Source organism: Macrosteles quadrilineatus, unplaced genomic scaffold (genome assembly GCF_028750875.1).
Source record: "Macrosteles quadrilineatus isolate MER2022 unplaced genomic scaffold, UCM_ALF_1.0 Scaffold_13__1_contigs__length_4303367, whole genome shotgun sequence".
Lineage (NCBI taxonomy): Eukaryota > Metazoa > Arthropoda > Insecta > Hemiptera > Cicadellidae > Macrosteles > Macrosteles quadrilineatus.
Window position 1 is genome coordinate 1,311,072 of NW_026542606.1, and position 248,710 is coordinate 1,559,781.

At 35.4% G+C, this 248,710-nt stretch overlaps 3 protein-coding genes across 5 annotated transcripts; 1 reads left to right on the plus strand and 2 right to left on the minus strand.

The window, feature by feature from the left end:
* Positions 1-21,203: 21,203 nt before the first annotated feature.
* Positions 21,204-148,038, minus strand: LOC129004979 (tRNA (uracil-5-)-methyltransferase homolog B-like). Of its 3 annotated transcripts, none has more exons than XM_054433712.1 (11): positions 147,920-148,031; positions 121,973-122,242; positions 121,108-121,351; positions 113,649-113,831; positions 108,813-108,953; positions 106,742-106,940; positions 102,543-102,670; positions 82,097-82,350; positions 60,224-60,473; positions 50,198-50,390; positions 21,204-22,932 (listed from the first exon to the last, which is right to left on the minus strand). In XM_054433712.1, exons 3-11 carry the CDS (start codon positions 121,333-121,335, stop codon positions 22,151-22,153), a joined length of 2,358 nt encoding a protein of 785 aa, XP_054289687.1. In that variant the 5' UTR covers positions 121,336-121,351; positions 121,973-122,242; positions 147,920-148,031; the 3' UTR covers positions 21,204-22,150. The 3 variants fall into 3 exon arrangements, with proteins under 3 accessions (XP_054289687.1, XP_054289684.1, XP_054289685.1); XM_054433709.1 differs by lacking the exon at positions 21,204-22,932 and adding an exon at positions 27,773-29,217; XM_054433710.1 differs by lacking the exons at positions 21,204-22,932; positions 121,973-122,242 and adding an exon at positions 27,773-29,217 and having other exon boundaries at positions 147,920-148,038.
* On the minus strand, positions 136,027-136,986 carry LOC129004965 (putative nuclease HARBI1). The gene has a single exon (XM_054433692.1). It carries the CDS (start codon positions 136,984-136,986, stop codon positions 136,027-136,029), a length of 960 nt encoding a protein of 319 aa, XP_054289667.1.
* A 60,699-nt stretch (positions 148,039-208,737) lies between the features above and the next one.
* On the plus strand, positions 208,738-225,559 carry LOC129004954 (BTB/POZ domain-containing adapter for CUL3-mediated RhoA degradation protein 3-like). Its single transcript, XM_054433680.1, has 5 exons — positions 208,738-209,199; positions 211,386-211,645; positions 219,907-219,959; positions 221,129-221,327; positions 224,710-225,559. Exons 1-5 carry the CDS (start codon positions 209,034-209,036, stop codon positions 224,908-224,910), a joined length of 879 nt encoding a protein of 292 aa, XP_054289655.1. The 5' UTR covers positions 208,738-209,033; the 3' UTR covers positions 224,911-225,559.
* The last annotated feature ends 23,151 nt before the right edge of the window (positions 225,560-248,710 follow it).

The window sequence follows — 248,710 nt, forward strand, 5'->3', positions numbered from 1 at the left end:
CGTAACCATTAGGCGCATTATAACGCTTCAATATAGTAAATTATTTGTTTTTTTAAGCTCTACAAAATTGTTTGGAAAGAAATTGCAAAATTTTATGTTTTTTGGGTCAAAAATGGGAAAAACCCATTTTTACCCCATAAAAGCCCCCATAAACCCCCGTTCCCATGGTCCGTTCATGCTGGTTCGCGAACTCGTTCGAACACGTTTGTACCAAATTTCATCAAAATCGGATCATTTTTGCTCGAGTTATCGCGCTAACGGACACATATATATATATATATATATAAATATATATATATATATATAAATATATATATATATATGAATTTGAACGGATGGTGTTTTTGGCCTCTAGGGACCTCAAAACGAAAAAAAAATTGGTCCCGGGTCCAGGTCTTACCATGAGTACTACGGTAATAGCTTATTCCCTATATGGGAAATTCGCTAAAAATTCAAACGCACAGCTGATTTCTAGCGTTGAACTTCGTTGGCTCCATAGAGGTATATTTTTTAAGTTAAGCACTCAATGTTATTTAAATGGGTTTCATTACCTCACCAAGTGAGTTTTACATCACTCGCGAAGTAAAGAAGTTGTATCAAGGCCGCACTAGATATACAGGCCGTGCTGCTTCTTGTGTGACGTCACAACTGTAGGCGGTCCCGCGGCCGCTACATACACAGGCGCTTATACGTTTTTACTACTGCCGTTAGTTCCCACCATGATTTTAACCATTAAATGAAGTCGTAATGTAATGAAATTTTGTAGTAATGTTCTATGTTAGTGTAGTGTACTGATTCGCTAGTTTTTTACACGTTTAAAATTGTTTGTGCATCGTTAGACATTTATCAGTTAGGCTACTGTTTCTTTCGAGCAGATGTTTTTATATAATTGTTTTCATTATTGGATAATGTCTTCCCATTAATTCAACTGCTATGCTATCGTATGGTTTAATATACAAAATGAGGGATGAAAAAATACCGATTTCAGTTTTAACTTATGCTTAAACAGTACCAAACAGTCTTTTATATTGTAGTAGGCTTATCTAGCTTTCGCTTTTTTGTACGTTTCTTTCCTTCCTCAATTATCCGTTATTTCTTCATTTTACTATAATTATTATGTAATAAAGTATTAGAGAATGTAAATAAGAATTTTTTAACAATAGCTTCAGATCTTTACCACAAGAAAGGCACAACCTCAAGAATTGTGCTGTCGAGAACATGATACAATACTGACATGACTACCTTTCTCAGACTTTTACATCTTAAGAAGGGTCGCATTTCCATACGTTTCACCAATTATAACCTTAAAAATACCTTCAAACCAGTAATCAATGCATTTATAATACGATTAGAGGGATATTGTAAATTTCAACCATCTATCACGGTAAAATAATAAGAAAGTGGCTGTGAATTGAGGAGAGTGTTTGCTTATCACTTAACACAAATTTAGATTTACAACAGTTACATAAAACCTGTTTTAATAATTTACCGGTAACCCTCCTATTAGTAATTCCGACAACATCATTGTTGGAAAATAATATCAACACTGTCCAACACAAGGTTTGTTCCCCTTCTGGTCCCTCAGTTTCTTTAACATTAAAATCCCCTTATCTTTAATTATTATTATAAAAACCTCCTGATTTTGGCAGGATACACCTTAATAATAGTAAGGGTTTTAAGCTTCTTCTTTGACTCGACAACTTGTGCAACAGATACTAGAACAACTCATCTGATAATATTGTCCGAACCTAGCCTTTAAATAATCTGTTTGAAATTTTCCCATTTGCACGTAACTTTGAGTATTAGTCAATGCACGTACTTAAAATGTACAATATCAAATAACATTCTACATATTCTATTATGTACTGACGGTGTGTGTCTGTGCAAATTGTGTGCCAAGTGTGAGTTTTCCATTCCTTTTTATTATTATTTACTGGTTATCCTCGTACCACCACAATATTCCATTTCTCTAACCAGACAAAAAATTATCTTAAAAATAAGACATTTCTTACGACCAACAGTTGTTATTGCTTGACAATCTCTATCATTAAACCTCACTCTCTTAAAAGCGTGATTTATTTTGTACCACCTAAGTACAATTTCTAAGAAACTAATAGTACCATCAATATTTTTATTCTAATGCCTAAATTGGTAATTATTTAAAATTTTTTGCGTTTAAACCTTTTTTATTGAACGATCTAGCACATAAATTTACATGTTGTCCCTCCAGTGAAGTAAGGAACTATACTGTCTTATTTAACGCTGGTGCTAGTTTGACTACACTATGCTGTACCATATTTTGATGGATTTACAAATCAGAAACACTTGCAGTGCATATTTAAACATGACCATTTAGATGTAGTAAGTGGAAAGTCGGTTTTTAATCGGTCGCTCGATTTAACCAGTTGTTACGTATGCATTTAATAAATAGGTGTACAGAATCAAACTTTAAGAAAATATTCTGAGTTCTATCACAAGGATTTATAAATCCGGATGGTAATTTCCCCCGCACAAACTTGTAAACATTGACCTATTAATGCGGTTTTTATGTGATATAATACTAAAAACCCTATAATCTACTTTAGACCAAAATTCCAAAAAGCAAATGCCAAAGATAACAGAAATTAGCATCTTTCCATTTTAAAAGGTAAGTTTGTTTCAGACGAGCACATTTTTATCCTCGAAATCAAAATATGTCCCCACTCACTTGTTCCAGTTAAGACTTCACATTCTATTAAGTGGTTAACCGTTCTGATCACACGAAGCCTTGTGCCATTTATGAGGCCCCTTTTTGATGTATTAATATTCCTCATCAATAAAACCACTGCCCCTTTTATTATTCTAATCTGTGTCTTGGCAATCCACTGACCTCTATATTAAAAAAACTCAGTTGGATTTTCTAGAGGGGTGTCTCCGCCTTCGTCTGTTTTCGAGGACCCACTCTTCTTCCCCTTGGCATACTGACAATTAATTACCTAACTTGTCAAGTCCATGTAGATTCATTAATACTGTTTGTTTATAAAGAAAATTAGATAAAAGTTACTTGGCTTGGTGCTTTCATAACTCTTTCATAAAAAAAATCAAGTTATTGGTAAAAAAACCTATTTTTGTGTAATATCATCTAAATATATAAAAGGCAAAGCCCTCACTGACTGACTGACTGACTCACTCACTCACTCATCACTAATTCTCCCACTTCCCATTTACCTAGGAGGCTGAAATTCGCTACACCGATTCTTTGGGCATTAAATAGGAAAACTAAGTAGTTTTTATTCTGATCGGAGTTTCGGGCTCCGCCCCAGTGCCTCTGGAGTTTCCCCCGCGAACGAGCTCCAACCTAAAGGTGAGTGAGCGTAGCGAACGAACATCAACCAGGACGTGATTGAGCCATGCGAACGAGCTCACTTGTGAAGTTGAACGGGGCAAAGCCTGCGGGTACAGCTAGTTATTTATATGAAGTAGATGATTTGTTTGATTTGTCGATCAGCTGTTTAGTTTCAAATGAATTAATAATGTCAAAGATTTGTGATTTTTAATACATAGCCTAAATTATTATAGTAAAGTTTTCTAAATCATGGTATCTTAACTAAATTTTACTATTCCCAGCATTAAAATAAAGTAGTAAGATCCATTATGGGTAAACGTTAGGGTACACAATCCTTGATTGAAATGTAGTATACATTAAGAGCCATAATACCCAGCAATTATTATGTAGTAGACTTTGACTATTTTCAAGTAACAAACATATGTTTCTGTAAATAAAAATTATCTCCCATGTTATCCTTATGGAGAAATACGAAACTTTAAAGGGCCCTAGGGCCTCACTCTCTAATTATTTCCCTAAAAAGAAAGTTTCCTGCACAACTTCACGTTAAGCTCTTTACAATGACACCAAAAACATGTCAATCGGTTCAGTAGTTTCGGAGGAGTAATTGTCACAAAAAACCTGCTTGCGTATTAAATAAGTATATAGATTAAAACAAATTAAGAGGATGACCCGGGTTCTACACTAATAGACTACGATAAAAGAAATTTACAAGTTGTAATGAAATGAAATGAAATGATATTTATTCGTCTATAGACATTATATAAATGCATGAGACACAGTCAAATTATATAAATACATGCTGGAAGAGGCACAAGTCAAGTTCAGTCAACTAATAATAATAGTAAACAGTGTACAAGGTTTTAGGATACCTAAACTTACACATCATGCAAATAAATAATGGTACAAAAGCAGATAAGCAGACAGGCTGAAAAAGAGATTCAAGGCTGGAATTAGATAACTATTGTATTTACGCATAGACTAATTTTTAATGCAATCCATGAATACATTAGGCCTACCACTTTATAATTTATTGATCAATATTTATTTAAACTCAATAGCTCTATTTAAAAGTTTAACGTTTAAATTTTATCATGATTTATGTCAAGATTACAAGCCCAGTATATAAAATACGAACTCTATAATTTTATTTGCAGAAGTTCACAAAATGGTATTTATTCAAATAAAAGAAACAAATGGCGGACTACGAAAATAGATATTTCATAACATGTAAAAGATCCAAATTAAATGTACAGTATTATCTTTTTGCATACCAATAAGCTACTATTTAAGTAAGAAAACCACATATAAAACATACTCCATTATATAAGTACATTTCTCATCCTTGGTTCAGCTGAAGACAGTTTTATTGTTAGTTCTGTCCAGTGCATAGTCTTTAGAGGTCGTGTTTTGTTTACAATTGTTTCTTGTTTTCAGTCATAAAACCTCGTTTAACAAAATTAAACGTTTTAATCACAACTAATAACAAGTCCCCTAGTTATATAATGAAACAGTAAAGAACAAATCATGAAATTAACTATAAAATAATAGAAACACAATTTTGTCGACACTAGCGATCAGTGTCACCGGACATGAACGAGACACGAAAAACGAGCTTCAAAGTTTACAATGGGATGTAAAGTTTACTTGTGTTGGTTAATCTATGGTAAGACTATAATGCATTTTCCACCCTAATAATCATAAGAATAATGTTGAACATACTTCTAAATATATTTATTTTATCGACTACGTTGCTCTTACTCCTAATTAATCATTGGATACGACATTATGGTACCGATACGATATAGGTACTACACTTTCGGCAACACTGGCCAAAAATATTCGTGCTTGGCTCCCATTGGACGGCCCGCGAGGCTTCTGATTGGGAGTTAGCGAGGTCCGCCGAGGGACCGAGTTAGCGACTACCGTACGAGGACGGAATTCGCTAACCAGGCTCTAAAGCGGGTTAGCGGGTTCCGGAGTTAGCCAATTCCGAAACCGAACAAGTTAGCGAGTTCCTCTCATCAACAAAATTTGAAGATAGTGCGTTTAACATGGGGTTTGCGAGTTCCAGAGTTAGCCAATTCCGCGGACCCCTTATGGACAAAGATACATATCTATATTATTAATAGAATTTGTTGGATTTTTGTGTGCAGCAAATCAAACCCAAAATACTTATTTTTATAGGCATATTGGGTATCAATTCAAAGCAATTTTATCAAAGCTTCAAATTCAAAGCTCTTATCCTCTAGATGTGCCTTTTGCAGGTTTGGATGATACCCCGTAAAAGCCCTTAGTCCTATAGGCTTTTAAAATTTTGGAGTTTGTGCTGATTTATGTTGTCAATCATCTGAACTGTTTCAAGATTACATTTGTTTACATCAGTCAGATGGCCATGATACAATTTTGTTTACATCCATACAAACATGGGGTTATCGTTCCAGTTTGCGACGTTTTAGTGAATTCAAGTAAAATATTGTAATGTTATTTGTATAAATAGTAAAAAAGAAAATAACTTATGTTAGGTTTTTTGTTTTCATAGTACATTTCATTAGTATTTGTAATTTTTCTAAGATGCCTCGAAGGGATCGTGCACGCAATGCAAATAATAGGGATATGATGAGAAAAAATAGTTTTCACTATACAGGGTGAATTTTAAATGAGTTTCCCCCCTACTTTTTTCTGCATTTCTTAAGATATCATCTCCGGACCACGTCAGATCATTGTTGAGTAGTAAGTACTTAATTTTGACTGGGTATACATTTTTGGCCGCCATCTTGGATACAAAGTTTTTTTTTCAAATGTAAAGGTAGGGTTGTGACCCATTATTTCAAACCAGAATTTTACGCTGATTACAATGCCACAATTATTTTTTTAAAATCTTGATCCGTTCTAAAGTTATGAGGACTTTTTATAACTTTATTTTTAGCGCATTTTAATATTGTGCATTTACAAACTAAGACCATAATCTCAAAATAGTGCTAGATAAAGATAAGTATACACCACCATTCATTGCCGACATATTTTCACTTGGTTATGACGGATGTAGTTTTTTCAGCCGCCATCTTGAAATGTGATCAATTAATTTAAATATGAAGGTGGTGTTGTGACCCATCATTTTGAGCTACCTTTTTATGCTGAACTCAATGCCGCAATCCGTTTTTCATTTGCATCTTTGGTTTTTGAAATATTGAAATTTTAAATAAGACTATTTTAATATTTCATCAAGACAGCTTGATAACCAAAAACGGATTGCAGCATTGAGGCCAGTATAAAAAAGTAGTTCAAAATGATGGGTCACAACACCACCTTCATATTTAAATTAATTGATCACATTTCAAAATGGCGGCTGAAAAAACTACATCCGTCATAACCAAAAATATGTCGGCAATGAATGGTGGTGTATACTTATCTTTATCTAGCACTATTTTGAGATTATGGTCTTAGTTTGTAAATGCACAATGTTAAAATGCGCTAAAAATAAAGTTATAAAAAGTCCTCATAACTTTAGAACGGATCAAGATTTTTAAAAAATAATTGCGGCATTGTAATCAGCGTAAAATTCTGGTTTGAAATAATGGGTCACAACCCTACCTTTACATTTGAAAAAAAAAACTTTGTATCCAATATGGCGGATCCAAGATGGCGGCCAAAAATGTATACCCAGTCAAAATGAAGTACTTAATATTCAACAATGATCTGACGTGGTCCGGAGATGATATCTTAAGAAATGCAGAAAAAAGTAGGGGGGGAACTCATTTAAAATTCACCCTGTATATTAAATATATAAATCTATACAAATTTGAAGGAATAGTGTGTTTTTGTTTTAAGGCTTTAGGAACATCAAAATGAAGAAGTATTTCGGTCCCTGGCCTAGGTCTCACTGTCCCACCTTTGGTAATAGCATAGATTAAACATTATGTTTAATCTATGGTAATAGCTACTTCCCTTGAGGGAAATTCGCTAAAAACACTTCAATATACTATAGTTATTTGTGTAACTAGTGACACATTATATTTTTCCTACAGTTACTATTATATAAATAATTATTCTATCAAATACTGTACAATACGTTTTTAGTTCAAACACATGTATTGTTAGTTGTAATGTGTTAGTTAAGTTTTTTCACCTGAGGACGGGATCAGATTCCAGATCCCGAAACGTTGTGTATTGTTTTTTACCATCGTGATGAAAAATGTCCGCAATTAACCTTTGAACAACATTATCTCACCATCACCAACAATGAACTTCAAACAAAGGACGTTTTAGGATAGGTTAAATCCAAACTTGAACGAAATGGGAAACGCTGAACCACTTGATCGCAGTCGTAATATTTTTAAGTGTTGCCAACTTATTTTCAAGCGTACACGGATTACATCCATAATAAAAGCACGCTGTTTTGTGTTGTTTGGTTGGAATACTGGTGTGTGCTTCTGGAAGTAAGGCTTTCTGTACTATAATCTGTGCAAGGAAGCACACTTTGTCAGGTGACCGTAGGAAAAATTATTTTTTTTTTAGGCTCTAAAATGCGTTGGGAAGAAATGTGGAGATTCTATGTTTTGGGGGTAAAAGTATGAAAAAAACTATTTCTACCCCAAAAAACCCCGTTCCCGTAATCCGATCATGCTAGTTCACTAACGTGTTCGAACAAACATATGTTAACAAGTTTGTTCAAAGTTTAATCGAAATTGGATCAGTTTTACTCTAGTTACCTTCATAAGGGACATATTTATATAAATTTTAACAGATGGTGTTTTTGTCATCTGGGAACATAAAAAAACAAAATTAAGTAAATCTAGGTCTTACCATTCATTATACCTACGTTAATAGCTTATTCCCTATATGAGAAATTTGCTAATAGTTTGAATTAGATAAGTTTGGTGGTAAAAGATTTAAACATTGAATAATCACATGTTGCACACTGTACCTACTGGAAAACTGTAACATAAAAACAAAATTAAGTAAATCTAGGTCTTACCATTCATTATACCTACGTTAATAGCTTATTCCCTATATGAGAAATTTGCTAATAGTTTGAATTAGATAAGTTTGGTGGTAAAAGATTTAAACATTGAATAATCACATGTTGCACACTGTACCTACTGGTAAACTGTATTCAATAAGGGGTTTATTATTATATCTAGCACAATTTTACATAAAAAAATTAAAGATCGAAAATTACAACATTGTTTGAATGATGTTTAGAGGTGATATACAGAACTTACAAAACAAGGGTTGGCAGGTATAGAGCAGGCCATGGCAATAGGGTACCGGTATCGCTAACGTTAATGGTGGTAATATAGCAGGGGAGAAAAAGTTAATTATCTTGACTGAGTGTTTTTTGGCACATTTTTTCTTACCAAACTCTAGTTGCGCCAATTTAATGGTCTAACAATTTAAATGATTCAAAAATTACATTCAAATTGAAATTACCCAATGATATTTCTACATAGATTAAATATGATAGTTCTGGGGACCAAAAGAAACATTTGCATTAATGAAGTCCAAAATAAGTTCCACTGTATTAAATCCCAACTGAGTAGAGTATGATCCAGCCGTTCTTGCTATCTAACAGTGATTGTTACTATGCCTGATTAGGTAAATAACACTACATTCCAAGAATTAGCTTTTTTCTTCTCACGTGTGGTGGTAATTAAGGTTTAACCTGTTGTGTTCAAGTATCAAATATGCCAGTATAAATGTAGTGTATAAAAGGGTATTTACTGTTAAAATAAACACGTGTGTTACAAATGAGTATTTGGTTGCTAATACAAGCTTTATACAACTAGTGTTTGAAATTGATAGTAAAATTCTTTTGAGATGATTGAATTATTTATTGTCTAGACTACTGAGGTGGTAGAATTAGCCAGGTTGTAAATTTTAAAACAATGTGAGGTTTACATTTGTTTTATTTGTATTATTTACTGGCAAACTAATTGTTTTATACGTTAACAAAACACAATTTTAAAATAATTAGGACACTGTAAAAAAAATAGTTACATCAAATATAGGTTTTCTAACAATGTAGCAACAAAAAGCCCAAACACTTAAAACCATCCAACTTCAATAGATCTGGACAATTAATTATAATCATTCAAGCTTGTTGTCTTATTCCTCATAAAATGTTGACAATTTTGCAGTGTAAATTTATTCATTAACCTTTCTGACCAAACGTTATAGTACATAATTGCTCATTATAATTAAATAGAATGAGTTATTAAATGATTGGTCTATTATTTACTTATTTAATAAGCTTGTCGGTAAAAAAACAAAGCGGGTTTGTAGGGTGTGGCAAAAAGAATCAGAAAACATTCAAGTATTTTGCCTGGTTAAGTAAGCAAACCTGGAGAAAAATATTTGGCATTTCGACCAACTTTGTGGTCACCCTAAACATTAGCTGCAACTGATTACAGCTAAAATATAACAATCACATGGTTTTTTCCAATTAATTTGAGGAATTGCCAAATACCGTATCAAATATGAAGCTACGGTATCGTGTAGCAAGGTCTTTTTAAGTAAACAAATGATACTATCTAAAGCTCGTACACGATTCGTTTTAACGTCCAACAAATAAAATAATGTGGTTAAATCCTGCTACCTCAGTTTGTTTACCCATTTTACATCATTTCGGTAAGGCTGAATAGTTCAAGCAAATAGCTTAAAGCATGCTTAAGTTCAGTGTATTCAAGTATTGAGCTGTATTTTTCTACTTGTACCTGTCAATTGGAACTAACTTTAAATATATTCCGTTGACCATAGTGTTGTGTTTTAATTCAATTTCCTTATCACAATTTCTGTGTTTTTTTTTTTTGTTTTTTTTTACTAGGAAGTGTATTTACGAACCCTTTATTAGCTGTACTGTCTACATTTTTGATCTCTATCATTAAATGTGGTTTTCCTAGATTCAATACTTTTGTTTCTTCGATTAATTTTTTATGACGATCCATCTACACATATTAGGGATCGCAGATGAATCCATAATTAAACCAAAGTAGCCTATATAAATATTTTACAAAAATTTTTTTCAACCGATATGTTCTGGAAAATCTATGTTTTTATTATAATAGAGATTTTTTAGACTTTTTTAATCCTTAAGATGAATAAACTTAAAAATTAATGATCTTTGGATTGAATTGTGTTTTATTTTTAACTCATTAAAAATTAATGGTTTTTATTCTTGACGAAAACTCTTTAGTTTTTATTAAGGTCTGTACATGGCCAGGGACACACAATCCTCAGGTAATTTGCAGCACTGTTGGTATATTTGCACACCATGGACCACAGATCTGTTTGGTATAGGTGAAGCTTTGATGGAATTGTGTAGGCAACTGGCCTCGAACCAGCAATATCTGGTTGATAGACAAAATTTGAAGATAGTGCGTTTAACATGGGGTTAGCGAGTTCCAGAGTTAGCCAATTCCGCGGACCTCTTATGGACAAAGATACATATCTATATTATTAATAGAATTTGTTGGATTTTTGTGTGCAGCAAATCGAACCCAAAATACTTATTTTTATAGGCATATTGGGTATCAATATTCAAAGCTCTTATCCTCTAGATTTGCCTTTTGCAGGTTTGGATGATACCCCGTAAAAGCCCTTAGTCCTATAGGCTTTTAAAATTTTGGAGTTTGTGCTGATTTATGTTGTCAATCATCTGAACTGTTTCAAGATTACATTTGTTTTCATCAGAACAGATGGCCATGATACAATTTTGTTTACATCCATACAAACATGGGGTTATCGTTCCAGTTTGCGACGTTTTAGTGAATTCAAGTAAAATATTATAATGTTATTTGTATAAATAGTAAAAAATAAAATAACATATGTTAGGTTTTTTGTTTTCGAACCAGCAATATCTGGTTGATAGACTTGACCATGAACATGGGTAGCAACAATAGGAAACCCAGGCCAAGCAAACCAAGTTTAAGGGCGCAAGACACACAGCACACAAATCAGCGCATGTTGGGCGCAATACCCGCAGTTGCCAAGATGGAAAATAGCAACTCTTCCGAGGCCAATATAGAAATTGAATAGTTTTAATTTAACCAATTTAAATAGTATTAAGTTTGGTTTTCATAATAAATAGCTGTTGGCCCGTCCTACGTACGGAAATCAAGTAGTCAATTAAAAAATGTTAAAACTACTTGTCATTTAATCAATACTGAACTTGGAAGAAATTCTGCTAATTTACCATCCCAGACTATTAAAAATTTAATGGCAAGTCCGTCACTGACCCTGTGAAAGTTGTCAACATCATGAATGGAATGAAATATGTTTATTGTCTTTTGAATTTTTAAAATTATTGAAAAATATCATAAAATAGCTAAAATTATAGTCAGGGATTGAATACAATATAGCTAACTACACAAGAGTAGACATGTTACAATAGTATAGGTACATATTTTAAATATTACAACTGATCTTTATGTTAAGAAAATGTTGTGGAATTTAGAGTAATGGAAATGATTAAACCTCATGACCAACAAAATGATTATTATACTTAGTTGACAGCATAATTATTAAAATTTTACCAATACAAATTCCTTTGGGGATAGCCCCAAGCAGTCCAATACTTTTATTGCTGATAAGCCAAGATTTAAGTTTCACACTATATCTGTTGAACAGTTTGATAAAATAATAAATTCATTACAGAACAAGTGGTCATCTGGATACGATGACATCACAAGAAAAAATCATTAAGGCTTCAAAAAGAGCAATTCTTAAGCCTTTACTGCATGTTATAAATGCATCTTTGATATTTGGAGTATTTCCCACAGAATTAAAACTCCTTAAAGGTATTCCAATATTTAAAAAAGGCAACAAGAAGGATCCTGCCAACTACAGACCTATTTCAATCCTACCATCATTATCAAAGTGTTTTGAAAAGTGTTTATTGAATCAACTAACTGATTATTTTAGATTTGGAACAGCATAGCTTTAGACAAAATAAATCACTGCAGTCATAGGTTTTGTTGAACATATGAAATGAAATGAAATACCGGTACGTTTACTTAACCCAATTTCATTACAGAAAGATAATAAAACAGAGGGTCGCCGGAATTTTATCCCCCTGGAATTTTACCCCCTGGGCAAAGCTGACGTCACTATGACGTAGTAACCTAAGTGGCCAAAAGTTTGTTCGTGGCTGGAATTTTACCCCCGCGGATTTGGAAGTCTAATGAAAATAGTGTACCGATTTGTCGTATAATACAACGAATTAATGTAGCAGACGCTACAAATAGTCAGCTGATCAGACAATAAGGTACCCACAATGCTATCTAACCACAGAAGTGGAAGGGGTAGGGGCCCAGCCGCCAGCAACGAGTCTGTCTGTCCTTTGCCTTCCTTGAAGCTAGTCGGGAAAAGTTTCGTATCGTGCAAATTAAATTCATTTCGCGGTGTTGGTCGAATAAATTTTCATTTTCTTAAAATTGTTTAGCCTATATCCCGAAGGGATATAATTGCAACGCGAGTGGAAAATTGAATCATTCTTTTTGCGAAACAAGTGTTAAAAGTTTGTTTTTACCGACCAACACGAGCCGCCATTTGAAAATTTCACGTTCGTCACACGAAATCAAATCGATCGCGTTTTTCGGAAAACCGTCTAGTTACAGTTCCCCATCCCTATCCCTGTATTTATGTCAGTGTTTTTGTAGACGTCCAAAGTTTGTAAGTAATTTGTGTTATTTATTGTTAAATATTAGGTTTCAGTGAGTCGCACATGTGTCAAATTTTCTTGTTATAGTTTGTCATTTCCTGTTTTATTAGCACATGTTCTCAGGTTGCAGCTTCCATCAGTATTTTTAATATCCGTTTATTGTGAATCAATCTGCATCGTTTATTATATTGTGACTCTCTAAATATATAGGATAAGTTAAATTGTATAGGGTTTTGTACTCATAGTGAATGTAAATTGCAAATTATTCTACTTATACAGATTCGTAACAGTCATTGTTTAATTTTGCTGAAGTATCAAACAGAGGTAATTTAAGAGTGCCACAGTCAGTATTTTATTTGGGGGAAATTTAAATAATATCAAAAGTGGGAGTAGGTAGCTGGTTCGACTAGATGCGGAAGTGTTATTGGAGGTTGTGACAGTTTGTTCATAGATGAACCGCCAAAGTACCTAATTAGCCATAAAATAACAAGCAATATTCTAATACATATCACTACGATTAAACCCAACATTGTTTGATCAGTTGGACTACGAGACTCGACCTTAATTTTTTTAATTCGTTGGCCAACGAACAGGATTTGCTTGGTACTGTTCATCTCAAACGTTAAATTAAAGATCACGCCTCTGTTGACACGTTCGTGATCAGTGTGTAACCGCGCAGTAACTTCCCTTTTGATAGGTCCATTTGACATTCTTAAACAAAAAGACTTCAAATTGATTGTAGCACTCAAAGTCATTCAGTATCACACAAACATAATAAAATAAGCAATTAATTGTCAATATAAAAATCAATTGTATCGTCCATAAATATTGTATAATAAATCAAATTGTTACTCACTTTTTAGTTCTCAATAACCTTGGTATTTTGTTATTAGCAATATTATTTACCAGTGCAATAAAGGTATAATTCAGTAAATCATAGGCCACTACAAAAGATTCACCTTTTAAGTGCAACACTGAATACTAGTGTGGTAGTGAGCAGATTAAATTCAGTGTAGATTAAGATTGTTTATTAAGCTTCATATTAGGGGTATTTCATTCAGGAAGAACTTCAAACAGTACCAGGGACATCCCATAAGGACTTCTGGGGATAATATTTATTTTACAGGACCCACTTAAATATTTTTTAACACCAAGCTTCCACTGCCAAAGCTCTGTTTTATATTATTACTTTCCAAGTGCTTCCAACCTAGGGGCAACCAAGATTTGTAAAGAATTCACTTTGAGAGCATTGCAAGGAGTAAATATATTTAAATATAATATTTAAATATATAAAAGTAGAAGTCAGAGTCTTTTTATTTTTCTTTACAATAGTCAGAGCGTGATTAATTAGATTAGCGATAAAAACCGGAATTTTACCCCCTGTCCATATAACTAGCGTTTAGACAACTGAAGATGTACGGACCGGATTATTATCCCCGGATTTTTACCTCCCGGAATTTTGCCCCTGGCCGATTTTAGAAATTGAATGATTGATTTTCTTATTTCTGTTTTTAATTAATTTTAAACATTTCATCATTTAGTAGCCTATCTTTATTTATTTATTTTTTTATCTCAATTAAGTAAACAGAATTCGCTGTTTTATTTTGACCATATTAACCAACAGTTGGCTTCAAAGATTGAATCCTGATACTCGAATCTCAAAATTAAAATTAAAAGCCTGTTCAATTAGTTAATGTTACAAATAAATTAGAAAAAAAAATAAAAAAAATAAATTATAAGATAGGCTACTTAGTAATAAAATGTTTACTATTAAATTAAAACTGAATGAAGATAATTAATCATTCTCACTAATTTATATATCTGGCCAGGGAGTAAAATTCCGGGGGTAAAAATCCGGGCCGTACATTCTAGGTTTTTATAATTTGATGTGTTCTGATTAAATTCACAACCGTGAAAATATATATTTAATTACGCGTTTAATCCATCGAGCTGATGTTGCGAAACTCAAAAGTTCGCGGCCGGAATTTTACCCCCTGGTTTGTGACGTCACGTTTGCCCAGGGGGTAAAATTCCAGGGGGATAAAAATCCGCTACCCCAAAACAGAGAGCAAGATTAACTAGTACAACTATTGTCAGATGAATCTGCCATACTTATGGGATAGGCCTACATGGACAGGTGCCTGTGGGTAGGCCTGGAAATCTATATAAATAAAATTAGAGTTTTGTCTGTACATTATATATTTTTTTGTTATTTTTACGTTTAACACATTAAAGAAGCCGAAACAAGTCTTATCATCTCAATTTCTGTCTGTCTGTCATGGCCCAGAAGGAATTTTACAGGGCCTTCTCCTGAAAAACGAGAGTATATAGATCGGGATTCAAATAGTCTTTTTGTATTCACTGGATTGGTGAGAGTGTCTTTAGCCATTAAAATATTAAAATGGCCTCAACATTTTTAAATAAAATAACTGACATTCAAAAACCCAATTTTGTGCATTTTTTGGCAAGATTCCTCCCAAAGTTTACCACATATTACGTCATACTAGATGTATAAAATACTAATCATCTGTTTGATGAATATGAAATCTATGAACCAACGAACAGCTGTTTGGATAAAGATTGTTTTTATTAGCTGTCACTGATATGTTTACATTAAATGTTGTTTACAAATACTGGAACCATTTCCAACTACGTTTTGTAAGAAAATCCAAAACCATCATAATGGATTTAATTAATTGCAAGTGCAATAACGAGTAAATAAAGTTAAATTGCTAGGTATCATTCAGGTTTTTAACCAGATTATGTGTGTGTGTGTGTGTGTATATAAAATTTTACTTGAGTATTGATAACCGGGAAAAAGACCCTGAATCAGTGTTAAATACGGCTAGGAAACTTACATTTTTTGGATCACTGTCGCTGTTTTAGATGACTGTTGTGTGAAGTTCACACAACAGTCATCGAAGTGCTGTCAATAAGTGGAAACCTCGTTTGTAAGCTATTGGCGACAGTGATCTAAAAACTGTGAAGTAAAAAATCACAACAAGAGTTTGATTACAGATGTTGCCACATTTTCGATAGATCGTTACGATTTTGTTATGATCGTAACAGAGGTTTTACGTATGCTGCTAAACTCACCTTTCCAATGTGTCGCTTTCGGTTTCTGCTCACCGCTATTGCACTGCCATCGCTGCACCATACCACCTCCAATATGTCTATGGCTCATCTCCTATGGGTAAGCAGGCCTACATCCGCATCTCCACATTGTTCCAACACGACACGAAGCACTCTTGGGACGTCAATGGATAAGAACATTAGGAATCAAACTGAACAAATTAATTAGCTACACAAATCAAAGCACCCAAATTTCTCATAACCATAACCATAATCCAGACATCCAGACATTTCGATAAGACTGAATGCCATCTTTCCTTACAGATCTCAACCTTCAACTACCCAGCCTTCACCTGCAAGTTCACTATATGTGGGGGAGAGGTTACAGGTTTGATTCTTTATCAATAATAAGCACACATGGCAGTTTGGTCAAGTAAAGAAGAAGCTTGGGAAAAAACACTATCTCTTAGTTCTCGACTCATCTGATAGAATCCTGAAGAGGCACATCAATCAACTACGCCCAACACTGAGAGGCCAACGAAAAACGTTACATTTGGACCAACGCAATCGTTTGATCTTCCCAGAATTACAAGACGACCAAAAATAATATATGAATCCAGATCCAGTTGCAGCTCCAGAACCAAGGCAACCAGAAGTACAATCACCAGAAAGAGCTCGAACTGAGAACTAAGGACTTCCGAACAATTTAAATATGTTATTTAGATATGTTTCTTACCCAGGAACAATAGTCTAAAATATTGGTAGATAGTTCAGGGACACCCTGTTTATATATAGATGGGTGCATCAAAACTTGTTTCTCTTTCAAACCAATTTCTTTAGTTATTTTAGTTTGTATTTAGTTGTTCAGTTTAGTTTTAAAAAACACCAGGTTCCAGTGACAACACATATAGCTTTTAGCTGTTTCTGTTTAGCTATGTCTACACTAGTGCGCTTTTGTGTGCGCCAAGCGCATGCCTCTTAACGCAAGCCTTGACGCAGATGGAAACAAGTGACACATGTGTCAAGGCATTCCCAAAATGAGTCGGAAGGAGCTCCATTCCATAACGCATAGGGTAGCTCAAGACATTCCACCAGCCTTGGATTTCTGTGCGTTTTAACTTGCATCTGCTTTACATTTTTGACAAGTCTTCCGTGTTGTAGTTGTTTGAAGGATATTGAATAACTAAGAAACCTCAGGATTCTTAGAAGATTATAGCTCTAATGTATGTTTGTGGGACATACGGAGTAATAAAATAAAATTAAATTAAAATAATTTTGTCAATTAATTAAATATAATTCAAATTAAGTTAAATAAATAAAATAAGAATATGTAGAGTTTTATGGTACTTCTTTATCCACATTGTCCGCGATGATTTCTTACGTTTTGGAACTTTTCTTAACACTAAATATGCCACACCATCCCTCCAACGAGCACATGATAATAATAATAATAATAATAGAGAGGACATGGCATTTAACCAAATGCACTGAAAGTATGGCTAAAACCGCCATCTTGGTCCGTCCTACAGCCTGAATCCAAGGCCCGTGAGCACAGTTCGCATTAAAAACCCCAACATTAATAGTTGACAAAAAATTCTGAATTTTTGCACACTTGTAGATATGATACTGAGGAAAACGATGGTGTTAATATAAAATTATTAGTTATGATAGTAATTGAGTTATAAATATGTTTAACACTTATGTAGTTTAATTTTTCAGATTTAGACATGAAAAAGTTGTATTGCGAGGAAATTTTTTATTTTTTGATCAGAGAAATTTCGTCAGCGGGAAAGTTGTGGATAAATAACCAAATTTAACTGAAGATATGTTATTCATTGTAACCCTTGGTTGGAATATATAATTGATAAAATGGAAGAATTACCTTATCCAACCACAGGTGCTAGTATGACAACTAGTTTCGTTCCTTAGAACATCGTCAGGTCATAGTTTGCAACCACATCATCAATGTATTAATACATTGTGGTATGTCAAAAGATTCTTTAAAACATTGTCAGAATCACAACAGTAAAAACTAGTCATGTTGATCAAATTATTAAAATTGAATAAAAAGTGATAAAACTGGTAAAAACTGCTAAGGCTGGCCAGCACTCTCTTATCACTGTCACTGACTAAATAAAACGTTTTATTTATGTTATGTTTTATTAATTTTTTTTTATGTTCTAAGGAACGAAACTAGTTGTCATACTAGCAACTGTGGTTGGATAAGGTAATTCTTCCATTTTATCAAATTTAACTATCCGATTCACCAAAAACTTTTATCATGTTCGGTTTTCTAAAAAAAATCAGGTACAAAAGGGGTCCATTGCCGCTGCTCCGCGCCACGCCCGCTGCCCCGCCGGGCCGTCGTCTATACATTTAGGGTGCAGTGTTTTAATGTTTTATTTATACTGTTGTACTGTAATATTGTATATATTAAAGAAATTTTCAAATATATACTTTGTCTATGAAGAATTTTTTAACCGTTTAGCACAACTTTTTAAGGACTAATTAGCTTTCAATATCATCCAAGATAAACTAAAAATAATTCTGTAAGTTAAATTAAACTTCCCAAATATTTGTAAAATTATACTCAATTTATTGTCCCAGAAAAATTGTAGTTTTATTGAGATGTTGCCTGACTATTTTTGTGAAGACTTTCGTTACTTATTTTACAGTACTAAACAAAAATGATTTTTGTCCATATTGTTTCATATCCTGAGAAATGTAACAACACTGACTATGAAATGAACTATTTGGAAACAAGTTTACTCCTACACATTGTCCAAGTACTTTGTTCGTCAAGTCCTCAATTACATTGTTTTCCTTTACACTAATATTTTCATAGCAGACGACTAGCGCACTGCACACGCCGGGACTAGGCTAGCGCCGCCATCTTTGTCCGTTTCGCCGGCTAGTAAGACTGCCACGCTCTTGCGCTCCGAGTAGCGCTTCTATTTTGTTATGTGTTCGCTGCCATCCCTCCTATCAGAATAGCGTCGTCTTCATATAATTAGGAAAAGGTATCTGGAAAGGTAGGAAAGTGACACATGAGTGTGGACAGCTAAAAGGCATGTTTCAAGGGGCGTGTAATACCGCTTGCATTGAAAGCTGTAAGACACGTTGAAATTGAAAGCGCACGAGTGTGGACATAGCTACTGGGTTGTACTCCCATAGATAAGTGGAAGTTAGGTTATGTTTCTCTTTGTGTCTGACATATTTGGCCATCAAACAAACTAATTTTAGGGTATCCAAGTACGATTAATGGTTTGTTGTACTTGTGCTACAATGATATGTTGACATTATTATGTTTAGCTAATTAAAAATTTATTTATAATTTACGTACATTAAAATCATAGGAAGGTAAAAAATCTATTTATTTGTAAATTACTTTATTCAGATCTACAGATATTAAATTACAAGAAATAAAAGGTAACTTATAGTAGGTATAAACTAAATATAAACACTAAAACTAGGTATAATATGTATTTTCCACAAGTTTTACTTTACATTTAACCTTTTTATGTGATGTTGAACTTTAGACAAAGTAGCATTGCATCAGTTTGGGAAATTTACTAACTTTTAGACTCAGAAAGGAAGAGGTTTTTAATTTGTTTTTAAATCTCGTTGAAAATCTATCTGAATGTTGATATGAAGTGCGAAATAACACTAGACAGGCCTAATTTCAATTTACAGACACAATCTCAAAAAGGTTCTAGTAAATTACAATTCTATAAAAGGTACCATAAGTATAAATTTACTATTAGGTAGCTCCTACAAGTATAAATAAGGTAAACTTCGTATTTTATGTTGACAAAATAGCGGCGGTATGGGTGAATTACCTATTAAACTATTCAGTCTTAAGAATAGGCTCAATTGCACTTATCTGTACAAACTTGTACTGGTCAATGCAAATGACTATTTGGAATGACTATTTGTTTTCTTCACAAAGAATACTTAGTTAAATATTCCATGATAACTAATCATTATCTACTTTGGTACTAGCTGACTTTTACAACTGTTTTTAAAATGGCTATTAAAAATAACAAACCTAGTTTAAAACTTAGTGAATAAGGATTATAGAGATTTAAATATGGAAAGAAAAAATCATCTATATTAAAAAGAAAGAATCAGGTAAAAAAAAAATAAATCAAGTTATTCAATAATAGCTAAAATAAAATACACACGTTTACTTATATTGTAAAATATAACTTTGGCAAAACTTTAAAAAAGTAGCCTAACTTCAGCAAAATAAAAAAAAATCAATTCTTTCATATTAAACAGGTTGAATGTTATAATAACCTCTGTGCGCAAATTTTGCGATCACAGTGACATATATCTTTCCTGCAATCGCTAAGATGTTAACTTACCTTACCACTACTGTTAATTCAGATGGGAATTTCATTAATAATTATTTTCCTTAACAATTGTTTTAGGTTAATACGTTTGTTTATTTATAACAAACATATTACTTAAAAGTAAAAACTGTACGTTAACTAAAAAAACAAAAAAAAAAACATATATACATGGACACTGTAACATGAGGTAAAATTAGGGTTGGCTTACTGACTAAACCCATTTGTCCAGAGTAGCCTATTTATGATATTCTGCATGTGATAGTATGTGATAGTATACCCTGTGATATTCAGGGTGTCCAGTTGACCTGGAAACCGGAAATTGCACACAAATTTTGATGACTGAAAAAAATCCATTAATTGTACGTGCATTTGGTTAAGAACAAGGAAAATTAAGTGGATTAGTCATAGCTGAGAAATCTGCCCGAAATCACCGATTTTTGTCATTTGGCGCAGGCTATTTGAAAATCACGATCGCGGAAAAACTTTCATGAATAACGGACGTTGCAGCGATCACAAGAAATGATCACGGACGTTGCCACAATAACAGGAAATCATCACAAATTTCATCGAGATTAAAAGATGATAACAGATTTTGCCGCAGTCGGAAAAATAGTCACGAATGTTGAGATGATCGCCGATATTGCTGCGATCACAAGTAATCATCACGTGTGATTCCGTGATTATGAGAAATTATCAAAGATTTTGCCATGATTGTGTAACGTTACTGCAATTCTGGAATAGCCGCGTTCGCAAGTATGATCACAGCCGTTGCCTGGATCACAAGAAATCTTTATGAATTTTGCCGCCATCGCAAGATGATCTCAGATGTGGCAGCGATAGCTAAAGTAGTCACAGGAATTGAACAAATCGCAGGTGTTGTCACGATTGTGTGAAATCATCACAGGTGTTGTCACGATTGTGTGAAATCATCACAGGTGTTGTCACGATTGTGTGAAATCATCACAGGTGTTGTCACGATTGTGTGAAATCATCACAGGTGTTGTCACGATCGAGGTATATTGCCACAATTATTGCCTGGATTGTGAAAAATATTCAAAAGGGTTTACATGATCACCGGGAAGATAAATGAATGTTGCCACAACCAGAAGAGTTATGGCAGATTTTGCAGCGATTGTACTTAATGATCTTGGGAAATCATTACAAATTTTGCTGTGAATTTAATATATCATATTATGATCACAGATATCTGAGATCGGAAAAAATCATCACGGATGTTCCCTCAATTGTAGGAAATCATCAAGAATGTTGTTGCAATATTGGGGAATCATCACCAATTTTGCCACAATCGAAAGATGTGACCATTGATGTGACTGCGATCGTGAGAAATTGTCAGGGAATTCACAGAGGGGTTTATAATGTACTAGCAGGTGTAAGGAAGTAAGTTAGGCGTATTTTGAGAGGCAAGTTTTTTCAGTTAAATATTGTGAACCTGAATAGCCTAGAATTGCCATTGAATTTTATTTGGATGGGAGCAAACTCTGTTATTATCATCTCTGTAAACAATACCTGGATCATCTACAGAGATTGAATCAAGCTTTCTGATTTCTTAATTAGAGTTTTCCACAGCAGTGGTTTAATTAGCAAGGAAAATAATGGCTAAAGTAACAGTGATGGTAAACCAACAAAAGAACCAAATACAAAAAAAAATATAAAATATAAAAACACAGGATATTGTTGGATTGCATTTAGGGCTAGAGCAGATACCGTGTTTTATACTCAATATCTATATTTATTGCTATTGTACTTGTTTCCTCTCCTGGGCCATCTGTTGTGATAAGGCAGCCTTGTGTGTCTAATGTCCAATACTTCTGAGGCAATCCTCATACCTTCCTCCAGAAGAGAGTTTGCGTAAGCGAGCTTACTTGTGGTGTGTTGTTTGGGAGGATAGTAACCATCCAAAGTTTCCCTAAGGTCTCTTGAGAACCTGGAGAACCTTGTATGACTGTTGTCAGGAAACTGAAACGGATATATGGATCTAGCTGGGTCGTAATGGGATACATAGGCATTTTCATTTTCATAAACATTATCCCTCATATACATGTTATTGTAACCTTGGTACAACGCTCCCCTCAGTGGCGGGGGGTACAAGGAGTCCCTCTTCTGGTAATCCACATCTTGTACTTTTCTACATCCACCAGAGTACATCCTGACCATTTCTTCTGTGGGAAACATACTCGATCGCCCAGCGCTGAACCACCTTTTGGGGCTATGGTTGTTCTTTTGATTCTTGTTTGTTTTGGGTGATCGTTTAGGTTTAGGAATTTTATCAGCAGATAACCTCTCACACACTATAACCAACTCCACTCGTAGCATATGCGGATGCAGATCAACAGGAATCACACGTTTAACTACGAATGGATCCAGATCTTGGAAGCCGTGCTTTTCGTTTTTACTCACCAAATCCAGAAGATTTTGTGTTGGAGGGAATTGGCTTGTGCAAACATAAATCAATCTGTTCACTTCAGTTGACTTCCTCATCGTTGCAATGAACTGCTTACCTGAAAAAAACCACAGCTGTAAAAATATGTGAAACTGTCACTGTCAAATACGACATAAAAATTAAGAACCATCTTAGTCGTCTTTATTTTATTTAATCACTATTCTTTTTACAAGATGTCAAAATAATAAGTCATCTCAATATACAAAAAAATACTGAGAGCTTGGAATAACACATGTACTGTACAGAGTTCTTGTGCCCCACTAGTCTGTCATTATGTAATGTTATGTTTAATTTGAGTGTCTATTACGAGACTTGTAAGGCAAGACAAATGTTAAATCCATAATTTAACCTGTGCGGGTTCCAAATATTGGTAACTTTGAAACTTAAAGTCATTAGCGTATTTAATCCTACAGGCCTGTTACACTCAAATGATGTAAGGGCCTCCAACAAAGGGTTGCTTTGCTCAATGAGCTAACCAAACCTCTTTTAACAACACTTAACTACAAATGAGTTCAACTCACTTTTAATTCACTGGCAGACTCAACGAGTCCCTCAGGAAGGTGTTGGACTGATCAGTGATCATCCTAAATTTTGGTTGCCCACCAAAACAAGGATGACGAAAAAAACTTGAAAAACGTTGGTTGCCACCATCTCCAAACAGCAGTCTGCTTAACTTGGAAAACAAGTAAACACCATTGAGCTTGCAATCCATCCTCTGGGTTGCGCAGCTTTTTATCTTTTGTAAATGATTTAACTTTGGTAATTCATACTCTGAATTACGCTTTGTTTAATATCCAAGCATTATGTTTTAAGGAACAGCAAAGTTCAATTGACCAATTGGATTTCTTTTGTTAACTTGTTTTAATGTATAACTACTTCAGACACTGATGTTTTAAAGTCTGCGATTCACACCGTAGATTGTAAAATTTGCAATTGTAATTGTGAAAACTTTTAATTTGGTTCTATGTGTGATAATCATGGAACATTTTTATTTCATAAATATATTACAACACCACACTAGCAGGGTAGGGTGCATAATTTACATTAGCATAGGTATAGGCCTACTTTTATGTACAAAATCAAAGCTGACAATGTCAACTGTTTTGTACAATTACAGAAGAACCTCGCTAATCCTGAGAACCTCAGATGATCCGACTCCTCTCTTTGTGCGACCGTGCCGCCAACACAACAGGCTTCTGCTAACATAACCTCATTGCCCAAGAAAAATACCTAAAAAAACTTTATAAATAGTGTTTTAATTTGTTTGAAGTGTTCGAACTTGATAATGTGTTGAAATTTGTTGTATATTTAACCATTTCTGCCCATTATTAATATTAAGTAAAGTAGGCTCCCACATTATTGTTTTTGAAAAATGTAATTTGACAAAAATAAAATGAAAGCAAAACAAAGGAATGTCGATCAAAACTTCAAGGTCAAGCTATCCGTTTGCACTGACAATCTTCTGCTCCTTAGGCCTACATATGACACATCTGTCTGCTGTGCGCTTGCTAACATTTTGTGATTGGGTATTTGGTAATCATAACAACTGTAGTACAGTAGCCTGTGATTGGGTGATTAGTAACCATGGCAACTTGTTGAATGGGTAGATGAAGAGAAACTCAAGAAAGAATAGAAGAACAAAGAGAAAGAATAAGTGATGTTTTTATGTTGTTATCTTTATCGTGTATTTTACGACTGTTGTTATGCTATAAGTAGCCTACTATTATTTTATACTTTTTTATGCGTAATCTTAGTTCTTCAGTCCTGAAACAGCGTAGCAGTAGCCTATGACTAGCAGATTTTTTTTTTTATAGAAAGCCAGGCTTACAAGTAACCATGGGATTGCAGCACAGCTGGAACAGCTTATTGTTCACCCTCATTCACAGGTACTCATTCTTTCTTTGTGAACCATGAGATCCTTTTGACTATGGTGACCCGTTCTTCCCTTTGATCTCCAGTCGATAGGCCAAGGGATCTCATGCCAGACCTTGTAGGGCTGGGCACATAAATATCACGTGGAATGCTGTCTCCTCCTCCTCTTCACATTTCCTACATAAGAGGCTTTCAACTTGAATTCCCTTCTTGTGTAGATGTCCACGGAATACCCAATGGCCGCTAATAAAGCCAACCACCTTCTGCAGGATCTCCCTACTCAGCCCAAGGGCATCTGCCGCTATCACGCCAGTAGGTGCCTGCAGCATTCTCTTTGACTGTACATTACCTTCTGTTCTTTCCCAGCTCCTTCGATGTTCTATGCCCATCCACTGGCGAACAGCTCTCCGTGCTGTGCTGTAAGCAATGCCACACGTCGGCTCTGGACCCATGAGCGGGCTTTCAGCTCCTTTATTCGCCCACTTGTCAGCAGTAGCTTACTAGACTTTCTATTGTTATTTATTTTGCTGTACAATGTTTGGCAATTTATTTGTTTGAGTAAAAGTTTGAAAAAAGCTGTGATTTTAAACGTTACAGTTTTTATTACTGAACCAAGGTTAATGACACAAAATAAATATCATGATTGCCCAATAGCCTACTAATTGTATTTTTATGATGTAATATACAAATTATCACATTAAAGTTCATTTATACAGTTAGTATAAGACGTTGTTTATGAGTTGGAAATAACTGTTTTAAGTCATGTTGGATTAACCATGGTTATCCGTGGTCTGTTCGAAATACAGTTTTACTACGTTTTTATGTCAATAAACACGTTCCTCTGATAATCCGACCTTTTTGCTGTTCCGACCATGCTCCCTGTCCCGTAGGTGGCAGATTAGCGAGGTTCTACTGTATCTTGGTCAGCCCAGAAAGCATTGTGTGAAACATCTATACTTGGAAAAACACATTTAAAATGACCAAATGGTAAAATATTGGAACATAATAACTTAATAACATACCATAATAATTATTAATAACATTCATACTAATATTATAAATGTGAAAGTTTGTGTGTTTGTTTGAAGTTCAATCACGCATTAACTACTGGTCGGATTGTGTTGAAATTTGGTATGATGATAGCTCACATTCCCGATTAACATATAGGCATATTTTTACCTCAAAAATCCTTTCGAACTCCGCCCCAGTGGCTCTAGAGTTTCCCATGGTAACCTTATGAGTATTCTTATTTAAAAGGAATTAAATAATTTTGTCAGCTGTTATAACTACACAATTTGTTTCTATTCAAATACTATTGATATTTAGAATCTTATCTATTCTATTCAATACCATTAAAAGGTTACGGTTAACCAACAGGGTGCAGCACCATTAGTTCTTTAATTTATGACAACAGCTAATTTAAACCAAGCAGCAACAAAAACCTGTGAGAACTTTACTTCTTTCTATTGTTTAGGTGAAGTGGTAGAACATTATGGCTATGGTAGATGTGCTAAACTATAGTATACCGTAAATTATAGTAAACAAAATTTTCTTAAAACATGTCCTCTCCCATTGCAAATTCAAAGCACGAGTATAACTGCAATAAGCATTGTATACTTATACGCCAACTCCGTATGAAGGACGGGTACTCAGCTAGTAACTTAATAACTTAATAATTAATAACATAATATTTTTTTTTAATCTCTGGTAAAAAAAAATGGACATTATAGGAACCCCATTAATTATTATTGCCAAAGACAAGGTATTGCTTTGTATGTTATGTTATTATATTGAAAACCAAACAAATCCAAAATTGTGAGATTTAATAAATAAAAAATAAATATAGATTAGTTAATGAAATGTATACTTTCAAATGACATTTTAAAAAGTATTCCATTTGAGTTAAAATACAAATTGTTTTGACAAAATAAATAGGTTTACGTTATGTCGTCAATTCTTCTGTAGTATTGGGCGACTATTTTTGAAACAGTTGTTTCATTTTCAAGCCCATTTTGTCATACATAAATAATTATGTATAAATTATGTAAATTATGTATAAATTATGTAAATTATGTATAAATTATAAATTATGTATGACGAAATGTAAAATTTGTAAATATTGACGACGACATTGAGTACTATTAATTTATGTATGACGAAATGGGCTTGAAAATGAAACAACTGTTTTGAAACTAGTAGCCCGAGACTACAGAAGAATTGACGACGTAAAGTACATAAACCTATTTATTCAGTCACAAATCAATCCTGGAAGCAATGCTGAATAAATTGTTTTGAGTGAAGAGTTACTCATTTCACTCAACTTATTTTACAAAATGGTTGTTTTTAAAGTGTTCCTAATTTTTTTAAACATGGAATATCTCGTGTATTTAGTTTCAGGATAAATCTTTAAGGTCCCCAAAGCAGACCTACGGGCGACAGTGCGACATTGTCGCAGAAAGATGGCAAGGGCTGCAGAAAGCCTAGCCTGCCTAAAAAAACCCCTTTTTATAAAATTTCCAAGGCAAAGTTAGGGCTACACCGCCATTTCTTATGCTTAACCTATATAAGTTTCTGCTGAAAATGCTACATAACAAGTTAATAATATGTTTTTTGCTGAAAATATTTCTATAGAAAGTCTACAAATTTATTTTCTGCAGAAAAAATCACTGTTCTGAAAACAGTAACGCTACAAAATGTCATGCATTACATAAACGAAAGCTGTGACATCAATATTCGGTGCATCGATCGTGAGTAAGAACGCATAGAATAACCAAATTACTAAAGCGATTCAATGTACAGTAATAACAGTAGGCGTATTCAAACGGATACGAATTTCCAAATATTCATTATAACTATCACACACGCGGTTCATTTACACGCAACTTGGATGGTGTAAGCCCGCAGAAAACTTTTAGATTTTTCCAAAAAGTTTAAAAACGTTCTGCTTTGGGGTCTATTACTAAAGCAGTTTGGAAATTTTGTTTTTAAAAAGAATAAAGATAAATGGATAGATTGAAACTCACACAGTAATTGAATTACATTATATTCCTGGTAAAACATTTAAAACATACAACGTCTATACACATACTTATAAAAGGCAACATAGCTTCGTAAATTGCATTTACAGTAGACTCCCTCTTATCCGGACTTCTCAGAACCGAAGCTATCCGGATAACAGTTTTTCCAGTTAAACCGACCTCTCCAAAAACTCGTTAAAACTGACCGTTTAAATGCATACTGTATAGGTCTACATATTTGACTTAAATTTAGGAGAGTATTGTATTTAGACACGTGATCACTGATCTCAAATCTTTCCCACGACAACAGTTGTTTCAGTACCTGGGCGGTACTTGTACAGTGGGCCTTCCTGCCGATCTAGTCCGGTTAAACCGATGAGCTGATAAAAATTGTCCAGTTGAAGAGATGTCATTTCTGCCGAGAGTGGTCCGGTTAAACCGATGTCCGGTTAAAAGGTGTCCGGATAAGAGGGAGTCTAATGTAGTTGGATATAATGAAATTATACTTCTTCAAGCCTATAAGCAATATATATTAATTGTAATTAGAATAGAATACATCTTCTCCAGGAGGATAAAGTAGGTAATAACCTAATGTACAATGAGAAATGTTTAAGCTGGATATGGCAAGTGTTCCATTGCATTGCTCAATGTTTAGCGCCTCCAACCTCCTCGAGACTTGTTTCCTCGTCCACCCCGCCCCCTACCCCCTCTGTAGTTTCCCCTGGCGTAGTTGTCCCCACCCCAGCCACCCCTGTGTGGAGGGTATCCCCCGGCGTAGGGAGGTATCACTCCCGGAGGTGGTGGAAGAGGACCTCTTCCGTAGCTACCTTCGGCCATTGCCTCCTCTGCCAGTCTCAAACCTCTCTCCAGCATCGCATTCGCAATAGCCAAACGATGTGAAACGTTGGCTCTAGGTGGTGGTGGGGGAATATAGGGTTTGACTTCTAAACAATCATAGTCCATGTAGTTATCATATGCTGGGGGGCCACCAAAGCCTGGGGGTGGGCGGCGTCCCCTGGCAGGCCCCGCAGGAGCCCATCCCCCTCCTAGTTCTCTCATGTGGCGCGGAGTAGGACGAAATCCTCGTTTTCCAAACGGACTTCCTCTTCCAGGTCTTTCTCTGTGACCAGTTATTCTGAAACCCTTTCCCTCCCACTCCCCCTGATAGTAGAAGTTTCTGCCTTTAGGCATCGGACTCCTCAATGGCTTTGGAATCTTGCTCATGTCCAGACGTTCTAGCAGGATAACCAATTCACATCTGAGGGAATGTGGGGAAATATCCACAGGAATAACTCTGATAGGGAAAAACGGATCTGTGCCCTTACACTCTCCCATCTCCCCTTCCAGTAGGGACAGGTCCATGATATTTTTTGACGGCAATTTGTGATTAGAGCACACATAAACTATGCGCTGAGCTTCTTTCATTTTCCTCAATGAAGAAATCAACATAGCACCTACAAAGACAAAGAAAACTCATAACACGTAACAAAGTACACTCTTTTGTGATTGAGGTATAATTTTCATTACAAATACTTGGCATTACTTTAATAATCACTTAAGTCCAATTATTGAATTCTATAGATAAGAAAAATAAACTTTTTTTTACAATAGTCCTAAATTATATATCGCTTTAGTTCATAATGTGTTCTTTCTTAATGCATAGGATTTTTGGGACTTGCTGTTTTCATGATAATCTTAGTTAGGTAGTTAGGGTTCAGTGTCAATCTCATTTATTGAGATTAAAGTCATTTTACCTTCCTAATGAGGCTAAAACTTCTAGCAGGACCTCTATCTACACTATTAATACACAGTACAAGATGGTGCCACTCATCCTACATTCATCTCCATTCATACTTGGCTTTAAATACCTACTTTGTATGGTCGCCATTTAATAAGAAAGAATGTTGACAGATGAAACAAGTGCAGATGTAATTTTAACATAATTCCGGATTTTGGTTGTATTGTTAAGTTTAGTTATGTGTCAGGTCCAAAAGACTGTTTTCGGTTCCAACGGTTATTGGGAAAATAACCAAGACCGTTGGAAAATTGTCGGTTCTTCAGTCCTCCATTAACTACTAAAGATAAGTTGTATATTAATATTTAAATGTTAATAATTACCCCCTAATAGGCCTCCAATAATAAAATATAAAAATCATTAAAATGGTGATGCTATCAATAAGTGATGATAATGCTTAGTAGTATCTAATGGGGTGATCAGTAACCATGACAACTTGTTGAAGCTTGGATGAAGGGAAATCAAAGAAAGAATGGAAGAACAAAGAGAAAGAATAATGACTTTTTTATGTTGTTATCTGTAAACCTTATTTAGGAGTGCTGTTATTATCTTTATGTAAGATTTTATACTTCTTTATGATTTATCTAATGTTTTATAGGTTTACAAAATAATTTTTTTCAACTACGTGAACATAAATTTATAATTATCGACGTGCTTCTCTTCTGATCAGCACTACCGGATGCGTAAAGGTAAAAAGGTCAATGACCTAAATTATCATGATTGTGCAATGTTGGATTTTGATGTAAAAATGCAAATCATGGCATTAATTCAAATTTGAATATTTCCCCTGGTCCCTCACATTTTACACATTATCAATGCTAAATAAGTGTTGCCACCATAGTGGGATGAAAAAAATCATAAGGAATTCATGGTTTTCATTGGTAGTTTGAAAAATTTCATGGTTGATGCGCTCATATGATTTCAACACAATTGAGTTTTGCTCATTTCAGAAATTGACGTTAAAGAGGCAGTGTCTTTGTGTGTTACTATTAAATAACATTTCAAACATGAAATATATGTTTTAGAGTGTTTTCAACAGGTCCAGCTATTCCAAATGACATATTGGAGGATAATCTTAAAATATATTAAGACTAGGTCTAATTCTGTGTTTCCAAAGGAATTAACAAAAACTCCCGCTCACCCGGCCAAAAAAAATCCTGTATAATCCCTTACATGAATATCATGAAATATCCTGTATTCTGGTTTATCTTAATAGTCAATGGACTAAGATAAGATTGATTTTATCCACAAAGCTAAAAAAATTAGGTGTCAGAGTCGGAAATTCTGTTTTATTGCACATCCCGTTTAAATTCTGTGCATGGTCTAAAACTTCTGTTGTTATGACTTAAGTCCCCACACCCCTTTATCCATACCTAGGTAGGACTACTAATGATTTTTCAAACCATATACAGTTCTTGGGAAAACTCTGCTGACATCAGTTAGCTAACCTCAAATGACTTGCAATGAAACTAAGCAATTATTGTCTTTGATTGTGGAACATGTTTAATAATCATCTCCATACAGTATTCTCTTGGTGTTTGTTTTTATGAACTTTTTTTAAATATGAAAATTATTTTATTTGGTGAATTAAATGGTATTGGTTGAGTATTTATTCAACTGATTTTGAAAATTCATGGTCCAATGGAGAAATTCCTGTATAATCCATGCTTTTTTCATGGTCACAAGAATTCATGCATATTTCAAGGTTTTCTCTTAATATTATCATGCCTTTTATTTTAAGAGTACCAAGTTTCAGAGAAAATCTTGTCCACCCTATCTATTAAACAAACTATGGAGGATTTATTTTTATGTTCGCAGTCTTTCACCAAGTTATTTAGTAATAATGTTTTGAAGTACTTCGTTTTATAAACCTGGTCTCTGCCTGATATATTTTTCATCAATTGCAAAAGGTTAGGAATATGGTGGTAATCATCATTTTCCTCAATGAAATCGCAAACTTTTATGAATGATTCTTTTAATAACTCGTTAACTGGTCTACCACGACCTGCACACGTATTGGGTGATTAAATGGGTTGTTTCAAAAACCTAGTATAACAAGGTAAACAAATCCTTCTAACCTGGACCTAACCTAATCACCTATTTTTTCCCTATTTTGAATACATTTACTTATAGTTTGTATAGTAGTTGAATTAAAGTATGAACTAAATCGACTGCTTTCCTATTGTTTTTTGGTGTCTTACAATTTTAAAAATCAAGAAAAATACGATAATGAGTAGAAACATTGTACACGAGTGCGGTAACGGATCAGCTATGGAGCGCCACATAAAAATAGTGCACACCATACATTCACGGTTGATATATGGCGTTACGTAACCATAACGTACACGTTTCAATATATCATTTTAAAGTTGATAGCAGCTACAATTTTGTTTAAAAAATACTTCCATAAAATTACGTTTTTTTTTTTTCAACGCCAGTGGCATTTCTTGAGAGAAATGTTTAGTGAATGTGCGGTGTTGAAAGTTTTGCAAAAAAATGAAATTACAGGTCCATAAAATGTTAATCTTTGCATTATTCTAGAGATAACAAACAAACGGTAACAGTTAGGACGATATTTAACTGGACATGATTGTAGGAAGTATTATAACAAAAGGAAACTAAAAAAAATTGCAGTTCGATGTATGTTACATTTTTGACTTTAAATCATGACAATGCAATTACTATGTTCAAAGATAGCATCCTTTAAAAATATTACAAACATAAAAATGATTACATGCTTTTTAAATTATAAACTATTGAAATACATTTTATTAACTGTACATGGGGTTTGTTTTGATTGTTTTTTAGAGATTATTTAATAGTGAGACTGAGTACACATACTGCATTACACCGGCTGAATCTCGCAGGATCTCCAATAAAGTAAGTACAGTAGAACCCCTCATATCCGGCCACCACGGGACCAAGCCCCTGGCCGGATAACGATTTGGCCGGATAAACCAACCTACTATGAAAATGACAATTCATACCTAATAATAATAGGTAATCAATATATGCAATAAAAAGTATCATTTAATTCTGTTCTGGGATCATTTTTAGAAAAATAAACATGTTTGTAAAAAGGAAAAAAATATTTGTAGGTTAAAGTCATTACTGTAAGTAATGAATGTAGGCTACAAATATTATGATTCCAGGTAACAAAACATATTAAATGGAGGTAAAAATGACAATAAATTGTACTTAAAGATCATTAGGACTTAAATGGTACATTGCATTTCTACTCAACATTCTTAACCATTTTGTGAAATACAAAAATTAATGTACTAGTACTGTACTGTACTAAACCCACTTTGGAAATAATCAGCCAACTGATCAGAGGTTAGGCCTACTAGCTCAACTGAGTATAGTGACTCAGCAAATAAATGTATAAACAAACAGATAAATAATGAGAACAATTTATTTTATGACTTAAGCAGTCATAAAGACTAGTGCTTGTATCTAAACGTCTGTAAGGTGTGAGAAAAAAATTTTGATATTGGCTTCCTGGAAGGGGCCGGATAAACAGAGGACCGGTAAAACCAAGGCCGGATATGAGGGGTTCTACTGTACTATTATCTATCATTTTAAAGCTAATGACAGCAGCTATAACTTTGGCTTGAAACATATTTTCATAAAACGTCGGCGAGAAAAGTTATAGCGACAAAAATAAAATTACGTGTCCAAAAAATATAAATTTTTACATTTTTATAGAAATAACAAACAAATGACAACAGTTACGACTAAAGTTAACTCAACATGGTTGTAGAAAATGTTATAACAAAGACAATAAAACAAATTGCGATTCAATATGTTATTTAACAATCGAGAAAACATGAATTACGAAACCCTTGCACTTTATATGTTTAGGGGAGCGTAGGGGGGGAAGCAAGGGGGGTAGGGGTGGGGACTTTTGGCTGAACACTTCTCTAAATGGTAGTAGTTGATGGGGAAAAAATCAGCTTGTTACTAATTTTTTCCACCTAAAAACACAGGTTGACAGGAGTATTAAAAAAATGTTACAGGCCCATTTTTAATTTTTTTTAAATTTGTATAAGAAAACAGTTTTGGTATTTTTGAGAAAAAAACTATCACTTGTTCCCTGTAATATCTAATAAAAAAAATAGTTTTGATATCGTTAACACGTTCGCTACCACAATTATATGGAATTTACGTTCGCATAGACCAGCGACGCAATTGTGCGTCGACTCGTTTCTCACAATAGACCACCGACGCATATTTGCGTCAGCTGGTCACATTCAAATAGACTAACGACGCACAGTTGCGTCGGTGTTCAATGTTATTAATCAGGGTATTTCTTAGCAAAGGTCTATTTCAAAGCCCTGATTTTATCGTATCAGTCTAGAGGGATATCTGCCGCAAATGTGAGTCGCTTGGTCTGTGGATATGACGATTGGTTACGTCACACAACAGTTGGCAACATTGTTGTTTACATTGTGTATTCCGCGACATCACAGAACAGATGTAAACGTTATAACCTTTGTAGTTTTGGCTAGTGTTTAGTGGAGTTTCTTTATTGGTTTGTGTAAAAGCTTGAAACAACCAAATTAAATTTACAACGACGCTTACGTGCGTCGCCTGGTCTATTGAAACGAAAATGTAATCTTTTTAACTGGATTTCATTAAATAGACTGACCGACGCATATATGCGACGTTTAAAAATTTGCTCAAAACGATAAATAAAAACAATATTTATTGCTTACTAATTCACTTAAGGTTATTATGAAGTCAATTAGTCCATTTAAACGATATTTCTCTTTTGGTCTGTCGGCAATGTTATTCCTATATCACTTGGTCTGTAAGGAACGTCATGATCATTCCTTTTGGTCTGTAGGAGTGACCGGACCGACGCAAATGCGCGTCGCTCGGTAGCGAACGTATTAAACAATATACACCTCTGAAGTAATATGCTACATACAGAAAAAAAGAGACCTGCCAGTATAGAATATCTTAACGCTTCTGAGATGTAGCGTAAAAGACTGATAGGTACAATATACCTTAACGCCAACAGTTCGACAAGTAGTGGCCAGTAACCAAATTCACAACATGTTTCGGCTATTCAGTTATGTTCAAGTTAACTTTACAAGAATATTTCATCCAAATTAGATTAGTCAATTACATTCAAATAAATAAAATTAAAGCCAGTGACGTCATTTTTAATTTTTATACTCCATTGTACTGTTTCTTTTCCAATATCCGTGTAGTGAGCTGACAGATCGGATCATCTTCAAATGGTCCAAAATTGTTTGGTCCAACGTTTATATTGCCGTTCGTTTGGTCCAAAATCGTTTGGTCCAACAGTTAAAAACTCGTTCGTTTGGTCCAAAATCGTTTGGTCCAACAGTTGAAAACTCGTTCGTTTGGTCCAAAATCGTTTTATCCAACAGTTGAAAACTCGTTCGTTTGGTCCAAAATCGTTTTATCCAACACTTTTATACGAGTTCGTTTGGTCCAACAGTATAAACTATTGCCCCTCACATTGAAGGCGTTCAAATATCCGCCGTCGTATACAATAATAATATTAATAATATGTTTGATTTAAACATGCCGACTTTCAATGTTTTAAACGTTAAAGACACCATGTTTTGTAGTATTCAAACCGCTAAAGCGTACATAAGCAGACTTAAAGCTCAATAGTGTATCATACGGTTGGAAATCTTATAAATTAACAGTTTTTATCACATATTTGGCAACCTTCTAATATACAGAGTGTATAGAAATTCAGTGGACCAACGTGTTTTAAATGTTTATCATACACCTTAATTTTTATTGTTGTATCTATTTACAATGGAGTGTTTACTATTGATCCTCCATCATTGTCTATAATTCTTAATCAAAAGTTAAAATAGAACATAAAAATTACATTAATTAAGACGGTGACACACTATCGATCTTTTCCCCGAACAAGACCCCGAACCGAGCAGGGAGAAGGGAGAAGGGAGGTCGAAGGGAGGATGTTCGATAGTGTGTCACGGGTCCGTACACCGATCAAGACGCCGAACAAGACATCAGGCCGAGCAGGGAGACGAGCGCTCTGGAGGCGGTTTTTTGGCGAAAGATCAAAGAAAAGATCGGTCCGATGTACGATAGTGTGTCACGGTACATTTTTGCCCCGTACATTGTCGCGAGCGCCGTCGCGAGCGCCGCACCGAGCGGCCGCCTGCGCTAGCATTGATAGTTCTGATTTAATATGGCAATTAAACTCTTTAATTGGTAAAATAAATAAATGTTGGGTAATATGTTGCCGTTATATATTATAATCATTTAAGATGTAATGTTTGTGGTTTGTTTGGTCAAGGTTGAAAGTGTAGAAACCGTTAAATCAATTATATCAATAATATTAAGGTTGAATTAAGTAATTGATGTTGACTTAAATTCTTTCAAAAATAATATAAACATTAATATTATTAAAGGCAATTCAAATGATCATTGTGCAACGTTATTTCAATGAATAAAACCAATAGAAATCAATAGATATAACTAAGCATCCTTTCTAGAATATTTTATTTTTGCGACAAGTTTTCAAAATGCGACTTTTAACAATAATTTTTATGTTATAGAAATTACCCCCCTCCCTCTTCTGCGGCACTGCCTCCGCGCTCTCACTCACACACACTCTCTATCTCTCTCCAAACTTCCTTTTGCCGCGCTCGGTAGAATTCGTCTGGTCTTGGTCATGTTCGGGGAAATGTTCGGAGTAAAATTTTGCTGATATTTATCTCCCTTCTCCCTTCTCCCTGCTCGGTTCGGGGTCTTGATCGGGGAGAAGATCGATAGTGTGTCACCGCCTTTAGCCTACTCATATTTTCTGGACGTCCACAATTTCCTGGTAAAAAATTGGTCTTAAAAAATTATATAAGGATCTTATTTTCTTATGTTAAAATTGATGTTCTTCTGTATAATGTCATGTTTAGCAATTTAACGTTCCATTACGAATAATTGTATAGTCGTTAAATTATAGTAACTCTTTTAATGATTTCTTATTGCATTATGTTATATCTATTGAACTGGTTGGTGTCTGCCTTTTGACTACTTTTGACTAGATGATATCGTTGGTATTCTTGGGACTATTTCTACTTCAAACTTATCACTTATGATTGTTCCTTCGATGTTTTTTATAGTCAGTCTGGTTCCGTTGCACAGCTTGGGTGGACCTAAGTTTCACATTAGTATTATTGGCATTCCTTCTTTTAGTGAAAGTAATATGTGGTCGGTTTATGACAAATTGCGAGGCAATTGTATATCTGAGATAGCACGCACAATTATTTTTCATGATTTATGTTACATTGTGTAGGTATAGAATAAAAGATAACAATCTTTAAGAATTACCATCTCTTTCATTGATTATAATACTGCGATTATAAACATACCAAACTTAACACTAACTTGGCTTTTAGAGTCAATAGGGTACATACATACATAAATAAATACATACCTCCTCTATTATATATATAGATAGAGTTAATGGTTAAGATAACACCATTGACAATAAGCCACAACAAATACAAACTCTTTTCTTTTCAATAATTTATTCTTGGTTCTCATGGGGAGTAAACATAACATTTTGGGAAGTTTTACAAATAGGATATATCTTCACTGAGAAATTCACTTTATATATTCGTATTATTAACTACATGATTCTTACAAATACCATGACAAACACACAACAAACATAGATTGAATTTAATATATAAATAAATTAAATAAACCATCTGTTTCATTAAATGCAAACTCAAAGCAAAGTCAATGTTTATCCACAAATCTAGGGAATTAAAACGCGTTGTTTTAAGATTGACTGGGGATAAAAAGTAAACAGGACACAAACACATTATATATAAATAAATAAATGTATATGTACGTGTATATAAATGCAAACATATCAATTATTTAAACATAACACAAAACAACAAATAGGCCTCGGAAGGCAGGCGGTTGGGTTGACGACGTGACGGCGATTATTTGAACGCCTTCAATGAGAGGGACGCAATAGTTCATACTGTTGGACCAAACGAACTCGTATTTAGAGTGTTGGACCAAACGAACTGTTTTACAACTGTTGGACCAAACGATTTTGGACCAAATGAAATACTCCCCAACTGGATGCTAAATTGATTTTGGACCAAACGAACTGTTTTACAACTGTTGGACCAAACGATTTTGGACCAAATGAAATACTCCCCAACTGGATGCTAAATTGATTTTGGACCAAACGAACTGTTTTACAACTGTTGGACCAAACGATTTTGGACCAAATGAAATACTCCCGACAGACCTATCAGCTGACAGATGTTTTAAATAGTTTTATTGAATTTTGGTTGCCAAGAAGAGAAAAATAAACAAAGAGACGTTCTTTTAGGCTTTTCAACCAAAGTGGTCCATTTTTATTTCATCTAAACAGTTAATTGTTAATTACTTTTAAAAGTACGATAAATTAAACAATAATATTTAGTGGAAACCTCTAGACTTTTATTTAAGGTATTTCTCCCATTTAAATTAGGTTATTTTCAATAAATCCGTACTGAAAGATACAATGATTCTATCATTCGTTTCGTGATGTACTGCATTTAAGCACAACCACCTCTAACACAATTTAAGTCAACAGCTGATGTATATATTTGTTTATGTTTTTGATATTTTAACATTGATATTTTAAGACCCCGTAGGGGAAATTCCTGGGATATTTTTTAAACACCACCTCGTATTGAAGTTTGCACTCATCGATATACAGTAGACCCCCTCTTAACCGACCTCGTATTAACCGATAATCGGATTATCCGCCTTCGATCGTAAAATAATACAGTTTGTTTTAACCGACCTTGCTTTGAGAGCAGCTCGGTTTAACCGCCGCTTTCTAGGAATCTCGGCATTTCCGCTCCCACGCTGGGCGATGAGAACTGAACCATACGCTTATCTCCACAGGATATGACTAAGAATTATTAAGAGTTATTTTGTGTTGATCACAAAAAATATAGCATAGCCTATTGTCAGTTTGTCATCATCGTTTGTAGCTCGAGCTCATCTGATCTGTTTGTTATCTGTGCGGCAAATTTATAACATCATAAAGTGCGTTACGATTTTGAGAACTGATTATCTTATAGCTGGAGTAAACAAACAACGCAACTTGTAGGGAGGGCTGGGAAAGGGGGTTAACAACTCCAAGGTCAAAATAGTTTTTGTGCCTTGAGCCTCCAGTGAGAGGCTATAAACAAAGGTCATGTCTTGTAACAAAATTATTGATTGTATCTTTAATGTCGACAAAAGGTTCTGTACTGTATTACAATGGATTTGGAAAGCATCAATCAATAAATTACAGTACTAAAGTTATTAAAATAGGAATTTTATTGACTCTTGCCTAGTATTATAATATTTTCCACTGAAAGTAGGCCTATTTGACTTAACCGTGTTTTGTGTTTATTTGTGACTTTTCTATCAATACGAAAAAAGAGATAAGAGTAGTTTATTTTATAAATAATGCAAGTATGATTTCAAAATAATGATCATATAATTCCAAATTAATAGCACTTCATTATGTTATGATTTTAGGGATTGTCCGTTTCATCCGACCTTTTGAATTATCCGACCTAGGTCCGGTCCCATTAGGGTCGGTTAAGAGGGGGTCTACTGTAGTCTTTATTACCACCACACAATTAGAAAATGATTGCTCCAGCCGTCTAGATTGAGTTTGCCTACGACGGAAAACTCCATAAAGACGGACAGTCAACGTAGAAGCGATTTGCTCGCATTTGTAACTTTTTTCACGCTGCTGTTAATTTCTAAATCGTAAGCTAAAACATAATTTTTGCAATGTACAAATTCATTGATAGAGAAATACATTTTTGTTATTAATTGTTGTAAACAATTTATGCTGGTTGGTAATACTAACAGATGTTTTATAAATAATTTAAATGTACTGGTGATATTAAATTAATTTTTATATTGTCTTTAGTACATTAAACATCAGTCGCTACGGCGCGCGTACGATATAGTTTTTTTCAAACGTTGCGAAATGCTAAATTCCCCTCCCTCTTTAACCCAAGCTATCTACAGAACCATTGTTTGTAGCTCCTATCAACACCTCTATAGGTCCATAAGAATCAAGATCGTTCAAATTAACATTTTGAGTAGCTAGCTCTTCAATCCAGGGTCCTCTTGTAACAGGGGAAATGTTACCACATATCTGTTTTTGGTCCAAAACTTCAAAATGACACCTGTAACTGTCATCTAAGGAAGATAGTTTAAGTACGTACACATTATTACAGATGACATTCGTACTGCTTCCACCAAAAAGACTATGTTGAACATTTTCTTGACAAATGGCAGTATACCCTACTTTGGTAGCTCTACTGGACAAAATATATGATCTTTGGGAGCCACAATCTATTAAGGCTCTTACGCAAAATACACCATTAGGACCTCTTACATTTACTTTTAAGGTTTGCATCAGATCATTGCATGTGTTGGTGTTGGCAAGTGCTTCATCTGATTTAGTGGCTTTGGTTTGACTATCTGAATTTTCTCTACCTAAATTCTTCTCTGTAGGGTTATTTTGACTTTGACCTACCGAGTCACACATTATAACAAAATGAGATTTTTTGCAAACCATACACTTAGGTCTGTTCTTGCATTTACTGGCAATGTGACCTGGCTTCAAACAACAAAAACATGCCTTTTTATTGTTTACAATATTTTTTCTATCTGATAGTGACATATATTGAGCTTTAATACAGTCTTGGGATTTGTGTGACAATGAACAAAATACACAGCCTGAACCTACCGGTTTTTCATTCTTCATTGACATACTTAAAGCTGTGGATAATTAGCTTGAATGACTTGATCTATTTACATGAGACGGGGTAGAAAACTTAGTGGACCTACTTTTGTCTTTAGAATAATTTTTTGTCAACCCAAACCCAGATATTGCTAGTTTAACCTTTTGTTCTCCCTCTATTTCCTCCTTAAGGAAGTTAAGTAAATCTTCTAAAAAGTCCTTAGACGTGTTATTACTAACTTTAGATCTACTGTAGCTTGATCTTTCCCAAAGTTTGAGAACATCCTCAGGTAAACATGAAGAAACCAAAGGCAAAAGAATGGGGGCACATTTGTCTGATGACACTCCTAAAGTTTCTAAGTTTCTTAGATGGCTTTGTAACTTATCGTACAACTCTGATATAGAAAGCATTTTGGCAGATGAGGCATGAGCAATTATTATTTTTAACAATTCCCTAATATAATACTCTGTAAGTAAATCTTCTCGGCCAAAACGGCATTTCAATGCTTTGACAACTTCCGGGTACATTTCTCCAGTGGCTGGATAGCTTTCGACAACTTCCCTAGCAACTGAATTAGGAACAGTAGCCATTATCAAATATTGTATTTTGTCATTTGGGTCAATTGAGTTATCATTGTGAATTTTGGAAAACTGAGACCAAAAAGGTAACCATTCTTTTAATTCCCCATTAAACTCTTTTAGTTTTTGTACTGGAAGTTTGTAAGAACAGTTATTAGCTAGATTTACCTGCTCAGACTTCTGTGATGCTCCACTTACCGACCTTACATCTCTTTCCAAAAGTGGTTCAACTGTTTCCTTTACAATTTGGTATAACATGGAGTATTCTTCTTGCTCGTCCTTCTCCTTATCCATTTCGTTATCACCAGTTCCATCAATATCCAACAAATTTTGATAAATAACTGCATCTTGGTCAACTAGGGTAGAGTAATGTGTGTCAAGCCTTTTTAGTAATGCTTTAATTCTTATGAAGTCAGTATTTTCATCTTTTAAAATTCCTTCAATTTCATTTTTAGTTTTAGTTAATGTTCTTCTTGTGACTCCTCTTGATTTCTTTACTTTCGTAATATCCATCTTGACTCAATAATGTACTCTCAGAAAGACTATTGAAAATATAATACCCCCGCCGCAGCAAACCTGCAGACTAAGCGAATTTACATATGCCTGATCGGATTTACACTAAAATGTCTCCTTAAAAATGTCACATTTATTCCCTTTTTAAATAACATTAGTTTAACGAGTACTTAGGTTTGCTGCAACAGGGAGGGTAAAAAGGTGTTTTTTTGTAAAATTTAATAGTTTAGTATGAAATAAATACATTTTCAAAATTTGATCAAAATATGTGCATAAACAAGCAAACTACAACAGTTTACTCATTCACGTCCATGTCACTGGCCCGGCCATGACGGAATTAGTACATAAGAATTATGCTAATATTTAGTACCTATTTCATACTATTTAGAACCAACAAACAAAAAATTACTACCCCACTTGGTACCGGATAACTAATTAATTTAGGATTCCGGGCCAGTGACATGCTGGCCCGGCCATTTTCGAACTTGATCCTAATATGTATACCATCATTTAGTACCTATTTCGTACTATTTTGTACCTCCATTAATATAATTTGTACCTCAAAGAAAACCAAGCTACGGGCCCGTTAACTGTACAGGTCAATGACCCCTCAGCCTGGCCATATCGGAACCTATGGTTATAAGCTATACTACTATTTAGTACTTATTTTGTACTATTTTGTACCTCCATTAATATAATTTGTACCTCCATTAATATAATTTGTACCTCAAAGAAAACCAAGCTACGGGCCCATTAACTGTACAGGTCAATGACCCCTCAGCCCGGCCATATCGGAACCTATGGTTATAAGCTATACTACTATTTAGTACTTATTTCGTACTATTTTGTACCTCCATTAATTTGTACTTCAAAGATAAACAAGCTACGGGCCCGTTAACTGTACAGGTCAATGACCCCTCAGCCCGGCCATATCGGAACCTCTAGTTATAAGCTATGCTACTATTTAGTACCTTGTTCGTACTTTTTTGTACCTTTCGAGGTAAAAAAATTACCTCAAAGATAAACAAGCTACTTATGTTACATATTGTATGTGTAATCATGTTATTGTTAGTGGTTAATTACCCCTCAGCCCGGCCATGTCACAGTTTCTAGTTATGAGGTATGCTATTATTTAGTACTCAATAATTAACAAGTGATGCAGTTATTTGGTGGTTATCTCCAACTATTTAGTTCTTCATATTAAACAATATGTACTACTCATACAACCCAAGTAATCAATGTGTCGAGGTTTAGGCTATTTTTGTGCGAGGGTACTGTGGTGATTTTTTTATTTCATTCAACATTAAGTTCACAACTTTGTTAATTTTTTCTTTCTTTTTTCTTAATTAATTTATTTTGTAAAACTTAACGAGCTGTTGGCCCGTCCTACGTACGGGAATTTAGTAGTCAACTAAAACTGAAGTAATATCAATATTTCTAGAATGTAGAATGTTAGCATCGGCTGCTAGACTTTTTACAATTTTAAACTTATCTTCTAAAAAACTGAAACCCTAAACTAAAATTATGGCTTCAACATTCCCTAGTTTTCAAAATTATCTGTCTTTCAGTTTTTTTAGTAGTTTTTTTAGAAGTACAAATTATATTAATGGAGGTACAAAATAGTACGAAATAAGTACTAAATAGTAGTATAGCTTATAACCATAGGTTCCGATATAGCCAGGCTGAGGGGCCATGGATCTGTACAGTTAACGGGCCCGTAGCTTGGGTTTCTTTGAGGTACAAATTATATTAATGGAGGTACAAAATAGTACGAAATAAGTACTAAATAGTAGTATAGATTAACACCATAGGTTACGATATGGCCGGGCTGAGGGGTCATTGACCTGTACAGTTAACGGGCACGTAGCTTGGGTTTCTTTGAGGTACAAATTAAATTAATGGAGGTACAAAATAGTACGAAATAGGTACTAAATGATGGTATACATATTAGGATCAAATTCGAAAATGGCCGGGCCAGCATGTCACTGGCCCGGAATCCTAAATTAATTAGTTATCCGGTACCGAGTGGGGTACTAATTTTTTGTTTGTTGGTACTAAATAGTACGAAATAGGTACTAAATATTAGCATAATTCTTATGTACTAATTCCGTCATGGCCGGGCCAGTGACATGGACGTTACTTATTCTCCATAAAAATAACATGGGAATTTTAAATTGACCGATTTTTGGAGTTTTCTCCTTAACCAATAAGTGCATAATAACGCTTCAATATACTAAATTATTTGTTTTTTTAAGCTCTACAAAATGGTTTGAAAAGAAATTGCTAAATTTTAAGTTTTTAGGTTCAAAAATGGGAAAAACCAATTTTTACCCCATATAAACCCCTGTTCCCATAGTCTGATCATGCTGGTTCGCTAACTCGTTTGAATAAACGTAGGTTTACACGTTTATACAAAATCGGATGATTTTTGCTCGAGTTATCGCGCTAACGGACACATATATAAATATATATGAATTTGAACGGATGGTGTTTTTGGCCCCTAGGGACCTCAAAACGAAAAAGTATAATCGGTCCCGGGTCCAGGTCTTACCATGAGTACTATGGTAATAGCTTATTCCCTTATGGGAAATTCGCTAAAAACTTCATTGCAATATTATATCAGTCTATAAATAAGGAATTGTCCTGTCACGGTCGCCACTAATGTAGGAAATAAACTTTAATACTATTAAAATCGTGTTTTCCCTACTATTACTGTAAACTACAAGAAATAAATGTTTTACTGATACAATACTGCAATTCTTTTAATAATCTCAATCTGAATAAAAACTGTTTACATAATTCTCACAATGTACCAAAGCAACTGATCCAGAACAAATAGCAAATTTAAGAAGATCAGCTCTCTGTAAAAAGGCAAAAGGCAAAATGAAACAACTACTGATTCTAACAATTACTGTCTGCTCTTCACAGCTCACTCATCAGCGGCTTTCGTGAAATTATAATTGATAATTTTTGTTGATAATCAGTAAAAAAATGTTGGCCTCCTCACCCTGTTCAAGGGTAAAAGTTAGGAAATAAAATGTTTTTAAAATGTGATTTATTTTATTATTCTGTATTTAAAAGATATCGTCATTTATTAATGTGTTTTCAGCTAGACTTAATGACTTATTTTCATAGTTTAACACATGTTGAAGATATAAATAGTGAGAAAATGACATTATATCTTATAATATTAAAACGTAACAGGGTTTTTTATTTCACGATTCTGAATCAACCACTCGACGGATTTTCATGATTTTTGTGTTGAAAGAAAGATAATTTTGAGAACTAGGGAATTTCGAAGCCATAATTTTAGTTTAGGGTTCCAGTTATTTAGAAATTAACTTTTAATTTTTGGATGATGCTGTTTTTTGACAAAGTTGATATTTCCACAAATTGGTAACGTTCCTCTAAGTATGATTTAAACCAATTGAGAGTGACTCCTTTAATACCCAGGTACTCATGAAACCTAATGTTATTGAAATGGATTTAATTGAAATTCAACTCAGGGAAATGGAAACTCGCTTAATCTGCAGGTTTGCTGAGGTGGTGGGATTTTGCCTATTCCATGAAATGCAGAGACAGTAGTGCAACCTTTCATTGCATGGAAAGTGAATAGGTTACTGCAGATCTCTGGAGGGAGTTGAGAACAAAAAACACTGAAAGATTTTTTTTTATTTTAGCTTTTAACGTCCGCCATTTTGAAACGACTTGATCAAACTTGACCATTGACAACCTGGGCCGAGATAATGTATTGAAGTACTTGTGTGCCAAATTTCATAAAAATTGGTTCAGGCATTCGGTTATTATAGCCAATTCATGGCGACCCAGCATCCTTTTACGGCCGCCATCTTGATGACGTCATTACGGACGACCGAGGTCCTTAAAAGTTGGGGTCTGGGTGGTTTTAGGTTCAGAAACTTGTATACCATAACCACCTAAAATTGCAGCCTCCCCGCCAGAACTGAAATATTCTGCCACTATATGCAACTATACAACCCCACTGTATTTTTAAAAGTTCAAGTCTTGGTTGTTCTTTAACTAAATAATTTTTACCCCTTGTATTATAATTATGCACAGGTAATTCATGAGTTTCAGCAATATTTAAAAAAATATTTAATTGTTTCAAAAATATATAAGGTGTGAACTGTAAAAATGCCCATCCCTTTAAAATAAGATTTGAAGGACTGGTTATATTTTAATTTATGTATTAATCTGATTAAATTGCTTTTTTTGTATTTTCAAAATCTTTTTTAAATTCTTTTTCTTTGTCCCACCATGAATACTAATTCCAGAGTTATGTGATTCAATATGAGCATGATATATCATTTTAAGGACTGATCCTTCACAGAGATATGACATTGTTCTTAGGACGAATATAACAGAATTTAGTTTTCTTATTAAATACTCAACATGTTTATCCCAGCTTAAATCCTCATCTAAACTTGAGCAATGGAATTTTTTTTTATATCTAACTTTATACTTTTATCATTTTTGTCTCTTTTTGTTTTGAAAAGAATGAAATTAGTTTTCCTAGCATTAAGTGCTAAATTATGGTCTTTTAAAAACTGGTTCAGATTTTTTAATTCTAATTTAGCAGACATTTACTAAATCAGTTAGGGATTTCCCAGTTGTGTTAAGATTAATATCATGTGCATATATACTTATCTTACTACCTGGGTCATTTAGAGAATTTGGAAGATTTTTAAGGTAACAGATGAATAAAAGAGGACCAAGAATCGATTCAGACTTTTTAATTCTGATTTAGCAGACATTTCTAAATTAGTTAGGGATTTCCCAGTTGTGTTACGATTAATATCATCTGCATATATACTTATCTTACTACCTGGGTCATTTAGAGAATTTGGAAGATTTTTTAGGTAACAGATGAATAAAAGAGGACCAAAAATCGATCCCTGTGGGACACCAGATAATATCATTGATAAATTGGATCTTGTTTTTTGGATGATGCTGTTTTTTGACAAAGTTGATATTTCCACAAATTGGTAACGTTCCTCTAAGTATGATTTAAACCAATTGAGAGTGACTCCTTTAATACCCAAATTATCAAGTTTAGCTATTAATTGATAGTGGTCTACATTATCAAATGCCTGGGACATGTCCATGAAGATGCCAGCTGAATTTAAACCCTTGTAAAGTGAATTTATCACTGCTTCAATGAAACTAACCGCTGATGTACAGTCGATCTACCAGCACGGAAACCATGTTGTTCATTATCAATTAGATCATACTGGTTCAAGAAACTGTTCAACCTTTTGTAAACTGCCTTCTCATATACCTTTGAAATTGCCGGGAGAATTGACACTGGCCTGTAGTTTGAAATATCTTTCCTAGAGTTTTTTTATAAACGGGCACCACTCTAGCAATTTTAAGCTCGTTTGGAAAAATTCCTGTTACAAATTATGAGTTAATTAAGTGCATTAAAATGAATTTCATCTCCTCTTTCACATCTTTTAAAATTTTTACTGATAAATCGTCATAGCCAGATGTTGTTTTATTTTTTAAAGATTGTATAATAGTTATTATTTCGGTATCAGTTACTGGTTCAAAATAAAATTTGGTATGACATATATTTTTTGAAGAGGTGTCGAATGTAGTACAGTAGAACCTCACTAATTCGAACCTCGATAGTTCAAAAACCTCTATAATTGGAATTTAGAACAAAAAATATGCATGTTCAAACATGAACTGACGCTCTTATTGATGTTCCCACGATGTGTTCATTAGTCTCCGTTCTCTCAAACTCTACACTTAAAACTGGGATCTCCATAATTCGAATTTTATTTATTCTGACCTCTATAATTCAAACTCTCTATATTTTAAACTTCCTATAATTCAAAATATATTGGCTTTCCTCTGAAATTCGAATTAGCGAGGTTCTACTGTACAGTAGAGTCCCGCAAACTCGGCACCCGATAACCCGGCAGTCTGGATAACTCGACCATCACCTGGCTCAGAAGATTAGTGATTTTTTGAGTCCGAGTTCAACATGTACTCAAGCCAGCTCAAGTAAAATCATTCGCAACTCGTACCAAGGATTTATTATACAATATCTGATGACTTAATCCTGACTTGTAATATAAATATAAATAACAAAGGCAGCTAAAAGGCTTAAAAATTGCATTGTTCTTATTTTTAACCCTAGCAGGGTGTCCACCAGGCCAACCAGAAAAAAATCATGAGTAATTCATGAGTAAAAAAAAATCCAGGATGTTCAGGTCGTACTTTTCTTACTAAAATTTCCAACGTGTTTTGCGCCAACTCCCCCAATGCTGTTTTAGCACTAACACAGCTCGCTATTTTAGTTATCGGAAAGAGCATTCTCAGTTAAGGGGGAAAAAATTATGATTGCTGTAATATTGCCTGACACAAGTATTCAATTTTTATATATTACTGATTAAATAATCCAAAAACTAAAGACTAATCCTTAAACCTGCAATTTATTAATAACTTCCTAAAAATAGTGATATGTCGATACCAAAATTTATTGAATCTCTGTACAGACACCTGAAAAATAGATTCTTAATTTAATACTGATCATAACAATTTTTCCAAATTTTCTGAAGGATTACTAAACCAACCCCTGGTTTTATGTACTTTCATATAGCCTAATTTTTGAGTAATGGGTTGTTTTCCAAGTAGCCTAAAGAAATAATAACGCAGAAATTAAAAAAATTGCACGTAGCCAATTAATGTTTTAAACCCTTCTAAACACATTAAATAAATACCACGTTAAAGGTAGATGAAGATATTACAAAAAAATATTTTAAAAAAATTTCTAGAAGTGTGCCATTTTGAAATTTTTTCTTAAAGCTAAACTCGGGGTTATATTGTAATCATCTAACACAGTTGTAGAGACACCATCATCGTTTTCTGCAATAACTGAAAAATCCTGAATATCTCACTCAGTAACAGAAACATCACCACTGTCTTCCGTGGTCGTGGAAAAATCCTGATATAGTCCAGCAGTAACGGAAACATTATAATCGTCTCCCGCGATCACAGTAAAGTTATCATAACCTTCCTCGATGGTAGCTTAAATCAAATAATTTCCCGAGGTCATCATCGTCAAGCAATACTGTTGGAAATCATCATCGTTTCCCGCAGTCACGGAAACGTCATCGTTTGCATGCGCGGTCACGGAAACGTCATCGTCATCTTCCGCGATCACAAAAACATCGTCGTCGTCTCCCACTGTCATGGAAACGTCATTGTCTTCACCCGCGATCACGGAACCGTCATCATCGTCTCCCGTGGTCACCGGAACGTCATCGTCATCTCCCTCGGTCACAGAAACGTCATCATCGTTTCCCGAGGTCAAGGAAACGTCATCGTCCGCATGCGCGATAGCGGCAAAATCACTAACATATCCCGCGGCCATTTGGACATCATCATCGTCTCACGGGGTCACGGAAACGTCATCGTCTGAATGCGCGATCACGGAAACGTCATCGTCGTCTCCCGAAGTCACGGAAAAATCATCGTCGTCTCCCGAAGTCACAGAAACGTCATCGTCGTCTCCCGCGGGTACGAAAACATCATTGTTAACTCCCGCGGACACGGAAACGTCATCGTCTGCATGTGCGATCACGGAAACGTCATCGTCGTCTCCCGCGGGTACGAAAACATCATTGTTAACTCCCGCGGACACGGAAACGTCATCTTCTGCATGTGCGATCACGGAAATGTCATCGTCGTCTCCCGCAGTCACGGAAACGTCATCGTCGTCTCCCGCAGTGACAGGAATGTCATCGGTGTCTCCCGCGTTGACGGGAACGTAACGGCGTCTCCCGCGGTCGCGGCAAAAAATTCCCGGTTAAATACAAAATTCTCGCATAATTCCCGGTTTTCCTGGTCGGTGGACACCCTGCCTAGTTCCCGATAACCCGGCATTTCACATACTCGACACTCTTCCAGTCCACATTACGCCGAGTTTGTGGGACTCTACTGTATTACAAAATTTTATATGTCTCTTTGAAGATTTTGTAAAAAATGAGTTTAAAATATTTGTAATTTCTTTTGGATTGTTAACTATCTTATTGTTAAATCTTTATGACATATTTTCCAGTTCTTTTTGGTTTTTGCCATTAATAACTTCCTTGTTGATAATTGACCATGTTGTTTTTGAAATATTTGATGAACGTTTAATTTTTTTGTTATAATATTCTTGTTTTGTTTTGAAAAGATCAAATTTACAGCAGCAAAATCACGAAAGTCTTCCACGGCCGTGTAGACATAATCATTGACTTACGCGGTCACGGAAACGGCAAAATCATCAATATTTTCCGTGGCCGTGTAGACGTCATCGTCGTCTCCCGCGGTCACGGAAACTTCATCACAGTCTTCCGCGATCGGGGCAAATGCGCGTTTTACGATTGCAATCTTCTACCGGGGCTAAAATAAAAACCGGAATTGTTAAAAAATCCTGGCTTTTTCCCGGTTTTTCCAGGTCTCTTCAACTTAAAGGTTTTTTCCCGGCTATCCCGGTTTCCCTGGTTGGTATACACACTGTATTACCAATCCATTCAGAAAATTTGGTAAAACTATAATTGGTATCGAGAATTGATTTTCAGGTATCAATATTGGCATCAAGAATCGATAAATTTTGGTATCGACACATTAGTAGTTGCTTCAAAAAAAGTTGAACTGATCTTTAGACATAACCCATAATTTAATGCTATTATAAGAAAAACTATAATAAGAGCCTACACAAGTCTGACTACTTAAGGAAAACCAAGGAACTTACTGATGCCAGCTCGTGGAGGATCCAGGATAGGCACGACTTTCTTTCCTTTAAGTTTCTCTTCCAGTTCCGGAAATAAATCATCTACTGAGCCTTGGAGGAACTCACAGTTGGTCAGTCCATTCTTGGCTGCCAGTCTCTTGGCATCGTCTACGTTCACATCCATCACTTCCACACCAATAACTTCCTTGCAATCCTGCCAAAAACACAAGTGTAAGAAATAATTCACTGGATGTTGAAAACAAATTAAAATGTACGATTCTAAAAGTTGGATAAAAATCTAACTGCATATGTTCAGTCAAGTTGCCTTTTTTTTTTGTATTAATTTTATGTCTTTGTTTTTAACAGTCAATCTGTAATTCCCATCACATTACCATATGTCAATTTTCATTGTTGCATTCATTTTTTTCGTCTCAAATCACCGCTCATAACATCACGTACTAATTTTTTATCGTAATAAATCAACCTCTTTATACCAAAACCCTCGACTTTTTCCTCTATAATATAATTACACCGCACATTTTTGGTCCTTCGAGCCGCGGATTATATTTACGAACATTAGTGCGACTTTTTCTCAAGTTATTTCAAATGTCTCGGTTGAACGTATTTCATCCAACGTGAAGCCGCCAAAGACAATACCGCATCGCTATTTTTGAACCTTTTTGTCTACGTCACGATACAGTCCACACTCCTCTCATTCCAAGTGTTCAACATCGTCATCGTTCTTCTAGTTCTGCTCCGCATTCATCACTTCGTCGACACTTCATTTCGTCTACAACTTCAGCTTCAAACGTCATGTCAAAAGTAAGGTTATGTTTGTAATTCTTCGAAGACAATGAAGACAACTCATCGCATCTCATCGTAAGTTCTAACAATAAATCAATACCCACAAGAAAATAATAAAGAAACCCAGATTTTATTCCTCAGTTGTCCTTAACCTCTAATTACTCCTTCCAATTACAATAGCTCGACTACTTACTTAACTCATTGAACGATCTAGGCCTAACTTTCAAAATGAGATTTTACACATTTTCCAATAGATGCAAATTGCAAATAAATAAATTAAATACGATCAGTGAGTATATTCAATCGTGTCCATCAGAAATAACAGAAGCTCAAACCGCTAAACTTAACCTTTATTTGCACGAAGCTAAAGCAATTTCTGCCAATTTTGAATCTAACCTAGATAAGCTTCTTGATGTTGATGACGACACTTAAGTTTTTTCTGACAATGAAGAAGCTATTTTAAAGCTCCAGAACGACATAACAGAACTCTTAATTAACATTCAAACCAAAATTTCTCTTCTAATTCAGAACTCTAATGAGGAACACTTCAAATAACTCGGTAACATCAAACCTAACCTCTAGGCCTACTTCTAGCATTGTAAAATTGCCTAAGCTAGAACTGAAGTCCTTCAATGGTGACACTAAAACATGGATATCCTACATTAACCTTTTTGATACTACTATCCACAACAATAGTAGCTTATCCCTTGTTGAAAAACACCAGTACTTGATAAGTTCACTTGAAGGCGAAGCCTTACACTTAATCAAATCTTTACCGATCTCGTCTGGCAACTATACAGTAGCCTATAATGCTTTACGGGAAAGATACCACTCGAAGCGTAGGCTAATCTCTGTCCACCTCAGTAAAATTGTCGATTTGCCCAATATTATTGAAAAATCTATCAAAAACCTCAGATCATTTTTAAATGAGTTTAATGAAAATGAACAAGCTCTTAGTGTTCTTGACTATAATGTCAAGAAAGACAACTACCTACTAAGTATGTTGATCTTACGAAAAATGAATTCCAACCTCTGTAAAGTTTTTGAATCAAAACGCATAAATTCTTCTGATTTTCCTCAAGCTAGTGAAATAATCAAATTCCTCAAAGATTTTTGTAACAACAGTGAAGATGCATCTCTACGTCACAGTCAGCAAGCAGCTCCTCTCCAAATATCCAACCCTCACCAAGTTCCACGTCAAATTGATGAATCAATTCAGTTTCAACATCCTCCTATGGCCTTGATATGTACTTCAAATGATTTTAAATGTTTTTGCTGCCATACAAATCACAAAATATACAGTTGCCCTGTCTTTAATAGTAAAACCCCTCAAGAAAGGCTTAAAGTTGTACGCGACTTAAAACGCTGCACAAATTGCCTTGGTAAACACTTTGCTAAACGCTGCAAGTCGACTAATACTTGTAAGACCTGTTTGAAACTTCATCACACACTCCTTCATTTTTTGAAGTCTACTAAGCCTATGGCTGATAACAGAAATCACTCCAACCAAGAACAAAAAGAAGCAATATCAAACTCAAAACTTTTTAAACTGACAGCTGTAACTCCTGGCCATTTTCTTATCAGCTCTTCTCTGACAACTGTTCCTGACCCAACAAAGATCTCACCTCTTATTGATAATTTACCTCAAGACATCACCCAAAGCCTATGCTGCCGTTGGAGTCAAGAATATTTTAAGACCCCTCATCAGCGTTGGTACTATTTTATTTTATTTGGTACCAGCTATTTTATTTGGTACCATCGGAAAGAAAAACTCATAAAGTTTCATTTACATTGGTTTGGGTACATATAAGCTGTTTGTCAAGTCAATTGTTGTAAGAGTTGTGTAATGGCTGAATTTGAAGGCAGGAAAGCTTTTTGCCAGTTGGAATATTACATTAACCAATCTGTTATTAGTGTGCAACGACACTTTAGAACCAGGTTAAACGACTATCCTCCTAGTAACCACTATATTGGCAAGTGACACTTGAAATTTTAGAGAAATGGCTGCATTTGAATGTTACTTGTAGTAGGGCTGAACTTAACAATGTGCTGCCTGATATATGGAACGAGCTCGGTGGTCCGAATAATGACACACCCCTGAACTGGCCTACAAGATCTCCGGACATCACCCCCTGATTTTTTTCTTGTGGGGTTACATCAAAGATAAGGCGTACACACTGACCATTATCAGATAGCATACTTGAGATCCAGCAACGGATTACCAATGCTATCGAAACAATAGACCTAGACACACTTTTCAAAGTCTAGCAAGAGCTTGACTACATTATTGACATGTATCGTACCACAAGGGGTTCCCGTATCGAGCATTTACAGTTCTGTGTATCTGTGTCAAAACTTGTTGAGTTTTTCAAAAGTTGTAACCATTTTATTTTTCCGTATAACAAATAAAACTATATTTCATGTATGTATGAAATCATGAACATCATTTGTAATAACCCCTATGTAGCCTACTTGTTAAACTAATTCTATTTAAATAGGAAATAAATGTGATATTTTTATGGAGGCATTTTAGTGTAAATCCAATCAGGTTAATAGAAATTCACTTAGTCTGCAGGTTTGCTGCGGCGGGGGTATTTGAGCTATAGCTGTTTGAAAAAAAACGTGTTTTGTCGTTTTTAGATGTCCGCCATTTTGGATTGTTGGGGCGGGGTCAAAAATTTGAAAATCGGTCTTTTGCATAATTCGCCGTTAATTAAAGATCCCATACAGTAGACTCCCTCTTATCCGGACACCTTTTAACCGGACATCTGTTTAACCGGACTACACTTGGCGGAAATGACATCTCTTTAACCGGACAACTTTTATCAGCACATTGGTTTAACCGGACTAGATTGGCAGGAAGTGGGCAGTACTGAAACAACTGTTCTCGTGGGAGAGATTTGAGACCAGATATCACGTGACTGAATACAATGCTCTCCTAAATTTAAGTTGAATATCACAGTAAACGGTCCGTTTTAACAAGTGTTTGGGGACGTCGGTTTAACCGGGAAAACCGTTATCCGGACTGGCCTCGGTCCCGAGGGGTCCGGATAAGAGGGAGTCTACTGTACTACAATACTACCAAATTTCAAGTCTCTAGCACGTCTTTAAACAAATCAAATGAGCATACCGAAGTCTTAAAATTTCAATGTTATTCGCCATAAGAATAACATGGGGCTCGTAATAGTGGTCAAATCCTTTCAAATTTTGACATTAAAAGTAAGTTTTGGGGGTCAAGGAGTAAAGCTATGAAAAAACACGTAGTGTGTAAAATTTTAAGTAAACTAAGGAGAATACAAAGCAATAATAATATTTGCAAAAGGGAATTATTTAGGTATGGAAAAATAGCAAAAACCGTTAAAAATTTGAAGGAAATTGACCAAATTTTGAAAGTAGGGCGTTTATTGAAGGTTAAGGCAGTGCGATTTTCGAAAAAAGCTTAATAGTGTCTTGTAGAAAATTTAATTCGGAACCTACGATTTTCCCTCAAATCGTTTCTAGCTCTTACCGTCTTCGAGCTATAGCCGTTTGAAAAAAAAAACCTGTTTTGTTGTTTCAGAGGTCCGCCATTTTGGATTTGTGGGAGGGTTAAAAATTGAAAATGGGACTTTTGCAAATTTCCTCGTTAATTTAAGATACCAATCTACGTTACTGCCAAATTTCCAAGTCTCTAGCACGTTTCTAAACGATTCAGATGATCATAACAAAGTCAATTCAATGTTATTCTCGATGAGAATAACATGGGGCTCGTAAGAACTATAAAATTTTGACTTTAAAATTAAGTTTCAGGGGTCAAGGAGTAAAGTTACGAAAAAACATCGTTGAGTAAAATTTTAAGTAAAGTAAGGATAATACAAAGCAATAATAATGTTTGCAAAAAAAATTATTTAAGTATGAAAAAATAGCGCAAACCAGAAAAAAATTTGAAAGAAATTTACCAAATTTAAATTTTGAAGGTAGGGCGTTTTAAGGGGGGTTAAGGAGTGTATTCGGAAAACGCCTAAGAGGGTTTTGTAGAAAATTTAATTCCCGTTCATGAAAATTCTTTCAAATCTTTTCTAGCTCTTACCGTTTTCGAGCTATAGGCGTTTTGTCGTTTTTAGAGGTCCGCCATTTTGAATTTTTAGGGTGGTTAACACGTTCGCTACTGCAATAGTACGAAATTTTCCATTCACATGGACCAGCGACGCACATATGCGACGGCCGGTTCCCACCCATGGACTGCATATATGCGACGGCTTGTCACATTAAAATAGACTGCCGACGCATATTTGCGTCGGGGTTCTAATGTTATTAAAATGCTTATATCTTTGTAGTGGTCTATTTGAAGGCACTGAATTCGAATTCCCTGCAGTGGTCTACAGAGATGTCTGACGCACAACTCGCTTGGTCTGTGGATATGATGATTGGTGACGTCATATAATAGTTGGAAAAACTGGTCTTTACTTTTCTGCATCACTGTATGTATGTATGCAGTATGTATGCTGCATTATCCTATGTAGCTTTTATATTTGTCCAGTTATAAACTGTTCTTGAATAATCTGTTTATTTCTTTACTTACTTTCATCTTAAAACACAAAAAAATGAACTGTCGCATATATGCGACGTTTAGTCTATTTCAAGAAAACTATGATAATTTTCATTATTGTCTTCGCTGTAGACCGGGCGTCGCAAATATGCGACATTACAAAAGGTTATAAAAATTACAAATAAACAAGAATAATTTATTTACAAACACCATTGTAGCGTATTACAATGTAAATGATCGCTGTTTTACAGGTTTTCGCCCGTGGTCTGTGTGTACTGTTATCCAAGTGACAGTCGGTCTATGTGTAAGATTCAAAAGTATAATATGCGACATTACAAAAGGTTATAAAAATTACAAATAAACAAGAATAATTTATTTACAAACACCATTGTAGCGTATTACAATGTAAATGATCGCTGTTTTACAGGTTTTTGCCCGTGGTCTGTGTGTACTGTTATCCAAGTGACAGTCGGTCTATGTGTAAGATTCAAATGTATACCTCGGTCTGTGGCAATGATCGCGGCGTCGCATATATGCGACGCTCAGTAGCAAGCGTGTTCAAATTTGAAAATGGGACTTTTGCAAAACTCACCGTTAATGTAAGATCCCATACGACAATTAGGGATGGACGGGTCCCGAAATTTCGGGAATTTTTCGGGAAAAAAATATTCCCGATTATCGGGACGGGATTACATTTGACTCGGGAATTTTTTGGGACGGGATTTGGTCCGATCGTCGGCGATTTTTCCGCTTCGCGAGTGCCGATAACGCCGTTATTGCGAGCGATAGGTCCGCGAACGCAGGAGACGAAGTCATTTCGACGATTACGCCGTGACCGCGGAGTCATAACGAAGATCGCGCCGTGGCCGCGATTATTGGACCGACGATCGCACCGTGACCGTGGAGTCATAACGACGATCGGGCTGTGACCGCGGAGTCATACCGACTGACCGCGGAGTCATAACGACGATCGCGCCGCGACCGCGAAGTCATACCGACGATCGCGCTGTGACCATGAGTCATACCGACGATCACGCCGTGACCGCGAGTCATACCGACGATCACGCCGTGACCGCGAGTCATACCGACGATCGCGCCGTGACCGCGGAGTCATACCGACGATCGCGCCGTGACCATGGAGTCCTACCGACGATCGCGCCGTGACCGCGAGTCATACCGACGATCGCGCCGTGACCGCGAGTCATACCGACGATCGCGCCGTGACCGCGAGTCATACCGACGATAACCCCGTGACCGTGGAGTTATATCGACGATCGCGCCGTGACCGCGAGTCATACCGACGATCGCGCAGTGACCGCGAGTCATATCGAAGATCGCGCCGTGACCGCGAGTCATGCCGACGATCGCGCTGTGACCGCGAGTCATACCGACGATCGCGCCGTGACCGCGAGTCATATCGAAGATCGCGCCGTGACCGCGAGTCATACCGACGATCGCGCTGTGACCGCGAGTCATACCGACGATCGTGCCGTGACTGCGAGTCATACCGACGATCGCGCCGTGACCGCGGAGTTATATCGACGATCGCGCCGTGACCGCGGAGTCCTACTGACGTTCGCGCCGTTACCGCGGAGTCATACCGACGATCGCGCCGTGACCGTGGAGTCCTACCGACGATCGCGCCGAGACCGCGAGTCATACCGACGATCGCGCCGTGACCGTGGAGTCCTACCGACGATTGCGCCGTGACCGCGAGTCATACCGACGATCGCGCCGTGACCGTGGAGTCCTACCGACGATTGCGCCGTGACCGCGAGTCATACCGACGATCGCGCCGTGACCGCGAGTCATACCGACGATGGCGCCGTGACCGCGAGTCATATCGACGATCGCGCCGTGACCGCGGAGTCCTACCGACGTTCGCGCCGTTACCGCGGAGTCATACCGACGATCGCGCCGTGACCGCGAGTCATGACGACGATCGCGCCGTGACCATGGAGTCCTACCTACGATCGCGCCGTGACCGCGAGTCATACCGACGATCGCGCCGTGATCGTGAGTCATGACGACGATCGCGCCGTGACTGTGAGTCATACAGACGATCACCCCGTGACCCGCGAGTCACAAGTTACTATAGGTACCTGTAAATTGTTACCCATTTTTTGGTTTCTATAGATCAGTGCCACAAATGGTAAAAATTGATTTCGTATGTGTTTTTTGGTAACTGCAAAACAGTACTTTCTTTTTATGCACAGAAAAAAATCCCGTCCCGTCCCGTCCCGAAAATCGGGAAGGAAATAAAAATCCCGTCCCGTCCCGAACTAAAAATTCAATCCCGTCCATCCCTAACGACAATACTACCAAGTTTCAAGTCTCTAGCACGTTTCTAAGTGGTTCAGATGAGCATACCAAAGTTGGAATTTTTCAATGTCATTTCCCATAAGAATAACATTGGGGGGGGGGAAATTCTTAAAAAAGGGGGGGGATAAAATAAAAAAATGCAACTTTTGAGAATTTTCCCGGGGTTTTGGTACCAAGACTGACAATCGTGCCAAATTTCAACTCCCTAGCACTTCTAGAAGTGGTCTAAAATTTGTATCCCTCCAGTGAGTGAGTCAGTGAGTCAGTTACACATCGGGCTGTATAGTTAATTAGAATAGCTCAGTTTAGCGATTCTACTAGCCTAACTTTGAGTATTGGTAACAAATTTAGTTATTTTAAGTTATGTATTATACCATAAACCCCATGTAAATACCCAACTTTTAAAGCCAGATTCGTTACATTCGGTCGAGAAATAACTGAGATACGGCCAAAACAGTATGCTTCGGAAAAACTCTACGAGTAACCTCAATAATACACTGTTTTGGCCTTCCATACAGATTTAACATTAAAACCTAAGGTTTTTTTACCATATACTCCTACCATTTGTTGGTTACAACAGATGTACCAGGTTTTACACTGCAACTTACCATGGAATAACTTTAACTACTATTATTGAGGCTTGAAAATGATAAAAACTTACACTCTACCATAAGAAATCTACTCTCAAAGTGGCAGATACTTCTACAGTGTTGTTTTATCAACACATTTATATAGTCTAGTCCTTTTCAGACCTGTATACATTACAATTCAATCTCTAGAAGTCCCTCTTATCTATTAATAGAGGTATATATACAAGTATTTTAGTCAGTTTTTGCTCTCAAATTTGTTATATGCTTGACCATCTCAAATTCTGTAACCGATGGCAGTAGATTATATCTGTTTACATTTACACACTCTATACACTACATCAGACTGGTATACGCACTTTAAATTCCCAGAAAATTACTCTTTACACAACAATTTAAGCGTTAAAAAGTTGAATTCTTGTGAAACTCTATTGAACCAAGATGTGATTTATCTCTTTATCTATTTCCCATCTCACTGGACTGAACAGACTGTTGAAGCGTGAAGAGAAAAACAGTTTGAAATTTTTGTAGGTTTTGAATCAGCATTTGACATTTGTTTTAGATTTCTGTTGTTTGCTAAATTGGGGGAACTGAGACTGCACACCTAGTTATGAGTACCGTTTACACGCTAAATGATTTCAAAAACAGCTCCAACAATTTCCTCTAAATTGTTAGAAATATTTTAGTTTTTGGCTGAAAACAATATTTATGCTAGGCTCTGTTTTAGGAATTTTTTTATTGTTATTTCATTTTTCATGCCATATTTTTTTGAGCATCCTTAAAACATCAATGAAAATTTCACACACGCTCAAATCTCGTGACTTTGGAACCCCAGCATATCGCAGAAACTAGAAATAGCCCTTTCAATGAATATAATACACACAACGGCCATTGAATCCTGAGTTGTAAGCACGTTGGATCTTGTTCAAAATAAACAAAGGTATTCTTACGTAGGCTTTTGCGGCCGGTGTCATAAGAGTTCATGGTGTTTTTCGGCGTCAACCGTGTCGTCACTACCAAACTCGCCAGACGTTTCGCCCTTACTATGAAGAGGCATCCTCAGTGGCTAGGCTGAGACTGTCTGACGCCGAAAAACACAATGAACTCTTAAAACAAAGGTATTAATTACGTAAGCCATTAACACCCCTGTTTTTTGTGAGGTTTATTTTTGACATTTTGCGTCAAAATTTTGGGCGACTGGGAAGTCGCAGAACGTTGGGAGAGGGCTAAAATTAAAGGTCTCGACTCGACCCCGTGACGGCGCGAAAAATAGTGAAATTCCCAAAATTTTAACACAAAATTAGATATAACGTAAAACGTTCTCTATAAGAATAGCATTGGAAGCCATTTACTGCTGATTTTTGTGAACTTTAATAGTTAAATACAGCTGATCGTTATTTATCATTAAGCCAGTAAGCAATATTAAATTTGGATTACTCATTTGCCAGTCAATTCTGCAATGTACTGTATACTATATAAAATCAGGGATAACGTTACCTATAATAATTATGACTTTTAGTTATGTCTTAGAAAGTTTGACTATTCGCGACAAAAACCATCACGTGTATGCTATCCACTAAAAAAAAAACCTCTGATTCCTGAGTGTTGGTTACCCTGTATATTGTATATTTATTTAATCAACCATATTAATAAGATATGATTGTACTCATAACAGACACAAGATTTAGGACCCAACAATTTAGGGTTTTGAGTTTGAGATTTGGAATAGACAGTTGTTGGATAGTTCAAATCATGTCCCATATGTGGGACTTGGCAGGCTATTACTGACTGATACGCCATCCTTACTTTGGCAAACATCATGCCCATGCCACCAGAGCCACAACACAGGTCCAGCACTGTAGTGTCAGTGTCTACTCCTGCCAGCTCCTTGACAGCCTTGTAGAGCTCCTCGGCTCCCCACGTGTTATTTTGGAAGTAGAAGTTGGGGTCGATCTCCAGCTTGAGGTCCAGCAACTGCTCTTCGATGTGAGTCTCTCCCCACAGAAGTTCTAGCTGGCCCTGCGGCCGCTTGGCCTTGTGACCTCCACCCAGCGTTCTGTAAAAATCACAAGTAAATACCACATTGCAGTCTAATAAAAAAGATACCCCCGCCACAGCAAACCTGCAGACTAAGCAAATTTCAATTTGTGAGATTGAATTTTAACAAAAATATTTCTTTCAACTTGTCATATTTCAGATTTATTCCCTACTAGCTGTTGAACCCATGCTTTGCAACAGGAATAGGACATGAAATAGAAACATTTTGATCTTTACGTGTATTGTTAAAATAGTTACACATCCGCCAACAATTTTAGACACAAAATTCAACCTTTATAGAAACGTTTATGGCTTTTAAATCTGGTAAGTAGTGGAAACCGCTAGGGATGGGCGAGTAGTGTTTTTTTGAGTCGAGTCGAGTAGAGTCGAGTAATTAGCCCTAATACTCGAGTATCGAGTCGAGTCGAGTAGTTCACGAGAAAATAAAAAATTTTATTTTACATACCTATATTCCATCTTCATTTTTACGAACAAAGCATTTCTCAATTCACCAAAAATAGACCTGGTTAAAAACTTTTATACCATATAAAAAACACAATATGTATGTGTATCAAACTTATATTTTGGTGTTAAAGGTTTATTATTAATTGCAAAAAAAATTGCAAAAATATGGAACTAAGTGTTTATTTTAAAATAGGCCTACTGTAAATGTTTGAATTTGACTAAAGCATGAGATCTAATAAAGTTTCCTCTAATTTATAAATAGGCTTATAAGTATTTATCTAAGTAATTTCTCAGTTTTTATATTTATTTGAAATTCCATGAAATTGTCTTAGTTAACTCATTAGTTTATAATTTTTTTTTTTATTACGTTTTAGCCTACATCTTGGTCTACAAATACTCTTTGTAAGGTAAGTTTTTTCCCCCAAGTGAGTAAAAACTAACTTCCTATATAATGACATTTTCTCACTAATTATATATCTTCAAAATTTGTTTAACTATGAAAAAGTCACCAAGTCTAGCTGAAAACATAATCATAAATGAGGATATTTTTGAAATACAGAATAACTAATCAAACAAAATTTTTAACACTTTTATTTCTCAACTTTTTTTCCTTGAAAATGTCAACAGTTTTTCACTTATTTTTAATAAAGATTATCACTTATAATTGTTTTAAAGAAGTCCAGATGTGTGAACTTGAAGAGCAGACAAGAGACATACGTCACTACCACAAAAACTCTTCTCTACAGTGAATGAATGAACTGTTTATTGTGTGAAGCCCCACCCACCGTCTAACGGGACATGGGGGAGGAAAAGAGAACGTTTGGCAGAATTTGCCCTTGTTCTAAAGCCTGGTTCACATGCCCTCCCTCACCCTCGGCCTCAGTGGCTTGCAGATTTCTATTACACAAGAGTGTTAAATTATTTTGAAATACTGTAAATGTTTGAATTTGACTATGACGAGATCTAATAAAGTTTCCTCTAATTTATAAATAGGCTTAACTTTTTAAGTATTAATCTAAGTCATTTGTCAGTTTTTGTATTTCTTTTTAAAAGCAATTGCAGTTATACATTAAAAAAATTACAAACATCTTGGCCTACAAATACATTTTGTTAGGAGAGTCTTTTCTCTAGTGAGTAAAAACGATCGTGGTCAAGGAATGAACTGTGCTAAAACAGCACATTGTCAATGTTTACAAAAGTATTTTGACTGAAACCCTGGTATTTTTTAAAGACATTGCATAATAGCCTATGTCGACGTCTGTGGAGAAAAGTATGGCAACAGATAGGTTTTACTTTTAGCCTACAATAAAGATTATGTTTTGGGACTAAAATCTCCAAAAGACCAAAAGAGTGCTTTTAACAAACATTTCATAGTTTTATTTAGTAACAAAAGTGTTTGACTATGTTCCCGATTATACCAAGAACAAGGTTCGGCAGAGTGGATTCACTGTGAACCGGCCTGCCTGGCCCTTATGCACGACGTCACTATAACCTCCGTGTAGAGGTGTCAACAATGGATCGGAACAATCGAAGTTTTGAACCTGTCTGTAACCTAGTTTTTTATACTTAAATACTTATTATTTATAAACAAACACGTCCTACATATCGGATCTCGAATCACGATATTTATCGATACCCTTTCCACCCACAATAAAACATTAAACGATGTCAAAGCAATCGTCATTTGCTCCATTGAAACACGAAAGTCGATTGGCTGACATGGTAGTGCACTGACGCCTCCTGCCCAATGAGAACTGTTGTTACATACTTTTATTGTCAACATTCACCAATCGTTTTAACATTACAAAATCAAGGCTTATAATATTTTTCAATAAATACATTATGTTATAGAAGCACATAAAACTTCACTAAACTCTTTAATCAGGTAGATAGTACAGATCAAAATATGGATCTACTTTTTGGCGCAATATAAAACAAGCCTAACCATACGATGATGTTAAAGTTTAATGGTTGAATATAATTTTTCTAATGATGCGTATAATGCAGGGATTATTAAACTGAAAATTTCGACGTGTTTAGGTTATTTATTTTGTACTAAAAATAAAAATAATACGTCTAAATGTCTGACTTATTGATACAGACATTGTTTAGTATAATTAATTTCGTGTTGGCAGGACATTCGCGCGCCGGTTGTCTCTTGAGTTGAGTCTGACATCTTGAAATGTAGATTCGTAGATTGTGTTGTGCAATGCTGAAGCTAAACAATGTCACCGGCACCAGTTTCTAAGTTGGCTATGAATATTGTTAACCGTGATGACAAAACTAATACTGTAGCTATACAGTAAATAAATGTTAAAATAAAATATTTATCCCTGTCGGATGTCGGTATCATCGGAATCGACTTTTGACAATCGAGTCTTGGTACCGATACCAATGTCCAAGTATCGGTGGTATCGATGACGATAATCGAATCATCCCTTTTTACTAGTAGAGCTGTATCGTGACGTAATCGATGCATCGGGATTTTGATGCATGCTGGATCGAATCGGGATTCGATGCATCGCACTCGCACACCTACACCACTGCCGACCTATCACCCAGTGTCAGCTCAGCTGTCGGCGCTGTCGCTGTCAGTGAAATGGATAACGCAAGCGATGTCTAGGTTGCCGATTATTAGTAGGCCTAGTATGTCAATATTTAAAGGGGTTAAGGGATTAAATAAAACTCAAAGATTTTCCTTTCTTACTATTTATTTGTCAAATATCAATGAAAATAACTAAATCGGCTTAACGTCTACTACTCGACTCGAGTCACGAGTATCTTTAACTACTCGACTCGACTGTCGAGTATTGCCAACTACTCGAGTAATTACTCGACAGTCGAGTACTCGCCCACCCCTAGAAACCGCCATTTTGGTTTTCGTTTTCATTAATCTTGCGTAGGCTAATATGAGAAAAACTTTTTTGAATAACATTTTCACATACATGATTTACCTTGATCTCCCTTTTTCTTTATCCCATATTTCCTTTATTTTCGACATTTTGAATTTCAATCTTGAATTTCCAAAGCTACTTATTCTTTAATTTAAATGAACAACAATTCTTTGCCAATATTTTAAACGAGTAAGGGAGGTTTTTACTTTTTACCCAGTAGTACATCCTAGTGATACCAGGGTGGCAGAGTGACTGGTGAAGTGCAAAAAGCTTGTCATCACAATTTATGTTTGTGACAAAGCTGTCTGTATTCATGTACAAGACAGTTTTTACCCCGAGTGTTTGTCTCTTGATGGAAATAACTTATATGGCAAGGCCATGTCTCAGTGTTTGTCTCTTGATGCAAATAACGGACGCGTTGCAGAAAGTCAACAGTCCCGGAAGGTCAAATAATTTATACCTGTGCCGCTAGGTCAAAAACTACAATGTTTGCAGTGTCTGTAGATCAAAAATCCCAGTAAGTCAAATAATACAGTCCGTGCTAAAAACGTAGTCTATGTTAAAGCGATTGACTTATTGGGAATTTGACCTAATGCAACAGCAGTTTTAATTTAACGAAATAAGATAAAATATAAGTTCAGTTTCGCTGAGTCAACAGTGCCGGAAGGTCAAAAGTATAATCTGTTAAAAAAAAACGATAGTCCTCTCGACGCATGACTTCAATAATTTCGTGTTTTGGTGTACTTAAAGTTGTGCTAACATTTTGAAAATTGGCACAGAGCTTCTTGGTTAGTCCTACTCGATGACTATTTTGTTGGAACTTTAAACTAATTACCGATCTAATTAATAACAATTGATATGTATGTTGAAATAGTTTTAAATCGTGATTTCTAACATGGAAAAGTTAGCATACGAGATTTTTGTTTGTTTTTGGGTTAGAGAGGTTTTGTCTGTGGCAAAGTTGTAGCCAAAAGTGTGATGCGTAAAATTTATTTTTTTATTATTTTTTACAATTAGTGGTTCAATAGATAATTTGGGTTGAAGAGGACGACAAATTTAGCATTTCGCAACACATGGAAAGAACTACATCGTACGATGCGACTGCTGAGTGGACTTTTAATTTACAGTTCTAACTTCTAAGGACAAGAAAAAGATGAATATAAAGATCACCAGTACATTCATATTATTTATAAAACATCTTTCTGTATTACCAGCTTACATTTTTCACTTATATTAATAAGAATACATCATAAACAGGGTGTTAAAAATAAGCGGGGAGATACTTTACCTAGTAATTCCTTGGGTCAAAATAAACAGAAAATCAAGGATAACATTTTTTCCAAAATCGTTTCGTTAACCAGATATCCGCCATTTTGTATTTTTTACATACAAATATTTATCTTTACACTTTTCCAACCGATGTTTATGAAACTTGGTATGTATGTTAAGGTAGGAGAGACCCATGTTATAAAAAAAGATTCATCTCGATTCACCCTAAAATTTCAAAATTTAACACTTAACTACAATATAATATACTTTACTACACCACAATATTTACGTATCACTATAAATCTTTAATAAAATAAAACGTTCACATTTTTAAAATCCAAAGTAAATCAATATAATCTTTCTTTTTTGAAAAATATAGTAAAAAAAATAAGGCGATGTTAAAATAACGACAGGCGAGTTTCGATCTGGGTGTTTCAGGTTTGAACCTAGGAGGATTTAACATTAATTAACATTAATGTTTAATCCTCCTAGGTTTGAACTGATTGAGAGGAATACATGAAACTAAAGGAGGGAGGTAGCAACAAGTGCACTTCTAGTACTTACTAGTGCCCAATTACAATTTGATTGATTTAACCAAAACCTTTTCTATTTCACTTGTTTTCAGCTGTTAAATTTCAAACAATACGTTTTAGCTACATCATCATCATCGTTTGAGTTTGGGTTTTACCGTTTTCACATGAACAGCGGTTACCGGGTATATAAGGAACTAGGTGAAACCCGTCGAAATATTGACGGTTGGGGGCCTCCTATGGTCGTGTGGCTTCATTGGCAACAAATAATGCAAATCAAATAGCAATATGGCATTTCCAAAGAGAAAAACATACTGTAAATTGGCTGTTACGTAAATATTGACGTTAACATGCATTGTTAATCAACTTATAAAGGAAAATGTGATCTAGTTTAAAAGAAATATGACCTTTCTGTCATTACAGTAGCTGCTTAAATAGCATTTACTCTTCCAGCCAAAATATCGTGTTACTTTCAATGATGTTACCAACCCAGTGGGCCACGGTGTATTCTATAGCCCCGGTAATATAGTCCACTTCAAATAATGTGTCAAGATAGGTACCACTTTAGGCAAGGTTTTTGTGTTTGGATGTTATTAGACACGATAAGAGCACACTGAACTTCTTCTGTAGATGAATAACTGTTGGATAAATATAAGTCGATTCATAAATTAATGTCACAATGCGAGTTTGAGCATTTTGTAACTATATGAGAAAGTTACATGGTATTTTTTAGACTGCTGCTCGAGTGCACTTTAAGAATATGTTTTTTAGAGATAAATTAAATTATTTTTGTTGCTGAATAGCTCTAGTAAACATGCACAACGCTTTTTCGTTAGCCTAATGACATTCATAGGTTCTCTAAGAGTTCAAGAAAATAACATTGCAAATACTTCCTTTGGACAATTCAGTAACTCTCAATAAATGAGTGTTGTTTAAAGTACTATTTAAAAATGAACGGCTGTTTAATTAAACAGTATTACCACCACCATGGCCAAAATGTGAACAAATCTGTGGAGGTATCTTTTAAAGGCTTCTGGGACAGAGCCGTAAGGGAATTTACTTCGTTTTTCTTTTGATAACTCATCTACAGACCAAGACATTTCTTTGGACACCTCTACTAAGGTTCTACGCCCAGTCGTTCTCTTAAATTAGTGGAGACAAAGTTTCCAAATAAATATTTAGATTCCCCCATGTTAATCTTATGGGAGAAAACCCAACTTTGATGGAAGATCCAGCCCGAACTAATAAAGATTTCCAAAAAATAAAAACACTTTGCATAACTACAGATCAGGGCCATTCTTTTGACACTTTAATCATCAAAATCGGTCCAAAAATGAGGGAGGAGTTATGTTTACAAAAATCGGCTTAGCGTATTATATATAGAGAGAGATGGTAATAATGGATGGTCAATTTATTAAGAAAAACAGTATGTTTTTTAATGAGAATTGCCCGTAATATCACGTTTCACAAAATAAGGTTGTCCAATTTTCTTTATAAAACTCAAAATGTTCAGGCAGTAAAAAACTTCACCATTTTATCTAAGCCTATAAATAGTAATCTAAAGGAACATTTAAACTAAATTATTTGAACAGTTTAAGCGAACCAAGCCACCTTGAAAAATAGCTGTTAAATATGGGTTTCTTCATTATTTATTACCATTTCGGGACTTAGTTTCCACAATTTAATAAAATTATTGTATTTCAGTCACCAACAATGGATGAGGTAATCGTAGAAACAGCTAAATCAATGAATAAATAACCCAAGTCAACCTGTTGATTTAAGATTTGTACAAATGGGTTTTCATACAAGAACGGTTTATCGCAAGAATAAATAGTTTAACCTTTACATGTATATATCACTGAAAAGAAAAACTTTTAAAACGTTATATTTCAACAACACTGGATTATAGGCAATTTTTAATTAGGTACTTGGTTTTGGGTTTGGAAACCTAAACTATATTAAAATATTGCAATCCAGCTGTCCGTTTCCGAGAGATAGAAGTATGTAACAAAATATGTTCCATTAATGAATAACAAGAGTTGACAGCATATTTCCTACCCAGTCAAAAGAATTAGAGAAAACTTTAAATGGGGAACATTCCTTTATTTTTTGTGGCAGTTAAAAAAATGATTTTAGTATTTCGAAATTCAGCCGCCATTTTCCAAAATGGCGGCCAACTTTGAAATTTCTTGTTAAACACCCTATATTTTATCATGTTTTCGGATAGAATATGCAATTTAAAAGATTTTTTATTCATGACATTTTTTTCGATAAACCCACTCGTTTAGGAGTTACAGCCTATGGAAAAATGACTTCCGGTGTACATTTTACATCATGTAGCGCCTAAACAAGTAGGTTTATAGCGAAAATGTAAAGAGTAAAAAAGTCTTAAAATTGCATCCACATTCCAAAAAGACCATACATTTTAAAAAAAATATTAATTATATTATTTCAATAATGGCGGTAATTTTCTAAAAGGGCGGCAAACTTGAGAAGTGGAAAACTGTTTATTTTATAGTCTTTATGGAATGTAGATGCAATTCTAAGACTAATTAACTTCTTGCAATTTTGCTCTAAATTTACTCGTTTAGGAGCTACATGATGTAAAATGTACACCGGAAGTCATTTCCATAGGCTGTAACTCCTAAACGAGTGGGATTATCGAAAAAGTGTCAAGAATAAAAAATCTTTTAAATTGCATATTCTATCCGAAAGCATGATAAAATATGGGTGTTCCAGAATAAATTTCAAAAGTTGGCCGTCATTTTGGAAAATGGCGGCTGAATTTCAAAAAAACTAAAATCATATTTTTAACTGCCACAAAAAATAAAGGAATGTCCCCCATTTAAAGTTTTCTCTAATACTTACCGTTTCCGATACCCCAATGGTGGCCTCCTTGAGTGGATCACCCTGTATATATGAATTTGAACGGATGGTGTTTTTGGCCTCTAGGGACCTCAAAACGAAAAATTCAATCGGTCCCGGGTCCAGGTGTTACCATAAGTACTACGGTAATAGCTTATTCCCTATATGGGAAATTCGCCAAAAACCTAATAGTTATAAACAATATTACATTCAACCAGCTGTTAGTTAAAACAAATTATATGGGACTAAAACAAATCGATGATTACAAAGGTCCCTTTAAAAAATAATTTGAACATCCTACTATTTTACTATGCATATTTAAAATCCTCATACCTAAGAATTAAATGTATCAATGGTCAGCATTACACATAGTATAAATAAGTCAACTCTAAATATGTCTTTAAATTTGTTTCCAAATGCTGAATTTGTGTCACAAATGCTGAATGTTTACAGCTGTTATGTTAAACAAATTATATTGTACTAAAAACTATAGCTTAGAAGGTTAGCGTCGGTTGCTAGACTTTTTAAAAATTAAAACTTAATTTCTAAAAAAAGGGGCCCTTAATTATAATTACGGCTTTGACATTCCCTAGTTCTCAAAATTATCTTTCTTTCAACACAAAAATAATGAAACTCCGTCGACTGGTTGATTCAGAATGTGAAAAAACCCCATTTACGTTTTAATCTATATTTATAAAAGAGGAAGTTTATATATATATATATATATATATATATATATATATATATTTGAACGTTATGGACTCCGAAACCGCTTGACAGATTGTAATGAAACCTTCAGGCATTATTAAGCATTATTCAAGGATGGTTTGTGTGAAGTTTGGTGCAGATCCGTCAAAAGGGCTCCGCCCCAGTGGCTCTGGATTTTCCCGTGTTAACCTTATGAGTACTTATAATTAAATGGAATTAAAGAATCTTAACAGCTGGTTCAACTAAACAATTTGATTCTGTGGTGTTCAATAGCATTAAAAAGTTAAAAGGTTTACCAACAGGGTGCAGCACTATTATATATTTTTAATTTATGACAACAGCTAATTTGCAACCAAAAGGTGAGTGAGCGTAGCGAACGAACTTCAACCTGGTGGCGAGTTAGCGTAGCGAACGAGCTAAACTGAAGGCAAGTGAGCGCAGCGAACGAGCTCCAACCTACAGGGGAGTAAGCGTAGCAAACGAACTATTGAGCAATGTGAACGTGCTCATCTTGAAAATGAACGAGCATTTGTCATAAAACCACATTAGGACAGTACGACGTCTGTCGGGCCAGCTAGTAATATATATGATAGTTTGGGCAGGTTTCAACCCTTCCGAGGCGTAATACATTTACACAGTTTATGTGTAAACTACATTATAACTCATAAAATAGTTCTAAAATTAAATGGATCTCCTTTCACAAACGTTTATAATAACCAGAAATTTTCAGATCGTCCTTGCGTGTATTTAATGCCACAATTTTGACGAAAGGCTTTTCATTACATAAACTATACCTACTTACAGTGTTGACCAAACAGTTGGCAAGAAGCATTAATAGATAAGCTATGTACCAAATATGATAATTTTAGCTCTATTCTAATTATGAAAAAACACGAAGTAACTAAAAGCGAGTTTTGTTGGTGTAGTAAGCGTTGTAGGAGGTCTACTTTACACTGAATCGACGTTCACTTTTATTGCTTTTGATCTTCCGGCACTGTTGACTCAGCGAAACTGAACTTGTATTTTACCGTATTTCGTTATATTAAAACTGCTGTTGCATCAGGTCAAATTCCCAATAAGTCAATTGCTTTAACATAGACCACGTTTTTAGCTCGGACTGTACTATTTGACTTACTGGGACTTTTGATCTATAGACACTGCAAACATTGTAGTTTTTGACCTAGCGGCACAGGTATAAATTATTTGATCTTCCGGGACTGTTGACTTTCAGCAACATTAACCAAATAACTTATATGGCAAGGCCATGTCTCATTGTTTGCCTCTTGATGCAAATAACTTATATGGCAAGGCCATGTCTCAGGGTTCGTCTCTTGATGCAAATAACATATATGGCAATGACATGTATCTTTCCGAACCGAATACGACCCGATTTTTCGGATATCTGCACACCTCTAGTTTTTAGTTAGTACCTAGATGATAAGCTAATGGCCTATAATCTCGTCTCGAAAATATCCCGTTAGTATTTCAATCCCACCCGATGCTTCGTGATAAAAAAATCTCTAAGTTTTGGGTCTTGTCCATCACTATAAAATACCCTATGTCTGTGTACAAGAAGATTATCTCTGTATATACAGGGTGAATAAAAAGTCAAGACTCCCTCATCTGAAATTTTTCTAAGTTAAAACACAGTATAGACTTCTTGTACACAGACACGGGGTATTTTACTTGTAGAAATTCACATACCCAGCTATCAGTACTGTGGACCTGGAAAGAATTTAAGGAAGAGATTAACAAGAGGTGATCCAGGCATAAATAAATTGGATGCTGCATGCAAAAACCACGATATAGCATACTGAAGATCGAGCTATTGTAAAACATACACAGACACCCTTTTAGTGATCGTGCAAACTTAGTGCATTTTATGATTTTGTTAGTGTCCCCAAAAAATGAGGGATTATGGGCCCAACTGGAGATTACTCTATATATAAGATATATTAACCTTTAAACATTACCAATTTAATTTTAAACAGTATGGTTTAAATTGGCATTCTGTTAATTACGATTTTTAACCCACCCTTATGACAGTGTGTATCTGGATCCGGATCCGAAAATCCGAAGATCTGGATCCGGTACCAACATTTTCTTGGATCCGCCCATCACTAATTGTAATATTATATTTATTTTTAGGTACTTCTTTTGGAGTCGATGTGATTGTATGTAGGTTGGGTTCTGTGGGACTATTTATGGTACATGATGTGTCGGAGCTTTCAAAGGTTGAATGTAACATACTTGTATCACTTTGGTGTGTGTCATTAGTAGATCTGGACTTTGTATTATTTTTCCTAAGTTTCATGCTAGAATTAAAACTTTGTTCAGCTTCCTTCAAAGCATTATTAAATTTGACATTTTTTGCTTAAGAACACCATGCTTAGATTTGTTTTCTTGAAACAAACAGATATCAATTTCCTTGATAAAGCCTACTTCGTTACTGCCATAGAAAATAACTAATATAATATAAATACCTCGTCACAGCTCTGTAGTTTCTGTAGATTACAGCTGTTTCGGCATTAAAATGCCATCATCAGATACACATACATCCACCTGAATTGGCGTCGTTAAACTGTACACATACACGAACACGATAAAAACACAAAAACACGTAAAACAAGAGCCTGTCGCGTACATGATTTTTACGAGTACGGAAGCTGACTGGACAACTGCTAGTTCGTTCCAGCTGTGGCGGTATTATCTGCTGGACTTTGATCCCTTGTCTGTGGCTTGCTCCGTTTGATAATGTTATTAAAAATGGTGTGGGATTTAAATTGTAATTGATCGTTTAGTATGGGCTCATTGCTGCTTTTTATTTTATGAGCTTTATAAATCTCATATTCTTCAAGGGTATCTAATCTATTTCCATTAATACAGGCGTGTAGAACTTCTAAGCCGTTGTCCAAATCAAGTAAGTCGTGATTGTTATCAACCAGGTGTTGCGCGAACGTGGATTTTTGTTTGTCAGTTTTCCCGTTAGGGCGATGTTCTTTGTACCTAATGCTAAAGGATCGTCCTGTTTTTCCAATGTATGTACTCGGGCAACTAGCACATTTTATTTTATATATACCTGATTGGTCAGCTTTATTTTTATTTATCTTAGGTTTTAACATATTAATAACTTTATTGCTAGTTCTGAAAGCTAGTTTGATCCCATGCTTTTCCAACTCATTCTTTAAGCTGTGATGTAGGTGGTGAGAATAATCTACGCAGACGAATTTTTTGTTTTGCGGGGTTAAGTTCTGATTTTTATTTTGTTTATTTTTGTATTTCTTTACTAAGTTGTCAACCATTTGAATATCATACCCATTAGATACGGCGATTTGTTTGATGATTTTCAGTTCTCTATTGTAGTTTTGCTCTGTCATTGGGACATGTAATAGACGATATACCATGCTATTGTAGGGGGCCAGTTTATGTGATACGGGGTGGTAAGACGTGCTGTGAATGGTTTGGTTTGACGTGGTAGGCTTTCTATATATACTAAAATCTAATCTGTTATCTATCTTTTCTATTGTGATATCCAAGAAATTTATTTTATTTGATTGTTCAGTTTACATGGTAAATTTCAAATTAGGCGTTATATTGTTGAGGAACTTGAGTAGAAGGTCGAGCTGCGTTGGGGTTCATTACACAAAGGGGTTTTATTTCCTACTCACAAAAAAAAGATCCTACTAACAATTATCAAAAGACAATAAGGAAGCTTATAAACAATAGCAAAGTTCTTTTCAGTGAAGAGGAAATAAAACGCCTTCGTGTAATGAACCCCAACGCACCAATGTTAAGAGGGTTGCCTAAAGTGCATAAGGACCAATAAGACCACTGGTCGATTACACGTCAGCCCCATCATACAAACTCGCTCAGAAACTTGAATCTATATTAAGCCAACAAATAGTTCTACATAATAATTACAACATGCAACAACATGCAATGGCGACGCAATGGCGAATAAAAGGCACTTTGTGTATGAGATCTTGACAGTAGTGACACACTTTCGTCGTCTTAGTGAGAGAAACCGAAAATAGCCCTGAGCGCAGGGCTGCCACTATCACAAGCTACATTTCTTCCTCTTCAAAATGACATATTATATGACTAGTAATAATAACTTACACTGTATTTAATTTGTATTTTCCATACAGTCACCTGACAACGGTTGGCCATTTGTTATAAATTTCTAAAACAGCTGTTTTCATAAAATCGTACCGGTTGTCCAATCAATATTTAGTTCTAAAATATCACTACCACAATGAAGATAAAATCAATGGCTATCCAGTGGTACCACCCGCAACATCTCAAGACGAAAATTACCCGAGCAGGGTAATGCCAAACAAGACGTGTTTTTCCAGTTCCCAAGGGTCGGCTGCTAAAGTCGTGCCGCGCCAAAAATTCATTTGATTTATAATCGTCGTGATATTGTTATATACCTGCTACAGGGTTTGTTTATGTAATAAAACGAAAGTTCAGAATGTGATCTTTCGTATGGTATATATATTATTCTCATCTGAGTTGATTAAAAGTTTTTTTTTACCGTTAAAATAATTTCGGCCCATACCGTCACCAGACGACGGCTGGCCATTCTAAGCATCAACGTCAAACCGTCACCAGACGACGGTTGGCCACTGCTAGGGTTAATCCTGACACTATAGCTGATACTATTCAATATAGTACGGTGCAATTAGACCTAAACCTAAAATATAAAAAAACCAACTACTAGACACCGAACAGAAAAGTCAACTTGTCAATTTACTCCTCAGATACCAAGATACATTTTCGGACGCTCCATGATTATGTTACAAATACCAGCATCACTTTGAAGCAATGGAACCAACTACATTCCAAATGAAGAACCCGAAGAACGAGAACTTGGACTATACTGTACCATGTTTCTGCACTCAAACATTATTTAACTCTGATCAATGAAGAGATTTAATCACCAAAAACCTGTCAAGTTTATTCATGCCTAATTCTTTTCACATTGATCTATTCAATCTTTAATATAACAAAATAAGATAAAATATAAGTTCAGTTTCGCTGAGTCAACAGTGCCGGAAGGTCAAAAGTATAATCTGTTAAAAACAACGATAGTCCTCTCGACGCATGACTTCAATAATTTCGTGTTTTGGTGTACTTAAAAAGTTGTGCTAAAATTTTGAAAATTGGCACAGAGCTTCTTGGTTGGTCCTACTCGATGACTATTTTGTTGGAACTTTAACGATAACTTTAATAAAAATTTATATGTATGGTAAAATAGTTTTAAATCGTGATTTCTAACATGAAAAAGTTAGCATGTGAGATTTTTTTTGTTTTTGGGTTAGAGAGGTTTTGACTGTGGCAAAGTTGTAGCCAAAAGTGTGATGCGTAAAATATATTTTTTTTTAAATTTTTTACAATCAGTGGTTCAATAGATAACTTGGGTTGAAGAGGACGGCAAATTTAGCATTTCGCAACGCATGGAAAGAACTACATCGTACGATGCGACTGCTGAGTGGACTTTTAATTTGCAGTTCTAAGGACAAGAAAAAGATGAATATACAGATCACCAGTACATTTATATTATTTATAAAACATCTTTCTGTATTACCAGCTTACATTTTTCACTTATATTAATAAGAATACATCATAAACAGCGTGTTAAAAATAAGCGGGGAGATACTTTACCTAGTAATTCCTTGGGTCAAAATAAACAGAAAATCTAGGATAACATTTTTTCCAAAATCGTTTCGTTAACCAGATATCCGCCATTTTGTATTTTTTACAAATATTTATCTTTACACTTTTCCAACCGATGTTTATGAAACTTGGTATGTATGTTAAGGTAGGAGAGACCCATGTTATAAAAAAAGATTCGTCTCGATTCACCCTAAAATTTCAAAATTTAACACTTAACTACAATATAATATACTTTACTACACCACAATATTTACGTATCACCATAAATCTTTAATAAAATAAAACGTTCACATTTTTAAAATCCAAAGTAAATCAATATAATCTTTCTTTTTTGAAAAATATAGTAAAAAAAAATAAGATGATGTTAAAATAACGACAGGCGAGTTTCGATCTGGGTGTTTCAGGTTTGAACCTAGGAGGATTTAACATTAATTAACATTAATGTTTAATCCTCCTAGGTTTGAACTGATTGAGAGGAATACATGAAACCGAAGGGGGAGGTAGCAATAAGTGCACTAGTACTTACTAGTGTCCAATTACAATTTGATGGATTTAACCAAAACCTTTTCTATTTAACTTATTTTCAGCTGTTAAATTTCAAACGATACGTTTTAGATACATCATTAACATTATTATCATCATCATCGTTTGAGTTTGGGTTTGCGGCAATGTATATTTATGAATTAAACCTTTAATTTGATACCAAACTTGACCTCTGCTGCTATTAATTGACTAACGTGGACAACCTTATATGAGTGTGAGTAAGTCCGAAAACAGAGTAAGACCGAAAACAACTCTAAAAAACAATAAGCAATAAATTGCAAGAACCGTTGCTTATATCATTGGCTATACACGTATCTACTGACGTGTATACTCAATGCTTATATCGAACTGTTATATGTACATCGTGAGTATTTCCATTAGTTGTTCCATTTAGTTGTGTGTCCATTAGTATAATATTTTAGTTGACTCTTATAAAGTCAGCGCAAATTGTGACTGTTATTACCCTTGAAATAATGTTTGTGTAGTACTTTGCAATCCTACCGATGCTTATAGAATCATACGATTACAATTTTCTGGTTAGATGTCGCATAGAGTGTTGACTACTGTATCTTTTTGGTTTGCTTGTAAAACAGGATCAACAGAGATTTTCCATCGACTTAAACAATACGATACTCTCAAATTGTTCATTGCAATAACAAAATATCACACAGTTTGATGAATATTTGTGTGTAAACCGCATACCCAGTACACCTGTATTCTATCTATTTTACCTTTTATTTTTCCAAGACTTTATAGAAAATCACGCATTACGTGATCAGTGATCACGCTACACATGGGACGCACATGGGAGCTGTATCCCATGTGTTTTATAGGTAAAGAAGACAAGGGCGGTCCTAGACATATCTTTTTGGGGGGTCACCGGGGGCCTGGGGGGGGTATGGAATACCCCCCAAAAAGGAGGGGGGTTCTTGGGTTCCCCCCGGGAAAAACATATAAATAAATAAATATAGGCTATACAGGGTGATCAACTCAAGGAGGCCACCATTGGGATATCGGAAACGGTAAGAATTAGAGAAAACTTAAAATGGAGGACATTCCTATATTTTTGTGGCAGTTAAAAATATGATTTTAGTTTTTTGAAATCAGCCGCCATTTTCCAAAATGGCGGCCAAATTTGAAATTTCTAATGGAACACCCTATATTTTATTATGTTTTCGGATAGAATAGGCAATTTGCAAAACTTTTTTAGCCTGGACATTTTTTCGATAAACCCACTCGTTTAGGAGTTACAGCCTATGGAAAAATGACTTCCGTTGTACATTTTACATCATGTAGCTCCTAAACAAGTAAGTTTATAGCAAAAATGCGAAGAGTAAAAAAGTCTTACAATTGCATCCACATTCCAAAAAGACCATAAAATTAATTGAAAATATGAATTATATTATTTAAAAAATGGCGGCAAACTTGAAAAGTGGAAAACTTTTTATTTTATAGTCTTTAAGGAATGTAGATGCAATTCTAAGACTAATTTAATTTTTGCAATTTTGCTCTAAACCTACTCGTTTAGGAGCTACATGATGTAAAATGTACACCGGAAGTCATTTTTCCATAGGCTGTACTCCTAAACGAGTGGGTTTGTCGAAAAAATGTGAAGGCTAAAAAAGTTTTTACATTGCATATTCTATCCGAAAACATGATAAAAAAACTAAAATCATATTTTTAACTGCCACAAAAAATAAAGGAATGTCCCCCATTTAAAGTTTTCTCTAATTCTTACCGTTTCCGATTTCCCAATGGTGGCCTCCTTGAGTTGATCACCCTGTATATCAGAATTTGAACGGATGGTGTTTTTGGCCTCTAAACGAAAAATTAAATCGGTCCCGGGTCCAGGTGTTACCATAAGTACTACGGTAATAGCTTATTCCCTATATGGGAAATTCGCCAAAAACCTAATAGTTATATAGAACAATATTACATTCAACCAGCTGTTTGTTAAAACAAATTATATGGGACTAAAACAAATCGATGATTACAAAGATTCCTCTAAAAATAATTTGAACATCCTACTATTTTACTATGCATATTTAATTAATCTGCCATCCTCATACCTAAATTGATCCTAAATGTATCAATGGTCAGCATTACACATAGTATAAATAAGTCACCTCTAAATATGTCTTTAAATTTGTTTCCAAATGCTGAATTTGTGACACAAATGCTGAATGTTTACAGCTGTTATGTTAAGCAAATTATATTGTACTAAAAGCTAGCTTAGAAGGTTAGCATCGGCTGCTAGACTTTTAAAAATTAAAACTTAATTTCTAAAAAACTGAAACCCTTAATTATAATTATGGCTTTGACATTCCCTAGTTCTCAAAATTATCTTTCTTTCAACACATAAATAATGAAAATCCGTCAACTGGTTGATTCAGAATGTGAAAAAACCCCATTTACGATTTAATAATATATATGATAGTTTGGACAGGTTTTAACCCTTCCGAGGCGTAATACATTTACACTGTTTATGTGTAGACTACATTATAACTCATAAAATAGTTCTAAAATTAAATGGATCTCCTTTTACAAACGTATATAATAACTAGAAATTTTCAGATCGTCCTTGCGTGTATTTCATGCCACAAATTTTGACGAAAGGCTTTTCATTACATAAACTATACCTATTACAGTGTTGACAAAACAGTTGGCAAGAAGCTAATAGATAAGCTATGTACCAAATATGATAATTTTAGCTCTATTCTAATTATGACAAAACACAAAGTAACTAAAAGCGAGTTTTGTTTGTGTAGTAATTGTTGCAGGAGGTCTACTTTAAACTGAATCGATGTTCACTTTTAATTGCTTTTGATCTTTCGGTACTGTTGACTCAGCGAAACTGAACTTGTATTTTACCGTATTTCGTTATATTAAAACTGCTGTTGCATTAGATCAAATTCCTAATGTGTCAATCGCTTTAACATGGACCACGTTTTTAGCACGGACTGCATTATTTGACTTACTGGGATTTTTGATCTACAGACACTGCAAACATTGTAGTTTTTGACCTAGCGGCACAGGTATAAATTATTTGACCTTCCGGCACTGTTGACTTCCAGCAACATTCCCGAATTTGTATACCTCATTTTAATCTCCCAAGACCTTATAAACTTGTATTTGTTTCACCTTATTCATTACTATGTTTTCTCTTATTCAGATGATACAACTTATTAATTTGAGGTATTTTCCTATTCCAATATTAATGTTTTCCATGATAATTTTGTTCACATTATTTGAAATCTAGTATTGGATACTCAAATACCAGATTTCTGAGGGGATATTTGAGATGTTCCAAAATTATCCTGATTGTTTACTTTTCAATTTGTATATAATTTGTTTATAAACCATGTGTTATGTATCTAAACACCTAGGCCTACTATTAGTTAAATTAATATGTCTGAATTATCATATGTTTTCCAAACAGTAAAAGAGCAAAAGATTTCACCTATTGTAAATTTTCCATATTTCATATTCACCTCAAACATTGCCATTTATTATTTAATAAGCTAAAATTTGTAATCACTGGAAGTTATTTATACATTTTGAATTATTTTACAAAATTATTCTTCTCTTTCATTTTCAAAAATATTACTAAAATACTCTTGATATAATACCAACCAACCATAACAGTGAATAGTGAGTGACATCAAGAAACCAGTGATGTGATAACCAATTGTTGTAACAGATGAGATAAATTTAACATCAAGATTTCTCTTCCATTGTAATTCATGAAGAAGCAAGAGAGGACAGTGACATAGCCAGGGGGGGGGGTCCTGGGGGTCTGGACCCCCCCTTCTATTCTTAAATATAATATTTTTTTGTTAAATTAAATGTAAAACTATACAATCAAACTGTATTGTTGGGGTTGGTTACTTTCAATGCCAAGAGAGCTAAAAAAAGGGGTACCCCCTAGACCCCGAACCAACGATCTCAAACACACGCATGATATGTTGTCATTGTGTATCACCGCTATTTTGCTGCTTGGTTCAAATAATCCTCAAACGAATCAGTATTATTATTTCAACCTATGTAGGTATGATATGTGATTATAGGGTACGATAGACTGCACATTGTGAAACAGGTATAGTCGAGCAGGATCCATTTACACATCTATTATATTATTAAAGTGATACAATCAAATTTTACATCAGCCCCACTTTAATAGCGCTCTAAGTCAAATTTTCTTCCCGTTGCAAAGCACGGGTATAGCAGCTTGTAATAAAATAATCCATAACAATTTGACTGCTCTATTGCAGCTGTTTCAAAAACGAAAACGTTAGTTAGTTTATATGTTTAGTGTTCAGGTGCATTTTGTTAGTTTATCCATTTTAGAGGTTGACGACTGATACGTTTAATCATTGAAAAACCAAGTAGTTATAGTTACGTAACTGTTTTGCAAAGTATTACCCGTAGTGGATTCACTAACGATCTCAAATACATGCCTGATATGTTGTCATTGTGTATCACTGCTATTTTGCTGCTTTGTTCAAATAATCCTCAAACGAATCAGTATTATTATTTCAACCTATGTAGGTACGATATGTGATCGTAGGATACGATAGACTGCACATTGTGAAACAGGTTTAGTCGAGCAGGATCCATTTACACATAATTAAATAATCCATAACATTTTGACTGCTCTATAGCAGTTGTTTCGCCACGAAAACTTTAAAATCTAAGGCATTTGTTTGCTTCATTTTGTTAGTTTATCCATGTTAGAGGTCGACGACTGTTCAATCATTGAAAACCCAAGGACAAACCCCCAGACAAAAACACTCCACATATTTCGTTTCTATAAACCATTAACAAATTTTGCTTTCAGCTGCAGCTCCATATTGCAAATGTACGTTTTGAACATTCAAACGTGCCAAAAACAATGGACAGCTAATTACTATTGAAGGGCACTAAATATCACTTAAAATATGAAAGCTTTAAAATGAGCCTTAATTAACTTTTCTACGACCCTTAGCAACACGTATATTAAGCTGTAGATTTGATCCATTCATTTGGGACACGGTGTATCCAGGCCCCATAGGCTTTAATTTTTGATTAATATCCAGCAAACATTTACAACGACCAAATAAACATGCAATTAAATTTCCGAATTTATAATGTGCAATGTGTTTTGTGGACTATGAGTCACTACAACACAGTGTATTAGTAACAGTGTGTTAGAAAGAAGCCTTGTAGCAATAAGGCGTATTCACGGCATTTCTGTATTAGGAAGCTAATTCAGAGTTTACCAACCGAGCGAGGCTGAGAATTTGATGAGCCTGGTGTACAGTCTGTTCAAAAACTAAGAGTGTCCGGGTTCGTTGTTTGCGCGCAGCGTTAAACTCGGACACCTTTTGAATGTGTCCAGTTTCGTCGTGTCGTGAAACGCCACCCCTGGACAACTTAAAAATGTGTCCAGGTTCGTCGTTTGCGTGCAATGTTAAACTTGGATACATTTGAATGTGTCCAGTTTCGTCGTGTTGTGAAACGCCACCCCTGGACAACTTAAAAATGTGTTCAGGTTTGTCGTTTGCGGGCAACGTTAAGCATGGACACATTTGAATGTGTCCAGGTTCATCGTTGTCTGCTTTATCGTTGTCTGATTGAGGCGGTGTCTATCGTAGTCCACGTTTAACATTGTCCAACTTCGACATCGTCCCACACTCGTAGGCATATCTCTCACTTTAGGCGACACCGATAATCGTCTCTCGCGATCGCGGCAATACCCATGAGCAAATCTTGCAGTTTCGGCGACACCGATAATCGTCTCTCGCGATCGCGGCAATACCCGTGAGGAAATCTCGTGGTTTCGGCAACACCGATAATGGCGATAATCGTCTCCCGCGATCGCGGTAACACCCGTAGGCATATCTCGTGGTTTCCGCGACACCGATAATCGTCTCCCGCGATCGCGGCAACACCCGTAGGCATATCTTGCGATTTCGGCAACACCGATAATCATTTCCTGCGAACGTGGCAACAAAAGCGGTAGTGTTTTCGATTCCCGGAGGTCTGGGTGGATTCCTGGAGTTTTCCAGGACATTTCAAGGTAAGATAAAATTCCCGGAGGTTTCCCGGTTTTCCCGGAGAGTAGACACCATGTTATCGTTAAATACTATGGTTTAATACTTTTTTATGAGTTATCCAATGTTTTTATCGACATTCTTCTGTCCTGAAACAGCAATGTAGCTTGACCATTTGCGCCGCTAAATGTTTTGGATGTGGGATTCAGTTTGATTTTCTTGTTCAATTTAATGTCGGAAGGCAAAATCGTTACGTCTGCTCCTGTATCAACGTATTTCTAAGTGCCTATGACTAGTCGTAGGTACTTACTAGAATTTCTATTAATCTGTTCCTTACGTGATTTAATATTGCTGTACAGTGTTGGAAAATTCTTTTGTTTGAGTTAAAGTTTGACTAAACTGTGATTTTAAACGTTACAGTTTTTATTAGTGAAACAATGTTAATGAATTAACATATCATGATTGCGCAATAGCCTACTAATTGTATTTTGATGATGTAATATGTAAATCATCACATTCAATTTACACATTTTTAGGCTTTATTAAGCCTAAGGAGTTTTACGTCATGTTTGACTAACCGTGGTTTCAGTTATCTGTGGTCTCTCTCCCCCCATTAGCCCGGATAATCGAGGTTCTACACTGAAAAGTCATACTCACTTGACATCATTGTCAGTGTGGAAGTATAGAGACACAACGTTTTTCCCGCTGGCAGGCCCGGTGGTGAAGAAATCTATCAGCTGTTTCCTGAGTATCTCTATCTCGCCTGGCTGCAGGGTGGTGGGGTTGATCATAACCACCACCATGAGCTGCTTAGCTTTGTTGGTCCTCACCAGCAGCAGCCGCCAGACACCAGGGTCGTGGTTGGTGATCTGGGGAGGGTGTGGGGACTCTTGCACAAACTGCTCAAATATCTGCACAACACATGTCAAATACATTGCTTATTAGGACATAGTGTTCAACCTCTATGATTATTTAATTATTATTTAACCATATGTTTTTATTTACTTTCTGTAATAATATTGTCTTGTATTAATGTCTTGATTAAAAACAGTTTAGTTTCTTTTGATCTTTTAATTTTAATCTAAATAAGAAATAGAACATGGCGCAGTCGAATGAAGAACCCGTATCCCTGAACATTAAGCCTCCTGAAGCCTTTTCCTTCAATCCTCACGACTGGAAGACATGGAAGACTCGCTTTGAGAGGTATTATTCCCTTAGCAATTTAGCTCTACATTCTGGTAAGCATCAGATTGACATGCTTATATACTGTATGGGGGAAAAGGGAGAGGATATACTTAACTCATTCAGGTTAAATGGCAATGACAAATCTAATTACAAAGTTGTTCTAAAGAAGTTTGACGATCATTTCCTTCCAAAAAAGAACCTAATTTTTGAACGGGCTAGGTTTCTAAAACTTAAACAGGGTTCCATGCCGATTGAGAACTTCATCACAGACCTTCACAATCATGCAAAAAACTGTGATTGGGGTCAGATTGAAGAGGAGATGATTCTGATGGTTTTGATTATTGGTATGCAGGACGAATCACTAAGTGATCGTCTTCAACTTGAACCCGAATTAAAACTTAACACAGCTATTAACACTATCCGTAGATCTGAAGAACTAACAAGACAGAAACAAACACTAAACTTGGCTGACATAGCATTAATAAACCAAAACACTCAACATTTAAGTAAATCAAACATTTCTGCTGATAAATCAAACAATAATCGATACTTTAAGCCAATTAATGACAATAAAAAGCCTGTCCAATGTCGAAAAGAGATGTTTTTGGTGTGGCTCGACAGTTTTACACAAAAGATTCAACTGTCCAGCTAAACAATACAAATGTGGGTTTTGTAAAAAAGTCGGTCATTTCCCAAATGTTTGCAAATCAAACAAAGTCAGTCAAATTGAATATAATGATTCTCCCCTAGAAAACCCCACCGAAAATGTTTGCTCTCAGTACATAGACCCTCAAATTGGCTCTGTTGACAAAACCGTACGTGATGATCCTTGGTCCGTAGTGTTAAATATGAACGACAGTGATGATGTTCTTTTCAAAATTGATACAGGAGCAGACGTAACGATTTTGCCTTCCGACATTAAATTGAACAAGAAAATCAAACTGAATCCCACATCCAAAACATTTAGCGGCGCAAATGGTCAAGCTTTGTCAATTTTGGGAACTGCTACAGTCAAACTATCCCATAATCACAAAACATGTTATGAGACTATATATGTTTCAAAGGGCACTTCCCAACCCCTTCTAGGTAAACCTGCAATAAAAAATTTGCAGTTACTTGCTCGAATCAATGAAATACAGCCATCCTGTAATGACTGGTATAACAGACACCCTAAATTGTTTGAAGGCTTAGGTTCTATTGATGTTAAATACAAAGTAGAACTGGAAAATAACGCCAATCCATTTGCAATCAACACACCTCGTCGGATTCCTCTTCCTCTTTGGGAATCTACTAAAGAAGAGCTTGAAAGAATGGTGTCAATGGGGGTGATTGCTGAGGTACACCATGCCACAGACTGGTGCTCTCCAATGGTTGTTGTACCAAAGAAGGACTCTAACAAAGTTCGCATCTGTGTCGATCTTACTAAATTAAACAGATGCGTCAAACGAAGATACTATCCTATTCAACCCATCGACATAACACTTGCCCAAATCTCAGAAGCAAAATGCTACTCTAAATTGGATGCTAATAATGGATTCTGGCAGATCACATTGGACGAAGAATCCCAAGATTTGACAACGTTTCTGACACCGTTTGGACGCTTTAAATTTCTGAAACTACCCTTTGGAATAACATCTGCACCAGAAGTATTCCAGGAATGCGTGAATCGAACCCTTAAAGGTCAAATGAATGCACTTGCGCACATGGACGATATAATTGTTTGGGGGAAAACTCAACAAGAACATGACTATTTCTTAGAAGAAGTACTTACCAAACTTGAACGTGCAGGCTTCACCTTAAACAGAGACAAATGTTTGTTCTCTCAAACCTCCTTAACCTACTTAGGTCACCATCTATCCGAATCAGGAATCAAAGTCGATGAGACGAAAGTCGAAGCTATAAGAAAAATGGCACCTCCAACAGATATTTTGGGTGTACAAAGGTTACTTGGCATGGTTAACTTTATTGGCAAATACATACCTAACAAAAGTAGATTACTAAAACCCATTACCGACCTTCTAAGTAGAAAAAACGAATGGTGTTGGGGGTTTGAACAACAGAAAGCATTCAATGAACTTAAAGAATTATTGGCATCTCCACCTCAACTAGCATTCTATGACAAGGATAAACCAACTATGATTTCTGCTGACTCATCAACACAAGGCTTGGTAGGAGTACTTTTACAACAACAAACAGATGGAAATTGGAAACCTATTTCTTATATTTCACGTACTCTGAGCGAAACCGAACGAAACTACTCTAACATTGAACGAGAAGCTCTATCTCTAACATGGAGCTGTGACAAGTTTAAAGACTATATTGTGGGCAAGCACATCATGTTGGAAACAGATCACAAACCTTTAGTAAGTATTTTGACTACTAAAGAGGTCAATGATATGACACCCCGACTTCAAAGGCTCAGACTTCGAATGATGAGATATTCCTACAATGTTACATATACTCCTGGCAAACATTTAGCAACTGCTGATTGTCTCTCAAGAAGCCCTGTAGCAACTAATGAGAGTTATGATTTGGATGAGGAAGTTGAACTGGCCATCCACACAGTAACAAGAAACATTGCCTATGTAACTGACATGGTTCTTGATAGAATTGCATCGGCACAGCGGGCTAGCTCAGAACTCAGGGTAATTAAATCTTACTGCTCAACTGAATGGCCTGATAAAACTAAGATTCCCGATAATCTTAAGCCATATTTCACAGTTCGGGATGAAATCTCTTTTTGTGACGGACTATTGCTTAGAGGAGAACGTCTCATAATCCCGACAACTCTTAGACAAGAAATGTTGACAAGAATACATACAGGCCACCTAGGCATAACGAAATGTCGACTTAGAGCCAACAATAGTATGTGGTGGCCAGGAATGTCACTTGACATTGAGAAATTTGTTAATGATTGTCCTAAATGTACTGAACATAGAACACAACATCATGAACCCCTTTTGCCCAGTGAGCTTCCATCTCGTCCTTGGGAAAAGGCAGCGATTGATCTCTTTAAACTTGAAGGAACATGGTTCGTAGTAATCACTGACTGTTTTTCACGTTATTTTGAAATAGCTACATTAAAAAACCTGTCAACTGCTGAAATAATCGAAAAATGTAAATCTGTATTTTGCCGTCACGGTATACCAATTGAGCTACGATCTGATTGTGGTACACAGTTTGCTACCAGATACACTGGTCTTGAAAACTCTGAATTCAAAAAGTTTGCTCAAAGCTATAACTTTAAACTTGTGACGAGCAGTCCAAGCTACCACCAAAGTAACGGTGCAGCTGAAGCTGCAGTCAAAATAGCGAAGAGTGTACTAAAGAAAAACAAAGACGACCCATATTTGGCCCTCCTAACCTACCGCAATACACCTCTATCCACAAGTGGATACAGTCCTGCTCAGCTAATATACAACAGATCACTGCGAGATAATCTGCCTGTTTTACCTAAAAAACTTGAAATCAAACCCGATCTCTCCCAACTACAGGAAAAAGAAGATACTTACAGAGCATCTTACAAGAGAAACTACGATAGGCGCTACGCTACAAAAGAACTTCCATCGCTGCCTGTAGGTAAAAAAGTATGGATCCAAGACCTAAAAAGAGAGGGGATTATTATCAGCTTAGGACAAAAGCCAAGGTCATACTGGGTTAAGACAGGAAACACTACGTTGAGAAGGAATCGACACCACCTTTTGCCTTACAAAGGTAATACAACCAAACCGAACAATCCTATTCCTTTATCCATTAAAGATACAATGCCAGATACTCTGCCATTTACTACTGTTACTCAAACCAACTCGTCCCTATCAAATACTACTGAAAAAGCAACTACTACTCCATCTAGAACACCCCAAGATTACAGTAAATCTTTTTCACGATCAACAATTCCCAATCAAGAAGCTGCAATTAAAAAATCATCAAGAGGCAGAATTATAAGACCAACCAAACGATTTCCTGAATAAACTTTGAGAAAAAAAAACAAGGGAAAGATGTTCAACCTCTATGATTATTTAATTATTATTTAACCATATGTTTTTATTTACTTTCTTTAATAATATTGTCTTGTATTAATGTCTTGATTAAAAACAGTTTAGTTTCTTTTGATCTTTTAATTTTAATCTAAATAAGAAATAGAACACATAGTGATTATTTTTCATACTATGTTTAATTCTATACTGTGCTGCATACAACATTAAATATTAGAGGCCTAGAAAGTAAGGGTATGTGAATACTCGAAAGTTTGAATTGTTAAACCAATATTTTAGTATTTGAGAACAGCCTGATATTAATGGATGGATATATTCGAGGATTCAAATACGATAATTAACTAAGATATAAAGTCCTAATTACAGCACAATATGTCATCAAATATCAAATGTGTTATGGACATAAATGAAGCTATAGTTATTACCATAGCAACCTAAATGTTTATTATTCAATGCTGTTTACTTTCTATTCTGATTTTAATACAACACAGTATACTTTTATTTCAACACTTTGTCAAATTCAAAATTCAAATTCAAATTCTTTATTCACTCATAAACACCTTAAAAATTACAACGTACAAGGATAGGAGTGTCGTCATAATACAAAAAATAAAAATAAAAATACTATGATGAATAAATTTACACTTAACTCAAAATTATTACTACTGACATCAAGTAAAGTTACCATTATACAAAACAACAAATAAGATAAAAATCCTGCTAAAATTAATAAAAGCCACCAGGTATGTATTCAACGTGAATTAAGTTTGTAAATTTAAAATAATTCTAGTCCGTCTAGAAAACATCAAAATAGAAATCCTCTATTTTTGGGATCAACTTCAATTCTTCTTGTGTCTATCGTAAAAATGGCTACTAAGGAAGAAAAAGCTAAATGTGTTTTGTGGCTTCACGAGTCAAATTTTCCGAATGATCACGAATGATTATCCTTACCGAGCTTCTTTTGCTAATGATATTTTACATCTCATTCATGTAGATAACAACTATCTTAAACGTGTATGTTTTTCAGACAAATACACTTTCCACGTAAGTGGTATAGTAAATCGGCACAATGTCCGGCAGCGGAATTTGGGTCAGCGAAAACCCAAGAGTTGTCTTAGAACACGAAAGAAACAGTCCCAAACTTAATGTATGGTGTGGTTTGATGCACAACAAAGTTATAGGCCCATTCTTTTTTGCAGAACAATCAGTTACAGGAACAACATATTTGGACATGCTTGAACTGTACGTTGTGCCTCAATTAGAGGAGTTTCAACCGTGGGTAATTTTCCAACAAGACAGAGCTCCATCGCATTGGTTTTTGGATGTAAGACATTTCCTCGATGACACTTATCACAATCGTTGGATTGGTCGCGGTGGGCCCATAGCTTGGCCTCCCCGTTCACCAGACATCACACCTTTAGACTTTTTCTTTTGGGGCTTTGTGAAAGACAAGGTTTATGCTACACCTGTCTCAGACGTGGGCGTGTTGAAGACCGGGATCAGAGAAGCAATTTCAACAATTGCTGGAGAGATGTTGGCAAGTACTTGGGAGGAAATTGAATTTAGACTGGAAATTCTACGGGACACAAATGGGTCACATGTGGAAGTGTACTAATGTTATATGAATTGTATATAAAACATTTTTCATGCTCTTTCTAAAAAATATAATCTCACTTTTGTATGTCTAATGGTTTTCATTTTATTACAAAACAAAATGTTGTCAGGACTTTATGGACACCTGGTAGGTGCAAAACCTGTCAAACTAATCAACCAAGCCAACAATCTTCCAGTTCCATAACCAATGAAAACTACATCATCCGAGGTTTCAACACTTGCGAAACCAAAAACATCATACCGGGTGTCCCATAATAGTCCCTCCCTGGTTAACTTTTATACGGCTGCATATACTAATGAGCTTCAATTCACGTTACTAGGGTAAAGTCAAGTTCTTTTTGGCGGTATTTAGAAATTTAAACCCATCCCCAAATAGGGGTTGCTGGGGGTAACTTAAAATTTTTAAATGGCAACCACTATCTAGTAGCACATCACTTTAAAGAGCTTTAAAAAAGAAAATTAATGCCGCAAATCCAAATTTGATACGACAAATTTTCAAAAAGTTAAGGCAAGAAATTTTAGACATTAATTTAACTGGAACTTGACATTCCATCACTTTTAATTTGTTTCATGGCTGTAAATTTTCAAATAACCTTCAGTACACGTAACCGATGTCACACACTTATTAACATGATTTTGAATTTCATCAACCAATCCCAAATAGGGGTTGGTTATGAATACTCCTCCTTTTAAATATGTTACATCCTCTATCTATATAAATAAAATTAGAGTTTTGTCTGTACTTTGCTCAGAATTATATACTTTTATGTTATTTTTACGTTTTATACATTAAAGAAGCAGAAACGGGTCTTATCTCTATTTCTGTCTGTCTGTCTGTCTGTCTGTCTTTCCCTTTGTCTGTAACACTCAAGATGGCATTTTACGCAATCTTCTCCGTGAAAACCAGAGTACCTATAAAGATCCAAGTCATTTTAATGTATTCACTGGATTGGTGAGAGTGTCTTTAGTGATTTAAATATAGCCTCACTACTTTGTAAATAAAATTACGGACGTTCAAAAATGCTGTTTTGTGCGATTTTTGTCAAATTTTCGTTCAATTTTTATCACATAATCGTCTATGAAATAACGAACAGCTGTTCGGATCAAGATTATTTTTTCTAGCTGTCAAATGATATGTTTACAAATGTTGTTTACAAATACCGCAACCATTTCGAATCACGTTTTGAAAGGAAATCCCAACCAAGTGAGATTAAAAACGTTTTTCTTACATAACGGATTTAATTAATCGCAAGTGCAATAATAGATGAGTGAACGAAGTGAACGAATCTATGTATCGTGTATAGCGGAGTCGGAGAAAAGTTGTCCGCTGGAGTATGTGTGTGTGTGTGTTCGCACCTAAAACTCAAGAACCGTTGCACTTATAGCGTTCAAATTTTGCACAAATAGTTTTGACACCAGTGTAAAGACACCATTAAAATTCTAGACGATTCCGCTCAGTAGTAATTATAAAATACTTAAAAAACATTTTTAAATTTGTCCCATAAGAATAACATTAGGAGCTACCTTCTTCTTCTTTTTATTTGTTTACGTTTTGCGACCAACAATTTTGTTGTCTACTTAAGACAGAGAGAACGACTTTTACTCTAAGCTCTTTCATTCATGGAGTTAACAGTTTGGCGTCTATGAATATATATAATTATAATTTCACAGCTTTCAGAATAATGTTATTTAAGCTAATTAAATTTCACAACTTTCATAATAATAAATTGAACTTAACAATATTAGTCGGCAGTTATATACCGTTTATGTTCAGTATTAAAATTTCGCCTTTTAATTAAAAGTATATAGGTATGTATGTATTTAGAACAAAGCAGCTTTTTACATTATTCAATTTAATGTTGGCATTGAATATTTAATATTCAAAAATGTTGGTATATTTTTAAACTAAAATGCTATGCAAAGGGGGGGGGACAGGTCCCCGACGTAGAGAATAGTAAAGAAAGCGGAAAGGTGAGCAGTGAAAAGAAAGGAGTACGGAAACCCTTTATGACTGTTAAATTAACGTATCTGTAATACTTAAATGCTATGGAAAGATAGGGAAACAGGTCTACGATGTAGGAAGTAGTGAAGGAAATAGTGAAGGAAGTAGTCAAGGCGAGCGCTGCGGAGTGTGGTGGGCCTTTATGACAGTTAGAATAATGTATCTGCCATTCTAAAAATGCTATGGGAAGGGAGAGAAACAGGTCCACGATGTAGGAAGTGGTGAAGGAAGTAGTCAAAGTGAGCAGTCCGGAGTGTGGGAAGCCTTTGTGACAATTAGAATAATGTATCTGCAATTCTAAAAATGCTATGGGAAGGGAGGGAAACAGGTTCACGACACTTAGGAAGTGGTGAAGGAAGTAGTCAAGGCGAGCATTCCGGAGTGTGGGAACCCTTTGTGGCAGTTAAATTAATGTATCTGCCATAATAAAATGCTATAGGAAGGGAGGAAAACAGGTCCACGACGTAGGAAGCAATGATGGAAGTAGTCAAGGCGAGCAGTCCGGAGTGTAGAAACCCTTTGTGACAGTTAGATTAATATACCTGCAATACTAAAATGCTATAGGAAGGGAGAGAAACAGGTCCACGACGTAGGAAGTGGTAATGGAAATAGTCGAGGCGAGCATTCTGGAGTGTAGAAACCCTTTGTGACAGTTAGATTAGTGTAATTGCAATTCTAAAATGCTATGGAAAGGAAGGGAAACAGGTTTACGACGTAGGATGCCGTGATGGAAGTAGTCGCGGCGAGCAGTCCGGAGAGTAGAAACCCTTTGTGACAGTTAGATTAGTATACCTGCAATACTAAAATGCTATAGGAAGGGAGGGAAACAGGTCCACGACGTAGGAAGTGGTAATGGAAGTAGTCGAGGCGAGCATTCTGAAGTGTAGAAACCCTTTGTGAAAGTTACATTAGTGTAACTGCAATTCTAAAATGCTATAGGAAGGGAGGAAAACAGGTCCACGACGTAGGAAGTGGTAATGGAAGTAGTCGAGGCGAGCAGTCCGGAGTGTAGAAACGCTTTGTGACAGTTAGATTAATATACCTGCAATACTAAAATGCTATAGGAAGGGAGGGAAACAGGTCCACGACGTAGGAAGTGGTAATGGAAGTAGTCGAGGTGAGCATTCTGAAGTGTAGAAACCCTTTGTGAAAGTTATATTAGTGTAACTGCAATTCTAAAATGCTATGGAAAGGAAGGGAAACAGGTTTACGACGTAGGATGCCGTGATGAAAGTAGTCAAGGCGAGCAGTCCGGAGAGTAGAAACCCTTTGTGACAGTTACATTAATATACCTGCAATACTAAAATGCTATAGGAAGGGAGGGAAACAGGTCCACGATGTAGGAAGTGGTAATGGAAGTAGTCAAGGCGAGCAGTCCGGAGAGTAGAAACCCTTTGTGACAGTTAGATTAATATACCTGCAATACTAAAATGCTATAGGAAGGGAGGGAAACAGGTCCACGACTTAGGAAGCGGTGATGGAAGTAATCAAGGCGAGCAGTCCGGAGTGTAGAGACCCTTTGTGACAGTTGGATTAATATACCTGCAATACTAAAATGCTATAGGAAGGGAGGGAAACAGGTCCACGACGTAGGAAGTGGTAATGGAAATAGTCGAGGCGAGCATTCTGGAGTGTAGAAACCCTTTGTGACAGTTAGATTAGTGTAATTGCAATTCTAAAATGCTATGGAAAGGAAGGGAAACAGGTTTACGACGTAGGATGCCGTGATGAAAGTAGTCAAGGCGAGCAGTCCGGAGAGTAGAAACCCTTTGTGACAGTTACATTAATATACCTGCAATACTAAAATGCTATAGGAAGGGAGGGAAACAGGTCCACGATGTAGGAAGTGGTAATGGAAGTAGTCAAGGCGAGCAGTCCGGAGAGTAGAAACCCTTTGTGACAGTTAGATTAATATACCTGCAATACTAAAATGCTATAGGAAGGGAGGGAAACAGGTCCACGACTTAGGAAGCGGTGATGGAAGTAATCAAGGCGAGCAGTCCGGAGTGTAGAGACCCTTTGTGACAGTTGGATTAATATACCTGCAATACTAAAATGCTATAGGAAGGGAGGGAAACAGGTCCACGACGTAGGAAGTGGTAATGGAAATAGTCGAGGCGAGCATTCTGGAGTGTAGAAACCCTTTGTGACAGTTAGATTAGTGTAATTGCAATTCTAAAATGCTATGGAAAGGAAGGGAAACAGGTTTACGACGTAGGATGCCGTGATGGAAGTAGTCAAGGCGAGCAGTCCGGAGTGTGGGAACTCTTTGTGACAGTTAGATTAATGTAACTGCAATATTAAAATAATATAGGAAAGGAGGGAAACAGGTCCACGACGTAGGAAGTGGTAATGGAAGTAGTCGAGGCGAGCATGCTGAAGTGTAGAAACCCTTTGTGAAAGTTACATTAGTGTAACTGCAATTCTAAAATGCTCTAGGAAGGGAGGAAAACAGGTCCACGACGTAGGAAGTGGAAATGGAAGTAGTCGAGGCGAGCAGTCCGGAGTGTAGAAACCCTTTGTGACAGTTAGATTAATATACCTGCAATGCTAAAATGCTATAGGAAGGGGGGAAACAGGTCCACGAGGTAGGAAGTGGTAATGGAAGTAGTCGAGGCGAGCATTCTGGAGTGTAGAAACCCTTTGTGACAGTTAGATTAGTGTAACTGCAATTCTAAAATGCTATGGAAAGGAAGGGAAACAGGTTTACGACGTAGGATGCCGTGATGGAAGTAGTCGCGGCGAGCAGTCCGGAGAGTAGAAACCCTTTGTGACAGTTAGATTAGTATACCTGCAATACTAAAATGCTATAGGAAGGGAGGGAAACAGGTCCACGATGTAGGAAGTGGTAATGGAAGTAGTCGCTGCGAGCAGTCCGGAGTGTAGAAACCCTTTTGACAGTTAGATTAATATACCTGCAATACTAAAATGCTATAGGAAGGGAGGGAAACAGGTCCACGAGGTAGGAAGTGGTAATGGAAGTAGTCGAGGCGAGTGTAAAAATCCTTTATGATAGTTAGATTAATGTAACTGCAATTCTAAAATGCTATGGGAAGGGAAGGAAACAGGTCCACGACGTAGGAAGCGGTGAAGGATTTAGTCAAGGTGAGCAGTCCGGAGTATGGGAACCCTTTGTGAAAGTAAAATTAATCTATTTGAAATTCTAAAATGCTCTAGGAAGGGAGGGAAACAGGTCCACGACGTAGGAAGTGGTGAAGGATGTAGTCAAGGTGAACAGTCCGGAGTGTGGGAACCCTTTGTGAAAGTAAATTAAGTAAGTAAATAAAGTAAGTAAATTAAGTAAATTAATCTATTTGAAATTCTAAAATTCTATAGGAAGGGAGGGAAACAGGTCTACGACGTAGGAAGTGGTGAAGGAAATAGTCGAGGCGAGCATTCCGGAGTGTAGAAACCCTTTGTGATAATTAGAATAATGTACAGTATCTGCAATTCTAAAAATGCTATGGGAAGGGAGGGAAACAGGTCCACGATGTAGGAAGTGGTGAAGGGAGTAGTCGAGGCGAGGAGTCCGGAGTGTGGGAACCCTTTGTGACAGTTATATTAATGTATCTGCAATAATATAATGCTATGAGAAGAGAGAGAAACAGGTCCACGACGTAGGAAGTGGTAAAGAAAGTAGTCAAGGTGAACAATAATAAAATGCTATGAGAAGAGAGGGAAACAGGAAATACATTACGTATATTACCAATGACTTTGGTTAATTAATGGACGAGAAGTTAGGATTGTTGTTGACTGAGATTTGGTTTTTTTAAGAGGTTGGTCCAGCCTCTTTTAACCTCACCCGTGCGTGGATCGTTTACAGCAAAGCAATTGGTGAGCCGGTACAGTACAAAGGTGAACTGTACTGATAAAATTTAGTGGCAGAGACCAGGATCCGAACTCACGACATCGCTGCCTTGGGCCCGAAGTTCGCGTGACGCTACCGACTTGAGTCACCGACTCACCATTATTTTCCCCGACTCATGGGTTGATTTGCCCATACAAATAACATTATTGTGTACACCAGTGACACCGGTAAGTGTGCTAGGTGTGGGTGGACTCTTTCATTATTGCGCTCATGTTCACTCATCCTGTTACGAGCAGAATAAGCGTACTACTAGTATAGTCTAATAGTGTAACCGTAAATGAAATTAAATAACTAGACATCATCCGAATCGGAACCAGAAATTCTTTGAGTATAAAATGTTTCTTGAGTTTTGACAACCAGAAAGAAGACCTTGAATCACTGTTGTATAGGGCTGGACACTGAAATGATCGTCGCCAATAGCTTACAAAAAAGGTTTCCACTCATTGACGGCGCTTCAATGGCGGTTGTGTAAAGTGTAAAGTAAAAAATCACAACTGCAGTGGGTGATTGTAACAGAGGTTTAACAGAGGAAGTGCTAAACTCGCTTTTCCAATGTGTCACTTTCTGTTTCTACTAGGGGTCGACGGGGCCCCGAAATTTTCGGGTCAGGTCGGGCCAACAACAAGGCCCGATGGTCGGGTCGGACCAAGAATAATAACGGGCCAAAATCGGGCCGGGTCAGAAAACTCAGAAATATATCATTATTTTATGCCTGAAATGTACTGTTTCATTTATTTCCTACCCAACTTCCCCACATTAAACCATGCTTTCGGGCTAGACCAACATTTCACTTGTTAGTTATTAAGTAGGAAGCAAGGTAAGTAAAATGACAACATTCGCAGACGGCAGAATAAGCCTAACTGTAACAACAACAACTGGATTAAAAGTACAACCATCTGTTTGAGAGTTAGAGAGAGGGAAAAGAAGTCCCGCAGTACCCGCACTGTGGGATGTTTATTTCATAATACGAAGTTACGATACTGAATCGGCAGCGTAATTTAGATCCGAGCTACATCCATAATAGTAATAAAACAGTATTTTTAAAGTCGTTATACATTTCTAGTTTCGTAAGCAAATGCACTTTGTAAAACAGCGTATAAATTAAGAGCTTCCTAAACGTATTTAAGAAATGAATTACAATTAGAATCTCTCATAAGCAAGAGTTGAGTGTAGTTGTACAGCTGTTGCCTATTATTGGACAGATGAAAATAACGGCAGGGTTACCATTGACAACTATACAAAGAATAAAGAATACATAACCCAATCTTACGAGCCAACAAATGAAAGAAGGTGGACACCGTTCAATAGTTCCGAGAGCCGCCGTGAGCGCTAGCAGTAGTTTTTTTTTCGTTTCATTGTAGACACATTACACAAATAGCCCAAAATTCCAACAGGCTACCGAAAAATTGTTGTTTTCATTAATCGGTCATGACTCCGCTTTGAAACGTAAACACGCTGGAGTGGAGCTATATATTCTGTAAATAATAAATATAAAAGTGGACGGGCAGCGTTCAATAGTTCCGAGAGCCGCCATGAGCGCTAGCAGTAGTTTTTTCGTTTCATTGTAAACATATTACCGTACACAAACAAATAGCACGAAATTGCAACAGGCGACCAAAAAATTGTTGTTCTCATTAATGATTCATAACTCCGCTTTGAAACATCAACACGCTGGAGTGGAGCTATATATTCTGTAAATATAAAAACTAATCAAAGTTTCTAGTAAAAATGTGCGAATTATGTTTACGGAATTGAAATGAAAGACTAATATTCCATTCCTCCGACTTGCACGCTAATAGTTAATTCACGATCAGAGTAGTTCGTTTTAAAGGTCATCGGCTGAATTTTGATCGCATGTAATATTTATAATAATCACTCAAGATATCTACTTCAAATGATAAATAATTGTTTACCATGACATGTTCCATGCTTGAAAAGCGGGTTTTCTTTCTCTATGCACTATGCGGACAGGTCTGTAAACTGTTTCTGTAACTCTGTCTCACATTCTAGCCTATGGCTATGTCTTATATTTTTCGATTAAATTGGCTATTGGCTGTGCGTGTTGTGACAGTGACAGTGATACACCGATACACTGTTTTTGTTTATTCGATGATATTTTAATTGTAATAATAACTTCGATGTCAGTGGCTTTTAGTTTAAGTGAAGAGTAATTATCTTCGTATTTTTTTTTTTATCAAATGAAATAAATGGATGTTGATCAAGGAGCAAGCACCAGCGGCGGTGGTGGTGGAACTTTGCCGGTTAAAAACAATCCTTTATGGAGCTATTTCAAGAGAGGGACAAAAGATGAATGTAAGTGTAACTTTTGTTTGCAAATATTAAAGTCCCGATACGGTAATACAACTAGCCTAAGACGGCATTTGGAAAGGAAACATTATGTACACTACACGAAATTCCTTAAAGAAGAGGAAGAGTTTAAGAAGGAAAAGGCTAGCAAACCTAGGCCTAAGCCCCATACTGATACCAGCAGCAGTTCCACCCAACTCGGTATTGATAAATTTGTATCTCAAAAAGAGAAGTATGGTCAAAACCACCCTAAAACAATAGCGGTAAAAAATGCTGTTACAAGATGGATGGTTGAAAGTCTACATCCTTTTAGCTTGGTAGAAGAGCCAGGCTTCTTAAAGGTATTAGAAATCGCTGACAGTAAGATTAGTTTGCCTTCAGCTAAAACCTTTTCAAGATCACTTGTTCCTGAACTTTTTGAAAAGACAGTTAGTAAAATTAAATGTGAGCTAGACAGCGAAAAACCTACACTACAGTCACTGTCAATCACAACTGACATGTGGACATCCATGAACACAACGGCATACCTAGCAGTTACAGCCCAGTATGTCACAAAAGGTTTATCACTGACATCGTGTTGCTTAGGATGTCCAGTTGTAAAAGAAGCTCACACTGGTGAAGTGATAAGTCGTGAGCTTGCTAAATTGTTGAACAAATGGGGTTTAACAACAATCCCTTTATACTGTGTGACAGATAACGCATCCAATATGCGCACAGCAGTATCCCATATGCAAGAGGTCACTCAGCTGCTATGTTTTGCCCATACTTTAAACCTAATGGTAAAAGATACCAAAAAAGATCACAGTGGGCTTGACTCTTTACTGCACAAATGCAAGAACATTGTTGGACATTTTCGTCACAGTCCAACAGCAAAAGCTAACCTTCATTCTCGGCTTAAACAGCTTGGAATGAAAGAACTAGAGTTGATACAAAATGTGGAGACCCGTTGGAATTCGGAATATACAATGATGGAAAGGCTCTGCACTTTGAAAGATGCCATTGTAATAGAGCTTAGTCAGCCTAATTGCAATATTGACAACCTGACATCTACAGAATGGAGTTTGGCTAGCTCGTACACGAAAATTCTAAAACCCATCTATGATGCTACAGTTCATGTTTCATCGGAGACGAATGCGACAAGAAGCATGATAATTCCAATTTTGTATGGCATAGAAAGCAGCACATCCCTAATTATAGACAACAGAGAACAAGGAGTCATGTTAGCTAAAAGTTTGCTCAAGTCTCTCAGAAGTAGATTTCCTGTTTACATGGACAATACTTTAGACCAAACATGTATGGTTTTGGACCCAAGGTTCAAAACTCACGTTCTGAAAGATCATCAGAAAAATCTTGTGCTTGAAAATTTGAAGTCAGAAATTGTTAATGCTATTGCTGAAGATGAAACTGCTCCGACTCCGATTCAAGGTCCAGTTGAAGAATCGTCAAGCAGTTCAGTCTCAAGATCTCAATTGTTCTCAATATTTGAGACTTCTCAACCATCTAATCCAGTCCAAACCGGTAGAAGAACATTAGAGCTTCAAGGTAGGTGCATTAATGTAACTTAAGTCTTACTTCAAAGGTTTTTTTTATTTGGCTATATTATATAAGGCGTATGCCCTAGGGCCTTGATAATATAATATACATATTAACTTGTCACATTTACATTACAAGAGCAATGAAAATTCTTAATTTGCCTTTGATCACGATTTACATGGAAATTGACAATGTCAAGTTACAATACAAGAGAGCACCGATTACATGCTTCAAATACTTAAATTTTACTTTATAACAATAGGCCTAGGCCTACATCTTTTCTATCTACAGCTACATACCTTGAATTTCAATAACCAAATCTAATTGCTATCCTCATTTAGTTGAATTTTTTAGGTTTATTTTTTTATGTACCTAGGATAACAAGAACAAAATTTAACTTAATCATATCTTGAACTAGGCTACTGGAAAGAGCTCTCTAGGCCTACATAAGTAAGTATAAAGTACAATGAATGCAATGGGCAAACTAGGAATGACTTACTTAATATCTTGAAAGAAAGTTGTCATTGAAAGGAAATTAGGTTATAAAACTTAAAGTAAGCCTATAAGTAAATAAAAATCATACATCGCCTTGTGGTGTTTTAGGTGAACTACAGCTTGAGGCATATCTGAAGGAAAATCGAATAAAAATAAACGATGACCCATTTCAATGGTGGCAGGAAAATGGCTTCAAGTATGGACTGCTACTACCCTTAGTAAGAAGGTATTTGGGCATCCCAGCCACGGAAGTAGCATCGGAGAGGGTTTTCTCTTCAGCCGGCAACGTAATTACAAGCAAAAGAACAAGACTTCTGCCAGAGAATGCCGAACGGCTTATATTCTTACATCAAAACTTAAAAAAATTGGATGTTTAGGACATTTTTGTGAAACTTAGCTCTAGGTTCTAGTGCTGTGCTGTTGTATGTAAATTCAAAGATCTCTTATACTTCACTTCTAACCAAAAATCAAAAAGTGAGCTAGTTTTTTATGTTTGTTTTGATGCTTTTGTTAAGCATATAGCTTTTAGTTTCAATTTGTTATGTAGACTTTATAATTTATTTAGGCTAAGTTATTATTTCATTTCCATGATACCAGTTTCAACTTGTGTTTTGTTTGATTCTTTTTAACTCTATAAAGATCTCTTTTGTATTTATAATTGAGGTGATTAACAAATGTTTTTGTGTTTTACGTCATATTCATACATATACATACCTTAACTCTTAACTGTTATGTATGCTCTTAGACTGGGAGGTATGATTCACTTTTTAATTATTTGGTTTTTTGGTAAGCCCCTATTTTTATGTGTTGGGTGTATTTTACTGGCTTGTTTAGTGATTTTTTGTTACCTTAGGCCATTTAAGACTGTTACGGATAACAAATTATTTATTTGTAGGCCTATGTTTGTTTAGGACGTTTAGGTTAGGCCTGTTTTGAACTCTATAAAGATCTCTTTTGTATTTATAACTGAGGTGATTAAAAAATGTTTTTGTGTTTTACGTCATACTCTTATACTTCTAACCAAAAATAAAAAAGTGAGCTAGTTTTTTATGTTTGTTTTGATTTGATGTTTTTGTTAAGCATATAGCTTTTAATTTCAATTTGTTATGTAGACTTTATAATTTATTTAGGCTAAGTTATTATTTCATTTCCATGATACCAGTATCAACTTGTGTTTTGTTTGATTGTTTTGAACTCTATAAAGATCTCTTTTGTATTTATAGTTGAGGTGATTAAAAAATGTTTTTGTGTTTTACGTCATATTCATACATATACATACATTAACTCTTAACTGTTATGTAGGCTCTTAGACTGGGAGGTATGATTCACTTTTTAATTATTTGGTTTTTTGGTAAGCCCCTATTTTTATGTGTTGGGTGTATTTTACTGGCTTGTTTAGTGATTTTTTGTTACCTTCCATTTAAGACTGTTACGGATAACAAATTATTTATTTGTAGGCCTATGTTTGTTTAGGACGTTTAGGTTAGGCCTGTTTTGAACTCTATAAAGATCTCTTTTGTATTTATAATTGAGGTGATTAAAAAATGTTTTTGTGTTTTACGTCATACTCTTATACTTCTAACCAAAAATAAAAAAGTGAGCTAGTTTTTTATGTTTGTTTTGATTTGATGTTTTTGTTAAGCATATAGCTTTTAATTTCAATTTGTTATGTAGGCTTTATAATTTATTTAGGCTAAGTTATTATTTCATTTCCATGATACCAGTTTCAACTTGTGTTTTGTTTGATTGTTTTTAACTCTATAAAGATCTCTTTTCTATTTATAATTTAGGTGATTAACAAATGTTTTTGTGTTTTACGTCATATTCATACATATACATACCTTAACTCTTAACTGTTATGTAGGCTCTTAGACTGGGAGGTATGATTCACTTTTTAATTATTTGGTTTTTTGGTAAGCCCCTATTTTTATGTGTTGGGTGTATTTTACTGGCTTGTTTAGTGATTTTTTGTTACCTTCCATTTAAGACTGTTACGGATAACAAATTATTTATTTGTAGGCCTATGTTTGTTTAGGACGTTTAGGTTAGGCCTATTTTGTTTTTGTGTTTGTGTACAGAAGGCTATTATTCAAGCTAGATAGCATTGCTCATCTGTGTGCTTTGACAAAGACTGAGAAGATACACGATTTGATTTCTGTTCTTTAGTTTATGGTAGGCATAAACCTATTTTGTATAACTGTATTCAATGTATTATGTACAGGAAATGAATAAAGTAGTTTTGAATTGAATTGAATTTTCAATTTTCATATTACAAGACTTTTTTTGGGGGGGGGGGTTTGGGGGGCTAGGTTCAGGGATGTAAAAACACAATCAGCAATTTCATTGGTACTTTTTTATTCAATAAAAACATGTGCAATATCATTTTTGTAAAAAAGGCTATTGGAAACGGCTAGTAAGGTTCGAATATTGAGCAGAGCCCGCGGCCCGACCCGACCCGACTCGACCCGAGGGTAAAAAAAAATACCCGACCCGACCCGACCCGAAATCAAATAGCCTGACCCGTCCATCCCTAGTTTCTACTCACCGTGTGATGCAATCGCTGGACCATACAGCCAATAGGCCCATAGCTCATATCTTGGGTACGTAAGCCTACATATTTATTCATAACAACCTTTTTGACGACGATCCTTGATACCGGTACTTTTCCATGGCCTACCTACTTAAGAAATATAATTGCAAATGACCAAAACCCCAACATTGTGTGATTTTCGTCACATTTCCTTCTAATAGTAATAGATATACTAATCATTGTTTAGAGAATGCGTAATCTATTAAATAACAAAAAGTTGTTTGGGTAAGGTTGTTTTTTTTTTTCAAACTGACACCGATAAGATTACGCTATAACTTTTTACGAGAAAATCCAAAAGCAAGAGATCAATAACCTCGGGACTAGATATTAATGTATTTAATTGGTCGGATGTACTATAGTTCTTAGGTGGGGGAGCGAGCTGGTGTAGTGGCTAGAGCGCGGGACTTCGGTCCGTGAGGTCCCGGGTTCGATCCCCGCCAAATCACCAATGGATTTTATCTAAGTGATAATGCCGCAACCCCTAGGTCTAGCCTGAAGTAATGTGAAAAACAATCCCAGGCTCGTGCCTAGTGTCCTAGGAAAAAAAAAAAAAAGAAAACTATAGTTCTTAGGTAGGTTCTTACGTAGGTACTGGTTCTTTTCCTTAGAACCGTTGGTAGCTGCTAGAATCATTTTTACGTAGGTACCAACACATCACTGTAGTTTACAAATTAGTTATCGTTGATGTTGCACCTTATTTATTAGAGCCGTCCGTATTCAATTTAAGTGATGTCTTAACTCTGTATAAGTTTTGCTTTTTCTGTCTGGATTCCAAATCTTAGCTTACCCGGTATGCTAAGAAAATGATAACCTATTTGAGTAAAACATTTGTTGGGCAAACCATCATGAATTGTTTACGCCTTTATATTGTTTATGTATCAATAGTTCGTGGCCTTTTTTGGATTGTTGTGTGTATGTCTGTTGGTAACGCATTAATGTCCTTATTTCTCAGTGTTTCACGGAATGGACAAGAGCACCTTTGATACTGAAAATGTCAACCGGAATAAAGTGTTAAATGGTGAGGTTGAGGTAGTACTTTAAATACGTTTAAGTTAACCGATGTGGAAAGTAACTTTCAATTATAGGCCTACTTTAGGGCTACGCTTCATGGATCTATAAAACATTTTTTAGTTTAATCATTGGACATATGGACCATAACGATCCGGGTGACATTTAATTGCGAAGCATTTATTTTGGCTTGAACTGTCAGATACTGTATTTGCGAAGGTTTATATATAATAGTTTTGCCAGCATATCTACAAATATGCAAACTAACTGCTGTTCTTAATCTTAATATAAGAAGGTTTCAACTGACTACTATAAGATCCCCGTGCGTAGAATGGGCACACAGCTAGTATAAACTAAATTATTAACTTAATAAGTTTAGTTAGTTTATTTCAAATAATCTAACAGAAGCTGCAAAATTAGCTCTTGTATAAACATAAACAAGAACCTGATTTTTTAAAGTTTTGGATTTTAACAACATTAAATGATAATGATAAATATTACCATACCTTGACTACCTCCAACATCTCCTTAGGCAGATGTCTCATAGCATCTGGAGCTGCCACAGCAATGTTGTCCCCTTCCTGGTTGTCTACTCGGTAACCAACAATCACCTTCTTACTGGTAGGTTCCATCCCTATGACACACAAACTGCTGATCAGCAAAACACAAGAAATTAATTTGATTAACTATTTGTACAAATTCATTTTCATGAAGTAAATGCTATTGATGACATTAATGACTATTTAGATTTACATGTACTGTTGTTGTTTATGGATGGCTTCTTACTATGTTGCATTATCTGGGGCCTTCAGTTATCCACGGTCTTCCTTCTCCCAACAACCCCAGGTAATGGAGGTTACTGTGCTTAAAATTTGGCAGTCAGTTTAAATCACAGATTTGTGCAATGTAAATATCAAAGAAAGCACGAGGAGAGCTGATAAAGGTCTTTAACACTCTCTCTAGGTCTGTTTGATAGTACTTAAGAGACTGTGTGATCTCATAGACTATTATTAATCAGCTCCTTAACCCTCCATGTGGCTATGGCAAAGGTATTAATGTTTGCCTATTGATTGCACATTCACAGGGTTTTATCTTTGACTATTAATTAACTTCAGTATCCAATAAAACGTAGCTGAGTTAAAGTATGCCGCAGCCTGTGGCGAAATGCGCATTAGGAAACAAAATCTTCAAGAACTAAAGGCAACTACAAAACAAAAAGGTAACTTTTTTTTATTGTCAACAATTTTTGTGGGACTGACATTGTTTACAAATAAAAAAAAACTGAAAAGGTTTTTTAGGTTTGGGCTAGATAAAATTTTATAATTTATAGGTCTATAAATATTTTTAAATAGCCACTTTGTACTAAACTTTATGAGGATTCCAAAAATATATCATACTACCAGAGTACCCGTCCTTCGTACGGGAGTGGCATATAAGTATAAAATGCTTAGTACAGTTATACTCAAGCTTAGCGTTTGCAATGAGGGAGGACAAAGTATGATAAAATTTGCTTCTTTAAATTTACGGTATACTATAGTATTACACATCTACCATAGCCATAATGTTCTACCACTTCACCCGAACAATAGAAAAAAATAAATTATTAAAGATTCACAAAATATCACAAATTATTCGTGAAATTAAAAACATAAACATAACTGTAAACGGACAGTTCTCATTGTAGTCCAGTCAATGAATGCTCAAAACGGGGGTGTAGAGGACATGGAGAGGGGGAAATTTTTTTTCTGCGGGAATGTGTTCGGGGTAGTAAGAAGATAAAAATACCAAAAGTCCCCGCCCCTGGCCCTGCTGCTTCAACGGGGGGAGGGGGGGGAAACCCCATTTTTTAGTTTTTTACTTCTACACTGAAAACCGTGCATCGTACGGAAGAAATGTAAATTATAAAAATAAAGATGATGAAATTCTCTAAAAGAATGGTCATATTCATTTCTTCCGTATATGCATTAGTTTAAAAGATATTCTCAAAATAATATAAAAATTCTTAAATAAATTGATTTTTCACACGTTTTTTGTCAAATAAGTTTATATAATCCATTAGCCTGTTGTTGTTTCACATCAATCAGGATAGAAAACAGGTTTTTGAACACTAACCTATATAATATAATATATCAATCGTATATATTGTGTTAAAAATAGTTTATATAAATTTAAATAGATTATATATATTTGTCATGGAAACAAGTAATTTTGGCATAATTATTACATTAAAAATTAAAAAGATTATGTTTGTAGCTATATTTGTCCAGGTTTATTTATAACAATTACCGAAAACAAGACTTAATATTATTGTTCATGGTCTGGCTCACTTGGGACGAGAGGGTCCGACTTCTGTCCCAAAAACTGGTGCTATCTGGAACTGAAAACCACCATCTAGGACATCTCCATCATTCAATTCTTGTTGATTAGACTCAATAAAGTGAGAATTCGGTGTAGGCCTGTATATTCTTCATCTTCCTCATTCATCAGAATGGACATTTCATGTAAAAAGATCCCTTAGCAGTTCTGGCATAACGGAGAGCTCTTATTGGACATTTTCTTGCATGCACAAATTGCACATCTGGCACTGTTATAATCTTGAGCACATTTGCAAAAAACTTGGTTAAGGGATTAACTGTTCCTGGTATGGTGTCTCTGTTCATTCATTTGTATTGCGGGTATTGCATTGACTTTATGCTGGCGTTTTTAATTTTTTTTTTTTTTTTATTCTTGTCTCGATAAAAATCTCGGCCAAAAAGAAATCTCGTCTCGTGTAACGAGATTTAAAATTTCCCGAAAATTTCCCGAAATTTCGAGACTTGACCATCCCTAGAAAAAAGATAAGATATTTACAAACAATTTTGATTATATCTAACTGTTGTGTACATTGTGAGTATTCATAATCTTTGAGTCGACTTTTATAAAGTCATTGGAAATTATGACCGTTATTCGTTTTAAAATAACGCCTGTAATGCTTCGCAATTGCTCGAATTCGAGCAACAGGTACACTAGTTTTATTACTCCAACCTAAAGGTGAGTGAGCGTAGCAAACAAACTTCAACCAGGACGTGATTGAGCCATGGGAACGAGATAATCTTGAAAATTAAGAAGTTAAACGGGGCAAAGCCCGCAGGTTACAGCTAGTATAAACTATTTTTAACACAATATATACGATTGATATATTATATTATATAGGTTAGTGTTCAAAACCCTGTTTTCTATCCTAATTAATGTGAAACAACAACAGGCTAATGGATTATATAAACTTATTTGACAAAAAACGCGTGAAAAATCAATTTATTTAAGAATTTTTATATTATTTTGAGAATATCTTTTAAACCAATGCATATACGGAAGAAATGAATATGACCATTCTTGTAGAGAATTTCATCATCTTTCTTTTTATAATTTACATTTTTTCCGTACGATGCACGGTTTTCAGTGTAGAAGTAAAATCTAAAAATTGGGGTCTTTCCCCCCCTCCCCCCGTTGAAGCAGCAGGGCCAGGGAAGAGGACTTTTGGTATTTTTATCTTCTAACTACCCCGAACACATTCCCGCAGAAAAAAAATTCCCCCTCTCCATGTCCTCCACAATCCCTTCATTGACTGGACTATTGTGTATCACAGATTTTTGTTGCTGCTTAGTTCAAATTAGCTGTTTTCATAAATGAAAAAAAAAAAATAATAGTGCTGCATCCTGTTGGTAAATCTTATAACTTTTAATGCCTTTGCATATCATAGAACCAACCTTGCCATAATAGAAACAGCTGACTAAATTCTTTAATTAAATTTAAATATGAGTACTCATAAGGTTAACATGAGAAACTCTAGAGCCACTGGGGCGGAGCCCGAAAGGATTTTTGAGATAAAAATATGCCTATATGTTAATCGGGAATGTGAGCTATCATCATGCCAAATTTGAGCCCAATCCATCCAGTAATTATTGCGTGATTGAACTTCAAACAAACAAACACACAAACTTTCACATTTATAATATTAGTAAGATAAGGAGGTAAATTTGCAAATAAGTAAGTTATGGGTGAAGAACAGATTTTGCATATTTAGCGATAGCTAAAAACACATAGCTAGGAATCTAAAGGATAAAACCTACTTATCTAGGATCGTCAAATAGCCCTTTAACATCACTTAAATCACCTTAAATGCACCACGTGTAACTCTAGTACTGTTTATTTTTATCATTAATAACAACTAACAACGATAAATGAAACAAATAACATAAGTTGCTGATGTGAGTTTACGAGTTTACAAGTTGTTTACAATACGAACGTCATCTGTCTGCTACAACATGATCGGTACGAAAATGAAAATCATCTAGATACAGACATAAGGAGAAAGCTTAGAATCTGCCGAAAACAACGATACCAATCTCGATCTAGTAGAATCAGATTCAGTCAGTCCCAGAACCTTCGCCGTAAATTATGTTTGTGAGTCGCAAAAGCGCTCAACACGCTCCGACACTTAACACTCGGAGGGTTAATGCATGCGTAGCGACATGCATTAGTAGGGTAACATGCGTAGTAATTATCAAATAGCTGACTAGGGTAACAAAGATGGATTTGAAGTAATTTATAACAATACTTACACAAACAACTTATTATGTAAATAAATAGGATTTCTCAGAAAAACTTTGTGAACAATTAGGGTGGAAAAATTGAACTAGTTGCCATTTGAATGATTTCTACTCACCAATTCTAAATTCATATTTGTTGCGGTAACCATCAATGACTGGCGAAGCTCTGACCATGTCCAATTTGAAAGGCAGTTGGGTCTTCCTAAACTTGGCAATCTGCTTATCAATATACCCGATCAACTCTGGGGTTTTCTTCTCCATACAAACTGACAGCCATTTGAACAAACATTGGGCTTCTTCATTCTTTTTACTCAGCTGGAATTTAAAAACACACTGTGAAAATATTTGATAACTATTCCATAAGAACTACTCGTGTGATATTAATTAATTTCTATTAGGGGTCTGCGGTACAGTAAATTTAAGGTCGGTACGGTACAATATTTTGTACCTCGGTTCTCGGTACAAAATCGGTACGGTACGTGGCTCTTGTATTTTTGCGGTTTACTGCTCAGAACTATATCTAAACCATTATTTTAAACTTTAACATTGACATTACAGTACTATGAAAATGGATAGTATCCTGCATTCATGGTTTTCTAACAACAATTACTGTACCACACATTATTCAAACAAAACCTTTTACTACTACGAGGATTGTGTCAAGAAAAATCACAGTTAAGATAAAGGCTTTACCTATTTTACTCTGAGATACTTTGAATAGCCATGATAAAAATGGTTTTAAAAATAGGATAAGAGTTTTTAGGAATAAACATGTTTGAAACATTTATTGACAAGATAATTTCACACAACTGGTAAATTATTTCCAACCAACACAATGTCTAGTTGTTTTTAAAATTTTTTAAAACATATAAAAGCATTCAGTACGATGACAGTGTAGTTGCCAGCTGTTCACAGCAGACGACAATGAAAAACTGAAGGTTATGATGAAGTAATGGCAAAGAGCATCTTTTTTATCAGCTTCAAAACTAGTTATAAGATGGATACAAATTATTGTCTTTTTCATTTACAAAGTTAACATCCACAATATCAATCATTAGTTTATCTCAGGCTCAATCCAATTTTCTTAGTATATTTTAAAGCTCTTCCAAATAATCAAAAGACCCAGGCCTAGACCTAATTATTTAGGAGGGCCTATATATAAATTGATTAGGTTACAACGAGGGTAGCAAAATCACTATCTAGTTCATAAGATTTAGATTGCATAAAGTACCTTCAACACGATAAAAAATACATGTAAGCCTTAAACAGTCACATCTAACAATATAAGACAAGATACAGAACATGCAATGACATAATTTGAGACCAAGTAGACTTGAATAACGAAAAAAAAAAAATATGCAAAAAAACAACTATGCTTGTGGTTTTGTTAATAGAAAGATAAAATATCTATAGCCTAACAAATATTTTAACTTATAAAATAAGATTGTACATTAGTTACAAGTTTAATATGTGTTTATTAATACTTAAGTTTTGTATAAATTTGTGTAAAGCATTCAATCTTAGAATTTTAAATTTAAATATTTAGGCCTGTATGTACAGTTTATGCAACAAAATGTTCAATGTTTCATAGGATGATGTATAGATTTAAGCATGATGTCACATTTGTGTCCTGACTTCTGACGTTGTCTATTGTAATTTTATGTTGCTGAATGACAATAAAGATTATTATTATTATTATTATTATTATGTAGCCATAAACAGTTTTATGGCAATAGGCAATGGCCAGCGGCAAATTGAATATTCATGAAAATACTGACTGAGTTAGAGATAACATTTAACAGTCATCATAAAACTATTATTTTTGTGGTAAAATAGAATTGGGGCGTTTCCTTTACTGCAGGAGATGGGCCTATTCAAGAGTTTACCGCGATTGCAGAAAACAACATCAGTTTCCATGATTGTGGGGGACTATAAAACTGAGGATACTGATAACAGTCATAACAGATCCGCAAGCATTGAACTCTGGACAGAAATAATAACATATTCTGACAATTTGTTAAAAAATTAATACAAAAATATTACATCATTGATGTGGAGACTTTAACCTTTTTTTATTACTGGTACATTTAGGACACAAGCTATCCTATTCTTTTCTTTTTGTTCACTTCAAGCCGTGAAGTACCTAGCTAACTAACCCTATTTTGAATTTAAATATTTGAATCCAACCTGTTCCTCGTAAGAGATAGAGTGGTAAGGGATGGTAGACATCAACATCTGCTCCTCTATGGGAATGTCAAGTCTTGGTTTCTTGGAAGCCTCTTGTCCGCTGTCCTCCTGTTTGCGCTTGAGCACATCTGCGACGACCAACTGTGAGGAAAACAAGTATGTAGCCTAATTATTGTTATTTCAACTGTTTGTTCAGCTTAAGTCGGTAAATAGTTGATAGATTGATAATTTATTCTTTTAAATTTACTTTGTTACATAACTTTTTTTTATATTAAAAGATCTTATGTTAAGGAGGCACTCCAGCCCAAAAAAAAACTAGGAATTTTAAAAAATGTACCAAATTTTGGTTATTTACCAAAAAGTGTTCTACAGTTCTTCCCGAACATTTTGATGTATGACACATGATAAAAATATTTTTTTATGCGGTGTTATTTTACAAAATAAGTAAGTGCTACACTGGCCTCGTTTGCCAACCCCCCTCCCTACCCTTGTTTTGGCCAAATTGGCAAACTTTTGTTTTTAAAGTTTTTTTTTGTGTACTTTTAAATAATAACAAATGTTATATATGTAATAGGATTTTTTTTTATTTTTGCGGCGTTCTTCCCAACGGAATAGTGTTTCCTTTTGTTTCCGGGGCGATTACCAAAAGTTTTGATTTTCACATATTTTAAAATATGGGAACGTATGGAACTCAGGTTCTATCATTCTATGTGAGATAATCTAAAAATATTTTTTTTTCTTTTTTTTAAGGTTATGATGTATTCAACCAACTGTAGCAAGGATTTAGACAAATTCAGTTTTTAAATGTTTTAAACTTAATTATAAAACAATATCTTTGAAAAAAAAAGATTTTTTAAAAATTGTGTGACAAAATGTTTACTATAATAACTAGTGGATTAAGATTTCCTTATTTTCATAGCTCAAAACTAATGTGTAAAAAATAAAATGTTTCATACATAAATAAAATTGTTTTTTTATTATGGGTGGAGTACACCTTTAACCCTAGCAGTGGCCAACGAGCGTAATATGCTCGTTCGCCGTGACGCCTAGAATGGCCACCAGCGTAATAGGCTAGAGTATGGGCCAAATCAAATTTTTTTTTTATGATGAGAAAACCGCTTATAATTAGCTCTGATGTGAACAATATATATACAATTCGAAAGATCACATCCTGAACTTTCGTTTTATTATATAAGCAAACCCTGTAGCAGGTATATAACAATGTCACGACGATTAGAAATCAAATGAATTTTTGGCGTGGCACGACTTTTGCAGCTGACACTTGGGAACTGTCAAAACACAACTTGTTTGGCATTACCCTGCTCGGGTAATTTTCGTTTGAAATGTTGCGGGTGGTACCACTGGATAGCCATTGATTTTATCTTCATTGTGGTATTGATATTTAGAACGATATATTGATTGCACAACAGGTACGATTTGATGAAAACAGCTGTTTTTGAAATTTATAACAACTGGCTAACCAGCGTAATACCAGGGTGTCTAGTTTATTTCCATTCTAAAATTCAAGACTAATTCCAGACTTTTCAAGACTAATTCCAGATTATTCAAGACTAGTTTTTTCAACAATTAGTGGGTGTTGATACTGAAATGTATCGATTCTCGATTCTTGATACCGATACCAATTTTTAAAGCTTAACAAAATTTTCTGAATAATACTACACCAACCCCTGTCTTTGTCATAAAGTAGTATTATGACAATGTGGTGTTTTCAAGTAAAGAAATAATGCAGCAATCAAAAGTTCTAACTAGCAAATTTGGTTTTTTTTATCATGAAATCTTCCACGTACTGTACGTTGAGACATCATCATTGACTGCAGCGGTTACAGAAACGTGATCGACGTCGTCCGCGATCACGGCAAAATCATAAACATTTCCCGCGGCCTTGTAGACATCAATGACATCATCGTCGTCTCCCGAGATCTCAGAAACGTCATCGTCATCGTCCGCGATCGCGGAAAAATCGTAAACCTTTCCCACGGTCGTGTAGACATCATCGTCGTCTCCCGCGGTCACGGAAACGTCATCGTCATCTCACGCGGTTACGGAAACGTCATCGTCATCTCCCGCGGTCACGGAAACGTCATCGTCGTCGTCCGCGATCGCAACAAAATCATGAACATTTCCCGCGGCCGAGCAGATATCATCGTCGTCTCACGCGGTCACGGAAATGTCATCGTCGTCTCCCGCGGTCACGGAAACGTCATCGTCATCTCCCTCGATCGCGGCAAAATCAATAACATTTCCCGCGGCCGAACAGATATCATCGTCGTCTCCCGCGGTCACGGAAACGTCATCGTCGTCTCCCGCGGTCACGGAAACGTCATCGTCGTCTCCCGCGGTCACGGAAACGTCATCGTCGTCGTCCGCGATCGCGGCAAAAGCATGAACATTTCCCGCGGCTGTTCAGACATCACCGTCATCTCCCGCGGTCACGGAAATGTTATCGTCATCGTCCGCGATCACGGCAAAATCATGGACATTTCCCGCGGCCGTGTAGACATCATCGTCATCTCCCGCGGTCACAGAAACGTCATCGTCATCTCCCACGGTCACGGAAACGTCATCGTCGTCGTCCGCGATCGTGACAAAATCATAAACATTTCCCGTGGCCAAAGCAGATATCATCGTCGTCTCCTGCGGTCACGGAAACGTCATCGTCGTCGTCCGCGATCGCGGCAAAATCATGAACATTTCCCGCGGCTGTTTAGACATCACCGTCATCTCCCGCGGTCGCGGAAACGTTATCGTAATCGTCCGCGATCACGGCAAAATCATGAACATTTCCGGCGGCCGTGTAGACATCATCGTCGTCTCCCGCGGTAACGGAAACGTCATCGTCATCTCCCGCGGTCACGGAATGTCATCGTCGTCGTCCGCGATCGTGACAAAATCATGAACATTTCCCACGGCCGAGCAGATATCATCGTCGTCTCCCGCGGTCACGGAAACGTCATCGTCGTCTCCCGCAGTCACGGAAACGCCATCGTCGTCGTCCGCGATCGCGGCAAAATCATGAACATTTCCCGCGGCTGTTTGGACATCACCGTCATCTCCCACGGTCACGGAAACGTTATCGTCGTCGTCCGCGATCACGGCAAAATCATGAACCTTTCCCGCGGCCGTGTAGGCATCATTGTCGTCTCTCGCGGGCACGGAAACGTCATCGTCGTCTCCCGCGGTCACGGAAACGTCATCGTAGTCTCCCGCTGTCACAGAAACGTCATCGTAGTCTCCCGCTGTCACAGAAACGTCATCGTCGTCTCCCGCTATCACAGAAACGTCATCGTCGTCTCCCGCTGTCACAGAAACGTCATCGTCGTCTCTCGTGGTTTCGGAAAACGTCATCGTCGTCGTCCACTATCGCGGAAAAATCGTGAACATTTCCCGAGGCCGTGTAGACATCATCATTGGCTTTTGCGGTTACGTAAACGCAAGACGACGATCGCGGCAAAATCATGAAAATTCCCGACTTTGAAATCAAATTTAAGACTAAATCCCGACTTTTCAAGACCATTTTGAAATTCAATACTAATTCCCGACTTTCCCGATTTTCCCGACTACTAGACACCCTGGTAATACGCTAGTACGGAAAATACAAATTATATACTGTGTAAGTTATTATTGCTAGTCATATAATATGTCATTTTGAAAAGGAAGAAATGTAGCTTGTGATAGTGGCAGCCCTACGCTCAGGGTTATTTCCATTTCCTCTCAGGAAGACGACGAAAGTGCGTCACTACTGTCAAGGTCTCATACACAAAGTGCCTTGTATTCGCCATTGGGTGTTGTTGCCAGCGAGTTTTCGTTCTCGTGTTATCCACTATTTTTATTTATTTATTTTTTTTATTTATTTATTTTTTTTTTTTTTAAAGAGGTTGGCGGCCTATTTATTACTAAATTTGTTATTATTTCATATTGTTAGAGAAATGTGTGTGTATATAACAGTAATCTTCATGCATTTTACTATGCATGAATATTTACTGAATATGTGAAATTGTGTTTATAAAAGGTTGTACTTTTCTTGCGGTTGTATTGTGCGTTTTTCCGTTTATTATATTATTATGCCCCTAACACGTAAAATAAAAATTGCTACCCAACGTGTTATACATTTCTATGTAGGGAATTAGATTGTCTAAAAAATCAGCTATATAATGAATTTCCCATAAAAAATCTGTAAAAAAAGTTTTACCCAAGCTGCTTTTGAAATTTAAAAAAATAAATTCAAATCTTTTTTATTTTTTTCACTTTATCGAAGAAAAAACACTTTCTTTATCATTATTATATTACTATTTCTAGATTCTCCTGTTCTTTCTAAACAAAATGAATATGAGGTTGGCTAAGTTTACCTCAACGGTTGAATTTTTTACGAATTTTCAAAAAAGGTCTGCAAAATTGCCAAAATAAGTTGGCCATTCCACACTTCTAACATTGGCCACTGCTAGGGTTAACCGAGAAGTTAAAACTATTTTCAAAATAAAAACTGTTCAAGATAAACCTATTGTTCTTTTTTAATGGAATAACTGCATTGAACATAACACATTGAATATAAGGTTGTAATATCAACATAAATCTCAGGTTGTTTTAGGACCAAACAAGCTTAAAGTTAAGTTTTATTAAGAGGAGAAAATGGAAACAACGCCCAGGGCCTATAAAACATAGCCTACATGAATGCAGCAATGCCTATCCATTGCTTTTGAAATCATTAAGTTATCATTAAATTATCGATTATGAGATATCTCCTAAGACATAATATAGGCTACTACATTTTATCATGATTATATAAAGACTTTTAGTCATTGTAATATCTCCACTTACGGTACAAATTAGTGTTCGACCTTTCCATTTATAATTTCTTAACAGTTTCAAAGCTCTTTCTTGATGAGCTTGGTTGTAAAAAGTTATGTACAACCAGGAATTGCCTTTTTTGGGCGAACGAATGTATTTGAAGTTCAGTCCAAGATTTGCAAGCAGTCTTTTAAAATCGACTAGAAGTGGGTCCTGGAACAAAATAACACTTGAAAACAAACTAATAAATTAATAGCAGCTTAAAAGCAAAGTACGAATGACACAATATAAAGGTTACTTACAGTCTTCGCAATCCTGTTAGTTGAGCACTACGGCCGTTTCGGAGATAACTCCATCGTCGGGTGCGTAGTCATTATACACTAATCTGAGCTATTTACATATTTACATTTCTTAAGTGGTTTCTTCATTTTCATTGCGTCAAAGTTAAATAAATAGTACATACAACACAAAACACGGACACGACACGAAAACATTAAGGCACGTGCACGGCTAAAAACTGACGACCGACTCAGTTTTTCGTCAGTTTTTAGCCGTGCACGTGCCTTAATGTTTTCGTGTCGTGTCCGTGTTTTGTGTTGTATGTACTATTTATTTAACTTTGACGCAATGAAAATGAAGAAACCACGTAAGAAATGTAAATATGTAAATAGCTCAGATTAGTGTATAATGACTACGCACCCGACGATGGAGTTATCTCCGAAACGGCCGTAGTGCTCAACTAACAGGATTGCGAAGACTGTAAGTAACCTTTATATTTATTACACGCAATCTGCCACACTGATTAATCTTGAATGACACAATGTCCAGCAAGCCATGAAAATAAAATCCAGTCAGTTCCAGGATTTTTTTTAAGAAATAAATTTGGAAGTTTTTGAAAACTTTGGCGTGTACTACCGGTGGTACACTCAGCAACTCTGATGTGCGCCACTGGTGGACACCGTTACTATGGTGATTGTACGCAACAAAATGGCATTTCGGAGTCTTTGTGAGTGGTTTTACTATGTATTCATGTTTGTATGAAACATGTCCACTAGTGGTACATAAACCAAATTCAGGTTACACGAATATAACACCAAGTTACATAAAGATGTGTTAAATCCTTATATATAATTCTGTTAGACAAAATTGTGGACAATTATAAATCAAAATACAGTTCAAATATGGGCACAATAAGATCTGGTGTACCTCAAGGATCGGTCCTGGGACCTTTACTTTTCATTTGTTACTTAACAAATTTTAAAAAGTGTCTAAATTTTGCCCCATGTACAGGTTTGTATCTTTATGCAGATGACTCTAATCTTAAAGTATCTGGGAAAACTGCAGAAGATGTTGAGTTTCCTATCCACAATAGAAATAGCTTGTATTGAGGATTTTTTTGATAATCACAATTTAAAATTAAATTAAAGTAAAACCAAATGTGTCACATTCAAAACAAAACAAAACAAAAACAATTCCAATCCTAATATTGAAGTAAATAACCAACCAATTGAAATAACAGAAGCCGTAAGGTTCCTTGTCCTGACATTGGACAGCAACTTGTCTTGGGACAAACATTGTAAACTTGTTATCAATAAAATAAATTCTGGTCTTTGTGCGATTAGAAAAATGTCAAAACTATGCAGTGTTGATGTTTTAAAAATGATCTATTTTTCCCATATTCAATCCCATATATCTTATGGCATATGTGTATATGGAGCCACCTCAAATTCAAATCTAGACCAAATTTTGACAATACAGAAGCAATCAATCAGAGCTATGTTAAAAATGAACAAAGATGATTCTGCAAAAGAACACTTTAAAAGTTTAAGGATCCTCACTGTTTATGGTTTGTATGTTCTTGAATGTATTATGTTTGTCAAAAACAAAAATTTTATTCCACCAATTAAAGAAAATAATCATAACTACAATACACGTAACAAAAATAATTTTGTAATTAGAAAACACAAATTAGAGCTCTTCAAAAAAAAGACTGTCAATGCAGGACATGAATTTTTAAAATTTATTCCTTTGAAAATTAAAACAGAACAAAAACCCAACATTTTTAAAAAACGTCTCAAGGAATATTTAATGGACCTGTCCTTGTACTCTTTAGACGAATTGAAAATGGCGATATCATAGTTTTAAGCATTAGTTTTAACTTATTTGACACTATTCATGTACAACTATGTATACTATGAATAAAGATTCTTGACTATGACTATGACTATGACTATTTTGTTGCGGCGTGTGTGGAACTGTTAGTCTTCGCCTTATACCACTTTCTTTCAAGAACTTGTCAAATTCACCATTACAATATTCTTTGCCGTTATCGGTTTGCAGAAACTTGATTTTATTTCCTGTTTGATTTTCCACCTCATATTTATATTCTTTGAAACGTCCAAAAATTTTGTCTTTACTTTTCAAAAAATATACATAGCAGTATCTTGAATGTTCATCAATGAATGTTCCAAAATACTTATTTCCTCCAGGTGTAGTTACTTTCATAGGACCAACAATGTCAGAATGTATGACTTCTAACAAGCTTACATTATTTGCAATCTTTCTTGATTGAAATGGTGTTGTGTCAATTTTCCTTTAATACATGTTTCACATTCTCCAATTTTGTCTTTCATGTTGAAAGTTAATCCATTCAAAAATTCATTTTTTAAAGCTATTTTTAAGTCAACCTCGTTTAGATGACCTAACTTTTTATGCCAATCTATGATCTCAGGTTCTTTTGTATAGTTTGATTTTTCATTTACCATTATAGATTTTGTACTTTTGACATAATAAAGACCACCCTGACGTTCTGCTGCCACAATTGCATTTCCTCTTTGGTTTTGGACCACAGCTTTCTCTTTTTCAAAAATCACTTTAAATCCTTTATCTGTTATTTTACTGACACTCATTAGATTTGTTGCCAAGTCTGGTACAAACAGAGTGTTATTCAAATGTATGATTTCAGAATTTTTTAATTCCAGCGAAACCGTTCCTGTTCCAGAAACGTCAGATGTCTTTCCTTTAGAAGCAAGTTTCAAAATTCCGTTTGAATTTTTGATATCTCTGAACTGTGATTTCTCTCCACACATGTGTGATGTACATCCACTATCAATACACCAATCAGATGAATTAGAACCTAAAATGTTCAAATTTGAAGAGAAACATTCAGCCTCTGCTTTAAGACTATTTCCCATTTGTTTGGATCTACAGTTGTTGGCTTTGTGTCCTATTTTTCCACATCTAAAACATTTAACTTTGAAACCTACTTTTGTAGTGTTGTTCTCATCTTGTTTCTCATGACTATAAGTGTTGTGAATACCTTTCTTGGAGTTGAACTGCTTTGTTTTGCAATACAATGTATCTTCATTATTCGTATCTTTTGACTTAGCTTCACTCTCCTCAATTACTTTTATTTTTAAATCATTAGGAGAAGGTAAAGTGTCTCTAAACTCAATTGCTACACGGAAATTTTCAAATGATGATGATAAGCTGTAAAGTAGCATAATGCTAAGTAAGTCTGAACTGATAATGATGTCCATTTCTTGAAGTTTGTCAACAATCTCCATAAATTTGTTGACATGATTCCTAGCATTTTCTCCATCTTTCATTTTATGAACTATTAACTGCTTTAATAATGTGGCTTTCCTTGCAGGACCAGAACTTTGGTAATTGTTCTGCAGGCAATCCCATACTTCTTTGGAAGTTTTGCAGTTTTTTACTAATTTCAATTCACTAGGTGAAATTATCAATATTAGTTCTGATTTTGCTTTAAGATCTTTAACTATCCAGGCATTCTTACCAACTTCATCCTCAGGACATTTGTTCTCCCCAGATACATAATCCATTAGGTTTTGTTGGATTAATATAGCTTCAGCTTGAATTTTCCAAGTGTCATAACTATTTTGTTTCAAAGGTTCAATTATATAGCCAAAACTCATTTTACTTATTTTTAAGCACAGAATAGGCCTACTGTAAAATGATTATTTTATTATTCCAAATGGCCCATAACCTTTTTTATGGTGAAATTAAAGTTAATGAAAGAATAAATTGTTGTAAACTCTTTTATTGTCTTACAAACACAACACTACACTACACTGAATTATATTTAGTAAACAACTTCATATGTACAATGTAAAAACATATGATGGTCCATCACTAATCCAGACTAGATGTGTTGGGTTGCAATATTCAACAGGATCTCAGTAACTAATGATTTTACAGCAAACTTTAAATGGGGAACATTCCCTTGTTTTTAATGAGGTTTAAAAATAATTAAATGAAATCTTTGTAAATGGCCGCCATTTTCCAATATGGCGGTCAACTTTGAAATTTCTTATCGAAAAAATGTCTGGAATAAAAAAGTTTTTAAATTGCATGTTCTATCCGAAAACATGATAAAATATAGGGTGTTCCATAAGAAATTTCAAAGTTGACCGCCATATTGGAAAATGGCGGCCATTTACAAAAATTGTATCTTATTATTTTTGAACCTCTTTAAAACGGAGAATGTTCCCCATGTAAGTTTGCTGTAAAATCATTAGTTACTGAGATCCCAATGGTGGCACACTTAAAAAAAACACCCTGTATAGATTTTTTTAAAGAAGGCAAAAGAACTTAAAGACATAACTTTATTGCTAGGAAAGCTTTGTGCAGCAATTGTTGCTTGTTGTAGAAAGTTATTGAATGTGGTAAAGACAGGTTCAAAAAATGAAGAAAATTCTGCATTTCATTATAATGATGAATATATTGACATAGAGCTTACAAAAATAATTACAAAATTTACCACAAAAATAAAATGTATTTGGTTTTGTTTTATATTTCTATCAAGTTGTTTTCTTTTGACTTTGACGTGTAAAAAATGATAATCTAAACCCCACTCTTATTTTTATAACATTTGAAAGATAATTTTATTCTCTTTCCAGTGATAAAAATTTACTCCTCTTTGTAGTAAAAATTTAGAAAAAATGTACTAAAAAATAGAAGGTATTTTGTTTTGTTTTACGTTTAAATCAAGTAGTTTTATTTTGACTTTGATGTGTAATAAAAATGTTAATACTCTAAACCCCACTCTTATTTTTATACCATTTGAAAGATAATTTTATCCTCTTTCCAGTGATATATAGTTTCATAGGTTTATCTGGAGCGAGATTTTTGTTATGAAACCTTTTGTAACTGAATGTTCCGATTTCAGGGAAATATTTTTTTTTTTCATTTAGGATTTTTTTTGGGGTGATAGTAGGTACTAGTTATCATTTCAATTGTATTATATGATTCTGCATTAAATTTTGGATATATCAGTAAAATTTGAAAACTCTAGCTTAAAAATTGTCCATTCCACATAGAAAGACGAGAATACATGCACGCTCCCTTAGCGACAAAATGGACCTTGGAAACTAAATTCGCTCAAAACTTCAAATACCCATCTCTGAAACCGTTTGACACAATGAACTGAAATTTTGGATTTTATCCTATCTAAATGCCTTAATTATGTGTACAAATTTTCATGAAAATCTGTGATTAGTGGGTGACAACCCCTAGATGACTTGACATGGAATGGCCCTTATTTAAAATTAGGTATTGATCAGTAAAGTTGATATCCTGCATGTAAACAAACCATTGTGGTGGAAGGCTGGACAGAGAGAGATAGTTGACAGGTCAGTGATAAGAAGCTCAGGGTCCAAGTTGGCTAGCTTCAGGTGGAGAGGCAGCCTGATTCCTGTTTCCAAACAGGAAATGGTTCTGTTCTGACCAAGTGTACAACCTTTCTTCCTGTTTTAATTATTTAGCCTATCCATGTTTGAACGTTTACAAATTTAATTGTCAGAATAGTGAAAACATACACTGTGGTGTTCAATTTGAAATATCCAACCAGAGAAAAGTTATATTAATGATTAGTGATTTACTGAAGAGGTTATTTTGAAAGCTTGAGAAACATGTGACTTTCGGCAAAAAGTAAGTTTTTTTTATTTTACTAATGACAAGTTAACTAATTGAGATATTTTAAAGTCTATTAATTATTAATATTTACTCGTTTCCAGTTGTGTTTGACGTGCAACTTTCACTTTAAAAACTTGAAAAAACCATTTAAATTACAAAATTAAAACTGTACAATTTAGCATTAAACTATAAGCATACAACCATAGCGTACGATCCCCAATTGTTGTACAACAGTACAACAGCTGACCAGCTGATTTACAGCCAGCGCTGCCAACGTATTTCGTGTGCATACGACCTTGTCTGCATGTTACGCGCTCACTATTTCGTGCCTTCACGTTGCAAATCTGGAGTGATACAAAGTAATTAGAGTAAGACAATGTTAACATTGTCTCACTGATGAGCGAATTGGCCACTTTGCTTTCTCAAATCAGTGAGAGAACATGTACATTGTTAGGTAACTGTAGGAAAAACAACATTTTCATTGCTAAAAACAACTTTTTTACGATTTTGCATTTGACATATTTATCAAATAGTTATGCCGTTTAATTATGTATCAACTTTAAACCCATTTTATGCTGAATATTTTGGTTTTCAATTTGTCCTGATATCTTAAAAAAAAAAGTTGTTCAAGTTTGTTCTAGTAAACGGCGATTTTTGTCAAAAACGCAGGTTTCACAGAAACAAAGATGGCCACAAAAAAAAATTCTGAGGATAAATAATTTGTTTAATACTTGCATGTCATTTCTATTGATACAGTTAATAAATTTTTTTTTTAATTAAATCAAAATAAAAAATGTTGAGCAACAATGCCTGTATGACTTGAAATGGATCAACCCCTGACTGTCTATAATAAGAATCAAAAGATTAAGTTAGGGAAAAAGTAAAAAAAACTAATATAATAAGTATAAAAACAAATCTAACAGCAGGAAGCATCTTAATTATTTTAAATGCGATTAAATACAACGCTGACTTTAACTGAGATTCGTGCCTCAGGAGAGCGTTTATCAAAAAGACTGGGACGGTGGCGTCGTCCTGTAATCCGGCTACTAGGTCACGAATTGTGGATATTTATAGGCATGGACTGTGGATGCGATGTTCCCTGGTGTGGATTAACGTCCGCACTAGTGAGTACTACGACTATCCGCAGTACTATCCTGATAATTAGACCAATTCGTTAATTAAAAGGGAAAATGTGGTTAGGATTCCACTATAAACTGTAGGTTCCTTAGTTGCCATTGGCTGTATGGGCTATTAATTAACAGCTGTGTCTAAAGAATGTGTCAGCCTTGGTCTCTAACAAGATTACAAGATTGCTCACTTATCCTACACTCATCCTTCACTCATATTTCGTCTAAAATACGCACTTAGTGGCGTCCCCATCTTAAATAATTGATCAAATTGATTGATAAATTGAGTTATTGGCTATGAATAGGAAGTTTTTCATTGGAGACCTTTCATTCATGTAATATGCGGTTTAAAGGTGTAAGGCTTACGGTTCACTCAAAAGTTCATCCTTATTATTAGCTTAAAATATAGATAGCCTAGAATTTACCGTAGGTGTATAAAAGCGAGGCAAGCCACTGATTTTGACTCGGTAGTGTGGGATTGAGTTGCCAGGTGTTGATTGAGGTTTCTCTTGAGTTTTGGACTCCTCTTCAATAGTTTCTTGTTTAACTTCTGGTTTATCTTCTTCAATGTCCGAAACATTTTCATTTGTCTTCTCAAGGGGCTGCTCACTTTCATTTTTTATCTCCATTTGTTCAGGTTCTTTAGCAGCCATAGGTAATAATAGATGCCTAAAAGTATTACATAAATGTTACATAATAATAACTGTAATTAGATATGGACCTAAAATTGATAAAGAGTAAATACAGTAGGACCTCAATAACTGAAACCTTGATAGGCAGATCTCAAATCCCTAATATCTTAAATCCCTATGAATTACAATATTAAAAGTGGAGCTAAATGGTTTATGTTACCATTTGTGGTGTTATGTCAAGTGATCCTGCTTCAGTAGTACACTACTCAATATTATGTGTAGTGGAACATACTTGTAGAGAAGGGCTTTTAATCTTGAACTGTCATGTCAACCTTATGAGTATTCACATTTAAAGAATTAAAGATTTTGACAGCGGTTTCAACTGGGTAATGAGAACTGTCAAAGTTGGATTGTTTATTTTTTAATTTAATAATTGGCGAAAAGCAGTCAACAAAAATACTTCGATATCTGATGTGTGTTTGAAAATGATGCAATGGAATACCTAACAATTAATAGACAAATAGACCATAGACAATACAAATTATTAAAAATATATCGAATGGACAGAGCGTGTATATACACTGCAGAGCATTAAAATGGAAAGATGAACCTCCTGGAAAATGATAATATCTTATTTTTGTGTTAAAGAAAAAAATACTCAAACTTCAATCAACTTCTGAACTGCAGCTTGTATCTCTTGCGGTGCGCCGAGACTTGGCCGACTTCATGCTCCTACTGAAAATAATCAGAGGTCTTCTATTTTGTCCGGACATCCTGTCAAAAATTGACTTCAAAGTAGGCTACCGTCTGGCACTAGGACTAGGGAACTCTTCGTCCGAAGACACTACAACACGTCTTTCGACTTCCACAGCCCACTAGCTCGTCTTGCCCGGCTTGGAAACCGTGTTGCTCCGGACTGTGACCTGTTCTGTGACAAATTTCTCATATCAGAAGATGTGCTAAGGAAATCTTCACTCCTTGAACCTGTACGAGCTTAAACTAGGCCTACTTCCAGACACAGATTTTCACCAGCATTTGTTCATCTTGTCTCTGATATAAGTAAATTTTGTAAAACTGATTATTTATGTTTGTTCCTGCATTTGTCAATGTTGATATTTATTGTAAAATAACTTTACACTGTTTTCTTTGATCTCACTCATGCACTACTTGTTGCCATCCAACTTTCTATTTATAAATTGTAAATATTTGTATTGTTAATATTTTTGTTACTATTGATATTGTTACTACTATGGTTATTGCTCACTATTTTTGTACAACTTTTACTATTTTGTTTCCTGTCATTTCAAGTTGTGAATGTTTTTCATTGTAAAGTGGATATGCCGTTGGGAAATAAAATAAATAAATGAAATCAATTGTAAGCCTGGAATACAAACTTTAAAAAATAAAAATTTGCGCGACCAGCAGGGCTAGGGCAGGCCGCACGGCTGCGGTGAGACGACATCGAGTAGTGCGAGTACTAACAGCTGATCGAGAGCTAGTTTTGTTAGTGCTCAGCTCATTGACCTTTCTGGATATTGTTGTTGAAGTTACAGCTACAGCGACGCATTATCCTCTCTCCACTCTCCCGCCCCCCCTCACAGCTATCGTCAGCTGGAGGAGCCGAGCGCTGAGCGGTCGACTGCCCCTCTACTCGTCTGCACATGCGTCGAGACTGTTTCTAATCTTTACAGATAGATCGCACCCATGCTAGCGCTGTTCTAGCGCTCCTAGCCAACAAATTACTGGCAACAGGTCCACTATGGCCATGGAACGTCTATATAGGTATACTAGCTGTTTGCCCGTTCTACGTACGGGAATCTTGTAGTAAGTTGAAGCCATTCAGAACAGGGGTTGGTTTGCATATTTAGTGTGCATTTTTCCAGATATGCTGGCAAAACTATTACTGTATAGGAATACATAATAAACCTTCGCAAACACATTATCTGACAGTTTCAAAGCCAAAACGAATGCTTCGCAATTAAATGTCAACCGATCGTGTTAGTCCATATTTTATATCTAATGATAAAAGGAACTGCTTTATAGATCTATGAGGCATAGCCCTTACGGAGGCCTGTAACTGAAAGTTACTTTTCACACCGGTTAAAAGTAGTAAAAATACTACCTCAACCTCACTACTGCACACTTTATTCGGGTTGAAATTTGCATTAACAAAGGTGCTCTTTTTTCACGAAACACTGAGAAATAAGGACATCAATGCGTTACCAACAGGCTTACACACACAAATACAGAAATGAATTAGGGGATTTACTACGCTTTAACCAAAGCAAATTACAATTATTTGAAAGTTTTGATAGTGTCATCAAGTTTTATAATAATCGTTTTTAGGCCTAATCAAACTGTAAAATTGGTGTAAATCCGTTGGCAAATATATAAATAAGTAAATAAATACACAGCCCACAAAACATTTATACGTTAACAACGCCAAGCTTTAAGAATTCATGATGGTTTGCTAAATAAATCGTTCACTAATGTAATATCATTTTCATAGCATAAAGTAACATTTTGGAGTCCATACAGAAAACGCAAACAAATTATACAGTAAGACATCAATTAAATTTAATAAGAAATAAGGTACAGCACTAACGATAACTATAGTTGTAAATAGTGATGTGTTTGTACGTAAAAATGATTCTTGCTGCTACCACCAGTTCTAAGGAAAAGTAGCAGTACCAAAAGCCAACGTTTACATTTAAGAAAAGAACTATAGGCTAGTACTTACGACCAATTCAAACTGTATTATAGGTGTTAATCCGTTGGAAAATATATAAATAAATAAATACACAGGCAACAAAACATGTAACGTTAACAACGTAAAGCTTAAAAACTCACTATGGTTTGCTCAAAAAAACTTTCACTTGATGTGGTGCAGTACCGAAGCTATTAATCTCCCTTGGTTTTAAATTTTTTAAGTTTTCGAAAATTATAGTTATTTCTCATTTATTTGTAAGCAACTTTTAATGTTAACATATTAATGACAGTTTGAAGAAACCACCTTTATCCAAACAAAGGTTTCTTTTTTAAAAGATTACGTAATCTCTAAACTATAATCGGTACACATATCTAGCAAACATTCGGAGGAAATGTGACAAAAAACGCACAAATCTGGGGTTTTTGACGTTTGTAGTTTTACTTCCTAAGTAGAAAAAGTACCGATGTCGTTTTCGAAATGTAAGTAAGTACAAACCGAAAGTGACACATTGGAAAAAGCGAGTTGCGATTTTAGCTACATCTGTAAGTTAAACATATGTTACGATCACAGTGAAATTAGAAAGATCTTCCAAGATCGCAGCAACATCCACGATCACCCACTGCAGTTGATTTTTTACTTTGCACTTTACACAACTGTCTTTGAAGCGCCGTCAATGAGTGGAAACCTTTTTTGTAAACTATTGGTGACGATGATTAAAAAAATGTAAGTTTCCCAGCACTGATTCACAACACTGATTCTCAGTATTTTCTCCGGTTATTAAAACTCAAGAACAATCGTTGCACTTGCGATTAATTAAACCGGTTAAGTAAGGCACAACGTTTTTAATCTCACTTGGTTTAGATGTGCTAACAAAACTTGATCGGAAATGGTTGCGGTATTTGTAAACAGTATTTAATGTAAACATATCAGTGACAGCTAGAAATGAGAACTAATCCAAACAGCTGATCGTTATTTCATAAAATGTAATAGTAAACATTGGGAGAAAATTGGACAAAAATCGATCAAAATTGGGTTTTTGATGGTTTGTTATATTTTTTCAAAAGTAGTTAGGCCATATTTTAATAGCCAAAGGAGTGAAATTCGCCTCCTTACAGCTTAGGCGCCTATTTCTCGCCAATCCAGTGAATACAGAAAAATAATTGGAATCTTGATCTGTACTCTAGTTTTCAAGGAGTAGGCCGCGTAAAATGACATTTTGGCGTTACAGACGAAGTCACAGAATGGACAAACAGACAGACATACAGACAGAAATTGAGATAAGACTCGTTTCGGCTTTCTTAGGCTATGAAACGTAAAAATAACCAAAAACTGCATGATTCTAAGCAATGTACAGACAAAACTGTAATTTTATTTATATAGATATAGTCAATGCTATAATGCATTTTCCACCCTAACTAATAATAATCTCAAGAATAATATTAAACATACCTACTTCTGAATATATATTTATTTTATCGGCTACATTGCTCTTACTCCTAATTATTCGTAGGATACGATATTATGGTACCGATACGTTTGTAGGTACTGTACTACACTAATACTTTCGGCAACACTGGCCAACAATCTTCGTGCTTGGTTCCCATTGGACGGGGCGCGAGGCTTCTGATCGGGAGTTAGCGGGGAATGATGACTGTTATTCGTTTGAAAATAACGCCTGTACCTAATACTTCCTAATTGCTCGAATTCGAGCAACAGGTACACTAGTAAAGTACAGTTTTGTACATTGAATGGCGTCAACTAAATCTATCTTAAATTAATAATTTACAAATTTGCATATCTTGGATCATTATGTACATTAAAAACCAAGAACCAGGAAATGAAAATAATCAAAACTGAGTTAATTACTAATGCTAAGAAGAGGGGAGGTGGAAAAATACTCTTCCAGGGAATAGAACGCTTTATCTACTAAATAAAGTTTTAGTTTTCGCATGAAATTCTTCCTGCTTTGTTCATTTCTGATTTCATTATGAAGATGCTTAAAAAATTTTAATCCTATATAGGATGGTTTTTTTCATAGAATTTTAATTTGTGTTTAGGTACTTGAAATAAGGAATTTTTTATGCCGAGTGTTGTATGGGTGATAATTTGTCTCTAATTTGTGATAAAACAGATAAGAAATGCATAGTACCTTAATTAAGATTCAAGTCGTTCACTTTAATAACCCACAAACTTTGCAGCTTACAATAAAAAGGATTGCATATTCTGACAATGTCTCTAGGCCTAGAACCTAACCTCAAATTGGATGTCAACGCAGTAAATGTAGCTTTTCATAGACTAGATTTTAGATCAGATTTGCCAGTCGTTCACGCTCCGGTCGTTCACAGTGAACGATGTTGAATATCGTGAACGATTGGCGCAATACTGGCTGTACTTTAAATGTCGTTGCTCTTTTACAGCTATAAGGTTTAGGGTATAATATTTTATGGTAGTCGTTTCTTCATTATAACATCAAATTCGAAACAAAATGAATCTTTCACAAACGACCAAAGAATGTTAGGCTATGTTTGTAATTTCATAAAAAAAAAGATTTCATTAAAATATTGTTGAAACATTACATTTGGGTTTACATTTCTTCTAATCATATCCATTACTCTATGTGTTTTTCAGTAACTTAATCCAGTTATACGTTGTTCAATGCCATCAATGCCAGTAGTTCACGGTCAGTGCCAGTAGTTCACGGTCAACGCCAGTAGTTCACGCTAACCAAAACACATATATTATTCTCACTGCTTATACTATATTATGATGTTTATGTGTTTTCTGATACATGCCATACCGGTAATCATATTTCAGTACAAACAACAATTTACTGCAATTTACTGTTGAAATATTTGTCATTCGTAGGTACTAAAGTTTTGTCTGCAAAGTAGAGCCAATTCATTTTAGGTTAGCTCAAATTGTTAAAATTTCCTCAAATTGAACGAAATAAAATATTTTGGTTTCGTTTATTTGAATTTTGAAGGGTATAAGTAACATTTATGATGAAATTTTTAATTTAATATCATTTTTACTATTTTATTTTTTGCAAACTCATCAGCGTGACCGACTGGCATTTTTTGTGACCTTCAAGCTAAAAATAGAGTTATAAATTAAGGTAAGCAAAATTCAGCTCTGCTGATTAGTAGGCTATACATTATTCCTTATTAAATACTGATTGTAATAGGCTAGTAGTATATCGATTTTAAAAGTAAAAATACACATTTTTTACTTTCCTGAAAATTCATCATTATGTGACATTGACCCTTATAATAGGTGGCGTTCGCAGAGGCATCCACAAAATTGAGCGGAGTCATCAGAGTTCCATATTGTTATTGACCTTCACCATCGAGCTTCATAATTATTTTTACCTTCAATTTTAAGTGAAGAGAACATTTGTGTAAAGATAAATATTGGTGTAGGCTAATTAGATTAGGCGCAAGCATTTTTGATATTGTTATTTCATTGTGTTTCACCCATTATTTCAATTGTGCAAAAACAGTCTGGAAGTTGCATAAATTAATGAGCCGGTTCATTATAACCTAACCTTTAACTTACCTAATCTAACCTCACTTCAAAACACTTAATACAGTCACGAATCCGCATAAACCCCAACCTACCTTCCTCACATGCCTAAATAACAACTGATTATTTGGTTTCAAAACTAATTGATTTCATTCCGCATTAAGTCTAGCATAAACAGCTGTTTGCTCTCCTGCTCACTCAGTCCACAGTCCACATACCGACCCATCCTGACCACGCCATATTACCAATACCATCAGTAGCCTATAGCTCAATGAACCATAGATTCGTAATTTTAACCTTCGTTTTACGGCCACTTATGAATCTCTCCAACAAAAACTGATTGCATTTTTGGATTCAGCGTGAAAAATACTGTAAGCACCGTAGACATCTAAAAATTACACGATATCGCATTGTAGATAGGCTATAGCAAATATTTGCCTAATTTTTTAACTGGGCGGGTACAGTTTCTTAACTGGGCTATGCTAATATCGATTGAAACTATCGATTCGATTAGTAAACCTTCATGCGATTTTTTCACCATCAGCAAGTTTGGTTGGTTAGGTTAGGTTATGAATTTATAATAAATATTATATTTAAAAATATTGATTATTAATCAATATTTTCAATTCGATAGTTTCAATCTCCGATATTAGCATCTAGCCCAGTTAACCCTCCGAGTGTTATGTGTCGTAAAAGCGACTCATAACACATCCGCTGTAGTGTTATGTGTCACTTTTGCAAATCACAAACACTGTCTACGGCGACGGCTCTGGGACTGACTGAATCGGATTGAACTGGATCGAGTTAGGTAGGTTTTTTTCAGCAGATTCAGAGCTTTCTCCTGATGTCTGTTTCTATACGCTTTTCATTTTAGTTCCGAAAATATTGTAGCAGACAGCTGACGTGCGTATTTGTAAACAGCTCGGTTAACCTCGCACCGATGACTGATGTGTTTTATTACGTTTATCATTGTTTTAGTGTTAAAAATCAAAAGCAGTGATATATGTGGTGCATTATAAGAAGATTTAAGTGATTTTGAAGGGCTGGTTGATGATCCTAAAGAAGTAGATAGTGATATTGATGTAAATTATCAGCCAGATTCCTAGCTATGGTTAGGCTATGCATTCTTAGCTAAACGCTATGTACCGAAATCTGTTTTTTGCCCATAACTTATTTATTTGCAAACCTATTTTCCTTTTATTATTATATTTTTGGAATCCTCATAAAATTCTGAACAAAGTGGCTATTTTAAAATATTTGTAGACCTATAAATTATAAAAATTTATTGAGCGCAAACATAAATTTTTTTCATTTATTTTATAATTTTTGAGAAATGTTAACCCCACAAAAATTGTTGAACATTTTTTTGTAATGTTTTATAGGTACCTATGTTACATCACAGAGAAGTAATATAAACAGAGTTAAGAATGATATGAGAAGGCTGTTGCGCGGGTCCGGTAGTTTACATTTTTCCCGCAGTGTAGCACGCGAATGTCAATTGCTCTTCCTGTCAAATTCTACTATTTACTCAACTCCAAGCTGGAAGAGAACGTAACGTATCGCTTTGGTGTTTATAGGCCAAGACTATGGGTGGCCGGACGGCGTTTAAATTGTACCATTTGTGTGAATACCTTGGTCTTTTAACTTTTCGTTATTTGCATGACATATATAAGACCACAATGTTATTAAAATAATCATGCATTAACAACCTAGGACATTATCAACGTTATAATTGTTTAGTTAATAATATATTTAATAATCAAAAGATGGTTAAGCAAGACGTTCTTTTATAGTTAAAACTACCCTCTACAAAGAATTCCTTTTTGAATATTACCTACCACTGTTTTAGAAATACAGAGTAATTGTCACAAAAAAACTGCTTGCGTATTAAATTAGTAGCCTATATATGAGTAAAAAATTTTATCAATTGGTTAGAAAATGAATTTATATTACCACAAACATTGAATAATTTACTTTAGTTTAGAAAAAAATTAGTAGGTATAACTGTTGTTATTTAACCCTCCGAGTGTCCCTTGTTTTGGCCTTAATGTCTGCCTATTTTTTGCTCATTTGCAAGGTTTTATTAAAACGGATCTGAGAAGCTTGAAAACAATGTTAATTATACTGTTCTATATTATACCATTTTGTTTGGAAAATCATGGGCTTCAATATTATACATAAAACATAAGGAACATTTGTTTCAAAAAATTTTTTAGGTAAAAAAAAATATTTTGGAAAATTTTCAAAAAAAAAATAAGTTTGCGCTCAATGAAATTGTATAAATTATAGGCCTATAAATATTTGAAAATAGCCACTTTGTTCTAAATTTTATGAGGATTACAAATATATGATAATATAAGGAAGTAGATTTGCAAATAAATAAGTTATGGGCAAAAAACAGATTTCGGTACATAGCGTTTAGCTAAGAATGCATAGCCTAACCATAGCTAGGAATCTGGCTGATAATTTACATCAATATCACACTACCTACTTCTTCAGGATCATCAACCAGCCCTTCAAAATCACTTAAATCTTCTTATAATGCACCACGTATATCACTACTTTTGATTTTTAACACTAAAACAATGATAAACGTAATAAAACACATCAGTCATCGGTCCGAGGTTAACCAAGCTGTTTACAAATACGCACGTCAGCTGTCTGCTACAATATTTTCGGAACTAAAATGAAAAGCGCTTAGAGACAGACCTCCGGAGAAAGCTCTGAATCTGTCAAATAAAACGATACCTAACTCGATCCAGTTCAATCCGATTTTGTCAGTCATAGAGCCTTCGCCGTAAACAGTGTTTGTGAGTCGATGCATCGACACAAAACACTACACAAAGTGTGTTATGTGTCGACGCATCGACAAATAACACTCGGAGGGATATAGGATTACGTAATTTATATTTCTTTTTGTGAACTTTGACACCATTGTACAAATGTATAAATGAAGAATATTTGAATTGAATTGAATTTCAATTTTTTTAATCAATATATTATTATACTATTCTTTTACCGGCAAAAAAGTGGAGTAGTAGCTGTAAAGGCGAGGGATAAATATTTATTTCATCCTAAGAAATTATCCGATTTACTCGCTGAATATAAATTTTTTAACATTTTCATAGTCCATAATATGTTGTCCATTGCCAAATTTATTGTACGTAAGCGACGTAAGCAACTTATAGTCAATTGTAGCAAGGTGCAACAGCTGTAGTTGCATACAGAACATAAATAATTAATTTTGTCATCACACTATGAGGTTTTTAGCTGTTTTCCAAACGTTAATTTGAGGCTGAAAGCTACATTTTGCTGCCCATGAATATGTCACCACTATATATGTCGTCGTGTGTATATGTCGTCACTTTTTGGCCGAGCAGGTGTTTACATCCCTATAGGGCCGAAAATCAGTTGTTCCTTTATTTACTTAAGACATTAATGTATATTAAGTACACAAGCAGTGCATTGCAATAGACTTGTTTTATTGCGCTGTCTAGCAACTAATTATTTATTCTGCTGATTTCATTAAATATTTCTTCACATAGCCTCAAAGTTTAGTTTTGTTGACTATTAGGCCCGGTTTCCCCAAAATGGCTTAAACTTCGTTTATAATAAACTAGTTTATTTTTAAACTCCGTTTAAAATGTGTGTTCGGTTTCTCCAACATTTTACTGGCTTCGTTTAAGATAAACGGCAATTCAAGCGGTTGGCAATCCTGAATGTGTATTTGTAAGCAATCTTCGGTGGGCTTTGGGCTAGTGTTTCTTAAAACGCTCGCTATGCTACGCTACAACTCAGTAGAGCAGAGAGCAGACGATCAAAGTGTGAATGCAGCTAGAATAACATCATTGTTTAAGGTTATGTTATCAAGTTGGTTTTCTTTTATAACAAGAAGAATTATTATTTTGTAATTATCAAATTCAGAAGGCAAAGCAAATGGCAGCCAACAATAGACCACGGACATCCTGTGCTAACGATATCGTGGCGTCATTCGAGTTCTTGATACGTATTCTAATCTACAAGCCTAGTGTTACAATAGGTTCTGTTTATTTTTTATCATCAGGCGTTAAGTTCTTGTATTAATTTGTTAATTGCTAGTTCTTTATTTTACTTACTATTATCTTAGTTTCTTTTTAAAAATCCAGTATTTATTTCTAAATTTAGTTTAGGAAATTGATCAGTGTTAACTTATTCTAGGCTAGTTAAAAGTTTGTGGATTTTGAACTAGGATGGAAAAGAATAGGGATAGAAGCAAAAATTTTAAAGAATGTGAAATCAGATTACTTTTGGATTTAGTAAAAAGTCATCGGGACATTTTGGAGTGCAAGAAGACTGACCATGTGTCCAATAGGGACAAAGACATTGTATGGGACCGCGTACAAGCTGAATTTAATGAAGCCAGTGGTGTTTATTTCAGAGACTCGAAAGCATTAAAAAACAAGTATGAAAACCTTAAAAAAACCACTAAAAGAAAATTTGCCGATGAGAAACACGATGGGTACTGGAGGTGGACCCCCAATAAAGGTTGAGATAACCGACACCGACTTAAAAGTTAAGGAATTATTAGGGGATCTAGTCGTGTTTGGGGAAGTTCCCAGTTCGACTCTGATGCTAACCCCTTGGACAAAGCATCTGAACAGACCGAAATGGACATTGAACACTTGCCAGTCATGCTGGAGTTAGAAATGCTGAATGAAGATGAAAATGAAAGTTCGATGGAGCAGCATCAGTGTTCTAATGCTGATGTTACCACCAAAAAGGTTTTTGGCGGGCTAGTAGGGATAGGGCTGTCAAAACCTGCATTGCCAATTGTGAAAGATAGGCCTACTGAAGAATATGTTGAGTTTGAAGAGGAAGAAACTGACAAGCCGATGGAGCAGTTTAGGGCTAATATTAAACCCTTTAACATGCGAGATCTTCGCAAGACATCCTCCACGCCATTGGCAGTTCAAAGGTTGGCCTAAGTTGGTAGTTATTGATTATGCGGAGGCCACGATATTAGGAATACCACAATACAGCGCTCTGCGGGGTTAGGATAGGTTAGGTTAATGTAGGTTATTATATATGATAAGCTTATCTGATTACAGTAACTAAATATACCTACTAAAATATAACAATGTACAGCAACCTAACTTAACTTAGCTCCGCAAGCGATCTGCAGTGGCATTATTAAAATCAATTGCTTATTTCACTTGTATTTTAGTACAAAATTTAAGCCACTTAACTCGACTGTAACATAAATTTTATTTCATTTTGAGGTATAGTTCCGCAGAAAAACTGCATTACCATAAACAATATTAGCCTACCATTATCATAAAGAAAAAGTTATTCGTCCGATATAACGTACTTTTTTCATGAGTTGATAAAAAGGTCAAATATTTTGTAAATAGTAGCCTATTTTGTTTGTCATTATCAGGAACTTAACTAATTTGAAAGTACCAACTCTGGATTGTAAGTTAAACAATGGCAAACTTTCCACAATATTACAATTTTTGTCAGTCGCCCAATTATTGTGGAATTAAATTACCGTACCAAAAATATTCAATGTCATAAGGTTAATTTTTCTATTTTTTTTTTTTAGAAAGAAGAAATCCGTATTGGATGCCTCGGTAGCTGGGAAGAAGGTTGAAGCTATCAGTAACGTCAAAAAAGAAGTTCTTGAGCTTCAAAAGACTTTGTACTCAAAACAAATTCAATTTTTGGAAGACGAGCATGAGGCTAAATTAAGGCATTTGGAAGAGGAGCACCAAAAAAAAAATGACACTTTTAAATTTGAAAATCGAAAAACAGGCAACGGAATTGGCTCTTTTAAAAAATAACTAAATTATTCATGTGTTCGATTGTAGAAAAAACAGCATTATGCTTCTTGGTGTTTGGTATTACATTCTGCACCATTATTATTATTATTACTGGTAAAGACAATGTTTTTTTTTTACACTTTTAAATAATTTCAAAATATATTGTACTTTTTATTTCTGAAATGTTCTGTGTGTCATTTGCGTTTTGAGTAAGTAAATCACACAATTCAAAATAGAAGACTTTCATAACTTCATTTGGAAATTGAACAGTTATTACAATGAATAGAGCTTAACAGTGTTATATAATGAATTTAAGTAGGCCTAGGCCTAGATTGAGCCATGTCAGTTGCCAGGACTGAGAAATTTTGTCACGGCTAAGTTGACAGATGGTACAGTTTGGCCAAAACTTCTGTGCGCGCGGATGGGTCTCTACTAGACAAACTAAAACATACAGCTACTGGTTATTGGCAGTGCTGAAGGTAGGGGTGAGTGAGTTAGAATAAGAATGTTTATTGCCATTGACCAAGTTGTACATAGGAATAGGCATTGTCAAATTACATTATAGTTATTTCTCGTTTTCCTAGCCAGCAACGGATGAGAACCTCTTTAGCGTTGGAGTCACTTTTCTCTTGAGGGAACACCATTACCATAACGAGACGATGTATTAGGATTGGCGTTCGTGGCGTAGTTGATAGCGTCTCGGACTGGTGTCCTAGAGGCTTTTTTTTAAAACATTTTGCTTGAATGTGTATACTGCTTAGCTGTAGCCTACATCTTTTGTTAGAATTTGAGGCATTTATAATTTTATTGATGAACAGAACTATTTTTTTTTAATTAATAAACCTTCATTCAATTTTTATCTAAATATCTTTTTTATATTATCACTAAGTTTGGTTGGTTGGGTTAGGTTATGACAGTTTAGTTTTATAATTAAACATTGTAAAATAATTTTATGATTAAAAAGTTTACCTTATAATTAAAAAGTTAGTTTTATAGCTAAAAAACTATAAAATATAGTTTAGATATAAGATATAACATTTTTCTTAAATCGACGTGAGGGGCTCTCCCCACTCGATTCCCCACTCCTTCGCAGAAAAGGTTCTCATCCATTCCGGACCAAGAAAATGAGACGCTAGTGATGAGTGAGTAGCAAGACAGAAATGTTTTTACAAAAGTATCCCCACCAACCCCCTTGCCTGGACCCGAACAGATCTGGAACAGATCTGCACAGAAACTTTGGCCGAACTGTACACTGTGTAGTACGCTGAATGCCTGGATAGAAGTTTCTAGAAGGCTGACCAAAAACTTTATAAAAGGGACAGAAACGGAAAGTTAGGCCTCATTTTCCATCAACCTATTGCGCCATTTAAGATGTTCTACAGTTAAGTTTTGTACAAAAAGAAGAATGCATAGGATGGCGGTCCAAGGCCCAGTGCTCCTACCTTGACCTACTGCTACGAGAATGTGAACTTCTAGACCTAGCCTACTACAAGGGTTCAACACTGACAATGTCGTGCAACCTCCAAGCGTCATCCGGGACCTAATCTAACCTCTGCTGATGTGCCAACTTAACTGCTGCGTCCCACCGTTAGCTACTGAGGCTACAATGCTTCTACCCTCCAAATTTCAGTACTCAGGTGCTATCTACTTATTTAATTAACCTCATGAATATTTCAAAACAACTCCATGAACTGAGCTTTTACCAAAATAGGCTAATTAAAATCCAGCTTGGCCAAATAATTTAATATTTCGATCTAGCGTTACATCAATAGACTGTATAAAACAATTTGACTTTAATTCTGGACTTTAAATTTTAACCGTTACGAGCCTACCGACTTTCAAATGATTCTATGCCCGTAATAAAAATTGTTGTACTTTACATGTACAATCTATTGATTCATTTGTGATGATGTGTATTTTAGGATAATGTTTAGGGTCAGCTAAATCTTTGACCCATAGACATTCTTGTTAATTTTTGGCTTTACACCAGTTTTTAACAATTATGCCGCATAGGCCATAGATATCTACCTTATTCAATCTAATTTTATTCCGATTCAGAATCGCCCTTGCAATATTTAGTTATAAGTAAATGTCCCCTTGTGATTCAAATTGATGACTAGGGTCTTGTATCATTATCTGTGCAATAATTAAATAATTTAGGTTGCTAAACACTATCACAACATTTTATGACTTGTAATAATTATTTCTGTGATTTATAACATTTGTTGTGACCTATAGCTGATTTATTCCTCTCTATTATGGTGTATACTTTTGTATAAATTGTGATTGCATGATTAAGTTCATTATTTAATAAATTTCAGTTATTATTATGATGTGTTATTTAATCTTACAGCCGTCAAACCTCAACATAGTGCAGTAGTATTTGATTAATTATTATTAATCTTTAATTTTGATTAGCCTAATGATTAAAGGTTCACGCTTGGATTTGGTTAGTCAGCAGTGTTTCAACTTAAAAATACAATATAGGCTGCATCCTAAAATCTACAAATTGGATTTTATACAACTCAAAGGTAGGGATTTTTTTTTGTCTAGTTGGTTACCAAGATACAACACAACCTAACACGGCCTACTGGCCTATAAATGGCCAACAAATTGAAAATATTTGAACACAAAAAATAAACATTTAATAAATGGATTTCACAAAAAAACATTGATACTGGCTTATTTACAGCAAACTTCTAAAATATCTGTTAATTTGTTCCTTACAATATTGTTCTGATCTGGGAAATTTCTTGGGGTTTGTTGGCCAACTCTGCCTACTTGAGGAGTTAGTGTTTCTAAGGCCGCAATTGCTGCCTCTACTTCGTCATTCACAGGGGGGACAGCTTCGTTTTCAGAAATACAGACATTGTGCAAAACAGCTGCAGCAACAATTATGCTTTCAACCCTTTCTTCCTTCACTCGAATCCCTAGGGAAAGAACAGGGAAACGCCATTTCCATACTCCGAAGCATCGTTCGATGGGATTTCTGGTTCTGATTTGGGATTCTTGGAATAATTGCTCTTCTGGAGTTGTAACACTGTCCAGAGGGGTGATCATGTAGTTCATACACCCGTATCCAGCATCTCCCACCAAAACTCCATTTCCAAACTCATTGCTTTCGAAATCCCGCTTTACTTTTGATGAATTGAAAATATGTGCATCATGTGTGTTGCCAGGCCAGCGAGCAACGATGTTCCTGAACATCAGAGTGGAGTCACAAATTGCTTGTACGTTTTTAGTAAACACGCCTTTTCTGTTGCGGTAGACTTCAGCTTGAGGGCCTCCAGGCGAATGAATCTTGACATGTGTGCAATCGATTGCACCAACACAGTTAGGGAACCGCGCCTTACTGTAAAACCCGCTTTTCACTCTTTTGATATCTTCTTTAGTCGTAGCCATTTTGATGAATTGAGGGCATAAACATGCGATTGCAACTGACACTTCATTTATAATTTTACTAACAGTTGACTTGTGTAGCCCACTCAACTCACCTATGTTGATAAAGAAGCTGTCAGAAGCATAGAACCTTAAAGTGCAGAGAAACTTTTCTTCTGGAGTCACAGCGCGGTTTTTGTCGGTCCTAGTAGTCAACCTCTCTCTGATCAGGCTCAAAACTATGCTCGCTGTTTCCTTCCGCATCCTGAATCTTTCAAAAAACTCCGATTCGTTCCATTTATGAAAATGGTCAATTCTCTCTCTGATTGTTGTAGGCCCTCTTGTTCGGGGTATTATAGTTTCAAAATCTCCATCATCTACTTCCTCAAAAATGGCAATCAACTCTTCCATTTCAGTTTACCCAGATATAGGGGAAAATACTGTAATTAGTAACTTAGCCTAACTTGAAAAAAAATTAAATGTACAAATAAAAGAACTTAATAAACACAATAAATTAAAATACAAATAAAACTTAACTTAATTAGGCCTTCACAATATAAGTTAGCCCTAAGCAAAGCCTATTTTCCTCTGAATGAATTTATAGTAGTTGATTCAACTATTACTGTTTTAACACCTACTATTTGTTTTGGAATTATTTGAGGTTATGTTATTGTTGTAATTTTAATTTGAACTCAGTTTATTTTATCCCCAGTAGTTAAACCAAGTTGAGAGGTGGTTTAGTTTAAACTTAGATTAATACCTAGTTTAAATTTGGAGAAACCCAAATCAAAGTTAAACTAAGTTTAAATCGCCGTTTAACTTAAAACTAGGTTTAAATGAGTTGGGGAAACCGGGCCTAAGTGTGCATTTATTGTATACATTTTCTCAATTAGCCTATGTATTCGACTTCGTATCGGTATCGAACTTAAAAATCATCTCGAGCTAGCAAAACTTTGTGTTCGGCCTTAGGTACGAAAGTTACTAACTGTATTACTACAAAGAATAAGAATTGTTGAAAAAGTATCACACAACTTGAGTCAGGCTTTTAGTACGACGCGACGGCCTCAACCGAAGCAATATGAAGCAATATGACCGAAGAAATATGACAGTAAAACACTGTCATATTTGTATGTTCAAGTCCCAGGTTTTAAACGTTTTGCGTATAGGGCTGTTGATTTTTTACACTATTACGTAGACAATAGACAATAGACAAAATCTTTATTGAAATATTCCTAGGGAACATTCATGCGTCAGGTACATAAAATGTACAGTATGTACGTAAAGTATTACAGTAATTTGCAATTACAATTAGAATTTTTTTCTTCTTTTTTTCATGGTAGCTTATTGTTTAAGAATTCATCCTCAGAGTAGAACGGCCGGTGCCATGTTGTCAGGTGCTTCTTGAGCAGATTGGGTTGTTCTCTCTTGAGGTGCTCTGGTAGGTTGTTAAAGTACAGAGCACCTTTGTAGGATGGTTTCTTCTCCTACAGACTCAGATGGTGTTGTGGGAGGGAAAAATTGGCGGCATGTCGTGTGTTGTGCTGGTGTATGTCTCTGTGTCTTGGCTGGGCTGTTTTAGTGGTGTGGATAATGACTTCTCTTATGTAGAGTGAAATTGATGTGAGAATTTTAAGGTTCTTAAAGGCTTCTCGGCAACTGTCTCTGTAGTTCAGGTCGGCAAGGCATCTAATTGCTCTTTTTTGCTTTAGGAGTACTCTTTCCATGTTGCCTTTTGATGTTCCACCCCAAGTCGCAATGCCATATCTGAGGTGGGACTCGAATAGAGCAAAATATGCAACTTTGGCTACTTCTGGGCTGCAAGCTTGCTTGATCCTACGTATAACGTAGAGACTTGAACTTAGCTTTTTGCAGAGCTGGTCTATGTGGGGTTTCCATGATAGCTTGGAGTCAATTATGATGCCTAGGTATTTTGTGTTTGTAGTCCCGGTATTGTAATGTCTGTGTTGTTGCGTTTAGTGGTGAAAGTCATTTGAACGGTTTTGCTTTCGTTTAGAACTAGGTCGTTGGAGGTACAGTATTGCTTTGTTCTCTGGAGTTGTGTGTTGGTTTTCTCTTCCAGATTTTCCATTGTTTTGTCCGCAAATGTGAGAACCGTGTCATATGCGTACATGGTGGTGTGTCCATCTTCCCCAATCCAACTAGGTAGGTCATTCGTGAGAAGGAGGAAGAGGACTGGGCCAAGTACTGATCCTTGGGGTACTCCTCTTTGCACGTCTACAGCATTGGATTGGGCCTTATACTTTGTGTTGTTCTTTATGTAGGCTATTTCCACAAGCTGTTTCCGGTTACTAATGTAGCTTTTAAACCATTCTGCTGCTCTTCCTCTCACACCTAGTGTTTCCAGCTTGAGTAGAAGAAGTTCGTGGTTTAGGCAGTCGAAAGCTTTACTAAAATCTAGGAAGAGGCTTGTTGAAGTGCTGCCTTCTTCTAGTTGGTCTAGTATGTGCTCCGTCAGTTGTATTAAGGCTGTGGCTGTCGATCTGCCTTTGATAAATCCATGCTGTTGACTATTGAGAAGGTTGTGTTCTTGAAGATGGTTTAGGAGTTGGGCTAGTACTATCTTTTCGATTATTTTTGAAAACGTTGATATTAGGGAGATTGGCCTGTAGCTGTTTCTTTCTATCGTTGGTCCATTTTTGTATTTTGGGTAGACTTTAGCTATTTTTAATTTATCTGGGAATTTTCCTTGTGAGAGTGATTTATTTATGAGGTCTGTCAGGGGTATTATTATTTCATTTTTACAGTTTTTTAGAAGTTTAGCTGATACCTCATCAGTTCCGGATGAATTTTTCATCTTTAGAGATTGAATGGCCTTTTGCACTTCTTCTTGTGTGACCCGTCTGAACTGGAGTGTGTGATGTGTTGCTGGTAAGTGGTCTGTTTAAGGCATTGGTTCAAGAGTTATTGTTATTTTGGAGTGTTCGGTCGGCTATTGATGAGAAAAAATCATTAAAACAGTTTCAAACTTCTATTGGGTCGTCTATTGTTTTATTGTTGACTTGAAGATGGATTTGGTTTTCAGTATTTGATCTCGCTTCCCTTTCTCGGTTTATTGTTTGCCACAGTGCTTTAGACTTGTTTTCAGCCTGGTTTATGTGGGCTGTGTTGTTTTCTTTCCGAAGCATTTTCAAATGCTGGTCGTACTCCTTTTTTTTAATAGTTGTTCTGGCTTTGGGGTCAGTCCATATCAAATCAACACACTTTCAACATATTATTTACCTTGCCATCTTAGATTTTGATGAAATTTGGTACATAGGTTACCTTTATGAAAACTTAAAAAAATACCAAATTTCAGATCAATATCTCAAACAGTTTCCAAAATACGGCCATTTAAAGTTTTCAAAAAACGGTCAAAATCGCGCTGCGGTAAAACTTCTAAATAGTCATAACTTGTCTCCTGTAAAGGTGTAATTTTTTAGCTCTTTTTATGCCCTTTCTAATGATATACAACACATAAAGGGTTATGACAACAAAATTTTTTTCAAATTCAAAAATAAATTTTTAAAATCAAATATTTTGAAAAACGTATATTTGATTATTTTCTAAAAAATATATAAAGTTGTTCATTTATCAGTAATGTGTACACCAAGTTTGGTTATGGGATTGCAATGGGTTCATGGTTAAAATAATTCAAAACCTACGGTGGTTTGTCTAGTTTTAAGTATTTTGGTTGGTAGTCACCTATATACAAGCATGTTATATGTAATCTATCTATATCTATAAAAGAGGAGAACTAAGTATGTATGTACCTTATGCACTCAGAAACCGCTCGACAGATTGTAATGAAAATTTCAGGCATTATTAAGCATTATTCAAGGATGGTTTGTGTGAAGTTTGGTGCAGATCTATCAAAACGGCTCCGCCCGAGAGGGTTTTAAGTGGGCCAATGTCAGACTTTTTGAACTACAATGTTTACAAATAAATATAAAAAGCTGTTACCCGGCATCTGTTTTGTAGGTTTGAATAATCACAACATACCGTATTAGTCATGATTTGAAATAGTGCCACAATGTTTCCGTAGAGTAAATATGTTAAATGTGTACATGTTAGATAATATGTTAAATATTTTAAATAGTTTATTGTGTAAAATATGTTAAATCTATTTTATATGGCCTGTTAATACATAACCAAAACCTTACTATCCGTAATCAGATGTTTTATCTTTACTTTGAAATGCTCGTTTTAAATATTTTAGAATATCTCAGGAACAGAACCTGTACATCTTAACATCTGCTCTTCGAACTGTCCAATTTAAGTTTTTACAGCTGACTTCAATTGATATATTTTGGCTACATTCTTTCAAAATGTAAACATGTAAAATTTGGAAGCCCATGGGGCTTAGCCCAAGAGAAATATGAAAATCAAATTATATAGTATTGCATTTCCATCAATTTGTGAGCTATGATTCAATTTTTAAGTCACCAGCTCATTAGGAAGTTAGTTTGAAATTGATATCAAAATTTGTACCGGACAATAAAGCGAACTAATGAAAACAAGCCTATAGGGGTAGCCCAAGAAAAATATGAAAATTAAATGATATAATATTGCATTGGCATCCATTTGTGAGCTATGTTTCAAGTTTCAAATCTCTAGCTCAACGGGAAGTTAGTTTAAAATTGATTGCAAAATTTGTACCGGACACGAAAGCGAGCTAATACTGTAAAAACAAGCCCATAAGACGTGGCCCAAGAAAAATATGAAAATTAAATAATATAATATTGCGTTGTCATCCATTTGTGACCTATGTTTCAAGTCACTAGCTCATCAGGAAGTTCGGTTAAGATTGATTGCAAAATTTGTACCGGACAAGAAAGCGAGCTAATAAAAACGTTTTAAAATTAGACAAACCACCGTTGGTTTTGAATTATTTTAACCATGAACCCATTGCAATCCCATGACCAAACTTGGTGTACACATTACTGATAACATGAACAACTTTGTATATTTTTTTTAAAATAATCAAAAATGTGTTTTTCAAAATATTTTATTTTAAAAATATATTTTTGAATTTGAAAAATATTTTGTTGTCATAACCTATTATGTGTTGTGTATCGTTAGAAAGGGCATGAAAATAGCTAAAAAATGACACCTTTCCCATGTTTCTAACTTAAACAGGAGACGAGTTATGACTATTTAGAAGTTTTACCGCAGCGCGATTTTGACAGTTTTTTGAAAACTTTAAATGGCCGTATTTTGGAAACCGTTTGAGATATTGAGTTGAAAATTTGTATTTTTTTAAGTCTTCATAAAGGTAACCTCTGTACCAAATTTCATCAAAATCTAAGATGGTGAGGTAAAATAGGTGTGTTGATTTGACATGGACTGACCCTTTGTCTTCCATAAGTCCGGTTGTTTGCTCCTTTTCTAAGGCCTTTATATATTCATTTTTAAGTCTAGCTGATTCTTGATTCCAACACTGTCTCCTTTTATGTTGTTTAACTCTTGATGTTTTAACAGGGCAGGCGTGGTTTAGTGTTGTCTGGATGATGTTGCTGAAATTGTTGTAGGCTTCATCTACGTCATGAGTTTGTATTATAGCATAGACAAAAAGAATTAAATATAGACCGTCAGCTGTGCTGCGGTTACCATAGGTTCTGGCGCACACCGCTTGGAGCACCACCGTAGTTACGGCGTATGCGCTACGTAAACTGCAGCGGTGTGCGCCGGAACCTATGGTAACCATGGCAACCGCAGCACGGCTGACAGTCTATATTTCATTCTTTTTGTCTATGATTATAGATTCCCAGTCTTGTTCTTGTAGTTGTGTCTTAAAGTTATCTATTGTTGTTCTGTTGAAGATTCGTTTATTTTCTTTGATGTTGTTGATGATCGGTTTTCTAGTGATGATTTTTGCGATTTGTGCGGTATGGTCAGATAGTCCTGATGTTATAACTGAGGTTTCTATTTGTTGATTATCAATGTTTGAGCATATCCAGTCTATTGATGTTTCTGAGTCACTTGTAATTCGAGTAGGAGGTAGCCTCAGTCTTGAGATATTGAAGGAGGTTAGGAGTTCTTCAATTTTTTCGTTTTCATTGTCATCAACTAGGTTGTTTACATTGATGTCTCCCATTATTAATATTTGCTTATCCGTAGTGAGCAAGTTGTACTTCGTACATCCAGATTTTAAACTTTCTTTTCTGATAAATCTGTTGTTACTACTTTAAATAGTATTTAATTAAATAATAATGGTTGGCTATTAATAAAAGCCACTTTAATGTTTATTTACTTAACTATCTTGCAAATGTTTATTTTAATATTTTGTAAATTAAAGAGTGTCGAACAATTTGATGTAGGAATGTATAAAACGTTATCATTTATTTGACTTCAAACTTAGCATGTGATTTGTTTACGTTGTTTTAGGTGAGTAAGTTGTTTAATTAAGATTTTGTATATTACTGTAAATAATTTTATTGCAACCAACTTCAATGTAAATACGTAGTATAAGCAAGATAGTTCATTATTTTAAACTCTTTAGAATATCATTCAAGTGTATAATGTACTTTTACACTTTTTTTTCTTTCTACGATAACATTTTGAAATGCATGTACCCGTAGTTGAATATGCTAAGTTATATTTTAAAAACTTACCAATTAATACATATTTAGAATTTAATAGCGAAAACACAGCAAAGATAACAATTTCCTGGCCCTAGACTATGTTTCAACCATTCAATTTACATTTTGAATTATTTAAATTATAAAACTAGGTACCGTATAAGTAGTGCTCCGTATGTCCATGGTAATCACTTACCCTACTTATTAAAGGTCACTGTCTGCATCAAATCATTAAGTATTTATTTATACCTCTCAGCTATTTTAACGTTGCACCTATAAAGCTATTAGACCTAATGTTACACTGTCCCTGTGGGAAACGGAGCTGTTCTAACAATTAGCTTTACGAGAACACGTTTATAAATATTAATTTCATATTTGGTATCTTTGGAAAGCTTAATTTCATTCTGCATTTAACGGAATAGGTTTTAAATAAAGGTCTTGATAATTATTGGAACGACAATTGAAACCTAAACTTGTACTATGTTCAGCGGCTGGCAGCGGAGTAGTGAGCGTAGCGCAGCGCTGTCGCGACCTGTCGTGTACTCTGTGAACTACGTCCAGTGGGGACACGCTCGCTAAATGGGGACACGGATTACGCGCAACACAGATATAACTGTGTTTACCTATATTACTTCTCTGTGGTTACATTGAAGCCCATAATTTTCCAAACAAAATGATACATAAAACAGTATACTTTAGGCCTACATTGTTTTTTCTAAGATACATTTTAATAAAACCCTGCGATTGCGCAATAACTTAAATGGGCGAACATTAAGACCAAAACTAGACACTTGGAGGGTTAAGAAGCTGTACCCAACTGGGCTAGGCCTATGCTAATATCAATTGAAACTATCGAGGTAATTCTGAGCAATTACTTGGTCAACCCCAATTTTTTTCATACTTTACTACGGTCATCAGGAGGTTCTCAGAAAGCAAGAAACATATAATTCAAGGCCCGCAAGGCCATATTACAGGTTGCCGAGCGATAAGAAGGTTCAAAGTTTAAGCGATAACAGTGGCTTGCGGGAGGCGCGCGGAAGGCCAGTTGTGACAGTACCGTTATGGCTATGGCTAGTGGTTCCTCCGACAATCCTCCCGGCGATTACTGAGTTAATTAATAACCTAACTTAACCTAACCTAACCTAACTTATTATGTTTTTTTAGTCTCAAATACATCTCTAAGGCCAATTGTAACAGTACCGTTACGTTACGTTAGGTTACGTTAGGTTAGGTTAATTAACCCTTTGAGTGCCAACGTCCGGGGAACCGGACGTTTTTAAAACGAGCCAAAAGTGCCAACGTCCGGCCGACCGGACGTTTTTAGAACGAGCCAAAAGTGCCAACGTCCGGTTGACCGGACGTTTCGTAATGATCGAACAGCTGTCATAACAACCGAATAAATACTCGGATTCTTTTAACCCATATATTAACATTGAGTCGAAAGTTGCTAGATGCGATACATCGATTTTCGTTGGTCGAAATATCGAAAATTCGATTTTTACGAAATTTTAACCTAAAAATCGCCAGATCGCGCTCGGCATTTTTAGCGCGACCTTCGGGAAAAATCATCGGCATTTTTTGAGCGTTACTTTTATTTCTCGCCTGGCACTCTAAGGGTTAACCCTAGCAGTGGCCAACCGTCGCCTGGTGACGGTATGACATTGATGCTTAGAATGGCCAATGTCGTCTGGTGACGGTATGGGCCGAAATTTTTTTAACGGTAAAAAAACACTTACAATCAACTCAGATGAGAATAATATATATACCATTCGAAAGATCACATTCTGAACTTTCATTTGATTACATAAACAAACCCTGTAGCAGGTATATAACAATGTCACGACGATTAGAAATCAAATGAAATTTTGGCGCGGTACGACTTTTGCAGCCGACACTTGGGAACTGGCAAAACACGTCTTGTTTGGCATTACCCTGCTCGGGTAATTTTCGTCTTGGGATTTTGCGGGTGGTACCACTGGATAGCCATTGATTTTATCTTCATTGTGGTAGTGATATTTATAACTAAATATTGATTGCACAATCGGTACGACTTTATGAAAACAGCTGTTTTCGAAATTTCTAACAAATGGCCAACAGTCGTCTGGTGACAGTATGGAAAATACGAATTATATACAGTGAAAGTTATTATTACTAGTCATATAGTATATCATTTTGAAGAGGAAGAAATTTAGATTCAGAGAGTGGCAGCCCTGCACTCAGGGTTATTTCTGTATGCTCGCATGTAGACGACAAGTGAGTCATTAGTGACTGCTTGCTACAGTCTGTCAGCTGTCTTGTATTGCCATTGTTTGTTTGTGTTGTTGCCGGTAATAGTTTTATCCGCGATTTATTACTAAATATGTTATTAGTTCGTAGTGTTAGTGTTAGTGAAGTGTTGTGTGTGTGTATAACAGTAATCTTCATGCATAAATATTACTGAATTGTGTGAAATAGTGTTCATAAAAGGTTGTATTTTGTTAGCATCATGTCCTAAAATGACGATTCTGACATTCAGAGATTGTTGTACCTATATAATGATATACCCAAGGTGTTATACATTTTTATAAAGGTAAATGAATACACTACAACATGTTTATAATGGTTTGGGGTTAAAAAATTTTGTAAAAAAGTTATAGCCTATACTAAATAGGCCTACTACTGTATTTTGTTAGCATCATGTTCAAATATGACGATTCTGACATTCAGAGGTGCTATATATGCTATATAATGATTTACCCAAGGTGTTATACATTTTTATAAAGGTAAATGAATACACTACAACATGTTTATATTGGTTTGGGTGTAAAAAATTTGGTAAAAAAATTATATAGGCTACTAAATACTGTACACTCCATTTTCTCGAAATGCGCAAAAAATTCAAAACGTTTTAAAATTGATACATAATCATAGGTGAAAATAACTTTTTACCATCATACTTATGACTTTTTTGGATTCCTTACTTCATTATCTTTACAAATATGTAGGCTACATATCATCAGCCTACATAATGTTTCACAACACAAGCAAACACTGTAGGCTATAGTTTACACTTATTTGCGGTTTTGCGGTTATTGTATTATTATGTCCCTATTACGTACCTACAAAAAAAATATTTCTAACATGTTATACATTTTTATGTAGGTAATTGAATACACTACAAGATTATTATGTTGGTTTGAAGTAAACAAATTTGGTACAAAAGTTGTATACTAAGTACTGTGAATTTTTTTCTCGAGAAATCGCTAAAATATAAAAACATTATTTTATATACGTATGTTTATAGGTAAAAAATTATTTTTACCATAAACTTTATGACTTTTTTTTATTCCTTACTTCATTAGCTTTACAAACATGTATATATCATTATTAGTATACACATATATTATAGAACTTTTTACAACATAAACTAACACTGCACGGCTTTCAATTTTTTCGATTCTCCGTTTGTCATTATATTTCGCCCCAAAAACTTATAAAAAAAAATATTTTCCTAACATGTTATATATTTCTATGTAGGGAATTAGATTGTCTACAAAATGTATATAATGAATTTCCCATAAAAAAATCCGTAGAAAAAAAATGCAGAGGCCGCTTTTGAAACTTCAAAAAAAGATTCAATTTTTTTTTTTTTTTTTCACTTTACCGATAAAATACACTGTCTAAATCATTATGATATTACTATTTCTAGATTCTCCTGTTCTTTCCGAACAAAATGAGTATGAGGTTGGCTAGGTTTACTTGTACGGTTGAATTTTTACGAATTTTCAAAAAATGGTCTGCAAAATCGCCAAAATGGGTTGGCCATTCCCCACTTCTAACATTGGCCACTGCTAGGGTTAATAACCTAACTTAACCTAACCTAACCTAACTTAACCTTGCGGGGCTTAAATTATATGTTTCTTGCTTTCTGAGAACCTCCTGATGACCGTAGTAAAATATGAAAAAAATTGGGGTTGACCAAGTAATTGCTCAGAATTACCACTATCGATTCAATTAGTAAACCATCATTAGTTTTTTTTTCACTAGGCCAAGGCTATCAGCAAGTTTTGTTGGTTAGGTTAGGTTATGAGTTTCATTTCATAATAGATTTTATAACTTAGGTGGGTACAGTATCTTAACTGGGCTATGCTTAACGATTCGATTAGTAACTTAAACCTTCATGCGATTTTTTCACCATCAGCAAGTTTGGTTGGTTAGGTTAGGTAATGATAGTTTAATTTGATAATATATTTAAAAATATCGATTATTAATCAATATTTTCAATTCGATAGTTTCAATCGATATTAGCATAGCCCAGTTAAGAAACTGTACTCACTTAGGCTAGTTAAAATAGCCTATTGATTATTAATTGATAGTTTCAATCGGTAAGTTATTAGCTTAGCCCAGTTAAGAAACTGTACACCCAATTCAAGTAGGCTTTTAGCATAGGCCTAGACTGTATTGAAATTAGATATTGGGCCTAGGCTTGGTTAGGCTTATTATTAATATTAATTTTTCAATGTATTATAGGCCTAAATTACAATCCTTGTAGTTCAACCTTAGGGGGGATAAGGAGTCTCAATTATCAAGTTTGAATTACTTTGGGAATGTTGTCTGATCACAATGTTTTTTCAACTTACCTTAGGCAAGAACCGGCATTTAAATTAGTAAGATTATATAGTACCCTCTCTCTCCTCAGTCTCTCTCTCTCACTTTAATTTTCAAAGAACGAAAAAACAAAATGGACGTCTGTTCCTGCTGCTGGTCTGTGTCTGTGCCATCCTTTTTCCTCCGATCCTCCCTGCCGCGAGCCTTTCAAGACCGGAAAATGCCGCGCTTCTGCGCATGCGCTAGTAACTGGTGGCGTAGCAGCAGCTATTTCAGAAAGTCACGGTCACTAACCACTAACTAGCGTCGTTGTCGTAGTATTTATCTTGACTGCACTGCAACTGCAACTATAGTTCCTCATAATTATTATTCATATCGTTTGTTATTCTTTATGTTATGATCGAGTTATGTCTGAGTTGAAGTTGGGGTTAATGTTATTGATAGATTTTGATTGCTGCTGTGTTGCGGAGGTCATTTATTATCGATGATGTGCTCCTTCTTCAATGCGAAGATTCTGAGAAATACGAATGGAAGACATCAATAACACTGGAGTACTTTGTAGTTTATGTGGAAAAGTATATTTTTAGTTTATGGACGAGAAGTACAGAAGTATTCCAATTAATAAGCCAGCTATGTTCAACAAGGCAAGGCCAATAAAATAATTTGTTTTATTCACTAGCGCTTTTGAATTGAAACCTAGTTTCTGAAAGCGCTAGTGAATAAAATAAATTATTATGTATTAGCGTTGTTGAACATTTACATTTTGTTATAAATTTCATTGTAAGCAAGATGCCAATAATTCTCAAAAAGCTTAGACCATTAAAAATGAAATGAGAATGGGGATCTTCTCTTTTGGAAAACATGTTTGGGTACAATGAAGATAGATGAATAGATGATAACGGTAACGTAGCTCATAGTACAGGTAAAACTCACCTAAGAAAACATAAAAATTAGTCCATTCATGAAACTTGCAGGAAACGTAGTAATTACACTTAGGTTTTGAAATCTGAAGAGTCCCTAGTGATTGTGGGGGTGGAAGTACCATTTTATGGGGGTTAAAGTTTATGGGGGTCGTGATTTTGAGAATTTTTTTTTTTTATGTTATCCAAGCAAATGAGGTGTCGTTTTCTATGTTTCTTAGGATGCAGAATCGAAATATAACAAAATAAAAGCAATACAACCAACAGTTTATTAGAAAATGACTAATTTTTTAATGAAAAACTAAATATAACAAATTAATTAAGGTAAAATAATCCAGTTAATATCAATTACTGTATTACAAAATTGACTATGAGTCTGTGTCATATGTTAAAGTTGTGAGGAAAATTAACCAAGAAACTGGTAGTTTCGCCTCTTTAACCACCACGTGTCATATTGTTCATCAGCTACTTATGCATCTTCACCATCCATGGAATGGTGAGGTTCTCTAACTCGTTCTTCTCCATTGTCGTCTTGACTTGACACTGACAGCTAAGTGAGTATGGGTAGTAGAAAAATATTTCCGTTCTGGTGGTGATCCTGCGACTTAGGGTGAAGATAATATATGAGACTAAGAATGTAAAACCGCTCGGACCCCAATTTTTAAGGACCTTGGTCGCCCGTAATGACGTCATCAATATGGCGCTCGTAAGAGGGTGCTGGGTCGCTATGAATTTGTTATACTGTAATACCAAAACGCCTAAACCGATTTTAATCAAATTTGGCTTACAAGTGCTTGAATACAATATATAATCCCAGTTTGTCAATGGTCGAGTTTGATTAGGTCATTTCAAAATGGCGGCCGTTAATCACTAAAATAATTTAAAATTGTTTAGTGTTTTGTTTTATCAACTCTCTCCAGAAATCTGCAGCAATCTTTCATTTTCCTTGCAATCATAGGTCGTGATGCCGTCTATGTATTTCCTGGAATAGGCAAAATACCCCCACTGCAGCAAACCTGCAGATTAAGTGAGTTTCCTTTTGCCTGATTTTATTTTCAATTAAATAAATTTCAATTGAGTTTAATTAGTACCTAGGTTTGCTGCTACGGAGAGGATAATAAAGTGTGTTTTTTATTGAAATATTAATAGCCAAGGTCAAGATAAATAAATTTGCCAAGTTTTATCAAAATATATCCTTAAACGAGCAAACTACAACAGTTTACTTATTCTCCATAAGAATAAAATGAGAATGATAAATTTACAATTTTGGAATTTTCTCGGTAGGTAACCAATATTCGTACAAAAACACGTCAATAAACAAAATTATTGGTTTTTAAGGTATTCAAAATCATCATGGTATCCACAATTGTTTAGAGAGAAATTGGAAAATTTTATGTGTAGAGGGTTTATCATGACAAAACCCAATTTTGACCCCATAAATCCCCCCAAAAACCCCGTTCCCATGCTGGATTGCGAACTCGTTAAAATCAATCTAAAGATTTGTTGTACTTTTCTATATGATATAACATCAAACTTTAACAGCGTTAATGACTGTAGACGTGTACTTTTTTAAGAACGTTAGAACGGTAACTCAAGCAAAAATGACCCAATGTTGACGAAATTTGGTAAAAACGTGTAAACCTAAGTTTACTCGAACGAGTTTGCGAACCAGCATGATCGAACCATGAGAACAGGGTTTTCTGGGGGATTTATGGGGTAAAAATTGGGTTTTCTCATGTTTGCCCCTCTAAACCTAAAATTTTCTAAGCCATTTTGAATACCATGATTGGATATTTTGCTAGTTATTGGTTATATTTTGATAAAACTTGGAAAATTTATTTATTTTAACCTATATATATTTTAATTAAAAAACACACTTTATTACCCTCCCCGTAGCAGCAAACCTAGTCAACACTAATTAAACTTAAAGTTATTGAAGTAGATTTAATTTAAAATCAAATCAGGCAAATGGAAACTCACTTAATCTGCAGGTTTGCTGCGGTGGGGGTATTTTGCCTATTCCATGAAATGCAGAAACGGCATCACAACCTTTCATTGCAAGGAAAATGAAAGATTGCTGCAGATTTCTGGAGAGAGTTGATAAAACAAAACACTAAACATTTTTTAATTATTTTAGTGATTAACAGCCGCCATTTTGAAATGGCCTTATCAAACTCGACCATTGACAAACTGGGATTAGATATCGTATTCAAGCACTTGTATGCCAAAATTCATTAAAATCGGTTGAGGCATTTATTAATTCATAGCGACCCAGCATCCTCTTACGATCAACATATTGACGACGTCATTACGGGCGACCAAGGTCCTTAAAATTTGGGTCCGAGTGGTTTTTACATTCTTGGTCTTATATATTATCTTCACCCTAAGTTGCAGGATCACCGCCAGAACTGAAATATTTTTGCTTCACATACTTAGCTGCCCGTGTTAAGTCAAGACGACGATGGAGAAGAACGAGTTAGAGAACCTCACCATTCCATGGATGGTGAAGATGCATAAGTAGCTGATGAACAATATGACACGTGGTGGTTAAAGAGGCGAAACTACCAGTTTCTTGGTTAATTTTCCTCACAACTTTAACATATGACACAGACTCATAGTCAATTTTGTAATACAGTAATTGATATTAACTGGATTATTTTACCTTAATTAATTTGTTATATTTAGTTTTTCATTAAAAAATTAGTCATTTTCTAATAAACTGTTGGTTGTATTGCTTTTATTTTGTTATATTTCGATTCTGCATCCTAAGAAACATAGAAAACGACACCTCATTTGCTTGGATAACATAAAAAAAATTTCTCAAAATCACTACCCCCATAAACTTTAACCCCCATAAAATGGTACTTCCACCCCCACAATCACTAGGGACTCTTCAGATTTCAAAACCTAATGGTAATTACTACGTTTCCTGCAAGTTTCATGAATGGACTAATTTTTATGTTTTCTACTGGTATTTTAGTATAATTTTACCTGTACTATCACCCAAGTTACTTAAAATTTGTTTTATAAAAATAAAGGAGGTGCCTGAGGTTACAGTAAGTAAAGTAACACATACATAAACATAATCTGTAAAATTCTTCATTCAGTTACAGTAATTAAATGGTTTGGAGTTAAGTGCGGGAGAACCGTTCCAGTTTCAAGTAGATTGTTGCAAGAGTTGCAGTGAAGATATTAGTGTGATTTTCTGAAACAGCTGCAGCTGTTACAAGTGCTACGAATAACGCTTACCTGCGCATGCGCAGATACGCGGCATTTTCCGGTCTTGAAAGGCTCGCTCCCTGCCCGCCCCTGCCTGAATCTGAAATCTCAATCTATATTTTTTTCCTCTAGTTTGCTAAGCAGGCTTCGGTTTAATAGACCAGGCAGCCTCGATGTACACTGAGTTGTGGTTGCTTCAAATTCGTCCTGCAATTAAGGTTATTTGTTAGTTACAAACATTTGTTATTGAACATAAATGTGCACAATCAATGTTTCATGTTGATTTGTTCTAGTTTTGTTATTGTACCTAATTATGTATTAAAGATAGGATTATCTAAAGGTTCAAGGGATTCTTTAGGATGGTAGAGATAGGTGATCTTCTTTGCCAGGGGCCCATCAGGCATACTTAACTACCCAGAAGAGGGGAGGAGGGCCACGGATTAAGAAACCCAAGAGTGGACAACATAAATGTGATTCTTATAGTGTTTGTGTTTCTTTGTTCTTTTGTAAGTGAACCATCCTACTGTATTTTTAAATATAAGACACGAGGCTCATAGGCACTATGATCTGTAGATTAAGTGAGCCATGTGTTTTAAGAATTACATATTTGGAGGCTCATAGTGTCTATGATTTGTAGTGTAAGTGAGCTGTCCCCACTGGAATTACCACACTTTAAAAAACGTACCACTGTTTTTTGCTGGGTTTGTTCAAGGCCCCACTAGCTGGCTGTTTGTAAGATTTTAATGGTAAGAGTTTAGTACAACTATCCACCACTGTGACGTAGTATTGCGCTGCCCGCGCTGCAGCATGGCCTGTGTTTGTTTCAGAGTATTGTGTTGTTAGGTTGGGGGTTGGCCGTGTGATCGGTTGGTGGGACTTGTCATCTTGTCAAATTAGAGACAATATCAAGGATGGCGTAATCCAGTTGTTTTGTTGATAGTAAACAAAAATATGCCTATGTCAACATTATGATTGCAGATTGCAAAAAAGTTTATTTATTTATTTCACGAACAACCCATTTTAATAAGATCATAAACCGATGGTCGTTCTTTAATCAAATGCCATAGGGTTAAACCTAAGACTAAAACAATATCTCCAAACCAGGAAACATGACTATTTTCACCATTAATCATAGCTTGAAAAGAGGTAAGTAAGTTAGTATTTATTTACTATTAAAAAGCAATTAATAATGTTTCAAAATAACTTTAAATACACAGGTTTTAACGTCCAATAACTGAAATAAGTTTTTGATACAAGTCCTTGAAATAATGGATAACACCAAATAAAGTATGGTTAGAGGGTTAGAATGATTGGAATTTGACAGGATCCCACCAACCGATCACACGGCCATCTCTATCTATATAATTAACTAGCTGTGTGCCCGTTCTACGCACGGGTATCTTATAGTAGTCAGTTGACACCTTCTTATATTAAGATTAAGAACAGCAGTTAGTTTGCATATTTGCAGATATGCTGGCAAAACTATTATATATAAACCTTCACAAATACAGTATCTGACAGTTCAAGCCAAAATAAATGCTTCGCAATTAAATGTCACCCGGATCGTTATGGTCCATATGTCCAATTATTAAACTAAAAAATATGTTTTATAGATCCATGAAGCGTAGCCCTAAAGTAGGCCTATAATTGAAATTTACTTTCCACATCGGTTAACTTAAACCATAGATAAAACATATCTTAAACGTATTTAAAGTACTACCTCAACCTCACCATTTAACACTTTATTCTGGTTGACATTTTCAGTATCAAAGGTGCTCTTGTCCATTCCGTGAAACACTGAGAAATAAGGACATTAATGCGTTACCAACAGACATACACACAACAATCCAAAAAAGGCCACGAACTATTGATACATAAACAATATAAATGCGTAAACAATTCATGATGGTTTGCCCAACAAATGTTTTAACTCAAATAGGTTATCATTTTCTTAGCATACCGGGTAAGCTAAGATTTGGAATCCAGACAGAAAAAGCAAAACTTATACAGAGTTAAGACATCACTTAAATTGAATACGGACGGCTCTAATAAATAAGGTGCAACACCAACGATAACTAATTTGTAAACTACAGTGATGTGTTGGTACCTACGTAAAAATGATTCTAGCAGCTACCAACGGTTCTAAGGAAAAGAACCAGTACCTACGTAAGAACCTACCTAAGAACTATAGTACATCCGACCAATTAAATACATTAATATCTAGTCCCGAGGTTATTGATCTCTTGCTTTTGGATTTTCTCGTAAAAAGTTATAGCGTAAACTTATCGGTGTCAGTTTGAAAAAAAAAACCTTACCCAAACAACTTTTTGTTATTTAATAGATTACGCATTCTCTAAACAATGATTAGTATATCTATTAACATTAGAAGGAAATGTGACGAAAATCACACAATGTTGGGGTTTTGGTCATTTGTAATTATATTTCTTAAGTAGGTAGGCCATGTATTCTATGGAAAAGTACCGGTATCAAGGATCGTCGTCAAAAAGGTTGTTATGAATAAATATGAAGGCTTACGTACCCAAGATATGAGCTATGGGCCTATTGGCTGTATGGTCCAGCGATTGCATCACACGGTGAGTAGAAACAGAAAGTGACACATTGGAAAAGCGAGTTTAGCACTTCCTAGTAGTGGTGAACCCAGAAAGATAAGTCACTTTAGGCGTTTTTTCCCATAAGAATAACATGGGGATCATTTTTTGGCCACCAAAACCAAAAATCCTGATCTTTGCCTACATATCCCTATAAAATTGTCAAACCTTATTTCTTACTTATTCCTCATAAATATATTCGATATTAAGGTAAAAAAGCTATTTCTTATATTTATTGACCCTTACAAGTGTAAATGTAGAGTAGTGGCGAACCCAGAAAGAGCCATCACTTTAGGCACGTTTTCCCCATAAGAATAACATGGTGAGCTTTTTTTGACCACTTTTTTAAAAATCCAGCTCTCGGCCTATACAAGCCTATATAAATGTTCAATACCATTGTATAACACTATTAAAATTTCAAATCCACATGCATTCACATGTATATTCTCAAAATCGATCGAGGTTTGTACGCGAACTCGGACGCGCTCCCGGCTCATGGCGTGCTCCCTTGGACATCCTTAGTGGAAATCCATGAATTCTGGCTACTTGGGAACCCAAGCCATTTGACATATAATAAATCACCTTTTCTCCTAATAACCTTTTCTATCAAATACATGTCTTTATATTTGGTCTTTAACAATTCCTCTGTATAGAAGCCTCCCCTGATTATATTACCATTTTCATCTTTCAAGATATAAGTCACAGGCTTTGTATTCTTTACTTCTGCTATTGTAAATAACTCCCCTGTCCAATTCGGGGTATATCCTTTACTAAAAACATGTTTATACTTGGAAATTCTCACACTATCACCTACCTTATATCTTGGCTTTTTAACTTGCACTACTTTAGAAGTCAACCTCTCATGAACATATTTACTGTTCTTAATATTCACTTGGTTAGGCTTCATTCCTATAGATCTATGCACCTTATTATTATATTTTCGAATTAACTTTGGAAGTAAATCCAACCATTTATAACTCCCCTGAGCACTAAATTCCCTATATAACCAATTCTTTAAAGTTCTCTGAAACCTCTCCACAATTGCAGCCTTAGTTGTAGAAAATGTGTGATAGTGATTAATATTTAATTGTTTCATTAGTTTGCTAAAATATTGATTAAAAAATTCTTTTCCATTGTCAGATTGAATGTTTTTAACCCCCTTTGGTAGAATGGTTTTAATGGCTTCTGTAACCACCAAACCCGTCTTATTCTTTAGCGGAGCAGCATAAGCTTTTTTAGAAAATGTATCTATTAAAGTTAAAATATATTTATTGCCAGAATTCTCTCTAGCATAGTTTTGCATATCAATTAAATCTATTTGTACAGTTTCGTTTATACCTAATACTTTAAAAGACCTTCTAATGAAATTCTTTCTTGCAGGCTTATGAAGTTCGTATGCAATTTCATTCATTTTTTATAACATCACTCTTTCCTTGTACTGTAAATATATTACCATTAGCCCCAATCAATAGATTATCTTCCATTCTTTTAAATACATAGTTTTCTGGTATATATGGTCTATTATCTATATATTTAAATCCACTCAAAGATGTGGGGTCGGCAACTAATAAATCAGGATTGTATTCCATCAAATTAAATTTTCTTCCTCCATATACAAATTTTGATCCATCATAATACATAGCTTGTGACATTAAACAAATATCATCTAAATATTCCCCCATTGGCAGATTTCTTATATATTGTTTTTTGGCATCCCAACATTTTTCTTTTTTATCAAAAGTTATAGTCTGTTCTTTTGTAACACAGTCAGTGTCATCAACGGCAGGTTTAACACGTACTAACCTTTTATTATTAAAATCCCAATAGCCTGTTTCCATTTTTGGAACTTGTGAAACATTCACAGCATCCTTACTATCTGTACCTTCTATCAAATTGCTAAGTTTCTGTTTCTTAGCATTCCAAACACCATTCTCTGATTCTAAAAATTCATAATTATTATTGTCTTGTACAAATTTACCATCTTCTTTTCGTATTAAAGTCTGTTGTAAAGTGGGCACATCATTTAAACTTTCACCCTTTTCTACATTAGTAATTTTCCGTTTCTTAGCATTCCAAACACCATTCTCTGATTCTAAAAATTCATAATTTTTATTGTCTTGTACAAATTTACCACCATCTGTTCGTATTAAAGTCTGTTGTAAAGTGGGCACATCATCTAAACTTTCACCCTTTTCCACATTAGTAATTTTCTGTTTTTTAGCATTCCAATTTTTATTCTTAGATTCTAAAAACTCATATTTAGTTTTACCTTGTAAAAATACATCACCTTTTCTAGTTAATGTCTGACCCAAAGTTGATACATCATCTACAAACTCCCCATCTTTAACATTACCAATTTTACGGTTTAAACAATTCCAACTATCGTCTTGTAAATTTAAAGTAGGTTCATTACTAGCCCTGGGTTCTGTAGGCTTATTATATGGATTATATAAACGATAAAATTTATCTATAAACATATTTTTATTTAATAAATAATTCCACTTTCTCTTAATTCCTCAATAATGGAATCTATTTCATTATCCACTCCTGAGTTACCGGCTTGGCGACTTAACCAAAGAAGTCTTAACCTATCTACAAGCTCATTAGGATCATCCCAATAAATATAGTCTATTTTATTACCAGTCACTTGTCTCAAACCTTCACCAACAGATTTAAAAAGAGGTTTAATTATATTAAGATATTTAGTATGTCTATTACTTGAAATTGGTGCACCATCTTTGTAACTCTTTAAATGTCCATTTGTGGCTTCCAAAATCTCTTTATAATTTTGCAAATCAACCTGAGTATAATCCTCAGGTTCTTTTAAAGTTAACAACTGCCACAAGCCTTTTGTCCCCTTGTAGGTTTTATTTGCAACTGTGACATCATCATTGGCAATATCAACTTCCTTATTTCCAATAAAAAATTTATTTGCTTCTCGTCTAATACCATATGTAGTGTCTGTCATACTACTTTTACTGAGGTAATTTCCTAAATAGTCTGATGCTAAAAGACCAAAATCTAATTTCTGTGGAGTGGATTGCTGTAATGGTTGTAATGGTTGTAATCTTGGTATCATTGATATTCTAGATGGAGTCATTGGGAGTATCTCCATTTGAGGCCTCTCTGTTTTGCCAATAGCTGTGATTTTTTTTAATTCTTGTAATGGCTCTATTAAAGGTTGGAATGTTTGGAACCTCTCTTCAGCCTCTAGAAACTTGCCACGTTTTAAAGCTCTATATTTCTCTCGTATTTGATTTGCAGAGTCAACCAATTCTTGTTGAATGTTTTTCATCTTTTATTTACATTTTATTTATCTCATTTGACAAAGGATTGTACTCAAACACTTTATCATGTATTATCAAACAATATGCAGATGTATTTGCTGGCACATTGTCTGCAGTTTCAATCTCTAATTTAATATCAACAATTCCTTCCTTCACTGTTTCATTCTGTCTAGAACAGTCTATTATAATTAGTGGATATTTCTTCATAAACTCAGCCCTACTAATCATAGGATCTGGGATAATATTATAGTAAGTCTCTCTAAACCTCATAAACATCTCATAAGCTTTAGAGACATCTCCATTTTCAAAGTCAAGATTTAAATCACTATAAGGATAATATTCAGAGTTTAGAAATACTTTGAGATTTTTTAATTTACAGTGATCAAATTCGTCAGTTCTTTTTCGTGCACTATTATCCCTAGCTGTTTGGAAACCAAATATAATATACCTAGGCTTCTCCAAACTTGAAGATGTCTTTACTGACCACGTATGTCTTGTGGTATTGGGATATGATGGAAGTTCATGCAGCTCTAAACTTCTAAATGCAATTTGCAAATTTTTATTTTGCAATAACATCTTTTGTAATTGTAACTTCTCCCCATCTGATGGTATCACATGTGGCATGACCCATTGAATAGAGTTAAGTGTAATTTTGGGAATTGTATCAGCAGTGCCACTGGCTGGAGCACTAGTGGTTGTTAATATACAATTCAAATCATTTTTGGATCTTTTCAACACCAATTCTTGTTTGACATTTACTAAAACCTTATTAAAATCCTCGAATACACCCATTAACAACTCTAATGGCAAACAAGTACTGAACTTGCCACCTTTATGGAACTCTTTTAAATTCGTGTCAGAATCAAATGCTACATTTGACAATTTAGTAGTTTTATTGTAAGAGCTCAATATTTTCATAAGACTAGAAATTCCTGGGTTTCTTACAATGTCTATTTCTTTACCTGCAACTTCGTATCTAATTTCATCAAATAAGAACGCAAATGCATTATTTATAAAATGACCTTTATCATGATTTTCAATTTCTCCCTTAATATACAGATAACTCCTACATGGGAGAGTTAGCAAATCTTGATTATTAATACATATTCGAATTTCATCAGAATTATTTATTGCCAAAGTGTTGTGGGGAACATAGGAGTGATTTGTAATTTTAACCACACTATCGTCGAATTGGGATTTCCCTGTAACGTCTAGAAAATCTTCCATTTTTATTAATAGAAAATTTTAACTTTAGTCCTATTGACTTTAGGAACCTAGCATTTTGTACACTTATAGATAAATTCTTATAAATTCTCATATCTTTTTTATATGACAAGTAATTGTAGTTTCTTCTCCGTTAAAGTCAATTGCCTTGTCGTGTTGATCGGCAAATGTAATACTGACAACATCTAAACTTCTCTTATTTACAGGAAAATATATAATATTTCTTGGAACTTCAATAATTTTGTAGCCAGGAGGAGCTTCTGGATAAAAGCTATGTATGGTGTGTGATTTGTTGCCATTTAAATAGGACCCGTTTGCAATATTACATTTTACTCTAATCACATTTACATTATTAATGTTTATTTTATTTGTAGATTCAAACTGAACACCAGGAGTAGAAACACCTTTAAATCCCAATAAGACAGACCCTAAACATGGTTTTGTAAAATCAAACACATGGCTAGAAAGTAATGTCGCTTTCATAGTTTTATTATTAGCTGTAAGGAAAAAGTCTGGGATTTGCTTTTGAATTTCCTTTGCAAGCTCAACCACCTCATATGTTCCTTCAGAAATTTCTATTGTAACTGGAGCATTGTGATCATAATAGAAAACATCATCACCTTCTCCAATGGTTAATTTGTTGCCTTTAAGTTGATTTAATTTTGGAATAAGCCCTTTGAATAAAAGTTTGGATTTAGTATTAATTAATGCGTCTCCATTTTTATCTATTATAACTTTAAGTTTACCATCTAATAACTGGTTTAAATCCTCAACTGAGATATCTCCTTTTGGTAATGTTTTTTTCTCTACTTTATAATATGTTAAAGTATTTAGAGGTTTTTTAACATTAAATATAGAATTATAACTTTGAAAATCTACTAATCCAATTACATAATCATCATTTAATTCTATGGGAGGAAAAAACACTGACTTAAGCTCTGGCTCTGTACCCGAAAATGTTATAGTAAATGAATCCATTTTTATAAAGAATATATAAATGATAAACATAAAATTCCACAAATAGAACTATTTAAATCTTGTATTTGATCGGTTGTATAGAAGATTTTATATCCCTCAAAATATTTAATTACTTCTTTTGGAGGTTGGATTCCAAATGGGTCAAAATAAATTACAATATCTTTATTTTTACGATATGCTGTCCAATGTGTGCCAGATGAGCTATCCAAATTAACTATTCCGCACTCTTTTACTCTTGGTTTTAGATTTTTTAGCTCGTTTTTTAGGTACACCCCCCTGAAGTGAGGCACGTCTTTTGCGGCCTCTAACAGCTGGTAGTTGTCCATCTTTTTTATTAAATTTTAATCCCATTCCCATTTTTGCTTTTGCCTTCATCAAATTTGTCACGGCATAAGCAGTAGCTTTTTCAGCAAGACTTGCGTCCTTGGCCGTAACTCTAGTCCAAGCTAAGTCTGCTAATCTCATGTCTGCTTTGTTCCGAGCAGCGGTATCGGGATTATTCATGTAGAATATGTCATGCTCTTTACAATAAGAGTCTAGTTTATTTTTTGGAGGTACATTTTTGGCTAGATTCCCACGTATATTCGTTCCAGGTCCACAGTACTGATATGATGGTATGTGAAGTGGGAATGGAAGGTTATTTATAAGAGTATTCAATAACCCTCGACCCCTGTAAGGCTTTAGGAATAAACCTTTGCCCTTTTTACATGTTTTCTTATCATTTTTTACCATTTTTATTATATAAAAAATGTCTTTTATTCAACAAAAACATAAATTTAAAATAGTACATACTAAGGAAAATATACCAAAGAAGTTGGGTCTATTTCCTACCAATATTCGATGTGTTATTTGTGGTCCAAGTGGAAGTGGGAAGACGGTTGTAATTTACAATTTAATTGTAAGAAAGGAAGGATTAAAATTTACAAACTTATATTTAATATCTAAATCTTTAGAACAAGAAAAATATAAAAAAATAATTGAAATATTTAGTTTGTGTGACGAAGTGAAATTACACACGTTTACTGACTGTGAAATCACACCAAATGATGTAAAATCACAGTCAGTTGTTGTATTTGATGACATAAATAGTCCAAATATTACACAATTTTTCTCAATGGGTCGACACAAAAATATTAACTGTTTTTACTTGTGTCAATCTTACAGCAAAGTACACAAACATTTACGTGATAATGTAAATTTCCTAATATTATTCAAACAAGATGATTTAAATTTAAAACATGTATATCACAATCATGTTGGTAATGACTTTTCATTTGACCAATTTAAAAATCTCTGTCATCAATGTTGGGATAAAACTAAATATGGCTTTTTCGTAATAGACAAAGAAAGGTCAAAGAATAATGGTAAATATAGATTTATGTTTGACCAATTCTATCAAGAGGATGGTAAGGGTAAATAAATAAAAGACTGGAGTTTTTTAACATTTGCATTTATTTTGCAGCATTGAATATATCTACACATACAATTCATGTTTGATCAATTTTATAATGACCAAGCGCAAGAGTATTAATGCCATCTTCAAGAATAAACCTCTTGTCATCGTCAAAGGATAGTACTTTCTTGTTCATGGTCAAGGTTTGAAGATGATGATTTGTAGATTTAATTCTTGTCACATTCTCATAGTAATCTTGCCCAGTTGCAAGACAGTTCAAATAATGTTGATGTCTAAGGAGATGTTTAACTGTAGCACCATCAGCTCCTTTAGCTTTCTTCACCTCTAAAGCTTGCTTGTCTTCTTCATATAACCATTTTAGAGGAATATAAGAATATAACTTTGGTCTTAAACCACAATATTCATACATAATATGACCATCTAATTCGTCTTTAAACTTGCCAGTGACTTTTTTATTTTTATCAGAGTATAAGAAATGGTCTTTACTATATCCAGAGGTATCAAAAAAGTGCAAGTCACATTCTATTTCCTTGTAAAAGTCCTGAGTAACTATAGAATACATTAAAGAATCTGTATCTGTCATAAGAAATCTTTTGTTCTTAAATTTTGACATATAATTATAGTGGAAATCATACATTATTACTTTACTTATATCCAAAATTGTCATTCCTAAATATATAGGTTTATTAAACTTTACAACTAATTTATTTAAATGTATAGCATGTAAATTGTTATCAACTTTTTGCTACAGTCAAACCTTGGATTAGTGACATATTTTGTTAATAGTGACTCATCCTTGAGATAAATGTCATGAAACTTTCGTTGATTCATAATTGTTCGACCAAAGAGACTATTATTTAACAATTTGTAAAAGTCCTTTTCGAAATCATTTTTAGCCCATTTTCGTTTTTCAATATTAAAATTAATATAGGGCGCAAGCCATTTAGACTGTCTAAATTTTAAAATTCTGTGGTATTTTGTAACAATCAAACCCAATTCCTCATATTTTTGTAATGCTTTGTAATGTAAAATATATTTAGTTTTGTCATTTAAATTAGGTATTAATTTGCCATTCATTTTCTCTGGTGCTAATGGATAGTCATTATGTAAATCATGTAAGCTTTTATCATATTTTAAATCAACTTCTAAAATGTATCCAAACTCATCATTTTGATTATATTTGTAGTCTATCTCATTTGTCCAACGAAATCCATCCACGGGCAGTGGCTCACACATTGCTGTAGAGTATAGCGAGTTACAGTCTAAATATATTAAATACACACTCTCTTGATTGGGGTCATAGTGTTCACCCATATATCTATTATTGGCTTTAGCGTAACGTGTGGAAATCATACTGACTCCTCCTCTAATCGCACTTTCTATGAACAAATGCATGTCAATATCTTGAAATAATTGTAATTTTATACCAGTCATTCTAAGACAGGCCTCCCATGTTAATCCAGGAAGTGAATACATATGTACGGGGTCAAGTTTATAATCCTTTAAACACAGGTCTCTAAAAGTCTCAAAGACATCAGCCAGTAGCAATACATCTGTTTTAAGATATAAATCAGGCAGAGGACAAGACTTCAGAGTACTTTCAAGGTCAGCTCTAATCGATTCACCAACAAATTTTATCATTGTGTATGGACATTTCATGCAAGAATTGGCGTGTCTTTTAAAATGTCCAACAACATTTCTTTTACAAAAATTACAACTCTTGTGTCTTTGTAATACATGCGACTTTAGAGCCACATTATTATCACAGATTAAATTGCAAACCTTGCACAGTTTCACCTTCATTTGATGAATTACCTTGTAGTGGCGAAACAGGTTACTTTTGGTGGAGAGCGACACGGAGCAGTGTTGACAGGTGGGCCTCATGGTCCAGAATGAAATATCACCCGAATGTCACTTCTATTTATAGACTTTTCAAAATTTCAAAATTTTTTAACCAGAAATTGTGAAATTTTCAAAATTTTCGGCTAGAAATTAAAAAAATTTTAAACAATTTAACTAGAAATTACTTCAACAGGAGGTCACCCACCCAAGGCTTAATCAAGAGCTACCACTAGAGACGAGAAAACCGACCATGAGTCGGGAGCGAGAAGCCTAACCATAGGTCGGGAGCATGACCGGGAGCACGCCATGAGCCGGGAGCGCGTCCGAGTTCGCGTACAAACCTCGATCGATTTTGAGAATATACATGTGAATGCATTTGGATTTGAAATTTTAATAGTGTTATACAATGGTATTGAACATTTATATAGGCTTGTATAGGCCGAGAGCTGGATTTTTAAAAAAGTGGTCAAAAAAAGCTCACCATGTTATTCTTATGGGGAAAACGTGCCTAAAGTGATGGCTCTTTCTGGGTTCGCCACTACTCTACATTTACACTTGTAAGGGTCAATAAATATAAGAAATAGCTTTTTAGCTTAATATCGAATATATTTATGGGAAATAAGTAAGAAATAAGGTTTGACAATTTTATAGGGATATGTGAGCAAAGATCAGGATTTTTGGTTTTGGTGGCCAAAAAATGATCCCCATGTTATTCTTATGGGAAAAAACGCCTAAAGTGACTTATCTTTCTGGGTTCACCACTACTCTTCCTCTGTTAAACCTCTGTTACAATCACCCACTGCAGTTGTGATTTTTTTACTTTACACTTTACACAACCGCCATTGAAGCGCCGTCAATGAGTGGAAACCTTTTTTGTAAGCTATTGGCGACGATCATTTCAGTGTCCAGCCCTATACAACACTGATTCAAGGTCTTCTTTCAGGTTGTCAAAACTCAAGAAACATTTTATACTCAGAGAATTTCTGGTTCCGATTTGGACGATGTCTAGTTATTTAATTTCATTTACGGTTACACTATTAGACTATATTATTGCACTTGCGATTAATTAAATCCGTTATGTAAGAAAAACTTTTTTATTCTCACTTGGTTGGGATTTGCTTTCAAAACGTGATTCGAAATGGTTGCGTATTTGTAAACAACATTTGTAAACATATCATTGACAGCTAGAAAAAATAATCTTGATCCGAACAGCTGTTCGTTATTTCATAGACGATTATGTGATAAAAATTGAACGAAAATTTGACCAAAATCGCACAAAACTGCATTTTTGAACGTCCGTAATTTTATTTACAAAGTAGTGAGGCTATATTTAAATCACTAAAGTCACTCTCGCCAATCCAGTGAATACATTAAAATGACTTGGATCTTGATAGGTACTCTGGTTTTCACGGAGAAGATTGCGTAAAATGCCATCTTGAGTGTTACAGACAAAGGGAAAGACAGACAGACAGACAGACAGACAGAAATAGAGATAAGACTCGTTTCTGCTTCTTTAATGCATAAAACGTAAAAATAACCTTAAAGTATATAATTCTGAGCAAAGTACAGACAAAACTCTAATTTTATCTATCTATATTACTTATTTAATACGCAAGCAAGTTTTTTGTGACAATTACTCCTCCGAAACTACTGAACCGATTTACATGTTCTTGGTGTCATTGGAAAGAGCGTAACGTGAAGTTGTGCAGGAAACTTTCTTTTTAGGGAAATAATTAGAGGGTGAGGCCCTGGGGCCCTTTAAAGTTTCGTATTTCTCCATAAGATTAACATGGGAAACAAATATTGTTATGAAACTCCAGCTGTTGTCAGAAATTAAAAGTGAGAAGATGAACATATGTTAATTGTAAACAGTCAATAAGTTTGCTAATTTAACAGTTAGTTTGCCACAAACATTTACTTACTCGGTTGAAATGAAATAGTTACTATTTGAATTTGGGTTGGTGTAATTATTACAATAGGAAAAAAACGAGAGAGCCTGGATAAATTGATATACTAAAAAGAAAACTGAATTAACACTGTGCTGCATTTCTTAGTAATCATTGAATGAGACGATTTGCAAACTATGGAAACATAGGAAAGTCATAGAACACCACCAAGGGGAAGAAATAGAAATAATGTGTGTTATAAACACTAAAAAACAAAATCAGCTTTTGAAAAATGATAAGATATTTACAAGAAATGTTGATTATATCGATCTGTTATGTACATCTTGAGTATTCCATAATCTTTGAGTCGAATCTTTTATAGTCATAAAAAATATGACTGTTATTCGTTTTAAAATAACGCCTGTAATACTTAGCAATTGCTCGATTTCGAGCAACAGGGACACTAGTACTTATTTAATACGCAAGCAGGATTTTTGTGACAATTACTCCTCCGGAACTAATGAACCGATTGACATGTTTTTGGTGTCATTGGAAAGAGCGTAACGTGAAGTTGTGCAGGAAACTTTCTTTTTAGGGAAATAACTAGAGAGTGAGGCCCTGGGGCCCTTTAAAGTTTTGTATTTCTCCATAAGATTAACATGGGAAACAAACATTGTTTTGAAACTTCAGCTGTTGTCAGAAATTAAATATTAAAAATTGGTCTCCATGGAAGCATGAGAAAATTCACAATGTTTACATTTGCTTTGACATTTAAATGTAAACAACCAGAACCGTCAAATGTCTATTTCACAATTTCAGACAGCTGATCCAAAAAATAAAACAACTATGTGGTAGGTTTATTTATTTAATCTTAAAACTTTATGATGGATTATTTATTATAAATCTACTTCAATGATTATGAAACATATTTTTCCCGTTGCGAACCAAAAATTAAAAGTGAGAAGAAGAACATTTGTTAATTGTAAACAGTCAATGTGCAAATGATCTATGTTGTATTAAAAATGGGCATAGTTTTGAATGTTGGTTTGTGTTTAATGATATAAGTTATTAATTATTGAATTTTTATTTTAATGATTTGGCATATGAATATGCTTATGATAAATAACACCATTTCAGAGTTCTTCCAGATTTTGCCTAACTCTGTTCTGTAGAGTTTAAAGTAGCCTACACCTTATTGTCTACAAATTGTCTAAATAACTTAGGTACGGTACATTATAAAAGCTGACAGCCTTTTTACGTTGACTTAAATTGTTAGCTTACCATTTCCCGTCCATGGACAGTTTGATAGTAAACAATTAACCCTTTAAACTGGAATAGGACTGTTATGTAAATTGTGAGTATTTCCATTAGTTAATAATCTTTTAGTCGACTCTTTAAAAAAAATCGGAAATTATGACTGTTATTAGTTTTTAAACAAGTCATTTGTTTATAGATAGCTCCTGTACTTCTTTGCAATTGCTCGATTTCGAGCAACATGTACACTAGTTTATATAGATACGCTACATGAAACTTTGTCGGTTGAACTCCTCCGCCATTTCTTAACCGATTTTATCCATTGACGTCTCATTGGAAAGAGCGTGTCACGTAGATTTGCAAACTGACCTTACATTTTTGAAAAAAAGTCCCTTGGGCTCTGCCCCAGTGGCTTTGAAAGTTCCCATGTTATCCTTATGAAGAACATAATTGTTTACATTTTGATCAGCTGTATAATGTAATTGCTGTTATTTATTTTTTAATTCAACGAAACGCGTTGAGCGAAACGGCACACGGAAGATTTCGCAGGTGCCGTTTGATGTCACTAACTGCTGACGTCACTTTGAGGGAACACCAATACCGCAACGATACGGTTTTGAGCCATCGGCCTCGGTGGTGCAGTGGATAGCGTTGCGGGCTGATAATCCGAATGTTCCGAGTTCGAATCCCACCAGTGGCACTAACTTTTTATCAACATTTTTTTCATATCAGCAAGTTTGGTTGGTTTGGTTAGGTTATTACAGTTTAATTTTATAATTAAAAAATTATAAAATTGAATTTTAGGCAATTATAATTTTATTTTATGAACAAAACTATTTTTTAGATTAGTAAACCTTTATTCGATTTTTCCATTATCAGCACGTTTGGTTAGGTTATGACAGTTTAATTTAATAATAGAAAATTATAAAATTGTCTGTTTCTTCAGACGCATGTTTTATCTATGGCAGCAGTTAGTGACGTCAGCAGTTAGTGACGTCAAACGGCACCTAAGAAATCTTCCGTGTGCCCCACCGACGCATTGAGTACTTTACTATTTGAGTTTGTGTAAACATAACCCCCAAGATGGGATCATGTTAGTATGGTTGTAGCTTAAATTTGTTTAATTATCGTTGTTTTGTGTCGCTATGACGGATCGTGTTGGGACCGCGCCGAACTTGGACAACGACACACGCGGACAACGTTAAAGTTGGACAGATTAAGTTTCCAGGGTTGTCGTTTGCGTTCAACGTTACCCTTGGACACATTTGAATGTGTCCAGATTCGTCGTGTCGTGCAACGCCACCCCTGGACAACTTAAAAACTTGTCCATGTTCGTCGTTTGCATGCAACGTTAAACTTGGATACATTTGAATGTGTCCAGATTCGTCGTGTCGTGCAGCACCACCCCTGGACAACTTAAAAACTTGTCCAGGTTCGTCGTTTGCATGCAACGTTAAACTTGGACACATTTGAATGTGTCCAGATTCGTCGTGTCGTGCAACGCCACCCCTGGACAACTTATAAATGTGTCCAGGTTCGTCGTTTGCGTGCAACGTTAAGCTTGGACACATTTGAATATGTCCAGTTTCGTCGTGTCGTGCAACGACGAATCTGGACATTTGTCTTAAGTCTCTTGTTTTGGGACCTGACTGTACATTCTACCTGTCAAAGTCCATTGTTTGGGATTTCGACCAAGGCCCCACTAGACACGCCATGCTGAAGGTTCATGACGTCACACTAGTGGATAGATTCACTGCAATATCCCATATGTTTTAGGTAATAAAGCTGGCTGTTTTCAGATTTTACGGTTACATTTTCGTACAACTATCCACCACTGTGACGTAGTGTTGCACATAGTCGGTATTTTTGCATACATAAAAGTAAACGAATATTTTCTACTCCCTACGGACGGAAAAACTAACACTTGCTCGGAAAACAACACATGTGTGTTGTATAAGTCTACTTTTTAATCGGTGAATAGCAAGACAACTAAATCGCTGAACGTTAATATTTCGTGCTTGGTGACTGGCGCATGTCTGGAACCGCCTTTAGGATAAAGACAATGCATCCCTCAGGCTTTTGTTTTGCGTTGTCCATGTTCGTCGCCAATCTTTCAGATCAGTTGAACTATACTTTTTCTGTTTTCATAGCTTAGTATTATTTTTAATTTTCCGGATATTATGGATTAAATATGAATGAAATAATCATGACAGTATTAATAAGATTACATATACGTCTAACGTTGCCAATCGTAATATAGTTTCGGGCGACTATTTCAAAATATCTGTTTGGTTTTCAAGCCTCTTCATTTCACATAAAATTATTTTTGATTGGAATGTGTGTATTAAGACCAGACTTTCTATTTATTAGCATGTAAATATTGTATATGTTGTCCATACATAACTAATATGAAACGTAGCTTTTATCTTCAAACGTGACTTAATAAAAAATAAATAGTAGTTCAGGTTTATTTAAAAAGTATCGGTGCTATTTGCACATTTTCACACATTTTGTGTGACTGCACAAAAAACGAGTCATTCGTATTTCGTTCCTCTCAAGTTGAATTGAAAACCATTGTAGGCCTAAATAAACTCGCATTATTGACACAGCAAAAATTACCAACATAAAAATTCAGCATTTAAAAATGGTATCATTACAGTATTATAATTTTTAAAGCTGCACCAAATTATAGGCCTAAGACTTGATGTTATATAATGGTTAATCACATATTATATAGTTTATTGGCCTATATTTAACATCGGATTTCCTCTACCAATTAGACGCATCGTACAGTTTTGTGTTAGGCCAAAAAAGGTTACGTTCATTCAAAACTAATGAATTCCCCTCACTGATAATAAATCTAATGTTAGAAATAAAATAAGTATTTTTGTATACATAAAACTGCAAATAAACACTCCGAAGACTCTAAGATGTGATTTTCAGCTGTATAATGTATTTTCTAATGCTGATTTTAAGGACTTGCAAAAAAATGTCATGGTCTTTACTTTATGCTCTTGAGTCTGGAGCATATTTTTATACAAGTGTTAAGAGGTTAGTTTTCTTACTGAATCTCATTAAAAATATGTCTAACGAAAATAAAACAATCACGTTTAAGGTTTTTTTTTTTTTTTTTAACTTAATTTTATTTTACAATCTGTTCAGTACTTTGAACAATTAGTAAAAGGGATAATATAAATAAGTGTCTTGACCAAGAATCTTCCCTGTGAAAGATCTTGCAAAATTAAATAGTCATGTCATAACTAAAACTATACAAATCGGTATGGGAGTTCTAGAACTTTCACAATTTTCAGTCTGTTGGGAAAATCACTATTGTCCAGCAAATTAACGGCTATATTGTTCGGGTGGGTTTCGAGTTTTTCTTGATAGTTCTTGCTAATTCTTGTTATTTCTTCAATTACTGTAGGTATTCTGAAATCTTCATGGATTGTTCGATTCGAAACAAACCACGGAGCATCAACTATTCTTCGTAGCGCCTTTGACTGAAATCTTTGAATAATTGCTAAGTTGGATTTACTTGCCGTTCCCCAAAGCTGTATCCCGTACGTCCAAATAGGTTTGATCATAACTTTGTAAAGTGTGAGTTTATTGGTCAACGAAAGCTTAGATTTTTTGCCTAGAAGCCAGTTGAGTTTACGAACCTTCAAGTCCATTTGTTGTCTTTTAAACCAAATATGTGTTTTCCAAGTTAATCGTTTATCCATATGGAATCCTAAATACTTAACGCTGTCCACTTCTGTCAACGCTATATTGTTCAAAGTAACTGGAGGGCAGTTTTCTTGTCTCAGCGTGAATGTTATATGTAAAGATTTTGTTTCATTAACTTTAGTTCTCCATTTTTTTAGCCACAGTTCGAAATCATTTAATGCAACTTGCAATTGATTTGAAGCATCTTGAGGATTTTCGTGAATGGAGAGAAGGTTTAAGGTAAACTAAACTATTAATCTGGAACTCTAGTTAACCTATAAAACATAACCTTGTTTTACGTGTAAATCATGTTTATTTAAAACTAGCTAAGTACCCGTTCTACGCACGGCGATAGTGTAGTCCTCACCATTGAACACTTTATCCAATTTGACATCTTCATTAACAAAAGTGCTCTTGACTTTTTCGTGAAACACTGAGTAAAAAAGACATTAATGCGTCACAAACAGACATACACACGAAAATGCAGAATTTAATTAGTTAAGGAATTTGCTACGGTTTAACCATAGCAAAGTACATATAAAATCAGTAAGCGCCGTCAATGAGTGGAAACCTAATTTGTGTAAGCTAGTGACGACAATGATTAAAAAAAATGTAAGTTTCCCAGCCCTAAACAACACTGATTCAAGGTTTTTCCCGGTTATCAAAAATCAGGAACAATTTGATACCCAAAGAATCTCCGGTTCCTGCCGTGGATGATGCCAAGTTATTTAATTTAATTTGCGGTTACACATTATTGCACTTGCGATATTAAATCCGTTATGTAAGGACAATTTTTTTAATGTCACTTGGTTTGGCTTTTATTTCAAAACGTGATTGAAATTGTTGCGGTATTTGTAAACAACATAATGTAAACATATCAGTGGCAGCTATATTTACAAAGTAGTGAGGCAATATTTTAATGGCTAAAGACACTCACGCCAATCCTGTGAATACATTAAAATGATTTGAATCTTGATTTTATGTACTCTCGTTTTTCCGGAGATGGCCGCGTAAAATGCCTTCTGGGCCGTGACAGACGGACAGAAATCTTGCAACACTCGTGAGTAAGCTAGAAGCCCAAACGATCGCTTACCAGAGTTCCTCTCTGCGGCCAGCTACAGATAAGATCGCAATCGTCAGCGTCAGCAGAGGAGAGCTATGTCGAAGAGGAGGAGACGCCTGATGGCGAGGTTGACTTGGGGCCTTTGGACGCTCAATTGGAAACCATCCGTAAGTAAGAATAGAATTCTTACTATACTATTATTCTTTACTCTAGCAGACTACAGAGGAGTGACCTAGGTGGTCAATGGTAATCAATTGACTCGTTTACTAAAAAATTGTATTTACCTTTTGTCTACAGCTCAATAAGTTGTAACTTCCGTTACGGCCGTTTCGGCATTACCATGCCATCGTCACACGTCTTCGGCTGAAGTAGCGTCGTCACAGTAGAAACACATAGCACGAACACGAACACATTTTACGAATACAAATATACAAAAATAAAACTAACAGGCCTGTCGCACACACGTTACCGGTTGACATGATCAGAGCTAGATGCCGACACCTACCGACACCGACCTTTGAGTCGGCATCTAGCTCTGATCGTGTCAACCGGTAACGTGTGTGCGACAGGCCTGTTAGTTTTATTTTTGTATATTTGTATTCGTAAAATGTGTTCGTGTTCGTGCTATGTGTTTCTACTGTGACGACGCTACTTCAGCCGAAGACGTCTGACGATGGCATGTTAATGCCGAAACGGCCGTAACGGAAGTTACAACTTATCGAGCTGTAGACAAAAGGTAAATACAATATTTTATTTACATCACAGCTCAGGGGCTAAATATATGGATTTTAATTGACTCGTTCAATTTTCAAGTTCACGTTCTATTCAATTTACATTTTTAATTGTTTGAAGACTAAAAATATTTAAAGTACTTTTTGGTGTTTTTACAATTAAAACTTGGTATTTACCTTTGTATACAGCTCAAACTATTGTGACTCGCGTTATGATGCCGTAATCACAAAGAAGATTCAGCTAAAGCAGCGTTGTCACAGTAGAAACGCATTACACGAACATGGACTAATATTTTACACTTAACGAAACTACAAATATTAATTGTAACAGGTCTTTCACACACACGGCCCAACATTACACACGGTTGACATGATCTGAACTGGATGCCTACTGGTAACAAGTACAGTATTGGAGTGCTTAAATAAAAAATTGAAACATTTTATGATGTCTCCAATATTTATTTTAGCATTGTTTTTATGTATTTTTTGCTTTCTACAGTGCTATTAGTTATTTTTAGATGATTACCAAAGCAATTAACTATCATTGATAATTCTTTTTGGATTGAAATTAACAAGGACGAAATAAATAAAATAAAAGTAATCGAAATACTCATTTGAAAGAAATAATGTAACTCAAACAGATTATTGTAAGTGGTGACTGTGATACTGTTTCCATCATTGCATTTTTGACAACAGTTACCAATTCGGTTTATAATTGCTGCACGTTTAGCAGAGGGACAACTATTTATTCATGTCTTTACGATTCTAAGTACTTAGTATATTCAAATGCTCTTGTATTAAATTATTTGTACGTTTTCAATTATTTTCAGAAGAAGCAATTTGCCAATCCATACAGTGACTACTTGGATGTCCCTACACAGCTTCGGGAAGATTTTATGTCCATTGAAGATGTGATTAAGCAGCGTTAACTTGATACGTTGTCTGCCGGCTGTAGAGGAGAGTGAACAGCCGGCAGAAGATGGAGGACCCGTGTGCCTAATTTGCACAACACAAAAACCAACGAGGTTATGCAGTACCTGTGGCCACGTAGTGTTGTGCAGCACTTGTGCCATGGGCCTCGCAGGGCAGGAGATGTTTTACCGTGTCACTCTGGCAAGTGGCGAAATTGGTGAAACAGACATTCGATTGCTAATCACCTGCCCGGCATGTCGTGCCATAGTGGGGAAGTTTGTAAAAGCTTTTATTTTGTAAAAATGTAAATATTTCTTTGTCTTTTTGTAATAATTTTTAGATATGTATTGATTTGTATATTTGTTTTTGTATTAAGATTTTTTTACGTTTTGGGAGAGGGAAATAAATTCTTTGATATTTAAAAGTCTATTCTTGAACTTCCACGCTGTTTTTGTCCAATATGTAAGATAAGTTTCTCTCAGTTAGTTACTGTTTTTTTGGCTAGGATTGAAAGTTTATACTTGGAATCTCTGATATTTCTCATAATTAATTTTACTTATTTAAGTTCTTCATTTTTGTGTTTGAATGCAAGCAAGACACTTCTCTCGCTACAATAGAAGGCCTAGTCGTAAATAATTATTAATTCTTCCAAATACATTATGAGCTATTTAAATGTATGATTAATTGGCCAGAAGTCAAACAGCATCTTAAAGATTTTTAGTCTCAAATGCAACATCTCTTATGATCTGGAACTAAGTTTATATTTTCCCCTACAATTTTCTTACAAATTCTAATAACCTTTTAAGCTTTTAGTATTTTGTTAGCCATTTCATGACTGACACTTTTACTTTTGTATGCTGAGGTGGCCACTTGGCAATGGTAGGTTTAAACTACTAGGTGGCGTTTGCAGAAGCATCCACAAAATTGAGCGGAATCGTCAAGGGTTCATAATATATTGTTTTTGTCATACTACATAAAAACTGTCGTTTTTAATACATGCGTTGCGGGTCTTAAGTAGCATTTTTACTCTTTAGGGAGTAAGAATCATTTTTAGCCTTTGTGGAGTAAAAATCAGCTGTTGTCAACTCAGTTGTAAATTTCTATTGTTAACAATTGTATATATATCGAAAATATGTATCGATTCGTGCTTCGTAACCATTTTAACCTACAGTCTACAGTATAGCATTGCAGATACATTAATCAATTCCCACACTCAACACTGCTCACCTTTATTACTTCCTTCACCACCCCCTACGTCCGTGCTATATCCGTGCTTCGCAATGAGAGAGATTGATTATTATGTTCCATAGATATACTGGATGAAAAGAAACAACGAATAAATAAACACAATGTCGATAGTTCAGCAGCCTGATCATTTTCAAATTACTTTTCGTATAAATTTATACGATATAATGAAATAAATTACGTTATACAATTTGAAAATTCCAATATTAAGCGTATAAGCGTAGAAACGTTTAAGGCAGGCAGGGCAGAGCCCTAGGAGAGTACTCTTATGGAGAATAAGTGAACTGTTATTGTTTATAAACAAAATTTGATCAAATTTGGAAAATGTATTTATTTATACTATACTGTCAACATTGAACTATAAAAACACCTTACAGCCTTCCCTGTAGCAACATACATAAAAACTCGTTAAACTAATGTTATAGTAATAGGGAATAAATATTTCATTTTTAAGGAGATATTTTATTGACAACACAGTCGGACTAAAGTAAAGTAGCTTTTAGTCTGCAGGATCGTTGTGGCGGGGTAGTTATAGTTACGTAACTGTTTTGCAAAGTATTACCCGTAGTGGATTCACTAACGATCTCAAATACACGCCTGATATGTTGTCATTGTGTATCACTGCTATTTTGCTGCTTTGTTCAAATAATCCTCAAACGAATCAGTATTATTATTTCAACCTATGTAGGTACGATATGTGATCGTAGGATACGATAGACTGCACATTGTGAAACAGGTTTAGTCGAGCAGGATCCATTTACACATAATAGATGAGTGAACGAAGTGAACGAATCTATGTATCGTGTATAGCGGAGTCGGAGAAAAGTTGTCCGCTGGAGTATGTGTGTGTGTGTGTTCGCACCTAAAACTCAAGAACCGTTGCACTTATAGCGTTCAAATTTTGCACAAATAGTTATGACACCAGTGGGAAGACACCATTAAAATTCTAGACGATTCTGCTCAGTAGTAATTATAAAATACTTAAAAAACATTTTTAAATTTGTCCCATAAGAATAACATTAGGAGCTACCTTCTTCTTCTTTTTATTTGTTTACGTTTTGCGACCAACAATTTTGTTGTCTACTTAAGACAGAGAGAACGACTTTTACTCTAAGCTCTTTCATTCATGGAGTAAACAGTTTGGTGTCTATGAATACATATCATGATATCATTATAATTTCACAGCTTTCAGAATAATGTTATTTAAGTTAATTAAATTTCACAACTTTCATAATAATAAATTGAACTTAACAATATTAGTCGGCAGTTATATACCGTTTATGTTCAGTATTAAAATTTCGCCTTTTAATTAAAAGTATATAGGTATGTATGTATTTAGAACAAAACAGCTTTTTACATTATTCAATTTAATGTTGGCATTGAATATTAAATATTCAAAAATGTTGGTATATTTTTATACTAAAATGCTATGCGAAGGGGGGGGGGAACAGGTCCCCGACGTAGAGAGTAGTAAAGGTGAGCAGTGAAGGAGTACGGAAACCCTTTATGACTGTTAAATTAACGTATCTGTAATTCTTAAATGCTATGGAAAGATAGGGAAACAGGTCTACGATGTAGGAAGTAGTGAAGGAAATAGTGAAGGAAGTAGTCAAGGTGAGCGCTGCGGAGTGTGGGGGGGGGCCTTTATGACAGTTAGAATAATGTATCTGCAAATTCTAAAAATGCTATGGGAAGGGAGAGACACAGGTCCACGATGTAGGAAGTGGTGAAGGAAGTAGTCAAAGTGAGCAGTCCAGAGTGTGGGAAGCCTTTGTGACAATTAGAATAATGTATCTGCAATTCTAAAAATGCTATGGGAAGGGAGGGAAACAGGTTCACGACACTTAGGAAGTGGTAAAGGAAGTAGTCAAGGCGAGCATTCCGGAGTGTGAGAACCCTTTGCGGCAGTTAGATTAATGTATCTGCCATAATTAAATGCTATGGGAAGAGAGGGAAACAGGTCCACGACGAAGGAAGCGGTGATGGAAGTAGTCGAGGTGAGCATTCTGGAGTGTAGAAACCCTTTGTGACAGTTAGATTAGTGTAACTGCAATTCGAAAATGCTATGGGAAGGGAGGGAAACAGGTCCACGACGAAGGAAGCGGTGATGGAAGTAGTCAAGGCGAGTAGTCCGGAGATTAGAAACCTTTGTGACAGTTAGATTAGCGTAACTGCAATACTAAAATGCTATAGGAAGGGAGGGAAACAGGTCCACGACGTAGGAAGTGGTGAAGGAAGTAGTCAATGTGAGCAGTCCGGAGTGTCAGAAGCCTTTGTGACAATTAGAATAATGTATCTGCAATTCTAAAAATGCTATGGGAAGGGAGGGAATCAGGTTCACGACACTTAGGAAGTAGTGAAGGAAGTAGTCAAAGGCGAGCATTCCGGAGTGTGGGAACCCTTTGTGGCAGTTAGAATAATGTATCTGCCATAATGATATGCTATAGGAAGGGAGGGAAACAGGTCCACGACGTAGGAAGCGGTAAAGGAAGTAGTCAAGGCGAGCAGTCCGGAGTGTAGAAACCCTTTGTGGCAGATAGATTAATATACCTGCAATACTAAAATGCTATAGGAAGGGAAGGAAACAGGTCCACGACGTAGGAAGCGGTGATGGAAGTAGTCAAGGCGTGCAGTCCGGAGTGTAGAAACCCTTTGTGACAGTTAATTTAATATACCTGCAGTACTAAAATGCTATAGGAAGGGAGGGAAACAGGTCCACGACGTAGGAAGTGGTAATGGAAGTAGTCGAGGCGAGCATTCTGGAGTGTAGAAACCCTTTGTGACAGTTAGATTAGTGTAACTGCAATTCTAAAATGCTATGGGAAGGGAGGGAAACAGGTTTACGACGTAGGAAGCGGTGATGGAAGTAGTCAAGGCGAGAGGTCCGGAGTGTGGGAACTCTTTGTGACAGTTAGATAAATGTAACTGCAATATTAAAATAATGTAGGAAAGGAGGTAAACAGGTCCACGACGTAGGAAGTTGTAACGGAAGTAGTGATGGCGAGCATTCTGAAGTGTAGAAACCCTTTGTGACAGTTAGATTAATGTATCTGCAAATAATAAAATGCTATGAGAAGAGAGGGAAACAGGTCCACGACGTAGGAAGTGGTAAAGGAAGTAGTCAAGGTGAACAGTCCAGAGTGTGGAAACTCTTTGTGACAGTTAGATTAACATATCTGCAATAATAAAATGCTATGAGAAGAGAGGGAAACAGGAAATACATTACGTATATTACCAATGACTTTGGTTAATTAATGGACGAGAAGTTAGGATTGTTGTTGACTGAGATTTGGTTTTTTTTAAGAGGTTGGTCCAGCCTCTTTTAACCTCGCCCGTGCGTGGATCGTTTACAGCAAAGCAATTGGTGAGCCGGTACAGTACAAAGGTGAACTGTACTGATAAAATTTAGTGGCAGTGACCAGGATCCGAACTCACGACATCGCTGCCTTGGGCCTGAAGTTCGCGTGACGCTACCGACTTGAGTCACCGACTCACCATTATTTGCCCCGACTCATGGGTTGATTTGCCCATACAAATAACATTATTGTGTACACCAGTGACACCGGTAAGTGTGCTAGGTGTGGGTAAACTCTTTCATTATTGCGCTCATGTTCACTCATCCTGTTACGCGCAGAATAAGCGTACTACTAGTTAAATAATCCATAACATTTTGACTGCTCTATTGCAGTTGTTTCGCCACGAAAACTTTAAAATCTAAGGCATTTGTTTGCTTCATTTTGTTAGTTTATCCATGTTAGAGGTCGACGACTGTTCAATCATTGAAAACCCAAGGACAAACCCCCAGACAAAAACACTCCACATATTTCGTTTCTATAAACCATTAACAAATTTTGATTTCAGCCGCAGCTCCATATTGCAAATGTATGTTTTGAAGATACAAATGTGCCAAAAACAATGGACAGCTAATTACTATTGAAGGGCACTAAAAATCACTAAAACATGGCAGTTTTAAAATGAGCCTTAATTAACTTTTCTACGACACTTAGCAACACGTATATTGAACAAAAGCTGTAGATTTGAACCATCCATTTGGGACACGGTTTATCCAGGTCCCATAGGTTTTAATATGTTATTAATATCCAGCAAACATTTACAACGACCAAATAAACATGCAATTAAATTTCCGAATTTATAATGTGCAATGTGTTTCGCGGACTATGAGTCACTACAACACAGTGTATTAGTAACAGTGTGTTAGAAAGAAGCCTTGTAGCAATAAGGCGTATTCACGGCATTTCTGTTTTAGGAAGCTCATTCAGAGTTTACCAACCGAGCGAGACTGAGAATTTGACGAGCCTGGTGTACAGTCTGTTAAAAAACTAAGAGTGTCCAGGTTCGTCGTTTGCGTGCAACGTTACCCTTGGACACTTTTGAATGTGTCCAGTTTCGTCGTGTCGTGCAACGCCACCCCTGGACAACTTAAAAACTTGTCCATGTTCGTCGTTGTCTGCTTTTATCGTTGTCTGATTGAGGCGGTGTCTGCTTTTAACGTAGTCCACGTTTAACGTTGTCCAACTTCGACATCGTCCCATCGTGTTAGCATGATTGTAAATCAAATTTGTGCATTTATCGTTGTGTTTTTGTAGCTATAATTTGTGTATTTGTTGTTATTTCTTTTAAATGCCTGCGATGCGACGAAAACGAAAGGGACAATGTCGAAAAACGAAACATTTTTTTTTTTTTAGGGAGAGGAGGGAAAATGCTTTTACGCACACAGGTAGCCAGCCTATAGTGTGAGACTCCTGAAAATTGTCAGACTACTCACTAAAAAACCCCCTCTACTCTGTTGGACACAGACCTGGAATTGTTTGTCACATTACTTCAAGTCAGGCCAACATGTGACCTAACACCTAAGCCCTCAGGGCTCGCACCGTTTCTGGCATTTCGATTCTTAATGACCTACAACCGCATCCCGGTCAAGGTCGATCTTCTTGGCGCGGAGAATACCCTGGATATAATGTGACAAACAGGTCCAATTGTCCTCACCCTCCGTCATAATCGGTATGACCGTGTCCACCGACAGCAGTCCTATTAATTGTTGAGCCTCCAGGCGGGGCCTTTCCCAGCGCTGGCAGTGGAAAAATGTATGTTCCACGTCATCGAGAATGCCTGGGCAGTATATGCAGTCGGGTGACACGGCTTTGCCCATCCTGAACAGGTACGACCGGAAAAAGCCGTGTCCCGTCAGAAATTGGGTGAGGTAGAAGTCCACCTCTCCGTACCGCCGATCAACCCAAGGTTGGACTTGCTGTATCAGTCGCCTGGTCCAGAGTCCCCGTGTCTCCTGTTCCCAGCCCTCCTGCCACAGCTGGTAGGTGCGGGTGCGTTCCTCTGTTCGTGCCTCGTCCTCCCCACGGCGCCGGTAAATTGCCTTTCTCTCCGCCGCCAAAAGTTTGACGGGGATGACTCCAGCAATCACCAGGACGGCGGGCTCGGACACTGTTCGGTAGGCAGATGCTACCCTCAGTGCTGCCTGACGCTGCACTCGGGCGAGCCGCATCCTGTATGCCTCCTTATTTAGTGCGTCTGCCCACACCTCCGCACCGTACAAGAGTACGGACTAGACCGAAGACATTAACAGCCTTCTACGACTGGACCGAGGCCCTCCGACATTGGCCATCAACCGGCTAAGAGAAGAAACCACCCTAGCGGCCTTGTCCGCTGTACGGAAGATCTGATCCCGCCAGCTAAGCTTGCTGTCTACCATGACCCCAAGATACTTGGCAGAACGAACAGTTTGAACCTCGACGGCTCCCACCCTCAACGGCACGATGGTGTCAATCCGTTTTTTTGTCAAAATCACGATCTCGGTTTTGCTCAGAGCAAGCGAGAGACCGTGGTCTGCCATCCATGCGTTTATGGTACGCATAACTCGGTTTAGCTGTAGCTGAGCCAGCTCAACGCTACGTGCAGCTATCAAAGCTGCAACGTCGTCTGCGTACCCAACCAAGACTGTTTCCTCAGGCATTTCAGACCTCAGAAGGCTGTCATAAGCGACGTTCCAGAGGTCTGGGCCGAGTATGGAACCTTGGGCAGCACCAGAAGTGACACTCATCGTCCGCGGGCCCTCCGCAGTGTCATACGTTAGGAGGCGAAACCGGAGATAATCCTCTATGATGCGCATGAGGTATGCCGGCACGTGGAAGGTGTTCTCCAGAGCATCCAGCATATCGCACTACCTCGCCGAATTAAATGCATTTCGCACATCGAGCGTTACGAGCAGCACAACCCTGCGAGAGTAGTGGGTAAAATCCTCAGCTCTCATCATGGCTTGCTTCAACTCCTCAATCGCATCAATCGTTGATCGCCCCATCCTGAATCCATACTGACGAGGGGAGAGGTCCCCCGCAGCGACAACGGCTGAATTTAGCCGGGAACGGATCAATTTCTCGAGGACTTTGCCAGCCGTATCCAACATACACAGAGGTCTGTAAGAGGATGGCAGATCTGGTTCTCCCTTGCCCTTCCCAACAAGCACAAGCCTAGCTGTCTTCCAGCACAAGGGGAAAACCCCTTCAACCAGGCAGGCGTTATACATGCTCAAAAGGATCAAGGGGTTGGTAGTCAAAACCTTCTTGAGGACTTCACCGGGCACCCCATCGGGACCAGGAGCCTTGTTGTTCTTCAGGGATATGACGGCCGCCACCAGCTCTTCAGGGCTGAAAAGTGGGACGTCGTCCACCCTTCCATAATCCCGCAGTGGGCGCAACGCGTGAGCCGGGAAAAGGGACTATCCTCTCCATAGTGACCCTGTCCATGACGGAAGGTGGAGAGCGGGTTCCAAGTTTCTTGGTTACAAGTTTGTAACCCAGGCCCCACGGGTTGGAATCAACATCGTCTCTTAATTCGAAAAACGAAACATAGACAGGAGGCGTAATCGTGATAACGACCGCAGCAACAGAACAGTGGCGCGTAGGCTTAACTCATCACAGTCAGCACCTGACCCTGGACAATCTCAACTACAGTATTAGGTTACAAATGCGCCCTAACACTACCACAAAACGAAAACTAAATTTTTGTTCTCAATTGGCCCTCTATCAATGACCTGTGTTGCCTGTACAGCGAAGCATTTTGAGAAGGAGAAAACCGACCGGAATGCTTTAGATTTATCAATAACGAAGATAAACATGGACAACCTTATATGGCTATAAGTTAGACGTTTGTACAAAGAGTAATACATGACATGATAAAGAGGAAAATCAATTTTAAAATCAGAAAATGACATTGCAAATACTTATTTTTCAGTAACTCCCAATAAATATGTGTTGTTTGAGATACAATTTAAAAAGGAACAGCTGTTTTATTAAAAAGTATTATTCACATGGCCAAAATGTAAACAACTCTGTGGAGGGATCTTTAAAGGCTTCTGGGGTAGAGCCCTAAGTGATTTTGCTTAGTTTTTCTTTTGATAACTCATCTACAGACCAAGACTTTTCTTTGGACACCCCTACCAAGTTCCTACGCCCAGCCGATCTCTCAAATTAGTGGGGACAACGTTTCCAATAAAATATTTCAATTCCCCCATGTTAATCTTACGACGGGAGAAAATCCAACTTTGATGGCCTGTAAGGCAAACCCCGAGGATTTTTATTACAGGAATTTGGTTAAAGGGGGCGTCTACACAAAAAATGCTTTATTTTGACACGTTGTTTGTAAAAATCCGTCCATTATTAACGGAGGAGTAGTGTTTTGTAGAAATCGCCTTCACGTATTATATATAAGGATTCCTTTGATTTGAGCCATCTCTATGATTCTACTACTTATCATACGCTTATAGGCTAAGCTTTAAATGTATGGGTGCGTACACAAAGAACGCCGGTTGCCGGCGCCGGCAAACCGGCCGATGTAAGCGCGTCCCGGCTCGAGAAGAACTTAACATGGTTTCAAGTGTGCCCGTACACAGTAAACGCCGGTGCCGGCTCAACAAGCGCAACAAGCGCGAGCTGCCGGCGTCAACCGGCAAACAAGTATGAAGAGAACATTCTTATAAGCCGGTTCCGGCAACCGGCTCAGTCCGCGAGTGGTCTCTGTACTGTGCAGTTGGTGGGTGTCATAGCGCGATGGTTGATACAGATGATTTAATTTCCAAAGTTTATCAAAAGAAGGCGATTTTTTAACCAAACGTCCTTCAATGTTTCTTAATATGTAATTGAAAGTCGCTAGCTCCATTCTCATGTATGTGTAGAACCGTTGTGGGTCACCTTTTAGTTGCGGAAACAAGTGATGGTATTCACCAAGTTTCTTCCTATAATAACATGAACACCGACTTTCCTCCTTTGCAATAATTTTACATGAACACTCTCCGCCAAAAACACATCATCACTAGACGAAGACATCTGACACTGCTCAAAGTGAACTGACTTGTCGCGCTTGTTACCAGCTTTCTTTATGTACGGCTTCAAGCTTTTTCCGCGCTTATAAGCACGAGGAGCAAGCTGCCGGTTTGCCGGCGCCGGCAACCGGCGTTCTTTGTGTACGCACCCTATGTTACATAACCACATAAGGTCTGCTGTGTTAATGTTCATGACTCTGTTACATTTTTTATTTTATAGTTTTCTTTGACAATGTCTATTGCACAACTGTGTCTAATGACAATAAAGGATTCTTATTCTTATTCTTAACTCATTTACTTAAAAACACACAAGTTTGCCAATTGCACAGTAAAATAATTGATTTCAACGTAACTAAAAAGTATTTATTATTATAGGTAGGCCTAAAGTTATCCCTGGTTTTATATAGTATACAGTACATTGCAGAATTGACTGGCAAATGAGTAATCCAAATTTAATATTGCTTACTGGTTTGATGATTAATCTCAATCAGCTGTATTGAATTAAACAGTAAACAAAAATGAGCAGTAAATGGCTTCTAATGCATTTCTTATGGAGAACATTTTACGTTAGTTAGGGCCGGTACGTTGGGTGTAACATGGGCTCTTATGGAGAATAGATTTACAGCCTTATCTAATGTAAATCAGGGGTGCCCATCCCCCCCTAGACTCATGACGCACCCCCCCCCAATTGAGCAACAGCCCCCCCCACCATAAATTATGTACACAACAAATGAGAAACATTATTCCCCCGCCCAGCACTATTTGTAAAACTATAAAAGAAGTTTTATAATTTTTTTAGATATTTAAAATTCAAACCCAGTTGATATGAATAAAGTTATAGGTTTGTCTGTACATTGCTCAGAATTATACATATTTTGGGTTATTTATGTTTTATACATTGAAGAAGTTGAAACATGTCTTATCTCAATTTATGTTCGTCTGTCACGGCCCAGAAGGCATTTTATGCAGCCTACTCTAAAGAAAACTAGAGTACCAATTATGATTCTAATGGTTTTTGGCAAGAGAGTCCTTATAACCATTAAAATATGGCCTCACTATTTTGGAAATAAAATAACGGACGATCAAAAACACAATTTTGTGTGATTTTTCTAGTTTATTTTCTCTATGTTTACTACATCGTCATTAATTTATGAAATACTAGCTGTAACCCGCGGGCTTTGCCCCGTTTAACTTCTTAATTTTCAAGATTATCTCGTTCGCATGGCTCAATCACGTCCTGGTTGAAGTTTGTTCGCTACGCTCACTCACCTTTAGGTTGGAGCTCGTTCGCTACGCTCACTCACCTTTAGGTTGGAGCTCGTTCGCTGCGCTCACTTGCCTTCAGGTTAGCTCGTTCGCTACGCTAACTCGCCTCCAGGTTGAAGTTCGTTCGCTACGCTCACTCACCTTTTGGTTGCAAATTAGCTGTTGTCATAAATGTAAAAGAAATAATAGTGCTGCACCCTGTTGGTAATCCTTGTAACTTTAATGCTATTGAACATCATAGAACAGAACCAATTTAATTGAAACAGCTGTTAAGATTCAATAATTCCATTTCTCATAAGTTTAACATGGGAAACTCCAGAGCCACTGGGGCGGAGCCCGAAAGGATTTTTGAAATAAGAATATGCCTATATGTTAATCGGGAATGTGAGCTATCATCATGCCAAATTTTAGCCCAATCCGACCAGTATTTTTCGAGTTTACTTTTCCCATACACACATACAGCAACCACCTCTTTTTTATAATAGTATAGACTAATAATCTGTTAAGAGAACACGTACTATATGAAATTACGAACAGCTGTTTTGATAAAGATTTCTTTTCCTAGCTGTCACTGATATGTTTACATAAATGTTGTTTACGAATACTGTGTAGGCCCTAACCATTTCCGATCACGTTTGTAAGCAAATCCAAAACCAAGTGAGATTAATAACCGTGTGTGGCTTTGGCTTACATAACGGGTTTGATTTATCACGGGTACTAATATGTAACTGTAAAATAAATTAAATAACTAGCCATCATCCAGGTCGGGAACCGGAGATTCTGTGTGTATCAAGTTGTACTTAAATTTTGATTACAGGGAAAAGACCGTGAATCAGTGTTGTACAGGACTGGAAAACTTATCTTTCTATATAAATAAAATTAGAGTTGTATAAGTCACCTCAATTTAAGGAATTTTTTATTGCCAGAATATCCATATAGCGTTCGTAACCTCTGCTTAACGGATTGTCAGCGTCTTTCTCGATATAACGATCCCCTCTCCCTCCCTTTAGAAACATCACAGCTCCTTTGATGAAAATGAAATGGAAACAACGCTTGCGCCAACAATCGTCTGCTCCGTTTTACACTTCTGTCTGTTGTGCGCTATGTTACATCAGATTTCAGATACAACAGCTGGGGAATGATGACGATATAATGCTTAGTAAATTGTGATTGAGTGATTAGTAACCATGGTAACTTTAGTAAGGCTGTGATTGGCCAATGAGTAGGCCTAAATGTGGCGACTTGTTGAATTTGTGTATGAATTGAAGAGAAACCTAACAAAGAAAAAGAATAACAAGATTGTTCTTGTTACATTCTTTTTTAAGAGTGTTTTAATTATCTCTAAATATAATTTTACACTTTTTAGCGAATTTCCCTATAGGGAAGTAGCTATTACCGTAGGTCTCATGGTAAGACTTAGGCCTGGGACCGATTTACTTTTTCATTTTGATGTCCCCAGAGGCCAAAAACACCATTCGTTAACATTTTTATATATGTATATATATATATATATATAGATTTATATATATATGTGTCCGTGAACACGATAACTTGAGTAATTTTTATCCGATTTTGATGAAATTTGGTTTGAAGGTGTAAGGCAGGATAAACTTGAATGAGTTCGCGATCCAGCATGATCGGACCATGGGAACAGGATTTTATGGGGGGTTTTATGGGGTAAAAATTGGTTTTTCTCACTTTTGACCCTCAAAACACAAAATTTTCCAATTTTTCTCCAAAACCTTCTTAAAGAGCTTAAAAAAAACAAACAATTCAGTATATCAAAGTGTTTTTGTACGGTTATTGGTTAAGGAGAAAACTAAAAAAATTTTAAATTAAAAATTCCCATGTTATTCTTATGGAGAATATTGTAAAATGTTGTAGTTTGCTTTTTTATGGATATCTTTTGATCAAACTTGGCAAATATATTCATTTTATACTAAGCAATAATTATTTTACTTAAAACACACACTTTATTAGTTTCCTTGTAGCAGCAAACCTAGGTACTCGTTAAACCTAATGTTATTTAAATAGATCAATTGAAAATCAATTCAGCCAAATGGAAATTCGCTTAGACGGCAGGTTTGCTGCGGCGGGGGTATATTATTTATTACTTATATATCAATTCCTACGCTGTGATACAGCACCTATTGGTAGCCTATCTGTCTATCATGAGCAGTACCTTATAACACTTTCTAAAGGTTCCTTTAATATTTACGTTATTTATAGCAATGCAATGTTTGGCTGGTGATTAGTAGAGTAATTAATTATGCTGCTTAGTAATTAGAGCTGGTGATTAGCTATAATTTTAAACGTTGCCGTTTGTACAACTGAACCAAGATAAATGATATGAAATTTACAATAATAATGTTATTGCACAATAATAATGATTGTGCAATATTGAATTTTGTTTATAAAAATGATAATCGTGACGTTAATGGCTGTTTACAGCGTTTTAATGAGTTTGTCATCTGTTTTTATAATAATATATTGGATTAACCGTATTTTTCATTACCCCCCCCCCTCTCGCTATTAACTCAGGTAATCTAGTATCTACACAATAGTGTAAAGTATTGTAGCCTATGCTACTTGATTGTGTTTTAACGAGATTTATGTCAACAAAGCGTTCTGTCACAGAAAATATGGTTCTGTGCTAAATCGCGGTGTAGCTGGACGTGTCTGTACCACGCGTTATCTTTTATCTATCACAGCAGTTGAGCCATTCCGTGCCCTCCCTCTTAGATCTCACGTCTTGCTAATCTTTAATAATAACCTCCTACACGAATCCTAAACTATCCTAAAATCCTATTTTAACTAATTGAATTCAATAATATAACTATTGTCATTAATTAATCAACTTACTATCTGGTGACTTCGTAATATATTTTGGATTGTCGTCACGTTGAACACTGTTGCAATTAGCTTCAGCCCCCCCTCCCCCCCATTTGAATATTTTGAGCCCCCCCCCCAAGAATTTCAATGACGCAGTCTGCGTCACAGCCCCCCCCCCTTGTGGGCACCCCGCCTTAATCTAATCGTCATAAACAGTTCCCACACTCCGAACTACTCGCCTTGACTACTTCCTTCACCACTTCCTACGTCACGGACCTGTTTTTCTCCCTTCCTATAGCATTTTAGGATTGCAGATACCCTAATCTTATCGTCATAAACAGTCCCCACACTCCGGACTGCTCGCCTTTACTACAGTACTTCCTTCATCACTTCCTACCTCACGGACCTGTTTCCCTCTATTCCCATAGCATTTTATGATTGCCTTTACTACTTCCTTCACCACTTCCTACGTCACGGACCTGTTTCCTTCCCTTCCCATTGCATTTTAGGATTGCAGATACCTTAATCTATTCGTCATAAACAGATCCTAGACTCCGCATTGCTACCCTTGACTACTATATATCGAGTAATCTTAAGTATAATCTTTGCTCAATATTAACAAGTGATGTTTTTCCTTTTGTACTGTATTTGTAATTTGCTAGTATACTGTGGGTAGTTGGCTTATGAACACATGCTACAACTTCAAGTCTTTTGTTTACTTTTTCCTTGTTATTTAATTCAGCCAACATGGTTACCTAGCAACCCATAAGACTAATGTTAAAAACATGTGATTTTCAGTTTCATTTTTCTACGTAATTAGATTTTTGTTGGCTTCTTCAGGCATTAAATAGGAAAACTAAGTAGTTTTTATCCTGATCCGACTTTTGGGCTCCACCCAAGTGGTTCTGGAGTTTCCTTGTTAACCTTATAAGTATCTATCTATAAAATATTAATAGGCAAGCATGTTTCTTTAAAACCTTTTTTCTCAGCTCGTGTGCATCGTAGGGAAAATCTACGCATACCGTTGGAAAGCTATTTTCCTGTAGGTGTGCAGAATCTCTTTATAAATTTAAATAGGCTCAAAGATAAGCACAAAAAATGAGTTTAAAAATTTGAAAAAATTAACATGGATCTTATGCGTTGCTATGCTGGTTACGAAATAACAACGAAATATAAACAGAAAATCAAAACAAATGGAAGAAACTCCAATCACATGTTTTATTTACAGTGTGGGGTGAAAATAGATAAGTGAGTACATTACATATTTTTGGTCGAGTTTCGACCACTGGACGACCTCTCGTACTTATTTAATACGCAAGCAGGTTTTTTGTGACAATTACTCCTCCGAAACTACTGAACCGATTGACATGTTTTTGGTGTCATTGGAAAGAGGGTAACGTGAAGTTGTGCAGGAAACTTTCATTTTAGGGAAATAATGAGAGATTGAGGCCCTGGAGCCCTTTAAAGTTTCGTATTTCTCCATAAGGATAACATGGGAGATAATTTGTATTTACAGAAACATATGTTTGTTACTTGAAAATAGTCAAAGTCTACTACATAATAATTTCTGTGTATTATGACTCTTAATGTATATCTACTACATTTCAATCGAGGATTGTGTGCCTTAAAGTTTACCCATAATGGATCTTACTACTTTATTTTAATGCTGGGAATAGTAAAATTTAGTGGAGGATAAGTTACCATGATTTAGAAAACTTTACTATAATAATTTGTGTATTTAAATCACAAATCTTTGACATTATTAATTCATTTGAAACTAAACAGCTGATCGACAAATCAAACAAATCATCTACTTCATGTGAATAATGTTATTACACAAACATAGTTTTTTTTTTAACCAATATCTTGAATCTTTTTTATTTGTGGGTGTATTTTGAGTTTGCAGTTATGAAAGCACCAAGTCAAGTATTTTATCTAATTTTCTTTTCAAACTAACAGTATTAATGAATTACTACATGAACTTGACAAGTCAGGTAATTAATTGTCAGTATACGAAGGGGAAGAATAGTGGGTCCTTGAAAACAGACGAAGGCGGAGACACCCATCTAGAAAATCCAACTGAGTGTTTAAATATAGAGGTCAGTAGATTCCCAAGACACAGATTAGACTAATAAAAGGGGGCAGTGGTTTTATTGATGAGGAATATCAATACATCAAAAAGGGCCTCAATAATGGCACAAGGCTTCATGAGATCAGAATGGTTAACAACGTAATAGAATGTAAAGTCTTACAAGTGGAACAAGTGAGTTGGGACATATTTTGATTTCGAGGATAAAAATTAACCGTCTGAAACAAACTTACCTTTTAACATGGAAAGATGCTAATTTCTGTTACCTTTGGCATTTGCAGCGCTATGTTATGTGTTGTTTTAAGTAAGGCTACATCTTTTAATAGGATATGCATATTCGTTACGGAAATCTCTGACCAGGGTAATCTTCCTGAAGGTAACTTTAAGGCTAAAATCGTAGTATTCATGGAAGTGCTTTTGTGATAAAAATATAGTTTTTTAGTGTTTATTTTTAAAAGTGTGTTTTCTTCAAGCAGCATTTTTATGACCCTCAAAATATGCTACATAGGCCTATTTGTTTGATATGATCAAATGTTTTGTTAAATGTGTTTTAAAAATCTTTAAAAAATTACTACCCTACAACCTTGCTCGCTGCCTATAACATACTTGAACTTGAACACTTATTAATTTACTAAATATAATACATATACAGCTAGAACATGGCTGGACTGCTTCCCTTCCAAGGCTTCATTATTACTGTATTTAATTTTTGACGTCGAGTCAATATATAGGCCTAATACGATGAATTTGTTTTCTAAATCCATATTTGTTATTTTGCGGGGCATTGAGCCGCACAGGTTCACTAGTATTAAATAAAAGAGCATGAAAAAAGAAAATGTTTGGTGAAATTTATTTTTCATTTGATATGTCACAAGGGCGGGTACCTTGCTATTAAAAAAACAAGTTATGGGTAGGGGAAAAGGGGGGATATATATATCAACATATATATCCCCGGAAAATATTTTGGGTATATATATTTAATATATAGATACCCAATATGCCTCTAAACATTCAAACTTATGGGTCAATTTGCTGCACACAAAATCCAACAAAGTCTTTTAATAATATAGACTAGTGAACCTGTGCGGCTCAATGCCCCGCAAAATAACAAATATGGATTTAGAAAACAAATTCATCGTATTAGGCCTATATATTGACTCGACGTCAAAAATTAAATACAGTAATAATGAAGCCTTGGAAGGGAAGCAGTCCAGCCATGTTCTAGCTGTATATGTATTATATTTAGTAAATTAATAAGTGTTCAAGTTCAAGTATGTTATAGGCAGCGAGCAAGGTTGTAGGGTAGTAATTTTTTAAAGATTTTTAAAACACATTTAACAAAACATTTGATCATATCAAACAAATAGGCCTATGTAGCATATTTTGAGGGTCATAAAAATGCTGCTTGAAGAAAACACACTTTTAAAAATAAACACTAAAAAACTATATTTTTATCACAAAAGCACTTCCATGAATACTACGATTTTAGCCTTAAAGTTACCTTCAGGAAGATTACCCTGGTCAGAGATTTCCGTAACGAATATGCATATCCTATTAAAAGATGTAGCCTTACTTAAAACAACACATAACATAGCGCTGCAAATGCCAAAGGTAACAGAAATTAGCATCTTTCCATGTTAAAAGGTAAGTTTGTTTCAGACGGTTAATTTTTATCCTCGAAATCAAAATATGTCCCAACTCACTTGTTCCACTTGTAAGACTTTACATTCTATTACGTTGTTAACCATTCTGATCTCATGAAGCCTTGTGCCATTATTGAGGCCCTTTTTGATGTATTGATATTCCTCATCAATAAAACCACTGCCCCCTTTTATTAGTCTAATCTGTGTCTTGGGAATCTACTGACCTCTATATTTAAACACTCAGTTGGATTTTCTAGATGGGTGTCTCCGCCTTCGTCTGTTTTCAAGGACCCACTATTCTTCCCCTTCGTATACTGACAATTAATTACCTGACTTGTCAAGTTCATGTAGTAATTCATTAATACTGTTAGTTTGAAAAGAAAATTAGATAAAATACTTGACTTGGTGCTTTCATAACTGCAAACTCAAAATACACCCACAAATAAAAAAGATTCAAGATATTGGTTAAAAAAAAAACTATGTTTGTGTAATAACATTATTCACATGAAGTAGATGATTTGTTTGATTTGTCGATCAGCTGTTTAGTTTCAAATGAATTAATAATGTCAAAGATTTGTGATTTAAATACACAAATTATTATAGTAAAGTTTTCTAAATCATGGTAACTTATCCTCCACTAAATTTTACTATTCCCAGCATTAAAATAAAGTAGTAAGATCCATTATGGGTAAACTTTAAGGCACACAATCCTCGATTGAAATGTAGTAGATATACATTAAGAGTCATAATACACAGAAATTATTATGTAGTAGACTTTGACTATTTTCAAGTAACAAACATATGTTTCTGTAAATACAAATTATCTCCCATGTTATCCTTATGGAGAAATACGAAACTTTAAAGGGCTCCAGGGCCTCAATCTCTCATTATTTCCCTAAAATGAAAGTTTCCTGCACAACTTCACGTTACCCTCTTTCCAATGACACCAAAAACATGTCAATCGGTTCAGTAGTTTCGGAGGAGTAATTGTCACAAAAAACCTGCTTGCGTATTAAATAAGTACGAGAGGTCGTCCAGTGGTCGAAACTCGACCAAAAATATGTAATGTACTCACTTATCTATTTTCACCCCACACTGTAAATAAAACATGTGATTGGAGTTTCTTCCATTTGTTTTGATTTTCTGTTTATATTTCGTTGTTATTTCGTAACCAGCATAGCAACGCATAAGATCCATGTTAATTTTTTCAAATTTTTAAACTCATTTTTTGTGCTTATCTTTGAGCCTATTTAAATTTATAAAGAGATTCTGCACACCTACAGGAAAATAGCTTTCCAACGGTATGCGTAGATTTTCCCTACGATGCACACGAGCTGAGAAAAAAGGTTTTAAAGAAACATGCTTGCCTATTAATATATAGATAGATAGATAGATGTCACAAGGGGTACCTTGCTAATAAAAAAAATTAAGTTCCGGGGGGAGGGGGGAAATATCTCACAAATTTAGGAACCGATTTTCAATTTTTTTTCATCAAACATTTTATTTTTTCATGCTCTTTTCTTTGATATGTCACAAGGGGTACCTTGCTATTTAAAAAAAAATAAGTTGGGGGCAGGGGGGAAAGGGGGAATGTGAATATAACGTAGAATTAAAAAAAATGTGCCCCCTACGTCAATAGATGATTCCCGCCAACTGCATATTTCTATCTATTGCGGGTTTTACGTAAATAAAGATGCAAGATTAAAAAAAAACACCCTGTATATTGATCTACGGTATTACCAAGTAGCACACATCAACATCGTTGGCCCAACGTTGGGAAATGGTCGGCACGGTTGGCAGAAATTTTGGGTAGACCCGTACTGCGCCAGGTCTAAATAATTCCTCTTCAGCAAACGCCCGTACTGCGCCAGCACTAGTCCAGGTAGGCGAGGGGGCGCCTTCTGGTTAACCCACACCCTTACGCATCATTGGTATTGCGAATGTAAACAAACATCACAGCTTTCGTTATTTCACCTAGGTCAACACCCCTTGTCGCTAATTTAACAAATCTTGCTCTTTACCTCAGTGCCATTGAGGAATCACAATTAGATACATGTTTATCAATCAACGGTGCTTTGGAAAATGAAAAAAGTACAAGAAAGAAAGCCACGCTTCTTCGACAACAGTTTGTCAAAACAAAAATTAATCAATTAAGAACCGGTGACTTGGACCTACTTTGTTTCTTGAAGTGTGTTGCTATCAATTTTGCACCCATTTAGGCCTAAACAAAAACATTACTTTTTTGCTACACTACTGTGAAATGGCCTTTACACCATATACAGAAGCAGGTACTTTTCCATCGGTACTTTTCTTACGACTATTCTCCATTTTTAGGCGTTTCCGTGATAGCAAGTAATAATATCGGTCGTTTCTGTCATCACAGAAAATTGTCACGGATGTTACGCACGCATTTGCTTCCCATTTTATCACTTTAGCTAGTGGGATGGTGCTCAGAATGTTTACTTAACTAATTTGCTTTAGTTGAACGCTTAATTAATTATTTTACCGTGGAAAGCGTGACATTATATCTCAATTGAAATTTTAGTTTTTCATACAACCGATTTATTTTTGTTACCATGGATATTGAAAACTGCATTTATATTAATTCAATCAATGCACGCAGTAATTTCAACGAAACATACTTTAATAAAAATATGCCTATATAAGTAACTTCTTTGTATAAACAAGTGGATCTGTCATCTCCTAAGAACATTGTTCAACCCAGAAGACATGGGATCTGACCTCTCAACGTTCAAGAGTAAGAGATTGTCACGTCACGTCAAATATTTGGATATACACGGCTACGTTGTACTATTTGATTGAGTAAGTACACGTCTATGGAGTGTTAATATAAGAGCAATAGCCTACATATAAATAGAATGTAATTGTTCAATTAATGTTAATAGAACTAAATCTAAAGCAATACAAATCGCTCGAAATGTATAGAGTAATTTGTAGTTTTAAATACAAACTTAGCACACAACATCTACAGAAGGAAGTAAAACGTTAGGAAGCAATACATTATTTTGAGACTTTGAAGTTGGACGACAAAGATACCAATTTGGTAAATTTGATGCGTAATAATAACGTAATCTATTTGATTAGTAATATCAATAAGGTCGTAATACTATGTGTTGGGCATCACCCTACACTAGATCCAAACATCTACAGTATCTAGAAAAGAAAACAAGGATAGATATATTAGACGATAAGTTATTCCTAGATATTAGGTACTTAAGCCCCTCCATTATGATTATGTTGATTAAATTAAATCAAATATTTTGTTATCCAATTTGTAAACTCAAATCTCTCTGGATTTTGAAATTTGGATTACTTAACCACGTCGTATTGTCATCAGATTTCATGTTAAATATTATCCTTTTTTTAAATTGAGAGAAAATTTCCGGTTAAACGTTTGCATTATAGAAATAACTTAGTTCTAAGTTATTGTCAAAGGATATCTCATTGAGACATAAGAGGTCGACTAATGTGTGTGATATGTTTACTTCCGAATCTTTCATATTACCTTCAGTTGTAATATGTTACGAGTTGGGGAAATTATGCTTTATAAATGTAAACTGTTACTTCTAAAGGAAATATTGTTGAAAAAGATTACTAAATTTAAATGCTAATATAAACGTCAGAAATTAAAATAAAATATGATTTGTCTCAGATTTAACGCAGGAGTGGGATTGGACTAGGGACTTGAGGAGACAGTATACAAGTACGGTATATTATGTTATTTTCTCTAAATTATCATTATGAATTTTAAGCCGCTCCTCGACCCGGGCGAGTCAGAGTCACAGCTTGGCAGAGAATAAGCTTTTGATACCACGACCACACCAATGGGATGGACACAGCAATGTTATCCATACTCTCATATGGATGTATTAATTCACTTACATCCCTGCGAGAGGCAAATGCAATTACTTACATTTTATGTATTTTAGTAAAAAAAAACTTCTTATGAGTTTAATAAATATAATAGTAAAAAGTTAAGTAGCTTTTAAAATTTATATAAACGATAGCAGAAGTTTGTTTAAATTGTATAACTTGTATAAAACAGAGCTCTCACAATGCAAAATATTGCTTTGTTTACATTGGGCCTGCAATAGTCCAGGGGTTTACCACCAGATGGCATTGGGGTATATCTCTGGCGGCTAGTTTAAGAATTAGCTACCCATACAAATTACCATCTAAAGATTGATGTGGTCAATAAGGATTCAATTAATACAGAAACGAAGATATATATATTTATAGAAATATGAAATGAAACATTTTCTCAATTTGAGTAAACCCTAATACACTTTTATTATTTCATGTTTGTGTACGTATGTTGAGAGTTGCTAAGAATATTCACACCAAAACTGCAGCATCGATGGAAGTGTTGAAAACTTGACTAATGATGTAAATTTGAAAGCAACACATTTCTGAACTGAACCTTAGGTGAGTTACATTAACTTTAATCCTCAATTTTATTACAGATAATACTGATATAATTATTGTATTAAATGAATTAACATTCACACAACTTTCAGAAGTCAAACTTTACCTCCTTCCATAACCCATTCATGCGTAGCCTAAAAATACAATATTGAATGTTATCACAGCCAATAGACCATTGGACTATGCTATAATAGTCTGTGATGTGTTATATATTTACAGAATTTATATTAAGTTTACATTAGACCTGCATTTCAGCAGTTAAAAATAAATATGAGATAAAAATATATATATATAAATAAAAATAAATATGAGATAAATACGCACTATTAAACACTGTACAATTGTGTTTCGTATTTTAATAATGCTATTTTCAAACGCCTTCCAGTAAGCATGTTAATAACACTTGAGTTGCTTTTCTATGGTAAATTTAAACTTTACAACACATATTTAACACGACAAATGCAACAAAATGTTTAATAGTGGTGGTACGATTGGCGTTTCATGAACAAACAGAACAGGCAAACAATCACAAATTTTACAATTAGAACTACTGACAGGTTCTGTAAATCCATATAAGTTTAATTCTTAATATTTCAAAGCGCAGTAGCATCTATCTATCTATCTATATATATAATACGCTAAGCCGATTTTTGTAAACAGAACTCCTCCCTCATTTTTGGACCGATTTTGATGATTAAAGTGTCAAATGAATGGCCCTGACCTGTAGTTTTGCAAAGTCTTTTTCGTTTTTTGGAATCTTTATTAGTTTGGGCAGGATCTTCCATCAAAGTTGGATTTTCTCCCATAAGATTAACATGGGGGAATCTAAATATTTAATTGGAAACTTTGTTTCCAGAGAACGACTGGGCGTAGAAACTTGGTAGAGGGGTCCAAAGAAAGGTCTTGGTCTCTAGATGAGTTACCAAAAGAAAAACTAAGTGAATCCCGTTAGGGCTCTGCCCCAGAAGCCCTTAAAGATCCCTCCACAGATTTGTTTACATTTTGTCCATGTGGATAATACTTTTTAATGAAACAGCTGTTAATTTTTGAATTGTATTTTAAACAACACATATTTATTAGGAGTTACTGAATTGTCCAAAAGAAGTATTTGCAATGTTATTTTCTGATTTTAAAATTGATTTTCTTCTGTATAATGTCATATTTTGCAATATAACGTTCCATTACGAAATCAGTGGAAAATCCTTTTATCACAGTAACTCTTATTTAACAATAATTATTTCTTATTGAACTATCTTATATCTATTGTACGGGTTGGTGTCTGATTTTTTCACCACTTTTGGCTATATTTTAAAATATTATTCTAGACAGATCATCATGTTCGTGAGATTATTGTCATACATGTTTTCAATCATTGAAAAATCTTCGATTGTGTAATACAATACAAAATAATACAATACAAGTGCAGAAGTGTCTTTTAGCTTTAACATTAACCCCACAACCGATTTCTCAAAACTATACTAGAGGGTAATTCATTGGCACAGAAGTACGATATGAACTGATGCGACGTGACGAAGGAAAACTCAAACTTACACTGTGACGGATGGACCTCCCTTTCAAGTTAGAACGTGTCTCCTCAACAAGCAGATACCGGTACTTTCTCTCAAATAAAATGATAGATTAATCTTTATTACACTGATGAAATCGGGGAAGTTTTTAACTAATAAAAAAGATCCACCAATACGGTTTTAATACTATTTAAAGGTTCTTCCAAAGTATCCTATGGGAAATATCTTATTCGTTGAATGATCAACCATATTTGGTAACTAACGCAATTAATATCATTATTATTTTTACACTTATTACTCTTTAAACGATGCTAAATGCTCAAAATATGTATAATTTCACTCAATTTATCGCAGTTAGATGAATTAGCGTAAGCCTTGAAAGAAACCGTCGATTTCGACGGGTTTCACCTAGTTGAAATTATATTACCCTACATAAAGTGTGTCCCCAGTGAAAACTGTGTTAATTTAGAAGATTAAACAGTAGATAGCTACTTGCGTACTGCTAACTTCTTACTGTGTAAATGATTTTCCCAAGATGGCTTTGTAATCGGACATTGCAATTGTATTGAATGATCCTCAATTTCAACGGAAACACCTAAATGAACCAGAGAAGAATTTCTTGAGCCATCACAGTCACTAGGTGGGTCGACAACTGGGCATGTACCGTACATACAACGGATTGTTGGGAATGAAATGAAAGGTTTGCCAAACTATACATGGTGTGTATAGCGTCTAGAGAAAGCTTCTTTCAAGAACTTTGAAAATCCTAGAACCTTGAAAAATTCAAGTTGAACCTTAATTTGTATTCCAAAAATGAAATATATGCGTTTCAATATAGTATCGAGGTATTGTTTTAGTTTAGCACTTAAATCAAATAGCATACTCTTCTTGGAATAAAATTCGCATTATCAAATTAAATTGAATCAAACCGACAACCTAATATCAGCCTGAGAGTGTACTGCTGTCCATAATTTGATTTGTGTCATTTTAACTGCAGTACTTTTTAACCTAGCCAATTCAGGAAAACATGTTGGAACTATAACTTCTTGTCAATGTCATCACCATAGTATAGAACTCAAGTGACAATAATATAATTTGTACTGTGCTCTCTGAATTTTTGTATTCGTTTCGGTAAATAAAAAGTAATTATTCCAATGAAAAATTTACATTTGTTTTCTAATTAACATTTCAAAACCAGCAACGTAAGTATTTCCATCCATTATTTCCATTATTTTGGAATACGGAATGGGCACACGGAAGGGACTAAGGCCAAAGGTGTAGTGACGTCATATCTCTAGTGGCTAATGTCTTCTCTTGAGGCGACGCAATTACCGTAACGAAACGATGTGATTTCAGCGGCGTTCGTGGCATAGTTGGTAGCGTTTCGGATTGGTGTTCAGGAGGTCCCGGGTTCGAATCCCGCTGGCAGCACTAACTTTTTGTCAACAAATTTTTCATATCAGCAAGTTTGGTTGGTTAGGTTAGGTTATGACAGTTTAATTTTATAATACTAAATTTTATAATTAATTATTAATTAGATTTGTATCTTATATAGTTTTTATATTATCAGCAAGTCTGGTTGGTTAGGTTATGTTATGACAGTTTAATTTTAAAAATTTATTTTATAATTTGAAACAATATTTTATAATTAAAAAGTTAATTTTATAACTAAAAATTAAAAAAAAAATAATAATTTAAATTATTTCAACTTAGCAGTTCTAGCGGCGAACGCTGACACTACAAGATATGTTAGCCTTAGTCCCTCCCGTGTGCCCCACCGTTGTAATACAATAAGTGAATTACAACATCTTCTTGATTTAATCACAAGATGCGTTTAAAACTAAAGACATTGTCGTCACGACGTTAAGGACAATTTTTTGTAAAGAGATTAATACAAATGTGAAATAAGGAGGTGGATTTGGAATAAATTGAGAGGCAAAACATACACACACCTACGCGGTACCATGATAACTGCACACTTGTGAACAAATATAGAGAAGTAAAATATTCTTTACTGGTGAGGATCTAGTGCTCAAGAGAATATACAGGGTGTTGAAAATGTCTGGAACCAACATTATATCTGGTGAGTGGTTAAAGAAAAACAACTGATATTTTGTGTACGGATATACTATGGTTTTACCTATCTTTTGGTGCCTTATGAAATTTTTTACCACTTATAGGGAACGTCCTGTGGAGGATGCAGTAAAAAGTTTTAATGGAAGCCTATGGTAAATGATACATCATTTTAAAGGCCATTTTTTTCTGAGTAAGGAGCCACAAGTTTCATCTCAAAAGGACCACCCTAGCAAAAATGGCGACTGTTTGAAATTTAAAAACCCACTCATATGGAACGTCCTGTGGAGGATGCAGTAAAAAGTGTTAATGTAAAAAGTATTTTTAAACAAATAATACAGTTATAAAACATAATTGTCTTGCTGTACATTTACTAAACACTTACTGAAAAAAACATTTAACTAAATTGTTTGTGTTGTTTTACTAAACTTATTTTTAACAGAAATACCAATTATTAAGCTTTCTATTTTCAAAAACTTCAAACAGTCGCCATTTTCGCTAGGGTGGTCCTTTTGAGATGAAACTTATGGCTCCTTACTCAGAAAAGAATGGCCTTTAAAATGATGTATCATTTACCATAGGCTTCCATTAAAACTTTTTACTGCATCCTCCACAGGACGTTCCCTATAAGTGGTAAAAAATTTCATAAGGCACCAAAAGATAGGTAAAACCATAGTATATCCGTACACAAAATATCAGTTGTTTTTCTTTAACCACTCACCAGATATAATGTTGGTTCCAGACATTTTCAACACCCTGTATATGAGGGTTCTCCTATCTTGCCTGAATTTAACATGTAATTATTATAAGTAGACTTTCGGTCAATTGTGTCTTATTTACGCCGGGGGCATTTTTTATGCAATAACTAAAAGGATAAAGAATGCGTAGAAGGGGAAGTGGTTCAATCCTCTTAAGGTTTGTTGTGGCATTAGTCAAATTTTACCATTTTTTTTTTAAATTTTGAAGTTGAGTAAGACTAGTTGAGTATTAGGCCAGTTGCTAGTAAATTTTCGAAAAATCTGATCCATCAGACAAAAAAGCTGGATGAAATTAAGCTATTTATTGAATAGTTTAAACGCTTAGATATGTTGCGAAATTAAAGGAAAAAATATTTCCCTACTGATTTGTTTAATTCGCTCTGAATATCTTTAGGTGAGGGATGATATCGTGGCAAAGCGCGGGGCTTTAGTCCGCAAGGTCCCAGGTTCAAATCATTTCAATAACTAATGGGATTTTGCTATGTAATAGAGCCATGACCATCATGGCCTAGCATAAATTAATAGTTGGAACTTTTCGGGTTCCAAAAGAAATCTAAGTTGCCTAACAGCATTGAGGAAACTAAACTAATGTGTTACAAACCTCAAATCCCAAACCTACAATTATTTATCTGGCTCTGAAAAATCAACTTCGAATCAAGCTCGAATCCAACAAATCATTAAAAAAATCATTAAAATCGATCCAGCCGGTCTCGAGTTACAAACTGTTGAACTAAAACGACTTTGTTATATATATATTATATAATATATTAGGATATATAACAGTTTAGTTATATAATATTAGTAGGATAAGTCACAGAGTGTTTTATATAACACTAAATGAACTCTCAGATTCATTAGGGTAGTTTCTCTCAGAACTATTATTACAAAGAAAAGGCCGCTCTGGCGCAGTACAGGTCTGATTTTGGGTGGTAGATTTTAGTGCTGGCGCAGTACGGGCCTGCTACCTGGACTCCCTGTCGCAATACGGGCGCCCCGGAAATTTTAACGATTTGCCAACGTTGGCCCAACGGAAACTGGTATTCGTTGGCCCTACAAAGGAAAGAATCGTTGAGCCTTCGTTGGGTTTAAGTATAAAACATTCTAAAACGAATTTTAACGAATTGATTTATTTAAAAGTATATGTACATAAATGGCAGCAGAATATAAGACAAATATTGTAAAAATTTGGATCTATAAAATTGTAGTCACATGATGTGTTGTGATACGAGATACAGTGGGGAACACCTGCTTAACATATAATAATTATTATAATTCCATTTTTTTTAAACAATCTTATATATTAAAAAAATTTGGTTTTTCTTTTCCGAGTTCGTTTGGCTCTTCTACCCGACCGATTTTCATGATTGAGGTCTCAAATTGAAGGTATGCACGCTCAGATTTGCCATCAAGCATCGGCATATATTTATCTATAATCCTACTCGGCTTATACGTAAAAGAAATTTGCTCCCCATGTTATTCTTATGGGAGTTAAATTTGGTTTATCTTTGCCGAGTTCGATTGGCTCTTCTACCCTACCGATTTTCATGATTGAGGTCTCAAATTGAAGGTAAGCACGCACAGATTTGCCATCAAGCATCGGAATATAGTTATCTATAATTCCACGCGATTTCTACGTAAAAGAAATTTGCTCCCCATGTTATTCTTATGGGAGTTAAATTTGGTTTATCTTTGCCGAGTTCGATTGGCTCTTCTACCCGACCGATTTTCATGATTGAGGTCTCAAATTGAAGGTATGCACGCACAGATTTGCCATCAAGCATCGGAATATAGTTATCTATAATCCTACTCGGCTTATAAGTAAAAGAAATATGCTCCCCATGTTATTCTTATGGGAGTTAAATTTGGTTTATCTTTGCCGAGTTCGATTGGCTCTTCTACCCGACCGATTTTCATGATTGAGGTCTCAAATTGAAGGTATGCACGCACAGATTTGCCATCAAGCATCGGCATCAATGTATCTATAATCCCACGTGGATTATACGTAAACGAAATTTGCTCCCCATGTATTTCTTATAGGAGTTAAATTTGGGGTGTCTTTGCCGAGTTCGTTTGGCTCTTCTACCCGACCGATTTTCATGATTGAGGTCTCGAATTGAAGGTATGCACGCTCAGATTTGCCATCAAGCATCGGCATCAATGTATCTATAATTCCACGCGATTTCTACGTAAACGAAATTTGCTCCCCATGTATTTCTTATGGGAGTTAAATTTTGTTTCTCTTTGCCGAGTTCGTTTGGCTCATCTACCCGACCGATTTTCATGAATGAGGTCTCGAATTGAGGGTATGCACGTACAGATTTGCCATCAAGCATCGGCAAATATTTATCTACAACCCCACTTGGTTTATACGTTAAAAAATTTCCTTTCATGTATTTCTTATAGAAGTTAAATTTTGTTTCTCTTTGCCGAGTTCGTTTGGCTCATCTACCCGACCGATTTTCATGATTGAGGTCTCGAATTGAAGGTATGCACGCACAGATTTTCCATCAAGCATCGGCAAATATTTATCTATCACCCCACTTGGTTTATACGTTAAAAAAATTTCCTTTCATGTATTTCTTATAGAAGTTAAATGTTGTTTCTCTTTTCCGAGTTCGTTTGGCTCTTCTAACCGACCGATTTTCAAGATTGAGGTCTCAAATTGAGGGTATGTACGCACAGATGTCCCATCAAGCATTGGAATATATGTAGCTACAGTCCAAACCCGGATTATACGTAAAATAAATTTGCTCTATTGGTAGTTAAATTTAGTTTTTCATTTCCCAGTTCGTTTGGCTCTTCTACTCGACCAATTTTCATGGTTGAATTTTCAAATTGAAGTTATGCATGTCCAGATTTCACAACAAGCATCGGTTTAAGATACAATATACAAAATACAAAAAAAAAATAAAAAATACAAGGTTAAACCCGTCGAAATCAACAGGTACTGTTGAGGTAATTCTATTTTGGAACCATTTGGTTTGTTTGTGATTCAGCACTATGCCAATCTTAATAATCATAATTAATTACACAAATGATGCCGGAATTTTACCGAAGGTTCTTATATGAAAATAAATAGGATAACGTAATTAGAATTGAGTATAGATATCAACTTTCGTTTTTTCGTTTCGTTTAGTTTTTTGTTTTGTTTTTGTCTAAATAATCTACTTTTATTTGGGCTATCGGTATAATATCGGGCTATACTTTTATTCGGGCGGAGGGTATGTTGAGTTGAGCTGACTCTGAACTTTAGTTTCAAAACATTTTCCAATATCTTATCTTAGACAAAATTTGTGATTCCTTCAAAAAATAGGGCTAAAACTAATGAGTTAGATTTTGCTAACTTTTTGCTCGAAATTGGCAATGGGGAATACCCAACAATTGATGACAAATCTGTGGACTTACCCCCACCACTTATCTCTGATTCAGACATAGTTTCAGAAATTTATGGAACAAACATACAAACGCCTATGGACTCATCGTACTTATCAAAATGTGCCGTTTTAGCGCCAAAGAATGAGCATTGTGAGGAAATCAATAAAAGAGTTTTAGACCTCATCCCAGGCTCAAGCAAAACATATATAAGTGTGAATAAACTAATTACAGATGATGACAGTGAACTATTGCAATTCCCTATTGAATTCCTCAACAGCCTTGAGATGACTGGTTTGCCTTCTCACAAATTAGTCTTAAAGGAAGGTGCCATTGTGATGTTATTAAGAAATTTAAACTACACAGCAGGTCTTCTAAACGGAACAAGACTTATTGTCAAGAAAATGTATGAAAACAGTTTAGACTTAGAAATCATAACTGGCACAAATATTGGACAACGTGCACTATTACCCCGCATTGATCTCTCTCCATCAGATCCTACAGTACCATTTTCTTTCAAACGAAGACAATTCCCCATAAAGGTTGCGTTCTGCATGACCATCAACAAGGCGCAGGGCCAAACGATTGATCGAGTTGGTGTGTATTTGCCTGAACCAGTATTTAGTCACGGTCAGTTGTACGTCGCCTTATCGAGAGGGAAATCTTTCGATACTGTAAAAGTAGAAACTAAATCAAAAGGTGGACGAACAGCAAACATTGTTTGGAAGGAAGTATTATAAAAGTCGTAATATTAATAAAGATTACCAGATGGAGGGAACTACTCCTGAGAATATGCGTACATGCAATTCTACCGACAGAGATGTCTATTTTACAAGAAATATTGTTGTTAATAAAACATTCTTAATAAAGCCTCATTCACGCTGTGTTACATAAAATGAGTTAACAAATGTACGTGCTTTCTCTGTAGGTGCTTTTAGGAAGTGTGTGGATATTGTTCTGGATTAATTGATTTTCAAAACGGAAAAAAATACATCGGGACGAATTTCTCTATGTTATATGGAATGTGTTATACTTTAATTTGGTCATAAGGCGAAATTAATCCAGCAGCCCTATAAGAGTTTAATTAAAGTTGTACCGCCCTTATTAAGTTTAGTATTTTATTTTTTTATTATTAATTTCAATGCTGCGGAGCAGCACGGGTCATCTAGTATTCTTTAACTTATTTAAGCAATTTTTTAATAGTTATAGGGGAAAGATTAATTAATAACAATCAATTACAACAGTAGCCTACTAATCTAATGGTAATTAAATAATCTATATTCAAATACTAGTATCCTCTCCAACTACCAGAAAAACAATTCAACTTGAGGCCTAAACGGATTAACAGAATCATATAGTAGCATCAAAAATATTTTAAGTATTGTGACCATTGCACCTGTCAGCTACTCTTTCACCACTTGAAAACACTCATAAACAACAAGCACAGTTAGCTTGGAGGTAAGGCGTGAGGCTCACAAGGCGAAGTTACCGGGTTCGAGACCCGTTCCGGCCAAAAGATTTTATCTGGTTTTTTTTTAATAAGTTTTAATGAACTATTTAATCAATTTACTCAACTCATAATTATGCTTTTCAGACAAAATCTTTATTATTTTGCGTTTTTTATGTTTAGGCCCAATGGGATGGTTGGCCCTTACGCAAAAATTGGTTGGTTGGCCAACCGTAAGACTGATTGCCAAAACATACCGTTGGCCAACGATCGAAAGAAACGTTGGGCCAACGATTTGCCAACGATTTTTGCTACTTGGGAATACAGCTATTTCTCAATTACCTGTAAATGGATTTGAGTAGACAATGTAATTTTCGTGTTCTACATTAAATTTTGAATAAGAATGATATAAAATGACGGAGTATCAGTTGTAAAAACTCCATTGTAAATAGATTCAAAGATAAAAATTAAGATGTTTGGAAAAAATTTAAAAAACATTGGTCTATTGTATTTGTTCACACCCTGTATACAAGAAAGTGTCCGAATATGTTAAAAACTGCGCCATTTTATAAGCTTTCTAACCATATGCTACACTATTGAGGTTTAGATATTCTGTTGTTTGTTTTAGTGGTTTGAATACCAGAAAACAGGGTGTCTTTAACATTTAAAACATAGAAAGCCGGTATGTATTAAGCACAAGTTGTATTTTTGTTTCAGCTTTAACAGTAAAAACAGTAAAAAAGTTCCCTGTTTTCTGGTATTCAAACCACTAAAACAAACAACAGAATATCTAAACCTCAATAGTGTAGCATATGGTTGGTGGAAAGCTTATAAAATGACGCAGTTTTTAACATATTCGGACACTTTCTTGTATACAGGGTGTGAACAAATACAATAGACCAATATTTTTTAATTTTTTTCCTTCATACATATTAATTTTTATCTTTGAATCTATTTACAATGGAGTTTTTACAATTGATCCTCTGTCATTTTCTATTATTCTTATTCAAAATTTAATGTAGAACACGAAAATGACATTGTCTACTCAAATCCATTTACAGGTAATTGAGAAATAGCTGTATTAAGTTTCAAAACATAGTTATTTTTGAAAAACATAAAATAATTCTTTGTGAAGCTAATTTTTGGACTTGGAACCTTTTATATGCATCATTACACTGCATTTACTTAGTACTTACGCCAAAAAATTTTGTAACACTGATGACCAGCCACCCTGTATAAACCTTCGCAAATGCAAATACAGTATCTGACAGTTACAAGCCAAAACAAAATGCTTCGCAATTAAATGTCACCCGGATCGTGTTAGTCCATATTTTAAATCCAATGATTAAACTAAAAATGCTTTATAGATCTATAAGGCATAGCCCTAGGGTAAGCATGTAATTGAAAGTTACTTTCCACAATGGTTAAACGTAGTTAAGCTACTACCTCAACCTCATAATTTAACATTTTATTCGTGTTGACATTTTCATTATCAAGGTGCTCTTGTCCTTTCCTTGAAACACTGATAAATATAAGGACATTAATGCGTTACCAACAGACATACACACAAAAATACAGAACTTAATTAGGGAATTTGCTACGCGTTAAGCATAACATAGTACATATAAAATTAGTATTTAAAATCTTTGTTAATATCATCTCAGTGCCACTCAGTGCCAGCAGAATCAGAGCACATTCAGAACATTCTGAGATCGTTCTGGGAATAATATGTGCTGCTGTATGGGTTTTTATGGATCGCCATGACAACAACAACAGAAAACAAAACAATCAACAACAAAACAATCAACAAAAGAACAAGTTAACAAAAGAATCAAGGCATCTGCCGCACCTGTTGCCGGCTCTGTTGCTGTTTAGGCAAATTAACGCATTTTTTTTTCATTTCCACATTTCCGGTGTAAGTTGCTGAAACAAATGTACTACGACTCATTTAATATTTCAATGAGTAACAATAAACAACGTAAAATTCATTCATTCATACATTCATTCATTCAATTAATTCATTCAATTCATTCATTCATACTTTCATACATTCATACATTCATTCATTCATTCATTCATTCATTCATTCATTTGGTTAATCTGTTTTAACACCAAGCTAGCAAGTTAATGAAAAAGCTATGTACTACTATATCATTATACAGACTGTCCCAAAAGTCCCGGACCGGTTTAATATTTTCTAAACGACAACAGATAAATCAATAAGATTTGGTACATCAACACCACACCTAAAAATCTACTTTTTTATGGAAATATAAATTTTCTGTCACATCATGGGGACGTCCCGCAAGGAGTCAGAAGGAAATCTTAAATAGAAGCATAGGTTGACATGTACATCAAATTAAAAGTCTTTACTAGCAGAATATAATGCTGCAAATTTGAACTCAAACGGACAACCAAGTCAAGAATGAGAGTGGTTCAAAGATTCATTTAATTTGCATTTGGGGGCACAGCCCTAGGAATCGGAAAAATTTTTTAACGTAAGCATAGGTCGATATGCACATCAAATTAAAGGTCTTCACTAGTAGATTACAATGCCGTAAATTCAAGCTCAAAAGAACGCCTGAGTACAAAATGGCAGTCGTTCAAAGATTCAAAATGGCAGGTTCAAGAAATCTTTGAACGGCCGCCATTTTGTAACGGGTGATCCTTTCGAGGCGCGGTTTCCGGCATTGAACTCTGCTAGCTAAACCCTTTAAACTGATGTGCATATTGACCTATGCTCCTATTTAAAATTTCCTTCTGACTCCTCGTGGGACGTTCCCATGATATGACAGAAAATTGATAGTTCCTTAAAAAAGTAGATTTTTAAGTGTGGTGTTGATGTGCAAAATCTTATTGATTTATCTGTTGTCGTTTAGAAAATATTAAACCGGTCCGGGACTTTTGGGACAGTCTGTATATTTCAAATAGATTTATGATTGAAAAAACTTTGGATGGATACGATGTCCATAATCATTTTCAAGCAAAGTTTGGCCTAGGTATGAAAAAAAAACAGTAAAATAAATCATAATACAAGTAGTGTGACAGATGTCAAATTATTGTAAAGCCTTCAAACGGCAGAACACATATTATATACACAAGATAGTTGACATAGCATTGACAAATTTGAAGGAGACTGCAAGTGCCGTGAATATAAGTCGTTCAGAGTTTAAAAAAGAACGACTCTCATTATAATATGCATCCGGACTCAACCGAGCTGTTCAGCAAGAACTGCTCCTTCAATTTGAATCTCCCGCTCTTTGTCGATCTATTTTGCTTGTTGACATTCCAGTGTCGATAAAGTGGGAAAATTTACACAACCATCCCACTTTGTCGACATCCCACATAACCGACATCCCACTTTACAGACATCCCATATTACCGACACTGTCGACATTTTGAGTTGTCGACAATATGGGACTATTTCAGTGTCGATCTTTTGGGATGTCGATAAACTTGGACCCCACGTGTTTTATCTATGGTAATATCGTTGTTATTTATTTCAATTTGTCTATGTATGGCCGTATGGTCGTGGATAGCGCTGGGTTCACAACGATATGGTAGGCATACGGTTAAGTATCGATCATCGTAGTATGAAAACAACTACTATATCGAATATCGTAAATCGATTGGCTTCCATTGCGAGCGCAACCAACCAACCAAAACGTGAACAAACGAGTTTAGCTGCTAACTCATGTTTTCCAATTTTTTATTATTTATTTATAAAAATGTCATCGTATCAATGTTATTGTTTAATGTAAGACAGATTGTAAAAAAACCAAACCAACCTACACCGACAGACAGAAGAAAGAGGACAGAGACAACAAAAACTACTAGCACTAGCCTAAAAGAAGAGGAAAATATTTGATTTAATTAAGTTATTTAATTTATTCCAACTTTGTTCCTTTTGATCAGTTTCATGGTGCCTGCAAAGGCACCAACAAAAAAACAAGGCATCTAAACGTCATAAAGTAAGGGGCGGGGGGGGGGGGCGGTAATTTATCTGGCGTTAATTGCGCAAGTTACTGGAATATTAATTTTAAAATTCCTCCGTAATTTAAGTTCTTATATATTCATCATGCTGGTTATTAGCCTTACTGTAATTGGATAATAAACATTTTCATTGGCAAATTTTATGCCAGGTTCAGATATTATGTTGTACTTATTTATTTGCATTCACTCTCACTGATTGTGAATTAAATTATGGCCTTCCGTCGTCAAGGCCACATTATGACGTTTGACGACAGACATATGAGCTAGGAGCAGCTGCAGCAGAAGGCACCAAGGCAATAGTTTACTTCCACCATGAGACAGCCGGTGAGCCAGAGCCGATTCGTAAAAGATTAACCCTTGCCGACAGACCGCCACCGCCCACCACCACCCACCACTGCTCGAGCGAACACCATTACCGCTAGCTCAGTGACCGCAACGATACGTTGAACAGCCGTAGGTCGGTGGTCTAGGTCTGAAGGTCTCGTCTAAAAAGTCGATGTCTGTCATCCGGTAGAAAACAAGCTCGATATTTAACCGAATGCCTACCATATCGTTGTGAACCCAGCGCTATCCTATGGTCGTCCGTCGTCTTGGTTTTGGTCCAGTTAGTGGTTAGTCGGTTCGGTATTCGGTTTCAGTTTGGGTTTGGAGAATGTAATGAATAGAATAATGAAGTGAAAATCAAAATGAATAGTTTTTTTTAGTTTTAGTTTTGTCGTATGTCATGGTCATTGTTCATTGTATCGTATCGTATGTTTAGTAGTAGAGTAGTAGAAGTAGTATGAGCACTTAGATTTACATTTACATTTAGGCCCCAAGAAATCAGTAGAATTTAGAATTAGTGTGGTGATCTAAATAGACATATATTACTTTGTAATTATCAATCATTATTATGTTGTAAAACGGAATGCAATAGTTGGTATTTAATTGAATGTAAGTTCGGTTAAATCCTAATTTTTAGGCCTAACTACGATGAAGCATCGATCGATGAAGCAATATATTTCTACTGTTGAATCGTTGCTATGACTAGAGATTACCAAAGTATTTGTTTGAAAGATAATGTCTGGTGATCATAAAACTGTAATCAAAGGCAATCCTTCCCAGTACGTTAAACTAAATATTGGTGGTTCATTGCACTACACGACGATTGGAACACTAACCAAACATGACACTATGCTTAGAGCTATGTTTAGTGGAAGAATGGAGGTTCTGACTGACTCTGAAGGTAAGACAGGCTAGATTGGTAAGCATTAATTGGTCTAGGCTACTGCCAATTGGCCTATGTAACTTAATAGGCCAGTTCCTAAACAATAAGGTTAGGCCTAGGATTGGCCACTAATGTTGTAGCCTACCACTGGTACCTTTTTGGCCTAAATTTCTCTAAACTAGATTATTTTTCAGTAAAAAATGATTCAAATGATTTATTTGGCCATTCAGTTCATGCAGACAATAGGCTACGTCAAACAATAGGCCTACAATAAATAATAAATAAACATGCCAAGCTTCTTCTTGCACTCTTGACTAACAAAATTAAATTAAAAGCTGAAATAAACACATGCAGGATCTCAATCAATATAAAACATGCAAAGCAATGCATGCATACTAAAAATGAAAAAAAATGAAAACTACATGCTGCAAGCCATGCAAGGCAGAGAAAAATAAATACAGCACTTCTCCCTTGTTATACTGTTATTAAGTTAAACAGGTCATGGCAATTATAGGCCTAGGCCATACCTTAAAGAATAATTCATAACTTACCAGTAGGCCTATGTTCAAATTTAGCTTTAGCTTAAATGACTTAACATGAAAACAAATTATTTGTGTTGTAGCTTAACTTACAACCAGTGAATCCACACGACCAACACCTAAATCCTGATTACCGGGTCGTTACAAAAAATAGTTGGGTAGCTGGAAGGTCAATAATAAGGCATGTCTAGTTTACTTATCCATATAAGGTTGCTCGTTAGAACCTGAGAATATTATGTAGCTTTTTGATGGTTCGAAACTGGTTATTTTTATCAAATAACCTATCAACTTGATATTTACAAACAACAATCCCTTCCTTGATATGTTTTTACTATGTTTTAAGCCTCACTTTTATTTCCGCCTGGGCCCATTTAACATGTGGAGATTTTACTTTGAGTTTTACTTTTACTGGCATAGAAGTGAGAACATAACCAAGTTAGTCTATAGAACTAACTTCATTTTACAATAAATTATTTAGAAAAAAAATTTTACATCAGTAAGAACTTCATAAGACACTGGCTTGATGTCCATGAGTCCTAAGCCCAAAACACAAAAACTTTCTTGTTACAAATAAATAAATAGTAAAGTCTTACCTTAGCAATCCTTGTTATGGTGGTCCGACCATAACAAGGATTGCTAAGGTAAGACTTTACTATTTATTTATTTGATTATATAAGCAATCCAGAGGCTGAAATGATAGATTTCTCAGTTACTATGCAAAAACTTGCATTAATTTAATTCAAACCATATGTTTATGTGAAGTCCAAATGTAAAAATATAGGCTAAATACTATTTCTTGACATTTTTTGTTTAGGCCTTTATCCAATAGTCAATGCTTATGGTCTAATGGCAATTTTGGTAACTTATACCTATGAAATAAATAAATTTGATAAATTTTATCAAAATTTATCCATTAACAAGCCAACTATAGGCCTAACACTAAAACAGTTAACTTTTCTATAAGAATAAGAATTTTAAATGTGCAATTTTTTGGAATTTTATCCCTAACCTTAAATAATAACGCTTCAATATAATAGGCCTAAATCCTTTGTTTTTGTTAGCTCTACACGATGGCTGCAATGAAATTATATTTTTATATGTTAAGGGCATAAATTATGATAAAAACAATTTTTGGAAATTTTTAAATCCCCTATAACACTCCATTCAATGCCCAATCTTGCTAGTTCGCGAACACATTCAAGTTTATCCATCCTTAAACATTCATACAAAATTTAATCAAAATCGTACAGAAATTACTTGATTTATATTGTTCACGGACTCATAGGGCCTGTAGGCCTTCATATATAAAAACTTAAACAAATAAATAGTGACATCAAAATGAGAAAGTAAATTGGCCCTGGGTCTAGGTCTAAACGTGCCAACTACAATAATAGCTTTTCCCTAATGGCAAAATTCTATAAAAAGGAAAGATTGAATTCTCCTTTTATTCTAACCCTGCTTATAACATTTTCTTCTAATCAAAGTTAGAAACTTGTAAACATTTAAAGTAAAATTACATTTAGCTCAGTAGAAGAATAATTGTTTTTAAATCACAGACATTTAAAACACAGCAGTCACTTCTCATAACCCTTAGAATCTATCTCAGCAAAGAATGCATAGCCTTTTGCATATTTGAACTATGCTATCATATAGTATATTTTGCAGGGTGGATTTTGATTGATCGCTGTGGAAAACATTTCGGAGCAATTTTGAATTTTCTTAGAGACGGTTTAGTACCACTTCCAGACAACTGCAAAGAAATGGCTGAACTACTTGCAGAGGCTAAGTATTACTGTATATCTGAGCTAGCTGGTGCCTGTGAACAAGCTTTGCTAAAAAAAGAACGAGAGGCAGAGCCAATATGCAGAGTGCCTCTGATAACATCTCAAAAAGAGGAACAGATTCTGATCAATTCAACTCCTAAAGTAAGTATTGAATTTAGACTCACAAAGTTATGGTAGATATACCTGGATTTTAGCTTAATTTCGTAGAGGTTTAATTATTTAGTACGAATTAAACTGAGTTTTATACTGATGGCATTTATATTAAAGATCAAAACCATAAACATTTAATTGATCATTGTACAGTTAAATTAAAAAAAACACTTTTTCATTATTTTTTTATTCTCTTTGAATTACTTTGGGCTAGTTATCTGTTAAAAGTGGAATTGATAACAAAAAACAATAACATTTACTGTATCTTCATTGACACTGACATTTTGAAATACAGCAGTGTACGATTATTTCGTTGTACAAGGTTGGCAACGCTCCATGCAGTGGGCGCGGCCGGGTTAGCAACTTCCAGAGTTAGCGAATTCCGCTGCGGGACAAAATCGAGTAAGCGGGTTCCGGAGTTAGTAAATTCCTGACTGAGACGGTTAGCCAGTTCCAGAGTTAGCCAGTTCCGACACACAACCGAGTTAGCGAGTTCCTGAGTTAGCCAATTCCTACATCTCGTTTTTACTAACACTATCCCCAATATTGTACTTTATTCCTTTTAACCCTTTATCATACTTACTTTTCCTACTTTCTGCTTTACTGACCAACCTCTGATAAACTGACATTACTTTCTGATCATAGTTAAATTCTCTTTCAGGTGGAAATGTGATTAAATGATTTAAAAAGTAGTCACTAGGCCTAGCAAACATAATTTCATATGGAATGTGACCTGTGGAATCATGTACTGAGTGGTTTAGACAATTATCAATGAAATTTAAACATAATGCCCACTTAGTGGGTTTTTCTTTTTCTTTTCATGACATAAAATCTTACAAATGTTATTAACTTCTTTATTTACCCTCTCACACGGGTTAGATTGTGGATGATATACTGAACTGTGTATTGTTTTAATACCTTTAGTGTTTAGTGTGTTGTCCCAGTCATTAGCAGTAAATTGTGTTCCCCTGTCACTTAATATGCATTTTACATCACATACTAATGGTAGATAGTCATTAAAAATGTTGCCTACCAAAGTTTTTGTATTGGCCTTCTTTATGGCATATAATTTCACAAATTTTGAATACATTTCAACCACTGAAAAAATATATTTAGTACCTCCTACACTTGTTGGCAACTCCCCAATGATATCTACACAAACTAAGTCATTTAATTGTTTTGGCAATATTGGCTGTTAACCCAGCTGTTTCTTATTTCCATGTTTGGCCTTTTGGCAGAGCAAACATTTACCCAGTGATTGCTTGACTATTTTTTCCATGCGTGGAAAAACACAATATTCTCTTAAGATAAAAAAAATGTTGTACCCCCCCAGATGTCAAAATTTTAAATGTGTGAACTTAATTAGCTGTTCAATCATTACTTCTGGAATACAAACACACCATTTGTCATCATCGATACTTTTCCTTTTAAACAATATGTCACTGTATATTTTAAACATTTCCCTGAATTTCTCACTGAGTGCGCCATTATTCTTCAAATTATCAATAACTAACTTCTCGTTTTTGGAAGAAAAAGCTGATGATTTCTAGAAATGACATGGACAAAGATCAATACTGTAGAGCTAGAAATGGTCTAAACATTGCTATTAGAAGAGCCAAACAAAATTATTTCCAGAGAGAATTAGCAAAATGCTCAAATTCAAAGGGTTTTTGGAAAAAAAAATAAGATGAGTGGGGCAATTAAGGCGAAAAATGCTGAACTCCCATCATTTCTTAGAAATCCAGATGAAATTAATACACATTTTTCAATGATGGGAACTGGCTCTCAATTTCACTTTGAAACTCTTGATTATTACTTACATTTCTACTAACATTTCCCAGTGTGTAGAAAACACATTTTCTTTTAGAGCAGTAACAGTAAGAGAAGTAAAAGATGCCATAAACAAGATCACCTCTATGGCTGTTGGCATTTCTAGATGAGATAACGATCAGCATGATAAAGATGGTAAGTATTGAGGACCTGTTGAATGTTTCGTTGGCTACGGGGGTGTTTCCGGATGACTGGAAGGAAGCCATTGTCATTCCTCTAGCCAAAGTTGGTGCTCCCTCTTCTTTGGCCGATCTTCGCCCCATCTCTGTGTTACCCGCCCTCTCCAAGGTCTTGGAGACTATTGTTGTCTCTCAGTTGGTTGATTTCCTGGAGTTGGAGTCAATAATTCCAGCAACACAGTCTGGCTTTCGTAGGGGGTACAGTACTTCAACTGCTCTGTTACTGCTTTGTGATGATGTCATAAAAGCTAGAGCTGAAAAGAGGTGTACCTCTCTTGCAATGCTGGATTTTTTGCAAGCCTTCGACTCTATTGATCACGATCTATTGTTGGCCATGATGTATCACTACAGATTTGACCAGCAGGTAGTGTTGTGGTTTCACTCCTACTTGAACGGAAGATGCCAAAAGACCAAAGTTGGATCTGAGATCTCCGCCCCCTTGCAAAAGTCCAAAGGAGTCCCACAGGGCAGCTGTCTTGGACCTGTCCTGTTTACTTTGTTTGCCGCATCTATGGGAAGAGATTTGCATCATTGTCGGTTGTATTCATACGCTGATGATGCTCAGCTGGCTTTTCAGCATGACGCTGACCCAGCAGATCAAGCAGTCTCTGATTTCAATTCTGATTTGGATTCTGTCTTTGCATGGTCTATGTCCCATGGCATCAAACTGAACAAGAGACAAATGTTCATTGGTGACTTTTTCTGTCAGCAGGGTTGTTCGGTCTGAGCCCCTGTCTGGTGTATGCCTTGGTGGAATTCCGCTCAAAGAGTGTAAAGCTCCCAAGCTTCTTGGTCTTCATTTTGATCCTGAGCTCTCCTTTTCTGATCATGTGAGTTACGCATGCCAGAGAGCAATAGGTCGTCTGAGAATGCTGTACAGGCATCGTGACTTGTTCCCCAAACCCACCAAATTTCGGCTTATGCAGGCACTTGTACTGTCTGTGTTTGATTACTGTCTTCCAGTGTATGGTAATGTTATATCACTAAGGGACATGAGTCTAATGCAGAGGGTGCAAAACATGTGCGTCAGGTACGTCTGCGATCTGCGAAAATTTGATCGAATTTCATCAGACCTCACATCTCTTGGCTTATTGCCTATGCCTGACCTGTGCCTTTTACGCACTTCCTGCATCATCCGGAGGGTACTGTCAGAGTAGAGACCTCAGTACCTGAAGGTAAAACTGAGAGTTAAGGTATAACTAAGTTATTCATATTTTACTAAAAACACACTTTTTTACCCTCCCTTTAGCACCAAGCCTAGGTACTCATAAAACCTAATGTTAATTAAATACATTCAATTGAAAATCAATTCAGGCAAATGGAAATTCGCTTAGTCGGCAGGTTTGCTGTGGCGGGGGTATTTTGATATCTTAATTAGTTTGGGCAGGATCTTCCATCAAAGTTGGGTTTCCTCCCATAAGATTAACATGGGGGAATCTATATCTATATATTTAATACACAGTTGTAAGTCTGTTTTCTCAGTAATTACTGGACCGATCTACAAGATTTATGTCTCAAATTAAAGGGGATAAAGCGTAGATTTGCCGGACTTTCTTAGAATTTACGTTTTTTCCAAGGGCTACGATCTACAGCCCTTCAAAGGTTTTCAGCTGTTTAATGTTTGTCAGACATTTGTTATTATTTTTATAACCTCACTTTCAGTATGTAATTAATAGGTGTTCCTGTTCATAAACACACGATTTTGATCAAGAAAAAGTGTATTTGTTAACTTTTTATACCACAATGTATGATTTATAAAGGTATTTAAACATTATTTTTATATGCCATTCTCGTACCGGTACGAAGGACGGGTACTCTGCTAGTATAGAATGATTTTGAAAACTGAGGATGTTTAAGCATTACACACTTCAAAAATTCTGACTTTATCTTGTTAAAAAGCTGTTTTCTTGTTCTGTCCAATGCCATTTTGATTTGTTACTTAACATATGACTGAAACCCAACGTTAATTTTTCAAAGTTTGCTTTAAAGTTTTCTGTAAAAATTACATAGCCCTAAGAATGATTGTAATTGTTTCAGGTTTGATGGTTGTTTGAAATCAAGTATCTTTTGAATGTCATCTGGATCTGGAGAAATTCCATCCCTACTGATTATGTATCCCAAAATATTTACTTCCTGTCTTTAAACTGAGACTTACTTAGTTTAACTGTTACCCCCCATTCTCTTAATTTAGTTAACACTTTGTCAACATGTTCCTCAAAACTATTAGAAGTAATTAATATGTCATCCACTTATGTGGTTACAAACTGATCAAATTCAGGGCCTAACATTTTATCTACTGCTTTGATAAAATGTGCTGTACTTACACAATGACCAAACGGTAATCTACAGAACTGCCAATTTTTTCCATTAAAGGTGAAAGTTACATACTTGCGTGAATCTTTATGTAAAGGTAATTGTAAAAACCCACTGGTTAAATCTAGTGATGTTATAGTAGTTTACGCAACGATTGCGTTAAATTAGTCTTTACGACATGAGTAGAAAATTTAAGGCACGAGCCTTGGCGAGTGCCTTAAAAACTTTTACGAGTGTCGTAAAGACTATTAACGTGAGTTGCGTACACAACTTTAACTACGGCCGTTTTTTAATTACTAACAATCACTACTCATAACTTCTTAGAGAGGTTATGTTTTCGTTTATTGTCATTGCCACTGAAAGTGATTATTTATTTTGCTTCCAACGGTCCAAACAAACCAATTTACACAACGACTTATTGTAAAATCAGCTGATTTCATGTAATTACATGTTTGTAAATCTTCGTTAAATAATATGTTACTTTTTTCAGGGAATAGGTTCTGCTAGCAGCATTCTTACCATAAAATCAGGTACAATTAGGGAAATATTGCATATTTTTGGACAACTAAATAATATAGTGAAACAGTTAATTTACATACATAGTTATATTTCAGCATCGAATATGTAGTCCACAACGAGTTGGGTGAAAAAGTGGTTAAGAGGTTTTCAAAATAAACCAGAAGCACATTTTCATTTATCAATTTAACCTTATTTTGTTTTGTCTATTTAATGAATTGCTAGTATGTAATTTAATACCTTTGTTTCGATTTTGGTGGCAAAAGATTAGCAGAAACAGTTTGTGCTCTCATTTCCATCTCGTCAACTTCACTTTCACTAACTGACATTTTAAAATTAGTTTAATCTACCTTCCTTTAACTTCCACCAACTTAGGTAAGAATACCCGAGTATCAACAGGAACAAGTCGGATCAACTATTAAAATTGTCAACTGATCAGCTGATCAATTGATTAATTGACGTTTGAAACATTACAATTTTACTTCTTTTCTCCCAAATCCTTGAACCTCATTGGTCCGTTACCCGTGTTGTTATGAGAAAAACTATGCTGTTATGAAATGAAACTATACTGTTATGAAAGTAAACAGCTGTTAAGTGAAACTTTTCAATTCTAAGAACTGGACTGAAATGGCTACTTTAAAAAACGGTCGTAGGTAAAATACTTTACTCCAGTAAACTTTTGTAATATGTCATCTATTCTCTCAGTCCTTTGACAATCATTAACTAAATTCTTATTCAAATTTCTGGCATCAATACATAACCTAACACTTAAATCGTTTTTAACTACACAAACCAAAGGATTTGAATATGGACTATTTGACTCTTCTATGACACCTATTTTTTTCATTCTACTCAATTCAGCTTCCACAGCTTTGCGTTTACTAAAAGGTACTGGGTAAGGTTTCCCCCAAAACACTTTATCATCTTTCAAATTTAAAACTATCTCTGTGTCTTTGTAACGTGCCTATTTTGAGGGGGGGGGTCAAACTGGCCTATTTGTTGGTCTAGCCTATCCCTAGGCATAGCCTACCAGTCCTAACCAAGGTTATAGGTTAGAAGGCTAACCTTAGTTATAACATCATCAGTAAGGTATAGGCATGATACACTGTTGTGTTTGGTAATAATTAAGTGTAGAACGAGAGTTATTAATACTGTATGAGCGTGATATAAACCTTATACAGTGTTTTATAGCTTATTGACTCACCAGCTATGTGTTTTTCAAGCTAGTGCTCAACCCGGCTTGGTACTTCGAAGAAACTTTCTACACTTAGTAAACCTTAGGCCAATAATCCGTCTCAAAGACGTGAGGAAATGCGGAGTGAATAATATAAACCGACAACTTAAAGTTAAAACTCATTGTCGTGTGAAACAAACACAATATAACCTACAGTCAACACAACAACAAGAAGCTCGAGTGTATGACTATTTAGCGGCTGCAGACAACGGCGGCCGGCTAGCTTTTTTCGGGTTAGCAAACAGCAGACGTTCCAGATCAGCTGAGCCCCCTACTTTGCTAGAGAGGGGAGCGAGAGGGATGAGCCGAGGAACCCTCAGACGGCAACTAGGAAAGTTAGTTCCTCACCAGCCACGAGATAGGAGAGTTCCTCACCAGCTACGATAGCGATCACGCAAGGGCTCTTACCGTGCTAGAGTACCGAGTTCGTAATAGTTCATTGGTTGGAAGTAATAGTTAGCTCGTGTGACACTTCAATACACATTGTAAGTCTTATATTTCAATAGATATAAGGTAAACCGAGTTATTTATTTCCAGGGTGTAAAATACTAGTTTTTAAAATCAGTTTTACTAGATTTTATATTTTCACTCCTGTTAAAAACCAATGGACTTAGGACGTAGACATAGACGTAGACATACTTTATTTGCTCAAAACATTCCATACATGTCATAACATTTAGAATAGGTGCATGGTCAAAAGTTTTTTTTATTTTTTTAAAGAGGTTGGTGGCCTCTTTTAACCTTGCATTTGCCTGTCCACATAGACTACAGATCTGTACATAGACTACAGATCTGTGTGTGGAACATATCCAGCAAAGCAAGGGGTGAGCCGGTACAGTACAAAGGTGAACTGTACTGATAAAAGTTAGTGGAAGTGACCAGGATCCGAACCCACGACACTACTGCCTTGGGCCCGAATTCCGCGACGCTACCGACTGAGCCACCGACTCACCTAAAAAATTAAATCCATACATAAAATATTTAACATTAAAACTTAACTTAAAATTAAACACTTAAAATAAAAATACAATTTTCTAAATTGTAGTTCTGTAAAAATTCTTAGACACAGCTGTTAATTAATATAGCCCATACAGCTAATGGCAACTAAGGGACCTACAGTTTATTGTGGAATCCGAACCACATTTTTTCCTTGTAATTAACGAATTCGTCTAATTATTAGGATAGTACTGCGGATAGGCGTAGTACTCACTAGTGCGGATGTTAATCCACACCAGGTAGCATCGCATCCACAGTGCATCCCTATAATTATCCACAACTCATAGCCGCATTATGTTGTCCATAATAACGATTATAAATAATAAAAAAAACATTATACAAATTTCTTCTCTTTGGTGGTGTTCTATGACGTTCCTTTTTTTCCATAGTTTGCAAATCGGCTCCTTCAGTGATAACAAAGAAATGCAGCCCAGTGTTAATTCAGTTTTCTTTTTAGTGTATCAATTTATCCAGGCTCTCTTGCTTTTTTCCATTGTAATATTTACGCCAACCCAAATTCAAATAGTAAATATTTCATTTCAACCATGTCAGTAAATGTTTGTAACAAACTGTTGAATTAGCAAACTTATTGACTGTTTACAATTAATATATGTTCTTCTTCTCACTTTTAATTTCTGACAACAGCTGAAGTTTCATAACAATGTTTGTTTCCCATCTTAATCTTATGGAGAAATACGAAACTTTAAAGGGCCCCAGGACTTCACTCCCTAATTATTTCCCTAAAAGAAAGTTTCCTGCACAACTTCACGTTGCGCTCTTTCCAATGACACCAAAAACATGTCAATCGGTTCAGTAGTTTCGGAGGAGTAAATGTCACAAAAAACCTGCTTGTGTATTAAATAATTATAGATTATATTTTTATGATGTAAAAGGCAAATTAATTATGACATTAATGCCCATTTATATGCAGTTTTATGGGTTTGTATGTATAGGCCCTATGCCCTTATAAGTTTTGGATTAACTGGTTTTCAGTTACCCGTGGTCTCCCAACCTCTTATTACCCTGTACAATGGTTCTACTGTACTCTTATAACTAATGGTTTTACCCCACACATAGCTCAGTCTCCAGGTACTACATTATTGCAAACAGAAAAGAGTAAAAACAAGACACATTTATGAGAAATTGTTTTGAAATGGCTTTTTAACATTGAATGTTTTTTTCAGCCCGTAGTCAAACTACTTATCAACAGGCACAACAACAAATATTCATATACAAGGTAATGTGATATCTTAATTATAGGATTATAGGATAAGCAATAAGTTTATAGTTCATATGATTTCATGTCTGATCAAGTGGAAATATTGTTTAGATAATAGCATAGACTATTGGATACTGAAGTCTACAATCCCCAAATCTCCAAATTAGTTTGTTTTTATAAATAGATTAGCTTATGTAAAATATATATTCCATACACATTGTTAGTATATCTGATAGGTAATTTAAAGTTTATATGTTGTCTTGGTAAATTTACAAAAATTTCCAGTGTTTTTATTAATGTTGCCAAATAGCTAAAACTGTAATGATCCTGAACTTTGTTATATTATTCCTCAATAAAACACACCATATCACTATACATTTTGACGAATGCAAGATGAAGGGGCGTACGTTGCAGTCTGGTATCAATCAAACACAAGTTTTGCTAACACACCATTTATTAATTTTAACAGCACAAGCACATTGATGAACATTTAGCCATGATCACATATCAGACCGGAAGACCTCCGTTTCTCGCTCTTGGGTCTACATACCTACTACCATGATCAATTACATAATAATACACCATATAAAATATACACCAGCGTAAGTACAGATGATGATAAGCCTATGTACGTACGCCCTTCGTCTTGCAAGCCTTGTACTTCTGCTCCTTTTCAGATGCTTTCTCATAATTTTGTTGAGGTCCTTAACATTGTATTAATTAATTATTTATTTATAATTTTTAATCCTAACATTTTATTAATAGGTTTTTGCCTTGTGATACCATCATTGCTATATCCTTGTTACCAATCAGCATTAAAGAACAAAAAACGTAAAGCTTTTGCAACAATGCTTATTCCAATATTGCTGCCACCAATCGCTATTGTAATGATAAAATTTGATTACATTGTAAAGAGAATCCAAGTGTTAAAGACTCATTCCAGTAAACATAATTGATGAAAATGCACATGTGGTGATAACTTGGATTTCAAGATTTATATTGAAAATTTGATCCTCGTTATTTTAATAACTGAAATAACAAATTCCTTGTGTCTTTTAAGAATCAATATATTCAGATTTTATTGGATATGTTTTCCTCACAACTTTGGATTTTAGAGATATTTAGGTCATTAAACCCTCAGTAAATATTTTGTTTAATGTAACATTGTACAGTAACATTTTTTACAGCACATCTGATGACAATTTGCTCAAGAATATAGAGCTTTTTGACAAGTTGTCATTGCGGTTTAGTGGCCGGGTTCTGTTCATCAAAGACGTCATTGGATCCAGTGAGATTTGCTGCTGGAGTTTTTATGGACATGGTAAAAAGGTTGCTGAAGTTTGTTGTACGTCAATTGTTTATGCCACTGATAAGAAGCACACCAAAGTAAGTGATTCCATTTAGATAGGTCCTACTATTAAATAGGTCCTAAATAGGATTAAATAAGTCCTACTATTCAAACAATGTCACAAATTTCAAGTAAACACTATTTGCTAGTGTGCTAGCTTGTTTCTCATAAGACATCATTGTCGTAGATCACATGGATGCTTTTATGTGAAAACTGCACAACCACGCATAATGATAATGCCAATCAACCTAATAGCTGGCAAGCCTATTAACATGTTCAATGTGGCACCGAAATTGGCTATATCACTCGTACGGCTAAGATATTAAAACTCAAATTATTTCCCAAAGGTTGTTTCTTTTTGACTTGATATATTATGTCATCATTCGTAACAGGAATACTCGTCATGCGCCGCATCGTCTGGCTGCCATGTAGAACCAACGCACGTGACACTAAAGTAATCCTTGGTTTGTGTTGTAAACGGTTGTTGTCCGTATCTCCTAGTTCACCTTCTGTGAGAATGTCATCAATCCGTGAAAAATTAGCCACAATATAACATTCAATATTGCACAACACTTAGTCATAGCCTATAACACACTAAAACACAAAAACATACACACAAATAACAAAAACCATGCACGATGGAAACGACTCTGCCCGTGGTAAAAGTTGACTGTCAGAGATGGCTCTTAATATAAATTTAATTTTTATGGTATATCCTCTGGATCACTGATTTTTACAATAAAAGGTTAAAATTATCTGTATCTGTCAAGTGACCATGGTTTGTAGTTGGTTGACTACAGCTGTTTCATGTTAATATTAACACATCTTCAGATCAAAATGTTGCATTGATTTATTCCATAGAATGGTCGTCATAAGGTTTAAAGTTCACTAAATAACACAAACACGTACACGAAACATTTAACACTGATTGGCCAAAACACAAAACAAAAAAACGCGTAATAAACATCGGACACGTACGGCGCCGGTAGAAGGAAGGTCATGACTGCCGTGTGCCGGAAGTGATAGCCCCCCACCCACTATCAGCTGTTATCTATTGTGGTCTAAGATGCGTATGGCGGCACTGTAAATAATATTCGACTCGAACGAGAGTTTTTCATTTAAGATTTTTTCAGGCTGTTTTTGTTTTTGAAGCACGGTATATTTCGAATTCTTCTAATGTGTCCATGTATTTTCCTTTGTTGCATGAATAAAGAACGTTGAGATTATTGTTTATATCTGTATAATTGTGGTTGGAATTAATTAAATGGTTGGAAAATGCTGACTTGGAGGATATTTTAGGCAGGTTTTCTTTAAACGGGTGGTGAATAATCGTGTCGTCTGGCCGATGTAGAAGCTTGGGCAGTCGTTGCAAGACAATTTATAGACTCCGGTTTTATTGAACTTGTTGTATACCCTTTCTTGTTTCTTTCTTAATTTGAGCATCGAATCAAGTTTATTTTACTTCTTGAATGCCACAACAATGTTGCTTTTTGTCATTTCGCTTCTTAAGGTGTTATTAAGAGCAACGCCATACTCAGCACTGACGTATTTTTTATTATTCCCACCCAAACTCGGTCTGGTTGTGTTGGTGTGTTTGTTAATGAGTTTGTCGATTATGGAAGGTTTGTAACCGTTGGAAACAGCAATGTACTTTAATATGCAAACCTCATTTTCGTAGTCAGTATTGCAGAGAGGAATGGACAATAGGCGGTGGATGAAACTATTATAAGCAGCAATCTTGTGGCTGTATGGATGGTGTGAAGATATGTGTATTGTCTGATCAGTCGTGGTTGGTTTCCGGTATATCTTAAATTGCAAACTATTTTCGTTCTTTGTGATAGTAAGAAATTTATTGAATTGTTGTTTTCGGTTCTGGAGTGAAGCTTATGTTGGGGTGGATACTGTTTAAGAATGTGCCAAATAGTTTTAACTGTCTCTCATTGCCATCAAACAAGATCAAAGTATCATCGGCAATACAATGAAAACTTCACTGTAAAGAAAAATAAAAAACTCTACAATAAACACATTCAAATATAAATATTTAAATATGTTTATTTGTCAAGAAAAAACCTTTGACTTCTATTTTTATATATTTAAATATTATTTAAATATATTTTTCACTCTCCTTGTTATCACCTCAATAACTCTCTAACAATTTAATCTTTACAAATTTTGGTTGCCCATGGGCTTGAAGAACTGAGAATAATATAAACAACAGAGCGTTGGCAGTGGAAGCTTAATGTTAAAATAATATTTGAGTGGGCCCTGTAGAATAAAATAATCCCCAGAAGTCCTTATGGGACGTCCCTGGCACTGTTTGAACGATTTGGTCAAACGAACGTGAATTTTCAATGGCGGTCTGTGTTTGCCGGTAAAGTTACGTTAACACTTTCTTGTTCAAAAACTGATTTTATTTACACCACGCGCGGCAAATATATCCCTGCGGGATATAGGCTTAACGATTGATGGAAATAATTTTGTCCGGACAAACACCGCGGATTGAATTTAATTTGCACGATCGATTTTTGATAGCTCAGCTAATACGCGTCGGAAGGGTAGAAGGAAACAAGAACGACTGCGAGACTAGAACTAACCCATGGCTGCCCAATTTACCCCCACTGGGTGCTTGCTTATTGTTCCAAACAGCTGATTATCTGTATAAAAACGCGCAAATCGGTACATCATGTTTTGTGTTTTGGCTAATCAGTGTTAAATGCTTTGTGTACGTGTATGTGTTATTTTTTTGTGAACTTTAAACCTTATGACGACCATTCTATGGAATAAATCAATGCAACATTTTGACCTGAAGATGTGTTAATATTAACATGAAACAGTTGTAGTCAACCAACTACAAACCAGGATCACTTGACGGATACAGGTAATTTAAACCTTTTATTGCTTAATATAAATTTATTGTATCAAATTCTTTAAAATATCTTTTGAAACCTTGGTATTATCTGCTTATAGCTAGAGGTGGGCGTTATTTAACGTAGGAGGACAAATAATAGTATTACTGAAGAATCACCTTGGTAATAGATTACTGAAAATATCCTATTATTTTTGTAACTTCTGAATAGTTAGAACGAGCAATTGAAACAACACTGATCATGTATTTCTGATTTTCTATTAATAAATACAGTATATAAGATTTACTGACTTGTAAGTATCGAGTATTTTATGTATTGTACTCCATGCATTGGGCCGATGCCTCTAGCTCAGAATAAAGCAAGATGTCGAGCAACTAAGATAAATGTTTTAATAAAGCCCTACAAGTACGACTAGCCATATTTCACGGGGCGCAGTCGGTGAAAAAAATGTATTAGATGTATTAGACCCTTTAAGGGTTAGTTTTACCTGACCATTTTTTATACTCACTGGCTATGAAGCCAGATACAATGTTTTAGGATTTTTTTATTTCAGGTTGAGTTTCCTGAGGCTCGGATATATGAGGAGACCCTGAACATTTTGCTGTACGAGAACCGCAATGCCCCAGATCAGGAGCTAATGCAAGCGACATCCACCAGGGGCGCTGTCGCTGGCATGTCTTCTTACACTAGTGATGAGGAGGAAGAACGATCTGGTCTTGCGAGACTGAGGTCCAACAAGCAGAACAATCAGTGAGCGTTGTACAAGCCCGGGCGCTAGGAACAACAGTGCTTTGGGACAAGACCAATTCTGGGGGGCTAAATGGTTTTGATGAGTGAAGAACAGTGTTTTTCAGTATTTTTACATGATAAAAAGGGGTTACTAGTGATATTATGATTGAAATGGAATGAAGAGTTTATGATACAGTGTGATGGGTAAATAAAATAACCCGGTGATTTTTAGACTAAAATGATATTTTGTAAAATGCTGGATCATTACATTAAGTTTGCTTAAGTGTTTGGAGTTAAGACTCAGGAGAGTTTTGTATTGTCAGGATATACAAGAGCTCATCGTTATAAGTGAAGTTGGTATAGATCTAGTCTTTGTACAATCGTCTGTTTCAGTTTTTAGCATGGACAACATGAAAAATTGTAAATTGTTATAAACATATGGTTCATAAAAATAACTTAATATTGTGAGTGGTCAGTACAACATCAAACAGAGACAAATTAGTGATTCCAGGGGAATTAATTACTCCTATATAAAATTGAATTTTTATAAACATAAGATCTATAATACTAACTAGATTAAACGAAACCAGTGATTAATCCCTTGTAGGTATGATAAGATAAATAATTTAATCAAAAAAAACCTATCCTCAATATAATGATTTTATAATCCTGTAGCAATGTGTTTCATGTTTCCAAAATGCAATTTAAGTGTTGTGTCCTTGCTTCATTAAGTCCAAAACTAAATGTTTTGTAAACTCAGGCATTTTTTACTAAAATGGTCTGTTCTGATCTCCAACTCATGGTTTGTAAATGCTCAATCCTTAACTGCCACAATCCAACACATGTCGTGCAAATCTGTTGACTCAATGAACTGCTGGACATAATCAATTGAATTATTGTAACTACGAGGGCGGTTTTTTTACTAAGGGCCAGTTTCGCGTATAAATCTGTAGTTCGCTTGTACGCTGCAACAAGAATCATCACTATTTACTGGCATCATTTGTGAACAAAATGACACAAATTTCAGCTCTGTAGCTGTCATATACGCTTTGCTGTGTGTTTGAAATTTTTGTAAACAATCAAATCTCCCGCCGCGTCTAAGTTAAGGTCAGTGATAAGTTTTTTGATTACAATAAACATATCCGATGCTGACGTTCATCGCCAAATGACTGAAGGTGATGTCCCTAATACAATGAGTGAGGGTAACGCACGGAAATGGGTGTGAAAATTCAAATTGCTGTGAAATCCTTTTTTCGTAGTGGTCTTCTTTGAGAAGTCTGGGTACCCACCAAACACACAATTCCCTTACGAAATGAGCATTTTCATGGCCATTTTTTAACTCCCTAGCCTATGTCTGCACTTTCCACTCTGAAAGAAAATTCGACTACGGGAACAAGAAACAAATTGTAAACTTTAAACTAAACTACTAAACTTTATTCAACTAACTAAATTTATATACACGCTTCCACAATGAAATTTCTTACTGGTCAAGAAAAAACTCAATCCTCACCTATAATTACGCTGACTCACCTTTGGGTTGGAGCTTGTTCGCTGCGCTCACTTGCTTTCAGGTTAGCTCGTTCGCTACGGTAACTCGCCTCCAGGTTGAAGTCTGTTCGCTACGCTCACTCACCTTTTGGTTGCAAATTAGCTATTGTCATAAATATAAAAAAAATTGTTCTGCACCCTGTTGGTAAACCTATTAACATTTTAATGCTATTGAACATCACATAATCAAACTGTTTAGTTGAACCAGCTGTTAAGATTCTTCAATTCCATTTAAATATGAGTACTCATAAGATTAACATGTGAAACTCCAGAGCCACTGGGGTGGAGCCCTTTTGACAGATCTGCACCAAACTTCACACAAATAATGTTATAATTGAATAATTATTATCACTTGAATAATGCTTAATAATGCCTGAAAGTTTCATTACAATCTGTCGAGTGGTTTCGGAGTCCATAAAGGACAAACAAACAAACAAACATACATTGGATTTGATATATACAGGGTGTATATAAAGTCCCGCACGGGCTTAATTAATATTTTCTAAACGACAACAGATAAACTAATAAGATTTGGTACATCAACACCACACCTAAAAATCTACTTTTTCAAGGAACTATGAATTTTCTGTCGTATCATGGGGACGAGGAGTCAGAAGGAAATCTTAAATAGGAGCATAGGTCAATATGCACATCAGTTTAAAGGTCTTTACTAGCAGAATATAATGCCGCAAATTTGAACTCAAACGGACAACCGAGCCAAGAATGACAGTTGTTCAAATATTCATTTAATTAGCATTCCTATTATACGCTTACTCCTCAGGGGGCACAGCCCTAGGAATCGGAAGAAAATTGTTAACGTAAGCATAGGTCGATACGCACATCAAATTAAAGGTCTTCACTAGTAGATTACAATGCCGTAAATTCAAGCTCAAAAGAACGCCTGAGTAAAAAATGGCAGTCGTTCAAAGATTCAAAATGGCAGATTCAAGAAATCTTTGAACGGCTGCCATTTTGCGTAGGATCAACCTTTTGAAGTGCGATTTGCGGCATTGTATTCTACTAAAAAAGACCTTTTATTTGATGTGCATATTGACCTATGCTTCCATTTAAGATTTTCTTCCGACTCCTTGCGGGACGTCCCCATGATATGACAGAAAATTCATAGTTCCTTGAAAAAGTAGATTTTTTTTGTGTGGTGTTGATGTACCAAATCTTATTGATTTATCTGTTGTCGCTTAGAAAATATTAAGCTCGTGCGGGACTTTATATACACCCTGTATAGATAATGTCTAAAGTTATATCCTATACTCTAATACGAGCAATGTTTGCTTGTATGTATGTATGTATGTATGCTTGCTTGCACAAAGATCTCGAAAACGGTTTCGACGATTTTCTTCAAATGTTGTAAATAGTTTAATTCTGGCCTAAAAACGAGTTTACTGCAGTTAAAACAGCCAACAAAAATCTAATTACGTAGAAAAATGAAACTGAAAATCACATTTTTTTAACATTAGTCTTATGGGTTGCTAGGTAACCTTGTTGGCTGAATTAAATAACAAGGAAAAAGTAAACAAAAGACTTGAAGTTGTAGCGTGTGTTCATAATAAGCCAACTACCCACAGTATACTAGCAAATTACAAATACAGTACAAAAGGAAAAACACCATTTAGCAAAGATTATACTGAAGATTACTCGATACATTGTCTATGATTGTAGTCAAGGGTAGCAGTGAGAAGTCTGGGATCTGTTTATGACGATTAGATAAGGGTATGGGCAATCCAAAAATGCTATGGGAAGGGAGGGAAACAGGTCCGTGACGTAGGAAGTGGTGAAGGAAATAGTCAAGGCGAGTAGTCCGGAGCGTGGGAACTGTTCATGACGATTAGATAAGGGTATGGGCAATCCTAAAATGCTATGGGAAGGGAGGGAAACAGGTCCGTGACGAAGGAAGGTGTTAAGGAAGTAGTCAAGGCGAGCTGTCCGGAGTGTGGGAACTGTTCATGATGATTGGATAAGGGTATGGGCAATCCTAAAATGCTATGGGAATGGAGGGAAACAGGTCCGTGACGTAGGAAGTGATGAAGGAAGTAGTAAAGGCGACCAGTCCGGAGTGTGGGGACTGTTTATGACGATAAGATCAGGGTATCTGCAATCCTAAAATGCTATGGGAAGGGAGGGAAACAGGTCCGCGACGTAGGAAGTGGTGAAGGAAGTAGTCAAGGCGAGTAGTCCGGAGTGTGGGAACTGTTTATGACGATTAGATTAAGGTATCAGCAATCCTAAAATGCTATGGGAAGGAAGGAAAACAGGTCCGCGACGTAGGAAGGTGTTGAGGAAGTAGTCAAGGCGAGCTGTCCGGAGTGTGGGAACTGTTTATGACGACTAGATTAAGGTTTCTACAATCCTAAAATGCTATGGGAAGGGAGGAAAACAGGTCCGCGACGTAGGAAGTGGTGAAGGAAGTAGTCAAGGCGAGTAGTCCGGAGCGTGGGAACTGTTTATGACGATTAGATAAGGGTATGGGCAATCCTAAAATGCTATGGGAAGGGAGGGAAACAGGTCCGTGACGAAGGAAGTGGTAAAGGAAGTAGTCAAGGTGAGCTGTCTGGAGCGTGGGAACTGTTTATGATGATTGGATTAAGGTATTTGCAATCCAAAAATGCTATGGAAAGGGAGGAAAACAGGTCCGCGACGTAGGAAGTGGTGAAGGAAGTAGTCAAGGCGAGTAGCCGGAGTGTTGGAACTGTTTATGATGATTAGATTAAAGTATTTGCAATCCAAAAATGCTATGGAAAGGGAGGAAAACAGGTCCGCGACGTAGGAAGTGGTGAAGGAAGTAGTCAAGGCGAGTAGTCCGGAGTGTGGGAACTGTTTATGACGATTAGATTAAGGTTTCTACAGTCCTAAAATGCTATGGGAAGGGAGGAAAACAGGTCCGCGACGTAGGAAGTGGTGAAGGATGTAGTCAAAGGCGAGCTGTCCGGAGTGTGGGAACTGTTTATGACGATTAGATTAAGGTATCTATAATCCTAAAATGCTATGGGAAGGGAGGAAAACAGGTCCGCGACGTAGGAAGTGGCGAAGGAAGTAGTCAAGGCGAGCTGTCCGTAGTGTGGGAACTGTTTATGACGATTAGATTAAGGTATCTGCAATTCTGAAATGCTATGGGAAGGGAGGGAAACAGGTCAATGACGTAGGAAATGGTGTAGGACGTAGTAAAGACGAGCTTTCCGGAGTGTGGGAACTGTTAATAACGATTAGATTAATTTATCTACAATCCTAAAGTGCTATGGAAATGGAGGGAAACAGGTCCATGACGTAGGAAATGGTGTAGGACGTAGTAAAGGCAAGCCGTGTGGAGTTTGGGAATGGATCTATGTGTCTCCAATACAGTACTAAGACTGCTTTCAGAGTGGACTAATGATTTCCCCCGAGCAAAGCTCGGTCCCCAGGTACTATAATTTAAGGCTCTTGCTCCACAAAACAAAATATGTTGTAATTTTTCATAAACCTGTTTATATTTTAACTAGCTATTACCCACGGGCTTCATCCCGTTTGACTTCATAAGTATTAATTAAACTATTGATCGGTTATTTAAGCTGAAATAAACAAAACAGAATACAGTAATACAAACAAATAATCACACCTGATTTTAATAAGGTAATAAATTATTGAAAGAATAACATACAAATAAGTACAGCTGAGGTATTTTTAACATAGGTATATGGAAAGATCCCTTTAGAAAGGAATTACGACCTTAAAGGGCAATTTATGAAATAATGGATAGTTAGTTTTGCAAAAGGTTTCTCGCCATAACGAACATTTTAAGTATACGGTTTATGGGGGTGTGACTTGTAGTTGTTCAAAAGTTAATACTTTGGGATTTATATATGGATTTGAAAGGACAAGACTCATGTTTTGAAGACTACTAAACATGTTTTATTCTTCAAAATCCCTTAAAGGCCTAGGAAGGATAAGATTTGTTTCGGATTAAAATATTTTATCTAGGCTTTATAAATTATTATTTTTTATATTCCATTATTTTATCCAAATTAATCGTTCTTAATATGTTACATACTGTTCTCCAATTTTTGTAGTTTCCTATATTATGCTATGTTCTCTGGTCTTTTAGTTGCATTCATTTATAAAAACAATTCAATGATGTTAAAAAGAAATATTTGCACATTTTGTCAAATTCTTACCCAGTATGATATTCCTCAAGGACTCTAAACATAAAAATAATCTTGTGTGCAGATTTCATTGTAAAATATATTGTAATTATGTTTTTAGAGTTCCTTGTTTTATCTAACACTTTACTTACTTAACACCTTTATGTTAAAATCTAGTCGTTATGATTTTAATATATTAATTAAATGTATATCCGACGGCGACATGTATGTATAATTCTGTATAATAATAGAATAAATGTTTCATATGTGAACTTCGCCTGTTTTACATTGAGAGATTACAAAATAGTTAGCTATTGCTTGTAATTGAAGATTCTAAACATCTATATTATTAAAAGAATTTTTAGGATTTTTGTGTGCAGCAAATCAACCCCTAATTATTTTTTTTTTATAGGCACTAGTAGTGTGACTATTGAAAGCCTCTTTTATGTCACATCAAATTTCTGAGTAAAGAAAACTATAAGGTAAAAAACCTTTTTTCCTATATGGGAAATTCGCTAAAAGAATCTTGTACTATAATGCATTCTGTTAGTGGCTCATTAAACTATAATTTAAAATTGTTACTAGCAGCCTGCGTCACTTCGTGATTTCAAAATCCGTGCTATATTTCATACCGGTTAGTAATTTTCTTCTGTACATTTCAAACAAATAGCATTACAATTTTTTACTTGAATTCCCTAATACCTCAAGAAAATATACTATGCAAATCCTATCACAACACAAGATCCAACGTAAGTCATTTTCTTCTTTACATTTTATACAAATAACATTACAATATTTTACTTGAATATACTGAAACATCACCAACTACAGATAACCCAATTTTTGTATGGATGTAATGAAAATAGCGTGGGGTCCCAGATTATCGACATCCCATATGATCGACACTGAAATCGTCGCATCTTGTCGACATCAGTAGCGGTGCAGGGGGGCCCGTGAGCCTTGATCGGGATTTTCGGTAAATTTTACCAGCACACGGGCCCGCGATAGTGTGACAGGCTCAGCCACACGGGTCCCCTATCATAACAATAATTATATGAGAATTAAAATAGGCAACGTTTTTTTATGATGAAAATTTGTTCAAACCTATAGTTCAAGTAGTTTACAACAACTAAACTAACACTATTACTTGACCGATCAATATAAATTATCTACCAACCTAAGTAAAAGAATTGTCATCAGTCATGCGGGTTGCATTAAACTGTCCTCGTGGATTGTGTGAAGGCGCAGTCAAAATTGGTTGCATAATAATAGGGCCGTATTTATAACCAAATTGGCCTCTGTCATCGTCACCCGCGGGGAAAGGTTCTCGTCGATATCCGCGATCGCGGCAAAAGCGTAGGCCTAATCTTTCAATTTCGTGAGCGTGATCCTTACGGATATAAAAGCTTTTACTTTCAATTGTGCATTATTGTATTGAATACTGAGAAAATCGGCTCGTGCTTGATTTTCTGACTTTGTGCTTGATCTCTCAAGCTTGTAGTCCAGGCTCTGCTCGGCTCGAAAATCGACATTATAGGCCTATTATAAAAATCAACCGTTTCCAAAGCAACCCAATCTTGAACGCACTAAAAATGTAACTAAGGGCCTCAGGACAAATCAGATCGGTTCAAAATCGGGTTGTTTTGGAAACGGTTGATTTTTATAATAGGCCTATAATGTCGATTTTCGAGCCGAGCAGAGCCTGGACTACAAGCTTGAGAGATCAAGCACAAAGTCAGAAACTCAAGCTCAAAAAATATTTGATTTTTTTCTCTTTGCCGCCAGTTGATAAAACTATTAACTGACTATTTCCACAGAAAACATACTACCATTGACTATTGGACACAGAAGTTGTTGTATTAATAGTCAAAGATACTACTATAACCCAGAATGCCAACCGCATGGTAAAAAGCATTAAGTGTTTTGAGAGAGCTTTGCCTGTCAATCGTAGGCAGCGCCACCAACGTTGCCATGCACTCAGCAAAGCAAAGCTGGTGGCGCTGCCTACGATTGACAGGCAAAGCTCTCTCAAAACACTTAATGCTTTTTACCACGCGGTTGGCATTCTGGGTTATAGTAGTATGTTTTCTGTGCTATTTCACTCCTAAAAAAGGTCCTTTTTGAAATATTTTATTTTAGAAAGTGTCGTCAAGCGGAAGCAGAGTCGTTTTAACTCTTTCTATTCGTGGCTAAGAACATTAGCTGAGAACTGTGAATTCAAAGACTTGGATTAGTCCAAGAGTTTTAGGGATAAAAATGCCATTCGACCTAACAAATTCGGACTAAGTGGAAACTTTTCACAGTTGTTTTGTAAGCCTAGATAAATTAAATTTTCAAAAGTCCCCATAAATCCTGGCTGTGCTTCAGCCGCCATCTTGGAAAATGGCGGCTAATTTTCACTTTTTGACATTATTTCACAAACTATTAGTAATAGAGAATTTTGGTAAATACAAAAGTTAAAGAACATCTAAAAATACATCTTTTTTATATTACAATTAAGGTTTGCTCTATTTCCAACGGTTATTGAGATAAATAATAAAAAGTTAGTACTAAATTAAAAATTCCCATGTTATTCTTATGGAGAAAAATAAAATTGTTGCCGTTTGCTTATTTATGGATACACTTTGATCAAACTTATAAAAATTTATTTATTTTATACTAAGCTAATGATATTTAACATAAATACACACTTTATTACTCTCCCCATAGCAGTAAACCTAGTACTCGTTAAATTTAAAATTATTTAAATAGGGAATCTCTATCTTACATTTTTAGTAATGATCCAGTCAGGCAAATAGTAATTTATTTTTTAGACATATTAGCAATAGTTTTCCCTTTAGTATTAAAGTTAATAGCCCACTCACTATCTTTTCACTACTATGTAACTACTTACATGGTATTTTTACTCCCGGTATAATTATTTTCTCGGTGAATTTTAGGAAATTCAAACTTAAAATCCGGACTAAATGCGGCTGAGGCACAGCCGGAATTTGTGGGGACTTTTGTCATTTTCATCAACTAGGCTTACTGTGCACAATTTTAATTTAGTCTGTATTTTAAGGTTCAATTTCCTAATATTTACCGACAAAAAATTATACCGGGAGTAATAACATACCATGTGAGTTTTGAGTAGTTATATAGTAGTAACAAGATAGTAAGTGGGCTTTAAATCATAATACTAATCTATCTATACTTATTTAATACGCAAGCATGTTTTTTGTGACAATTACTCCTCCGAAACTACTGAACCGATTGACATGTTTTTGGTGTCATTGGAAAGAGCGTAACGTGAAGTTGTGCAGGAAACTTTCTTTTTAGGGAAATTATCAGAAAGTGAGGCCCTGGGGCCCTTTAAAGATTCTTATTTCTCCATAAGATTAACATTGGAAACAAAAATTGTTATGCAACTCCAGCTGTTGTCAGAAATTAAAAGTGAGAAGAAGAACATATGTTAATTTTAAACAGTCAATAAGTTTACTAATCTTAAAGTTTGCTACAAACATTTACTGACTTGGTTGAAATGAAATATTTACTATTTGAATTCGGGTTGGCGTAAATATTACAATGGAAAAAAGTGAGAGAGCCTGGATAAATTTATATATTCTGTTATGTACATCTGGAATATTTCCATAATCTTTGGGTCGAATCTTTTAAAAGTCATCAGAAATTATGAACGTTATTCCTTTTAAAATAACACCTCTATAATACTTAGAAATTGCTCGAATTCGAGCAACAGGGACACTAGTACTTATTTAATACGCAAGCACGATTTTTGTGACAATTACTCCTCCGAAACTACTGAACCGATTGACATGTTTTTGGTGTCATTGGAAAGAGCGTAACGTGAAGTTGTGCAGGAAACCTTCTTTTTAAGGAAATAATTAGAGAGTGAGGCCCTGGGGCCCTTCAAAGTATCGTATTTCTCCATAAGGATAACAAGAGGGATAATTTTTATTTACAGAAACATATGTTTTTTACTTGAAAATAGTCAAAGTCTACTACATAATAATTGCTGTGTGTTATGACTGTTAATGTATACTACATTTAAATCAAGGATTGTGTGCCTTAAACTTTACTCATAATAGATCTCACTACTTTATTTTCATGCTGGGAATAGTAAAATTTAGTTGAGAATAAGTTACCATATTTAGAAAACTTTACTATAATAATTGATGTATTTAAAATCACAAATCTTTGACATTATTAATTCATTAGAAACGAAACAGCTGATCGAGAAATCAAACAAATCATCTATTTCATGGGAATGGGCACACGGGAGGGACTAAGGCTAAGGTGTAGTGACGTCATTTCTCTAGTGGCTAATGTCTTCTCTTGAGGCAACACGATTACCGTAACGAAACAATGTGATTTCAGCGGCGTTCGTGGCATAGTTGGTAGCGTTACGGATTGATGTTCAAGAGGTCCCGGGTTCGAATTCCGCTGGCAACTCAAACTTTTTGTCAACAAATTTTTCATATCAGCAAGTTTGGTTGGTTAGGTTAGGTTATAACAGTTTAATTTTATAATACTAAATTTTAAAATTAATTTTATAATTAATTAAAAATTAAAAGTACTGTAATCATTGATTAGATTTGTATCTTATATAGTTGTTGTTACATGTTGGCTACATCTTTTAATAGTAGGATAAGCATATTCATTACGGAAAATTCTGACCAGGGTAATATTCCTGAAGGTGACTTTAAGACTAAAATCGTAGTATTTATGGAAGTGCTTTTGTGAAAAAAATATTGTTAAAAGTGTTTTCTTCAATGAGCATTTTATGACCCTCAAAATATGCTACATAGGTATATGCTACATTCACTGCCTATTGGTTTGATATGATAAAATGTTTTGTTAAATGTGTTTTTAAATCTCTTAAAAAAATAACTACCCTGTAACACACTTGAACTTGAACACTTATTAATTTACTAAATATAATAGGCATACAGCTAGAAAACGGCTGGATTCCTTCCCTTCTAATGCTTTATTATTACTGTATTTAATTTTTGACGAGTCAATATATAACACGATGAATTTGTTTTCTAAATTCATAATATGTTTTTGCGGGGCATTGAGCCGCACAGGTTCACTAGTAAGAAAAAATGATCGACAAAAATTTAAAATAGCGGTGGAATGAAATACATAAACTTGCTTTCAATGCTTCAAAAAAACTCCGTTCTTCCGATAGTATACTGGCTCATTACAATCCCTCCAGCTACCTTATACTCACTTGTGATGCATCTCTTAATGGTATTGGTTGTGTGCCAAGTCAGGTTCGAGGGGAAAAGGAAGTTCCAATTGCGTTTTATTCCAGGACAATGAGTCAAGTCAGAACGAAGATATGTAGATAGGGAAGCACTTTCCATCATCAGAGGGGTTAAAAAATTTCACAATCACTTATATGGGCGGCATTTTGATTGAAATGAGAACAGATCATAAGCCACTTCTGGGTCTTTTCACTGTGGATAAACAAACCCCAAACACACTGTCACCTCGAATGATTCGCTGGAGTATCCATTTAAATATGATCTTGTATGATCTTTGGATATGATCTTGTATACAAACCAGGGATTTCTATTCCAAATGCTGATGGTTTGAGTCGTCTCCCATGTTCCTTCTTTCAGACATGTCAGATCATGTTTCAGATCATGTTTATGTTTATGATCCATACTGAGTCTGTTCTAATATTTGTGAAATGCTGTTATCAGATTTTACGGGGAATAAGTCATTGTAAAATATATAGGAAATAATTAAGATTCTACAGGGTGAGTTTTAAATGAGTTCCCCCCCTACTTGTTTCTAAATTTCTTAAGATATCAACTCCGGAACACGTCAGATCATTGTAGTACTGTACTTAATTATTCAGTATGTTCTTACACAGTACTTCATTTTGACTGGGTATAAATTTTTGGCCGCCATCTTGGATCCGCCATATTGGATACAAAGTTTTTTTTTTCCGATGTTAAGGTAGGGTTGTGACCCATCGTTTCAAACTAGATTTTTACGCTGAATACGATGCTGCAATCCGTTTAAAAAAAATCTTTATCCATTCTAAAGTTATGAGAACTTTTTATAACTTTGTTTTTAGCCCATTTTAACAAAGTGCATTTACAAACTAAGACCATAATCCCAAAATATTGCTAGATAAAGATAAGTATACACCACCAGTCAACCTATTTTCACTTGGTTATAAAGGATGTATTTTGTTCGGGCGCCATCATGGATCCGCAATTTGAAATGAGATATATTATTTTTTATATGAAGGCGGAATTGTGACCTATCATTTTGAATTACGTTTTTATGGGAAACTCAATGGCACAATCCATTTTTCATTTTCATATTGTTTTTGAAATACTGAAATTTTAAATAAAATAATTGTAATATTTCATCAAAGAAAGCTTGATAACAAAAAACAGATTGCGGCATTGAGTTCAGCATAAAAAAGTCTTGTACATTAGGTAATATACAACTTACAGCTTAAAGGCAAGACAATATTTTCTAATGAAGTTTTTACGCATGCCATTTAGATTAAAGAACGCAGGTCAAACCTTCCAACGCTTCATTCACCATGTTTTGCGAGACCTTACGTTTGTATATTCCTATCTAGCTGACATCTTAATTGCTTCTGAATCAGAAAAGGAACACGAGCAACATGTTCACCTTCTTTTTGAATGCCTATCCAAACACGGCCTATGCAATAACGCATCATAATGTTAGTTTTCTGTCTCAAAGATTTCATTCCTAGGCTATCGAATCAACAAAAGTAGAATATTTCCATTGCCTGAATGTGTTCAAACAATACTAAACAGTTCCTCTTCCTGACGCACAGTTGATCAACATAGAAGAAATTTAGGAATCGTCAATTTCTATAGGAGATCACTACCAAATTCAGCAAAAATACAGCAAAAGAGGTTCTCATCGGTTTTTGACCAGGTCCCCGAGACACTAGTAGTATAACATGGGAACTTTGAAGCCACTGGGGCAGAGCCCAAGGGACTTTTTCAAAAATGGAAGGTCAGTTTGCAAATCTACACACCTAGACTAACATGTTGGTAAATAATATGTGAGGTTAAATCGTAAAACAAAAACGCCTTATTGTTTACAAAGTTTCATGTAGCGTATAATAATAATATAGACGGTAAACAGTATAGTGGACACAAACACACACACAGAAAGGACCAAGGGTAGCGACATGACTGATATAAGGTGAAAATCCAACACTAGACCTACATTATATCTCCTATAGGATTCGAGCCCTACATCTAATGTGTTGCCTCCTGGCTTAAAAGACACAACCTTAGATCACTTGGCCATTCATCAGATAAAAATAGTGTAGGCCTACTATATCAACACTGGTCAACCAAAACCACAAGCATAATAGTCCCGGGGCTATAGAATACATGAATGTATTCTATAGCCCCGTAATAGTCCTAAACTTGACGCCAGGTTGCAGTACATTAGACTCTTCATCCCATTGTAAAATTTGAAGCTTGTTTTTCGTGTCTAGTTCATGTACATCCACACTGATCACTGGGGTGGACGAAATTTTGTTTCTATTATTTTAGCATTATTTTCATGATTTGTGCTGTATTATTTTGCTTTATAATACAACTTTTGGAGAACAGTTATTGTTTATGATTATATAGTTTTGTTTGGTTAAATGAAGTTTTAAATTACTAAAATAACAAGAAACAAATTGTAAACAAAACACAACCTCTACAGTTGGACGTAAAGAACTAACAATAAAATTGGCTTCGGCTGTTCCATAAGGATGACAAATCTACTGTTATACTAGCAAATATGGGACAATACGAAACCAACAAGTAACAACACTGGTCAACCAAAAGCACTGCACAAGCACAACAGTCCTAAACTTGACGCCAGAGGTTGCAGTATCAATTATCAATCAATCAATCATTGAGATGGGGACGCCACCTAGGTGCGTTTTACCAAAATATGAGTGAAGGATGAGTGTAGAATGTTGTGTGATGACCTGTGTAGCTTTCAGTACATTCAAGTATAGCTTTCAGCCGTTTTTGATGAGAAACTAGCAAATATGGGACAATAGGAAACCTACAAGTAACAACACTGGTCAACCTAAAGCTCAAGTAGTTCGGTGTTGAAGATAGGTACTTATTATGTTTTTTTTTTACTTATTGACTTAAATGTTGCCGATCAGTGACGGTGTGATAATGGTAACACCCCCGCCGCAGCAAACCTGCAGACTAAGCAAATTTCCATTTGACTGATTGGATTTACACTGAAATGTCTACTTAAAAATATAACATTTATTCCCAATTTAAATAGAATTAGTTTAACAAGTACTTAGGTTTGCTGCATCAGGGAGGGTAAAATTGTGTTTTTTTTTGTAAAATGTTAATAGTTAGTAAGAAATAAAATAATTTTCCAAATTTGATCAAAATACGTTCATAAACAAGCAAACTACAACAGTTTACTTATTCTCCATAAGAATAACATGGGAATTTTAAATTTACAATTTTTTGGAATTTTCTCCGTAACCGTTAAGCGCATAATAACGCTTCAATATACTAAATTATTTTTTTTTTTAAGCTCTACAAAATGGTTTGGAAAAAAATTGCAAAATTTTAAGTTTTTTGGGTCAAAAATGGGAAAAACCTATTTTTACCCCATAAAACCCCCCGTAAACACCCGTTCCCATGGTCCGATCATGCTGGATCGCGAACTCGTTCAAATAAACGTAGGTTTACACGTTTGTACCAAATTTAATCAAAATCGGATCATTTTTGCTTGAGTTATTGTGCTGACGGACACATATATATATAAATATATATATACTAGCTGACCCGGCGAACTTCGTATCGCCTAAGTTATAGGTTTCCCCTAAGACAGACCGATGGAAAGAAAGTACCGTTACGTTTAATTTTCAAGATGATCTCTTTCGCATCGCTCAATCACGTCCTGGTTGAAGTGCGTTCGCTACGCTCACTCACCGTTGGGTTGGAGCTCGTTCGCTACGCTCACTCACCTTTAGGTTGGAGCTCGTACGCTGCGCTCACTTGCCTTCAGGTTAGCTCGTTCGCTACGCTAACTCGCCTCCAGGTTGAAGTTCGTTCGCTACGCTCACTCACCTTTGGGTTGGAGCTCGTTCGCTACGCTCACTCACCTTTAGGTTGGAGCTCGTTCGCTGCGCTCACTTGCCTTCAGGTTAGCTCGTTCGCTACGCTAACTCGCCTCCAGGTTGAAGTTCATTCGCTACGCTCACTCACCTTTTGGTTGCAAATTAGCTGTTGTCATAAATGTAAAAGAAATAATAGTGCTGCACCCTGTTGGTAATCCTTGTAACTTTAATGCTATTGAACATCATAGAACAGAACCAACTTGTTTAATTGAAACAGCTGTTAAGATTCATTAATTCCATTTCTCATAAGGTTAACATGGGAAACTCCAGAGCCACTGGGGCGGAGCCCTTTTAAGAATTTCGAAACGGGAAATAGTTTACGTCCGATTCGCATACCTACAGAATTTACACACCAAATTTCATAACGATCGGTGAAGTCGTTCCGGAGGAGTTTGCAGACAAACACTGTGACACGAGAATTTTATATATTAGATATATATATATATGAATTTGAACGGATGGTGTTTTTGGCCTCTGGTGTTTTTGGCCTCTAGGGACCTCAAAACAAAAAAAAAAAAAACGGTCCCGCGTCCAGGTCTTACCATGAGTACTAAGGTAATAGCTTATTCCCTATATGGGAAATTCGCTAAAAAGAGCAATAATTTAGTTTAAACGAAATTCCAGCAAAAGCAGCTAACGTTAAGTGTTCAGTAGACTGGAAAACCCAAGAATTGTGCTTGAATTTTGATGACCAGAAAAAAGGCTGGGTAGCCGAGAGGTTGTGTACTCCCCTTCAAATATGAAGGTCGCTGGTTTGATTCCAAGCAAGATTGTTTCCAGACGGTTTGGACCGTTCCCTTTTTAAATCTAAAAAATTTGACTCGTAGAAAACCTCACAAAATTAAATCTGATAACTGCAGGTAAAAAACTATTCTGTTTCCACTAAACTAAAATTGTTTTGAACAAATGCCAGAGTTAAATTTAGGTGGATTCAGTTACCAATGACGACTGTTCTCAGCAATTGTAGTTCCCTGATAAGTTACCTAATAACCATTGAGGATAAGCCTTATATTTTGCACCTTCATCATGCTAATGCAAAGTTTGGTTAACAAGAATAGTGAACCATCCGTAAGAAAATGACAGTTGTTTAAAGATTTAAAAGTGTTTTAATTTAAAGAAATTGGCTAATTTTGAAAATCTTCGAACATCTGCCATTTTGCGCAGGATCAACCTTTTAAAGTGCGGTTTGCGGCATTGTATTCTACTAAAAAAGACCTTTAATTTGATGTGCATATTGACCTATGCTTCTATTTAAGATTTTCTTCCGACTCCTAGTGGGCCGTCCCCCTGAAGAGTTATTGGATCACTGAATATGTGTTAAAATAGAGTTTTATGCCCTGTAACTTTGTACCAAGTATTGTAGCTCTATCTGCATTATTTTTTAAAATATTTAACTGTCCAGGGACTTTTTTACCACCCTGTATATATGTATGCCCAAGGGTCACCCCCGGTCACCTCCTTCGCCTCCCCCCACTCTGGATCCGCCACTGTCCTCAATTTGATCCATTATTTATTATTTATTTAAGTAACCCAACAGGAAAAAGATTGTTTAGAATTTTCAAGTTCATTTTAGAACAAACTGTTTGCTCCGCCTCCCAGTTAACTGAGAATTTCATGAAGTAGAAACATTTTAAATAAATAATAAGTGAAGTTAAATAAAACTCATCGTGTTTTTAAAAAACATTACACAAACTTCACGGATGCCAATATATTTCCAACCATTCTAGGAATTTCCTAAAATTGATATTGTAAGTTGAAATAGGTTTATCATACTAATATTATAAATGTGAAAGTTTGTGCGTTTGTTTGTTTATTTGTTTGTTTGTTTGAAGTTCAATCACGCATTAATTACTAGTCGGATTGAGTTGAAATTTTGTATGATAATAGCTCACATTCCCGATTAAACATATAGAGACATATTCTTACCTCAAAAATCCTTTCGGGTTCCGCCCCAGCGGCTCTAGAGTTCCCCATGTTAACCTTATGAGTATTCATATTTAAAAGGAATTAAATAATTTTGCCAGCTGTTTCAACTACACAATTTGTTTCTATGATGTTCAATAGCATTAAAAGGTTATACGGTTTACCAACAGGGTGCAGCACCATTAGTTCTTTATACATTTATGACAACAGCTAATTTTAACCAAGCAGCAACAAAACCTGAGTGTGTGAACTTTACTTCTTTCTATTGTTTAGGTGAAGTGGTAGAACATTATGGCTATGGTAGATGTTCTATATACTATAGTATACCGTAGATTATAGTAAACCAAATTTTCTCAAAACGTGTCCTCTCTCATTGCAAATGCAAAGCACGAGTATTTAACTACAATAAGTATTGTATACCATCCCCGTACGAAGGACGGGTACTCAGCTAGTTATTAATAAAGTTGAGAATACTAAAGGTTCTACAAAACAAAACATTGAATAATAGAAATACATTTGTATTTAAAGTAACAGATAGATTGACAAAATTGTAAAACGATTGTATAATATCAAGCAATATCAAATTATTTACAGTTTCACGGTTACAACTTTTAAACTACTCTTGTTATGACTCAAAGTTAACCTCTTTAGGACCTTTCATTTTATGCTTTTGTTAGTGGGGACTGGTTAAAACAGCACAGTAGGTTTTGCAAATATGATTGTGAGATGATATATAATCTGAACTAATTTATGCGTGTTGATAATAATATGTATTTAAATTTAAGTACTTAAATTGGTTCGATTATATGTTTACCTCATATAACATTTGAACATGGATTGAAACATTAGATGTCTTTGGAATACTCTGAGAGTGAGAAGCAAGACATAACTTTCAGCAATGATGCATCAAAATCTACCTTTACTGAGTGATTCAGAAATGTAATTGTAAAATATTTTGTCAACATGACTAGAATGTTAATAAAATAGATGTATCAGCACGAAATAGTTTGTAAGATAAAAAATTGCAGCATAGGGCAACTTATATAGTGATCTAACCAAAAACATTGTTATTGTTTCAATGTAAAAATTCAATTGATACAAAGTAACTACGTTACCAATTTATGTTTGTAAACAAAAATAAATTTTTTAATGGCGGCATAAAAACAATTTAAATAATAATTTACTACACAAATTATTTGTAATGTAAAACATTGTTCACCACTCGGAGCAAAAGTATATTATTTATGGTACTTAAACTGTTTTATAGTAAGTGGCAGTACAGTGTATTATTAGTTGCTTGTTGCACTGTTCTACACACTGCTCAAGCGCTACTACTCATTAAGTGGCATCCTGTCCACACACTGTTGATGTATACTGAATTGCGGCATGGTGCCACTATTTAGAGTGTAGGCTGGCGCGAGAATTGGCAACATAGCATTAGGGAAGTTATAGTTCCGGCGGACGGCACGAGGCGCGCTAGCTACCGGTGTGGTTTCGTGTTCCACAATTCGGCGTGTACCTGCGCTGCTTAAACTCACATCAACGAGTTCAAAAATACTCAATTGTGGCATGTGATGTTTAAACTACGTAATAATGCTGGAAAACCCCAAAAATGATCGAATTAGCTGTGGCAGAAAAAGGTGCCACAATTTTTTAAGGTGCCACAGTACGGCCGTGTGCCTGTGAAGGATGCCACTATTCGGTGAATACAGACACACTCACACACACACGCTCAGAAATCACTTCGAAAACCACTTTTTTGCAGATATAAAACGGATATATCCACTCAAAACTCAAACTCGAAAGTTTTGACGAAAACAATACTTTCTCCATATACTATGGTATAGTGGGAGAAAGTAAAAATTCCTTATATTTATCTTTCTGTTTCTATGAGTTGAATACATGTTTTAGTAAGAGAAGAAATTGCTGTTAGATTTTCAAGTGAAAGCGTGCAGGTTCCCCTAGTACTTTAAGGATAAAAATCACCACATTTACTACTAAAATATAAATTTATTTTTCTAAAATATAAAAAAGTTCCACGTCCACATTTTTTAAATGTCAAAAACCAAAAACTAATAAGTAAAACTAATATGTAAAATATATTACAATAAAAGGTACTCGTAGTTAAATTTTATAAATGCAAATGAACAGTTCTTATAACTAAACTGTGGAATAAATAGAACACAGGAAATAGTAGTTTATGCAACAATTGCGTAAACATAGTCCTAAGAAACAAGTAGATTTTTACCTTATAACTACTACAAGTGTCGTAAAAGCTAATTACGCAAGTTGCTTACACAACTTACCTATGACCGTTTATTAATTATGTTCGTAAAACTGTATTACCTTTACTCTTTTGGTTACTTTTTTCAGGTAACAGGTAATGCTAGCAGCATTATTACCATAGGTAACCTCTCAAGTACAAGTAGGCTAAATGTAATTTTTTAGCAATACTGAATGTATTGAAACCGTTCAAGAACAATCTTGCATTTTCAAAATCTTTTAATAAACCTTCCTGCAACTGTTGGTTAGCAAATCATTTAGTTCTCTTAGGATAAGTAAGGAATGTGTGAGTTTCCAGAGGAAGTCAGCAGCTCAACAATTGAATTGTTTGTTACCAGTTGATAAATTGCCATTCAAAGCATTAACATTTTACTTATTTTCTCTTAATCCTTGAACCCAATTGGTCCTTTTTATTGCACTAGGGCTGTAAAGAAAGCAAACCATGTGGTAAAGTGAATCTTTTTGATTCTAAAAATCAAACTGAAAAAGCTAGTTTGAAAAAAACGATCGTAGGTAAATGTTGTTTACAACACAGTTATTGTTACTACATCACTAACAAACTAGCACAGTTAGATTATACTAGACACAGTCCATAAATAGAGAATTTAGGTCTTGTACATTATGAGCAGTAGACTATTAGGATTGTGGGTTTCACCAAAGAGTTAATTCCGTAACTAAACCTTTATAGTCTTAACGTCATCGTCTCCGAACTGGGCAAATAAACACTGCTCTGATGAGCATGTAACAATGGAAATCCCAAACTTTTAGTAGGACTAGCTTGTAAGCTCAGAAATAAAGAAAAATCAACCTGTCCTCAGCCGAAAAATACAGAGAAGTGTGTGACAGGATACTTGGATTTCCATATTACATAAATAATTAAATAACATAAAAAAATTATCTGTTATAAGTTTCGTTTTTAAACACTTCATTGGTGTTTACAAGTTTCAAAAGTGTTCAATCTGTGGGTACTCTGTTCAACTTTATTTATGGTCTGTGATAGTATTAGCACCTATCTAATGCAATAATAATAATATGTCTTATAACTAACTGGTAATCTCGAAAACTTAATAAAATGTAATTCATATCACAGTGCAACTTAAGTATACTCAATAAGAATAAGTGTTTAAGCAAAAGGAAATGTGTTTACAAAACTTAATTTGGCACATTGTCTTATGTTTTGTAACTCTACCCCATTCCCATGTCTCCTTTAAGAACCCCTTTTTACAGCAAATCAAATAAATATCTGAAGTCAATCAATCAAGCATTTCACAAATGGTACCAAACTCCATGATTGCCTTGATAAAAAAAATCAGACAACACTAACAGGGAAGTAGACATCTAGATAAAACAACCAGCCCATGAGACAATCATCAACCCAAAGCATTCGATACAAATTCCAATAAAATGTGTTCCTATTACGATGGATGCCTATTGCATGCTATACTTTGAGCTCATGCAATACAACCAAAATAACCATTTTAGGACATTCTCTTGTGAGTAGAGGTTAGTGAAAAGTCCTATTCAAATTTCAATATTTTATTTTGAAATGTGAATTTGTTTTGAGAAATGTACAGACTTTGAAAAACTTGGATGCCTGCAAAATCGCCTCAATTTATTTTTCGTAGGAGGCAAGTTAATAAGACACACTTTTGTTTCTTAAATTTTACATTTTTTGCTACACACAATATGTGAAATTTGTATGGTTAGCAATCTTGAGATCAACTCTTGTGAGGCAGCCCATAGCTTCATTAAGAATAGAGTAATCTATACCCTCTCTTTAAATCTCTTTAAAAATAAGTTGTATGATAATAAGAGTGCTCTCTTACTGTTTCTACAATTACACTACTATCCTTACCTCTAAACATAATTTAATTTAAGTACGGTACCTATAGTTCTATGTTTAGCTAATACATAGCTTCAGTGTTACAATTGCTGGAGCAGCACGGTTTTGGTGTACAAAATTACAAATTAAAATAAATCTACTTCAACCTATACTAATTATGTTTTAAAAGCATTGTTTGTTTCTGACTTAGAAAAAAGCACCTTTTTTTCATTCTAATTCCAATCATTTCTTTAACAACACATTTATTTTTCAAAATATCAACTATGTTTGCCTTTTTTTTCAACAGCAGGAAATATCCGTAATTTAGGGCACCTTGTTGTTGGACAGCATTGATAATCTTTTTGTGGCTTCATCAGGCCCAATTTCGTATATGAGCTGACTAGGCTGTAGCCCAGATCGCCAAAATTTTAATGGGCAAAAAATATAAAACAAGTTCTCAAAGTTCCATTATTTACTTATCACAAGTCCCATTGTTTAATTTTTTGTTCAATCTTTCTCACTGCCCAATGACAATTAATTGTTAGTGAGAAAGATTGAACAAAAAATTAAACAATGGGACTTGTGATACGTAAATAATGGATCCAAACTTAGGACCCAAAATTAATTGTTAAACAAAGGTAAAGACAGATTGACATGAGATGAAAAGGCTGCACAACTGACAAATACCTAGATACTGTGAAGTTTTGTTTGAGTAAACATTTGGCCCTAATCATAACCTTACAAATAGAATAATCATTGTAATGGAAAGCATTTAGTTGGTAACGGCATTATGCACGTAGAACAATCTCTGCCACATCGCTATTTCCTTTTAAATAGCTTTTTGATATGCATTGTACCTGTTATTAAATTTAGAGAAAGTACTGTGAATGGAAATATGTCTAATAACAATAACACTCTGTGAAACATATATTTACTCGTACAATCTGTTGGCCCATCCTACGTACGGGAATCGAGTAGTAATTAAAACTGAATATAATCTAATAACAATAACACTCTGTGAAACATATATTTACCCGTACAATTTGTTGGCCCATCCTACGTACGGGAATCGAGTAGTAATTAAAACTGAATATAATTCAGAACAGCTAGTTTACACTCGTACACAAATGCTGGCAGTTTTAATGGGGAAAATCATCTCATAAACAAATGTCTTGTGACCACCTATATCTTAAATCAGATTATACGCCTATACAATATGCATTTTAAATCTGATAATTTTAAAATAAAATAGCAATTGTGTTGATTTGAAAAGCCTTGAAGTGAGATTGGCGGCCAATTCACACACACTGGTCTTGAGTACAGTAGCTGCACACCAATATTTTACAACCCATAGTCGTGAGCGAAACATGTAGCACTCAAATCACCTGATTTGTTTACTCGCCTCTCGTGATATACAGCAGAGTTTTACACATCCTGTATGTTTAGATTGCAATCATTGACAGTTGTACATTAGAACAAATAAAAAATACATAGAACAAATAGGAGAAGCTTAACTGTAGGACTATACAATAGTGAAAGTATATTATACACACTTTTGGGACAACATAATGTACAATAACGTTTCAACCAGGTTTTCCATACAAAATATACTAAGACGAATGCGAGTTGTATAACTATACAATATACAGCGATGTGTATTATACACAGGTGTTGGACCGAGTGTGTGGTAACGGCTCAAGCTAGAGCTTCATCTCATTAACAGTTGCGAATATAAATCACTTCCGCACCCGGTGATCCCACCTCGCGAAATCTACAGCCTCTGCATTCATCGAGAACCATTCTCAACCCAGTGTGTGATAACACTATATGAAATGTATTTACATAATTCTTAAATCGATGGACAAATCTGCTCTCTTAATGTTGCCGATGACATGTTTTGAAAAAGTGCTCTAAACATAATATTTATCGAATAAAATCCATCGTGTTTTACGATATTGAGCTTAGATACTTACCGTACCTTATCGTACTTGATCTGAGGTACCTTACTATACCTCCATGGCCACTGAAATCTTAAGGGGATTCTGGCTTCCCATTCTCTTTTATCCCCTGCCTCTTCTAATGTAGATCCTAGTCTGGAGATGTATTTCATTACTTGGTCTTTCCACTTCATTCTTGGTCTTCCAAGTGGGTTCCAAGTGGTACCTTGTAGTACTCCTTGGAATACATGTTTTAAAGTCGTCTCCACCACGCATAGCCTGCATCCGAGCCTTTTACTTTTGGAAAGCACCCTGAATCAATTTTGGTTTCTACTGACATCCTGCAGCTAATTTGGCAGTTTTCTAGAGACCGGCTAAACCGGTTGACATTTTAATTACTAACAATAATTTTGGTTTTTTTGGTATGCCGACAAACACACATTTAAACATCAAGAAAAGAAGTATCAACACATAAACTACTTAAACGGTTAAGCGATAGTTTGCTTAGTAAAATATTTTAGCGTGAGTTAAAATTTTAGTTAATGACATAAACTTATACTTACACAGATTGCAGTTACGACGAAACTTGATTATACACAAATGTTTGAGATGTGTTGCTAAAAATCACACATTTCCTAAAAACGCAGATCCTTTACAGTAAGAAAAAAATATGTTTTTAAGTGAAATAGTATGTAGGCATAACTTTTAATATCTTGTAAAATAAACATTCTAATGAATGTTTGAAACCATCTGTCAGTTAAACCAGCACTGAAACAACTTCAACATTCTCTCCTCTCCCTCTTAAAATTATCTTTCTTTTAACACAAAATCTGTCAAGTGGTTGATTCAGAATTGTGAAATAAAAAATCCCTGTAATATATAAGAAGAAGATACTGATAACTGACAAGACGGTAAATACAGTACATATAAAAGATGGCGCAACCATGATCAGACGCAGTAAGCACCTATGGGTCTGATGATTGGTCTTGAGTGTCCAATTGAAATCAATCACACCTTACCAT

Excerpts from the sequence above, each read along its gene's own strand:
- LOC129004954 (XM_054433680.1), top strand. The coding sequence starts at position 209,034 with ATGTCTGGTGATCATAAAACTGTAATCAAAGGCAATCCTTCCCAGTAC. Across the intron at positions 219,960-221,128 it reads AACAAATATTCATATACAAG|CACATCTGATGACAATTTGC; the intron begins GTAATGTGATAT and ends CATTTTTTACAG. Across the intron at positions 221,328-224,709 it reads CTGATAAGAAGCACACCAAA|GTTGAGTTTCCTGAGGCTCG; the intron begins GTAAGTGATTCC and ends TTTTTATTTCAG.
- LOC129004965 (XM_054433692.1), bottom strand. The coding sequence starts at position 136,986 with ATGCGGAAGGAAACAGCGAGCATAGTTTTGAGCCTGATCAGAGAGAGG.
- LOC129004979 (XM_054433710.1), bottom strand. The coding sequence starts at position 121,335 with ATGGCTGCTAAAGAACCTGAACAAATGGAGATAAAAAATGAAAGTGAG. Across the intron at positions 102,671-106,741 it reads CAAATATGAATTTAGAATTG|GGATGGAACCTACCAGTAAG; the intron begins GTGAGTAGAAAT and ends TGTGTGTCATAG. Across the intron at positions 60,474-82,096 it reads CACACTGACAATGATGTCAA|AACGCTGGGTGGAGGTCACA; the intron begins GTGAGTATGACT and ends TGATTTTTACAG.